The 288358-nt window shown below is 41.0% G+C and overlaps 7 protein-coding genes, 1 long non-coding RNA gene, 1 other non-coding gene and 2 pseudogenes across 35 annotated transcripts; 3 read left to right on the top strand and 8 right to left on the bottom strand.

The window, feature by feature from the left end:
• Nucleotides 1-4124: 4124 nt before the first annotated feature.
• On the bottom strand, nucleotides 4125-4242 carry LOC118608096 (annotated as a pseudogene).
• An 8479-nt stretch (nucleotides 4243-12721) lies between these two features.
• Nucleotides 12722-27820, bottom strand: USP11 (ubiquitin specific peptidase 11). 7 transcript variants are annotated; one of them, XM_036226386.1, is made up of 21 exons: nucleotides 27532-27820; nucleotides 20895-21004; nucleotides 20600-20730; nucleotides 20188-20305; nucleotides 19677-19822; nucleotides 19494-19555; nucleotides 19271-19370; nucleotides 18720-18893; nucleotides 18468-18626; nucleotides 17862-18086; nucleotides 17646-17729; nucleotides 17440-17534; nucleotides 16558-16764; nucleotides 15822-15874; nucleotides 15371-15661; nucleotides 15226-15296; nucleotides 14875-14987; nucleotides 13793-13942; nucleotides 13596-13711; nucleotides 13339-13427; nucleotides 12722-13255 (listed from the first exon to the last, which is right to left on the bottom strand). In XM_036226386.1, exons 1-21 carry the CDS (start codon nucleotides 27675-27677, stop codon nucleotides 13118-13120), a joined length of 2778 nt encoding a protein of 925 aa, XP_036082279.1. In that variant the 5' UTR covers nucleotides 27678-27820; the 3' UTR covers nucleotides 12722-13117. The 7 variants fall into 7 exon arrangements, with proteins under 7 accessions (XP_036082279.1, XP_036082280.1, XP_015983274.2 ...); XM_036226387.1 differs by having other exon boundaries at nucleotides 15386-15661; XM_016127788.2 differs by having other exon boundaries at nucleotides 15371-15631.
• A 3936-nt stretch (nucleotides 27821-31756) lies between these two features.
• On the bottom strand, nucleotides 31757-42237 carry CDK16 (cyclin dependent kinase 16). Of its 3 annotated transcripts, none has more exons than XM_016127804.2 (16): nucleotides 41810-42237; nucleotides 36876-37083; nucleotides 36155-36288; nucleotides 35933-36058; nucleotides 35775-35831; nucleotides 35564-35678; nucleotides 34813-34907; nucleotides 34652-34714; nucleotides 34280-34403; nucleotides 33961-34081; nucleotides 33750-33847; nucleotides 33561-33666; nucleotides 33437-33479; nucleotides 33212-33302; nucleotides 32096-32173; nucleotides 31757-32010 (listed from the first exon to the last, which is right to left on the bottom strand). In XM_016127804.2, exons 2-16 carry the CDS (start codon nucleotides 37075-37077, stop codon nucleotides 31973-31975), a joined length of 1491 nt encoding a protein of 496 aa, XP_015983290.1. In that variant the 5' UTR covers nucleotides 37078-37083; nucleotides 41810-42237; the 3' UTR covers nucleotides 31757-31972. The 3 variants fall into 3 exon arrangements, with proteins under 3 accessions (XP_015983290.1, XP_015983291.1, XP_015983289.1); XM_016127805.2 differs by lacking the exon at nucleotides 41810-42237 and adding an exon at nucleotides 41372-41788; XM_016127803.2 differs by lacking the exon at nucleotides 41810-42237 and having other exon boundaries at nucleotides 36876-37099.
• A 2863-nt stretch (nucleotides 42238-45100) lies between these two features.
• On the bottom strand, nucleotides 45101-66567 carry UBA1 (ubiquitin like modifier activating enzyme 1). 3 transcript variants are annotated; one of them, XM_016127785.2, is made up of 27 exons: nucleotides 63282-63488; nucleotides 59107-59232; nucleotides 58839-58955; nucleotides 58643-58701; nucleotides 58373-58541; nucleotides 58132-58266; nucleotides 57052-57158; nucleotides 56702-56792; nucleotides 56460-56592; nucleotides 55857-55954; nucleotides 55625-55771; nucleotides 55311-55487; nucleotides 55095-55199; nucleotides 54926-55006; nucleotides 54449-54604; nucleotides 52852-53017; nucleotides 52547-52743; nucleotides 50743-50807; nucleotides 50312-50507; nucleotides 49518-49592; nucleotides 49218-49407; nucleotides 47676-47764; nucleotides 47307-47399; nucleotides 47004-47195; nucleotides 45771-45872; nucleotides 45570-45670; nucleotides 45101-45434 (listed from the first exon to the last, which is right to left on the bottom strand). In XM_016127785.2, exons 3-27 carry the CDS (start codon nucleotides 58953-58955, stop codon nucleotides 45299-45301), a joined length of 3177 nt encoding a protein of 1058 aa, XP_015983271.1. In that variant the 5' UTR covers nucleotides 59107-59232; nucleotides 63282-63488; the 3' UTR covers nucleotides 45101-45298. The 3 variants fall into 3 exon arrangements, with proteins under 3 accessions (XP_015983271.1, XP_015983273.1, XP_015983272.1); XM_016127787.2 differs by lacking the exons at nucleotides 59107-59232; nucleotides 63282-63488 and adding an exon at nucleotides 66418-66567; XM_016127786.2 differs by lacking the exon at nucleotides 59107-59232.
• Nucleotides 46509-46627, top strand: LOC118608066. Its single transcript, XR_004952908.1, has one exon. It is a non-coding gene; the product is annotated as a 5S ribosomal RNA (ribosomal RNA).
• Nucleotides 66568-71435: 4868 nt separating the features above from the next.
• RBM10 (RNA binding motif protein 10) lies at nucleotides 71436-95554 on the bottom strand. Of its 7 annotated transcripts, none has more exons than XM_036226795.1 (24): nucleotides 95254-95554; nucleotides 93317-93458; nucleotides 86188-86371; nucleotides 84457-84693; nucleotides 82539-82608; nucleotides 80647-80720; nucleotides 79149-79235; nucleotides 77089-77149; nucleotides 76775-76951; nucleotides 76235-76395; nucleotides 75967-76064; nucleotides 75794-75881; nucleotides 75017-75131; nucleotides 74771-74913; nucleotides 74559-74676; nucleotides 74381-74472; nucleotides 74130-74294; nucleotides 73050-73199; nucleotides 72888-72953; nucleotides 72620-72808; nucleotides 72460-72534; nucleotides 72079-72185; nucleotides 71873-72002; nucleotides 71436-71775 (listed from the first exon to the last, which is right to left on the bottom strand). In XM_036226795.1, the coding sequence occupies exons 1-24, from the start codon at nucleotides 95516-95518 to the stop codon at nucleotides 71650-71652; spliced, it is 3120 nt and encodes a 1039-aa protein (XP_036082688.1). In that variant the 5' UTR covers nucleotides 95519-95554; the 3' UTR covers nucleotides 71436-71649. The 7 variants fall into 7 exon arrangements, with proteins under 7 accessions (XP_036082688.1, XP_015983270.2, XP_036082687.1 ...); XM_016127784.2 differs by having other exon boundaries at nucleotides 75017-75203; nucleotides 95254-95553; XM_036226794.1 differs by having other exon boundaries at nucleotides 75017-75203; nucleotides 76238-76395; nucleotides 95254-95553.
• Nucleotides 95555-96050: 496 nt separating this feature from the next.
• Nucleotides 96051-98367, top strand: NDUFB11 (NADH:ubiquinone oxidoreductase subunit B11). The gene is made up of 3 exons (XM_016127814.2): nucleotides 96051-96288; nucleotides 97820-97950; nucleotides 98140-98367. Exons 1-3 carry the CDS (start codon nucleotides 96082-96084, stop codon nucleotides 98264-98266), a joined length of 465 nt encoding a protein of 154 aa, XP_015983300.2. The 5' UTR covers nucleotides 96051-96081; the 3' UTR covers nucleotides 98267-98367.
• A 1508-nt stretch (nucleotides 98368-99875) lies between these two features.
• LOC118607798 lies at nucleotides 99876-110857 on the bottom strand. Of its 2 annotated transcripts, XR_004952838.1 has the most exons (5): nucleotides 110807-110857; nucleotides 109792-109909; nucleotides 104031-104104; nucleotides 102700-102783; nucleotides 99876-101104 (listed from the first exon to the last, which is right to left on the bottom strand). It is a non-coding gene; the product is annotated as an uncharacterized LOC118607798 (long non-coding RNA). The 2 variants fall into 2 exon arrangements; XR_004952837.1 differs by lacking the exon at nucleotides 110807-110857 and having other exon boundaries at nucleotides 109792-110123.
• A 9104-nt stretch (nucleotides 110858-119961) lies between these two features.
• On the bottom strand, nucleotides 119962-132957 carry RGN (regucalcin). Of its 5 annotated transcripts, none has more exons than XM_016127810.2 (7): nucleotides 132775-132957; nucleotides 131286-131467; nucleotides 129218-129400; nucleotides 123161-123376; nucleotides 121603-121734; nucleotides 121086-121240; nucleotides 119962-120386 (listed from the first exon to the last, which is right to left on the bottom strand). In XM_016127810.2, exons 2-7 carry the CDS (start codon nucleotides 131452-131454, stop codon nucleotides 120336-120338), a joined length of 906 nt encoding a protein of 301 aa, XP_015983296.1. In that variant the 5' UTR covers nucleotides 131455-131467; nucleotides 132775-132957; the 3' UTR covers nucleotides 119962-120335. The 5 variants fall into 5 exon arrangements, with proteins under 5 accessions (XP_015983296.1, XP_015983298.1, XP_036083043.1 ...); XM_016127812.2 differs by having other exon boundaries at nucleotides 131286-131464; XM_036227150.1 differs by lacking the exon at nucleotides 132775-132957 and adding an exon at nucleotides 131674-131808.
• Nucleotides 132958-141949: 8992 nt separating this feature from the next.
• JADE3 (jade family PHD finger 3) lies at nucleotides 141950-278460 on the bottom strand. 6 transcript variants are annotated; one of them, XM_016127791.2, is made up of 11 exons: nucleotides 278408-278460; nucleotides 206481-206537; nucleotides 205615-205694; nucleotides 189186-189343; nucleotides 171832-172022; nucleotides 168567-168778; nucleotides 163549-163716; nucleotides 161171-161287; nucleotides 148563-149033; nucleotides 146980-147097; nucleotides 141950-145025 (listed from the first exon to the last, which is right to left on the bottom strand). In XM_016127791.2, exons 2-11 carry the CDS (start codon nucleotides 206524-206526, stop codon nucleotides 144112-144114), a joined length of 2475 nt encoding a protein of 824 aa, XP_015983277.1. In that variant the 5' UTR covers nucleotides 206527-206537; nucleotides 278408-278460; the 3' UTR covers nucleotides 141950-144111. The 6 variants fall into 6 exon arrangements, with proteins under 6 accessions (XP_015983277.1, XP_015983278.1, XP_015983276.1 ...); XM_016127792.2 differs by having other exon boundaries at nucleotides 278403-278432; XM_016127790.2 differs by lacking the exon at nucleotides 278408-278460 and adding an exon at nucleotides 277993-278090.
• Nucleotides 264088-265644, top strand: LOC107501547 (annotated as a pseudogene).
• Nucleotides 278461-288358: the final 9898 nt, after the last annotated feature.

Here is a 288358-nt window from a genome sequence, read left to right as displayed (position 1 = left end):
TCCATCATTATCTCTTTAAACAGCTGTTCAAGATCTTGGTTTTCTTTAGTTACACTGATCAGATGAATATTTGGAGCCTTTATAGTGTCCCATATTCTCCTTAAATTATTTTTATAGTCTTGGCATCTTTTTTCTTGCCATTCTGATTGAGTGTCCTGATTGGCTTTCCTGTCCTCTAGATAGGGCATTTGATCTTCTTCTTTATTGACTTTGTTTATTCCTTTGCTTATTCCATTTAATATACTTCTCATCTCAGATAATGTGTTCTTCTGTTCAGACTGGTTCCTTTTATAATTTCCATTTCCATTTTTATGTTTTTTATCTCTTTGTTGAAGTTCTTGCTGAATTTATCTACACTTCCCAAAAGTTCACTGAGCATCTTCATAATCAGTGTTTTGAACTCTGGATCTCTTAGATTACTTGACTCCATTATATCTGGATCTCTGTTCTGTTCTCTAATGTGGTTTCTGTTTCTGTGCCTTCCTGTTTTGGCTGCCTTTCCAAGTCTGTTTCTGTGTATTAAGCAAAGCACCTAAGTCTCCCAGTCTTATTAGCGTGGATTTGTAAAGTCAGTGTCCAGTGGCACAGTCCTGAGAGGGGTTCAGAGGCAGGCCAAACCTAGCCCAAGCCTTTACCCCTCCAGGATTCAGCAAGCAATCCACAGATGCTGTGCTTATAGTTGCCTCAAAAGGCCACACCAGAAACTGAGGCCAGCTGCCTCCAGTGTGAGTCTAGGCACTGCCCAGCAAGGAGCTCCTGACTATCTGAGGCTATACCAGGATGTGGCGTGGGTGGGGCTAGGGTTGGGGGAGGCGGGGTTTCCAGGAATCCTTTGGCGGAGCGACCTCTGCTATCCAGTTTGATGACATCATGGCTATGGGGACACTGTGTCTCGAACTGGGAGCGGGGAGGGCTTAACAGGGAACAATGGATACTGTCAGCACTTCTTTACAGAGCGAATCTCACCTAGGTGCTCACTCAGACCATGTCTCCCTGTAAGTCCCTGGTGCCCCTTGTGCACAGCTGAATCGGCACTGGTGCTCAGAGTGAGCAGATCCGTCACCACAAAAATCTGCTCACAGACGCAGCCCCTTTAAGAGATTTTTGCCACTGCCACTCCCTCAGCCTCCATCTCAGCTACTCGAGACCGGGCAGCCCCACATCATTGCCCCGTGCTACCTCCTGCCATTGCAGGGTGCTTTCTTGGATTTCTCCCTAGTTGCATGGCTTGTTCATCAAAATCCCAGGTGATTTTTCCTTGCTGCTGCTCCTTGTTTCCATCACAACTTTGATCTGGTCGCCAGAGGGATGAACAGAGCCTCTATCATTTTGGTTCGCCCAACTTATGTCTTTTTAAATCAAATTAACTTTAACAATTTATGTTCTTAAAGGAGAATGTTTATGCGATCACAAATTTTTTTTTCTAAGTTATTGCTTTTCCCCTTTACATACTAGGGTCAGCGCAACAAAAACAAAACAGTGTTACTGAATTTTACCTTAATCTTACCATTTGGTGGAGACTCTGGGCCTGAGACCTGATCTTCTCTTATCAAAAGTTTCAACCTGAAACCTTCTAACTGTGATATCCACAGAGGCTGAAAGAGCCTGGGAAAGGGGCCGCCTCTCTGCCTTGTGATTCACTCTTATTTAGCCCTGTGTCCACCATTGCCACCAGTGGTAAATGTACCCTATACTTAAGACTGAGAACCATTTTATTTATATTTTGAAATGTGTAGCAATTTAAACATGTTAAGTAAATAACATCCATTTGGTATATGGATAGGGAAAAAGTAGTGAGAGTTATAAATGAATTACTGAAGTTTTAATATGTTTTATATGTGTGTCATATGTATGTCATATGTGTCATGTAATGTATACAACACAAAATCCAAATGTGTGTGTGTGTGTATACCCTGAATGTTAAAACTCTAGAAATTATGAAGATAATATCACAGTCTCTGGATTTCTTTTTTTCTCCCAGATTCCAATTACAGTTAAAATCTTTATGACACAGTGAATTGAGGAGAAGTCAACAGGAGAATTAGTCTATAAATTAACACACTGCACACTAGCTTCAGAGAATTAAATTCCATGGCCCTTTGCACACTGCTCTTTTAAGCACCACCTGGATAGTAAGCTGGGATTCAAACAAATTCTCTTGACTTCAGTCTTAAGTGGTTTACACTATACTATGTGCATAGTAACTGGAAAAAACATCAATGATAATGAAAACATATGGTGATGGCAACCAAAATCAATTTATTCCATAGTGTTCACACAATATAAACATGTAAAAGAAAAGACTTATTCTGAACACATTTTCGCTGTTACATAATTATATGCTGCTATTGGTGAGTAAAAAGAAGGGCAATTATGGGATCTTTCAGTTAAAAATATTGCCCTGTAGTGTCAAAAATGAGGTGGGGGTGGTAGGGGTGGATACTAACACCCTAAAGTTTAACATAGATCAATCGGGTGTAATCAAACCATGTTAGTATAGTCTATTAAATCCAAATGTTCACCACCTTGAATGTGCCCAGTCTTGTCTGATCTTGGAAGCTAAGCAGGGTTGGGCTTGCTTAGTACTTGGATGGGAGACCACCTAGGAATACCAGGTGCTGTAGGCATTAAAAAAAATAATAATAATAAATCCAAATGTTCAAAAGGCCAACCTTAAAATTTGTAAAAATGTTTCAACCGTCCTTTAGAATCCATTAAATAAAAATATTCACTGAATGTTTGCTTAAGATGCAGCAAATGAGGGCTGTAACGCAATAGGTAGCCAGCCCTCTGCCTCCTTTCTCGTGCCACCTCTCAGAGCAGCCAAGTCACTCTATCCTTCTATGAGGCAAGTAGTCATCAAGAAACAAAAAGTATGTTCACAAAATCCTCCAACTCATCTTTTAACTTTTTACTTGACGAAAACAAAAATACGGCAATTCACATATTTAGACAATTTTATCATTATCACTTAGAGGAAAGGCCCATTTTGGTCTAGCAGAACTCTACAGAAAGCTCTTGTATTTGGGAAAGTGAGGAATATTGGGAGCTGGCAGGCTACTAATCTGATTAATAAAATGCTACCTTCATACCACACTTGGATGGCTAATTTTTCAAAGAATGTGAATGCAAAAATAACACTAAATCTCAATATAATTTAAGCTTTATTTCACAATTAAGAAAGTATGTTACAATCCAGTTGAGCCGCAGGTGTCAATGTTGCATCACTTTGCTAATAAACAAAGATCCTTTCTGTACCACAAACTGTTCCCAGGCTGTTTCACAATCTTTGTTGAATGCATTAGGACTTTTTGAGTGATAAAAAACAGTTTTAGTCTTTTTTAATCACTATGGTCTTTAAGAGTAGCAAGTTATTGCACTGTGCTTCCAAAAAAGTAGTTGGGAATAACAATATAGCACAACAAAAACTAAATTATTTTCAAGGACTAAGGAAAGGAATGTGTGGTACATGCTACACATTATCTGTTAAAGTAGCCAACAGTGGCAAAATATCTTTTTTGGGGGTGGGGAGGTAGACATCCTTACAAACAAAGGAGAAAATTTTATTTTTCTGGGTCTGAGTACAATAACAAGAACAAGGAATAATATGTCATAACAAGCAAAAAAAAATGGGTTATATGTCTTGTGAATCAAACCTCCTGTGGATTCTCACTAAGAGAATTACCACGAACAAGAAGCTAAGTTTGACAGAAGCATGAAAAACAGGGAATAAAAAAAGCAGGAAGCATATTTGAAAAGCCACAGAGTGGCTTTACCATGGCATGGTGTCAGAATTTTAGGAGTGACAGAAAAAGCAGGCAGACAGATGGCAGAGATATTTGCTGGAACCCTCAGGCCATAAGGAAGAGTCTCAAATATGTTATCTTTGCTCTTAAATACTTCTGTGGCCATAGTTCTCTGTCTGTGAGGAAAAGCTCTGCTAGCCTTTCAGACTGATGAAATCTGGTTTTCCTGCTTAGGGAAGTATGGGAGGATTAAAATGGAAATGCCTAGGATTTTTCTTTCTCTCTCTCTCTCTTTCTCTTTCTTTCTGGAAATCCTTGGTTGACCTCACAGATTGTAAGGACCTTGTCAGTTTACAATCCCTTATTTTTTATTTTTTACGCCTACAGCACCTGGTCTTCCTAGTGGTCTCCCATCCTAGTACTAACAAGGCCTGACCCTGCTTAGCTTCCAAGATCAGATGGGATTGGGTTTGTTCAGGGTGGCATGGCCGTAGACTTAGGATTTCTTGATGAGAGATCTCTGCTGGGACATTCAAACCCAAAGCATCATTTTTTCAAAATATTTTCGAAGAGCAGTTATTTAGTATTTTCTACATGATTGTTCAGATGTTATAAGAAAAGAGCCTCTAAGAAACATCAGCTACTGTGACATTTCAGGCCACTCAACTTTCAACTCATCCCCTGGTCCTTAGGAAGACACAAACAAAATCATGCTCCCTGGGATCAACATGGACAAGAGGGATTCCTGCCTTCTGTGGATTATTCTTCCCTTTTTAAAGAATTTATTTTTCAATTTCAGTTGACATACAATATTATATTAGTTTCAGTGAGTAGACATTTATATACCTTACAAAGTGATCACCCTCATGAGTCTAGTACCCATCTGACACCTACACAGTTACTTCAGTGTTATTGACCCTATGCTGTGCTTTACATCCCCTTGACTATTTTTATAGCTGGTAAATTTGTACTTCTTAATCCCTCCTCTTTTTTTCATCCATTCCCCTTAACCCCCTCCCATTTGGCAGCCACCTATTTATTCTCTATGAGTTTGTTTCTGTTCTGTTTCTTCATTTTTTTCTTGAGATTCCATATATAAGTGAAATCATATGGTATTTGTCTTGTGGAGCTTTCTTTTAATATGTATTTTCACAGCTCATGAGGGACACAACAGTAAAGCTGGCAAATTCACCAGGAAATACTGGTACATTTCTAATACCACAATAAAAACTGTCAGAAAGTCATGGAGAGAAGAGATTTATGCATGTGTCTTGAAGACGTCATGGCCTGAATACATAACTAGCTGTCTTAGTAACTGACCCCAAGAAACCTCAGGTTTGCCATGTTAATTTGCTCAACCATCTCATTTAATAAGGTTAATGAAGATGGTCTGTAGCAGTTCTTAAATTTTCATGATGAGACTTTAGCAAGTGAGGACCTCAAAGAGCTGTCCTCAACATGCATAAGACAACTGAGCATCTCTGCCGAAAAGATTCCCCCAGACTCACTTAAATCCAAAGTGCTCTCAAGTCTATATAGCACTTGAAAAGAAGCCCCAGCTAGTCTGACAGCAGTGGTTGAAGGACAAAGTCAATGCAGAAAGACATTTGTACATCACTGGGAAAGGTGTTGGAGAGTGGGGGTGGGAGTGGAATAGATACTAGCATCTTCTTTTTCTAAAGTAATCACCTGTTTATTCCAGAAAAGATTAAAATGAGTCATCTCTCTCCCCATGTCTCCTCTACCTACCTCCTCCACAGCTCTTAAGGTTACCCAGTGGAAACAATAGCCAATACTCACTGATGTCACAAGTAACTGATGGTTACAAATGTATAATGGTGAACATAAAATCATTTATATTTTAAAATATAAATTCCTGAAATGAGTAAAATATGCATACACATAGTTAATGGAGGTTACCATAGAAACGGTCAGCCATATTGTTCCCAGTTTTATTATCATTGCTCAGGAATGCACTGACTATAATTATACTCTTCTTAGAAAAATAACACACACACACACACACATTAAACACAGTCAAGCAATGCATTACTATAAAATTCAGGTTTTGCTATTATTTCATCTGTGCTCTTGGAACCATGGAAAACTCAGAGTAGCAAGAGTTGTGTTCAGAACATCATCCAACGTACTACATTTGCAGATGTAGAGAACAAGGTCAAAGCCCGAGTTGAGAGTTAGGGGCAGGCTTCTGACTAGACCCTGAGTGGACTCTTCTAGAGTAAGATGGCATGGACAAAGCCCATGGAAAATGCTAATTGCCAGTGAAAGAGGTACCCCTAGACATTTGAGGATGATGTCTGTTACACACAAAGCACTATTTTCAGGACATTACCAAGCTCTGGAATATGAATTATTCCTTAGCTCTAAGTTTATCATCCAATTACACTTTAAAAGTGTAAAACTTTTTGATGCTATATTTTCAGTGAAATTAATAAGTGACTGCTGCAGTTTTAAAAATGGTACTTACGAAATAGACACATACCTCTTGATTTCTTGGGAATACTATCACACAAAGAGGTTGGCTCATGGAATTCCAACTTAAAAAAAAAAGGTTTTCCCCAAATTCTACTTTAGGAAACTGTTGAGGAAACATGGAGGAGGGTTTAAGGAGGGGTGTTAGAAGGATACCATGGGGAAAATAAGAAACATCACTGCATTCCAATATGAAATTAATCTCTATTCTTCTTCCAAAAAGACCTTGGTACGTGAGGTAGTACATGTTAGTTAATTAAACTTATTTCTCAATATATACAAAAATCATCATGCTCTACACTTAAAGTCAATACAATGTTTTATGTCAATTATATCACAATAAAACTGAAAAAAAATTAAAAATAATAAATAAATAAAGATCTCAGGAGAATACACAGCAGCTGCAGATTCAGCACTCTTTCCCTGCATGCTCAGACCTCTTTGCTAAGAGATTTGGGACTGCAGATGTAGTCAACAACACGTAATACATGCACTTCATACTTTTCCTTGTTGTCTGTTTAATCTGTAAATCCAATAAAAGTAGCCTACTTGATGTGTTTAACTCTACTGGGTGTTTCCCTGGCCTATCTTCAATAAAACAATTTCTGTTAGGGTTTTCTGCTGCGTTTCCTTTTTTTAATTTTAATTTTTTTTTTCAATTACAGTTGACATTCAATATTATATTAGTTTCAGGTGTGCAGCCTAGTGGTTGGACATTTGTATAACTTACGAAGTGATCCCACCAATAAATCTAGTACCCTCTGCTGAGTTTTAACATCAGTAAAGATGTAAGCTTTGGACTATGATTATTATAAACTATTTTCATTTTTCAAAAACACAAAATTATCTTCTTTAACTTGTTTTCTTGTAAATAAAACTACTTCACCTTCATTTGAAAATCATACAACAGCAAATCTGAAGCTTCTGGTATTTCTTTGTCCTGTAATAATGAAGAGTCAGCCCTGTGCCATTCCAGTACAGGAGTCCTCAGAACATGCCAAAGATAGGGATGGAGACATGGAATTACATTGTCACAGTCAAAACAGGTTATGTTCCATCTCTGCTTGGGCAACAAAATAACCTCTTTTTAAAATTTTTAAAATTTTTTTTTAAATTCTGGGTAAAACAAAGAGCTACCACAAAACTGAAATTTGGAGGGGGCAGGGGGAGGGAGGGAATTCCTAGAGAAAGCCAGCTTTGTTAAATTGCTTACTTTCAAACCTCATGCCGGAACCACTAAGAAAGTAGCAATCTCAATGAACCTATCATCCCTCCCTTGCCCATCCTATGAAGAGCCCCTCACAAACTAGAACAGCATTAATCTCACTGTGGCAATGTGCAGAAAGTTAAAGTTAAAGAATGAGATAATCTAAAATAATTAACTGATCTCTAGAGTTGGTCCTACCAACATGGCTCACTCCTTCAAATTACAGGGATAGATCCGCCCCCTCCCCTCTTTTTTTTAAAGAAAAGCTTACACGTGGTCAAATTCATTAGAACTGGAAAGCAGTTTTTCTTTAAACAAATAAAATTGATTTTCAGCATGCGTTAGAAGAAATAGAGCAGTAGAAAGGGTGAGGTTTTAGAGAGAAGGGCTGGCTAAAAGATACCACTTATTTGCTACATGACCTTGGGCAAAGACAAAAATGCCTAATTTCCTGAGCAGCTCCATCATCTGCAACATAGCAACAATAACACCATAGTCCACAGTGTTATCACAGAGAGCAAATGAAAATGTATCTGTATTGTAATTCCTGAAGTACCATACACATAATTATTTTTAGGACATTAGAGCACTACACAGTTTTTAATAATTATTGAAGTGTTTTTGTTTCTAAGATAGATTCTAAAACAGATTTTATTTTAAAATGCATATTTTGCCTTCACTGAAACTCACAGCCTTGTTCATACATCACAAAAAGAAAGAGTTGGCTGAAAGCTGGAGACAGGGATGAGAGCTTGGGAAGAGGCAGCAGTGTTGCCAAAGGGACAAAGTCTGTTGCTGTCAGCAGTCTCCTTTTAAACAGTGGAAGGTCTTCTCCACCGCTGCCCCATTTCCAACTGGGCACAGAAAAGCCTACAGAGGAGGGGGGGAGGAGAGAGAGAGAGAGAGAGAGAGAGAGAGAGAGAGAGAGAGAGAGAGAGAATCCTCAGTGAGTGTAACTGCTAGAGCAAACTCAAACCAAGCTTTTATTAGGTTCCAGAATAGAAATAAGCAAGATTCTAGAGCTGCTCAGAGATGGATCTGCTAGGACATGGATCTTTCTTGGCAATGGGAGGAAAAAAGGAAAAAAAAAAGATGGTCCCTTGGAACTCTGGTTTCAGACATTGCTCATTCTTAACAACAATAAGAAGCTGTATTCACAATTAAGTTTTCTTCTGTAGTGTTTTTCCATTTCATGGAGTAGTTAACACAGGCAGTGACAGGCTGAATGGAGTGGCTGGGGAATGCATGTGGACCTTGAGCAGCCATGCATTGCATTCATTCTATGGAAACTGTAACTGTAAACCTTGTCCATGGGCTGCTCATTTTTCCTATTTTCTGTTCCCCCTTCTCCTTGCTTTTTTATGCCTTCCATATTTCTTTTTAATTTCTAGATTGCTTTCTCTCCTATCTCCTTACTACATGGAAAGAATGTACAATTTTTTTAAGTACTATAAGAAAAAGTTTTTAAAATATATACTCATGTTTATACACATTTTTGTCCAGTTGTTAAGGAAACTTTTTTCAAGATGAGGACTATGATAGCACAAAAAACTGTAAGCATATCACAAATGTATTACTGTTTATGGATTGAAATAATTTAAAGAATCCAACAGTGTTAAAATCATAAAAGTAATAAATCTGTGTATATGAGGTTTTTATAATTCATATTTCTATCTTTTAGTACCTAATATTACAAATATATCAAGGCAAACATTGGAATAATTAATGAGTTAAGCTTCCATCTCAAGAAATGAGAAAAAGGACAGCTACATAAATTTTACAAAGTTAAGGGGAAGCACTTCTGCTTCCAGCCAAGATGGAGCAAAAAGGACAAGACTTACCTTCCTGCCTGAAACAATAGAAGCAAACGAAATACATGAAACAAGAGTTTTCAAAAACAATGGACATCAGAAAAAGAGGGACAGTAATCTCCAAGAGACAGGAAACGAAAAAAGTGAACAATTTGAATTCCCCAGCTTACTGCCTGAAGGGATTGTGCAGGCCATGGCTCAGGGAGGGAAACCCAGGCAGAGTCAGACAAATCCCTTGACTTGAGGAGGCAGAGGTAAAACTGCATGGAGACCAGGACAGCTAGTGTCCATAGGACACAGTGCCCAGAGAAGAGAGAGCTGAAGAGGACCCTGGAGATCTGCATAAGGTACTCCTTGAACCAGTGTGTGCATGTGTGAGGAAACTGCCCAAGACTGAGGAAAGAGTCATCCAAAAGAGTTATAGGAAATGATGTCTGGTGCTCACACAGGGTGGGGAACAGTGACTAATCCAACTAGCAAGACTGGAAACACTCATAATTCACAGGTCATTGGTTAGATAACTCAGTAGTGGGGAATAATTAACCCTAGAATAAACATTTCTTTGAAACTGCCTAACAAACCGTAAAAGCAAGACCTGAAAGGATCAAACTGTTTCTAAGAAAATTAAATGCATTCCAGAACAAATCTCCAGGAGATTTATAAGAAGACAAAAACATTCAGCAAGCAGTAAGGTAAAATTCGCAATGTCTGGGATCCAACCAAAGAATGACAGAAATGCTTTCACAGGGAAACACAACCCATAATAAGAACAATCAATCAATCAAAACTGACTTAGAACTGATACTGATGTTTAGAATTAGCAGAGAGGGACTTTAACACACAGTTTTCAGTATGACTGTATACCGTATGTTCAAAAAGTTAAGTAGAGACATTGAGAATATAAAAAAAGACCCAAACTGAATAGCAACAATGTCCTGGTTGAAAAATATACTAGACGGGATGAACAGCACCATTAGACATCGCAGAAGAAAAGATTAGTCAACTTAAAGGCACAGAATAGAAATTATTGAAAATGAAACAGATAGAGTAAAAAGAATCCCCCCAAAAAAGAAGTATGAGTATCAGTGGGAAAACTCCAAGCAGCCTAATATATGAGTAATTAGAATCCATAAAGGAGGAGAGAGTAGGGAGCTTCAGAAAAAAATTTTTTGAAGAAATACTGGCCATCAAATTTTTTCCAAATTTGATGAACAGTAGAAATCCAGATTCAAGAAGCTCAAGGAAACATGAAGAAAATCAGGACCTACACACAAGAATGAAGAGCACTGGAAATGCTAACTACATAGGTAAACAAACACAAGTCCTTTCTTACTATTTAAGTGTCTTTAAAGTAATTGACTATGTAAAAAAAATAAATGTATTTTGGGGGTTATAACATATGTAAAAGTAAACTGCACAAAAACAATAGCATAAGGCTGAGCAGGGAGAAATGGAAGCACACTATTGTAAACATTTATAGCAACTAAGCAAGCACCCAGTTAAGAAAAAGCTCTGTTCAAAGTCATAGGAACATTTTGTGGCATTCTTGTCCTCACCCTGTCACCCTCTCCCTGGCTCTGTGGCAGTTGTGGTCTTGGTCATAGTCGAGGTCTTGAATCTGCAACAAGGTTCCCAGTTTCCTCCCTTGAACTGGAAAGGACAGAGCAGACCTTATTTGCAAATGATTGCATATGTATGTGCACCTTGTTCCATGTTCCTTTCTTCTTGCCTTCTTCTGGGTTGATTGCTCATCTATTTCCTTCCCTCTATTTGTTCAAGATGTATACTTTTTCTATTCTTTAGTTTGATTCTCAAAATATATTAGTCTAACTGAAAATCTATTACAAGATTGTATTGCATTGTATTCTTTAGTACTTTCACCTATGTCCAATTCACTCCTCAGCTATGTCTAATGTGTTGTCAAACTCATCCACTGACTTAAATTATCTCAGATCTATCATTTTTTGAACTCATTTTTAATTTCTTGTTCATTCATAATCATCTTTATTTCTATGACCAGCTTTTTTACACACCAATGTCTGAGAATTCCAAGGCATCTGTGGTAACTATATCTGTTCTCTTATTTCTCCTGATTTCTATGCATGTTGTCTTTTCAAGATGTCTGGTTAAATCAGGGAAGTTACTTTAAATGGCTTCACTTTAGAAGGGCTTTGTCCAGGATCGATAATCTACAGGTAATAAGGTTTTCCTGTCTTTACAGCCCATTCTTAAGCAGCTCTTTATGTCTGCTTCCTCGTCTGCAAAGTGAGGTAACAGTGCTCAAATCAGTCTACCTGAGGATTAAATGGCAGCTTTTGAGTTCCTGGATCCAGTCAGACCTGAGACTAGTGTTTGTTATTTTTGCTTATTGGTTTGAGCTGGGTTCCTCACAGCAACTACCTTGATTTTTGCCTGTCAATAGCGTGACTGGGAGGTTTGTGTGTGGTAATGCTGAACTGGATGACCCTGAGGGGATCTTACTGGGTCTAGTGCAAAGACAGAAGGCTGGGGTGTGGGGATGCTGACTCGCTGACTGTGGAAATGGTCCCTTAAGAGCCACTGAGGATTCCCTTCCTCAGTGTGAAGGATTTAGGGGCTTATTTCCAGACACCACACATTTGCCTGCTCCACTCCACCCCACAGCTGTTCCCAGGGACACTGAGGGGATAGTTGGCTCCTGCAGGAGGGGTCAGTTGAGTGATGTTCAGTGCTTAAATGGCATCTTATGCTCACAGTATATGGGACCATTCTGTGGTAGGTGCTCCAGCTTACTCTTCTCCGTGATAAGGCTGGAGGGATCCTGCCTGGTGAGGTAGATGGGGTCATGGTGGGATGGGGGAAGTGGGACTAAGTACAGGGGTAGCAAACAGTACTTTTACCCTGTCAGGTTGGCTGGTTTGAGCCGGGTATACCCTCTGTAGTTCTCCTCAGAAGATACTATGGGAGGTACCTGAGGTGGTCTGGATAGTTATCTTTATGCCCAGAAACTACACGTTTGCCCACATGATGCGTGTCTGTTCCAAACACACCTTTTCCCCATCAGCTATAGTGCGGGTCATGTCCACAGAAAGATTTGTCCTGGGCCCAGAGGTCTGACGCCCCCTTGATACCAACACCAGTGTAACTGATGAGTTGTGCTGACCTCCTGACACAACTTGAGCAATGGCTTGACCTCTGTACCTCAGTTTCCCCATCTGAAACTGGAGATGACAACTCAGGTGTGGGACTGTTGTGAGGATTCTGAGTCAATATGTATAAAACACTCTGGAATTCCAGACACTGGGCACGTGCTTAGTGCTGGGAATCGTGCCTGACACGCAGATGGTGCTTCAAAAGCACTTAGAATGGTACCTGGCACACTACACACTCAGAGCAGCAACTGTCGCACACCTACCATTCAATAAGCACATCTAACCATGCAGGCACACAATTGGTACTTAGTATGTGAAATAAAAATCCCACACTGCCGAGAAATACACTGGCACTTTATGTATACACAGAGGAAGGTACAGGGTCTCGATAAGAAAATACACTCTTGTGTTCAGGTGTACCCCACCACCACCCCCTCAGAACACCCCAGGTTGAGAACAGAGGAAAGGGAACAACCATAAATAGAGAATAGAAGAAAAGTTAATGCTCTAAGGGGCAAACACAGGCAGGGACACACTGCCGGGAGGAGACACAACCTCTTCTTCCCCAGGAAAGAGCAATAAGGCGGCACAGAAGAACAGTAGCCACAACTAAGCCTGCAATGCCTGGCACAGGGCACCTAACACCTAACAAAGTTAAGAGAACAGGAGGGAGAAGGAAAGGAAGAGAGCAGAGATAGCTTCTGTCCTTGTGGCAGGGCCAGGGCCTGCTCAGTTAACATCCATAAGCTCAGAGTTGGGTGGGGGTCCACAGGCAGGAGGTGCTGGGGGATCAGATAAATTGGGCTGGGGTTGCAGGCGACGAGCTACGTCCTGGCGTTGGTAGAAGAGGACATAGGCTGCCTTGGACTGTGGGGAGAAGACAGGAGTCAGTGTGGATTGGATTGGGGTGCAGGGAGGGCCGGGAGAAAGCGAGAGGACAGAAGTCACACCTCAATCTGATTCTCAGTCACAGGCGAGACGCTGTTGTCATCAAAGTAGTGCCACTGGCCACTGTCCTTGTTGCAGGCAAATGTCGTGTCTGGAAAAATGGGAGAGCTGTCCTCATCCATCCTCTGGCCTCTAAGAGGTGTCCACCAAGTTCACTCTCTCACTCCTCCCACCCTGATGACCTCACCACTGGCTCACACCCTAGTCATCCCCTGGGGATATCCTACACCCCCCACCAGGGCATGCCCCTGCCACATACAGTGTCCATCACGCAGGCCCCCATAATGGTTGGACACCGCAATGAGATCATATTTGTACAGCTCTGGGGCTGACTCATTCTGAGGCTTGATGACAAACTCGGAGAAGTCCAGGTCCCTGTGGGTGGGGGAGGATTAATACCAGCATGCCCCCCCTCCATTCTTTGCCTTCCCCCCAGCCAGCCCAATGGCTCCGGACCGGATAGGAAATTCCACAAGGGTGTCTAGCTTCTCGCGGGAGAACTTGGTGTAGGAAAAGCGCTTCAGGTGGATAATGAGTGTCTCAGGCAGCTTCCACAGGTCCAGCTTCTTGGTGGCCAGCTGGTGCTGCTTACAGGAAGGGCAGTACCTGTAGACAGAGACTAAGTCAGTACACAAACACTTTCTGGGCATGCTTTGTACTAGATGGCCTTAGTGAGTCCTGTCTAGTACAGAGATTTCTAACTCGCTTGTCACTCTACTTCGCTCTTCACATGTTAAAATCCTGTCATTCATTCATTCATTCAAAGTGCTCACTGCCTGCCTTCTGTATATGCTTTTATACTAATGTATACTTTTATTTGGTTTCTGGTCTATGAGAGGATAGTCTTATTTTAGAGTATGCATGTGACCCTCCCATTTCCTCTTCCTATCTCACTCACTCACTCACCAGGTATTTACTAACTGTACTGCTAAATCCTTTGGCACTACTTTGTATTTCCGTCCCCTTTCTGCTCCATGGAAATGTTGGTCTTATTTTTGAGACTGGCTGTTATCTTTTTGGTTCTCTCTTTATATTTTACATTTTGTTTATTCTGCAAGAATCTATTGAGTCCCTACTGCATATCGCACACTATTATAATCAGTGAGAAGAGACACACACAAAGTCTTCACCCTTAAGGGGTTTACTCTAACAGTAAACAGGCAAAAGGGGATCTGGGATGTTACTGAACTAGAAACAAAGTAATGCTTGGCCAGAAAAGAGCACTGGGAGGCAATGGAGCAGAAGTGATGGCTGGGGAAGAAGTGGCTCTTAATCTTGTAGTAAGAGAACATCTCTCTCTGATAAGGTGACATTTGATCAAAGACCTGAGCAAAATGAAGGAGTCCTGTTGAAGAGCATTCCTATGAGAAGGAACACCCAGGGCAAAGGCTCTGAGGTGGGAATACGATTGGGTGGTCAAGTGACAGGAAGATTTGAGTGAGGGAGAGGGGGAAAGGAGGTATATTTAGAGGGAACAGAAACCTGGGCAGGTGGTCCCATCCAACTTTATCCCCAGAAGCCTTGGCCTTGTCTCTCACCAGGGGTTTTCCTTCTCCAAGGTCTCCATAGTGGTAAAGAGCTCAATGCATTCCTGCAGCTGCACTGGAGCCTTCTTCAGCACATACCCTACGCAGTCATGCTTCACGTAGCCCTAGGGCAGGGGAGTAATGGCCTGTCAGGTTGAGGACAGGACAGAATGTGTGGACAAAAAGGAGTGGAGGTGGAAGACAAATGCCAAGTGGTTAACATGGACTCTGAAGATAGGATTCTGAAGCCCTTGGAGCTCTGTGATCATGGCTTGGAGAACTTAGGAGTGTGTGTGACTTGGGGCATATGTGAAGGGGTGCAAGCTGCAAGTGCCCCGCCCCCATTCCTGGGACCTCATTTACCTCGGCCTCCACCTCGTCATAGTAACGCTTCTTCATCTCTGGCTCCCAGTCGATGGCAATGTATGGCTGGGCTGGGGGTGAGGGAGGTGGTCATGGGCTCTGCTGCCAAGAAAACCGCCCTCCCACCTCCCCAACCCTGGCTCACAGCTAAGGGAGACACCATGAGTATCCTCGTTAAAATTCGAGCGGTCGCTGGTCCCATTGGAGTTCACTGTCTGCAGGGTGAACAAGTGCTTGCGCCGTGCTCGCTGGGGCCAGTGAGATGGTCCAGGAGAGTTGTCCACAGGGGCCCGGCTCCCACCTGCAACTCTAGAGCTGGGCCCAGCCTGCTCTGGCCCAGGGTCTTGGGAGCTGCCCCTAGCCACATGTCCAGGCTTGGGGATGCTGTCCTTATCCTCCAAGTCTGCTAGGATTGGGGAGGATGTCAGAGATGAGTCTGTGTGAGCCCCAGGGTCTGAGTGGCAGTGACCATCCTGGTGGATCCTGCAGGGGTCAGACCTACCCCAGACACCCCACCCATGGACCCTCCCCCCGGCCATGGGACCACTTGTACAAACCCTCATCCCTGTCCATCCTTTCACCTTCCTCTTCCTCACCTTTCTCATCACCATCGTCCTCATCATCTGAGCTGGGTCTGGTCACATAGCGTCTGTGGAGAGAACAGAGGAGACTCTCATGGAGAAGCAGCACAGGGCAGGGAGAGTAGAGCCTGGGATTCTACTTTGCTCACAACAGATGGGAAGCCACTGGTAAACCCCACATGAATGATTGTTAATGAGGAGCCCAGGTCATCTCAGGAGATGACACAGAAACGCATGAAGAAGAAACCTAACAATGGAGGATCTGGCATGCCACAGTTAAGGAGTGTGGACCGTAAGTGGGAGAAGCCTCTGGCACATAGACACACAATATGTTGTAAATTTCAGTCAGAGAAGGCCTCTGAGGAGTGATTTGTTAAGTGTGACATAAGAAAGAGGTTAAGCCAGACAGCCCGGTGCTTTGTGGGCTTCAGTAAGAACTCTGGATTTTAAGCCCAACGAAAATCTATCAGTAAAAACACAAATAAGCAAGCCTCTCTGAGAGGGAGACAATTAAGTACAAGATTAACTTATCTGTATTTCATCCATTTTGTTTATCTCTGTATCCCTAGCATGTAGGAGAGGCAGTGACAAAGCCAGAGGTTTAGACAAAGAAAAAACCTACAGGTCCCTCTCTGGCCATATGAAACTTGAGCTGTCTTCTGGCCATGGAAGGGAGATAGCAGTCAAGTAGCTAGATACCCAGGTCTGAGCTTAGACCCCACCTCCCTGCACCCCCAGAGAGCAGACTCACGAGAGGCGGTAGAGCAAGATGTGGTACAGGGAGTCCCAGGAGAGCCGGTCCCGGGGCACTGACACCAGCAGCGGGTGCCCAAATAGCATCAGGCCGTAGTAAGAGTTGTTATAGTCCCGGGCTGGGGTGCGTTCCCGCAGGTAGATAGGGAGCACCACATCTTCCCTGGAGTTCTCACAGATAGCAGACCTGCCTGATACCTCATATCTGCAAGGGGTAGACATCAGATCATGCTTCATCAGGACACCCAAGAGGGACCCTTGGACTCTGCCCCAGTTACTTTACCCATTCAGCCCTCGTAACCCCAAAATTATTTTTAAAAGGGTCTGAGAGTCATTTGGTGTTTTGTGCTTTGCAAACTGTTAGATAATTTACAAAGCACTTAGGTGTTATCAAAGCAGTGAGGGAGTGGCAAAAGGATTTAAAACTATTTTTTGGGGGGGAACACTGCTTGGTTTACAAAGAACATTTCTACTCATGAAGCACTTTCTATTTTAGTTACTACCCAAAGATTTCAAAGTTGTTTTGAAAGCTCTCATGTTCAGAGAACCTACTGGTGTTCCCTATTTCCAAAATTGCTTTTGGTTTTTGAGGACTGCAATGTGAAAGAGTACAGGTCAATGTCTGTGAGGTGCTCAGTAAGGCCTGAATAAAATAAACAAGAAACTGGAGCCCTGCCCCACACATAAGGAAGAGGATGCCCTGTATATGGATCTGTCACTACACCCCACTGACAGCCCCAAGCCCCTGCCCCACTAAGGAACATGGCCTAAGCCCTATGCAGGGCAAGTGCCCTGTCAATGAAACAGAGAGAGGAGAGGAAAAGTGGTTAAGCAAAGGAGGTTTCTGAAGAAACTCGACCTCCCCAACCTCCCCACTCACATGAAGATATCATCTCGGTCCAGGATGCTGCTCAGAGACTCTTCCAGCTGGTAGATCTTATAGAAGCGGTGACTGAAGACATCAGCCACCATCATCTGGAAAAGGGATGTCAAGAGGTAGCTGGCTGGTCAGTCTGCAAGGTCTCCCCAGGCCCTTCAGCCTCCCTGTCCCTGAATCTCACCCTCCCTTCATCCGTGGAGCCTCACCCTTTCTGGGGAGACACCAGTGTGTTTGGCCAGGGCCACACACAGATCCGAGATCTTTCCTTTCTTGGGGACCACAAGCCGGTGCTGAGGGAAAAACGTGTCCACAAAAGAGCAGAAGAATGGCGGTGAATTAGTACAAGAACCTTGAGGTATGGCAGAATAATCAAACCGGCTCTTGACTATATGTTATGTCCCCAGATCCTCATTTCCCCATACCTGCTCTGGCTTGCGGCGGGGGTCCATGGAGACAAAGAAGACCTCCATGACTCTCTTGTGGCTGACAGGCAGTGGGACACTGAGGTAGCAGAAGGGATCGAAGGTCACAGACACGTTGCCACAATCAGGGCACACCAGTGTGGACTTGAAGAGGCCGTGGAAAGTGTCCACGATCACAGAATCGTTCCGCCGTTTGTGGTTCTGCCAGGCCTCTTGGGCGACCTCCTGTTGACAGTGTCATGGTGGGTACCTGGGCTTGCCCAGGGCAGAGGCAATCATGGTTTGGAGTGGATGTACACGAGGTTAAACTTAAGGTTAGGGCCACTTTAAAGTTCAGAAGTAAAGTTACAGGTAGGGCTGGTCTGGACACTGTGTTCAATGACAGGGCTGGGGTTTATTCGGGGTAGTAGACTGAATGGAGATTAACTCTGTGGTAGGTGTGGCAGCATATGTGGTATTGGAGCCAAGGTTGGGACTGAGGCTGGCATTGAAATCAGGAGTGGGGTGGGATGTGGGATACCCTAGGGAGGCCATAGAATCCCTGAGGCAGAGGTCCCAGTGGCTTTAATGGGGTCCTCAGGTTGGGGGTCTTTCAGGAGTGCCTACCTGATCTGGACGCCCAGCGGCATCACACAGCTCCACGTATTCCTTCTTTTTGACACGATTGAGGTCCTCATGCAGCCCATCCAGGAGGAATGACAGCAGCTCCTGTGAGTCGTGCTGCTGATAACCCAGAAACTGGGACGCAAAGTGGCCGACCTTGGTCTGAAAAAAATGGGCAGGGCCAATAGAGTAAGAGGGTTAGGAGAGTCAACAGACAGGAGTGGGTAGGGGGTAGCCCAAGGCTGAGTCACACACCTTGAACACTTGCGGTACAATGGAGCGGTGGTGGCCAGACCAGGCCTGCTTCACCAGGTCCGCATAGGCCTCTGCAATCTCACCCTTCATGCCCAGTGGGTTGCAGAAGTTGAGCTCCTCAAGGTAGCGATTTTTGAGAAAGTACTCAGTGAGCTGTGGCACATTGCTGAGGCACTGCAGGGGGCAGGATCACGGGAATGAGGTGACGAGCAGAGAGGTAAACAAGGTAAAGACAGAGAAAAAGGGGAAAGGGGGAAAGAAAGAAGGTACAAAGGAATAGGGGAAAGAAAGGTGCAGGAGCGGGAGATAGAAGAGAGCAGTATTTCAGGAGAAGGAAGAATGTGATGACCAGAGGGAGAAGAGGAAAAGTGGGAGGCCAGCAGAGAAGGTATTGATGTTTCAGGAAGGAACATGGGCGTGTAAAGTCAGACTTGTGGGGCCTTAGCTTCCAATCTGACCCCTTACCTTGCAGACCCCCTAACTCTGTCTCTATCCCCACTGCTTGAAGCCCACCTCTGTGGCTATGCCAGACATAGCCCTAATAGCCCCACCTGCAGGGCCGAATTCATGAAGCATGTGTTGCCCAGGTTGGTGAGACCACAGATGCCCGGCTGGCCCTGGAAGTCCTCATCCTCCTTCGATGCTCTATTCCTGGGGTAGATAAGAAACTATCAGCTAAGGGCTTACTGTATGAGGGTAAAAAGTGCTCACAGACTCCATCATTCTGCCTACTATGGGATCCCCCACTCTGGACCAGATACCCCAAGGGCTTACACAGCATGTGTCTGTGCACTGGGCCAAGTACCATCCTTGCTTCGGGTCTCCATGATGACCAACTGGTTGGAGGAAGAGAAAGAAAAGCAGGAAAGGAATTCGTAGAGGGCTCATGGGCACCCAGCCCTCATCTCCCCCAGCCTAGGCCCCGCTAGGAAGCAAAAAAACCTTTCCCACCCTTACCTGCCCAGACTTGAGAGCGGCGTCAAGCACTGTGACACGTGTGTTACACAACCTTTCAAAAGAGCCCTGCGCTTTCTCGACCCAGAGCCGTGTCTCTTCCTGAGGGCTCACCAGAAACTGCTCTCGAGCGGTGCACAAAACTAGGTCTGTGGAGGGTGAAGGAACACATTTGAGGTCCTCCTAGGACCCTGAATGATTGACCCATCTCAGCACCAGACCCCACCTCATCCCTACAGAACTTGTACACCCACCTAGTCAATACCTTGTATCTCCAATAAATCCCCCAATGGCTGATCCACTTGAGACTTTCAGCAAATATCCTCCGCCACACCAGCTAAGCCACTGGAACGCAGCTCACATACCCTCAGGACTCTAGGGGACTCCTCAGGGCCTCTACCAAACTTGACCAAGGCCTTCTCGGTCTGCCACAGCTGAACCCCATGCAGTCTGAGATAACTGAGCTGTGACCCATGGCTGGGAATGCCAACTCATTTGTAACTCTTAGACTCACCAATAGAATCTGTTTGGCTGAATTCAGCAGTGTGAGGTGTGCCCATATCACTGTGCTGGACAAGCAGCAGTTCTACTGGGTACACTTCGACCTTACAGAAGCCGCGCAGCTCCACGACCTAGTAGGGCAGAAGGGTACACAGAGGTGTACCCACACAACATATACACACAGACACAGCACAATGATCTCTGAGACCAGAGGAGCACATGTACAAGTGAACACAAATAGGAGATACACCAAGATAGATGTATAATGACCTGAGGGGAGAGGACTGCAAACACAGATGTATCTACACAGCCTATGTGGAGACACATGTACACTTGGGTCTGGATCCATCCTGGGCCTATGAGGCCTTCCTCCTACCCCATACCCCACAGAATGCATTCCCCAGAACCCTCCCCACCCATTATACCTTGCGTTCAATGGGTGGTTGGCCATGCTCTAGACCATACCAGCTGACCAGGTAATGCCAAGCAGCCGCTGGGAGCAGCACATAGTCTTCACCTTCTACCAGTCCCTTCTTGAGGCACCAGTTTACCTGATCTGTGGGGGCGGTGGCAGAAGAATAATCAGGGAAGGAAAGTAACGAGTCATCTGGCCATCTTACCAATGACCTAGCACAAAGAAGGGGCTTATGATCGTTTGTAGGGACAGAAGGGACAAGAACTCCAGGGGTAGGCTGATGTAGGGAGGCAGAGGCCTGGTACCTTCAAAAAGCTTAGCATTGTTGATGCAGCCAGGGAAGGTGCCAGAGTCCTGGTCTCCTCCTTGCACGTACACTTCCCACTGTTTGTACCAGTGCTGCTCCACAAGGAACCTGGACCAGACAGGTAATAGGGGTGTCACATGGTTATCTGGGGTTAATTTTACCACTTCTCAAGGTTATTAGACTAAAAGCATCAACACATTATAAGTCAAGACGACGAGTTTCATGTACACCTAAACTAACAATGTTATGTCAATTATATCTCAATTTAAAAAAATTCTTCCCAGAATTACACTTACACACACACACACACACACACACACACACACACACACAATTTCAGCATCATATAAAAAAATTAGAAGCAAAACTTATTCACTGAAACTTAGATTTAGACAGATTACCTAACTTCTTAGGACACTAAAAGATTTGATTAGGAGCAAAAAATGTACTCAATAAAGGGTAAAAAACCCACACCCACCGTGTAAGGAAACATGAGATTTTATTATAGAATAAGCGATAATTCACTTGTATTAGTCTGTGGTCTAACAGAGTTAAATTAGGTTCAAAATATCAATTATTTGTGGCTAATGTTATAAGGCTTTAGCCACTTGTTAAGTGTGTAGTGTTTCTAACAAGGACACATTAGTGGAGGCAAAAATCTTCAGCTAAGAAATGGATTACTAAATTCTGAAAATCTGCTCAGAAACTGAAAAGAATTTAAAATGCTAAAAGAATCAAAAGGTTTCCCTTCAAAGACTGCATATTGCCATTTTTTCACCATTTTTGTATTTATGATTTATTTTGGCTTTATAATAAATTTCTGAACTTATGGTGACTAGCTCACTTTTTTAAAAACTGTGGTAAAAAACACAACATAAAATTTACCATCTGATTCATTTTTAAGTGTACAGCTTGACCAGCTCTCTTTTAAAGGAGGAGCTTTTATATGCACTACTAGGATAAATGTTTAGGACTGTTGAAATCTGCCTTTATAAAATGTCAAGAGAAATTCTCAAGTCTAGGAAATACTTGACATATATTAAATGCTAAATGAATGTTAGCCATTCCTGTTTGATCCCAGGGCTTCGAAATAAAAGCTCACACACACACAGATACACAATCCCTGTGCCCCCTACACACAAGCCTGCCCTGCTATGGAATTTCTGACACACACAAAGGCAATCCCAAATATTTAACAGCCTCAAACAAACACTTTTCAAAAATTATAAAACTGATTTAAAAATCTGGATTATTGTATTGGTTTTCCAGCAATTTAACCCTATAAAAGGGATTTTTTAAAATGGCCACTACTTTCCTTCCTTTATAGTTAATAAAAGGATTAGAGATGGTTGGGGGTGGAGGAATAGAAAAACCTTGGAATAATCACAAGTCAAGTGGATAGGCAAACAATTCTGTGGGGGTTGTTTTTGTATTATGGGCTGCACTGACCCCCCCCCAAGACCCTGCACTTCACTCAAGTCAGGAACACAGCCCTGCCCCCACCCCAGTGGCTCAAGCCGAAGACCTCCTATCACTCATCTAATAACACCATAACACCAACCTTTCACACACTTCCTTCATGGTTTTCATGGCCTCCACTGAGTCTTAATTTATTCAGTTAAGCTAACTTATTGTTAATAGGACTTTTAAATGCAAAAAAAAGGAACTGCTCAACTTTTTTTTAATTAAGTTTATTGGGGTAACATTGGTTAATACAATTATATAATTTTCAACTTTTTTTAAAAAGCAGGTTTTTAAGGAAAATTAACATTCAAAACACTACAGGTGTAAGCAAAACCACCAGACTTGGCTACAACCCGAATTTCTAAAGGCTTCATAGAATATTGAAGTTTTACACAAATTTTCACATTACTACCATGTTTAATTCAAAGACACCTGAAACATTTTTAACATCTCTGAAATCGGTATGTCTAACAATCTGTCAGCCCAGATGGCAATCATAATAGAGCTGTCATTGCCTGACTGCAAAACACCTACATTGTTATATTTACCCCTAAGTATTTGATTTTTTTTTTTGGATGCTATAGTAAATGTTATCTTTTACATTTTAATTTTCTAATTTCTTGTTGCTAGTATATAGAAATACAACGGATCTTGCTGAAGTCACTTATGTTTGTTTGTACTTTTTCAAATTTGTTAAAATGCTATGAAATATGTGCTTAAGAAAATAAGTTACTAAACAACATTTCTGTCCTCTAGTTTTCACTTGTGTCTGGAGAAAGAAAACTGATTTTGGTTAAGATAATAATTTACATAATTGGTTAACTATACAAAGTACAATAATTACAGAAATATAGAAATATGGATATAAATTAAGAGATATGATTTTCTACTTGTTTATTAAAAGGTTGTGTGTTCAGATGGCAAATGTAATACTACATTGTTCTAAATTTATTATTTAGCTATCTGCATGAGCCTAAATACATATAAAGGCATATAAACAAATCCTTTCCTGTAATTTGTTAAATGAATAATGTACCAAAGAAAAATTAGAATTTGGGCCTTTTTTTCGGTAAAATGACTGCATTAATTTATGCCCAGATTAGAAGATGCGTTTTTTTGTCACCAAAATATTAACTCTTGGTGCTTTCTAACATCCTCTTAACTCATTTTAAAAAAATACCTTAACTCATTTTTAAAAGAGATTCCTTGCTTTAAAAATAAAAGTTAAGCTCCTAATAATCTTTGCAGTTTATCACTGTTTTTACAAAGTTGACCGACTATAATATTTCTTATCTTTACTTCAACTTACTTCTTGTCTTTTCTAACAACTATTCTTGATTTGTCTTCCCAAAATTCAGGCTCCAAATTCAGAATAACACTGTTAAAATGGTGTTTTATACTTAAACTATGTCTGGGAGATTGAAAAAAGATTTGGTCTATTGAAAGGAATAATACGCATAATTAGGTTTATCTAAAATTCTCCAAATTTTAATTAACTTAAATGTTTTATAAAAGCGTTTATTTTCAAACTTAATATTTAAAAAATGACAAAACGAAAGTTTATCTTCCTAGGTTAATAATGGTTACATATATATAATTAGACATACTAATATATTTTTTAATAACTGCATATTTTTTCAAGCTAAAAATTACACTTGTGTTCAAGCAACAAAGACTGGTACAGTAACTGTCTACCAAAAGAGTCCCCTCTCCAAGACTCTAGATTCATAAACCCTTTTCCCTTTTGGTTCATGAAAAGTCTGAACAAGCACTAGGAATATTAACTCAATTACCAGAGAATTGTCAGGTGTCTATTGTTTATTTCAGTCTTTCATTAGATTCAATCGCCAAAGCATATCCTTATCTCGCGTAAGAGCTACAGCAGCAATCACAAAGCAAATGTGAAAATTTCAGCTGATTTAGTTCTGGGGTCTTCATTAAATTAATAGTTCCCCATGCTGTGCAGCTTTCTCTAGTAACAAAAATCCTGCAATATCTCTAGGCTTAGTCCCTAACCTTCAATGAAATGTTAATGCCTTCCCTTTACACATCAGGATCCATTCTTCAACACTGAACCCAACCACCCCTCTTCCTTTACCTGAACAAAGAACCCCATGCTTGCTTACTTCTGTTAGGAAACTATCCACACCCCGCACAGACCTTCTAGAGACTCCCTCTACTTTTCCTAATTATGTTTGTAGATAAAACACCCTCAAAAACGAAAACTACAATTTGCCAAGGAATACTATGATAGATTTGAATTTACTCTTAAAATATAAGTTTCTCTTAGAAATTAAATAAGTTCGGATGGCAAAAATACTTAAATGCCCTTGCCCAGATCTACCAGCTGACAAAAGACAGAAGGCACAAATATTAATATTGATATGAAATATACGATTTGGGGGTTAGCGACTTTAAAATGCTTTATAAACACAAATTTCCAGACCACTGCAAACATCTAGAAAATAGACAGCAAATTAAAGAAGCTTGAGGTGCTTTGCTCTTACCTAAATAAACACAAAAAAATGGAATCAAGGAAAAATGCTTCATGATAGCCACAACAGCGGAGATAACTGGCTTTTTCATACTGAACCAACATTGATGGGGTAAATTTTTTTATTGACAGGACGTAACTTTTTTCACATAAAATTAACCATTTTAAAAGCAAACAATTCAGTGGCATTTAGTACATTCACAATGTCGTGCAACCACAACCTCCATCTAGGTCTAAAATATTTTCAACACCCCCAAAAGGAAACCCTGAACGCCTCTAAAAGAGATATAAAAAATCTTCTAGTTATTGTTTATTCTCAGGATGGACTGAGGTTTTTCCTTACTGGATAATTATAGTGTAATGGAATACACACACACACATACATACACACATATACATACATACATGTATGTCATATATATTATTATATATATTATATACATATATATATTACACACACACACTGCTTGGTTTCCTAGTCCAAATTTAGAGAATCTCAACCTTTTAATAGGAGTATGTATTTTATAAGTACTGTGATTAAAGAACTCTGTAAGATGGATAGACTTCTCTGTAAAGACCCTCAGGTGAAAGCCCGCTTGAGGCGTTAGAGAACAGCAAGAGTCCAATATGGCCAGATGGAGAAAATGAGGGGGAGGGTAATCAGAGCAGAGATCAGAGAAGAAATCAGAGCCCGCGACAAGCCTCACAATCATAAAACCTTGAAAAATCATTATAAGATTTTACTATATACACTGCATGAGGTGAGAAGCTGTTAAAATGTTCTGAGGTATGGGCATAAATTATGTTTTTAAAGGAATTACTGTGAATATGAAGAGGAAAACAGTACCTTTACAGTGGAGAAACCGAGCAGATACAACCTTCACTAAATGATCAAGGCTAACGTCACCAATGACGTCACGTGAATACCATGTACCACCTGATATCGATGCACACGGTATGCATCCAATATGATTTCATATATATCCTCCATAAAATGAAAGCTTAGACCACAAATACTATTTGGGGATGTATACAGTGGTGGAAAAACATTAACGAAGTTAAAAATTCAGGATAACAGTTTCCTGTGGAGCAGGGAGGGGGATTTTCATCTGGGAGGGGCACAGAAGGATTTCCTAAAGTAACGGTCTGAATCTTAATCCGAGTGGTGAATTCACAAATTTTTGTTTTACTGTTAAGTTTTTTACTTTAAAATAGACTCAGAATAATTGTGAAAATAATACAAAGACTTTTTGTATGCCTTTCATCCAGATACCCCAAACAACATTTTACCCATGTGCTCGATCATTGTTTCTTCAAATATTTTTATGTATCCTATTTTTCCAACCATTTGGGAGTAAGCTGCTTACACGACGGTTCTTTAACCCTAAATATTTCAGCATGTTCTTTCAAAGATATTCTCTTTCCTAACCACAATACTATTATCAAAATCCAGAAATTAGCAGTACTAATATCTAATCTACAGACCCAATCAAATTTCATCTATTTTTCCATTAACATCTTTTACAGTAAAAGAGAAAATTAATTTTATGAGAAACAAAGCTTGATTTTTAAATTATTTTTTGCCGCTCCGGGATCCAATCCAGGATTGCATTTAGTTATCATCACTCTTTAGATCCCATTAATTCCTTAAATCTGGAACAGTACTTCATCTTTTGTCTTTCACGACCTTGAAATTTATGAATAGCACAGGCCGCTTATTTTTATGGACTGTCCATCAATTTGGGCAACGTTAACGTTTTCCATAATCTGTTTAGAGTTTATGTATTTCACAATTTAAAAAAGGAGATGCAACTCAGCAAGAAACAAAATGAACACAGAAACAGTACATTACAAGCAATGGTTAGCAATGAAATCGGTATAACAAGCCGATTTATCAAGATACTCATTGTCTTTTTTTAAAAAATAGCTCATTTTTCCTGATAAAAACGAAGCAGCACAAAACAGAAAACAAATGTAACATCGAAGGCCCCTCCCGCGCCAATCACCTGAACTTTCTCCCGTCCTGTGAAGAAGGCCTCGGCCAGAGGTAAAAACCTCGCCGCGTCACAAACTTTGCTCAATCGCAGGCGCCATTTTCTGCTTCACTAGCACCACCTCCCCTCTGCTGCAGTCTTTCCTCAGCCTCAGAACATGCCCCTCGGCCCACGTCACGAGCCTCGTTCCCAGGCGCCGGTTCCCTCCCCCCCGCCCACAGCCATTCGGCTTCGGATTTCGCTCTTTAGCCTGACGTAACCGCCTTGCCTTGCTCTCAGGCGCCTCTGACCAACCAACCGCCCCCGCCCCCAGATTTACCTGACGCCATGCAAATCACACCCCCCGGGTTCCGTCGCCGTGACCGCCTCCTTCCCAGGTTCCAAGTTCCACCACACAGGCCCGGGCCCACCCCTACGGCCGTTTCTTCTCAGGCCCCGCCCCCCGTCTCTTCACAACAAACCCCATCTTGTTCTCAGCCGTCTGGCGCCGCCATCAGGCCCCGCCTCTTTCCCAGACTAGGCGGTCCACTCACAGGCACTTCCCGCCCTTCTCGTCCTCCATCCTCGAAGCCACTCCCCCGCCTCCACACGAGTTATCCTGCAGACTTCGGCGCTCCGTCCCCCACCATCGCCAACACCCCCGTATACCCTCAGCCGAGGCTCAGCTCACAGCCCTGCCTCACCAGCTTTCGCCGGCCCGCAGTGGACGCTCTCGCCCACTTTCGCCATTCTCGATCTGGCGCTGCTGGTTCTCCAGACCTGGCACCGCTTCGCGCTGTGGCTCTCGGTCCTCGGCCGTGGCCGGCGGATTCTCTGCGACCGCCGCCATCGCTATTCGCCCTTCCCTCACAACCCCTCAGTGGGAGATAGGAAGAGGCCTCTAAATTGCCACTTCCGGATTCTAGCCCCGGAAACGGAAGCGGAGCCCCCCAAACAGCCCGAGGGCTTCTGCCATCTTAGAAGTAGACCCCCACGGTGGGACGCGTCCAAGCGTTAGGCGGGCATTGGGTGGTGGGCGGTGATCTCTGCAACTAATAGGCGGGGTAGAACTTCCAGTTGAGAGCTAAGAAAGACAAAGGTGCCTTATGGGATTCTAACGCCATGTTGAGTCCAGGCTAACGGTTGTGTGGAAGGTGGAGGCAGAAGTCTCGAGGTGGACGAAGACATACTGGGGTTATGCTCAAGGACACACCGAAGTTCCGGGTCTTCTAGGTCGGTGCTCTGCTGAGGACCACGAATCACTACCCTGCGAGCGGCTTTTTTGTTAGCCTAAGTAGAATGCCCTTTCTTCAATGCACTACCCTTCTTGTCCATCAAAACCCAGTGTGAAAGGTCACCTCCAGAGTGTTACCTAGGCCTGTGGGCCGCTTACCTACCTGAACTAGATTCTCTCGACAAATGTGTTGAAGGGAAGTCAGCCCCAGGCCCCAGGCCCTGTGCATTTGCCGGAGTCACAGGAATGATAATAGCCCCGTTTAAGTGCTTTTTTTTTTTTTAAAAAAAGGTAGCAGATAACACTATAGCTCGTGGGCATGAGGCAAGCTGAGGAGCAGAAAGTAGTCACTTTGCTCCAGCTAGTAAGTGACCAAACTGGTTGGAACTCAGGAATTCCAGTTCCAGAGCTATGACGGTAAACACCAGGCCAGAGATTCTCAAACTGTGGTCTTAGGCTTTTCACTGGTTCAGGAGGCCCTCTCAGGGGGTTCAGAAAGTCAAAACTATTTTCACAATACTTTTTCATTGTGATTCTCCCCTTGCATGTGAGGTGGCATTTTCCAGAGGCTACATGATATGAACAAAAGCTTTCTGGATGTCCTCAACTTTACAAGAATATAAAAGGATCCCGAGATGAAAAGTTTGAGAACCACTGCACTGTCAGGGTTTCTCAACCTAGGCGCTGTTGGCATTTCTCTGTTGTGGGAAACATTGTAGGATGTTTCCCTGCATCCCTGGCCTCTGCCCACTATAGGTACCAATAGCATCCCCCCCCACTCCAATTGGGACAACTAAAAATTTCTCCAGACACTGCCAGAACTCCCCTGGGGCAGGGCAGGACTATTTCCAATTCAGAACCACTGCACTAGGCTGTGCCAATCTTTTCTCTGCTAGTGCTCCCAGCCCTGTTGGTAATTTCCCTCCAGTCCCCTGCATCTGTCTATTGGCTATCCCCACCTGACCATCCCACAAACTCCCCAAGATAGGGTCCTGATTCTGGGTCTGTTTCAGTGAGTTCTTTCACTTCACCACCTGTTACCACAGGCAGGACTACACCCTGCCTTTCCACGCCTCTAGGCCCCATGCGCACAGGCCCCTAGGCCTGGAATGTCCAGAATACTCTCTCCCTGCACAATTTCACCCCCACCCACATCCAAGTTCTCAAAATTTACCTCTATGTTAACTTCTGCAGGGCAGGGATTGTCTTTATTATTACTGATTCCAGCCCCCAGCCCAGACCTGGCACAGATGAGGCATCACAGCTCAATTGTGTAAACTGAGGGAGAAAGGGAACAATCCTCTCACCTGGGGCTCCCCATAGTGGCATTCAAATTGGGTGTGGTACATGGCACATTGCTCTTCAAGCCCAGCACTTGGAGTCTGTATTGACTTTCCTCATTGCCCCTTTGCAGACTCCACCTCTCTATTTACCTGAACAGCCTGTCCTCCCTACAATCCAGGAGGCCTCCCTCCTCAGGCCTGGACTTGTTCTCTCCACCTTCCAGAGGTCAACTTTTGCCCACACAATGATCTTACACTTCTCACAGCAGTTCTGTGGATTCTAGACCTTCTAAGTCTGGCCTGGCAATCTTGTCCCCCTTTGCGAGGTTATTTTCCCAGCCTCCCTTGCTCCCAGAGGTGGCTCTATCATCTCGTTCTAGCTAAAGAATGGCACAGGAAGTCTGTGGAGGAGCTTGTGTAAGTTGCAGTCCTGTTTATTACAAGGAAATGGGGCGGGGGGGCATTTTCCGTGCTTGTTTTCCTGTCTTTGAGGACGTTAATCCCCATGGTACCATGTTTGCAAGCTGAGGTATCATTGAAGTGCTTAAGGGACACAGTGGAGTGATCTGAGACCCTTGGGCCCCTGCCAATGGATTTCTGTGACCAGCCACTTAGGCTTGCTATTTTACCTACAGCATTTACGTGGTCCTGCCAACCCCACCTCTTCTGCCTCGAAGTCTGTTCTTGGCTTTGCCCAGAATGGTGGGACAGGGACTAGAAGTCTCAGGACAAAGGGAATCAAAGCCTTGACTATCCTCACACTTGAGGTCAAGTCCCAGGCTGTGCCAATTGACCCGTGGCCTCTCACAAAACCACTGCATCCCTCCCAAGGTCATCTCACCAATATCATGGTTTCTATTACTTTCTAGACACCAATAATCCAAACTTTCAGTTCCATTGATGACCCACTCCTAATTTTAATCCATGTATTATAGGATTCCCCTACTTACTCAGTGGTCCAAAAACCATCCTCATGTTCCCCCTCCAACTGGCCTAACTCATACTGTCCCAGTCAGACGTGCTGGTCATACTGCGTATTGCCGCCTCATCTCCCCATCTCCTGGTTTTGGGGGCCTTCCAGGTGTCTGAATTTTCAACAGCCTCTCTACACCTTCCTGTCCCTACCCTATAGCTAGCTTCCGCATATTCTTGGGTAAATCTAACACCTATCTCTCTCTCCTTCCTAGCTCATCCTCCATTCGGCCTGCTCCGCTTCAGTTCACTGTTCCACCACTGTGTGTGCAAGCCCATAGATGCCTTTTTCACAGCCGTGACATGTCCCTGGCCCACTCCCAGTGCTTCCCTAGACTATGTGGACCAGGTATGAATTCATCATGGTACCAGTACTCACCCTGGGTCAAGCCCACCCTCACCCCTGTATGGATTTGCAATCACATTTTTCTCTTTAGACTTTTTAATATTTCATACAGCGATTATGGTGCATTCAGGAACCAACCCCCCCCAAACCCCACTAGGAGGGCACCCACCCTTGCCCTCCCACCCCATTTAAGAGACCCAGGGCTTAGAGTGGAGGAAGGGGAGGTAATCACCCATCTGGGACTGGGCCCAGAGACTGTCCCTGCCCTGCCTCACCCTCCCCAGGGGTTAGGGGATAACTCCTGGGCACACACACTCCATCCCCCCCACCAGCCCCTCTGTCCCTGCCTGTGCACATAGACATACTATGGCTCCTCAATGAGTTGGTCAGTTCCTGGCAGGGCCCCTACTCAACAGCACCGAGTGCAATGGGGGCAAGAGGGCTGGGCTAGGGAGACCCTGAGAAGGAAGGAGGCCCCAGCTACGGGACTGCAAGAGGGAAAGACTGGGGCCCCAACCTCATCCATCTCCCAGAGTCTCCAGTAGTCCCCAGGTACCCCTGTGGCTGGGGATGGCAGGTGGGGGGTAGGAAGGCGAGTGGTTGAGGCATGCTTTCCCTTAGCCGACCCCAGGGTCTGGTGATGGTCAGGGTTCTGAATAGGGGCTGTGTCCCTGGCCCTTGGAAAGGCTGGGAGTGGGGCTTCATTGCACAAAATACTGTGGGAGGGCCACACATAGGGGGTGGGGCCCAGCCAGTCTGTATAGAGAGATATTGCATTTAAAAAATGAAAACCTCATTTAAAATAATTAAAAAACAACAATGAATGAAACGAACAACAAAAAAGCCCACACAACATGAGGCAGGTGGGACAAGCAGGAAAGCAAGCAGGGGAAACCTCAGACTCAAGGCATCCCCATCTTGTCTGAGTCGAGATCCCCAGCCTGGGATAGCTCCAGACCACTGGCTGGCCATGGGGTAGTGGTCCTGGGGGAGGGTATGATGGGGAGGGGCATAGGCCTGGCCTCAGTGTGGGAGGCTGGCACGGCCATGCTGTCCGCCGGCAACTACTGAGACAGAGAGACAAACAGACCAGGCAAGGAGCATTGAGAGCTTTGTTAGCACCCAGCAGACAGGCCAATGGGTGGGTTGACAGGCCAATGATCAGGTGTTGTTGGACAGGCAGCAGGGGACATGTGGGCAGGAGAGCATAAGTCAGGCAGGTAGCAAGCAGGGAGGATGCAGTTGGGGTCTGCCCTGTGAGGGGTGTGGCATCCCTCCAGCTGCTGCCTGCTGGGGCCTGGGTCTGTGGCTTAGAACTCGGTGTCCACCACACGGAAAGCTGGCCTGCCTGTGGGCGAAAGCAAAGCGGATGGCTGTTGGTGGACAAGCAGGTAGGTGGATGGGGCAAGGAAGAGGGTAAGGGCCACATTTACCTGAGTCAGGCATTGATGAAGAGCGAAGGCTGGCCTCCTTTTGTAGCTGGATCTCCTTTAGTGCAAATATGGAAGTAGCTGTGGGTGGAAGAGAGACAGAAGTAGGAAATGACCCATGGGGCCATCCAGGACTACCCACCCTATGGCCCCATTGGGGGAATTGGAAAAAGCTGCCTTTGAGAGGCTTGACCTTTATCCATCAAATAATTCCACATATAAACCAGTTACAACTAGGAAAAATGAAATATGAACAATTATATGACACCAAATCCTTATTAATTTCATCAAGTGTAATAACAGTATTGCAATTACCACCTAGGTGATGGATGGTGTTTAGGATTTGATTTAGATTAGTTCAGTGGGGAGATACATGAAGTGTGCCAAATCTTTTTTAGATGATGTTATGTTTAAAAAATATTCTATATAGATACATGCTAAAATTATTTATAGATAAATGGTATGTCTGGAATTTGAAAATAATCAGTGGGGATAAGACCAGATTGGCCATAGATGACCTATTGGAGTACTTGGGAACTCATTATTTAGTCTAATATATAAACATTTAATTTTAAAATGTCCAAGTTAATAAGTCTTGAACAGTCAGATATAAAAAGAGAACACCCTGTATGATTCAATTTCTGCAGAGTACAAGGACAGGGAAAATTTATTTAGGCTGTTATAAGTCAAACTAGTGGTAACCCTTGGTGGCGGGGGTTGGACAACTGAATTGAAGGAAATGAGAAGGTGCTTTGGGGAAGCTTCTCACGTCCCGTTTGACCTGTATGCCAGTTACATGAGTGTGTGTTTAGTTTGTGAAAACTCATGATATGAAAACTTATGATCTGTGCATTTCTCAGTATATACTTTACAAGGAAATGTTTACTTAAAAAAAAAAAGTAAAGTGATATTGTATTTATTTTTATGTATATTTGAAAATTTCCATGAAAGGTAAAAAGAACTGAAAAACTACATAGCCTTTTTATAACACATCACATGTGTGAACAAGAGTGTACCCCCTTACAGGTGGCATAGCCAGAGCCCTATGCAACCTGCCCAGCTGTCTGCAGCAGTCCCCACAGTCCTCTACCTGATGGTCCATTTCCCAGCCTCACTCACTGTCAGGAAGTTTGTGGATCCGCTCCCCCAGACCGAGGAAGAATGGGTGTTTCATGGAGTCCTCTGCAGAGATCCGATTGCGACCTTCGAACTGGGGCGGGGGGCGGGGGCACGGAGTATTGACATTTTCACACAGTCTCTCTCCTTCCCCACCCCTGTAGCTCCCTGCTTCCCCCCACCTGGAATCTCCAAGCCCCCAAGGCTGACCCAGGAAAGTGGTCTCACCTGTAGCAGCTTGGTAAGGAGGTCAGCCCCATCGCTGTCAAGTCTACCGCAAGGACAAGGAAACCCGCTTTAAATTGAGCTTGGGCACTCTGGCCCCTAATACCCACCTACCCACCAGCCTCACCGGGGTGCATGGCTCAAAAGGGCCTCAGAGCGGTACTTGGGGTAGTTGTATGTCTTGAATTCTTCGTTGGACAGGATGCCCGGCCATGTCTCCTCAGTTGGGGTTCCTGGCAGGAAGAGGCATTACCCTAAGCATTTCACTGGGCCTCCTTCAATGTCCCCACAGCTCCTGGGGCTCATGCCTCCTCACCCAAGATGCGGAAGATGAAGTGTAGCTGTTCCTCCACTGTGGAGCCTGGGAAGAGGGGCCGGCCCGTGGCCATCTCATAGAAGATGCAGCCCACACCCCTGGGCAGGGAGGGCACAGTAAATAAATAGGGAAGGCAGCTGGCCGATTGGCCATTGTGATCAAGCCACCCCCTTTACCACATAGCTTCTGCCATACTTCCACCTGTCCTCACCACATGTCAATCTGGGTAGAGTAGTCTGTAGACCCAAGCAGGATGTCAGGGGGCCGGTACCATAGTGTCACCACCTCATTGGAGTAGGTCTTTGTTGGAATTGACTTGGCCCGAGCAAGGCCTGATAAGTGGAGAGAAGGGGCAGCTGGAATTGAGGTGGTCCTGGACAGTCTAGGGGAGAATACAGTTGGGACTGAGGGTGTCCTAAGCAAAGCCTAGAAAGGCTGAAGGGGACTGAGACTAGGTGGTCATGGGGAAGGGAGAGGCTGGAAGATTAAGGCTGGGGGATTACTGGGAAGAAGGGGGAGACTGGGAGTACCAAAGTCAGCCAGCTTAAGCTCTCCTCTCTCATTGATGAGCAAGTTCTGGGGCTTGAGGTCACGGTGTAGCACCTTCTGCCGGTGGCAGTAGGCTAGGCCACGGAGCAGCTGGAACAGGAACAGCTAGGGACCCAAAATGGCAAGCAGAGGTCAAAGAGTATCTAGCAGCCTGACCCCAGCAGGCTCTGCTCCCCCTCCCCAACACAGACACTCAGCCCAGAGACTTGTCTCACAAAAGAGGACAGGGTTCCAATGCCCTCCCAGGGCTCCCAGAAAAAAAGCCAAACAGGAAAATCATTTTTGCAAAATTTGTGTGGTGAAGTGGGTGAGTAGAGTCCCCCTTGTGCCCCTGCATCCTGCCCCACACCCACTTTCACATTATGCATGTTGATGATGTTCCCACAGTCATCCAGGTACTGCTTTAGGTCCTTGTCCTGAGGAGAGAAAAGCAGGCAGAGGAATGAGGATCACATCCTGTGGCTCCTGGTTATCTTCTCACCTCCCCCCAGGACCCACTGCCAAACAACCTTACCAGATACTCAAAGACAAGAGTGAGGGACTTCTCAGTGTGGATAATGTCGTGTAGCGTGACGATGTTGGCATGTTTGAGGTCCTTGAGCAGGGACACTGCAGGAAGCATGGGGGTGGGATGGGGAAGGAGTCACAGCCCCACCCTCAGAATAAAGACAAGCACTAGACAGGGATGAGCCCGAGGTTTTCTTCTTTCCCTGTGCAGTTTGGGGTGGTGGCTCACAGCCACAGGCTCTAACCCACCCAATGCCAGGAAGGTGTGTCCCCATGTCCCAGATGTGGAAACTAAGGCTCAGAGAAGAGTATGGAACAAGAACCTGGGATTGCAGTGTGAGGATTACGTGACACTAGATTTTCACAACCCATTTTTGGTTTCTGGAAAGGGTCCTTGCTCTAACCCTTAATACACAGGCCTGCAACTTCATGTGAAATTGACACTCAATTTCTATACAACTCAAATTAATTGCATGTGATGTTCTGACTCTGTTGTATCAAGTAAATTGGTGAGCACTTTCAGAACCAAAGTAGGTACCTTCTTTTCCAATTTATCTGCCTCTTCTCCAAACAGGAACAGATTACTGGTTATCTTGATTATTACCTAGATATGTGGGTTATGGGAACTTTTTCACAAAGCCCAGAGTGTCAGGAAGGAAGTCTCAGAACCCCCAGCCTCTGATCTCACTATGGAATGTGTGTGTGCACCATGGGGAGAGTTCGGGAAGCCTGGGGCAAATCTTCCCAGATGTCTATACCTTCTCGGATGGCCGTACAGGGTGCCCCCTCTTCGTGTTCCAGTCTGATCTCCTTGAGTGCCACAAGGTTGTCTGTGAGTTTGCTTTTGCCTTTGTAGACGGTGGCATAGGTACCCTGGGGAGAGAGTAAGAGTGACAGGAGAGGAGCTTGAGGCTGCAAGGAGTTCCCACTAACCCCATCCCCATCATGGTCCTTCTTGCTCTCCCTCACCTCGCCCAGCTTGTCCAGCTTGATATATGTCTCCAGTTTCCCAAAGCCAATCTCGGACTGTGGGGTGAAGGAGGTAGATTGAAACAGGCTCAGGAGTGGGGACGGGTGGGGGAAAGAAGGGTAGTTAAGAGGAGAGGATAGGAACAGAAGATGCTCACCAAGCTGACACGACGGAGGCGGCGGCTGAGGGGCTTATCAAAGATGGGGCTATTGAGGGTCAGCTTCTCAAGGTAGCCCTCAGGCAGCCGGATGTCAGCTGGTAGTGATAGGCGCTTGTTGATGTCCTAGCAGGCAAGACAAGAGAAATAGGACCACAAGCTCCACCTCTCCAGGTCCAACCCTCTTTTCCAGACCCACAACCCAGACAAGGGGTTAAGCACCTCAGTGGAGATCTTGCGTGGGGGATGGTTGCGCATGCGCACCCTCACTGGCGACTGCACCTCATCTGAGGATGTGGCTGAAGCCTGGTCACTTTCCCCGTCAGACCCCATCTTCAAGTCCTCGTGTACAATCTCTGGTGGTGGTGACAAGGGGAGAGCAGGCCAGGTAGAGTCAGGAGCCCCAGGATACCCCCTCCCTGATGGAATATAGTCCCTCATCATACAGGTGTGTGCAGGGACCCCCAGAGCAGACTGGAGTCCCTCAGGGAGAAGGTGGCAAGGCCCAGGGAGGTTCAGACAGGTCAGAATAGGTTGAATGGGGCATGGGGGAATAGTCACCTAGTGAAGAACCTGGTTCCAGGGGTGAGCTGAGACTGTGGCTGGCCCAGGGGGCAGGGAGAGGTAGCCAAAGGCCCTGGGACAGCAGACCCTGGGCAGGCAGGCACCAAGCCTGAGCGGGCCATCACAAAGTGCAGGAGAAGGGCAAAGGGAGGCTCAGGGCAGCTTTGGCAGGCAGGGTACCCTTTTTCCCCCTAAGGCCTGGGCACAAAGCCAATGGAAGGGGCACAGGTGGACAGATAAAGGATGTTGAGAGAAGATGGAAGGGAAGAGAAAGAAAATGGAAAAAGGAAAATGAAAACAACACAAGTCTAAGAGAAACTGAGACTAGGAGGCAGCATCTGAGGACCAGTCTGATGGTGGGAGTAGTTAGTAGACCTACCTGGCGCAGAGCTGAGTGGTCCCCGTCCAGAGCGAGGTTCCCCAGGGGCTGCACGAGTAGGGGCCTCTCCAAGGTCACTGCCGCCGCCGCCACCACTCTCATCCAGGCCTATCTGTTCAGGGGCACCATTGGTCTTGTCTACACCTCGGCCCCCTCGGAGTGTCATTGACAGCTGCCGTTTGATCTTCTTCATCCGATCCATGGCAACCTGAGCAGAGGGCATGGATGGGAATAGGTCCCACCCATACCTGGCCTGACCACCATGGGCCCCCTAAAACCCATGACAACCTAGTGAGGCACTTATACATGAACTGTGTCAATGCCTACCCAACCACTGTGGAGCCCTAGAACCACTCAGGATTTCTGGAAACCTGGCATGGATGGGAACCCTTGCCAGTGCCTGCCCACCTATGGCCAGCCTCTGGGCACCCTGCTCCTAAGTAGCCCACCTGGGTACTGAGGCTTGGGTGGCTGGCTGAGGGCAAGGGCCCAACCGATGGACTGTTGGTCTCTATGAAGGCAGCCTCAGTGTGGGAGCAGAGGGCTCTACAGCAGGCGTTCTCAGGTGCAGCGGAAGTGATAGATCTGAGTGGGGCAGGGGGCTCACCCATGACCCCGGGACCACTGACGTGGCCCTGGGCATGCCCATAGAATGCCACATTCCGCTGGCACCAGCCCCACATCACCCCCTACTCCCAAGGCAGACTGCTCCCTGTGGCCACAAGGCCCTCCCACCTCCGCTCAGCAACCATCGTCATGGTGACTAGTGGACTATTCCACTGGTCTACCGAAGTAAAGGGTACAGGGGCGAGGTCCTGCCCAGACCCAACCACTGGTTGGGGTTGTGGGGGGGATCTCAATGCACACCGGCTGTCCTGAGGACTGCTGGAAAGGTTCAATTGGGTTGGGACCCATAGGATCCCACCCAGATTTTTATAATTCAGATCACATTTCTCCTTTGAGAATGCACCATCTCTCTCTTATCACCCAAAATAAACCTCCCAGTCCTCAGTATTGCCCAAAGTCTTACCCCATTCACCCCTATTACCAACTGGCCTCACCTCCCCCTCAATCATTGCTAGCTGCTGTTCTGCAACCATACGTAGCAGTTCTATCTCAGGGCCTTTGCAGTGGCTGTTCCCAGTACCTGGAATACCCTTCCTTCAGATTCCAAAAACAACTCACTCCCTTATATAACCCCTTTCAGGCCACAGTTCAAATACTACCTTTTCCCATGGATAGCCCTCCACAAATTACATTATTTAAAATCTCAACCATCCTGAGCTCCTTCACCCTGCCAATTATACCCCAGCACTCATCACCTCCTCAAAAATGACACCATCTACTTATTGATTTCTTTATTCCTTACTGTCTGTTTCCTCACCACAACTAGAAGATCAGCTCCGCCAGGGTAGATTTCTGTCTGTTTAGGTCACAGCTATATCCTGAGGACCTGGAACAGTGACTGACAGAGTAGATGCTCAAAAAATGCTTATGGCAGAAATAAATGAATCAGGGGGCTGAAGGCCTAGGATCAACCTTTACCAGGGTGAGTCCCTGCTACTCATGAACAACCCCAGACAAGGTGGCCCAGTGACGCTGGCATCAGCAAGAAAATGACCTACCTAGATGGGGTTGCTGGAGGGAACGGGGCCACCGAAAGGCTTAGGCTGGCCTTCTTCTGCTTCCTCCTGGGCTCTGGGCCAGCAAGGAGGGGGAAAGAACTGGCCCAGGAACCATCTGGACTCACAGCATGGCCTAAGATGGCCCTGGGCCCAAGGGAAGTGAAGCTAGATAGGAAGTTGAGGATGAGGCTGGGGCTAGATTCAAGGAGAAAAGTGGGTCATCTGTTACCCAGAAATCAGGTGCTTAGCCCATCAGTCCCCCATACCTTACTTCTGTGGTCCTGACTTCACCACCCTCAGGAGGGGTAGAGGGGCCAGCCTAGTAGAAAGACCTCAGTAAAGAGGATGAGATTTGTCCAGAGAACTCAGGATAACAACAAAATCCTGACCCAAGAGGCTGAACACTGGACCTGAGGCTGAGGAGGGTGAAGCATGACCAGCCCCCCAAAGACTCTTATGTCAATATGGCATGGATACTCAATTTGTTGTGACAGGGAATGGGGGAGTTGGTTGGGGGAAGACTGTAAGTAGGGTTGGATGGACAGTGGGGAGGGAGCCAGAAGAAGCCAAGAGTCCATGACCTCTAACTAGAAACTCCAAGGACTGGACATGTTTCGGAGTTCAGTTTTTTGGGGATTTTAGGAAGTTGGGTACAAAATCTTTGACTCATGCAACACCCCCAGCAGGGGGGCCCTGAGTGGGCCATTGTGAACAGAGGCACTTGAACATTAAATATGTAGTAAAACTCGAATACTCTTATACCCGAGGACACTCACCACCTCACACCAACCAGCGAGGTCATCACACTCTACTAACTCCCATAAGAACATACCACCTTTATCCTGTCCAGACCCCTATAAGCACCCAATGAACCCTCAGTGTCTTGTTCCTTCAGTACACACTGGACCCTAAAGAAGGCCTCTCTGCATTTCAACTGCTATCGGCATCTGCAATTTTTCTTTATCTCTAATTCTCATCAGCACACAAAGCCCCAACAGAGCACAAAACCTTCTAAGTTGACTCTTATCACCACATTCTTGGTCCCCTCCCAGGCCTAGTTGCCTGTTAGCTTCTCCACAGCACTCACCCTTCAATAACACACTGTTCCCTCTACATGATTCTGACCCCTATTAACATGCACTTGGGACCCTCTACAGCTGACCCATATTAGCATTCACTAGATATTCACACTGCCCTAAATCCCATTAACATAAAGTGAACCTTGCAGATCCCTGACCTGACTGTTTTCGTCCACGCTCAGACCCCTCCACAGCTATGACTATCATTAACACATAATCTGGTCCTCCCACTATCCTGCCCCCGCCACCTCCCATCAGCACAAGCTGGACCTTCACTTCACCCTGACCCCTCTTAGCCCGCACTGGGCCTCAAACAGTGCTTCCCCATTAGCATACCCTGAACCCTTACTCAGCCTTATCTCCAGAGATAAAAACAGTGTTCTATGATGGTCTGATCCTCATTAGCACACAGAAGTCTTCGTTCAGCCCAAACCCCTAAGCACACACTTCAGCCATCCATGGTTGTAATCCACTTTAGCACACCCAGACCATCACACGTTCCTGCCCCTCATTTCTCTGTTTCAACTTCTCCGCAGCTATAACCCTTGCCATTTGACACTTGGATTCCTTCACAGCCCTGATCCTCCTTATTGCATATAGAAACCCTCCACAGTTCTACCACCCATTAGCATTCCCTGAAACCTCAACACATCCCAGTCCCCCATGGACACGAGCAGTCTTCACAATGTTCTGATGTCCATTAGCATATTCCAGACCTCATACTGCTCTGACTCTCCTCTCACTGGCACACATTTAAGCACGAGCACCTCCATGGCTCTCAACTCACATTAGCAGTCACTAGAACTTCATATATCACCCTACTCCTTAGCACGTCCTAGAACCTCACATCCCTAGTCCTCATGGACACACATTTAATCCCGCACGATCTTGATTCTGAATACACCGGACTTCTTACAGTGCTAAGCCACTCCCCTTATTGCCCCCCACCTCCACATAGCCACATCTCAACTCTGATAGCCATTAGCATAGGTTCAGGTCTTCCACCACGCTGCCCCCATTAACATAGACTGGGCCTCATATTATCCGGACTTTAATTACCACGTGCAAATACTCTCTACAGCTATGACCCCCCACCCCCACTAACACTCTCAACGCTCGAGTTCTTCCACTACCCTGCCCTCCATGAGCACACTTTGGACCCTCACACACTGTAATCCCTCATGAACAAATATATTGTATTAACACCATCCTGGCCCTCATCACCACACACAGAGCCTCAGAGCCTTGACCCAATTAACAGGCCTTTTGGTACCTCTACCACCTTATCCCTCATTAACACACTGAGGACCCTTCTACAGCTAGAACTCCATTTGCATATCTCAGCACTTCTGACATCCTCTCCCCTATTATACACGCTAGGGTCCCTCCACCGCCCCGCATTAGCACACACTGAGCCCCAAACCTTACACAGCGCTAAGACTTATACCACATGCTCCGACTCCTCCACAGCTCAGGCCATTAGCAAACCTCAACTCTTTCACCACTCTGTTACCCATTTCCACTCCCTCTGGTCCTTCGATCACCCCGCTCCCAATTATTACACACAGTACTTCCCACCCCTAGCTCCGAGACCCGACCCAGGGCGGGGCCAAGGTCAGGGAGGTACTGAATGACCCCCTGTCTCGGTGCATTCTGGGCAATTCGCTGGGGAGGGGGGGAGGAGACCCAAGCCAGCGGGGCAGCCCGAGCCCTGGGCACCGCCAGGAGTCTGGGTTGGTCCTGTAGGAGGAAGAAGGGCAGCCCCCACCCCAAGTCTCGGGGACGCGCTCACCGGCGGGGGCGCGCGAGCAACCTCAGCGCCGCGGGGTCGGCGCGGAGGCGCCTGGGGCGGCGGCCTGGGCTGAGGCCGCGCGACCTCCTTCTCCTCCTGTTCGCCGCAGGGGCCCGTCCCAGTAGTCTTCGGCCATGGCTGCTGGGCCCGGGCCGCCGCCGGCTGAGGAGGGGGAGGCGGCGGCGGCGGCGGCTGAGGCGGAGGCGGCGTCCCGCTCAGTCGGCCATGAGCTTGGCCGCTGTGGGCGATGCCCCCGGGCTCGTTGGCGCCGGCTCGAATCCGAGAGCTCACGGCGGCTCGCGGCTCAAAGCCGACTGCCTGGGGAGACGCGGCGGATCCCAGGGCCGAACAGCCAACGACCCAACCGCCGCGCGCGCCGCGCTCCACGCATGCGCACGCACACGCTGGACAGGGTGAAGTGGGAAGGAGGAGACTCACCTCGGACTGCACGTACCAAAAGACCCGTCCGCCGCTGGAGGGGGCGCGGCCATTGCGCGCCCACCAGGGAATGTGGCGCCAGCCCTGGAATGGCGCCAGGGGGAAGTGTAGAGGTTGTTTAGTACTCAGTTCAGATCTTGCAGAAGTTTGCTAGCGCTGAAGTGGGCAGCAGCTAGTAAGCAGCGTACCAGTCACCATTCGCTCCCCCTACTTGGTCTCACTTGGTGCATCCCCATGGTGGCAAACGGGACTTTTGCAAGGGAGAAAAAGATGAGGCAGTCAGCCCTAGTCCTTTAAGGTGCCTCGGGAGGCAGAAATTTCAGAGGTTCGTGAGAAGATGACTTTTCTAAGAGAGGCGGCCTGGAGAATCATTGGCCTTTATCACCTTAGGCAGGGCAGAGTCTAGCCCCGCCCAGCCGATCTCCCCCCCTCCGCGCCGACCCTCCCACTCCCACACCGCTAGCTCATTCCCACTGTGAACGTGTGCTGCCCCGCCCTTTGAGGTTGTCACCCAGCCAATCAGATTTGCTCCCTGAGGTGAGGCAGGCAAGAATGAAGGGCGTGGCTGGTTTGAAGAGGCGTGACTTCGCTGCTCTGCCACGCCTCTTCCCAATTTTCATTGGCTTTTTGGGGCGGGACCTCCTTTTTGTTCTGAGCTCTTCTCACCATAGGCTAAATATCCCGTAAGGTGATTGGTCAAAAGAGCGCCCAATGGGCTTTCGTCTCTTTTAACCCCGCCCGTCTCCCTCACGATGCTGACGGGGTGGAGCCTGAGCTGAGAAGAAAGGCGGATTTTTAGAGGGGCGAGTGCATTACTGCGCATGCTTGGGACTTTGGGCCAGGTTGAGGGGGGGTCTCTTTTCGCTTCACATATGCACACTAAATTTGAGTTTTCCTGCCATCTCTCAACTACTTTTGCCTGCCAGAGCCCTGCCTGTGGTTCCCCCGGCTCTGTGGTTTTATTTATTGGGTACCTGTTGTATATCAAGTACTGCCGAACCGACCTAATCCCCCACCCTTCTCTGCCTGGAAAACTCCTACACTTATCACCAAGCCCAGCTCAAATGGCTGCAGCCTTCAGCAGGCCTTCTGGAACATCTTTACATTGCATCCCAGTCTAAAGCCAGCTTCCCTGTCTCTTCTGGGCTTCCCTGTATGGCAGCTTTAGTCACACCAGTTAAGTTTTTCAGTAAGGTTTCTACTAGTGACGACTTACCATACCACCATGGGACTGGAAACACATTTGACGAAGACAAAAGTCCACCACGGGCTAGACAATCAGGTCATTCACGTTTCTGACCTCATCTCTGATCCCCCTTTCTTCCTCTCTGCTCCAGCCATACTAGTCTTCTAGCTGTTCATGAACAAGCAGGCACAATCAAGCCTCGGGGATTTTGCACTTGCTGTTGCTTTTGCCTGGAATGCTTTCCCCAGATATCCACATGCCTCATCCCCTCACTTCTTCTAAGTCCTTGCCTTCAATATCACCTCTCCTGACTATCCTATTTAAAAATGCCAACCTGCACCATCATCCCAGATCCCCAGACTTAGCTCTATAGACCTTTTGAATAGCACCAATCGACTTCTAATATATAATTTTAGTCTATCCTGGGTCTCATCCTAGCAGAACATAAGCCGCCCAACTCCCACCCAGGACAGGTATCTTTTCTGATCTACTGTGGTCTGCAAGGCCTAGGGTAGTGCTTGGAACACCGTAAGCATTCAACAAATGTTTATTGAATGCCATAACGATCAATAGTTGTAGGCAGAGACAAGAGGACACAAACCTTGTCCCACCTGTACTTTGTACCTGCTGGGTGCAGGGGGCTCTCAATGCAGTCACCCAACCCCTGCCCACTGAACCCTGGTCTATCTTGCTGGTGTTGTAAGGTAGACAAACATGAGAAGTAAAATGGCATGTATTGGGGAAATAAGATGCAAGCAGGATTCATGGGTTCTTGATGAAATGTGTCAGGTACAAATAAAGTAGCAAGGGGAACCAGGACGTATGGTGATGAAACAAGGGGCAGAAGTGTCTGGAGAACCAGGAGCTGTAATGCGGATGACCCAGTGAACAAAGTATCTAGAATACCCAAGGAGCTGGGATAGTGGAGAAAGGGGGCAGAAGAAATAAGTTTGTGCAGCCTCAGATGCTGCAACAGTGGAGACAGTAGACAGAGGTGTGAAGTGTTTGGAGTACTCCAAAAGAGCAATAATGGAAAAAGTGCCTGTGGTAGGAAAACCTCCACTTGACCTAGACAGTTAGCATCACCAACTAGATGCCAGAGGTAAAGTACCTCAGTCCCCGGTATCCTGGTGGGGAGTAAAAAGAAGTGTGAAATCATGAGGTCACCCAAGGGAAGAAAGTAATCATGAGAGGGAGATGGGCAAGGGCATACATGGTACCTGGGGTCTGAAGCTGGCCCAGGAGGCAGAGGATGTGGGAACACACTGCGATGGATATCAGGCTAGGTTTAGGGACAGGTTGTGTTATTCCCAATACCCAGGTTTGAGCAAAGGGATAAGGAGTGTGTTCCTAAGTGGCTGGGTGAGGAATAGAGGTATGAGTGCAATCCTCAGGTACCAGGTGGCCAAACTGGTGCTTTCAAATGTCTGGAGCGCCCGCCCAGCCAAGACCAAAGATGGAGCATACAGTCCTGGTGGGCCTCAAGTGAGGCTCCTACTGCCTGCTCTGACCAATCAACCCACAGACTCCACAGCTGCCTCTCTTCTCAAATGTATGAGGCCTCAGGACAGGCAGATCAGGTCCTAGGGGGGCAGGGTGGGGTGAGAAAGGGGCTTTTCCTCTACAGATGCTCTCAGCCAAGTATTTTCATTAAAACTAAGTACGCACAGGCACTGGCATTCCTCAGTCCAGCAGAGCTGTTATGGTATCTCCTGCAGCAGGGAAGTTGAACTAAGGGCATTATAGGCATTCCTGGCACTGGGAACCATGATGGTAAAGGCTTGTGCAGCATCTGAGTGCTTCGAGCCAGGCGAAAAGAGATCTTCCCCAAGAATATAAGCCACACTGACCCAACATCAACATGGCAGGGAGTTAGGCAATGGAGAAGGTGGAATTGAAACCCAGCTCATATAAATTGGACCCAGGTACCTGCTCTCTATGGCCTCACCGGTGCCTCCACTTCTTCCTACGCAGGGAAGAAAGGAGGAAGAAGGTAGCCATTTCCACATTTTCTCTGCCCAGGAGGCTGAGCCCTTTGGATTATCATATGAACCATACAGCTCCAGGAAGTCCCTTTCTTCCCTGGAACCAGCCGGGCATGCCACTTCTGGGTTAATAACTCTTTATTAGGATTCAGGTTCTGAACAAGGTAAGAAGCAGCGGCAAGAGGGGTTCAAGTAGGGGGATGAAGAGGGAACACCAGGCTTAGCTAGCTGGGCCACTGCCAGAGGTCAACTGGGAGCCCTGGGCTGGAAGGGGTTTGGAGAGGAGGCCTGGGGCCAGTCTACAGGAGAGGCTGGGGGTCAGCGGATGGTGTATCGTACGTAGGGGACCTCGACGTCCTCGCCGCTCTCGTCGTTGCAGCACAGCTCAAGCACCAGCGCCCGCACATGGCGGCCCAGCTTTCGCTTCGACACACGGCTTACGATCTCTGTCATCCTGGGGGCAGGGGAGCAGAGGGTCAGGGAGGCAGAAGGCAGAGAGGAAGGGCAGGTGGGTGGAGGCCAAGGTGGTGAAGGCTGGTGAACGGGAGTGGGATAGCTGCAAGCTGAGACTCCCCACCACCCCACTCACGGCTGATCCAATCGTTCCTTGAGCTTGGCAGCTGGCATGAAAAAGGAGTAAAGCATGGACACGCCCTGGGACAGCATGGTGATCTCCAATTTATGCTCTGTCTGGAGGAGAAAGAGGGAATGGCAGTGTCAAGGGGATGGACAGGCCAGTTACCTGCACACTCTGCCCCCAGGTGGCGTGAGAGTGAGGAAGGGGCCTCACCTTAAAGTAATCAAGGAACTGTTTGAGGGTCATCTCCTCACCGTTAGGCTGCAGCCCCTGTACCTCAAAGCGATCCCACAACGTCCACTCTTGGTTATAGTACTGCAGGACAAGAACAGGCCAGTGGGATGGGGGCCACCAGAGGGTCCAGCCCCATCACTCTCCCCCCTCCACTCATGCAGACATGCAAAGTGAGATCATAAGCCTCTTTTGTCCAAAATTCTCTTGTGGCTTCTGCCAGGCCCCAAGCAAGCACTGAAACCTTACAATGACTGACAAGGTCCTATATCACTGCAGTCCTATTCTCTACATCTCACCTCCTACCTTCTCATCCTGTTACTCTATTCTACAAGCATCTTCTTCCTCAAACGTGCCAGGTACACTCCTACCCTTGCAGAGACTGGTCTCTGCCTGAAACGTCCTTCCCACAGAAGCCTGTATGGCCTGTTTCTTCCCCTCTTCCAAGTCTGAACTAAAATGTCATCTTTTCAGTAAGGCTTTTTCTAACCATCCCATGTTTAAAAATCCCAAACCCATCCTCTCAGTACCAGGTACTCTCAAGTCCTCCTTATCCTGCCCTTTTTCAGGGGGTTCCAAAATCATTTATTTCATAAATATAACTGTAGCCCCTATAAGAGTACCTGGCACACAGTAAGTGCTCAATAAATATTTGAATAAATTAATAAAGGAAGTAAGTAAAAGAACATAGTAAGCACACAATAAATATTGGTTACTATTGTCTACGGCCATGCCACCCTGAACAAGCCCGATCCCATCTGATCTCGGAAGCTAAGCAGGGTCGAGCCTGGTTAGTACTTGGATGGGAGACCACCTAGGAAGACCAGGTGTTGTAGGCATAAAAATATAAAAAATAAAAGGGATTGTAAGCTGACAAGGTCCTTGTGATCTGTGAGGTCAATCAAGGATTGCCTCGCCTAAAAAATAATTTAAAAAATATACTGGTTACTATTATTGTATAGTTACTAATAATTTCCTAGGGCACAATTCAAATATCCCATTTGTTTTGAGGGCTTACAGAGGCGGAATCAGACCAGTGCTCAGCACATAGAAAGTGCTCAAAATATTTGAGTGAATAAGTGAACAAGGAATCACAGAATGAGTAGGTATACATTGATGGAACCCCTCAGCTGGTGAAAGCCTATGCAGCAAACTAGAGTCAATTAATTCTAACACTCCACCCACAAGTCTACCTTCCCTGATACAGGCCCTCACCTGGTGACGGGGTGCAGCAAGGGGTTCAGAGAAGCCGAAAAAGGGTAGGGCTAAGTTGAGGAAACCATTCTTGTAGGAGTCAAGCCGTCGGTGCCCCTGCACCACCTTGTAGAGCTCCAGACACACAAGGCCAACCACAGCTGCTGTGCTCGTGGCTATGGCTGGGATGATCTTCCCTGCAATCAGCTTGCTCTGTGAGACAGGAAAAATCAGGTGGAAGAGGCTCCAAGTCTACAAAAGGGATGAAATGTGGGGAACTCAAGCCTGGGAGGGGGTGGAACGTCAGGTCTAGATTCCCCTCACCTTGTGCCGGTCTGCAGGGGGAATGTCATAGTTCTCTGCCCGAAGGTTGGATGCAGCCACAATGAAATCCATATGGAAGTTGCTGTCATCATCCTTTTATGAGTAAGGGGATGGGGGGAGTGGGGAGAGATAATAAGAGGTTCAGAGAAGGAAGAGGATTCCTAGCCCCTGGTGATACTGCAATTACCTGCTCTCTCAGATCACAAAGGCATGGCTAGGAACATCTATTTGTTCAGGGCCACGTGGCAGACCCATGATCCAATCCCCACAAAGGCCTGGGGGGTCCCTCCAGATCCCCAGAGATCTGTTCTGCCTAGCCCATCCATGCCCAGCCCACAACCCTGCCTACCCAGGGTCCCCACTCAGCACCTTCTCAAAGTCGATGGGGTACATCTTGAATCCAGGGAGCTTTTCTGGACTAGGCAGTGTGGCCTTGAGCTCCTCTAGACGGCTGTCATCTGCAGGAAGAGAGGGACACCATCAGCCCTTTAAATCCTAGGCCAGGGTCTAAAACATGAGCCTGGGGTGGGGCAAGAGGTGTTCAGGTAGATAAAAGATTAGAAAAGGAAAGCCCATCCTGGGAGGAAGGGCAAGGGGAAGAGGTAGGGCAAAGGAATGGGGGCGGGGGAAGGTGTATATATCAAGAGTTATCTCTAAAGACACTATGAAACCAAAATGATGACATTAGGAGAAAGTAAAGATAAAGAGATCCAGAGGAGAGAGCTGGAGATCTTGGGGATAATGATAGAGAGATGGGGAGACATGGAGGAGGATACAGGGGAAGGGAGAATAAAAATGACATATGGAGAAGTTGGGGGAAATATACAGAAGTGGATATAGAGGAAACATGGAGGGGAAGAGAGAAAAAATGAAAAGGGCATATAAAAGGGTGAGACAGGTGGGAGATATTACAGAAACATTTTATGTAACACCTTACATACATTAGGTACATTTTATATATATTTTACTTGTTATATATGTATACATATTTGAGAAAAGAGTAATGGATAGAAAAAAAGGAAGTGAAGGAAAGTTGAGAAGAAATATACAAAGAAAAACATGAGGAAGTAGGTATTTAGGAAAGAAGATGGAGAGATGACAAGGAAGATGAGAAAAGATATATGGAGAGAAAGAGGGAAATGAAAGGGAAATGCAGAGGGAGTTACATAGCTACAGATGCATTACCTATGGAGGGAGAGATGGAAGGGAAAGTAGGTAGATAAACATATAGACCAACCAACTGGTCAGCAAACTAAGGCCCATGCACTATATTCAGCCTACGACTTCTTTTATAAACAAAATGTTATGGGAACGCAGCTACACTTGTCCATTTACATGTTATGTATTACTGCTTTTGTGCTTCAATTACAGAGGTGATAGCTGTAGACACTATATGGCCTGCAAAGTCTAAAAGAGTTACTACTTGGCTCTACCCCTGAAATACAGCATGAACTGGGGGAAGGAGATGGAGGAGCTAGGAGGATATGGAGAGGGTTATAGGGGAGGGAATATTGAAAGGGAGAGCAAGCTATATGGAGGGCAACACTAGGGTGAAGATGCACGAGGAGGAACACGGGGATGGGAAGATGGAGGCAGATATCAAAGGAGACACCACTGGTGGAGATCATCTTTCCCCCTCCACCACAACAGATCAAGAGGAAACAGGAAAGTTTTCCTTTCAAGGAAGATAAACACAGAGCAAGAGAAACAGTTCTCCTGAGGACTAGAAAGTGGGAGAGAATTTGTTCAAACTGACCCTCTTCATTTCAGAGGAAGGGTCTCTCAAAGGAAGGGGACACCTCAGGCCTAGGTCACAGAGAGGAGCCAGAAACAGAATGCTGGTGGCGAGGCTGAGCTGGGCAGGGGTCAAGTGGGGTGGTTACTACTGGCCAACTGGCCAAACACCCTCACCAACAGAGGCATTGGCGCTCTGCAGCTCCTGGTCAGAGACGTGGATCTTGACGCCAGACTTAGGGGTGAACTCGGGGACCTGAACAGCCTGTAGGAGGGCGCCCACCGCAGCTCGGTCCTGAGAGCCCATCAGCCCATAGGTTTGGGCAAACAGGTTAGCGGCAGCCATCACGTAGTCCAGATGCAGAGGCTGGGAAAAGGCGGGGAAGGACCAGAGGGGGAGCATATCAGCCCTCGTCTGGGGAGCCTTAGCCTCCCACCCACTCACCAACCCTAGGAGAATCCAGGGAGGAGACTTACATTGCTAACATCAAAGGTGAGTGGATGTGGACAGCGTTTGGGCCCAGACCAAAATGGAGCTCCTGAGCTCGTGAGCTAAAGGAGTGAAGAGATTTTTGAGGAGCAGGACCCGAGGGTGGCAGCCTCTCTAACAATCCTAACTCCTCATCTTGGCCCCAACAGGCCCTGACTCACTATAGCTGGGCACACACAGAGGGCCAGAGTTAATCATGAAAGACCCAGACTATAGTGTTCTGTAGGTGGAAGTTTCAATGTCAGGTCGAAGCAGGGACCTCACTGAGAAAACTACCACCAATTCCTGGGTACCTGCTTTGTGCAAGACACACAACCATTTAATAAACTCTCATGGATTGCCAGGCGCTGTACAAACTTAATACTAGTAAATACCAATAAATCTTCACAAAAATCCCCACAAAATAGAAACTATTATCTCTACTTCACTGATGAGGAAACTGAGGTACAAAGACAAGTTATGTGATACCCAAGTGCAAATGGAGCTGGGATTTGAACCCACACTGATTCCTGTGCTCTTAACTCCAAAATTTCTATCCCATAATCCCTACAGCCCTGGAAGTCAGTATGACTCAGCCCACAGCACAAGTAAGGGAAAGGAAATCTCTTGTACCAAGGAAAGGGGATGGGAAGAACAAGTCAGGCTTAATCATTTTTCTGAGAGCCCTATGTCTTGGGGCACCTACCACGGCTAGACTAATGACTGGAAGGAGACACATGGAGTGCCCACAGCACGTTCCTGTTTTGGATTCCACTAAATGGACCTGGCAAGTGGGTGTTACCTGGTCGGGAGGGAAGTTGTGCAGCAGCTGCCGGATGTTGTTAGAGTACTGGGTGTGCCAGTGGTGACAGGCCCAGGTCACACAGTCAGCCCAGGTCTGTGGCCGCTGCAGCACCAGGCTGCGCTGCACGGCCTCCAGTACCTCCAGAGGTTGGGTGCCCGCCAGCCGCAGGGTCCGCTCCACAAACTTGGGGTCTCTATCAGGAATTGGAAGGGTCAAAGGGGCAGGATTACACAATGGCCCCAGATGTGGGCTCCAGGGCAACCTCACTTTCTCCATGGAAAGCTAGTCCTGACCCCCAGTGGTATGAGGCCCTAGCTTTCACTGATTCATTTGAAGTGTGCCTGGTGCTAGGTGTTACAGTGGAGAGGAAAGCAGAAAGGATGCCTTAGCAGGCAGGGGATGTGAAAAGGGGGCATTTAATTATTTACGTGAGGTACTGGTTGACGTTTTCTGCCGGCTGCTTGAAGAGGCCTTCAAACTCATCCCGAGCCCACTGCAGACAGAGCAAACAAATTACATGGGGGTGATGGCTGACAAAGTGGATTTCCAGAGACATTAGAAAGACCATCAGCAAATAAATCAAATAGGAAGAACACAGCTACTGGGAGAAGGGAAGCCCCCTAACCACTGCTCCTAACCTACCCAACTCCCCTACCCCTGGCAACTCAATTTAAACCAATGAACTTGATCTGGGCAGTGGTTACACTAGTGAGTGAATGTGTGAAAAAAAATTCTTACATCTGTGTACCTTACTTGAGGTTATGGCTCCATTAAAAAAAAAATTCAGGCCAAAATCAAAAATGATCTCTACATAGAGAACTGAGAACTCCTAGGACAGTAAATGTAGCCATTAGTGAGAGAGCTTGAAAGATACTGATGTTAGAGGTCTCAGTTCAAATCCCGGCTGCTACATAGTATCTAGTTTTGTGACTTCAGGAACACCTAAAACAGATACTGTTAACAGTCACATCGACCCTCATGGGATTGCAAAGCAGCAACCAGCAAGTATGTATATATTTAAAGTTTATTTAAAACGGCACTGGATACACAGAAAATGCTAAGTAATTCACAATAGCCCTGTATAAGGCAGAGACTACTGTCATCCCCATTTCAGAAAAAGAATCATGGTCACACATGGCCCAGTGAGACTGTGCTGGGTGCACAAGTATAAAACACCCACTCTGGAACTGCAGGGTTGGAAGAGAAAGTGACAAAGGGAACTGTTTTTTTCCCTCCTCATTTTGTTCCCACCCCAATACTCCTATTAAACATTCTGAATGGTTTGTTCTCAAACACTGCACTAGGATCATTCTGATAGCATGGTGGTTATCCTTGGGTAGTGCTTAGGTTCTTATTAATGGCCCAAGAGCTGGGTACCTACCTACGTTATGTTCACTTTGTAAAAACTCAGCCAGATGATATGTGTACTGTTCTGTATTCTCTCTACATATGCATCACACAATCATTCTGAAAAACTAGCTGTTGAACCCATTTTGAGCAACAGCTGAGGAAACTGGACTGTGGACTGAGTATTAATTAGAGACAAATACCTGGAAAAGATGTTAAGAAATTACCGTTTATGCTTAGCATGAAAGTGGTCTATTGGTTAGGCAGTGGCAGTTCTCAAGGGGAAGCAATTCTAACCCCAGGGGACATTTGGCAATGTCTGGAGACATTCTTAGTTGTCACGATTGAAGGGAGGTGCTATTTGCATCTAGTAGCTGGAAGCCAGGGATGCTGCTAAACATCCTACAATGCACAGTATGACCCCCTCTTCCCCAACAAAGAAATGACAAAGAAATATCTGCCCAAGGCTGAAAGACTGTTATCTGGAACACATCCCTCCCTTCAAAGAAGCATACTAAAGTATTAGGGAGTGAAGTGCTGTGATGTCCATGACTTATTTCAGCACAGACGCACAAAAAAGATATACAAATCTAAGAACATCTGGCAAAACAGGAACAACTGTTAAATCTAGGTGATGAGTGGTATTTGAGTGTTCACCATACTACTGTTTATACTTCTCTACATGCAGAAAAATTTCCAAAACAGAAGTGTAAATAAAAAAAAATGAACCATTCTAGAAATCAAGGCTGCTGGATGGGAAGTGGTGAGAAAGGTTTGGAGAAAAACCACCATCTTGCGCTTAGGTTTGCAATACCTGAAGGCCAGGGGCCCAGTGGCCAAGAGGCAGGGTGCCCACTCCCTTCCCTCAACCCCCAAAGTGATCACCTGCAGAGTGTGCTCGATAGCATTGGGGAAGTTCTTCAGCGTGCAGATAGGGATGGACTTCTCAGGCGGGTCCTGGCTAGAGCTGTACGACTCTGTCAGGAAGGGGATCACCACCTGCACGTTGCCCTTGGTGCCCAGTGTGCCTGACTCTAGCAGCGGCTTACGGTAGTAGACGCAGCGGCGGTCCATGTACATGCCTGGGATGTCAGGAGAGGATAGGGAGATAGGTACCCCTAAGAATGCGCACGCACACACGCACATACACAATCCTTGTCCTTGACCTCCTCACCCGCCTCCAAACTCACGAGCATCCACATTGTCCAGGGCATTGGCCACACCGTCCAAGTTTTGGAAAAACTCATCATCATAGATGCGCTCTGTGTCAGGGCCCACACGGTTCTGGTGGCTTGTCACCTGGATGTGTGGATTCATCTGGTGCACAGCTGCAGCAGCAGTGTCAGACTTTAACTTCTGGTGGGGGGGGTGGGAGCAAAGGTGGGGATGAGGAAACAGAACTCAGTTATTTGTGTATTCATCCAACCAACCTCAGGAGGCACCCTGGGGTTTAACAGGAAACAATCTGTGACAGTGCCACATGGCTAGGATTGTGACAGATGTGGCAGGGGCTCAGTGGAGAGGGAAGCAATGGCCAGATACCAACTGGAAATAACAGGCCAGCCATCTGGCCTTTTGCCTTCCTAACATCTATTTTTCTTTCAGGTAAGAGCAATTCCCTCAAAAACAGGACTTTAGCATACAGACAGAAGCACCCTCTCAAAGCCCAGACTGGGGTCCTGTCCCTCCTCTACTCAGAACTGTTGCCCAGCTCCCACTTCCACTGAGGGTCAAAGGAGCTAGCCCCATTTCCTTTAATTCGTCTGCTACTACCTCCGATCATGGCCCAGAGCACTATTCTCCGAAGAGGGGTCTCTATGCTCTTACACCTTCCAATTCTGCAGACCCTTCCTTGACCACTGTTATCAAAAGGGCAAACCCATGTCCCAGGCCTGCTCGAATTCTCTTATCTTCTTTTTGCTATTTTCTTTACACAGCACACAGCACTTATCATGGATATTATGAATGACACTGTCCCCTACAGAAGGTTTCTCAGCTTGATCCTTGTATAACCCAGCACCCATCTGTGCAAAGAATGAACCTAGTAGGCATAAAGTACGTCCCGAGCAAGAAAGGCCTGCTTGCAAGAGTGGCCCTTAGCTTGTGTCTGGGAACTTGGATTTCGGGAAGGTTCTCACCATTCTTTACCTGATGAAGATGGCTCTTTGTGCCTAGACTGCTTATGCAAACAATGTGGCTTGTGCTGAATACTTGCTTCCCTTCTGGGAGTCTGGAATTTGGATACATGCTGAGCAGAGGGTGCCTACATGACCAGCCCACAGTTAAAAAGCCTGGGTGCTGAGTTTCTAATGAGCTTCCCTGGTTGGCAACATTTTGCAGGTTGTTGCAACTGGCTACTGGGGAGGAATAAAGCGTGTCCTATGTGACACCACTGGGAGAGGAAACTTTGGAAACTTGTGCCTGGCCTCCCCCAGATTTCACCCCACGTGCCTTTTCCCTTTGCTGATGTTGCTCTGCATCCTTTGCTGGAAGAAATCATAGTTGTGAACTATATGTAGAGTCCTGTCAGTCCTTCTAGTGAATCATCGAGCTTGGGGTGGTTTGGGGGACCCCCAGCAGTAATGATAAAGGTCAAGGAAAAAGAAAAAAAATGAGATGAAAAATAGTAGAGTCGATGGAAGGATACTCAATGTTTGTCAAATGAGTGACAGAGAGAAACCAAGGGTAAAGAACTAAAGGAAAGAAAAAAGCAGAAAGGACTCCTTTCCAGAAAGAATGGGAAGGAAAAACAGGAGGATAGTGAGATGATAAAGCCCCCACCCTCACCGTAACATCCCAGGGCCGGAAGAGAAACTGTCGGTTCAGATTTGACTTCTCAATGGTGTCCATGTCTGTCACGACAATTTCTCCACCTTCTCCACAGCCCAGTCCAATCATTGCAAAGTTCTTGAGCAGCTCACAGCCAATGGCTCCTGCACCCACCTAGGAAGGGTTAAGAGGCTGGTCAGGGTGATGCAAATTAGCATCACTCCTCACTCCCCATGATGAAAGCAGGAGCTAGGAAGAAGATCTAGTACCACATCCTCAAGTCCCAGGGCTATAACCAACCAGTCATCTGAGGGAGGTGGCACCAGGAGGGAAAAAACAGCAGGATGCAATAACCTTCCCCTCAAGATAAAGAAAATGGCAAAAGGGATGCAACAGAGGGACAAGAACCAAACGACCCTCCCTGAAAAGGTAGGAGACCCCAGAGGAGGTGGTCAATGGAGGTGAAGAGAGCAGGAAGTCCAGAAGATCACTTACCAGGAAGTACTTCTGCTTGCCCAGCTTCTCTTGCAGGTCTGAGCCAAATACAGCCACCTGCCCATCGTAACGGTTCTGGCGCTAGGGTATGTGAAGGGAATTGGGTCAGAGACAGGACTTGCCAGAAATGCCCCCAATGATGCCTTCACCATGGGCCCCACTCATATACCGGGAGGCACTTGTCCTCTGTGAGGGCCTCTTTGTTCTCAGGGAGACACTCCAGAGCATCAAAGTATAGCCACTGCATGATGGGCATAAACTTCCCAGAGCAGGCCTAGAGATTGGGAAAGAGAAGCAAAGTAGTCACTGGTTAATAGATAGACAACAAATGATGGAGTCAGGGAGGTGCCTGGCCCACTCCCTACTCTTCTCCACCCATGCTGACCTTCATGACCTCCTGGGCAGCCAGGCCCCCAATGAAGGCATTTATGGGTGCCAGATCCCCAGCAGCCACATATGCCAGCTTCCGGATGAGGTCCTCATCCAGACTGTCCTGCTGCACTGCTGGCAGGGCTCGAGCATTCACGGTCTGGGCTAAGGTCACTAGCTCTGTTGCATCCTCCTGGTGGGGCAAAAGAAACCAAAGGCGTAAGTGTCAGGTCATTGTGGGGAGAGAGAGGGAGGGTGGACAGGTAGAGAAGCATGGTGGGCCTTCAGTGCCAATGTCATCTGCCCTAGCTGGCTCTCCCACCAACCCACCTCATTGCGGGGCCGAGGGGTCCGGCCGTGCTGAGCACAAAACTGATGCAGGGCCTGGAAGCCAATGTGCAGCTGCGCAGGGCGGGAAAACTTGGCAAAGTCTGTCATCACAAAGTTGGGCTCTGCCAGGGAGGCCAGCAAAGATTTCTGTGGGGGGCAGGGCATCAGAACCAGAAGAGAGGAATGGAGAACACCAGAACTACCCCCACAGCCCACTATACCCCATACTCACAAAGCTGATTTTCTTAGGTACTTTGACCTGACTGACAATACCGCCACGGATATAGTCAGAGAAGTGAGAGGTGTCACAGATGCTAAAGGTGTAAGGACCTAGGGGAGATTGGGAAGTTGTCAGGTTACCCATCCTTCCCCAAAACCCACAACACTCAAAAGAAAAGGAAAAATACATGCCCAACCCAGCTCAGACATCAGGAGCCACCTTCTCTTCACCTCAGGTTCTACTTGGACATCAGAAACTGTCCCCTATCTGCCCCGGACCCAGCTCCAAGCCCATGAGAACCCGTGTCCCTGGCTCCAGGTCTACATTAGAAGACATTCTCTGCTCCTTGTCCAAGTCGGTTGACATGAGTGGATCCTCTGATCTCCTGTTCAAACACTGGAGACCTTTCCCCCTCAGGAACAGCTCAGATGAGATAGCTCAGACACAAGATGGCACCTCTCCTCCATGCCCGTCGGCTCTGGTTGGACCCCCCAGGGACTCATTCTGGTTCACCTCAGACACCCTGGGTGTGTTTCCCCTTGCTCAGAGCCCAGGGACACCCTCATATCTTCCCTGATTCCCACCCCCGACCTCCACCCCATGGCCCTAGCTCACCCAGAACTTTGATCTCCATGGGTTGACTTCCATTGAGTTCAACCATGCCCTGTACTTCTGAAAAGGAGACAAAGTCGCCATTCTCAAACCCATGTCGGGCCTCATCCAGGCAGGTAACCACACCGGGGTTGTCCTGGTTAAAAGAGGAGAGAGTCTCAGAGGCAAGCTCAGGGTACCAAGAGCAGACAGGAAGGCCTGTTGCTGCCCATCTGCCTGCCAGGACTCAAGGCTGGTCTCCTCACCTTGGTGACCATAGAAACCATAGCACTGAGTGGCTGCTCTCCATTGGAATCAGTGAGGATCATTTCTTCTCCAAAATCACAGAAGAGTTGCCTATAGAGGAAGCAACAGGAGCTGATACCCTAGATCCACACACATGGAGACCCCATGTGTCCCTCAAGATGCAGTGAATACTTGCTGAGCAAATTCAGCCCATCCCTGCTGGGACTCTGACAGCGCTCACGCCACATGGAGAAGTGAACACACAGAATCCGAAACCCGGGTGGCTGAGGGGAGGCTGAGGGCAGTAAAAGCTTAGGGGTCTTGGCCTGGGCCTGGCACAGATCAGCAAGAAAAGGGTAGAGGCACTCACCCAAATAGGCCCCGTGTGTCTGCCACCACCAGCTTGATGCCACGGCTGTGACAGAACTCACCCACCCGAAGTTGGTCCTCCAGGGGGGTGTTGGTGAGGACCACCACCTGTGGAGAGGCGGAGAGATGGAGGCTCAGGGTGAAAATAATGGAGGAAGGCTGGTGTGAGGGTTCAGAGAGTTTGCTGGTTCAGCTCCTTCACACACAGTATCTACTGTATATCAGTCTCAGAATCAGTGAAACTCAGTGAAGAGAAATTAAATCCCTAGAAATCCCTAGATCCTAGACCACACAGCAGGCAAGGTAGGCAGGCACGGTAAAGATGCAGCTGGGGAGACATAGTCTGGAGAATATCTGACTCATTCATTTGCCAACACCCACTGCCACCTGCCCACAACTCTGCCGTGCCCTGTGAGACACAGAAGAGGTAAAACTGTCCCCAGCCAAAGTCTGAGCTCACTCCTACCACACCCACTTGCTCCCAATTCTCGAGAAAAAACACTTGCTCAGCCAAGACCTCTAGGACTTTGTGCTCTGTCTGAATGCCTGCCCTTCCTCACTCAGGTGAACTCCTAGCCCTATCCCAGGGTTTGGTGGCAGTGCCCTGGCTGCTGAGACACCCCATGGTACAATCTCAGTTCCCACAGTTCCTCTTTCCAGCCCAGAGTTTTTATTTAACCACCAGATGGCACTTATCATGTGCCAGCTGCTATTCTAAATCCTCAACCCTCCCAAAGACTCTACGAGGTCAGTATTACTGCTACTCCCAAGTCTACAAACAGGAATAAAGCACAGGTGATAAAGTGACCTGCCTGAGATCATACTAGTAGAAGCAGAGACTTATGCAAAGGCAGTCTGGCTCCAGTCTATGCTTATAACCCCTATGCTGTACTGTCTGTCTATTCATACCTTCCCCCTCTGAAAAGGCAAGTCCAGGGTCTAAATCCTGCCTACAACCCCTAGCTGCAACCCCGGCATGAAACCTAGCACTCGGGCCAGCCCATTAAATAATGAATAAATGAAAACACCAGAGATGGGCTCTGAGAGAATTGGGCAGGAGGCTGGGCCATGCTTGAGGTACCTGGAAGCCACTAAGGAAGTCCTCGACAAGGGGCCCAGTGTAGGCGCTGACAGGCACGTAGCTGTTGAGCTCAGCAAGACGGGGCTGGGAGACCTCTGCCCGGTTTTTACCAATGTCCTCCTCCCGCAGGTAGAACTGCAAAGGGGAGTAGGGGACGAAGTGAAGTGGCTATGGAGCCCAGGGTGGGGGGGTGGGGGGGGCTGGTGCCTGGGCAGGAGAGAAGGGGACCAGGAAGAGGTACCTGGGAAGAGAGGTCAGCCCATTGGGCAGTGCCCTGGTCATGTAGGGTGACAGCCTTGACCCCACCAAGGATGATGTTTTTGGCAATCTCCACGCCCAGGCCCCGCAGGCCTGATACCAGTACGCTGGATGTCTGGAGCCGCTTCATTGCCTCATGGCCCAACACGTACCTGCCAGGTTAGGGGGCATGTGGGGTCAGGGCCTGGCCCTCCTGACCACATACTCTCAGAGCCCCCCTCCCACCTCTCTGCCTCATCTCAGCCCCACTTACAGCTGCCGAGAGTAAAGGCCCTCATCTATGTCTGCTTCACTGCCGTTCTTCGCCATTCCCTAGAGATGAAGGAGAAGAACAGGTTCAGGGAGACACGCAAGTTTAGGGTGTGAACGGATGAACAGTGATACAAAAGATATTCTCACCCACCATCCCCACCACCCTGTCTGCCAGTCTCCAGGAAGAAGACACTCACGTTAGTTGGCACCGAGGGCACTTCGGACAACACAGACTGGGCGGGGGAACAGTTAGAACCCGGCTTTGGATCAGGCCCGGACACGCGACGTTTCTTGGACAGCGGCGAGCTGGACATCTGGAGGGAAAAAAAGAGGGTCTGAGGTGAGCCAGGGGCATGTGAGTGTTTCTGTTGGTTAGTGGCGACTATGGGGGGAAGGGAAGACTTAAGGGCTAGTATCCCCATTTTACAGAAGAGGAGACAGGTACAGAGAGGTGAGGTGACTTGCCCAAGGTCACAGAGCTGTCAGAGCTAAGATCTGAACCCAGGTGGTCTGGCTTGCAATCCATGCTGCTGACCACTAGGCCATTCGCCTTTCTCCCCAGCCCAGCATAATGAGGGAGAGACGCCAATCCTGTAGGGTGAAAGGAGTGACAAGAAGAATGTACTTGTGGGGAAGTCAGAGGAGGAATAGAGATTCAGGTCAGCCTGCCACTCCTTAACAGATCTCATTTAACCCCTATGGGCTCAGTTCCCTCGGCTATAAAATCGGGGCGATAATACCACTTACCTACCCCGTGGAGTTGTTGAAGTGATGAGATAGAACACAGACCATAGAGCCTGGCACAGAGCAGGTGAACAATAACGAGCAGCTATTCTCCTCTCCCTAACCCCTGCCACAGGGGTGCAGGAGGGAAACGCGGCCAGGACATCCATCAGGGTGGCATGATGGCAGAGAACCCAGTCCCCAGAGGGGATCGGGAGTTTTACAAAGCTCGACCCCTTCCCCTCCCTCCCACCCCAGCTCTGGGAGGGGAAAACACCCAGGCCAGTTAAGAGGTGGCAAGTAGAGAAAACACACTTTCCAAGCCTTGTCTGCACCTGGAGTCCCTTAAGCAGGTTAACAATACTGGTAAGTGCGTGTTTATTGGGAATCCTCCCTGGACCAGAAATCATACTAAGCATTTTATGAGCCTTGCCTCACTCTGTCCTCAAGGCACCTCCATGGGGTTGCGACTACTATCAATGACATCCCCCAACACATACTGAAGGGGAAAAAAATCACTTAGGGACATGTGGTGACTTGAGCGAGGTTCCCACAAATAAAGAGTGACCAAGCTGGGCCCAGAATAGGATTTGCTAAACCTGAAGTCCAGGCTGCCTCCCGGTGTGATCAGGTGTCATCTCCTCAATGGTCCTGACCCTGCAAGGCAGGGTTGAGCATCCTTGCCAGACAAATTGGAAATCGTGAGCTAAGGAGGGCAAGTTAACTTGCTGAGGGTCACACACTAGGTCCCAGAGACAGAACAATACAGCCTGCTGGGGGTGGGGTGACTGGATCCAAATGCTAGACGACAGGAACCAGAATCATTCCCCCTCACCTCCAATGCTCCTTTAGGCCTCTTTTCTACCCTGAGCCCTTTCCGACACCCAATCACACCAAGTACACCAGTGTACCTAAAATTCCATCTTGGTATTTATCATATTCTAGCACTAGACAAGATAATAGGAGTTCCCTCCATCTACTGAGGGCTTACTCCCTGTCAGTCACAGAGTAAAGGACTTTATTTAATCCTAACAATGCCCACGGACCAGATAATTTTACGTCCATGTCAGAAATAAGAAGACAAAGGCCTAGGGAGCACCAGTCATGCAGCTGGCGCAGGACTGTTTCCAAATGCCTCCTGGGGGAATAGTTAGGGCCTAGCTCAAGGTCCAGCGCACAGGGCTAAGGGATGAGGGGTGAAGGAGGAGGACTCAGGAGGCTGGCTAGGGTCCAAGTCAGCCAGCTGAATTACTAGGAATGCTAAGAACCAACCTAGGTAGGAAAGGACTTGGGAGACAAAGGCAAATCATATTTCCCCATTTACTGACTCTCTGACCTGGGTAGGGATCTCATTTCCTCTGAGCCCCATTTTCTCCAAAAGCAGGGAGAAATGGAACTATCCTCAATGGGCAGCTGGGAAGATTTAAAAAGTCAAGGTCTGTGGTCAGAACTCAGCAATTAGAGAACATAAGCAAGCTCCTCTCTGGGCACCTGCAGTGGCCTCCACTGCTTATCTCCTTACCTTGTCATTGGTTTGCTTGTTTAGGCCACACCATCTCCCTGCTCCCTAAATCAGAGATGATCCAGGGCCAGAGAAATCTTTAAACATCTGTACCTTTTCTAGTGTTGGCAGCAAGGGGTCTAAGCAGGTTTTGGTTGGTTGTTTGAGAGTAGATTTTAATTGCAGAAGTTTGGAATGGGCCAGTCTCAAGGCAAGCAGAGGGGGTCTGAGGTAGAAACCACAGAGGAGCTAAAGATGCCCCACCTCCGGCACAAAATCAATGCCCTTTCTCCCTTAATGTATGATCAGGCCCCAAATAGGGTACATATACTATCAACTTTTCAGCAAAGCTGAGCTGGGGTTCACAGTTTCCAAACTTGCCTGAGGTCTCCAAACTGGTGATTCTGAAGCCAGAGCATTCTCTACCACTCAAACCAGAGAAGGTTTGAGAGGGGTCAGGCACAGGGTCAGGTTATGGGGTGGAGAAGCTAGGGCACAGGATGCTGGGGCCTGTCAAAACTTCTGGAAGGGATTAATTGAGAAGTCCCTGGGAACATAAAAGAGAGGAGTCAGGAGGCGGTTGTCTGAGCCCAGGGAGGCTCAAAGGGAGGAGGTGAAAAAGGGGATGTTAGAAGCCCCCGGAGGGGCAGGTGGGGCCAGGCAAGATTGATAAACTTTAAATCTTTGGAAAGGAACTTTAAAAATCTTTCTAAAGGGTCTTTGAAAAAGGATCCTTTAGCGAAGGGTGGGAAATTACACTGGAGGCCCTCAGAGGCTCCAAGTAGGTAGGAGGAGAGTTGCTAGACCTTGTGGAAGCTGCACAGGGAATGGATGGGGGATTCTGGGGCCCAAGGAGGATGCAGAAAGATGCTGGCATCTAGGGAAAGGGGTGTTCTCCATCAGGAGGATTCTGGGATCCTGGGGGTCTCTGGGGGCAGAGGGAAATCTTTGATCAAAAAACAGGAACTTGCAAGGGGAGAGGTGTCTCTGACATCAATGCCACAGTCCCAGGAGGCTATAAGGGTGGATGCTGAGGTCAAGGTGGGGTTGGGGAGGGATTTTACTGGAGCACAAGGCCTTATGTTGAGCTCATTGGTACAGGCTAGGGACCGCAGAGTCTCTGAGGGAGTTTGGAAAGGAGAGGCTGAGTCCAGACATTTCTGGCCCTAAGAAATTCAGTAAGCTGATACCGGCTAGATCCCCAAGTGGGGTTGGGTTTCTCTGACCAGTTATGTGGGATCCTATGGAGGCTCTGAAAGTAAATGCTGAGCAGGCTCTGATGCAGTCAAGGGACATCTGACAATGATGTTGGGTGTCCTATGAAACTAAAAGCCTCTGAATAAAGATGCAATGGACCTTGAAAGGCTGAGGGCAGATTCTGAAGCCTGATGTGAGAACAAGGGATTTGAGAAGCTGGAAACCTGGTTGGCTATTGAAGGCTGAGTGAAGGGTGGGGTTTAAGAGAGGCTAGAGCCAACAGAGTCAAGGGCAGAAGATGGCAGGGGGATCTCCCAAAGAGGATTATGTGTTCAAACAGTTCCTCTCTGGTGCCTGTTCCCCTGGGAGGCTGAGGAAAGATACTGGGGGTTAGGTGTCTGATGGGGGAGATGCTGAGGTCTGCAAGGGGTAGTTCCTTAAAAAGACTACAAAGACCATGAAAAAGAGGGCATTCCCTTACAATAGAGACAGCCTCTAAGGATAGATTCTAAAAATTAAAAAGAATCTCTAAAGGTAAACGCGGGGGGTGGGGGGGCTCTGAAACCTGAGATATAGAGGAGGGGTCTCTGACGTGGAGGCCAGACCTAAATAGCCTTCCTTTCACAGGGTCTAGTCCCCCGGGATGCTTCGGAGGCAGACTATGCCTGTGTATTTGTGTGTGTGTGGGGGGGGGGGGGCGGTCTGAAGGAAGATGCTAAAGAAGACTCTCAGAAATGAAAGCCACATGAACCCTCCCCAGGTGTCCGGCCCCTCTTGGAAGGTGCTAGGGCAAATACAGAGGGACTAGGAAAGTCTGAAGGGAGACACTGAGGAAGGTTTTTAATGGCATACATCGGTAGGAAGCTTCGGCCAGGAATGCCGATCACTATAAGGTTCTGTTGGCGATAGGAGGTAGTTCTGATCTGCAATGCAAGGTTCGGGACCAGGTCAGTTCCTGACTAGAGATACCGGATCTGGGTCTTTAAAAACACATCTTGGGGGTCTGACTCCAAGGTCAGATTCCCGAGCCCAAAGAACTGGGCTAGTCCCGGATGGGAAATGACGGCCCCGCCCCAAGAACTGCTCCCCCTCCCCACCGAACCCCAGCATCCGAGTCACCACAGCCCGCCCCGACATCAGCCTGGCCCAGCGCCGGCCCTGTCCCCTCCAAAGCATCCCGAAACCCCTGCCAAGGCGCTGAGAGAGGCCGTTCTGTTACCAATGCCGGTTCCCCGGGTCGCGCCGCCGCCAACTCCTCTAGGAGCCGAAGCCAAGCCACCCTCCTCTTTCTCCTCCTCCTCCTCCCCGCTGCTTGGGCCGCCTAGAGTCGCCGCCGCCTCCGCCGCCTTATCCTCCCCCGGCGGTAGTAGTTGTGCTCGTCCCTGCCACCTCCTTCACCTCCACCGCCGACACAAGATGGCGGCCGTTGAGCCTGAGGCCGGAACAAAACCTTGGGCCCCACCCCCAGGAACCCGGATGCAAGCAGACCGCGCCCATCATGAATCATGAATGACGGTCTCTGCCCATCCGTGACTCATTAGAAGAGGAATAGCGCCTCCTGGTGGCCATTATGGCACTAGCTAAGAAAACAGGTAAAACAGAGGAAAATGAATAATACATTGTTGCAACCAAGCTGCCATGGAAACCAATAAAGGACTTCGAGCCACACTTCCTGATTATGAATTATGCATGAGGCCAGGTGGTTGGTTGACTAATACCTGACAACCAGAAAGCCAGGCTAAAAAACGAAGCCACGCCCCACTGCTTATGAATAATAAATGGTCTTGCAGCAGCCCGGAAGCCAAGGAGACCAAGGCCACATTATGAATAATGCATGAGGCCTCGTGGGCTGGAACACAAGGCAGGCCCGCCTATTGCTGTAAGCCGCGAAATAGGGCTACTGCAGGGAAAACACACTTCCCCAGTTCATGAATAACGGATGCTGCAGCAGCTCAACCTGGAAACTCAGGGAAGTCAAGAAAGGTCCCACCCAGTTATCATGAATTATGCACGAGACTGGATGGACAGCGCTGCCTACCAAGTAGGGATTAGGGTACTCCAGCCATGGCAACATGGCCACGGCTTCCTGTTCATGAGTAATAAAAGACCAAGCTGTAGAGCCACAGGGGAAACCCAGAGGAAGTGTAGCTGCCTCCTCTTCACCTCTGACTAATTGCACGTGAACCAGGGGTACCTTGGTTCAATCAAATCCAGACACACTACTTGCCTTTGGCTGGTGCCTCAGTTTCCATGACTGTAAAATGGGGATAGCGATAGAACCCATCTGCTTATAAAGGTAATGTGTTATCAAAATCAGAGAATATGGTGCTCACTTCGGCAGCACATATACAAACTCAGAGAATATGAATTATGGAATGACCTCAAAGCAGTGCTGGCACAAGTCAGTTAAATTTTAAAATATATATTAATATAAAGGTATTATGTAAATATATTTATATTAATATAAAATTAGTTGTGGGAGAGGGTATACTCAGCTACTAGAGAAGCCCCACCCCCGCCAAGTTGGGGCATTATTTAAAAAATAATGCCTTGAAACACCCTCCCAGAAGGGCACCAACGTCCATTAAATGGGTAGGACAGACTACCAGGTCACCAGAGATAAAACCTAGACACAAAATAAGCACCAAATACATTTCTGTTGAATAATAATATATCTCATTCACAGACATGGTGGCTACAGTGGTGTTTCCTTTCCATGCATTGTGCCACTGATCTCAGGAACGCAGAGCAGGAAATCAGTTCCTTCTTGTCCTTCGGTCTTGGCTCAAAGGTGACCTCTTTAGAGTTATTAAACTCTAACAAAAATCATTTCCACCTTTCGGTGACTAGCTCTGTGACCTGGGGCCAGACACTTCACTTCTCTGGGCCACCGTTTCCCCACCCATAAAATGAGAACAATAGTAACCTACCTTGTGATGGATTTTAAATGAGTAAATATGTAGAAAGGGCTTAGAATCATGCCTAGCACATAGTGTTCTATGACTAACATCAATAGTAGTACTATTAAATGGGGGGGGGGTTATGGCATTTGATTAAGACTACAGACTCTGGAACTAGGCTGGCTGTGTATGAATCCTGGCTCAGCCACTCACTGGGAGTAACTTTAGAAGAAATTACTTACCTTGTTGGTGTCCCAGTTTCCTCATCTATAAAATAGGATAATAATAATCTACCTCCTAGGATTCTTGTAGGGATTAAATGGGCTAATAAAGCGCTAAATGAGTGTAAACTAATCTGATCGTTATGCCCATACCCATTTTTCAGGCTCACAGAAAGATTTGCCAAAGGTCACACGGCTAGTAAGGATCGATGCGATTTGAATCTAGAGCCTTTATTGATAATCTGGGATTACTGGGCCATAAGAAATGAACCACGAACGAGGGTTTGTCCCTTCGCTAGACGCAAGGTTTAAATCCTGGAACCTGTAAGAGAAAACTAAGAGCCTACGATACAGATGCTGTGAAAGCTACGCCCCTCATGAATTATGCATAACGCCCCTAGAAAAGCCACAGAAAACTCGGGTGCTACTCACCTTTACGATTAATCAATGAGGTCTAGTTTGCCCGACAGACTGTAAAACGCCCCTTCAGCGAGCTGACCCGCCCCCTCGTGAATAATTCACAAGCCGATACTTCCAGTGGACCAGGTTCGAAAGAGACCAAAATGGGCTTCCTCACAACCCCACCTCTTCATGAATAATGAATAAAGCCGCGACCAACGAAGGCCCGGTGGCACCCAGTGCCCCTCGGGAAGCGCCTAGCACTCTGGGCTCTGGCGTCCCTTCCACAGCCTGGGCTGGGGGCTCCTCTCCCTAACAACTTGCGGGCCCCGACGTGTCCGGTCTCCCTGCCCCGAGTACCCAAGTGCCGGGACACCGCATCATTGGACTAGAGGTCACAAAGGCCACAGATACCTTCATAATGCCACGTCGGTCCTGAACGTTCCCACCGTCACGAAACAAGCCTCCTAAAATTCCGCATTGACTTCAGGAACCTCAAACTCCGCCTCTCCCCTTGGGAAGCACCCCAAATCCTGCCCCATGGACAGAGTATTCATACATGGACTCTAAGGGTCTCTCTCCCCAAACATCCCCCTAAACCCTACCTCCAAGGAGTACATAAACTCTGCCTCCAAGGGATACTCCCTAACACGGGCTCCCACATCCCACCCTGGAGTCCCCGAACGCCGTTTCCTAAGGGTTCCTCAAAAATAGCCACCCTTAAAAGCCACTCCGGGCCCAGAGCCTCCAAATATGCCCATTGGAGGATCTCTGAAACTGAGCCCCCTCCCTCCAATTCTATACAGGGGCTTGAGGGCACCGTGCTCCAGCTCACCCCCTGCGCCGGGCGGAAGCCTCGCCTTCCTGCTGGAGATGAGCCGAAGCCACGGGGCAACGGAAGAGCAAACCACCTCCGTCGCACAAGAAGAGCCAGAGTTTGCGCGGAGCTCGGAAGCGCGGGGACTTGGAGGGACCCGGTTTAGGCCGTACCACAAACGCTTAGCTAGAGGGGTGCCCGCTCTGCTCCCGTGCCGTCGACGACCAGTGTCAGATCCAGACACCCCTACGGATTGTGGTCCTTCCCGAAAGCGCGAGGCATGCTGGGGGTGGTAGTCCAATTTAGCCAGTGCCCCGTGCACGTGGTGGGCATCAGCGGCCAGGGTATGGGAAAATATCAACCTGGGCTGTAGAATTCCAGGAGCGGTGCTCTGGGGGATGGGAAAAGGGAGCGGAACTCCGGGGCACCTCCAGATGGAAAGGCACATCCATCCTCCAGATGGGAAGGCCAAGGCTCATTCATTTGACATTTATGGAGCTCAAGTTGTGGGCCGGGCACTAGGGATTCTTCCTTGCCTTCACCGAGCTGACATTCTAGCGAGGGAGACAGACCATAAATATAACACATAAATAAAATGTTATAACATATATGCGACTATAATTATATATAATAAAATGTGCATATAAATACTACATAGTTTATAACATGATAGCTAGTATCAATATGTAAATAATTTACATCTGTATACAATAAATCTTATACTTCACATATTGTATATATTCTATATTCACAATGTACATTGTATATATAACTGCTAAATGCTATGGAGGAAAATGGAACAAGGTAAGGGGAAGGAAATCTGTGGGGACAGATAGTGTGGTCAAGGAAGGCCTTGCTGAGAAGGTGATGTTTGAGTTAAGGTATTTAACACAAAATGCCTTTATCACCTTATCCCAAATTCTGTATCTCATGTCCTGTCAACGACCTCCAAATTTGTTCCTTTGAAAAAGATTTATTGAATGCCTCAGTGCAGAGCACTGGGAACACAGCAAAGATGGCAAGGAGACTGCCCTTGCAATAATCAAGGCCTTTCTTCCGTCGGATCTTTCCCTTGTTACTCACCTCAGAGGGACTTATCACAATACCTCACACAAAATAGTCAGGGAATGCCTCTCAGAGAAGGAGGCATGTGAAAAGTGAGGAAGCAAGCCACATGTAATGTGGGGAAAAGCATTCCAGACAGAGGGGACATCTGGTGCAAAGCCTTGAGGTTGGGAGTTCTTGGCATGTTTAAGGAAGAGCGTGGAAACCTTTGTAGCTAGAGAGCAGTGAGGAAGAGAGAATGGTGCGAGATGAGATCTGAGGCCATGTCAAATAGGGCATTGTAAGCCAGGCCGAGATGTTTGGTTTCTATCCTAAGATCCATGGGGAGCAGTGAAAGAATTTTAAGCAGGGGAATCACATTATATAAATTATATTTTAGAATAAACAACCTGGCTTCTCTGTGTGGGGAGAGAACAAACTGTAAGAGGAAAGGTGGAAGCAGAAAACCCAGTGTAAAAGGCTACTGCAAGAGTCCAGGAAGTGATGAAAGAGGATCAGATCAAGGTTGTAAAAGTGGAAGTGGTGAGGAGGGATTAGATCTTGGATTGCTTCTAAAGGTAAAGACAGCAGGAGATCAGAATTAGGGCATGAAAAATAAACAGGAGGTTTGGATGACCCCCAAGTTTTTAGCCTGAACAGCTGGAAAGATGGAGTCGTCATCAGCTGACATGGGAAACACCCCATTCAGAGCAGGAATGAGGCAAGATCAGGAGTTTGTTGTTAGATATGTTACATTTGAGATGCCTGTTAGGCATCCAAGGTATGTGTCCGTTGGGTGAACAGTTGGGGACTAGGTCTGAAATTCAGGGGGTAGAGGGAAGTCTGGGCTGGAGACATGGATTTGGAGACCATCAGAGGCAACAATCGAAGCCATGTGTGTGTGGCCAAGTTCTTTTCTGAAGAATTGATTGTCTTCAAATGGATCAGTGAGAGTAATCGAGGAAAGGAGAGGGAGGGAGAGGGTCGGGGGGCAATTGTTGTGCCATCTCTCATTGCTTCCAGCATGAGTGCTTTTGGATGTTTGCCAGTCTGGTGTAATTATAATTTTTCATTTCTCTTACTGTGAATGAGCTTGAACAATCTTTTCATAGATTTAAAGGTATTTGCAGTTCTTTTCTGGGAATTTGTGTCCTTTATCCATTTTTTATTGGGCTGTTGTTCTTATGGATTTTTAGGAATTCTTTACATATTAGCTTTTTTTTTTTTTTTTTTTTTTTTAAAAAAAAAAAAGGAGTCTTGAGGATAAGAGTGATTCAAACAGTTGTGGTGTGTGTACTTATTCAAGCTGCCAAGGTCTGGTCAAACCCTGGTCTAGGCATTGGAGACATAGTAGTGAAGAGGTAGACAAAAAAATCCCTTCCCTTGCGGGGCTTTCATTCTAGTGAAGGAGACAATATAGAAAAGCAAGAAAATATATAGTATGGTAGAAGTTAAGATGAGAGTTGTTATGGAGAAAAGTAAGGCAAGGAAGGGGGCATAGGGAGTGTGGCAGGGGACGGTTTGGAATTTCAAATGAGGTAGTCAGGGCAGGCCTCATTAGGGAGGTGACATTTGAATGTTCAGATGACATGTCTCCTTCAGTCTGCAACAGTTAGTTCTTCATACTTTCCTTGATCTTCATGACCTTGACACTTTTAAAGATTACAAGCCAGGAATTTTGTGGAATGTTCCTCAGTTTGATTTTGTCTTATGTTTCTTCACAGTTAGATTCAGGTTGTGCAGCTTGGATGTGTTGTCTCCTCATTTCACCCTGGCAGATGGCTCATGGTTTTAAAACTGATAATGTTCACTTTGTTCCCTTTATTAAGATGGTGTCTGCCGGGTTTCTCTATTATAAAGATACTATTTTTCTCTTTGGAATTAAGTACCATATATCTTATTGGAGATACTTTCATCTATGTAAATATACACTGTTCCTTTATGAAAGTGTAATTCACTAATGTAACCACTTGTTTTCATAGCCATAAACTTTCTAACTCTATCATTGTTCTGTAATTATTGACATTCTGCTGTAAAGAAGTTATTTCTTTCCTCCTCATGTACTTTGATTCATTGATTTATATAAGTATAAATTAAGGGATTCTTGAACCTTATCACATGCTTTTTCTGTGGTTGAGATTATGACGTGTTTATTTACTTTTGGTCTATTAATGTAGAGAACTACGTATATAGCTTTCTTGATGTTGATTCAATTTGCATTCCTGGGATAAACTATTTGATCAAAACATGTACTATTGGATTCATTTAGCTTTTATTAAGGATTTTTATATCTACAGGTATAAGTGAAATGGGCTTGAAATTTTTCTCTTCTTGTACTGTTTCAGGAATCAAGATTATACAGGCCTCATAAAATAGCCATCTTCTGTTCCTTTTCTAATATCTAGAACAACTTTTGTAAGATAACAATTAACTGTTCCTGGGAGTTTGGTAGATCACACCTGATGGTGGGGAAAAGGGAAACATTACTTTTTGCTTCAGTCAACAAATTTGTTTCTTCATGGAACAGTTTTGGCATTTTACATTTTTCTAGGAATGCAATCTAGATATTCAGATATACTTCCATTATTTTAAAAGCCATGTTGCATCTGTAGTAAATTCCCCTAATTTTGGATTTGGTTTATTTGCACCTTTTATCTTGTTTAATTGATCAGTCTTGCCAGAGGTCTACCTTTCTTCTTTTTGTTTCCAAGATTCTTCTTTTGATTTTATTAAGCTGCCTTTCCCTGCATTTCATCTATTTCTACTCTTATTTCCTTCCTTCTTCTTGAAGTTTCCTCTGGTGGTCTTTTTTCAACTTTTTGTACAATTTACATGAGAAAATGCTCAGATTTTTCACTCTACAGCTTGTTTACTTAAGTATACACCCGGTGTGACTAGCACTCTAATCAAAATAAACTTTTCATTATTCCAGAAAGTTCTTTACAGTGAATAATACACTTCCCACCTCCACCCTGTTGACTGCTGTCACCACGTGTTCCATCTGATTAAGAACTCCACATAAGTAGATTCATAGTCTGAACTACTCTGTGCCTTACTTTTTCCACTCAACATGTTTGTGAGATTCATTCATGTTGTTTATATCAGCATTTTGTCCCTTTTCATTGCTGAGTTGTATTCCATTATGTGAATAGGCATAATTTATCCATTCTCCCTTTGTTGGATGTTTGGGTTATTATCAGTTTTTGGCTACTATGAATACAACTGCTATGAATATACATATAACAAGTCCTTTTGTTGACACATTTGCATTTGTTTGGGGTAAATATCTAAGAATGGAATTGCTGAGTCATAGGACAAGCATATGCTTACCTCTATAAAAAAGTCAGTTTTCCAGACTGGCTGTACTTTACTACTGCCAACCACGTATGGGCGCTCCTTGTTGGGGTCCTGTGATAAGAGCCCCGGAGAGGATGGGGATAAAGGTAGACCCAAATTGTTCTGGTGGGGCAACTCTGGGACCTGGGATTGGCAAACTGTGCTTTTCTCTCTACCTCTTGGGGTTATCAGCCCATTGAGAACATAGTCTACTGGAGCCAGAGGGCCAATTGTCCTTCACTTGGAGATGCCCTCGGGCATTGTCCCCAGACTCAGAGAGAGCCACGTGCAATTTGACCTTGCCATCATAGAGCAAGTACAGCTGCGGGGTGGCAAGGCCAGGGGATACAGTATTTGCAATCCTGGCTGTGACGCAAGGGCACTTCAAGCCTGATGGTGCCCTGGTAGTGCTGGATTTCCTGGTACAGCATGACCTGCTGGCCCCAACAATGACCAGGATCTTGTGGGTTGGTGCACAGGCCAGAACCCTCTGTTCTGCATCCCCTTCCATTGAGCTAGTAGCCACCATGTTCCAGATATTGTGAATGCTGCCATTGTCACTCACCTTGGTCTGACAAGGCCCCTTTTCTGTGTTTATGTCCCTGTGTCTGTGTGGGCCACAATCATGCTGGGACGTAAGAAAGAGACATGTAAGCTGCAGACTTTTCAGCTTTTATTACAAAAAGAACATATTCCAGCCCAGTTGTCCAACAAAAGTCACCAACTCAAAGTCTGACTTGGTCAGGGTCTCTCTAGCTGGGAAGTGGGCTGGTAGGCAGGTACAGGGCCCCAATCAGATCACCTAACATTTCATTCTCTTCTGCCTGGGGCTAGACAACTGACAGATGTAGAAGCAGCTCTTGCAGTTCTTTACTGGGCTTCGTTGAAGCGGGTCACCATTGTCTTGTGCAGTGTCTCCTTGTAGGACTCAGTTGAGGTAACCCCATAGGAGCTGCCTCGGGCACCCAAGCCGGAACCCCGCACCCGTGTCTGGGCCTGTATGAGGGAGGCAGGCTCTGTCAAGGGTCTTGGGGCAAGGTGGGGCTTCAATGGAGAGAACTGGAAGATGGGGATGAGATCATGGGAGACTCACCTCAATGGGCGTCACAATGCCCTGCTTCTTGCGACCCAGGCCACTGCCCTCTTTCCAGCCCATGGCCTGGAGCATGCGACTGCCAATGTTGTCACTGCCCAGCCCGTCCCGTGTGGGCTGCTCAAAGTCCCTGCAGGGGACAGTGGTACAGCATTGAGTGACTGGCCTGCCAGCCCCAGGCCCCCCACCTGGCCTTGGGCACTCACACGGAGGCTGCAGACATGCCACCATACTTCCTCCTCTTGGGCTCTGGTGGCTCAGGGATGCCATACTTCTCTCTGCGTTCGGCTGCGCGGTCCCGGTACTTCATTTGCTGAAAGTTTGTGTGTGAGATGGGGGAGGTGGTCACTACTAGCAGGAAATATGGGCACAGATGAATGTGGAGTGGGGGGCCCTTGATGAACTGGATCTGACAGGTCCGAGGTCCTGTAGCCAGCATGGGAAAACTGGGAAGCCTTGCAGGGACAAGGCATGAGATGACTGATGGCAGCTAGAATGTACCCAGCTGAGGAACTTCAGCACTCTGAGGGAATGGGCACTTGGCAAGGGACAGACAGGATGAAGCCCAGGAATGAATCACATCTTACCTCCATGTCATTCTTCTCAAGTGCTTCTAGTTCATTTTCTGAGAGGTGGGCTCGCCGGTGAATCTCAAGGTTTTGCTGCAAGAAGACAGGAAGAGTGAAGGGGCTGGGCTGGGCTGGGCTGGGCTGGGCCAGGGCTCCCTGTCACGCCTCCCTCAGTCACCTTGTGAAGGCCGGAGAGCTGCTGGTGCCGGATAAGTGCTTCTTTGCTGGGGAACTGGCGCCGGCAGAGCAGACAGGCCAGCTTTTGCCAGTCAGTTAGCTTCTCCTCCCGTTCTGGGCCCCCTCGCTCCTGCTCTTCCTCACTGTCACTCTCCCCGCTGTAGGCTGCCACCAGCCCCCGAGGTGGGCTCTGTTGAAGGTGAGAGGAGTAGGAGGTCAGGCCTGGCAATATCAAAGCCTCTGCTCCTCTTTCTACCCTGGGCACTCACTGGACGGTCGTCGCTGGCCAGTTTGGGGAGGTCCATGCTGGTGTGCTGTCTCTCAGCTAGTGCTCCCTGGGGTAGAGGACACAGAAATTCAGGGCCTCCACAGAGGGAATGGAAGGATGACAAGTTTGGGGTGAGGGGTACAAACTGGTGGCCACAACACACCTTCTTCTCCAGGATGGCGTAGCCGGCATCTGCAGTGGCCGATTCCCGCCTTTCATCATCTCGCAGGGAGCTGATAGGCTGGAAGCTGTTTTTGAAGTTTTCTTTTTGCTTGTTGAGACTCCGGGCCCACCGTTCCATGTCCTTGGCAATCTAGGGGTGAGGGTGGGGGGTGAGAGTCTAAGGAACCCAACGACTCCATCCACTGCCCCATTGCCTCTGCTGCAGACCATTCCACCCTACCCTGCACCTCAAGCAGGTAAGGGAGGTGTCAGTGAGAGTTTCCATTTCTGTCATACTGTCATCAATGTTCCTCATCAAGCCCCGATCCGGCTATGCCCGATACTGACAGGCACCCACACCATTATGTTCCCTGTGTGTTTTCAAAATGTTTATCATTCTAAAATGCACAGGATGGCTTTCTCTGTCTATAATTTTAATTTACATGCAGAACACTATGCCACATTCCATATTACATTATTTCTACCCCCCAGGCACACCACCATTTTTAGAATTTTACCAGGTTGTCAAGTTCTTGCTTCCAAGGGCTAAACACAGACTGTTATATTCTTCCTCTAAAGAGAAACACTGAGGTTCCCTCCAATTGCTCCCCTACCACAAAATACTGCAATAGGCTGCTTTCCTGCCCACCCCTTTCTGGGCCTTCAAGAAGTTATCTAGGATATATCTATATGTAGACACAGAGGACACACCTCCATGAGTGAGGTTCTGAGTCCAAAGGAATCTGTTTCCACAGGCGGGGCTAGCCTGGCTTCTGGCATGCTCACACCAGCCCACACTCCCACCAGCAGCGTGAGGGCTCCCACTGGGGGACAGGAAAGCTAACAGGGTTCATGTAGATGACAGCAGCCACCTCAGGGGGGGGCGGGTGGCCCTGCTCTGCACTGAGGAGACTGTCCTGGCTCAAGGTCATGCAGCAAAGCGCAGAGCTGGACCAAAAGCCTGGTCTCCCTTAAGCATAATTACTGCCCATTTCCTCAGCAGCAGGGGTAACAGGTGGCAGATGCAGTCATCAGAAGACACTAAATAGCTAGCCAGTGACTCCAGGATCCTGGGGTTCACCTGTTGGGCTGTCTTGGTCTTGTGCTTTTCCTTCTTCTCTTTGCCCTCCTTGGAGGGTGCCCCAGTTTCCTTATGCCCATCAGCTGACTGCTCCAGTGCAGGAACGTAGGTCCGCCTTTCCCCATCCCAGTATAGGTACTGCTGGCTCTGAGCATTATAGTAATACTGGAGGAGGGGGGAGAGGAGGCATGAGGGAGGACTTCAAGAAGGGGAACTGCAGACCCCACCTGCTCCCTGAACCGCTCCATCACCTGGGAGTTGGGGTCATAGTAGAGGCCGGTCTGGGGATCGTAGTAGTAGCCGGATGTCTCATCATACTGGTAGGTGGAGACGTCAGGAACAGCTGGGGAGTCAGAAGGTGGGGGTCACACCCCTCCCTGTTTTATTAAGGAACTCCCTACCGCCCACCTGCAGGCTGGGGCTACTCACGGTACTGGCTGTAGGACTCTTGGGCAGTGGGGCTGGTGGCTGGTGGCAGGGCAGAGCTGGGATGGGTAGGGCTCTGGAGCTCAGATTTGAGCACAGCGGGTGACATGATGGTGTATGACTGGTTATGGGCCAGACAGGGGAACAGGATTCAGTCTCTGCCAATGCCTGCTCTGTCCACCCCTGCTCCTAGGATCTCCCTTAAGCTCCCTCACCTGGCTGTTGGCGGCAGTGCCCTGACTGCCGCTCACCTCAGCTGCTGACTGCTGGTAGATGCCAGGGGTGGCACCAGGTTGGGCACGGGAGAAAGCCTGCAGTGACACAGAGTCCACTCCAGGCTCCAGGGAGCCTTCAGCACCTGTAAAGATGGAGAGGGAGGGAGGAGAATGCCTGTGAATGGCAGGGCCCAGGACCCTATGCCTGTCGGTGCCCACACGGGATTGAGGAGATGCTGGGCTCACCTGCTCCGGCTGGGTCCCCTTTGGTTCCAGTGATGCCAGGGCCCTTGGTGCCCTTGAGGTAGCCATGGGCATAGAGAGAGGACTCTGTGCCCTGGCTGCCGCCATAGCCCTCATCCTGTTGGTAGTAGCTGTAGTCGACCGGTGGCTCCTCGGGGGTGGCCCAGGCACCCTCCCCACCCTGGGAGGCCTGAGGGGCAGGTGGGAGGGGCTCATTAGCAGATGAGGGAGTGTGAGGGGAGGGGAATCTGCTAAGAAGCAGCTGCCCACAGGTGAGGCTAGAGTCTGTCTACTGACAGAAAGCATGCAGCCCTCAGACAAGTAAGACTCGAGGGCTGCCCGGCCACAGCAGAGCAGGGCAGCAGCAAAAACGAGACAGTAACAAAGACACATGCCAAAATGCTCCCAAGGCTGACACTGGTCCACGTGTTGTGTGTTGGGCATCAGACCAAGCGAGATACAATCCTCCCTTTAGTTTCATCTCCCAATTTTCTTTCAGCTATTTATAAATTCTTTATTAAAAAAGTTATAGTAACTCAGAGCAATAAAATAACTACCAAAGAGGATGCCACAATGGCACTGACAATGAAAGCCTTGAAGGAGGTGACTGGGAATGGAGCTGTAGCGAGGTCCCAAGAGCCCACGGCAGCCACTGTGAGAGAGCTTTAGGTCCACAGAAAGTCAAAATAGCAAGCCAGCCCTCCTGTTCACAGAGAGGGTACAGGAAGATCGAGGCGGCCCAGGTATTGGGATGGTGGGGCAGAGGGGAGTCTTGAGTACCTGTGAGATGGCCCATTGGGCCGCAGCAATGGCAGTGCTGGCCACAGAGGCAGCATTGATGCGACTGCCCTCATTGGAAGCCATGTCCCTGGGGAGGATGTCAGAAACTGGGAGTGAGACGGAAGACCCCAGCTGGGGGACAAGCTGGGGAGGGACACAGGTGGGGCCCTGACCTCTTAGAACCCTTGGCAAATTCAACGTTGATGGTCTTGCCATCGATGGTGAGTGGTGGGTGCAGGGCCTGTAGGATCTGCAGCAGCTGGGCTGCCTCCTGGGAGAAGAAAGGAGGCAGAGGCAGAGGGGTCAGGCCCGGGGAGGCCCCCGGCTCCATTGCCCCACTGCCAGGCGTGGGGCCGCGGTAGGGGGCTGGGGTCAGGATCCCTCCTCCCCACCCTGGGGGCCGGGACGCTGGCTGCCCGGCCCCCCCTGTGCCGCCCTCACCACGATGGTGGAGAGCTGGATGAAGGCAAAGCCGCGGTTCAGTTGGGTCTGCTTGTCCTTGATGACGCGCACATTGGAGGAGGACAGCACTGCGTAGGGTGCTAGGGCCCCCAGGATGGAGTCCATGGTGCTGTGTGGGTTCAGGTTGCGCAAAATGATAGCTGTGGGAAGGGGCCCAACATTAAGGGTCACCCCTGAGACTCTGCTCCAGCCCTAACCTCTGGCAGCTCCCCCACTGCTCCCTCTCCTCTGGCCTTCACATCTTGCACCTGCTGCTTCCTCTTCTTCCTGGACAAAATCTGCTTGTCAACTGCAAGTCCCAGCTCAATCGCTTGCCTGCTGAGAATCTTCCCAATACACCCTCAAAGTCGAGTCGGGCCATGCTCCTCCCCTGCTCTCCCTATATAACTTGTCTGTTCCCCCACCAGGCAGAGACCCCTGGGAGGACTAAGTCCTGGTCACCACTTTCTCTATGGCCTTGGAGAGCCCAGCCCAGACACCCTAGGGCAGGGAGGAAGAAGAAAAGAACAAGTGACTCACTATCGTTGGCATTCTCCGAGCTTGGCTCTGAACCCTGTGACAGGGCTTGGGAGGCCAGTACTCCCTGGGCTTGGTAGGGCTGTGGGAGGGGGAGCAGGCCCTGGCTCAGCTCCCGTCCACCCAATGGCAGCGTCTGCTGATCCATCCTTGTGCCCAGGGGCAGCTTCTGCTCTGCCTCTGTCAGGGATGGCAAGACAGGCTGGTGACAAAAGGGAGGCTCCAAGCTGGTCACCCTACTCCCAGAGCACAGGCTCCTCACCCTTCTCCCCACTCCCATCAACATCCCAGGGAGGGGGGAGGCATGAGGACCTCACCTGACTTGGGCACACCACATTTGAAGCACTTCTCACGACGTTTGAAGTTCTGGACACCACACTGTGAGGCACAGGCCAGGGCGTCAGAGGGGGTGGGGCTTTCTGTTGCACCCTCCAAACTTGGATCCAGAGATCCCCCCAGGGAACTCCACCATGCCCCAGGGAAGGGTGGCCTGAGAGTCAGGGGAGGCAGGGGGCTCTGGGGTTCTGGCTACCATTCTCAGGCCTGTGACTCTCCCCTTTACGTGGTTTCAAATTTATTCTCAGTATTACCCTCTCATCTCAGGAATCAACAACTTCCCCACTCATTACAACTGCTGCCTCCTCCGAAATACCAACTCCTAGGACTGTCCCCCAATGTCCCTTTAGTAGATTATGCTTCCCAAAACTTCCTTCTCTGTTCAGGCACCTCCAGTATTTCTATCCCTAAAAGCCAGAAGTCCCTCTCTTGCCATATTTCTCTCCGTTCCAAGGCCAGGTACTGAGTACTACTCCTGTGCCAGACTTTGCCCTGCATGCTCAAGAAGTGGCCTTTCTCTCATGGCCTACCAGCGGGGAGCAGATGTAGATGGACAGGTTAGTCTGTGGGTACAGTCACCAACAGGGGGTCAGGGAAGGGAGCGGGTCAAGAGGGGCACTGCTCACTCAGCTGGCAGTAGTCAGCAGGGATATATGATCTGGGAGACACAAAAGTTTGGTTTGATTTGGTTTTGCTGGGAAGTGACTGCTAACAGAGGGCACAAGAGGTTTTCTGTAGGAGAGAGACAAAAGCCAAGGCTAGAGAGGGAAGGTGATGTTAGATTACGGAGGACTGTCCTGCCTCAGCTCAGAGTTGTGGGGGTTTTAAGTAGAGGAAAAGGGACGTGGTCAGAGGTGGTTATGAGGAATGTTACAGGTGAGAGAGTGGAAGAAAGAGGCAAGAGGCCAACACTATAGAAGTGTCCGTGGTGACTCTCTGGGGAAGTGGGCAAGGACTGGCCTGCACAGGCAGAATGACAAGGGAGAGCATTTCTGTGACAGGACTGGGGCCAATAAGATGTGGGGAGTAAAGGAGGGGAAAGTAGAGAATTCCCTGGTTTCTAGACATATCTGAAAATATAGGAGGAATGGAGTTCCACTGTAACTTTGTCCCACCTTTCCAGAGACAGTGGACACCCGCCTTCCGATATTACTTTTAACGAATAGGCGCCACCCCATACCCCCTTACTAGGCAGAGTTCTTCTTGGGGAGAGAGTTGGGGGCCTCTGAAAGCTCTTAATCGTACTACCCTTAGGTCTCAGAACTGCCAGCCAGCTATAAGAGGTGGAGCTGTGCCTCAGGGCTGCTTGTGAGGCTGGCCCCAGGGGAGGCCTAAACCCACAGTGGCATCCACGGCCCTGTGGTCAGGAGCACGTCATGGCTCAAAGCTCACCCATAGTTCCTTCTCTTGAGCTTCAGCTTCCTCTTTGGGATTATGACTGCTTGTACCCTCTTTCTCAAGTGGACATGGCTTTGTCAGAGAGGCCTTCAGAGTTGGGTCACCTGACACAGGCTCTCAGAACACCCTGTGCTTTTCTTCAGAACGGCTGACATTAAACAGTGTTAACTGTAGGCCAGGTGTTGTTCCAAGTATTACTCTCTCATAATCACATTTTAATCTTCCCAATTACCTTTGAGGAGAGGTGTCATTACTCTTTGCATTTTAGAGATGGGAAAGTGAGGCACAGAGAGGTTAAGGGCTTTGATCAAAATCAAGGCAGATGTGGGAGACTTTAATTTCAGCCAGTTTGGTTCTGAGGTCCACATTTTACACATCATGTTATGCCTCCACTGTCACTAGTCATTTGTGTAAATATCTGTTGACAGTCTATTGGGACTTAAGGCAAGACAGTGCTTCATAAGGGAATAGCCTAGCACTGAGTGAAAGCTCAGTACACATTGGTGGGTGGGTGGGTGGCAAGGAATGTTAGCTACTTGAGCTAACCCAGTCTACACCACCTCAGAGGTCCCAGGGAGTCAGAGACGTTACCACCACTGTTGCTGCCTCAGTCCATGATAACTGCTGCCCACTGCCGCTGTACCTTATTACACAGCCAGTCCTCATTGATCTTGGGCTTGGGGTCACTGTAGTGCATGGACACCTTCTGGCCCAGGATGTTGAGGGAATGCTGCAGGAAAAAGCAGAGCCGAGTGAGGCGCAGGCAGCAGTGCCCCACGCACCGTTTCAGCATAGGAGAAGAGAGTGAGCGAGCCCTTCAGCTGGATGGATGAGGGACAGGGAATGGAGGGAGGTAGGAGAACGGACGAGGGAAGAAGGAAGGGAAGGAGGGAGGGAAAGCACCACAGCCCTCGGGCGCAGCTGTTTGCTGCCTTTCAGGGCACGCGCACGCACACGTGAACACACGCCACCAGGCACACAGTGCTCGGCTGACTGACGCTTGCCAGACAGTGGGGAAAAGCCCCCACTTGGCCCTGACACTGCCAGGCCACACCCAGGGCCAGCACTACACAAGCTATACTTGGGATGAGGGGGGATGGGAAGGGAGGGAGAGAAAGAAAGAGAGAGCGCACACACACTAGTGCTAGAGAAGGGGAAAAAGAAAGAGCCATATTGAAAAGATGGAAGTTCCTGCTGGGAGGCTGTGTTCCTGTGGGCTGGCTGGGTTCTGGGCCCATGACACTAGCCTATGGACTGGAAGAGAGAGCCCCATGGCTGGCCCTATGGAACCCCCTTCCAGCACACCTGCCCCTCCTCCCGAGGCTTTCCTTTAGTGCTGCACACCAGTGAGCTGGGCTCTAGGTGGGCAAGCAGAGCAGATCCTTGGGTCTCTGAAGGTCCCAAAGCTGCTGGGTTGCAAGCCTGTGCCAGACTGGGGGAGCAGACTCCTTCCCAGCAGCACAGCTGCTTGCTGAGAGGGCAGGCCTGCCCCCAGTGGAGCAAGGCAAGTGGTGATTCCTGTGGGGGGTAGGTGCAGTGGGAGAGATGGGGCAACCAGGTGAGTCCCAGTGAATGAAACTATCACACTTGACTGGTACTTTAGATCAACAGAGCAGTGCTGGCTTTTTGTGTGGGAATCAAAGGGCCAAACTCACATGCAGGGATAGCTGGCAAAACGGGACTTGCTAGTTAGTGTGCCAAAAGCTAACTTCCCCTGTGGCTGAATTTCCACTGGTGTCTGAGAGTGAAACAAAGTACTGGCTCTGCCTAACCCCAGAGCAGGGTAGTCCCCTGGGGAGTGGGAACCTACATGGAAGATACTCCCTCCCCCCGACACACCCCCCCTCCCCCTCCCCCATAGCCCTTTCTCTGAAAGCTCAGCTGGGAGAGGTGGAGGGGCAGAGCTAGTGCCTGGCATTGGGCGAGGCCAGTGATATGTGGGTTCTTGATGGGCAGCCCAGTGGGTAGCGAGAGATGGGAAGAGGAGAAAGGGTCAGGAAGAGGGAGAGAGAGAGGGTGGGAGGGATGGGACACAGGGCCACAGGGCAGGGAACTGTGTCCATAAGAATCAGGCGATGGGGAGAGCGCTCGATTACAAAGTAGTATTTGTTTGGGGGGGGGTTCAAGTGCGGCAAAGCAACCTGATTGGCTTCCATCCATCGTGTAGCGTCCTGCAAGTGACTAAACTCGACGAAGGCGAAGCCCCGGCTCTGACCTGGAGACAGCATTCAGATACAGACGCAGTGGGTTAGTCAACAGCTTTGGACACACGGCGCTCCCGGGGGTGGGACCCGAGGGGAGAGGACTGGGGCAGAAAGGGAAGTGGGGAGAGGAGAAAGGAAAAAAGGAAAAGAGAGAAGCAATCAGAGAGAAAAAGACCAGGGGGTGGGAGGCAAAGTAGATGGCCGGGAGGGGCAGGTAAGAGAGGAGGTGGGAGGAAACAGCCAGAGAGAAGTGGGTGGGTGGGGAGAGATACACACACGCCAGCTGAGAAGACAGAGAGACGGGGCTCAGGCAAGATGTGCCTGGCCAGCCTGGGGTGACAGAGACAGAGAGAAAAAACTGGGAGGGAAAAGGTACAAAAAGCAAATAGAGGTCTGTCTCCAGAAAAGGATGGAGGGCAAATGGGCAGGCTGCTGGCTCCACATAGGGTCGAAAAAATAACCCAAGGGTGGGGCCCATCACAAAGCCAGGGGCACCCAGGAGGGGCCTTGTAACAGGTGTTTAATCAGTGGAATAAAAGAGAAGCTGGGTTACTCAGTGAGGCCAAGAAGGCTCCAGGTCCATCAGGAACCGAGGGAGTTAGGAACGTAATATCACCTCAGCCTCACCACAGTGCACAGGTGGTAGGCCTTACAAGGGAGCCACCTCAAGGCCAAGCTGGAAAGAGTACAATCACCCACAGTACAGGTCCTCCTAGACAGCAGGAGAATGGAGTCAGGATTGGCCAGGCAGACCTTAAAGAATCAGTGGGTGTCTGGGAGAAGTGCCCAGGGCCACAGAAGGGGCTGTACCTGGGAGACTGCTTTGGGGAGAGAGACCAGAATCCTGACAACACGTGGTTTGGCTGGGGTGAAGCAGAGCAAGACCTGCATGCTACCATGAGAGATTCCAGGCCTGGCCAGGGCTGGGAAAGGAACCCAGGGCTTGAGGCTGCAGGAAGAAGCTCTTCCTTTGGAGGTAAACAAACAGGGAGGGCTTAGATATGGCAGGGCTTGGGGGTACATGCTTGATAACCAAAAGAACTGTTAAGATGCACAGGTATGATGAAAGAGAGATAGAGATATATAGGGAGAGAGAGAGAGAGATAGAGACAGACAGATAGATATGGCGGTATGGGGAAGAGAGAGACTGAGAGATGGAGAGAGAAGACCAGGCAGAGTGAGGCCCCACTGTGCCTGCCTTGGGGAGGCTGGGCCAGATATCCTGTAGAGACCGCTCCCCCCTACCCCCCTGCTACCCTCAAGCCAGCTCCAAGTAGCCTGCAAGAGGGAGGGAAGGGACAAGTGAAGCCAGAAGTCCTGGCTGCTCCTGGGATGAGCCCTGGGATGAGAGCTTTCCCCTGCCTCCCCTCTTGGGACACATGGTGGAGCTGTGTCAGACCTACTTTCTGGTCAGATGCTGTTACCAGAAAAATATGAGGAAGAGTGAGGGCAGGGGAAGAAGAAGAAAGGAGAGGGGAGGGAGCATATTGGGAGGTGTTTCCATCTCAGATACGCAGAGTCCCAGAGAGGAGGGTCCCTGGAGCCTGAGCCTGGCCCTGGCCCTGGCCCTGGCCCTGGCTCTGGGAACACTAGGCTCGGCTCAGAGCTACACCCCCTCCCCAACAGGCCTGTGCCAAGAGGCTGCTGTCCATAGCTGTGAGGAGAGTGGGATGAGGGGAAGAGAAGAAGAGGGGTACCCCCGAGCTGCCCATTCCCAGCTGTGGCAGGAAGGCAGGGTAGGGAGGGTGTGGAGCAGGCAGAGGCAAGAGGGAGACTAGGAAGCGGAGGCTGGCCAGCGGAAGGGGAGGGCACTGGGAACGAAAGCTCACCTGAGGATTTGTTCCGCATCAGCCGGACCTCCCGGGCTTGGACACCATGGGACTGCAGCTGGCCACGGATCTGTATGAGGAGATACAGATTTGGGGCAGGCTCAGCACAAGGGGGCTGCTGAGTAGCTGAGGCCAGATGGAGGCCTCCAGGGCCCCATGGGGCCATCAGTGATGTGCACGCACCATCTCCCCCGTCTCTCGCTCAGGGCTTTTTTGACCACAGCCCCAGACCCACACCAGTATCCAGTCTTAGTTTTTGGCCCCAGACTTGCAGAGTGAGTCAAATGAAGAAAGGGGCATGTGCAAGGTGAAGCATGGAAGCATGATGACTCTCAGGGGTGGAGAATAAGAGCAAGCAAGCTTGCAGATCAAGAATGGTGGGCAGTGGAGATCTACAGGCATGGTCCAGCCTCAAAGTGAGGAAAGCTGGGATGCAATTCTGGACCTCACAAAGGGGCTGCCCTCTGCTTGCATCAAGAGACCCATAACAAATACAAAATTGAGGACTGGAGTGTGAGCAAACCCAAGCCATGTGTACTAGACCTCGAGTGCAGCAGTTACTTGGGGTGGAAACAAAAAGGCATGGCTGTGGGGTTTGAAAAGCTTCCTGGAAAAAGTAAGCCAGAGAGAAGCTGCAGAGGCAATTCAGGTTTCTAGGCTAGTGATGCCTCTTGCAGAGGACTGGGAGCCTGTGCTGGGAATTTTCAGGCAGCAGTCTTAATGCCTCTGGGCCTCGGTTTCCTTATTAGGTTAAACAACAGAAAGGAGATCTCTCTCATGTGCGTGCATGGTCATAGAAGAATATAAAAGGACACACAGAGGAGTTTATCAGCACCGCAACTACTCAGGGAAGGCTCAGGAAACAGCAAGAATGCAGACTCTGGGGCCCGGCTGCTCAGTTTCAGACCCCAACTCTGCTTTGCCACTCACTGGCTGTGGGATGTGGGGCAAGTCGATTCACTGCTGGGGGCCTGGCTTCCTCATCTATGGAATGGAGATTCAAAGTACCTTTTCTGTAAAGTGTCTGGGATGATTAAATCAGACCTGGCATGTGGCCCATCCTATGATAAATCCTCAAGGCCCATCCTATGATAAATCCTCAAGCAATGTCAGCATTCAGCTACTCTCTGACCCTGAACAGGACAGGTGAGTCACACTTGAGAAGTTCGCAAATACACAGGTGGGATTTTCTGACAAAATGGGCAGCCGGCAGATTTCAAAGGAGAGCTGGGCAGAGAATTCATGATGGGACGAGGAGTAAGGAGGAGAATCGGGGAGGCTAATCTAGTGGCCCTCTTAGGGTTTTACTGGGGCTCCTTAGGGTAAGTCTGTAGGAAAAGGAAACAGGAGAAATGGGAGGAAGATGGAAGGGAATGCCACAAAGGAAAACAGGGTAGAAAGGCTACCGGCAGCAGAGAAGGAAGTCAAAGAAAAACCCAAGGCTCTGTGGCCAGACCATTGAGGAGGTCTGATGTTGGTGACAAAAAGAGATGATGGTGGTGGGGGATGAGAATAAAACCTCAGAAAATCCCATGGGGATTCTCCCCACCTATATCATCTTTGCCACTAGCAACATACCCAGCATTGGGCCTGGCACTGGGCCTGGCCAGCATCTGGCCCTCAGTCAACAAATGCATAACGGATGGACAACCAGTGGAATGTGCAGGAGGAATGTTCTGTTCTCTCTCACACTCACCACTGGTAGCTCCTTGGGCAAGCCAACCTATTGGACATCCCTCCCTTCTAGACCAGGAGAGGCCTGCCCAGAAGACAGATCAGTGCTGGGGGACAGGAGCCAGTGGGAGAGAAGAGATGAAAGGTGCTGAGGTCGGGGATGAGGGAGAAGTTGAGGGCCCTGGAGGAGACCCAGCCTGGCCTTCTGCTCTGCTGCCTGCCCGGGGCCATGGGGGGCACGTACGTCATCCTCAGTGGCTGCCTGTGGCAGCATCCTCAGCATGACGATGTTACTGGCCTTCTCCTCCTCCTCCTCCTCCTCCTCCTCCTCCTCCTCCTCCTCCTCCCCTTGCTCGGTCCGATAGTCCTGGTCCCGATAGTCGCCGTCTCGGGGGAAGCCTGGCGGGCCGGTGGGGCTGTGCCTGTGCCGCCGCCGCCGCCTACGCTGAGTCTCGGAGCCCGGGGAGGCCTCGTAGGAATCCTGGCCGACAGAATAAGATGAGAGACACCAGACGGGCAGTCAGTCTGGGGTGGGCCTAGGGGCTGGCCGCTGGCTCTCTGAGGCAGGCAGGCTCTGAAAGCCAGGGATGGGCGGGCTCCGGCTAAGGGCTTGGGGCAGGCAGGGTAGGTAGGCCCTTCTGGGGTTGGAAATTCTCCCCAGGATGCTTTTGGGGGCTGCCATGGTAGAGAGTGGGGAGAGACTGGTGGCAGTGTTGGTGTGGGTGAAGAACTCCCACAGACCAGTGACTAGACGCCATTTAAACCTCCTTGAGAAGAGACGGTCTGGAGTTGGCACTCTAAACCCTGCCTTCTGTTTCTCCCTCTTCCTCCCTTGCCAGCTCAGCTATTATGTGTACAAATTGTTCCTTCTGCCACAGAAGGCTACACGTCACTTACAATTCCCAGCCTGGGCCTGGGGGTCCCTGCAACCGGCCAGTTGTAGATATAGGACTAGCTTGCATAAGGTCTCAGTTACAGCCAGCCAGCAGGGACTGGTGAACGTGTAAGAGCTACAGCACTGCCCCCTGGTCCCCAATCCTCTGCCTGGCCAGTCATCTATCACCACCAAGCTCCCTCTTCACAGGGTGTGGTCGTTGGGTTCTTCGGTTTTGCCCAACCAATCCTTTCAGGACTAAGCAGGCAAGGCCTGGGTCCACATAACCTCCCACCTTCAAGAGGGCCTGATAACTCAGTGCTTCACTCCTATTCTTCCCAACCCAGCTACTACTGGGGAAACCTGACTGCCTACCACAGGGGTTTTTGTACTGGACATGCCCAGAAGGAGGCCAGTGGCCTACAATCTGCCCCACCAGTGCTGAAGCTGCAAGATTACCCTTCCTATCCTGCCAGATAGGACAGCTGTCTATTTGCTTGGACCAGAGACCTGACTGGGGTTCCCCTAGGGCAGAGCTGCTTCTTCCCTCAGCTAGGGGCTCTTTGATGGTGAGCATCATGCCTCCCCCTTCAGGCTAGGGCTAACTACACAACATGGAACTCAGAGGAAAGGTCTGAGGGGATCTTTCTCTTCAGTCTAGGGGCTCTGCTGCCACTAGGAATGCCCAAAGTTGGCCTCCCAGAGCTGCTCTGCTTCATGATATACAGTTCCCAGTTGCCCTCCCAACCCCAGACACCAGGTGCCATGTAAGAGGCTCTTTGAGGGCCCCATATTGGCTGGGAGCAGGAAGTACAGGGCTTGCAGTGAACCATGGACCCAAACTAAACACCAGTGAAGGAGGGAGAGAGGTGGTAGCCAGGGGCCCTCAGAAGTATAGAGCCAAGCATGTGGAAGTCAGGGAGAACCAAATCGGGAGAAGAGTCCTCAGAGGGGGAGTGGGGACAGACCATCCAGGTGAGGCAAAGACACTGAGCATAGTCTAAAGGCACAGGAGCCAAGAGCTACCTGCAGCCAGACAGAGACCCTGCAAGGAACTTTGCTGCCCGCCCCCCCCGGCCTGACTGGCCTTCCTGAACTTACCTCTGCACTCTGCTCCTCCGATGAGTCATCATAGTCATGCTTGCCCTCTTGGCTGCCGTACTCTCGGGGGTATGAGCGGTAGTCCATGTCCCGGTAGTCGTGGTCCCGGCTGCGGTTTTCCCCACTGTCATCCTGTGATCGGTCGGTGGCTCCATAGCGGCCAGTCCTATCTCCACGACCACCTCTGAGGGAAGGATGGGAAGGTTTAGAGGGCAGTTCTTTATGAAAGGTGTAAGAGGTAAGGCTGACCCCCACCCACTTACTCCTTCTAGACCCTCAATGCCACCCCCCAACAGGGGTCCCTAAATCCTGACCCCATGGGATGAGCAGGTTCCTACTCTCTGGCAAATCCAATCCACTTCTCTCCTTCTCTCTCGTCCATGCTGTCATCCTTCACTGGACTCTTGGGTGTGGCCTCTACCCAGGCCTCCCCCAGTTCATTCTCTACATCCCAAACATGAGTGCTTTATAAGGCAAAGCCAATTGTATTGCTCCCTTCGGTGGTTCCCGCTTCCTTTCAGGATAAAACACTATAAAAGGCTCACCAAGGTCCTACAAGGTCTGTAGGGTCCTGTGGACTGAAGTCCCTGCTGACCTCTCTTCCTCCGCCTCACTGTGCATGGTGCCAACCCGTCCCTGTGTTTCACGTTCACCTTGCTAGCACTAGTGGCTGTTTTGTTAAAATTTCTCCTACTGCAATAACTGTAAAATAATTATCTCAAAGTTGATTTAATGTGCATTTCTTCAATGATTTAAGAAATTACTAGACTGTGACTTCTGGGAAAAGAAGGAACCATACCTGTTTGGTTTACTGCCCTAGTCCCCAAAGCTTAGCTTAATGCCTAGTACTCAGTAGGTGCCCAATAATTATTCTCTTTGATAAAATAATGATTAAAAAAGTACTCTAAAAGCAACTAATACACATTTACTTAAACCAGGGAAAAACAGACACCATTATTAACATTATTCTAAGACTCTAGCTGAAAAATTAAACAAAGGAACGAAGAGGAGAGGGTAAAAGCTGGAAAGCAAAAAGTAAACTTACTGTTATTTGTAAATGATATGAGGATATGCCTGCAAAGCCTTAGAGAATCAACTGAAAAATGACTACAAATAATAAATCGGTAAGGATGCTGGGTACAAAATTAATATGCAGAATACCTAGCCTGTATTCAGAGAGCCACTGTTTAGAAAACAGGAAGATCCCAAGTATAACTGCATCAAAAAGGTTAACTACCTCTCAACATGTGCAAGATCTTAGACTATACTTCACACACATGAATCAGGATAATTTTGAAATGGGTCACAGATTTAAATGGAAGAAATGAAATGATAAAAGTAAGAGAAAACATGGGATAATTTCTTGACAATCTTGAAATGGGGAAAACTATGACCTAAATCCAAAAGCCATGGGAAAAAAGTCAAATTCAACTATATAAAAATGAAACGTATTTCCTTGGCAGAAACAAAAGCGATCAAAAGCCAAGTCAAGAAAAACAAGAAACTGAAAAAAAGAAAAAAAGAAAAAGGAACAGAATCCACAGTAAAGAAATACAAATGATTTAGATTTGAAAACATGCTCTATCTCAATCATAATGACATGAAAAAACTACACTGGACAGACCAAAGTACATGTTTAAAATTTATTTTTGTATATTTTTCTAAATCGTTTTTATTGTAGTAAAGTATACATAACAATAATTTACCATTTTAACCATTTTTATGTGTTCTATTCAGTGGCACAAGGCACATTCACGACATTGTGCAACCATTACCACTACTTCCAGAACCTATCATCAACCCCAAAACTCCGAACTCACTTAACAATAATTCCCCACCCCACAACTTCTATTCAACTTTCTGTCTCTATGTATTTGCCTATTCTAGGTACTTCATTTAAGTGGAATCATATGTCCCTTTGTGTCTGACTTATTTCACTTAGCATAATGTTTCCGAGGTTCACCCATGTTCTAGAATGTATCAGGATTTCAATTCTTTTTATGGCTGAATATATATGTATGTAGTATTCACATTTTATTTATCCATTCAACTGCTGATGGACACCTGGGTTGTTTCCACCTACTGATTGTTTTGGTTATTGTGAATAATGCTGCTATGAACACTGGTATACAAGTATCTGTTTGAGTCCTTGCTTTTAATTCTTTTGGGTACAGGAGTGGAATTGCTAGATCATATGGTAACCCCATATTTAATATTCTGAGGAAATGCCAAACTGTTCCACGGCGACTGCACCATTTTACATTCCCATCAGCAATACATGAAGGTTCCAATTTCTTCACATTCTCATCAACACCTCTCATTTTGCATATTTTCATGTACTTATTGGTCATTTGTATATATTCTCTAGAGAAATGTCTAGTCAAATTTTTTGTCCATTTTTGAATTTTTTTTCTGTTGCTGTTGTAGGAGTTCTTACATATTCTAGGTGTTAATCTCTTATCAGATATATGATTTGCAAAAATGTTCTCCCATTCTGTGGGTTGTTTTTTCACTCTCTTGAATAGTGTCCTTTGATGTACAAACATTTCTAATCTTGATGAAATCAAACTTATTTTGAAATAATTTTAGATTTACAGAAAAGTTCAAAAAGAATAGAATTCTCATAGATCCTTCACCCAGCTTCCTCTAATGTTAACAGAACCATGGAACATGGTATAAAACTAAGAAGTTAACTAAGCTATATGCTTTATTAGGATTCACCAGTTCTTCAACTTCTATCCTCCTTCTGTTTTAAGGTTGAATCCAGGCTACTGCATTGCACTTAGTCATCACGCCCCCTTAAGTCTCCTCTGGTTTGTAAAAGTTCCTTGGTCTTGCCTTATGTTTTTTATGACCATGACAGTTTTGAAGAATACTGGTTAAGTATTTTGTAGAATGTATCTCAACTTAGGTCTGTCTAATGTATTCTTGTGATTAGACTTGAGGTGATGGATGTTATGGTGTTTTTCCGAGAAGAATACAGTAGAGATGAGCTGCCCTTCTGATTGCACTGTATCAGGGAGCACATGATATAAATATGACTTATCACTAGTGACGCTGACTTTGATCATCTGGTTGTGGTGGGGGTCTGCCAAGTTTCTCTACTGTAAAAGTTTTTCTTTTTCCCCTTCTACTCTCTATTCTTCAGAAGCAAGTCACTAAGACCAGCCCATACTCAACAGGAAGGGAATTAAGATCTACCTCCTAGAGTGGGGAGTATCTACGTATATCATTTGAAATTCTTCTCTAAGGAGGATTTGGGATAGAACATTTTTAACTCAATAAATCTTCAAAAGTCCAAATGTTTGACAACAAACTGTTGGCAAGGTTACATGGGAACTAGGCACTCTCATATTGCTGGTAGGAGCGAAAATGGAACAATCCCTACTGAGGGGAATTTGGCAATAGCTGGCAAACTAAAAATTTATATACCCTCTGACCCCCAATTCTCCTTCTGGGAATTTAATGGACTGATATGCTTGCACATGTATAAAAACATTATTCACTGCAGTTCTGTTTATAACAGAAAAGGCCATGAAACAACTTAGAAGGGTCAGGAAAATTCTGTTTTAAAATACACTAATGAGGGGGAGAGGAGCCTCACCAAACATTATAACATATTATAAAGGTAGGAAACATGAATGGACGGATCAGTGAAACCAGAGTCTACAGTAAAAAATACACATGGAAATTTAGAATAAGCCAAATATTACATTTCAAATGAACAGGGGAAAAATGGATTAGTCAATAAATACTAGTTGTGATAACTATCTTGTCCAGGGATGGGCAAACTACAGCCAGTGGGCCAAATCCAGTCACTTAAATAAAGTTTTCTTGAACACAGCTCTATCTATTCATTTATATACTGTCTGTGGCTACTTTCAGGTGGGTAGCTATGCCAGGTCATATGGTCTGCAATGCCAAAAATATTTACTATCTGGTCCTTTAAAGTTTGTTGATCTTTGAGAAAATAAAGTTGTTTATTCTTACACCAAGTAAATTCTAGATGGATCAAAAATTTAAATCCCTGAATAGAAACCACAAAAGTATTAGAAAGAAAACATAAGAAAAAAATTTATCACCTCAAGAATGGGGAAGGGCTTTCTAAGCAAGGTAAAACCCAGAAGTCATAAAAAAGAAAATGGATAAATGTAGCTTCATAAAAATTTTTAAACATCTAGAGTGTAAAATAAATACCATAAAACGAATAAACATGTGATAGAGCAAGTAGGGTAAGAGGTTAATGGTAGAATCCAGTGGGTAGGTATAGAGGTGTTCACTGTAAAATTCTTTCAGCTTTGCTGTATGACTGAAATTTCATAATAAAATATTAGAAAAACCATAATGCAAAAAGATAATTAACAAATAAAACATTTCCAGACATTTTGGTTGGTTTCCAATTTTTCATTAATTATTTGTTCATTCATTCATCCACTCAACAAATATTAAGGTAACAATTGCTATGTGTCATGTCAGGCACTGTTCTAGGTGCTGGGGATAGATACCCTTGTGAATGAAATGAAGTCCCTGTCCTTGTGGGCTCAGCTGGGAACCCAAATTGTTTCCTAATGATAAATGCCACAACAAATGGCTGGAATGAGTATTACTAAGGTTTTTGATATGAACGATGTATTTTCATGTTTGCTTACTATAGGCATCCCTCAATATTTGAACTCTAGTCATGAGAATTTAAGAAATGAACAGATTTGAATAAATGTTCAGAAGAAATCCTGAACTCTCTGACACTCAACATCTTAACCAAATAAATTTGGATACTGAACTCTTGCTATCTTAACTCAGGAAGGGAACAGATTTAGATAGTCAGGGATACTTTTCATTGGCCGCAGAGCACTTTGTGGACTAAACACCTTCTAAAAGACAGACCTCATTCATAATATATTCCTAGGAAACTGGACTGAATCATAACATATGAGGACCTCCACAAAACGAGTGTATTTCTAAAAAACACAAAATGCCAAAATTGGCAGAAGCAGACAAAATGATAATCAAAAACTCAGGCCCTTTTAAAGGTGAGTTTAACCAAGGTTTCAAGGCTACCTTGTCATGGGGCTTCCTTTATTCGATGCCGGATAAATAGAAAAAGAAATTATAGGACCATGTCATTGATAGACACCGATGTAAATATCCTAAATAACACAAAACACAGTATCTGATCAAATGTAACTGTTTTAAAAAATACGCATATCTTATATACCCTTGTTCCCTTTCTATCTCTGAACCTCTTGTGCATGTAGGGTCTCTGTCTCTCTCATGTATGTAGGGTTCCCATACATGTGTATGTATTATATTTGGCTATTTTCTCTTGCTAAAAAATAAAAAATATATATGTATGTATATATTTTATGTATTTGTGTATATATATCATTGTTTAAATAATTTTTCTGTCAAAAAAGTGAGTAAATGTTAGAAAAACACAAATTGAGAAACATCAACAAAGCAACTTACCTATACTCTTAAAACATATCAAGGTCATAAAAAGACAGAGACTGAATAACTGTTCCAGGTTAAAGGAGACTAAAAGATTCTGAAAGCAAAGATTATAACACAATAGATTTTTAGCACACTAAAGGTAAGAACAGGTATCCATCCTTGGGAGAATCATTAAGTAAAAGGCAGCAGGCACACCCCATGGTGTCTTTGGGACCAATTAGAAGCAAAGCATTGATACACACATGGCAAAACAGATCTTAAAAATGCAGGGCTGAGTAATACAAAGTTCAGGATACATAATGAAGACTGTAGCACTCTGTTATCTGTGCTAAGTGAAAACACAGACACTCAAAATGACACTACATATTTTAGAAGGCTACATTTCAAACACGACAGAGAAGCTGCCTATAGCTATAGGATTTGGGAATTAAAAGGAAAAGATAAATAAATATGGCAAAAGAAAACCTTTATACTGACCTATGACAGAAACCTACTGTGAACTAGAAAAGTATGATTAACTCAAATCTTTGCACTTGAGGTCCTTTAAAAGCCAGAAGAAAGAAAGCCAGTGGCTTTATTTGGTAATAAAGTTTGAAGCAAGTATGTCACCTACTCAAACTCAGAAACCACCACAGAGCATTTCCAGTGAATATTATCCAAAATCCACTGCATTTCAAAAGACATTTTTAAAGACAGTCAAGACTGAACACCACTAGATGATGATCCCATCTCCAATTCGGGCTCACTTTTCAGAAAACAAAATATTATAATTCTACATTTGAAATAGGGCTTGGTGGTAGAAGAAACCCTTTGTAAGACATCAAAAAAAATTATTTCCTCCCTGACTTTTTATAAATCTACTGACTCTTAATAGAGGCTTTCTGGGAGTTAGGTCTGCTTTCCTATGTAATCCTAAAATGTCAGGAATAGATCACCTACATTAGAATCAACCAGGATGGTGAGGGTATGGCCTGAGATCTCTGTATTTTATCAAGTGTCCTGACTGTTTCTTGTTCGACCAGAGATTAAAAATAACTGCATAAGAGTGTCCCATTCCAAGACAAGTATCATATCAACTTCACCCCATCCTGCCTCTGAAATCTCCCACTATCTGACCTGGCTTGCTCCATACTTGTCCTGTCAAACTCATGACTCTGAAGTCACCACCCCCCTCCATCCCTTAAACCCAAAGCTACAGCCCACACCTCTCTCCTGAGAACCCACAGGCACTTAGAATCCACTACCCACCTTTGCCTCTCCTCTTGCAGTGGCTGTCTAGACCTTGGTGAATGGCACCATATACCTATCTGGTCACCCAAATTAGAAACCTGGGCATCAGCCTCCATTTCTCCCTTTCTCTTAATCCCTTCCTACCCTCACAACCACGGCACCCATCAAGTTGCTTTGGAATCACCTATAAAATGTATAGTCTCCCCGTGAGACCTGGAGTAAGCGAAAGGTTGCAATCTTATCTGTCTAAATTACCATGACACTCCCAGAGCCTAGCACACAGGTTCTGGCTTACAACAGGTGCCAAATAAATGTCTGCTGAAAAGAAACCAATCATTTGCTGCACCGTTTCCTCTGCCTAGAAGCCCCCTCCTAGCACCTTTCTGGATCAGTTCTCACATGGAGACAAGCCTAGGCTGCCTAGTCAGAGTGGGAGTGGGTAACTCACCGTCTTTCATACTCCATGTCCTGATAGGGCCTTCGGGGGCTGCTGGGGCCCCTCCTCAGCCGCTGGCTCCGTTTCACTTCCCAGCCACCCCCGCTGCTGCCACCATGATCTGCCAGCCTGGGTGATGCCTCCTGTAGGAATTCTTGGGAGAGAGGAAGGAAAAAAGGAGTCAAGGCAGTTGAGGCAGGGAGGGTCTCCTTGAGAAACCATTGTTGTCAAGACTTTTTGTTGTCACTTAGCCCAGGGATGTTGTTTCCCGACTCCTAATGCTCCTGTGGACCAGAGCAGAAAGGTAGCCCCTACTTGGCCTGCTCCTTTCCAATTCTCCACAAATGTGAGGTTAGAGTCCACTTCCCAGAAAGAGCAAGGCCTTCAACAGACAGGGAGCATTTTGCAGACCTGGTGGTGCCACCCATTCTGGGATGAGGGCTTTGTCATCTGAAACTGGTAGTCTGTTCAAGTCCAGAGCTACCTGCCCAGAAGAGCTTTCAGTGCTGAATGACTGGTTTGAGATCAGGCACATCATGCAGAGGCAAGACTTCACAACAGGAGAACCAGTCCATGGGCCCCCAGGTGCCATTTCATCCTTCCAACTAGATACTGGCTGACCCTTACAAGACAGCAGGAACCATGAGAGGCTTAGGGGGTGAAGGGGCTAAATTGGCAATGAGACAGCTGCCGCCTCCCTGGGCTCCTGGCCAACACAGCTTTGGCCCTCACACGGCAACTGGCTCAGCCATGAGCCCTGCCTCTTATGCGCAATCAGGTCCCAAGGCAGCTCTCTCTCCAGGGTAAAAGGAGCCTTTTCAAAGGCTGTACTGAACTACTGTCCTATTCTGCTGGGATGGAAGGGCAAACATTTCACCCAACCCCCAGGGCTACCAAAAGAACTAAGGAATTCCTGAGCCACGTGACCTGGCCAGGGGTCACCATGCAGTATCCCAGAATCTTCAGGCCCTACCCTCTGTACAGGAATCAGGCAAAACGAAGAGGTAACAGCACCTGCCCAATGCTAGGTTGCCACCACACCTTTCCTTCGTGTATATACACACACCAATTTTCTTTTCCTCCTCAAGCCACAGGGAACCAGAGTTACCTGCTCCCAGAAAATCCCAACCAGGGGCTACATGAATAAGAGCCGATACAAAATACTCAGTACACTCTGGCAAAGGGGCCAGTGTCACACACTGGTATCCACAACAGATAAGGACCAAAGTCAAAGACATGCGCCCCAAAAAAATATGGGCCAACATCACAGACATAAACCCACAATAAATGACCGTGAACACATAACGAGGCCCCCTTTCAATGGATGTATGTTATAGTCACAGATAAAAACCTTCTCAAAGAACCAGCAGTAAGTCATACACACATTCCTTGCATTCCCTCCCTACCCAGTAAGTGGGTTAGGGCCAGTCGCAAGAAGACTCCCTGCGAATAAGGTCCTCTCGCCACGGATAGGGACCACAGTTAAACATGCACTCCAAGGATAAAGACCAGGGTCATAACAGACGTTCTCCCTCCTACCCCTCCTAGGAATAAGGACCCGAGCCACACAACACTTCTCCCATGGACAGGTAAGTACCAAAGTCACACAGAGCAGACAGTACATCCTGGCCTCTGTGGATAAAAACCAAAGGCGCATACACCAGCTTTCTCACGGATAAAGTTCGGTGTCGCAGACACAGTAGGACACAGTAGCCCACTCCCATCCGTCCCTCCCTTCCCCCAATCCGCGTGCACCCATCCAGTGTCCCGATCGCGCACGCGCCTCTGCTCTCAAAAGGGAGAAATTTTTTAAAAAAGACAACCCATCCTGGGCTCAGACCGTGCACGCATCCCTTGGTTGCTGCCTGCAGTCCGCCCTCGCGCCTCTTTTACGCACCCCCCGCCCCCGGCCCCTTACCTCCGCCCCCAAGACCAGCGTAGACGCTCACCGTCTCGGCCCGGACTGTCAAGGGAGGGCTCCCTGACATCACCTCGGCCCGCCGCCACCTCCGCCAACTCTCCCAGCTCGGCCGGAGCCGGTCCGCGCAACAACCAAGTCCGAGGCTGGAGGCAGAAAGGCGGAGGAGGCGGGAAGGAAGAAACGCCAAGCGCGCTGCCCTCCCGCGGAAATCCACTGCCACCTACACCCCGCCGGCCGCAATCAGCAGCACAAAATGGCGACCAAGAGCAGGGAACCGGCGCTTCGACCACCATCCACCTACTGAGGGAGCGCGCTCGGTCTAACTGCGTCTATTGGTCGCTGTCTTCCCTCGGCCAGCCCTGGCCCACTCTGATTGGCAAGCATCTGCCACCTCCCCATTCCCAGTGCGAACACCGCAAGTCGAGAAAAGGAGTAGCTATTGGCCAATCCGGCGAGGCCCGCTTTTTAGAAGCTTGGCTTCCTTCAAAGATGAAAGACAAGCGGAAGCTCCGCCCCTTCCCCAGAAGGCAAGGAAAATTAGGTGTGATTGGCTGAGAATTGCACCCATCCAAATGTCACCGCTTTATTCTCAGCAAGGAAAGGAGCTGACCGCTCAGGTAGAACAAACGTAGCCTGATCGAGAGGATTGGAGGAAGGTTGCTCTCTTGAGGCTCTGACAGTGGTGGCAGAAAAAGGGCTGCTCAGTATCCCAGTCATTTGAAAACAAAATCCGATCAGGCTCGGGACCTTTTTAGTGCGGCAGAGGCGGAGCGACAATGATCGCGCTTAGGCCAACTGCGGCTGCGCACAGTAGCATTTCCGTCCCCGCCCCTGAGAGCCTGCTGAATTGTCGGTTATGGCGGCGGGGCTGTTAGGTTTGTGTGTTCGCCGCCTTTTGGCAGTAGCGGCGACGCAAGGGCGCCTGGCTGCCCGGGTTCGCTGGGAATCCAGCTCCTCCAGAGCTGTGATCGCCCCGTCCGCTGTGGTGGGAAAGCGGGCACCGGAACCAACTATGCGCTGGCAGGAGGACCCAGATCCCGAGGACGAAAACCTCTATGAGAAGGTGAGAGGGAGGGGGAACGGAACGCCAGAAGGGTCAATCGGGGGCCCGCTGACGGGGCGCCGTGGAGGACGTTGTTAGTCTGTTGAGGATTGTGCAGCTGGTGAACTCCTTGAGGATTTGGGAATTTTGCCTAGTTTATTTTCCTCCTTTGTCCAGTGATATCTTCAGTTCAGATCCAGAGGCGAGATTGGCCTTATTTTGCAGACAGGTGTCAAACCTAAAGTGGGCAGTGCTCAAAACACTTAGAAGCAATATACTATAACAATAGTAATACCAAACACTTACAGGACGCTTGCTTGCTGCCGGTGTTCTAAACACTTTCCATACATTAACTCATCTATTCCCAAACAACTCTATTGCAAAGTAGGTGCTATTAGCATATCCATTGTACAGATGAAGAAATTGAAGCACAGAGATGTCGAGTGGCTTGCCCAAGTTCACATGACTGAATATGTGGCAGAACCGGCATTTGAACTTAGGTCTACCAGGTCTTCTGTGCTGTGTTGATAGTAGAGACTCAAATCAGAATGCCTGGTTTGGAATACAGGCATTGACAGTTACTCGCCTGCGTGATCTTGTGCAAGTAACGTGGTGCTTCAGTTTCTTTTAAAATGAGAGTATTGGGACACCTTCTAAAAAATAAAATACAACACCTGCTTCTTGTAATTAAGTGAGTTAAAATGTTCAGAACGGTATCTGGCACTTAGTATTCAGCATCAGAGGTGTTTCTTATTGACACTTTCCACCTCACTGGGATATTGTGAAATTTGTCTGTGAAAAGGCCTGGTATATAAGAGGTACTTCCTTAATACTCACCTCTGGTGGAGGGGCTTGGATATCTAGGATGCTTGTTCCTTCGTTCGTTCATTCATTCAGTCATTCTATAAATATGTATTGAAGGCCTGCTGTGTACCAGGCACAGTTTAGGGCCCTAGGGGGCAGTGTGGAAATCAGATACAGCTCTTATACTTTTTTTGATAGTGGAGAACACAGGAAATAAATATGTAAAATATTTGGAAATGGTAATATAGAGTATATAATCAATCATATAAGATAATGTGATACAGAGGATCTGGGAGCATGTTACTTTGGTAAACTAATAAATGCTAGAAAGAATGTTAAGAAAAGTGGATTGAAAAATGACTTGAGGATAGGGGGTAATTTTATTAGGTTGAACCATAGGAAATTGCCAATATTCAACCATTTTGACCTATGAAAATCGCAGTTTTCTATAGTTCAACTTAATAGACAAGGTGACTAAGGAATGCCTAAGGGAAGTGATCATGAAGCCAAAACTTTGAATGAGGAGGCAGATCCAGCTATGACTAGCTCTGGGGGAAAGGCTTTTCAGGCAGAGGGAGTGCAAAGGCCCTGTGGTGGTAAGGAGCTTGATAAGCCCTAAGAACAGAAAGAGGAATTTAGGGAGAGAGGGGGAGATTGGGCCATGGTGAAATTGGGGGTGAGCTTATGCAGGGCCAGCATAAGGCTTCATGGAGCAGCAGGAAACCATCATTGACCTCTTCTTCCACAGAATCCAGACACCCATGGCTATGACAAGGACCCTGTTGTGGACATGTGGAACATGCGGGTTGTCTTCTTTTTTGGCTTCTCCATCGTCTTGGTTCTTGGCACCACCTTTGTGGCTTATCTGCCTGACTACAGGTACATGGGGTGTCCAAGAGAATGGGATGGTGTCCAAGAGAATGGGATGAGTGTGGGCAGAGGCAGGGGTGGAGGTTGAAGGGGATTTTGCCAGGAATCCTGTCTTGCCCCGTTGAAGAATGGGAGCGAAGGTTTGGATTGGTGTCCAGTGAAGTTCCCTCACATCTCACCCCATATTGCTGCCTCCAGGATGCAGGAGTGGGCCCGCCGGGAAGCTGAGAGGCTTGTGAAATACCGAGAAGCCAATGGCCTCCCCATCATGGAGTCCAACTGCTTTGACCCCAGCAAGATCCAGCTGACGGAGGCTGAGGACTAACTGGTTGTCTCGTGGGGCTCAAGAAGTACCACCTTCTCCACCTCCTGTCTGCCATTCTGCCCTCTCCTCACAGCACCTAATTAAAGGGACTGAAAGTCTGACTGGCTGGTGTTGATTTTGTTGTGAGGGGAATGTGGGAGTGGGGGGTGTCAGGCCTAAAAGGGCCACTGCAGCCTTTTCTGAGTGTTCTGGTTAGCTATTGCTGTGTAACAAACATTCTAAAACTTAGTGGCTTAAAATGACAATTTAATATTATCTTTCATGGTCCTGTGGTTGACTGGGCTCAGCTAGGTGGTTCTTAGTGTCAGACGGTGGCTGGTGCTGAAGTCAGCTTAACTGGACTGGACATCCAAGATGGCTTCTTCACTCACATGTCTGGCACTTCAGTCTTCTTTCAGGTGGCCTCTCTCTATCCAGAAAGCTTTCAGGTCCATCCTCCCCAACCCAAGGGTAACCACTACCCCAACTTGTAACAATGTAGGTTAGTTTGGGTTGGGACTTCATATAAGTACATTCATACATTTTTGCATCTGGCTTCTTTCATTTAGCATGATTTCGTAAGAAAGATCCGTGTTGTTACATGATTGGTAGTGTGTCCATCCTCATTGTTCTGTTCTTTTGCACTGTATGAATAGACCACACTTCATCTGTTCCAGTGTCGATGGGCATATGGGTAGTTTTCTGTTTGGAGCTATTAAAAATAATTCTTGTGAATAATCTTATATACGCCTTTTGATGGACACATGCACTTATTTCTCTTGGGCATATACCAAGGAATGGAACTGCTAAGTCATGGGGTAGACAGGTAATCAGCTTTAATAAATCATGCCAACTTTCCAATCTATGCTTCCCCCTGTGGTGAATGCCACATCCTCGCCATCACTTATTCTCCATCTTTTTCATAATAGCCATTCTGGTGAATGGACTGCACCACTGTATGGCATTGAAAAAGGAATTAAATTGGCTCGGAATTCACTCCAGGGTAAACTTTCTCAATAGAAAATCATCTGAGTTGGTATGATTCCAATTGTAAATGTTAGTATTTATAAGACAAGCCAATACATCAGAGGTCAATTGCATGAGAATCAGAGGGGTGAGTCCAGGACCAACCAGGATCCAGGCAAGGCAGTTTGGCATCAGCCATCATTGGAAGGGTTCATTCACTCATTCACTCATTCACTCATTCATTCGTCCAACAAATATTTACAGAGCACCTATTGTCACAGGGGATACAGCAGTGAATAAAATAGGCAAAAATCCCTGCCCTCTTAGAGCTGACTTCTTGTGTAGGAGACAGATAATAAATGTAAAGAATAACCAAGGTGGATAATTTCTAGGTAAATGTATAATGTGATAAGTGTTGAGGAAAATGAAGCAGGAAAGGGTACAGTGTGTGTGTGTTTGTGTGTGTATGTAAATTTTAGCTAGAGTGGTCAGGGAAAAGGTCTCACTGAGATGACATTTGAGAAAGACCTAGAGAAAGTGTCTAATTGAAGAGAGAACTTTGAAACAAGAGCCATGATTGCTAGACAGTGGTTTAAGGGCATAGATTTCAGAGCCAGGCTGCCTGGATTCAAATCACAGCATCCTGTATACCAAATGTGTGACTTTATGTTACCATTTTCCTTCTCTATCAATTGGGGTTAATGACATTAACTAAATCTTAAAAATATTGAGAAGATTAATCTGAGAGTGCTTATAACATTCCCTGACTCAGATCAGGTGTTTGTAAATATTGGTGGAGTGAATGAATCCGTATTAACAATCATGGAAGTTTTTTTAATAAGTGCCCTAAAAAATGAAATTGTGGTAATCATGGTTTTGGGAATATTCAGATTGTGTACTCAGAGTGGAAGGTGGTTTTGGAACCCTGGCCATAACCACTGAGAGATTTGGGGTCTGGTATCGAAAGTGGTGGTTCCCGAATACAAGGTTTGAAAAACTACTTAGGCCAGTTAGGGCCTTTAATAGTTGTCGGAAAAGCTGCAGGATTCTTAGAGTTAGCCTCAAAGGTAGAGAGGGTCTGGAGAACTCTGTCAGGGTCAGAATGAGGATCCAGGGTCTCAGCTGAAGTTTAGGGAAAGAGCAGCCACCAATTATGCCACGAGGTGTCAATTACAGGTAGACCTCTGGGTGTCCTGAAATGCTGTAGCCTTGTCTTTTTATTCTCTTTCCAACTCCCTCATCTCCTTCAAGTCTTTGCTAAATGTCAGCTTCTCAAAGAGGACTCCCTTATTTAAAATTCCAACCCCTCACTATTCATTCTCCGTTTATTGTTGAGTTTTTCCTCTCCACAGGACACACAAACTGCATTGGGTGTCATTCTTTTAATTAAGTAGATATTTAATTAAATATATATATTTTTAAAAATCAGACACATGCGCCATGCTAACAGGAATTAAACATAAACTTGTTATTTTAATGAAAGAGAAAGAGGAAGGAAGAAGAGAAGGAGGAGTAGGGAGGAAGCAAAGGAGATAAAGGAGGGAGGGAGAGGAAGAGTTGGAGAAAGGAAACCTTCAAACACTCTAAACCCATCAAGATGAGGCAGGACTCTGTGTGTGTGCGCGCGCGCGTGTGTGTAGATTCTAACAGATTCCATCTAAATGAAAAATATTCTATGCACACATTTGATGGCCTCTGCTTCCACCAAGATGCTAAGTCATATTTATCTTTAGGCCACCATTTTTTTTTCACCTGGAATCAGATTTCTCCCTTTTCCAGAAAATTCTGCTCGTGGAATTTTTGGAGGAAGAGTGGCCTTTTTGGAGTGGCCTTTTTGGAGGAAGGTCTCATTTTGAAAAATCAAGCTCAGATGAGTTGGTTTGGGATCTGACCCTGAAAAAACTTTTGATTAATAAAATTTACCATTTTTAGTTTAAAATTTATTTTTCTGATATAAGTACATCTACACCTTTTTTAAAAAAAAAAAACCATTTGCTTGAGATACTTTTTCTACCACTTTATCCTCAGTCTATATATGTCTTTAAATCTAAAGTAAGTCTGTAATAGGCAGCATATTGGTGGGTTTTTTTTTATCCACTCAATCATTCTATATCTTTTTTGTCCATTCAGCCATTCTATATCTATGTTCAAGGTAATTATTGATAGGTAAGGACTTACTATTGCCACTTTGTTGTTTTCTGGTTGTTTTGTAGATCCAGTATTCTTATTTCTTCTCCTGCTGTCTTTTTTTGTGTTTGATGTCTTTTGGTATCAGCATGCTTTGACTTTATCCTGTTTTTTTGTGTAATTACTACAGGTTTTTCCCTTGTGGTTACCATGAAGCTTACACAAAGTATATTAAAATTATATCTATTTTAAGTTTAACTTCAATAGCATACCTAAACTCTACACTTTTACTTCTCCTCCTCACAATTTAGGTTCTTGATGCATAGTTTGTATATATTTTTATGTTGTGTAACTGGTAACAGATTATTAGTTATGGTTATTTTTACTACGTTTATTTTTTAACTTTTAAACTAGAATTGTAAGTGAATTAAGCACCACCATTACCATATTACAGAATCTTACAGAATAGCTTTTCAAAGGACTTTATTTTTCCAGGCTTGTGAGAATTAAAAGGAGGAGGAGGAGGAGGAGGAGGAGGAGGAGGAGGAGGAGGAGGAGGAGAGGAGAAGAAGGGAGAAGAAGGAAGAAGGAAGAGAAGGAGGAGAAGGAGGAGAAGGAGGAGAGAGGAGGAGGAGGAGGAGGGGAAGGGGAAGGGGAAGGGGAAGGAAGAAGAGGAAATTCTGACAGCCCCTTGATACTGAAGAAGGACAAACCTGAACAGAAAATCAAATAACCTGCCCATCCAGGGTCATTTAATGTGTTATAGAAAGAGCTGGAAAGAGTGGAAAGAGCATTTCCTGTCTTGACCTCTTCTCTGCTTCTTTAGCTACTCAGCTGTGCCTAACTTGTCTAGAAGATTAACATAAACTGAATTGTTATATGGTGCTCTTCCTAAAAAGGCATGATGGATTTCTTAGTATTAAGGTTCATTTTTAAGGTGGATACCCTGCATTTTCATATAGGTAGAGCTTAGTGCCACATTTATCTTAAAAAAAAGGAAACTGAAGCTCAGCGAGTTTTCTTGCTTAAGTCTTGTGGCATGTTTTTGATATAATCAGAATTACAATCTAATATTTTTTCCTTTGTGTTATTTCTTTTCACACAAATACAACTACTTTCTGGTTAAAATTTAAATATATATATTTAAAAATCAGACACATGCGTCTACGCGGGTAAAATTTCCCACGCCAAAATTCAACATGGGTGGTCTGAATGAATGCCAATACCTAAGAGCTAGATAAGAACACCAAAGTAGCCAAGCTCTAACTTAATCTTTAAAAGTGTTTTGGACCCCCTCCCCACCCCCAGGTTTTTGTTTTTCTTAATGCGGTTGTGCAGACTTTTTCCCACCGTGCACTTACAGTCAAGGAAACTAATACAGCCCTATGACCTCTCTTCTCTTCCCGGGTGAGACTGGTCACCGGAACACGACACCTTAAAAGGACCTGCAGAGAGAAGTAGGAATGCGCTCAGAGACTTTTCAGGCCCGCCTGTCTCTGTGCCCTTAGATGTCCGGGAAGAAGCGGAGCCAGTTATGACAGATCTGTGAGCCAGTGACAACCCCAGGGTTAATCAGTTGTTCATCAGAGCGGTTTTGACACCTTTAGAGGGTGGGTTCTCCGGCTGAAAGGGCAGCAGATGGCCAATCAAGAGCTCTTGCTCCTGGGATTCTGGTTGTGCTGAGCAAGAGGGTGGAGGGCTGATTAACAAAGGTTGATTGACATGCCCACCTGTCAGCGAGCTGGGGGTCTGGACCTGCCCATCTTCCAGCACAGGGGGTGGAAGTAGGGGCTTGATTGATAGCCTTTCCAACCAGTGAGAACGTCTGGGCCACCTGGGCCACTCGTCTTTTAGCACGCGAGAGTAGGGTCTTGCTTTGACTGATACGCTTATCACCCAATTAACATGTCTACTTGAGTTGGGGGCAGAGCAACTGGTTGCAGAAAAGGTGAAGTCTTGTCCTTGACTGACCCTTGTTTAGCTGACTGAGGAAACCCAAATTGCACGTGTAGCTCCCACCATATCTATTTTTAAAAAGGCTTATGATGCTTTAAAAATTTGGAAATCACAACTTTAGAGTGTGCTGGATGGAAACGGTGCCTTACAGCCCTTAGAAAAGGTGGTCTTGGGTATGGGGATCAGAAATAGAAGTGGTTCTCAGAAACAGCTTAAGAGTAGTTGGCAGAGAACTGGAACTTGATTTGAGGTTTTAGGGTCTGTCTGAGAGACTATGATGGAGGAGGTTGTCTAACAGATGGTCTATGGTGAGAGTGATTGGGAGGGTGATTCTGGGAATAATAATGGGGGCTCGTTGGAGATCAGTAATGGATGGTTAGTAGTTGATGTCAGTCTGGGTGACCCATGTAGACACCCATAGTAAGGGTCTGCTCTCTGATGAGACCATCTGGAATTAAGTAGCTGATGGAGCCTGCACTACCCAGATCACTGCCACTGCCTCTTGGACATGGCAACGTATCCACCATCAGAGACAGGACATAGAGTAAAAGACACTAAGTGTCTGATGCAGACTATTTGCAGTCTGACAATGGCGCACCCAACAATGGACCAATAGTCAAAGTAGTTGATAGACATTCCATGCTTTCTACCATCAGCAGATATCTAATATTGTTGAACATTGAATAGCCTCCGCCAAAAATGGACTCAAAAGGATTTCAGACTCCACTTCTCTTACCTTGTTCTGATCCATACACCTTAGTAAGGCAGTTTGGTCACTGAATGTGGCTGTTCCCAGAAAGGAATCACTTCCTGGATAATGATCAGGACAAAAGGGGTGGGTTATAGAGACCAATTTTGAAAATTTGGGATTCTGACCTGCCATTCCTGGACATGACGTATCTTCCCTTTCTCTCATAGCATCCCAGGCAAGACTAGTTGGTAACCCTCTAGGTGACAGCTCAGCCCCAAATAGGTCTAGGGAATTTGAACTTCTTTCTGGTTCAGTCACCTGGATACTCTTGTTGGATGGACATGGTCCTAGATCATAGGATTAGAGTTAGGCTTAGGGTTAGGATTCTCTTCTTGGACGGACACAGTCCTAGGTCATAATGACAATGGCCACTTGATTAAGTACACGTGTCACTGAGTTCCCCTCCAGTGGCCCACACTGGCCAAGATAGAAGACATAACAAAAACTCTGGAAGTTCTATAAAAATACCCTTGGTCCAAGTAGGGAATGATTAAATAAAAGTGAAGTTATAGGCACTGGGATGGAACACACCAAATTCATGGCAGTGAAAGGGGTGTAGTTGGGAAAGGAACACCTTAGACCCTGTGTGGTGAGAGGTGAGACAATTAATGCTCATTGTCCATGAGATAGAACACTACAGCCTGATAAAACAATCACATGGTCTCCTGGAGTCAAACAGCAGGTACAGCTGCCAATCTGACCTGCTTCTAGTTATCATTTCCTTGGGATGACAAACACCAAAACACTCATGTGAATATGGCTGATTGTAAACTATTCCACTGTGTTTGATGCCATCAGTGTCAGTTTATGAACGCAGACCTCCCTCATGCCTGTACAAACACATGGGCCAGCACAATCTTGTTTAGATTTGACTGATACAAATTCATCTCCTCCTGACACCTGAGTGGCCTCGGATTATGCCATGTTTAGCAATTGGGCTATGAGCCCTGGATGAGACCACCCATGGAACTTAAACAGATCAATGTAATGGTAATCCCAATCAAGTTTAACAACAAATTCTGAATTGAAATGAACTGTGCCCCTTTGGGTTATATGTTTGTAAAGGGGGGAAGATTAGGAAACATGGTGTCTCTCCACTGGAGATAGGATTTACTTTTGGACCCATGTATTGCCCCATTGTCATTATTGACAGTGGCACCAAACATCTGCAAGTCAGTCTAAACACTTTATGTGGTTGCAGTATAACAGCCTGGCCATAGACTACTTTCTGGCTAAGGATACAGAGCCTTGACCACTCATTACCTTTATCTTGGCTATTTCTCAGGGTTGTGTTGACAGTGAGCAACCTTGAGGGATGAGTAATGTCTCTCTCTGGGACAAAGAGCAGGCTGGATTCCTCAAGCTCAGTGTTTCTGATATAGACCTACTGTGTGTGCAGCATCCACCAGGGCCCCTCTGTGTCACTTCTGTGGGACTTGGAGGACATGAGGTGCCAACATGATGTACATATTATCTCTGCTCCAGGAGACTCATGTCTTCTGTCAGCATCTATAAAATTTGTTAGCTTGTAAGAGGGTAAATTCTCAGACCCTTCACAGACCTGATAATCAAGAATTAAGGGATTGTTCTGCATGCTCTGATAATTCCTGTAATTTGGCCATTGGCAGTTTTGGAGGGTCAGTGATTGGCTGCTGGTGCTGTCAGGGACGTGGCTCCAATGATTTGAGTCCCAAGGTAATTAGTGATTAGAGGCCTGGGAAGCTGCAGATTGAGGATCTGTGGCTGTCAATCACTGGGAGAGGGGCTGTAGTGCTTGTTTTTAAGTGGGCCAGTGATAAGTGACACTGATTGGGGCTTCTTTGGCTCCTTAATTGGATTCTTTGAGTGTCAGTGATTGTATCTATCATTGTGCGAATGGTGTTTGGAGATTTTGAAGGACACTGGGAAATAGAGCTGCCCCATGCCCCAGGTGAGAATGAGTCTTCACGAAGATATGGAATTGGACTTTCCTTAGGTAATAGTCCTTAGGTAACAGTCACCCTTTAGATTCAGACCTACTTGCATTTAAAACTTAGCTCTACCACTTAACAAGTGTGTTAGAAAAAGCACCCAGTTTTCCCTCTTCTGTATAGGGAAAAGCCCAGGATAAGCCTAACTCTAATCCTATGATCTAGGACCATGTCCAACAAGAGTATCCAGGTGACTGAACCTCTTCTTCCTATGTGTCCCCTTTACTCTTACACAGAACATTTCACTTCTGACACTTCTGGTCATCAAATGTCTGGAGGTGTCTTCCCACCAAGCAATTCTCTGTGAAACCAGCTGGCTGTTCTACAATTTAACTCAATTCTGACACTATCTACTTGGAGGTTAAGGGATCAGTTCTACAAGACTACTCCCACCGCACTTCAAATACCAATCACAAGTAGTAGGTTCCTAGGTTACCCATGATTTCTGTCCAATTTGGCTGCAAATCAGAGGTTCCCACAGCCTCTTCCTCAGGTTCAATTAATTTGCTAGAGTGGCTCACGGAACTTAGGGAAACACATAAAAGACATGATAAAGGATACAGATGAACATTCGGATGAAGAGATACATAGGGCGAAGTCTTGGAGGGTCCTGGGTGCAGGAGTTCTGTCCCCATGGAGTTGCAGTGTGTCACCCTCCCGGTGTGGATATATTTACCCACCTGAGAACTCTCTGAATCCCGTGCTATTGGGATTTCATAGAGGCTTCTTTATGTAGGCATGATCAATTATTAATTCCATTTCCAGCCCCTCTCCTCTCTCTGAAGGATGGGTGGGAGTGAGGTTGGGGCTGAAAATTCTAAGCTTCCAATCGTGACTTGATCTTTCTGGTGACCAGCCCCCATCCAGGAGCCCACTAAGAGTCACCTCATTAGAACAAAAGATGATCCTAGTGCTCTTATCACTTAGGAATTTACAAGGTTTTCAGGAGCTTTGTGTCAGGAACGAGGTCAAAAATTAAATATTAGAACAAAAAATGCTCCTAGTGCTCTTACCACTTAGAAAATTACAAAGTCTTTAGGAGCTCTGTATCAGGAACTGGGGGGCAGAAACCAACATGTATATTTTCTATTATTTCACACCAGTATAGTCTCACTTTGGTTAAATTCCTTGTTCCTTCTGAGCTTCAGTTTCCTTATTTATAAAATGGAGACATTACATCATATAATACATATAGTATATAATATGTATCTTAGGATTATTGTGGAAAATCCTCAGCATTCCATAGTGTAAGACCAAACACAATTTGGGGAAATAGGAACAGTAACACACTGGGACACATTCCTATTAATTCAGGACTTGGGGGTGGGTGGGGACACAGTGTGAATGGGGAGTAGCTTTTGATGAAGAAAATCTGTAGCAAAGTTCAGGGTGCATACATGTCCACTCTCTGTGATAAATCTGAGCTCCATGTGTCCTACTAGGTTCTGTGATTTGACTCAAAGAAAGGCCATCATGGAAATAATCCTTATAATATCTGGTTTTCAGACCAGGTAGGTATCTGGGAAGTTTTAAATTTTGTTAGAAGAAGGTAGGCTGAGTAGGTTCCCTAGGATGTGCATCCAAATGTCCAGGAGCTCTGTTTTAAGTGTCCATAACATTGTCACCATGCAGTGTAAGCTTGTGAACCTAACAGATCCACTCCCCCAACAATCACTGACCTCACAGACCACTTAATCCTTATACTTTTTAATTCTTCTTCTGGTCTTACTAAACTGGCTAGAATCTGTGATACAATAATGTAGAGAAATATTGATAGTAGAGCCCTTGTCTTTTTCCTGGTTTAAAGGGAAACTTGCAACATTTCCTATTGAGAATGATGTTTTTTTTTTTTTTGGTAGAGGCTCTTTTCAAGTGAAACAAGTTCCCATTTCTTCCTATTTTGTTAATTAAAAAAAATTATAAACGGTTGCTAAAATTTGTCAATGTTTATTCTGTGTTTTTCTTGGCAATTATGAGTTTTGTCCTTTAATTTGTAAATATAATCAATTATATTATTAAATTTTTCAATAATAAACCAACATTGCATTCCAGGGATAAACTCAACTTATCCTTTTTATATATTGTCAACATTTCATTTAAGATTTTTGCATCTATGTTCATGAATGAGACAAACCTGAAATTTTCCTTTGTTATTTGTTATGCTATCCGTTATGGGTTGAATAGTACCACCCCCAAAAGATGTTGAAGTCCTAACACCTAGTACTTCAGAATGTGACCTTATGTGGAAATAGTGTCATAGTACATGGAATTAGTTAGGATGAGGTCATACAGGAGTAGGGTGGGCCCCTGATCCAATATGATTGCTGTCCTTTAAAGAAGACAGCCATGTGAAGACAGGGAGACAGAGGAAGAATACCATGTAATGACAATGCCAGAGACTGGAGTTATACAGCTGCACGCCAAGGAACACCAAAGATTGCTGGCAAACCACCATAGGCTAAGAGAAGACAAGAAAGGATTCTCTTCTACAGGTTCCAGAGGAAGCATGGCTTTGCTGACACCTTGACTTCAGACTTCCAGCTTCCAGAACTGAGGCAATAAATTTCTGTTGTTTTAAGCCACCCAGTTTGTGGTATTCTGTTACCCTAGGAAATGAATACACTATCTTCACAAAATGAATTATGGATTTTTACCCTCTTTTTTTCTGTTTTCTGTAAGAGTTTATACAGCATTAAATGATCTGTTCCTTGAATGTTTTATAGAACTCGACTGTAAAGCCACCTGGGCTTAATGTTTTCTTTGCGGGAAGATATTTCTTGAATGAGAAATAAACTTTTCATCACCTGCTATGTGTTTCAACCACTGAAGATACAGGTGTGAACAAGATAGGCAGAATTCTTGTCCTCTTGGAGTTCCCGTAGACAGAAAAATATTCTGAAGATAAACATTTTTTCATATTCCATTGGTAATGTTCACTAGTTATATACAGAGTGAAATGATTACTACAGTCAAGCTAATTAACATACGTCTTCATATAGTTATCTTTTGTGTGAATGTGTGTGTTAAGAGCCCCTGAGATCTCCTCTCTTAGCAAATTTCCAGTACACAGTACAGAATTATTAGCTATAGTCACTATGCTGTACATTAGCTCTTTAGAACTTATTCGCCCTACATAACTACAACTTTGTATTCTTTGACCATCATCTCCTAATTTCCCCACTTCCTCACCCCTGGTAACCACTGTTCTACTCTCTGCTTCTATGGACTCAACTTTTTTACATTCCACACAAAAGTAAGATAATGTATTTTTTCTTCATGGGTCTGGCTTATTTCACCTAGCATAGTGTTCTCTAGGTTCATCCATGTTGTCATAAATGGCAGAATCTCCTTTTTAAGGGCTGGATAACATTTCATTGTCTATATATACCACAATTTCTTTATTTAATAATTTGTAGACAGATACATGTTTCCATGTCTTGGCTATTGTAAGTAATGCTGCAATAAATATGAGAGTGCAGGTTTCCCTTCAAGGCACTCATTTCATTTCCTTGGGAAGATGTCCAGAAGTGGGATTGCTAGAACATATAGTAGTTCTATTTTTAATTTTTACTGTTTTCCATAGCAGCTGTTCCAGTTTACATTCCCACCAAGAGTGAACAGTGTTCTCTTTTCTCCATATCCTTGCCAACACTTATTTCTTGTCTTTTTGATAACAGCTATTCTAACAGCTGTAAGACGGTATTGTGGTTTTGATCTGCATTACACTGATGGTTAGTGATGACTTTCTCAAGGCAGTAAGGATTATAAGTACTCACCTAATCTGTTTACCATCTCTTAGTTCTTGGTTGTTTGCTGTTCAGTGCTTAAAATCTGTTGTTCCATTCATTTTGTCATGTTTCTTTGGTTGTTTCAGGTGGGAGAGTAACTCTGTCCCTTCGATGGAAGCAAAATCAGAATCATTCATTTTTCTCCAATATAACTTCTCAATATGACTTAGAAGAAATCTAGATAAGACTAAGCAATTTGCTTTCAAATAACTTGGGTCCTAGAAATTTTTTTTTAAATTAAAATTATTAAGGTGACATTGATTAATAAAATCATATTGGTTTCAAATGTACAATTCAATACTACATCATCTGTATATTGCATTGTGTGTTCCCCCACCCAAAGTCTAATTTCCTTCCATCACCATATATTTGACCTCCCTTTACCCCTATCTACCTTCACCCCTTCCTTCTGGTAACCATGAATCCACTGCCTGTGCCCATAAGTCTGTTTGTTATGTTTGTTTGTGGTTTTCAGTTTTATATCTCACATAGGAAGGAAGTCCTATGGTTTTCAACGTATTCTGACTTATTTCACTTAACATGATATTCTCAAGATCCACCTATGTTATGGCAAATGGCAATATTTCATCTTATGGCTGAGTAATATTCCATTGTATATATGTACCACATCTTTTTTATCCTATTTATATATCCTTATCTATCAAAGGACACTTTGGTTATTTCCATGTCCTACCCACCATTAATAATGCTGCTATGAACATCAGGGTGCAAATATCTTTGGGATAAATGTTTTCAGGTTTTTTGGGTAAATAACCAGAAGAGGGATTGCTGGATCATATGGTAATTCAATTCTTCATTTTTTTTGAGGAAACTTCATACTCTTTTCCATAGTGGCAATACCAATTTACATTCCCACCAGCAGTATACGAGGGTTCCTTTTCTCCCACAACCTCTCCAACATTTGTTATTACTTGCCCTGTTGATAATAGCCATTCTAACAGGTGTGAGATGGTATCGCACTGTGGTTTTGAATTGCATTTACCTAATAGCTAGTGAAGTTGAGCATCTTTTCATATGTCGGCCATTTGTATGTCTTCTTGGGAGAAGTGTCTGTTCAGGTCCTCTGCCCGTTTTTTGATTGGACCATTTTTTTGTTGTTGTCATTATTGAGTTATATGAGTTCTTTATATATTTTGAATATTAGGTCCTTATCAGAGGTGTTGTTTGCAAATATCTTCTCCCACTCAGATAGTTGCCTCTTTGTTTTGTTGATAGTCTTTAAAAATCTTAATTAGATTAATGCAAATCTAAATGAAACTAAGTACTTTATATGAAAAGAAACACAGAATCACACACTCTTCTCCAAAATAACTTTTCAATACCAGATAGAATAAATCTAGTGAAAATAAGCCATTTATGTGCAAATAACTTAGCATTACAAAATTTCCCTAAACTTCTTAAGGTGAGTTAAAGCAAATCTAGGTGAAACTAAGAGTTTTATTTTAAAACATAACCAGAATCACAAATTTTTCTCAAAAGTAATATCTTATGGATGGATAGAGTAAATGAAGACGAAACTAAGCTGTATACGTGCAAAATCACCAAATCACACATATTTCTAAAAAATAATTGCATATGCCAATTTAGTGCAACTTAGAATTAAGCATTATGAATGAAAACAAGCTTAGATAATACAATCTTCTCAGAATTAATTTCTCAATCCAAGTTAGGGCAAACCTAAATGAAGAGAAGCAGTATGTTTTAAAACAAGCTTAGAACCTCACATTCTTTGCCAAGGAAACCAATCCTTGAAAGTTAGAGCAAATTTAGATTAATCTAAACAGTATAAGTAAACATGTGCCCAGAATCACACACTCTCCTCCAAAATAACTTCTTATTGCGAGTTAGAGTAAATTTAGATGAAACTCAGCAGTATTTATGAAGACAAGTTCGGTGAAAACAATATTAAAATAATACATTCTTCTTAAAAGTAACTTCTTATGGCTAACTTGAGCAAGTCTTGTTATAAACAGTATATGTAAAAACAAGGTCAGAATAATACATTTTCCTACAAAGCCAGCATTAGGGTTAGGTTTACGGATAATATTAGTGTCAGGGTTATGATTACTTTTAGGATCAAGGTAAAGGTTAGGGTCAAGGAAAGAGTTAATTTCATGATTAAGATTAGGATCAGGTTTGTGGTCAGAGTTAGTGTCAATTTCAGAATTAGTGTCAGGATGATTCGAGTTTTTTGTCAGGGTCAGGATTAGTGTTATATTTAGTATTAATATCAGGGTCAGGTTTTGGGGTAGATGTAGAGTTAGATTCTAGGTGATGGTCAGTGTTCTGGTTAGGTTTAAGTCATGGTCAGGTTGATGGTTAGGGATATGTTTAGGGTAAAGGTTAAATTTAGGGTTAAGTTAGGAGTTTAGGGTCAGGTTGAGGGTCATGGGCAGGTAATGTTTAGGGTTTAGTTTATGGTTAGCTTTAGGGTTAGAGGTTCTAGTTGGATTTAAAAGCAGGTTTAGAGTGGGAGGAGGAGAAGAATGGGGTGAATGATAGAGACTTTGTTCATCCCTCTTGCGACCAAATCAAAGTTGTGACAGAAACAAGGAGCAAACAGCATGTAAAGTTGCCTGGGATCTAGATGAACAGAAGCACTACATCTAGGGAGAGAACATGCAATGGTAGAAGGTAGGAGGGGGGTGAAAGTGTGAGGCTGCCCAATCCCGAATGGCTAAGTGGGACAGAGGCTGTGGCAGCAGCAGCCAGAAGCTGCAGACGACTCTTAACGGGGCCGTGTCCATGAGTGGACTTTCCCAGTGATGCACCAGCACCTGGTCAACTGCATGGGGCAGGGGGCACTAGAGACTTACATGGAACACTGAGTTGTCAGAGTAAGGGCCGAAGGTGAGGGTCTCTCCCAAGCAGAAGTGCTGGCAGTATCCATTGTTCCTCTGTGGAGCCCTCCCCTTCTCAGTGTGTGGACTCAGCGCTGCCATAGCTGAGATGTCATCAAACTGGATAACAGAGGTTGCTCTGCCCAGAGATTCCCTGAAACTCTGCCTCCCCCAACTCATGGCTCCACCAAAGCCACATCCAGTTGTGTCCTCGATGAGTCCGGTACTCCTTGCTGAGCAGCACCAAGACTCACATTGGTGGCAGCAGGCCTCAGTTTTTGGCATGGCCTCTTGAGGCAACTATAAGCACAGCATCTGTGGATTGCTTACTGAATCTTAACAGGTGGCCCTGGAGGGGCACAGACTGGGGCTAAACTCGGCCTGGAGCTGAACCCCTCTCACGGCTGTGCCACTGGACACCTATTACACAAAGCCATGCTAATAAGACCATGAGACTTAGGAGCTTTGCTTAGTACATAGAAACAGTCACAGAAAGACAGCCAAAATGGGAAGACAAAAAAGCAGAAACCATATGAGAGAACAGAACAGAACAGAGATCCAGATATAATGGAGTCTAGAAGTCTAACAGATGCAGAGTTCAAAACACTGGTTATAAAGATGCTCAATGAATTTAGGGGAAGAATAGATAAATTCAGTGAGAACTTTAATAAAGAGATATAAAACATAAAAATGGAAATTATAAAAGGGAACCAGTCAAAAATGAAGAATACATAATCTGAGATGAAGAGTATATTAGAGGGAATCAACAGAGTGGATAAAGAAGAGGATCGAACCACCAAAATTGAGGATGGAGAAGCTAAGGACACTCAATCAGAATGGCAAGAAAAAAGAAACCAAGATAATAATAATAATTTAAGGAGCCTATGGGACACTATTAAATGCAAAATTATCCATGTCATTGGGGTACCTGAGGGAAAACAAGATGTTGAAGAACTATTTGAAGAAATAATGTTGAAAAACTTCCCTCACCTGGTGAAGGAAATTGACATACAAATCAAGGAAGCTCAAAAAAGAGTCTCAAAAAAGATGAACCCAAAGAGACCCACACCAAGACACATTATAATTAAAATGTCAAAGGTTAAATACAAAGAGAGGATCTTTAAAGCAGTGAGAGAAAAGCAGTTAGTTACCTACAAGGGAGCACCCATAAGACTGGCAGCTCATTTCTCAAAAGAAACTGTGTGGGACAGAAGGGCTTCGCACAAAATATTTGACGTGATGAAAACTGAGGATCTACAACCAAGAATACTTTATCCAGTAAAGCTATCATTTAGAGTTGAAGGACAGATAAAGAGCTTCCCAGACAAAAATAAGTTAAAGGAATTTATCAACACCAAGCCAGTATTACAGGAAATGTTGTAGGGACTTCTTTAAGAAAAAAGACTCGTATCAAAAACAAGAATAAAGAATGGTAATAATTACATTCCTATCAACAAGCACCTCAAATGGAAAAGAATTAAGTGCTCCAACCAAAAGATAGAGTGGCTGAACGGATAAGAAGATAAGACCCCTACATATGCTGCCAACAGGAGGCTCACTTCAGATTAAAAGACACACACAGACTAAAAGGGAGATGGAAAAAGATATTGCCTTGATGGACCTAGAGGGTATTGCACTGAATGAACTAAGTCAGATAGAGAAAGACAAATATCACATGAGTTCACATACATGTGGAATCTAAAGAACAACAAAAACAGAAATAAACTCATAGATAGATACAGAGAATATTTTGAGGGCTACTAGATGGAAGGGGGGATGTGGGGGATGGTGAAAAGGGCAAAGGGATTAAGAAGTACAAATAGATAGTTACAAAATAGACATATAGGTATAAAGTATAGCATAAGGAAAATAGTTAATGTAATAAATATGTAAAGGGGAGGAGGGGTTCTAGATTTAGTGGGATCACTTTGTGAGTTATATAGATGTCTAATCACTATGCTGTACAACTGAAACTAATATATTATTGTATGCCGACTATAATTGAAAAAACTTGCTCAATTGTACAATGTAAATATAAGCAAATAATTGCCTATTATATTTCAATAAAACTGAAAAAAATTAAAGCAGGTTTAGGGTTGTGATTAATGTGAAGTTTGGGTTCATGGTCAGAATCAGCATTAGGGTTAAATTTAGGCTGAGTTCTGTGTTCAATTGTTTGATTTCAGGGTCAGGATTAGGTATGGGTTAGAAACGGGGCCAGGAAGTTCCTTACTTGAGGTTGATTAGCTAGCTGGCTACAATTGGGATTGGCGGAGCACATCTTGGGGATTGGGATCACTCCAGCTTCACAGTAGGCCTCTTTTAAAAGGTCTCTGAACACTCTATGTTAGCCTCCATGGACTTCCCAGAGATGTCCTTCACCTCTGCATCCACTGCACAGGTCCCTAGGTGCTCCCGATGCTGATGATCCTGCTCCTTCTTAACTTCCCCAGGTTAAGATTTGGGGTCAGAGGACAACAAAGACTGTATTAGACAGCTATCTGCAGGTTGGAAGCACAGTGTTGGGTTTTATATGGCTTCTGTCTGCTAAAATTCTACCTAAAAGACTTCTTCTTCTACTGCAGAGACCCTTAGGGGCTCATCCAGTCATTCTAGATGCTAACTGATTTCCCCCAGGTGATAACCAAGGCAAGAGGCCACTAGGGTGCAGTAGCATGATTAATCTCCTACAGTTGGACCAGTTTGGTTTGGAGGTAGGGACCAATCCCGAATGCCAGGGCATTCCTCCGAAAGGCCTCTATACCCTCTGCGGAGGCTCAAGGGGCTTCTGGTTCTGGTCCTTCTGGTCACAGAAGTGGGAACCCAGGGCCCAGCAAGCCTGTCCTCTGTGGAAGTCTCCAAAGAGCTAGGCACCTGGAAGTGATCTCCTAAAAGGCCTCTGCACCCCATGTGGAGACCCATGGGGGCCAAGCAAATCAATCCAGATTCCAGAGTCAAGCTGAACAAGTCAATCAACCTTCCAGACCATGTCATTAGAGTGACAATGTCAGGTGGCTAACTGGCTGAAGAGAGTGGAGCTTAGATGAAGTTTCCAAAAGTCCCTATTCTACAGAAGTTTCCTCTGAAAGATATGTTCACCCTTCACGTGGCCCCTGAGGTCATCCCATGAGATTCCACTGCTCTTCAACCTCTTACCTATGATAAACTGGGTCAGAGATCCCTGTTAGTTATTGGAAAACCAGCTAGATGCAGAAAGGGGGTCACCTAGGGCTTTAGATTCCTCCAGTTCCTGTAGTAGTGCTCCTCCTGAAAGGCCATTGCATTCGCCAGGGAGAACCTCAAAGATGACTTGTGCCATTCTCATTATCTCTTTCCTCTCCTGCACAAAAGATGAGTGTCCAAGTTTAGTTTGTGTATCTAGCTAACCGTTGGGGTATCATGTGCTGGCATTTGGGTTCATCCCTTTTCTCCAGTGGGCCCTTCCTGAAAGGACTCTGCACCCTTATTGTTTGCTCCTGAGGTCATCCCATGTCAATTTCACTGCTCTTCAACCTCCTCTACCCAAGAGATGGAGCTTCCAGGTACCTGGGTTACTATCTAAAAACCAACCAGCCACAGAGGGTTGGAAGGTCCCGCTCAGGGTTGCTTATTTTTCCTGGTTTCCCTAGGATCATTTCTAAAAAGACTCTGTACCCTCTGTAGAAGGCTCCAGGGTCTACCTCTGCCAGTCTCTCTCTCCACCCCTTTCTCCTCTGCATGAGAAACAATATTGAGAAATGGTATCATGAAATGCTCTGATGAGGTCAGGTGATTAGACAGTTTTGGTGACTACTTGTAAAAGTTGGGACTTAGCATCTGCAGTGAAAATTGGAGACTTCATTTCAGGGCTCAATGGGAACTTAGATTCTGAAGCTGAAATTGGGACTTGGCCTTTGGAGGGGGAATTGGGGAACCTAGTTGCTCATGGCATAAGTTTGGATTTATCCTTTGGAGGCAGAGGTCCCAACTTGATTTCTGGCAGAAGAGATCAAGACAGTCTCTTGAGGGAGAGGTTGGAACTTAGTCTCTGAAGCAAAAAGTAGGAGGTAGGTTCTAGGGCTATTAGTGTGGAGTTAGCCTCTGGAGGGTGAATGGGGAGGTAGTAGCTGGCTGCATAGGTTGGGAATCGGTATTTGGCAGAAGGAAAGATAGGATTTAGTGCCTGATACAAGGGATCTGGTGTTAGTGCCTGACCTAAGGACCTTGGACTTAGTGTCTTGTGGGTACAGGTCAATGTCCAGAAGTGTAAAAGGTCTGAGATTTTACCATATTTGTAAGCTAACAAGCTATCCTGTTTCATGGATGCAAGCAGAAGACATGAGACTCTTGGGTCAGAGATAAAGGACTTTACTATTCACAGCAAAAGCAGTAACCAGAATGTCAGCAAGACATTTGAGCTGGTTCTCCAAGGAGGTAATACAGGTGGGCCTAGATGCATACCTGTACACGTAGTGGGTTGTGTTAGGAGAGGAATACTGATGTCAGGGATTGACTGCTCTTATAATGAGCAGTAACAAGGCTGCTTCTTGTCTGGAAGGAAATATTACCTTATTTCTCAAGGAAGCTTGCTAAAAACACAACTCTGAAAAATGGCCTGTGTAGAGTGGTCAGGGCCTTGCATTCTTGGCATGCTCAGCAAGAAATGTGCAGAGACCTTCAGGGATAATGGCAGAGTGCCTTTGGTAAGTCAAGTTGACCAGATGGCCTGCTTTGTGGCTTGACAAGATGTTCTGATTTGGGGATTGACCTTAAGTTTAGGTTCAGAAGGTTGACCAGATTTCTTGATTTGCTGTCAAGTCAAATAGATGTCTTTTTAGAGATTTGGTTGACTAAATACCATTTGGAAAATTGGCTAGAAAAGACTCAGGTAATGCAGGGGGTTTAAAATTTGTTGTGGAAGAGGCTTCCGCCACCAGGGAAGGAGGCTAGAGCCTGGATCCCACTAGTTGATGTCCTGGGTTCAGGGATGCTGGAGAGAGTAGCAGAACCACTCTGGGAGCTTGGGTCACCTGGAATTCCAGGGGATTTCCTCCTCAAAGTCCTCAGAAGACTCTATCTTGGTCCCTGGAGCTCCTCAATCATTCCACCACTCTCACTACATGCAAGTGACTGGGTAAGATGGCTAGCCAGCTGTAGTGGAAGGAGTGGGGTGAAGGTGCCTTATTCTGTGCTTCAGATCATCCCTAGTCTCCTGATAGTCTACATTTTCCTTGGAGCCTTGGGTACCTCCCATTCTAGCCCTGCTGCTCTCTGAACTCCCTTGATTGCCAAAGAGGAGTGTGTGTGTGTGAAATTTTCTTTAAAAAATTCACGAGATCAAATATGCTGGGTGTATAAGATAACTAGTCATCCCAATTTGGAGGTGTCCTGAGATTTAGAGATTTTAAAAAAAGAAGACTGAATTAAAAGAAGAAACTCACTTCAAATATAATAAGTAGTGTAAAAGTAAGAGGATGGAAAAATATATACCATGCAAACAGGAACCAAAAGAAAACTGGACAAAATAGACTGTAAATATATAACCTGAGTAACCACATAATTACTAAGGAAAATTTAAAAACTTTCTGAAAAAAAAATCTCCAGTTCTAAATGGTTTCACTGATGAATTTTGTCAAAAATTTAAAGAATAAATAATAATAAATATACAGTCTTTTCCAGAGAATAGAAAAGGAGGGAATACTTCCCAACTCATATTACCCCGATATCAACAGCAGACTAAGATGGTAGAAATAAAGAAAACAAGAGACCAATATCCTTGATAAACACAGATGCGAAAATTCTCAACAAAATATTAGAAGATTGAATCCAGCAATATTTAAAAAGAGTAATACACTACCACCAAGGGTGGTTTATCCTGCTAATGCAAAAAATCTATCATAGTAACGTTTAAAGAAGAAAAACTACATGATCATATCAATAAATGCAGAAAAAGCATTTGATAAAATACATACCAAACAATAATAATAATAATACAAAACTCTCAGCACATTAGACTAGAGGAGAACTTTCTCAACCTAAAGAAGGGCATCTATCAAGAAAACAAAGCAAACAACAACAAAAAAACAAACCCTACAGCTAATATCATGTTTAATGAAGAAAGATTGTATACTTCTCTCCTAAGATTGGGACCAAAGCAAGATATCCACTCTTCTATTTCTATTCAACATAGTTCTGACAGTCTTGGTTAGTGCAATAAGGCAAGGAAAAGAAATAAAAATATGCGTATTGGAAAAGAAGAAATAAAACTGTCTTTATTCACAGAAAATGTGATTATATAACCAAAGAATCCCAGAGAAGCTACAGAAATACTCTTAGAACTATTAACTATTAAGTGAGTTTAGCAAAGTCATCAGGTACAAGGTCAACCTACAAACACCAAACATACTTTCATAAATGAGCAATGAACAATTGGAAACAAAAATTTTAAAAATAATATCTACAGTAGCTCCAAAAAGTGAAATACTTGGATATAAATCTAACAAAACATGTACAAGATCTGTATGCTGAAACCTACAAAATACTGATGAAATTGAAGAATTATACCAACTACAATTGGAAAAAAAATCAAAGAAGACCTAAATAATTGGAAAGGCATGCCATTTTCATGGATTATAAGACTCAATAAAGATGCCAAGTCTCTCTAAATTATTCTACAGATTTAAAGCAATTCCAATTGAAACTGCAGCAGGTTTTTTCTAGATATAGTCAAGCTGATTCTAAAATGTATATAGAAGGTCAAAGGAACTATAACAGCTAAAACAATTTCAAAAAGAACATATTAAACAGAAATCACACTAGCCAATTCTAAAGGCTAATTTAGCATGATAGATACCAGATCAGTGGTTTCCTAGGGATAGGGGCAGGCATATAGAGCGATCAAAGGAAAGGATTACTAAAGGATACAGGGAAAGTCTTGAGATAGTAAACAAATTCATTATCTTGCTTGTGGTGTTGTTTTCATTAATGTATGTATATACATATACACATGTCTTTATATGTTATAATGTATGACATATACATTATGTCAAATGTATCAAATTGTATACTTTAAATATGCATAGGTCAATTATAACTCAATAAAGCTATTTTTTTAAAAAAATATTCTTTCCAAAGTGATATATTACTTTTGCATCGATTGGAATTTAGAACCATGGATTTTGCCAAAGTATTTAATTCTTATCCTCTAGCAATATTTTAATTTGTAAAATAATATATAGAAAGAGTAATATGAAAGTAGGTTAGTGTTACAGCATATTTTATAAGATTATGATGAAAATAAAAAGGAACCTAATCACAATGTCATTACCAGATTACCATTTATTAGTTTTTTGAAGCTTTAGGTATAATCAGTATGGAATATAGATTAAAGAACAGATACAATTCCTTCCTTCTCCCCATTCCCACCAGTAATTTGCAAACAATCAAGAGGCTAGTTGACAGTTGAACAATTCTTGACCTTCTATAGTACCTTTGCAGAAGGCCTTATAGTGTGTTATCAAACCCACCTGTCACCCCTTGTTAAAAGCCTCTACCTTTTAAAAATTGTAAATAAACATTGAAACCTGTTATAATATTATTGCCTCAATTTTTTTGGAAGTGGATTGAAATATCAGCTCCAGAATTTTCTAGTTGTCTTCAAAGTTTCCTCTAGTAGCAAAGAAGGCCTGTGACTTATCCTGCATAAGGATAAGGAGGAATTCCTTTGACCCCCAGGCCAGTTATCTGTTTATAAAAAAAGGAAAGAGAGAAACTGTGATAAAAGGTAATTCACAAGTATTTTTCAAAAGCATTTTTATGATTCAGCTTATGTACTTAGCCACCTATTATTCTTGTTTTATTTCCTATCACAAAAAGGAATTGCTTGATTAGGTACTTATGGTCTAACCCAATTATTCATACAGATAATAATCCAACTGGCAACCATTTACAACTAATATGGATTTAAAACTGAATTTATTTTTATCATCTTCCCAGTTGTTAAAAAAGGGTTTGAGCTAGATGATTTCTCCATTTCTTTTCAGCTCAAAAGGTCTATAATTTTCATTGGTGTTTGTTTCATTGCAAAAAAGTTAAAAACCTGAAAATATTCTTGTGACATCAGACAATCAACTAATCTTATAAATATGTTTCAAATGCTGTTTTCCCAAGGTCATTCTATTGATTTTTAGAATTTCAGCAAACACTACTGAAGCAAAAAAAAAAATTAAAATATTGTACAAAGGAGGCTAAACACATTGTCCTGGACTTCAGATAACTTCCAGTTTAGAAAAATCTAAATAAGCTGTTTTTTAAGCCTAGCATGATGAGCTTAAAATGTTAAATAGAATTAAGTTTTGGAAGTATGAAAAAGCACTGATCACTTAGTTACTTAACGAAAGATCTCCCACTTAACCCGTAAAAGAAAAGAAATGGCAAGATCACCTTGAAAATTCCACCAGCTTCAGGTTGTCGAATAAGCCACTCAGGGTCCATTCCATACCGGGCACAGGTCACATACATTTCAGAGTAATCCTTCCCTCCAAAGCAGCATGAGGTTGTTTTATCAACAGGCAACTTCACAGTTTGAAGTCTTTTCCCTAGAGCACCATATATTTTATTTAAAGTCTACTTCTAGCAAATTTCCAACTTGAGAAAGCTTTCAGAACCTCTTGCAGAGTAATAGGGAAGTTTAGAGAAAATGATGGAGGTCAGATTGCGATCATGTATTTAACCTGTCTTCCCTGACAATTTATTTATTTTGAGCAAAAAGACCTCCACAGGAAAAGAAGTACTGACTATAAATTTGGGGCCATATCTTTGGCCTTTATTTCCGAAATCATTTAATTGAGACCTTTGACTATACTGCTGTCTAACTTTATTAGTAATGAAATGTCTCCAGTCCCTAGTGTCTGGTGTTTTCAAGATATGGCAGGGATTTTCCATTGTGTCGTGGGCCTACCTGTCTCAGGATCTAAACGAATCACTCTTCCTCCATTGTAACAGGCCACCCAGAGTTTCCCATCAGCATCAATACACATTCCATCTGGGATTTGTTCTTCTTTTTCCAGCCTGTAAACACTTCTGCGGTTGCCTATGGTTAAAAAAAAAACAAACAAAAAACCACACACTCAAAAACACACACATGTACATGCACATGCATGCACACCAAAACAATAGGCCACTCAATACTGAGCATTAAACAATGAGCAATCAAGCTGATTATAAATACTGATCACTTCTGCTTATCCAGGGTCTTGTCTGTGGGCACAAAGGACTTTTACCACATGATTTGGGGTGGAGTCACTCCCTTTAGTTTGGGTACAGACATGTCTATCGAAGCTTCCAGAGGAGGAGAGAAAAAAGAAAGCAAATTCTTAGTAAAATACGAATAGATTTTTTTGAGACTGACCTGAACTGAAGTCTTGCATGCCCACCTTAGATACACTTCAGTCTGTGGTTAGACCTTTGATGTTTTACTTACAAAAATGCTTACTTTGATTAACTCTATGATCTAGAAGGCAACTTTATAGTTCCATGTGACCAACTCATGCACAAAAACTAGTAATATATATGAGTTCTGTTTCTGCCTGACTAAATGCTCCAAAATCACCTTATTAAAACTAAATAAGAGCTCCATTCTGAAAGGAATGGTATTCTGAAACCAACTGGCTGGCCTTAAAGGGGGAGAATCATAGTATACAAAAAAGAAACATCAAAATCCAGAGGAACTTTACGCTTTCAAATCCAGGTCAACAGTAACTGAGTTGAGGTATGGTAGAAAAAAATGTTAAAACCATGATAAGTAAAATGGGTAAAAACACTCATAAAAAGAGCACTACATATATTAGAGCAAAACATCTCTACTGGAATGTTTTGTCTCTGATTACATTTACACAAGAATCTTGTGATTTTTTTAAGCCATTTATATTATTGGTTTTGCTCTTATGGATTGGCACTTTTCACGAAACAGTTTCAAGTACTCCCTTCTAAATTCTTCTCAATAATTACTTCCTTGTTTTCAACTATGGCTCATTTAGAGCGCATTGATAAGAATCGAACAGTCTGTAACTGCTTTTTATACTTTTCCATTTTGAAAGGTTGTAAATTTGTCTCTGAACACTTTACTATAGTTAACTAAAGTAAAAAAAAAAGATATGTCAACCCAAAATTCTAATTTTCTGTTATTTTATCCCATTCTGCTGTATATTATTTGCCTTTAGGTACCTCCTGGTAAAATATACAGTGAACCTCTTTTGAGTGATGGTGGTAAGAAAGAGGATTAAGGATCTATACATATTATGCTAACCCTGGCCACATTTAGTTGTGCCGAGAGCCATGTCTTGACTGGCAGCATTGTCAACTCTGTAATCATTACTATTCTGGGATAATAACAACAGCTCTCTAATTTGACAAAATAAGGACCTTTTCACATGAATTGAGGGAGAGCAAGCTTACTAGTGACATACATATGAAAAAACTATGAGCAGTATTAAGAAAAATAATGAAAAAGTACATACAGATCTTCCCTGTCTGCAGTTCATAGTCAAAGGCATCCACGGAATAGGACAGGCTATCAATGTAATAGAAGATTTTGTGGTCCAGGGACCAATCTAAACCGTTGGAGATGTTCACCTTGTCAAAGTACTTTTCCACATGGTGGTCAGGAAAGAGGGAGTACAGGGACCCTTGGTGCTGCTCCAGAATTGCCGGGGCTGTTTCTTCAGCCATGGTGCCTACAAAACCCAAAGACCACTGAGTTTTCTCACCAGGGTTCCTTTCCATGATTAAACCAACGAGTTTATACAATCCTAATCTGGATTCTATATATTTTAAATGACAACTACCTTGCTCATAATGCAAATTAAAACTACACAGAGAGGTTCTAGTTTCAGATAAGAAGTACATCTAAACCAACCTCCTTTTCTCCCACTGAGAACAACTATATAACCTACACAAAATGCATGGTGTAGTTATTTGAGAACTCTGAGAAGTAAATGTTAGGCAGCTCAGGAAAGAACACCAGAATTTGAAGTATCACCCAATTGGTGGTGAGTTCTCCATTTTACCCTCCAGTATGTCCCAGCCTGAAACTTGGAAGTGAGCACTATGGTGCAGATAGACAGAGATCCAAGAGAAACCCTCTAGATCTGGCTGAAGGAGCAGAAAAGAAAACTCCTGAGATTCAAAGAAAGTGGAAGAAATCTGGTTATTTTCCACATTTTTCCCCATTCTCTCATGCACCAGTCCATAGGCAATTCCACAGCAAGGGTAGCAACAGCAGAGAGTGGCCAGCAACAGGAAACTACAGGAATCAAAACTCTGAGGGAAGTGGACATTCCTCTCCATTTAATGAAACTACAGCTCCAAAAGGGCAGAGCCAAACACTGTTGCTTTTATGTTCTGCCTCTTTTTGTCTTCCTGCTGCTTGGCCTTGGAGGCAGCATAGTCACAGAGATGTGTGGTTTCTGGCTGGAGGAATGAAAGGAGAGCTCTAGGAAACTACAAAGTACCTGGAGGTAGTGAAGAGGAATGTTGCTCAGGAATGCAACCCCATAAAGCTATCTATGATCTCCTGGGCTCATCTTCTATTTGTACATGCACGGATATGATTCTGATTAGCATACCAAAGACTGAGAATATAGCAGTGGGTAGAACTCATTCTAAGTCTCAGAATGACCACCAAGTGGCACACGTGTGGGATAGATCCTAATGGCACCTAATGGAAAGTGAGTTGGAACTTGTGGTCTGAACCTAGACATACAGATAACTTACCAAAACAAATATATAAACATTCTCCATAGGATTTAAACAAGACCCAGGGTCTCATAACATAACAGTCAGAATGTCCAGGATACTATCCATAATTACTTGGCGACACAAAGAAGCATGAAATCTCAACTTGTATAGGAAAAGAAGCAACGGATGCAGAAAAGAAGATTGTGCGGATGTTGGAATTATTTAACAAAGGCTAAAGCAGTTCTTATTAAAAAATTCTGAAGTGAGCAATTTGTAAACAGTCTTGAAACGAAACTCAAAAAAGAAAATATTGGCAAAGAAGTAGAAGACAAAGAATAACTAAATGAAAATTTTAGAACTGAAAAATAAAATAACTGAAAAAAGAAAAAAAAATCTTGCTGGATGGACCCAATAGCAGAAAAGAGATGACAGAGGAAAGTCAGTGTACCTGATGGTAGATCAATAAAAATGATCCAATCTGAACAACAGAAAAAAAAATGGATGGAGCTTTAGGGACCTGTGAAACAACAACAAAAGGGCTAACATATGTGTCACTGGATTCTTGGAGAAGAGGAGAAAGAATATAGGGCCAAAAAATATTTGAAGAAGTAATGGCTCGAAACTCCCTAAGTTTGGTGAAAAGCACAAAACTATAGATCCAAGAAGCTGAGCAAACCCAAAACAGGACAAGCCCAAAGAAGCCTATACCCAGGTACATTGTAATCAAACTTCTGAAAACTAAAGTCAAATAGAAATCCTTGAAAGCAATGAAAGAAAAATGACATATTACATATAGGAGAATAATGATTTCAATGATCATCAACTTTTCATGAGAAACCATGATGGTCAGAAGGAAATGATACATTTTTAATTTGCTGTATGAAAAAAGCATCAACCTAGAATTCTATATTAAGTAAAAATATTCTTCAAAAATGAGAATGAAATAGATATTCTCATATGAAGTAAAACTAACAGAATTCATAGCCAGCAGACCTGCTCTAAAAGAATTGCTAAAGGAAGTTCTCCAGACAGAAGATATCAAAAGGAAGCTTGGAACATAAGGAATGAAAGAAGAACAATGGAAATAGTAAATATATGAGCAAATATAATAGACTATTCTTCTCTTTAGTTCTTTAAAATATTTCTGACGGTTGAAAGCAAAAATTACATTTTCTAATGTGATTTTCAGCACATGTATGTAAAGAAAACTGTAGCATAAAGAGGTGATTACTAATGGAAGTGGTAAAATATCGGATCTAGACAGACTGTGAAAAGTTAACTATATACTTTGCAATCCTTTCAGCAACCCTTAAAAAAACTATATAAAGAGATATAGTGAAAAATCACAATAAATAAAAATTGGACTCCAAAAAGTGTTCAAATAACCCAAAAGAAGGCAGGAAAGGGGAAACAAATAAACAAAAAAATGTAGAGGGAAAGATGAGAAAACAAATAATAAAATGATAGATCTCAGTCAAAGCATATCAATAATTACATTAAATGTGTATACTCTAAACACATCAATTAAGATAGAGATTGTCAGAAGGAATAAAAAATCCAACTATAAGTCATCTACGAGAAACTCACTTCAAATATAATGATACAGGTAGCTTAAAATTAAAAGGATGCAAAAAGATATACCATGCAGATACTAATCAAAAGAAAACTGGAGGAGGCTATGTTAATATTTAAAAAAAAGGCAAAATATACTTAGAACAAAGAAAATTACTAGAGATTAATAGAGGTACTACATATTGAAAATGGTCAATTTACTAAGAAGACACGGTAATCCTAAATGTGTATGTGCTTAACAACAGAACTTCAAAATATGCAAAGCAAAAGTCAGAACTTAAAGGAGAAATAGACAAATTCATTGTAATATTTGAAGGTGTCAGCATCCCTCAGTAATAGATACAAGTAAATAGAGAATCGGCAAAGGAATAGAAGAACTGATCAGCATCAATCAACTGAATCTAAGTGACACTTATAGAACACTCCACTCAACAACAGCAGAATACATATTCTTCTCAAGTGCATGTAGGATATTCACACATAGACTTCAGTGTGATCTCAGAGGATAGAGCAGAATTTGACTGTAAGGAAGAAAATGGAAAGCTCATTTACTTTACCAAGCTCCATCTGAAAGAAGAGTGAGTTAGAGGAAAATGGATGAAAACTGGAAAGCCTGAATAGCAAGAAAGACAGGGTAAATTCTCCCTCCTGATGAGAAGGATGCTCATGCGGCAGTTTCCTGCTATAGGGCAATTGGGTTTATTTCATTAATATTCCTTCCCACTATCTGCCTTTCAGAAAGAAATGCCTGAAACATGAAGGTGAACCTCTGCTGCTTGGAAAAGCTCTTCCTTAGTGGAAAAGAGCATCCTAGAGCCTTGGTTTACATATCATTATACAGCAATGAACACAGACAGGTCAGACCTTGGGTGCGATAACACCTCCAGGGTACTACCTACCATCTTGAGACTCCATTTAGACAATCAGATGATGTACCCCTTTTCTGGTCAGGGACACCTCTCAGCATTTGCTGAAAGCTATGAGCTCTCTCCAGAAAAAGGTTCTCAGGTGCTTCTGGCAGACACACACAACCAGTATGTATATTCACAATGACACCTACAATTTTAAGGGGTCTACTGAGGGTATAGAACTAGAGGCCCCAGCCTAAGAACTCAGGCCTCTGAGGACATCTTTATTTCGCCTCGCAAAGTGCCACAGAACTGTAAACTTCTAGCCATAGGGTGAGAGAAAATCAATTTCAATAGGAGTTAAGGTATCCAATCACATTTCTTTATTCTGCAGAAATTACTGGCAGAAGGGTTTCCAATGGATTCTCATCTTTAATCTTTCAACTTGTTCTGGACTAAATCTGTGGTTGTATCAAGTTCAGGAAGGTGGAGAGTAACCCACAGCCAGCTGCTCAGATCTCACCTACCTTCCATGTTGAAAGTGAATGGAATTAAAACAGCATGGCTGATAATATAAAATAATATTGGATGTTTTCTCTAAGTTAAGAATAAAAATTAAAATTAAAAATAAAAAGGGAGAGAGCAGCATGGGGAGATGAAAACAGCAGGAATTTAGAATCACTTTGGCTAACTTAAAGGGTTCTTATGATGAAAGGTAAATGAGAAATAGGTGTGAAATGCATTATTTAAGTTCAAACTGTAGTTAAAATTCATTTAAAGCTGTATATAAATCATTCTGCAACCATCACAGTAAGGATTTGTTCAAGCAAGAATCATCAAAAAATGCAAAACGTGAGAGATTTTAATGAGGACCAGGACATTTACTTGGACTTAAAGTATCTCCTTATGTTGTAGCCAGCATCAAGATGGCCCCTAATGATTCCTACTTCCCAGTATCTACACCCCTGTACAGTTCCCTCCACCATTACTGGTGTGACCTATAACACGTGACAAAAGTGATACTATACCACTTCTAAGACGGTTATAATAAGATTAACTTCCATTTTGGGCTCTCTCTTTCTCTCTCCCTCTCTCTCTCTTGTTACCAGCTCTGGGGGGAAGATATGTCCTGAACAGCTCTATGGAGAGGCTCACATGGTAAGGAACTGAAGCCTCCTGCCAATTCCCACATGAGTGAGCTTGGAAGCAGATCCTCCAGGTCTCTTCAGAGACTCTAGTCTCTTTTGAGGTTGTAACCTCCACTGACAGCTTGACTGCAATTTCATGATATAATTTTGAACTAGAACCATCTAGCGAAGCCACATTGATTTTCAGAAATGATGTGAGATAATAAATTATTGTTATTTTAAGCCATTAAATTTCAGAGTGATTGTTATATAGCTATATATAATTAACAAATCCCATAAAATGCTTACAAATTGCAATTAAAAAACAATAATTATGCAGTAGAGAAATCTGAGAAGACCTTGATTGGGTGATCAAAACTAATACCACAGATGAAATACCCTGAGAAGGACAGAGCATCACCTATGTAGTATTATAGCCATGAGCATATAGCATCAATCCAACCAGAAGGAAACATCAGACAAACACAAAAACATAGGGGACATGAGGAATGTTCTATTGAAAAAGGGGGGAGTAATGGGATAATGTTCTTTAAAAATGTCAATGTCATAAAAAAAAAGCTATGTTCTGTTCCAGATTAAAGAATATTAAAGACATGACAACTAGATGCAATACATGATCCCAGACTGGATCCTGTATTGGAGGAGAAAATACTATAAAGGATATTAAAAAATTAACCAGTCAATTGACAGAGCTGGAATATAGATAGTACATCAGATAAAATTATTGTATCGATACTAAACTTCTTTAAGGTGATAACTGTACTGTGGTCATGTAAAAATACGTCATTTTTCTTGAGAAATTTACACTGAAGTATTTTAGGAGTAAAGACACACGATATATGCAACTTACTTTCAAATGATTCTGGAGAAGAATGCATTTACATATATAGAGAGAGCAAGTGGAACAAAATGTTGACAATAGGTAAATTCAGGTAAAGGGTATACAGGTGTTGTTTGTATGATTCTTGCTGTTTTCCTGTAAATTTGAAATTATCTCTAATTTAAACATCAACAACAAAACTGTATTTAAAATTTATTTAAACCACAAAAATACTATACAAATTTTAGACTCTGTTAGACAGAAACTGAAAGGAATATCTATGAAGTTTTTCTCATGGGATTTTTTTTAGTGATATAAGTTACTCAAATAATAATAAAAGAACCCAAGACCCATTATGAATAACACTTTTTCCACTAAAGCAGTGAAACTTTTATAAGTGATATTGTTTTCTCCCAAGCTCAGTACGTAGGTGCTAAAGATAAACCATACCAGCAAAGTATCTCCCAGCAGGATCCACCTTCCCATCATTGAATCGATTGTTTTTCTTGTCTTTATCTACTGTGGCCAGGACAGTGACTGACTGATCTTCCCAGTTCAAAGTACAGAACTTTGTTCCAATTGTGGCGACATAGCCTCCCGACTGGCGGAGGGCCACTGAACTGACTGAAGCATCTGCAAGAGGCAAAAGCAACAGTCAGAACACAGCAAACAGCCCAGTGGCCCAGCAGCACGCTGTGACCATCATATCACCTGGCATATCTAAGAGGATTCCAGCTCTTTCAACAATGGGAGTGCTCTCTCTTCTTTCTGTTGAATAGTGAAACCTACATAACCTAGTATATTTGTTGAGAATGAACTCTGTGTGCTGTTCTGGAGAACAGGGACAGAAAGGTTAAATGAAAGTCAACTCTTTTGGAAGCTCCCAATCTAGTGCGAGAAGCAGAGAAATCAAACCACAGCAGCCACCACACATTGGGAATATCAGAGCAGATGTCACTCAATTTGCCTGGTCTCCAGAAAATTCAGAGACAAGCTCTGTTTAGTTCCCCCAACTAGGTTTTGTGACATCTTTCTTTCTCTCCAATATAGGACTGTCTTTTTTAAGAGACCTTATTTAATTAAAAATTAAATATTTATTTAATATATTGTTGAACTGAATTAAAATTAATTTAATTAAAATATTTTGTTGAAATGAAACTAATTTAAAATTGTTTAATTTAAAATTGTTTCTCAAATCCTTTTTGGAAGAAGGCATGATAAAAGTAATCGAAATGTAGCTGCAGTGATAAAACAGTCACATATCTTCACTGTATTTCTATATTTAGTATTTTTATTGTTATTTATTTTTATTTCATCTTATTTTTTGAGAATTTTTGTAAGAGTTTATTTGAGTCAAGCTGATGACATATGCTGGGGAGAAAGATCTCATATACTCCCTATATTTTTAAATTTTAGGTTTTCCTCATTTACTGTTCTGTGTATAAGGAAACTTCTTTTTTTTTTAAGTGGAGAGATCAATTACCATGGTGAGCAGTCACCGGAAACAAATTTATCAGAACTCGTTTTGAAGACATTTCCTGAACACCTACTTAGTGCAAGGTGCTGGGTGCTCTGGGAGCAGCTTTCAGTTAAAAGCCCTGCTCAAAAGTTGATTTGAACCATTGAGGGTTGAAGGGAATGTGCAGGACACTATTAGGAGGGTCACAGTCTCATCAGGGATCCCAGCATGTGACTTGAGACTTTTGTTAGCCTTCTAAGCTACTGCTGACACCACAAGCCTTTTCCATGGTTTGGGGATAGGGTCACACTCACTTTGCCTCCCGTCATGTCCTACCCCTGAGTGAATTAAAAAGTTGTTCCCTCTCATTAAAAAATAAGATCGAGGTCCTCAGTTCTGGGTTAAGAGAGAGGGTCCCAATCTTACAGGAATTCCTGGTATCTCTTCCCGTGAACACAATAATGACAACGAAATACTTCATTCTCTATGGCTAATCAGTCAAGCCCATGCCCTTTGGGCCACAGAATGTCTTAAACACTTCATCTAGAAATCACATGGCCATAAACAGAATCACACGCAAAGGCACCAGAAATCCTGTTGTGAATCCTATTTTGTACACAGATAGCCCTGGTTGATGCTTAAGACGTCTAAAAGCTCTTTTTTTTCACATTTGACAAAGAGATGTACCTGTTTTTTTTTTGTTGTCGTTTTTAAATTAAGCCCTTGGTCTGGTCCTAGGTAGATAACCTTTGCTGTGCTACAAACCCGGTCTCCAGCTTTCAATGATGTTATCTGAAAATGTTACGGAAAGATCCCTACAATGCCTCATTATCAGGACAAAATGGGGTATGTTACCCCTTACCTGCAAAGGCAGAGGAAAGTATTGACCATTTAGAATTTACTCCTGGGTCAAAGTGGGAGGACACAGACAGCATGAAAATCCAAAAGTTTAGAGACTTAACAAGAACGTCCTGAGGCAATGGCACCCTAGGTGGTCTCGTCCCTCCCCAAGGAAAAGATGGCTGGCTGGGTGGACCTGAACCCAGCTTTCATCCTTACCTACGGTCACTCGCTGGACTTGCTTGCTGAGCGAATCCCACCGGCAAACCTTTTTTGCAGGAATATCTACGAAGAGCAGAGAATTGGATGCTTCCTCCCACACTGGAGACTCACCACACAAGCAGTTCTCCAGCAGGACACACTCAATCTTAATGGAAGACATTGTCATGGGGGGAGATCTACTGAGGATGACAGAGACAAAATAAAATGTAATCGCATGGAGCAAACTCAGCACAACACCTGGCTTGAGACCTTGGTAAGAGCGCAATGCAGATTGAGTCATTATTAGAAGTAGAAAGGCTGGGCACACTTTAACCAAATCAAAACAAAATATGCAATGTGGCAGGAGATGAAAGGCGATAACATGAGACATCTTCAATCAACTTACCTTTTTTTTTCAAGTTATCTTTTAAAAAGAGAGAGGGGAAAAAGGAAAGACTCCAATATCCACACCTTGGTGCTGGTGACTCTCAGAGTACCAGAGGCCTAGAGGCAAGGCTGCTCTTTATAACAGCATCTCATCCCGCAAGGCCGCAAGGCTGGTCAGGGGGAGGGGAGCTCCCTCATTGGTGGCCCCTTTGGGAGTCTGCAAGTAACCTTCTCTTGCTTCCCTCCCCATTGGTTGATATTGATTCACTTCTCTGACTGTTCAAAGGCCAGAGCCTTCCCACTCTGCATTGTAAAAAAATATGTTCATCAGTGGTAATACACTAAATCAGAACTAACATCCATTTTCAAATTCAGACAACAGAATGGGTGGAGAAAAGGACATTGTCTAGGCACTCTTGTAGGAACTGACAGTCTCTTAGCTATTTCTTGCTGCCTAGGAAGGCACTGTGCCAATTTGGCAAGGAGTCTTGAACTCCACAGACAGGAGCATTCTATTTTTGGACTTTAGACCAGAGACCATGACCAGAAAACAGGCAGAAGCAAAAGAAAAATTATCAGAAAAGAAAAAAAACATTACCTAAGAAACCCATGTAGGAGAGAAAAAACAGGCAACTTTCAAGAGCCGTCTCCCTTTCCCAAACTCTGCCCTGATGATGACCACAATCTCCTAAATCTTCATCCTTCTCCCTGGCATCTGTCTGCTTTGAAGTAAGTGGTCCCACACATGAATGGACAAATTAATGATGGGGAGGGGGCGGGTGGAGAAGGAAAATAATCATCTTTGGTTTCATATTTCCTTCAGCAAACTGCATTAAAAAAACACACAGCTCAAATTGTCCTCAAATACCGACTGCCAGAGTCAATACATTTGCAATCTTCATTGACCAGTCAAAATTGGCACAGGCTCCAATGACCTTCGTGCTATCAGTCCTAGATAAGGCCCCAGATCACACGCGGGGCTTTTGCAATAGCTACTTTTAACCCACGCTCGCTCCATTGTGCAAGCCAGAGGCTCGGGCACGGAGAGCGCGGCCCGAGAAGGAGTCGTGGGGGCGGGGGAGCAATGACGCGGCAGCAGGTGACTACTATACCCAGGTACCTGTGTAGGCGAGGGGCCACCGCGCTTGCTGGTAGCGCTGCTGAGGCCTCAGGCGACAGCGAGGCCCTGGGAGGCTGAAGGTCTAGCTCGTCAGGTCCCAGGAGCGGATTCCTGGGTAGGCGGAGGGCAGTTGGTGTCTTTCTAGCAGTCACTGATTGGAAGACCAGACTGAGCGGGTTTTGCTCGGCTGTCGCCAGACTTTTGTTCTCCAGGGAGGGAGCAAGGGGGCTGGGCTGTTAACTTCTAGTTGGCTCAAAGGTCAGGCATCTGAGCGGGAGGGGGCATGGGCATGGGTGCGGGAGGGGACACCGTGGCTGGGGGTGGAGGTGGGGGGTGGGACCGGTAAGCCCCAATGTTGTCATTCTCCTCTGTCAGCAGCTGGAAGAATTCTGCAAAGCCACCAAGGTGTGGAGGTAGGTCCGAAGCTTAGAGTCCAGTGAACCTAAGCTTTGGACTTTGGGCAGATAGGTAAAGTTTCTTTCCTAAACAAAATCATTGTTAAAATGCTTGACAGGGAGATTGGGTTGAGTGTCTAGTTAAACAAACAGGTTAGAAAGAAAAGAACAAAGCAGTTAAACAAATCCTCTCTTTTGCTAGTGGAAGAGACTGATGGCTGGAGGCCAGCTTTTGCAAAAACGTTTTTTTTTTTTTTGGGGGGGGGGGCGGGGAAGAGGAAAGGCTTGGTTTGATTTGATTTAAATATCATACAGAATAAATGATTCTAAGCAGCTCTCAGCTTCACATTCTCCATTGAGAGCCTCAGTATAGTCCTGATCCTGTCACCTCACCGTGCACGCTTTCTCTAAATAACCCCAAAATTGAAAATATTTTTAAAAATCAAGGGAGAGAGGTAAGCAGAATGGTGATCGACCCTGGGAAATGGCAGCCAGGGATTAACTGTGAAAGAGAGTTAAGGGAATTTTCTGGGGGTGATGAAGCTGTTCTGTACCCTGATGGAGCTTTGAGTTGCATAGGTATATGTCTTGTCGAATATCAAATATCAGTGGTATGCCTGAGATTTGTGCATTTTAATGAATGTATTCAATCCAAGGTCAGTATTCCTCATTATTTATATTTGTTTTTTATATTATTTATTTATTTATTTATTTATTTATTTATTTTTATGGTGACATTGGTTAACGAAATCCAATTTTCAGCTGTACATTTTAATAGTATGGCATGTATATATTTACACTGTGTTCACCTCCCATAGTTAGATTTCTTTCTGTTACCACATATTTGTCATTATTTATATTTGTCAATCTAGTGTCCCATTCCTTGCCATCTGCACCATCCTAAAATTCCTTAGTATACTCAAATCATGATCATCATAGCATTCTAATTCCCTTTAGTTCACTAAGGAGGATGAACCAGAAACCAATACCCAAAGGCACAAGGCTCTAGGCAGGCAGGAGATGGTTGGAGCAATCTCAGCTCAAAGTTTAAGGTTAGTACCTTAAACTAACTGGCACTCATGACTTCAATTATTTCCCGTTCACCCTGGGAGATAGTTAAGACAACTACTCTCTCATGTGTCTCCATCTACAGATGGGAAAGCAAAAGTCTATAAAGTGAGGAGACTCCCAAAGCCACATATTCAACTGGGATAAATTTGGCAAATAGCTCAAACCATCAGCAAAAAAGAAAAAAAAAGAATCTGAAAACACTTTCTTGGTGGGACAAAGAGTGGGACGTGATCTCCAGGTGTCAGAAACAGATTTTGGATGATTTTTTTTTTCATCATTGTGGAAACTGTGACTCACAGAGTATGCATGAAGAGTCAGTTATCTTTTCCGGCAGTTAACCAAATTCACCTGTGCTTGCCTCTTCTTTTTCAGGAAAACATGTTTCATGGGAGGGGTGGTAGTTTTAAATATCTGAAAGTCTCTAACAATTACCCCGAATATACAGGAAAAGTCAGTGTGTGGCAGGTGGATATAAGTCTGACGTCCACTAAGAAATGGTATCTTAATGGGGCACAGATGCTATTGGGTGTATAAATGTCAATTTGCATGAGCTAATTATGTGTCCCTTGAAATGGGCAGATATCATGGGTGGAGTTAAACAGTTCCCAGAGGAGTGTCTATGAAGAGAACGAATGATTATAGCCAGGCATAGCCCCAGTATTAGTTCCATTCTTTATGGGCAGAGTTTTGCTGATAGGATTGTAATAACCTCAGTAGAAGCATTTTGTCGATGTGAGGTCAACTTTTATATGACCAAAATTTGGGATTAATGTGAGGGAAACTTAAGAACCAGAAGGGGCCTATGAAAGGAAATGTATCTTCTAAAGTGTTTAAAGGAAAAATGATTAAATTTTTGTCAGTGAACAGTTAAATTTAGAGCAGTGGCTATGATCTGAGAAAAACCTAACTTTCTTAAGTGGGAGAAGGTCATAGAGGGTCAAAAGGCACAGGATGCCTTTTAGTCGATGACTGGAGAGTGTAAAGAATAATAATAGGTAAGATGAGTGGTAAAGAGAAAGAAAAGGCTGCTGAAGAATCAGAAAATTAATCCTGGGCAGAAGTTTCCCACTTCTGCCTTCAGCAGTTTCTGGAGGGGTCCTAAGTTTTCCTGTTTTGTGTCCCAATGGAAAGGCTGTCCAGTAGTCAGGATAAAGTGATGTCTTTCTTTTAAGTTGGGAAACATGAACTTGAGTATCAGTACCTTGGGGTTGTATTGCTGTATTAGTTGCTAACAGTACCTGATGTCTTTTCTTTGGAGGTTCAAGGGCAATTTTTCTGATGCCTTTTCAGAAAACCAAACCTTTAGGTTTGAGATCATGCAGAGGCAGCTTAGGTGGGTGTTTTTAAAGTGCAGCTTGTACCTACCTGCTGGTGATAAAGCTGGAGGTATTGTATGAGTTCCCTGCAGTAATTAATTGTATTAGCTTGTAATAGGGTAGAGTCTAGGATTGGAAGTGCTTTCCAAATGTGTGGGGCAACCCATTATTAACTCAGAAGGAGACAATTTGTGGATTCGAGAGTGGAAAGATCTTGTTACCATCAAGGAAAATGGCAAAACTCTGGGCCATGGATGTTCAAGAGGTTTCCGAGAACTTTGATAATTTTGGTTTTAGAATTCCATTAGTTCTCTGCACTTTTCCTGAATTTATGGATAAAAACAGTGCCATTCTAGGAAATAAGAATAAAAAGTTACATTTAGTGACCAATGTTTTGTATCTTCTTTTTACTTAGAAACTTTCCAGTCATCCAAAGATTATTTATTAACTTAATCATTTGCTTAAGGTCTAAAGGTTAGTTAGGATCTAGAAATTTCAATTTCAGCGAATATGTTAAATCCTTGTGATTTGTAGCAATTTAAGAATTTCATATTTAACTCTTTAAAAATACGTTATCATTCCACTTAGTTGTTGATACACACACACGCACATGCACACACACATACACAAATACATGAATTTATGGCAACAATGGTGATTTAACTTGTAAAACCAGTGTGGGTAATTAAGAAAGTTTAAAGTAACCCTGGTTTTGTACAAACCAAAATATTTTGCTGACATTATTTTTAAATGGCAAACTAATTTTTAAAGACTCCCAGTCATATTAAAAGCTCTTCTTTATCTTGGAATTAAGTTCTTTTCTTGTAACTGGAAAAACAAAGGCTATTATATAAATACACTTTTCAGTTTCCACAAAAAGAAACATGACTTAATATTTTCTTTTCTTCTTTTAAATATTTTTGAAAGTTTACCTGGACTAGATATTCCTAGAGTGTACTCATAACAACCAAGTGTTTTTTTTTTTTTTTGATCAGTTAACCATTAAAGTTTCCCAACAGGATGAAAAAGAGGGAGAGGAACAAACAAATGAACATAAAACAGGGAGCTGGCTTCAGACAAATATGAAATTATCATTGTCAAAAGCTAACTATGTTCCTTTTTGGAGAGAGAGGAATGTATGGATATAGAAACTTCATTCTGAGAAACGAGAGAGAGAGAGAGAGAGAGAGAGAGAGAGAGAGAGAGAGAGAGAGAGAGAGAGAGAGAGTAGGGGGGAGGGAGGGGGAGGGAGAGGGAGAGGGAGAGGGAGAGGGAGAGGGAGAGGGAGAGAGGGATATATGTTGATTTTACAGCTGGTTTAGACAATAACTTGGGCCACTGACCATTTTACTAATCCAAATAATTTTAAAGCTATCATTCATTAATTCTTGAAATATAGAGATGAAGCTAACATAGTTTTGTATATTAAAAAATAGGACCTCTCTTTTAGACAAAAACAATCTCATGAGGGTTTCTTTCATTTTTGTTTTAAGGTGTCTCTTAAATGAACAATTTTGTTCATGTTAAAAATTCTCCAATGTGGCCATGGTAATTTCGAATTGACTCTGAATAAATTATGCCATGTAGTGACCATGATAGCAGGAAAATATGAAGGAAGCAGGTGTTTAGTAGAGAAGAGTTGCAGTTTTAGATTCAGAAGACTCCATGAGAACTTCCACAGGCTTTAAGAATGGTGCTTGTGCAATCTTGTGTCTCTAAAGCCCAACTAAAGGCCAAGCATTACCCATCAAAGGCTGCATAAAACTTCTGCTTCCAGGCTGATGAAACAAAATTCTTAGGGACACAAAGACACAACTGAAGAAGTTCTTTTAAGGTTTTATTTTAATAGCTTCATTGATGTACCATAGACATACAATAAACTGATATATAGAGATGAACTATAATTTGATTAGTTTTGACATATGTACACATGCTCGAAACCATCACCATCATCACAATAATGAATATATCCATTACTCTCAATAGTTTCCTCCTGCCCCTTTATTGTCCCTCATTTCTGTTCCTCCATGCTTCTAACTTCTAGGCAACCACTGATCTGTCACTCTAGATTAGTTTTCATTTTCCAGATTTTTATATACATGGAATTATACATTATGTATTCTGTTTTGTCTGGCTCTTTTCACTCAGCATAATTATTTTGAGATTCATTTATTTTGCTGTTCGTAGTTTATTCCTTTTTATTAATGAGATATTCCACTGTATGTAAATACCACAACTTGTTTATCCATCCAAATGCTGATGGACATTTAAGTTGTTTCCAATTTCGGCTATCACAGATAAAACTACAATGAACATTTGTATACTAGTCTTTATATGAACATTTGCTTTCATTTATCTCAAGTAAATATTTATAAGCAGAATGGCTGGATCCTATGGTAAGTGTATGTTTAACTTTGTAAGAAGCTTCCTGTTTTCCAAAGTGGTTGTGCCATTTTACATTCCCACTTGTGTATGGAGTTCCAGTTCTATACATCTTCAGCGTCACTTGGTATGTTTTTTTTTAATTTTAGCCATTCTTATAGGTGTGTAGTGGGGTCTCATTGTGGTCTAACTTGCATTTCCCTAATGACTAATGGTGCTGAGGATCTTTTCATGCATTTGCCATGTGTATGTCTTCACCAAAGTGCCCATTGAGATTGCTCATTTTTTATTAAACTATTTTCTGGTTATTTTGAGTCCTGACGTATTTAGGATACCAGGCCCTTATCAGATATGTGATTTGCAAATCTTTTCTCCCATTCTGTGACGTCCCTTTTCTATTAACAGTGTCTTTCAAAAAGTAATTTAATTTTGATGGTCTCATTTACCAGTATGTTTGATGGAAAGTGCTTTGGTGTCATATCTAAGAAATCTTTGCCTGAGGCCCTAAAGGTTTTTTTCTTTGTTTTTGTCTAGAATTTTTATAGTTTTAGGTTTTAAATTTAGGCCTTTGATCCATTTTTAATTGATTTTGTATGCAGTATGAGGTATGGATTGAGGTTGTTTTATTACATATGGGTATCCAATTGTTCCACATTTTTTGGGAAGAGGATTGTTGAAGACAATCCCTTTTTTACTAAATCTATGTGCACCTTTGTTGAGGATCAGTTGCCTACATATGTGAGTCTGCTTCTGAATTCAGTCTGTTCCATTGATCTACATCTACATGCCATTATTTACACCAATACCACAGTTTTGATCACAAACTAGCTTTTTAAGTCTTGAAATTGGGTAGTACCAATCCTCTAACTCCATTCTTCTCATTCTAAGTGGTTTTCCCTACCTTAGGTCCTTTGCACTTTCATATGAATTTTAAAATCGGTTTGTCAACCCCTCCCACCCTTCTCCCCAAAATAAAAACACCCTGGGGTGATTTTGATTGGAATTGCATTGAATCTATAGACCAATCTGGGGATAACTGACTTCTTAATAATATCGAGTCTTCTAATCCATGGGTCCCTGACCCCTGGGCCACATACCAGTACCGGTCCATGGACTGTTAGGAACCAGGATACACAGCAGGAAATGAGTGGTGAGCAAGGGAAGCTTCAGCTGTATTTGCAGTCACTCCCCAGTGCTAGCATCACAGCCTCAGCTCCATTTCAGATCGTCAGGCATTAGATTCTCATAGGAGTACCCATTCCTGGTGCTAAAAATGTTGGGCGCTGCTATTCTAATCCATGAACATGATATATATTTCTTCACTTATTTATGTCTTCTATTTCTCTCAGCAATGTTTTGTAGATGTCATTGTACAGGTCTTTCACACCTTTGACAGGTTTATACCTAAGAATTTCACATTTATTGGTGCTAATATAAATGCTATTATTTTTAAAATTTTAATCTCTGATTGGTACTTGCCAGTATATAAAATACAACAGATTTTTGTAAATTGACATTTTATTCTGCAGCCTTGCTGGACTCGTTAGTTCTGGTAGCTTCTTTTTTGTAGATTCCACCTTATTTTCTACATAGAAAATCATGTCATCTGAGGAAAAAAGAGTTATATTTCTTTCTTTCTAATCAAGATGCCTTTATTTCTTTCTCTTGCCTATTGCGCTGGCTAGAAATTCCAGTGCAATGTTGAAGAGTAGTGAGTGCGGACATTCTTGTCTTATTCCTGATCTTAGGGGGAAAGCATTGTATCTATCACCATTAAATATAATGTTAGCTATAGGATTTTTAGATTCCTTTATTGGGTTTGGGAAGTTCTCCTCTAAGTTTCTGAGCATTATTATCAGGAATGGATATTGAATTTTGTCAAATGCTTTTTATGTATCTATTTATATGGTGAATTACATTGATTGTTTTTGAATGTTAAATCGATCTTTTTGCATTTATGGGATAAATCTCACTTGGCTATCGTTATGAAGTGAATGTTCTTGTTCCTCCCCAAATTCATACATTGAAGCCCTAGCCCCCAATATGATGGTATTTGGAGGTGGGGTCTTTGGGAGGTAATTAGGTTTCAATTAGACTGTGGGGGTGGGACCTTCATGATGGGATTAGCACCCTTATAGGAAGAAGAGATTTCTTTCTCCACAAATACACACCTATAAAAGGCCATGAGAGAGCATAGCAAGAAGGTGGCTGTCTACTTAGCCTGGAAGCAGGCCCTTACCAGACATGGAATCTGCTGGAAGCTTGATCTTGGACTTCCCAGCTTCCAAACTGTGAGAAATAAACTTCTGTTGTTTAAGCCACCCAATCCATAGATTTTTTGTTACAGCAGCCTGAGCTAAAGCATCAGGATGTATTATTCTTTCGCTACACTGTTGGGATTCCATTTGCTAAAGTTTTAAGAACTTTTGCATCTACTTTTATGAAGAATACTGGTCTAAAATTTTATCAGGTCTTTGTCCAGTTTTGGTATCAGCATAATGCTTGTCTCCTGAAATGAGTTGAGAACTATTCTTTCCTGTTCAACTTGTTGGAAGGTGGTGTAGGATACTGTTATGTAAATGTTTGTTAGAATCTACCAGTGAAGTGATTTAGGCCTGGAGTTTTCTTCATAAAAAAGTTTTTACTACAGATTTATTTAATAATAAAGAGCATTTCAGGTTATTTCTTCTTGAATGTGCTCTGGTAGTTTGTGTCTGAGGGGATTATCCATTTCATCTTTATGGTTAAATTTACTGGCATAAGGTTGTTCATAACATTCCCTTATCTTTTTAATATTTATAGAATCTGTAGCAATGTCATTTTTCTTATTTTTAGTATTGGTAACTTGCCTTTTCTCTTTTTTCCTGATTAGTCAGTCTCACTAGAGGTTTATCAATTTATCTTCTCAAAAATCTAGTCTTTTGGTTTCAATGATTTTCTCCTCCCTAGTTTACTGATTTCATCTCTGACCTTTATTATGTCCTTTCTTCTACTTACTTTGGATTTCATTTCCTGTTTTTTAGAATTTCTTAAGGTGGAAGGTGAGGTCATTGATTCGAGAACCTTCTTTTCTAATATAGGCATTTAGTGCTATAGAATTTCCCCAAGGTTCTGCTTTAGCACCATCTCACAAATTATGTTTTCTTTTCATTCAGTTCAAAATGCTTTCTAATTTTCTAAGTTCTTCTTTGACTCATGTATTAGAAGTGTTTAGTTTCCAACAACTGGATTTTCTAGAGATGTTACTGATATCTAATTTCACTCTATTGTGGTCAGAGAACACTTTGATTTGAATCTTCTTACATCTATTAAGACTTGTTTAATGGCCCAGAATGTGTATCTTGGTAAATGTTCCGTTTGCATTTGAAAAGGATGTATATGCTGCTGTTGTAGGGTAGAGTGATAATTGTTAATTTAAATCTAAGTGGTTGATAGTTTTGTTCAAATCTCCTATGCCCTTATTGATTTTCTGTGTACTTTTTCTGCTATCGTCATAAACTATAATTTGTGGATTTGTCCATTTCTCTGTGCAGTTCTCTCAGTATTTTCTTAATGCATTTTGAAGCTGTGTTATTAGGTGTATAAACATTAGGATTTTTATACCCTCTTGATGAATTTGCCTGTGTATATTAATACAGCCACTCCAACTAGAATCAATATTGTAAAGATGTATATTTAAGTGATGCCTGATCTAAGTCTCCTGAACTTTGTGATTGTAGATAGGATCCATTTCCCTGGTGATTTTTTAAACGATGATCCTGAGGTTTTGTTTTATCAGCCTAATGAACTCCTGAATTCTGAGTAGAGTCCAATCTCTGGAGTTATCTTTGATCCCTGGTATTGACATGAATCATGAATCTGTGCTTTTAAACATTCAATTTCTCCTCCTCCTCTTTCCTTTCCTCCCACCATGTTTTGTTTAATGAATAAGATTTTTTAAATATAAAAGGCACACATGTAAGATTTTCTAAAACCCATAGGCCAGAATAAAAATCACCACACTGACAGAAGTTAGCAGTTTTTATAATTTAATGAAAAATTATTGGTAAAAAGGTGACATTTGAAAAAAAGACTTGAGTTTATCTTGGAAAACTGGACTATATAAGACAAAATGAAAAAAATAACAAAGAAAGTTAAGAGGTAATACTTCAAACAACAGCAAAATGTAGCAAATACATTTTGGGGCAATTGAAATTTACACAACTGAAGGCTTCTTCATTTAGGAAAATCCTGTAAAAATACCACAACTATATTTCCCTGACTGAAATCATTTTAGTCAATACTTTCCCAATGGCATTACATATGGAATTTGGCTGAAGCACTTTTTCAACGTTTGCTTTTCCTCCACTCAGAATTGAAAGTTATGAAAGGACATCGGCTACTGTACTGGCCTCTAATAGGAGTTGATAACACAGTTCCATTATCATTTTACTGCCATGAGTGTCAAATTAATATCTACCCCAGGAGAACTAAAAAAAAAAAGTACAGAAACCTAGTACATAAATAGGAGAAATTCTATTCCTCCTTTGGATAATCCATAACTTTTTCCATTCAAACAAAATACAGGACATCTCTCACATGTTAGAGCATGTTCACACATGTACACAGGTATAAAAGAAACACACTGAAGGTATGACCAAAGAAGAGGCAAAATACAGAAGTTTCCAGAAAAGGAGGCAAAAACAAAAGCAAAGAAATCCATTAACAAGGCGATTAAAAGTGGGGAGAGGAAACTGCTGTTTCCCATATTGATGGTGAGAAGAGGAGCCCCCCGCCTTTATTGACTGGTGCCTACTGCAGCTGGGTTGTTTTACCAGTAAGCAAATTAAAAAACCTCAAATGGCTTCTTTTCTCTGAAAATTCTCACTATACCTTCCCAAACTAGAAGAGAATATTAACTTAAGGCTAAGAAGAAAAGAGAGCAGAGAATTATAGTTGGCTTCACATTTTAAAATGTAACATTTTCCACTTCTTTAAATGGGAAGCAGACATGTTTTATCATCCCCAAATGTAGTAATTCTCTTCCTCCCCCAAATTAATCAAGGCTGATAATTTGGGAACAGGGAATAAGCAACTTCTGAAAAATGGCTCCAGCCTTTTTGTTTGGGAAATTGCTTCGAATTCAAAGTTGGTACAAAGCTAAATTATATCCATGTGTTAAACACATGCTTTCAAATTCTGTTTGACAATAAAAATCTGTTTCAAAATTAAAGCAGGTAAGAATACTAAACCTCTGTGCATTTTATTATATTTTAATTATACCTCAATAAAAATTTTATAAACATTAAAGCAGGTATACAAAAACTGTCAGCCGAACTTATTTAAGTCAAACTTATTTGAAAACAATAACACAAAAACCCTGACCTGGTACAAATCTCCCAGAAATGGTCTCATTTTGGGAAAGGCTCTGGGATCCTTCATAAATGCCTATGCTGAGAGAATCAGAGCATTTTCCTTGGAAGTAGTACTTTTTGTAAACACTATCCAAAAGTTAGCCTTTTATGCTTGTTAGCTGGGTGAAAGAGTTACAAGTGTGTCCCCAACAAGCAAGTCTAGGAACAGGCACTGGACACTTATAAGCATCAGGTGTATTGGCTTGATAAATTAAAATCTTTTGAAAGGAACTCGACCTTCCACAGAGCAAAGGAAGAGGGTAATGAGTCTGACAGTATCTGAGATGTTGGTCCCTGGTCTTTCCCTGAGGAGGGTTTCCAGACACCAGTGGAGTTACAAACTTCCTACAGACAGGAGCTCTGGGAGTTATATGCTGTAGCTTCAAAAGATAAGTTTTAGTGTCTGATAATCATGGTCTCTTGTAAATCCATTAACAATGCAGATTCTTAATACATATGCATATCAATGTATTAATATAACTGGAAAGTTGCTCCAAAGTAATTACTGAATACTCTGGGCCTAGCTGTTCTCAACAATCTCTGGCACAAAAAAAAAGAAAGAAAGAAAAAAAAAACTGTGGACAATCTGCAATTCTTATAACGTGCTTATGAAAACCAGCCTTGAAACTGGTTCAGAAACTGCAAGCCAATTTATTGTGGAAACATTTTATTCTTTTCTCTATAATTTCTCCCAACATATGTCAGAATCCTTTTAATGTATGGTTTTTCCATAATATATGAGGCAAAGGCAAAGACTGAGTTATCCTTGGAAACTGTCAATCACCTCTGCATTGAACTATGGGAAAGAGGATATGTCTTACTTTTACTGTGGGACTCCCGTCTAGAGTCGTGGGGAGGATTTTCCCTGTCTGAGCTGTCTCTCCTTACTTTGACTTTCTCTTTACTCCCATCACTTTCTGCTTCTGAATCACTCAGCTCCAAATCTGGGCAATAGCCATCATTTTCTTGATATGGAGCTCTCCCTGCAGACCGCCTGACAAGCTGCTTGCCCCAGAGCTGCTCCCTGGGGTTAATATTCTTGGTTGGCTTCCCATAGCTCTGGAGGTCCTCTGTGGTCCTCACACACCTGTTGGTGGCCTCCTTAAAGGACCTGCTGAAGTGTTCCACGGTAGATTTTCTAAAGCTGCTGCCCTGACTGGCCAGGTGGGAGCCGAGCATGGACTCCTGGCTGCGGAACATCTCACTCGAACTGTCTTTTTGGGTGACATCCCCAGACCAGCTGCCCTCCAGGCCATTTGATTTGGCAACCTTGGAGTTAGGCTGACTTTTCCCATTCCCAATGGAAGACTGCCCATGAAGGGCAGCGTGAAGGACCAGAGGCTTTCCCTGTGACTGCCCATGACAGAACTCCGAAGATGGAGTTTTCCAAGCAGGACTGGGATCCTTTGTTTCACTCCTAGAATGGCCAAGACTGGCCAGCAAACAGTTATTCTTGCTCTCTAATGGATACCTCGGGTATGATTTCATTCTCCTGTCTAGTGATTCCTGAGGCACTTGCGTGCTCCTTATATTCTGAACAGGGGAGTTGCTGTCAGGAGAGAGGGGTCCGTGATCAGGCTCCATGGAGCTGCTTCGGCAGTCTTCTGGGGCTGATCTGGGCATTTTTAACTTTAAGGTAATTCTTGGTGGTGGGTAAAACAATGAGTTTTCTAGTGCACTTGTCAAAGGAAGTCCTGAGATCAAAAAGAAAGATTCATTTTAACAACAAATTTAAATAATAGCACATGTGCTCATGGCAGAGTGGGTTCACATATCCACTCTTCCAAACATCAAACAAGCACCTGTCTTTGATATGTATGTACATCATAGTATAGCAACTGGAGTGAGCTGAACCAGAGGCTGGAGTAGGGGAAAACTCAGCAACGCTACTGTTTGCTGTGTGACTCTCGACCTCTTTACCTCTGTTCTCCTAGACTGTAAAATGATCACAAAGACTAGTGCGCTGCCTCCTACAACCCCATTTCTACCCCTTCCATTTCTGAAAAGAATGTCACCAGCAATGACACACAAATAGGGTATCCTTATTTATGTGTCTGTGTGTGCATGCATGTGGGTACCACACATAACATTTCAGATCCCACCCTCCAATCTCTCCTGGTTATCATAAAGCAAGTCAAACACAAACCCTCAGGAATGTCAAATAGGCTTTGGTGGGTGAAGAGTATGTGAGTATGGGTTTTACCTGGCATAAGCAGAAGTGGTAGTGGGCAGTTCCTGTGTATTTTATGTCCTTAACCTAAAAAAATCTCTCCACTATGAATGATCATCATGGAGGTGTGGGGCAGGTTTTGTGGTGGCAAAACCAGCAGAAAAGAATCATGACATTTCTGCCAGTGGCCTGCTAGGTGCATGGCCTGGGGAATACTGGAAATCAGTTACCTAGGTATGTCACTTTACAGTCACATTTAGAACAAGTCTTCCTCTATTATTTTGAGTGCTCTAAAATGAAAAAAAGCACTTCTTGAATATGGACTTGACCTTTGCATATAGACTTGACCTTTGCTTATTACCATCTTAATGTAGCCTCACAAAAATGACATAGACAGAGGACAACTACTAGGTGCCCCAATGGGCAGCATGTGTTCCCTAAGGGTCCATGTTGAACACTTACAGCCCGCTTCTCTATGAGGGGCTGCCACCTGCTCATGCCACAAACAGTTATACGGCTGGCTCCTAACAATCAGAAGCCACATGGTCTAGGAGCCAACAGCATGCAGGAGGTTCTCCTGGCTGTCTTTTGGTTCTCCTTTTTTTTTGTCTGTCATGGTGCCCCTAAGCAGCCACGCTACCTCCTGCTACACCATTCTACTGTGACCCATGATACTAAAAAATACCCCAGAGTCTTTGATGCCCCTGACACCTCATTTCTGGGTGTCTCTCTTGCTCTACGGCTGCTTCTCAGCAGAAGCTACATTCCGAACACCCTGGCCAATTACCCCTGGTTATCCAAGCTCTGCCGCCACTCTTGGTGTTAAATAAGGAACAGGGAGGTTACAAATGTCACTGAATATGTGACATTTGTATGTTCAGCTAAAATTTAGCCAAGCTCCCCATGCTTAAGGCACTGTAATTATGCTCACCTGTCTCTCTCACCAATGGACAGCGTATCTTGCAGGCAGGGATTCTGTCTCACTGACTGCTCTATCTTCTAGCTCAGTTCTTAGTCCATCGTAGGTGCTCAACAAATATTAGTGAATAAATGAAGAGACAAGAATCCAGATCTCCTAACTTCTGGCTAAGGATTTGTTTTAACAGACTATGTTTAAGATGACTAGCCCTGGAATGAAATGTTTTCTGAAAACTAGGATTAGACACTATTTTCTTGATTTTTAAGAATCTGATGATTATAATTTCATCGCATCAACTAATGGCCCCATGTATCTTCCTAGAACCTAGGTTATTTGCCCTAGACCTGCAACTCCCCCAACCCCACCCTGGGATTTCCTGTCTTATGAGTTGACGGTGAAATGGACCATGTTATATCAGGGTGGACTAGAACAAATGAGATATTGGACAAGAATTTTGAAAGATTTTTAAGTGAAACAACTGACACAAAATTTAAGTTGTTAAAACAGAATGTAACCAGAATCTATACATTTTCTAGATCATCTTTGATATTTTGGTTACCTGCAGGCACTTCCTGGTTAAGTAGCTGGACTTGTAAACCGAAGATCTGTTCCTGTATTTTGTTGTGTGACAGTTTCAGCTTCTCCCTTCTGCTTATCATGTAGCATAAATTTCGGACCTGAAAGCCCAACCCCCAGGAAATAGAGATTTTTGTCATGTGCAAATGTGACAATTAAAATTGTTCAGCTAAAATTTAGACAACTAAAGTCAAGTGGGGAGGGGTGGTGAGGAGAGCAGAACCCAAAAGCTGAATAACGAGAGCCACTCCTCAGGAATTCATGCAGCATAATCAGTAGTGGGATCATAGTTCTCATCAATCAGCAGCACAAGCAAAATGCCCCAAAGCCACTTCCTGAAATCTATCTCCCTGTAGTATCCTGGACTTGATATTTATCTGCACAGCCAGGCTGGAAAGACTGAATGATGATTAAATATTTCAGCCTTCCTTTTAGATTCCTGTGTAAACAATGGCAATGCTGTATCCAGTACAATTTTGTGATGAGTGCTAGACTGGCTGGATAAAGGTCTGCTGGGAAGACTGGAAATGGCTAAAATTTTTGCTCACTCTTTCAGCTCATTCAAGTCTCCACAACCACAAGGGTAAAATCCTCCCTCTCATACTCCCCATCTGGACAAACTATTCAATCTTTTTGTGCCCTTGTTTATTCATCTGTAAGTAGGAATAATAATAACACTTACTTCATAGGAAAGTTAGGATTAAATGAATATTTATAAAGTGCTTAGAACGGTGTTGCTACACAGTAAGTGCTATATATGTATGAGTTAAATTTTTAAAATGTGAGCCAAATCTATTAGATCCCTTCCAAATTCTGGTAGCATAGGAAAAAACTAAGCCATCTGTATAATTATACTTGATTATAAAATTCTCTAGGGTAAACACAGGGCCTAACTTACCTTTGAACCCCTGCAGTATCAACTTAGTAGATATCTGATATATATGAGTTAAATGAAATTATCTGGTGCAGAGGCTCCCTACCAAGGATGATTTTGACCCCCAGGGGGCATCTGATAATCTGGAAACTTTTTTGGTTGTCATAACTGCGTATGTGTGTGTGTGGGGGGGTGGGGTTTGCTACTGGCATCTAGTGGGTTGACAGCAGGGATGCTACTAAATATCTTACTTACACTGTCCCCCACAACAAAGGAGAGTTCCCTACAACAAAGAACTATCCAGCACAAATGTCAATAGTGCTGAGTTTGAGAAACTCTGACCTAGTGCTTTCCTGAATAAAATTCATTCTTTTTTCAGCCTGCAATCTCATTAAATGTCAATAAAATATAACTGATCCAATTTAGGCTCAACAGTGAATATAAAGTAAACTAAATGAGGATTGACTTCAGATTTAAGGTTCATAAAGCATATGTGAGGTCTCTCCAATTCCCTGAATATGCCTGCCAAAATTTAAACAGAGCCCAATGTCTGGGGCCACAATAAAATCAGAAGATAAGCAACGACACAGAAGCTCACACTATAAATGAGCTGATCCTTAAAAAAATGGAAATGGAACCTCCATTTCTATGTAGGCTGAGACCTACACACTAGTCACAGCTGGTCACCTTACCCGCTCTAGGTCTTGCCGTAGATGCATAAACATTCTCATGCGAGTGTGAATACTCTCCTCTTTTGGCTGCACTAGGCAATTTCTTTCATCCTCCCTTGGAGGAAATAATGGCTTATTGAAGTTACTTTTCCGTTTCAGTTTCCAGTAGTTATAGATAAAGTCCACAGCTAGTATGGGCAGCCCCAGCTCGGTGGCCACATCTTCCACACTGACCAGGGTATAGAACTCTTCCTCCAGCTCTCGAAGCTTCTGTGCCCTCAGGCTGGTTTTCTCGCTTTTGGCCTGGCTCTGCTCTGCAGCCCGGTGTAGGGGGTGCTCGGCCTCCCCAAGTTTCAGCCTGTTTTGGCTGTGCTTGAGGCAGTATGATTTGAACTTCACTTCATCTCCCTCATCTAGGATGGTCTTCATCTCTAGACTGTGCTCAAAGGCACAGGTGACGTGGAAAGCAGTGATGCAGCTTTTCACTGAGCACTGCAGGAAGAAAAGATGTGTCAGGGCAGCAGGGCTGGGGGGAAGGGAAGCCCTATATCCTTGGGCCTAAACTGAGAGCTCATAGGAAACAAAGGAAAGACAGGGAGAAAGTTGGTTCTACATTTATCATGACAGGCTTTATAAGTAACTCAGGAAATCTGCTCTTATAGAACACAGCAAAAACAGAGGCAAAAAACAAAAAACCCAAAACTTCAAATTCCCCTTTAAGATTTCAGCTCAAGAATTAAGTTTGTCTGAGATATCTTCCTTGACCCCTGTAAAGAGTCATGCTGTACCTATTCTGTTTCCCACATAACCTTACTGTATGCTTCTATGACAGTACTTTTCCACACTGTACCTATTGTATAATGTCGAATCCCTCACCATAGCTCTTAAAGACATTCATCACACATCAACTACTGAACAAGCAGATGCTCAAGAAATGCTTCTGAACAAATTAAGTTTAAACAGTCAATTACTATTGCCAGAGCATCTACTGGTTCTAAAAAAGGCTACAGGAACTCCACTAAGTATCCTAACTTCTTGAAATTGTTCTTATAGAGTTGTGCTGTCTAACATGGTAGCCAATTAGCTATAAGCAGCTATTTAAATTTAAATTAATTAAAATTACACACAATTAAAAATTCAATTCCTTAGTCATACAAACCACATTCCAACCATACTGAACAGAACATATTTCTTTAACTTCAGAAAGTTCTATTGGACAGTATAGTTACAGACAATCTGAAATTAAGTTTATATTTTGCCATTCACAGATGCAACATATATGTTAAGTGTCTTTGTGTAGCACACACTGAGGATTCATAGGGACGCAGAGCAGGGAGAATCTGGCCCATGACTGCTATACTCCTGTGCTTCAGTTAGTCTCAATTACCATTTGTTATGGTTACAACACTACAGCTTTCTTTTTAAACATAAATGCATGGGTGCATTTATGTTTATGGAGAGGAAGGAGGGAAAACAATGAATTTGTTTCTAAGGATATAGTGGGAATGCCTATGGTTAAAGTCAAGTTTCAACTCTTTTGGAAGCCTGCAAATGGAAGGCAGACTGCTCAATTATCTATGTGCTGGGTTTTTGAAAACTAAACTTAGAAAATGAATTTGGATATGAATAAAGACTAAAGAAATGCAAATCATGATGGGTCTCCTTATAACAGATTGAGAAATTCCACAACTAAGAGAATTCTGACAACCATCAAAGCTTTAATGGGGTAGATTCCATTTAAACTAATTTCACAGGATAAAGAATTCCAGGGATGAAATATAATTCTAAGGTCATCTTACCTAGCATCACATTTATTATTGCTTCTACCTGATTTTCTATCTTTACTGGACCCCCACCTCTAACTCCTTTCACTTTTTAGTTAAGTGGTAATCTAGCCATTTACTAGATTACTCTAGCATTCGCCACCCCTGCGTTGGACAGCTCTATTACACTGAAATCTGTATGCTTAAAACTTCCATGTATTTGAAAAGCCTCATGAAAATGAGGATGATTAAAGCCCCAAATGTGTTTTTATCTGGGTACCTTTTATCATTACTAGGCTAAGAAACTAGCCAGTCATTTAAAAAACAAGAAGCAAAAGGAATTCTTTAGCAAAAGATTAAGTGTTGGCATAGTGCTCTTTTGCTGTTTAATAACAGATAAAAATATGGGATGAGAAAGCAAAAAAGATTGTTTCCTATTTAAGAAAATGAATATGTGACATAAAACTACTACTATTGGGAAGCTAAAAACAGATCATCTCTCTTGGGTCAAATTTATAGAATGCAGAGACATAAGTAAAAATTACTCAGAATAAAAGGTAATACACGAATAAGAATTGGGTACCTAGATAAAAAGTGGAATGTCCTTAGGAAAGTCTGCCATAAAATCCATCTGGTTTAAAAAAATATGGCCATTCTATGATATTTATAGCTGGAAGTCTATATATCGTGGTGGTAAAGGAGAAATGCCAACCAAGTTCTGGTGCCAATTAAAAACCTATTTCACCTTTTCCCCCCAAAACATTTGGTACAGTTTAATTAAACGAATGTCTACTGTAGCTACTTAAGGTGATAAGGGAGGTATTATTATGCCTATTAAAAACAGCTTGAGATATAATTTACATACCATAAAACTCACCAATTTTAAGTATACACTTCAATGGTTTTTAGTATATTTACAGTTGTACAACCATCACCATATGTAATTTTAGTACATTTTCAACTCCCCCCTCAAAAGAAATCTTGTGCCGATGTGCAGTCATGCCCTGTTCACAGCCCCAGACCTGCCCAACCACTAATCTACTTTATGTCTATATAAACAGGCTGTTTCATATAAGTAGAATCATACAATATATGGCTGTTTATATCTGGCTTCTTTTACTTAGGATGTCTTCAAGGTTCATCTACATTGAAGCATGTATCAGAATTTCATTCCTTTAAAAATGTGCCTAAATAATACTCTATTGTATGGATATACCACATTTGTTTTTCCATTCACCAGTTGATGGTTATTTGAAATTTCACTTTTTGGCTTTTACAAAATAATGCTGCTATGAACATTTGTGTACCAGTTTTTAACCTTTCCCAAAGAAAGATTTGATCCTTTGCTGCCAGTTCCTGAGAAGCATTCTCTAGATCCTTGGAGTGCTCTGCCTGATAAGTATCTTTGTTTACCTGGGGGTTTTGGGCCATGTCAGATATTCTAAACTAACAATGTGATTCATATTGGAAGCTTTGGGCCATGTGGTATCAGCCTAATATCCGGAGGGATCATGCAGATGGTCAGCTGTTTCTACTTGGCCAACTTCTGATAAAATCTCTGGACACCAATGCTTATATGAGCATCCCTAATCAGCAATACTCTGCATTATCACATATCATTGCTAGGAGAAATAAGCACTGTCCACAAGATTCTACTTGGAGAGGACAACTAGAAGCTCCATACCTGTTCTTTCCCAGGCCCTGCCCTATGTGCCTCTTTCCTTTGCTGATTTTAATCTGTATTCTTTCATTCTAATAGACTGTAACCATGAGTATAATGGCTTTTCTGAGTTCTAGTGAATTACTGAACCTGAGGGTGGTCTTAGGGGCCTCTTTAATTCCAGGTTTATACTAGTAAGTGAAACTGCTGAGCTGTAGGGTAACTCTACATTTAGTTTTCTAAGAAACTGACAGATTCCTTCTCACAGTGGCTGCACATTTTACATTTCCACTAGCAATGCATGAGGGTTCCAATTTCTCCACATTTTTGCCAATAACTGTTATGGTCTGCCTTTTTGAGTATCACTACCCTACTGAGTATGAAGTGGTATCTCATTGTGGTTTATTTATTTTTAAAGAGGGAAAAATAACTCTCTACATAGTCTTCAGAAATTGTAGAAAAATGAGTTTTTAAAATACTTTCATTAGAAGGAAATGTGTAAGGGGAGTTTCTATGAGATGAGAACTGGATCGGATAGAATGGTTTTATTAAAAATCTTGAAAAAGAACACCAGAGCCTGATTTAGGAATTAAGGTGCTTCTTTAAAGAAATATTTTGTCACCCTGACCTGCCAAGAGAAAATAGTGCATCTTCCTCAAAAGCAGATGACACCTGCCTGTAATACAAAGGGCCTGGTGCATATGTACTCAGCAGTTCCTGCCCTTAATCCCCAATAATCCATTTTTAGACAAATGAGTAGTATCAGAGCAATTTTCTCAAAACTGGTCACTGAAACAATGTCATAAATGGCTCAAACTAGCCTATAAAATCTATTTCAGCCACTGTGTACTTAAACTCTAGCACCAACAGTAGCCACTGGCCCTTCTGATCTCTCATCCCTAAAGGTCTTTAAGGTCTGAGGGGAGAAGTTGCTTCACTGTTATTTAACTTTTCCTATGTTTATATCTGGCCTCCCTCAACAGACCATAAACTCCTGAAGGCAGAGACTTGAAGTGTCTTAGAACAATTTGGAAAATATAAGAAAAATATTAAAGCACTTTCCCTCTTTTTTATTTATTTTTTGGTGCCCTTTAATCTCAATATTTAATTTCCTTCTCTACTGAGTACCACTTGTTGAAAATTTTCATTTGTTTTAAAAAAGGTCACTTCCCTTATAGTCAAACTCATATTAGACTAACGGTAAACTCATGGTGGCCCACTTGTTTATTCTGACTTTATTTGATATTCTATTCAGTTTGGCAGGATAAATGCTAGGGCTTTCCATCAACAAAGACAGATCGACTTCAGGGAATAATAATATAAACAGTAATAACAAGTACAACTACTAGGATCACTAAGTATTTACTACTATCTGTTAGGCACTGTGCTTAGCTCTTTACCACCTTAATAAGTAGTAATAAGTAATAAGTACTATTATTACCTCCATTATAGATGTGTCAACTGAAGTACAGATATAGTAGACCAGGATCTGAACTCCAGGAGTCTGGCTCCAAAAGCCATATTCTTTTTTTTTTCTTTTTAAAAATAATTTATTTTTCAATTACAGCTGACATACAATATTAGTTTCAGGTGTAAAACACAGAGATTAGACATTATATAACTTACAAAGTGATCACCCTGATAAATCTAGTACCCACTAACGCCACAGTTACCATAATATTATTGACTATATTCCATATGCTATACTTCACATCCCCATGACTATTTTGTAACTACCCATCTGTACTTGTTAATACCTTCCCCTTTTTCACCCATCCCCCCCAACTCCCCTTCCACCTGGAGATGATCAAAATGTTCTTTGTATCTATGATTTATTTTGTTCTTTAGATTCCACATGTAAGTGAAATCATATGGTATTTGTCTTTCTCTGTCTGATTGAGTCCACTCAGCATAGTTAGTACCCTTTAGGTCTATCCATGTTGTTTCAGATGGCAAGAATTCTTTCTTATGGCCAAATAATATTCCACTGTATGTATGTACCACCTCCTCTTTATCCATTTATCCATTGATGGACACCCAGGTTGCCTCTATATCTTGGCTATTATAAATAATGCTGCAATGAACATGTGGATATACATACTCCTTTGAAGTAGTGTTTTGGGATTCTTCAGATAAATACTCAGAAGTGTGATTACTGGGTCATTCTTTGTCTCGTTATAGTCTTTGTTTTAAAGTTGATTTTGTCTGGCATAAGTATTGCTACCCCAGCTTTTTTTTGTTTCCGTGTTCATGCAGTATCTTTTCCTAACCCTTTACTTTCAGTCTGTGTATCTTTCAATCTGAAGTGGGTTTTTTTTCAAATATTTTTACTAAAATATAGCCAACATACAATATTGTATCAGTTTCAGGTGTACACCTTATTTGACATTTACATACCTAAAGAAGTGATCACCATGATAAGTCCTGCAACCAACTGAAACCATACAATGCTATCACAATATTATGGACTATATATTCCCTATGCTATACATATCCTCATGCCTTGTTTTATACCTGGAAATTTGAGCCTCTTATTCCCCTTCGCCTTTCCCCCGTTTTGATATTTTGATTACAGTTGACATTCTATATTATATTATATTACTTTCAGGTATACAGCATAGTGATTAGACATTTATATAATTTATGAAATGATCACCCTGACTAGTCTAGTACCCATCTGGCACTATACATAAGCCATTACAATATTATTGACTATATTCTCTATGCTTTATTTCCCTAAGACTATTTCATAACTACCGATTTGTACTTTTTAATCCCTTCATCTTTTTCACCTCATCTCCGAACCCCCTCCCATCTGGCAACCATCAGGTTGTTCCCTGCATCTATGAGTATGTTTCTGTTTTATTTTGTTCCTTAGGTTCCACATATAAGTGAGATCATATGGTATTTGTCTTTCTCTGACTTATTTCGCTCAGCATAATACCTTCCAGGTCCATCCATATTTTCACAAATGGTAAGATTTCATTCTTTTTCTTTATGGCTGACGTAATATTCCATTGTATATATGTACCGCCTCTTCTTTATCCGATTGTCTATTGATGGGCACTTTGGTTGCTTCCATATTGTGGCTATTGTAAATAATGCTGCAATGAACATAGGGGTGTGTATATTTCGAATTAGTGTTTTGGATTTCTTCAGATAAATACTGAGAAGTGGAATTGCTGGGTCATATAGTAGTTCTATTTTAAATTTCTGGAGGAACCTGTATAGTAAAGTGAGTCTCTTGTAGGTAGCATATATAAGGGTCTTTTCTTATCCATTCAGCCACCCTATCTTTTGAGTGGAATATTTAATCCACTTACATTTAAAGTAATTGTTGATAGATGTGTAGTTATTGCCATTTTATTATTCATATTTCCCCTCCTCTTCTTCTTCCTTCTACAAGGAGTCCCTTTAACATTTCTCATAATATCAGTTTGGTGGTGATGAACTACTTTAGCTTTTTCTAGTCTGAGAAGCTCTTTATCTGTCCTTCGAATCTAAATGATAGCTTTGCTGGGTAGAGTAATACTGGTTGTAGATCCTTGTTTTTCATCACTTTGAGTATTTTGTGCTAATCCTTTGTGGTCTGCAACATTTCTGTTGAGAAATCAGCTGACGGTCTTATGGCAGCTCCCTTGTAACTGACTGCTTCTCTTGCTGCTTTTAAGATTCTTTTCTTTAACCTTTGGCATTTTAATGATGATGTATCTTGGTGTGGGCCTCTCTGGGTTCATCTTGTTTGGGACTCTGTGCTTCTTGGGCTTGTATGTCTGTTTCCTTTACCAGTTAGGGAAGTTTTCAGTCATTATTTCCTGAAATAGGTTTTCCATTCCTTGCTCTCTCTCTTCTCCTTTTGGTACTCCTATGGTGTGAATGTTGACACATTTGATGTTGTCCCAGAGGCCCTTAAATTATTCTCATTTTTTTTGGATTCTTTTTTACTTTTTGCTGTTCTGGTTGGGTGTTTTCTGCTACCTTGTCTTTTAAAATTGCTAATTTGATCCTGTTTCAGCTAATCTACTGTTGATTCCCTGTGATGTATTCTTCATTTCAGTTATTATACTCTTCATTTCTGACTGGTTCTTTTTTTGTATTTTCTATCTCCATTTTTATAGTTCCCATCTCTTTGTTGAAGTTCTCACTGTGATCATTGTGTATCCTTATAACAAATGTTTTGAACTTTGCATCTGGTAGATTGCTTTTTTCTACTTTGTTTAGTTCTTTTTCTGGTGCTTTGTTCTGTTTTTTCATTTGAGACATGTGTCTTTGTCTTCTGATTTTGGCTGCCTCCCTGTATTTATTTCTATGTATTAGGTAGTTCTGCTATGTCTCTGGTCTTGGTAGAATGGCCTTATGTAGTAAGTATCCAGTGGCATTAGGTGGGGCCCAGTGGCACAGTCTCCCTGGTCACCTGAACCAGGTGCTCCAGGTGTGTCCCTGGTGTTGGCTGTTTGTACTCCTTTTGTAGTTGAGCCTTGACTGCTGTCAGCACATCAGTGGGAGGGACTGACTCTCAGGCTAATTGGTTATTGAGGACCAGCCATGACTACAGTGGAGATCTGTTGTGCAGAGGCTGATCCTATGGAGCAGTATTTGCTTTAGTGGGGCTGTTCTGATGCCTGCTGGGTATGCCATTTGGATCTGTTATTTATGGAGCTGGTAGGGTGGTGGTCTGGTGCTAAAGGTCATATCTTAACCACTGTTAGCTCTTTCTTCTCAGGGAAGGCCTAAAGCATCTGGAGTTAGGTTGAATGGGACTTAAAGATAAGATATATAAGGACGCTACAGGAATTCTCAAAAGCTGGCAGTTAGAGGGACTGTGTCCAGGTCTAGGTAAAACTCAAAGCTCTCTGTGCATCTGATTTGAACCCAGTCTTTAGGATAAGTTCCAGAATTATCAGAAGCCTTCATGTTCATGGGAAAAGTTTAGCTCCAAGATATGGAAGCTGCAGATATTGGCTAGTCTAGACCCCAAACATAACAGTGTTTGATTCTATCCTTGCCCAGTGAAATGTTCTGAAATCAAAACAAAATATGCAGGTATTCCCACTGTTGGCAGTTAGGAAGAATAAACACAATTCACAGTTAAGAAATTTCCAAAGAGTTTATAAAGCAAAATACCCCAAATATGTTACTAATCACAAAGTCTCTTTAATAAACCTCTGAAGAACAATGATGCTAATAAAACTCAATTTTCACTGAATTACTGTATAGCTGATCCTTGAACATGTGGGTCTGAACTGTGTGGGTCCACTTAGACATGGATTTTCCAATTGACCTGCACAGTTCGAACCTATGCTGTTTAACAATTGAATCTGAGGTTAGGGCTGACTATAGTTATACTACATTTTTGGCTGCATGGAAGTTTGGCACCCCTAACCTCTTATGGTTCAAGGGTTACCTGTATTTGTTTACTATATTTTTCATTCTTATACAGGAAGCAAGATGCTAAATTACTAATGGGCTTGGAATTTACTTAGTAGTAATTTAAAAGGAAAAAAAAAGGTTTTGGTTTGTTTTCCCCCAGGAAAAGTAGGTGCCAACCATGGAAAACAAAGAACACTCCATTAGTATAAGGAGAATATAGGTGAAGAAAAGTATGACCACACTTAAAAAGGTCACTTGAAGTTCATGCCCCCTCAACTGGAGGTGGGTCTTTAATAAAGTCTGGTACTGACAATGCACTTCCTCAAACCATAAAACTATTTCATACCTCTTCTCTCCTCAAACTTCTAGACCTACCCACCTTCTTACTCTCACCTGATAATCCTGCTTCCTACCTCACTGAGGAAATTAAAACAATCAAGAGCACTTCTGTAGATTCCCACCAGCACATCTACCTAATACTGCACCTATACACTCTGCATTCAAGCCTGTTGTCTGAAAAGAGATATCTGTGCTCTTGCCCAAAGCCACCCCTCCATGGCACACTTTACCTTTTCTTACCTACTGAAAAACTTTGCTATAGCAGTTTTTCTTCTCCACTGGGTCACTCCCTTTGCATATATACTGTTATGTTCTATACGTTAACAAGTATACACACATACTTGTTATTTCTTCTGTCTTAAAGAAAAGACCTCTTTCCCCCACTTTTCTGGACTGTTCCTACTCCATTTCTTTGCCCTGACCCTTGGCAATGTAGCTTTTGCCATCACCACTCCACCTACAGTGCTCATCCGGATTACTAATAATCACATTACTAAATTTAGGTGTCAATTTGTAGTCCTCATCTTACTTCAGCAACATTTAACACCACTGATCTTTTCCTTCTCCTTGAAATGCTTTCTTCCTTTGATTTCTAGGCTACTACAGGCTCTTGGTTTTCCTCCTGACTCCCTGGTGGCCTATTCTCAGTTTCCTTTGTTAGTTCTTGCTACTCTCCTTGACTTCTTGATGCTGGAATACTTCAAGGCCTAGTGCTTGGTACTGTGCTCTTCATCAATACTCATTCGGTGATCCTACCTAGTCCAGACTAAAGCTATCTATATACCAATGACTCACGCATTTATGTCTTCAGTCCAAAACTTTCCCCTAAATTCACATAGACAACTGTCAGCTTGACATTTCTACTAGGATACCTGATAGACATCTCAAACTTAAAAGCCTAAGACTGAACTCATATTTTCCCCTAAGTCTGTTCTACATATGCAGATTTATGGCAACTTCACCCGACCACTGTTTGGACCAAAAACCTGGAGGTATTCCCAACTTTTACCTTTCTCTCACACCTCATATCTGAGCCATAGTCAATTCTATTGGCTCTACCTTCGACATTAATCCAGAATCCAACCACTTTGCGCCACCTCCAGGGCTATCACTCTGGTCAAAGCCACCACCATTTCTCATGGATTATTTTAATAGCCTCCTAATTGCTTTTACTGTTTCTAACCTTCCTTCTTCTTGGTCTATTCTACAGAGTGCCTATTTTTGTTTTTAATCTTTTACTATGGAAATTAAAAAACCTATATAATAGCATAAAGAGTACTATAATAAACTCCATATAACCATCACCCAGCTTCAATAATTATTAGTGTATGAGCAATCTTGTTTTATCTTTAACTCCCATACTACCCTGCCCTCCAGATTATTTTGAAACAAATCTTAGATATCAAATCATTCCATGTAGTGATCCTTAAAAATATAAATCAAATCGTGTCATTATCTCCTCTAACCTGCCAATTCTCCCCCTTCCCCCTCAAACTTGGAGTAAAACAAAGAGATCTCATACAGGTTCTGGAAGCCCTACACAAGGGGCTGGCAAACTGTGGCTCAGAAACCAAATGCAGCCAGCTGCCTGTTTTTCTGTGGCCCATAAGCTAAGGATGGTTTTCACATTTTTAAGTGGTAGAAAAAAATAAAAAGAGGAATAATATTTCATAACACATAAAATATGAAAAATTTACAGTCCACAAATAAAGTCAAAATTTTAACTCTTAATTTGATCAAAATCTTTTAAAAATGCAGAATATAAACTCTAATAAAAATAAGAACCATTACCCTGCAAATGAAAAACCTACTCTAGAATGTTTCATCTATCCATTTGTTCATCATCCATCGATGTAATATTTACTGTCTTCCTACTATGTCAGGGGTGTGGGGTATCTAAGGATGAAATAATCTGAGCCTACAGTCTACTATGGAAGATAAAACTCATATGCAGATTTATAACTATAATAGAGAACAGAGTGTGGTAATGCGGGGTTGTAATGCAAACTCAGATCAAGGGCAGTGTGTTCTCTCACCACAATCACACTGCCAATTCCTAACTGTTGGGGAAAAAAGTCACCCTTTAAAACAGCAAAAATAGGAGGGAAAATGCAGGTACCGCAATATGAAAAATAAGTAAATCCATGGATAAAAATTCAATATGCTATTATAAAATGACTAATAACTATGAAAACATGGAAAATATTTTATTTTTCAGTGGGGAGAATACATATTACAAACTAATCTATGATACAATGTATTTATTCAATAAACACTAATTGAACACTAACAATGGGCAGGCACTCTCCTTTGTGCTAGAGGAAATTCACAGAAGAATATTGCACAACCATGGCCCTCAAAGGGCTCATATATGTGGAACAACAGGGAGAGAATTACAAAAACAAATAGGCAATGTGTTAAGGTAGTAGACCCCATGGGAATAATTTTTCTTAAAATGTTTTTCCTTTATAATTGCTAAAGTGCTTTAGTTAAATGAAATCTATAAAAATAAGTTTTTTAAAAAAGCAAGACCAAATATCCAATTCTGTCAGATGTAAAAATGAGTTTAAAAAATTAAAAGGGACTTTGGGGTCCAGATTGTGTTCCTTAAATACAATTTCCCAGTAATAGAACCAGGGTTAATTGGAGGAGTGGCTGATCCCAGGTCTGGACTAAGAAATCTACAAAATGAGCCAGATAGCAAGGAACCTCATGAACACCTAAAGTTACTGTCCCTAAGCTATTAAGCTATGATGTTATATGACCCCTTTTCTGTGGTGGTCAGCAGGCAAATCAAACTCCAACCAGCCTGTCACTCCTATGTAGGAGGTGTGTGGAATGGAAGGGTCAACCATTTCTGCCTTTCCGGGAGGTAACTGGCGTCTCTCAGTCCCATCTACTCCCACTGCTGCTCAAATACTTCTATTGAGTATACCAGCTACTACTTCTACTTCAAGTAGCTGAATTCCTGTGCCCCAGATGTCTTAGAAAACTTTACTTGCCACTACCATATGCAACAAGTGAGAATGACTTTCCAACCTACCCACCAGAATTTACCCATTCAGAGGCATCTTGCTCTACCAAAACGAGTTGCATTTAGTCCAGTAACAGGGTCATCTATCAAATTATCCTGGAAGCCAAGTCCATTGATAGTCAATGCGTGAGCTACACAAGAACATGGGCCTGATTGTTTTATAGTGACGGCTTGTTTCCATCCAGGATGGTATCATTTAGCTTCAGAACTCACCTAATTCATCATATCTGATAGCAAAGAATGGAAATTAACTATCACTACGGATACTAAAAAGATTAAGCTGAAGGCTTTAGAGGTAACATCCAAAAAAAGGGTTCCAGAAATGGTCTATACAATGGCAGAGCTGTGGGAATGAGTGGGAGGCCTCCTGAGTAACCATTCAGTTAACAAGATGTTCTCACTGGGAAGGTGAGTCTGGCCAATTTGGTGATAGCACACTCCACCACTTCCCATGGGGACTTACCTGAATGCAAGCCCCTGTCTTCAATTTGCACAGGCTGCAAACTAAAGCCCACCGACTAGGCGGGATGTGGGATATCTTTGTGATTGGTTCCATCCTCTCGGGACAACCAATGCTGACCTACAAATAAAACACCACCATAAGGCAGAGGCACTAAGGCATTCCCAAAGTGCCTTTTACAAACCATAAATGATGTTACATGAAGCTCAGAACATCAAAACAATGAAGTGAGACATGTCTCTTAAGGTTACTATGGGACCAAGAATAAGTAAAACTTGTCTCTAGCCACTGCACAGACCTTTAATCATTTCCAGTAATGTAAAAGATTCATACATAGGATGAGGGCAGAAGTGGCGACTAGGCGTGGTTAACTTAATGAATCAATGATATCTATACTTTACTTAGGAACCAAAGAAAGCTACTAAGGAAAGGAATTAAAATTTATAAAACCTAGCACCTATCATATTAGAGATGGTACCACATGCCTTGTTTTTTCATTTAATTAACTAAGGATGAAAAATAGAGGCAGTGACCAGACTTTCAATTCAGTTTGCATGGAAGCATGATATTGTTGGAAAGTAGCAGCAATCTGTAGAATGAAGAGATTGCAGCATCTAAGCAGAAAGAATGAGGATGATGACATCTGTAAACCAAAGTCTTTAAGATCACATTTCTATTATCGGCTTACTCTACTCTCTCAGTAACTTCAAAGTGAAATTAGTCTTTGGGAGTGAGCTGAAAGGAAATGGATGTTTTTAAAAAGAAAGAAAAAATTTTTCGTATAAAAAGAAGAGGTCAAGCAACTTCTGGTAAAAAGTTTTGTCTTCTTATTTATAAAAAAATGTACATGAGTTTCTAAGAGAGATACAACTTTAAAAAGTGAAGGCCTGTTGAATAAGGATGGTTAAACTAGTATAAGTTTTGCCCTCATCAAGAAATCAGCAGTAGAAAGAACAGAGAGGTCTTAAACAGCCCAAAAGGTACTAGAAACCAGGTACTAGAAACCATAAGAGAATGTCAATAGGTCCAAAAGCTTCTTTTACTTTTAAAGAACTCTTCCTGAGTTACGTTCCAGACTTTTTTATATGATGAGAGAGCCTGCTCTATTAGCTGGGCTATCTGCTGCTGGAAAATAGTCACTCTCAGGCCAGAAACTCAAGAGTTCATTTCATATGTCTATAAGCTGGATGTTCATAGTAAGAAAAAACCCACTACTCAAATAGTATTAAAAATACTGACTTCTATATCTATAAGAGTATCACAGTAGTATCTAGAACTTTCAGCTGAACTCTGTGAGCTGGTTGTTGGATAACTCCCCTGGAGCTGACATTACCAAAAATAAACAAAAATAAAGCCAGGTAAGTTTTAAAGGAGAATGAATTACTGATATAGTATTATCAGCTCCCCCATGAATTAAATTCTGCCATCTCTCTTGTCCTATAGTTAAACTACCTAACAAATTTGCTCACTTGGATAGGGGTTGGGGAAAGAGGCCGTGAGTGGGATGTCCAAGCACATTTTAAAAAGGGCAACCATAAGAAGTAAGGAGAAGCCCCTTTTAATCAACTTAGTGTGCACATAGCCCATCAGGAAATACCAGAAACTGAAGAACCAGATTAAACTATGACAGATAGTTTTGAATAAAGAAGCTCTTAAACAAATATTTAGTTCAAGCTCTGCAAAGAGCTTCCAAAATCAAAGGGCAACCATCACAGTGGGGAAAAGAACTGTTGTGCACTTTATCTGTAATAACCTAAAACTGGAAACAACTCAAATGTCCATCAAAGGACAATGGATAAATTATGGTATATCCATACAATGGAATACAAATAGAAAGGAATGAAACATAGAGTGCTAGCCAGACAGGAAAAAAGTGTAGAATGTATGATTCTATTTATATGAAGTTCAAAAACAGACAAAACTAATCTATAGTGATAGAAATCACTCTTGGGTCATAGGGACCCAGAAAGGGACTGGAAAGTGGGTATGAGAGATCCTTCCAGGGTGTTCCATGTTTGATCTGGGTTGTGGTTCCAGATACAAAAGTGTGAAAATTTATGAAACCCTACACTTAAGATTTGGTATTTTAAGGTAAGTTTCACCTTAAAAAATCTGCTGCTCATACCCTGGTCTTTTGTGCCTTTCCTTCTCATACAAATTTATTCAACATCACTGGTAGTGCCACCTACAAATTAATCAGCGTGGGCTTATAAGATCACTTGCATTTAAGAAGGATGTGAGGAAGTTCAAGTGGAAGCATTATCACCTCAGGAACATGGGCAAGCATGAAGTTTCTCTACGAAGCCTGAGTCAGTCTTAATGTTGTGAGAAATGGGGGTACCCTGGAGGAAATGGCCTCACAGGCATAGGTGAGTTCTTACCTCAGGAATCCACAGGGCACAGCTGACATGAGCCCATTTAGTTCCTGTCTTGGTGGCTTTCATGGCTCCACCTTTCTTTGGACATAAGAGACATTGTGGACGAATGCCCAGGACACAGGAGCGACACAGCCAGCTGCCTTCTGGGACCTTGAGGATGCCATAGCAGGCCTGGAGACATGAGGAGGAAAGGGGAGAATGATTAGCATCTTCTCACCAGAGCTGATGTCTGCTGTCTGGTACAGTCAACAGAGTACCCTCTGTTTTTAGCAGAAAGAGGCAAATAAGGACAAATAAGCTCATATCCAGGATTTAGAAGTTTTAAAACAAAAAAAGAGGCACCTTCCAGTTATCTGTTCTAAGATCAGCATGTCTATCTATAAGAACTGACTTTAATGATGATAGAATAAGACTAGAAGGAAATAAATGCAAAAGCTAGCCCAGCTGTTATCTGACTTTGGGGATTACATATTTTTTTTCTTTTTTCCCTATTTTCTAAAGCTTCTTCAATGATTATTATAATTAGTCATATACTTATTGAACAATTTCTACATGTCATGCAGTGTTGTGATCAAGAAAAAGTATTAGAAAATAAACAGAATGAAACTTCTTAGGAGCAAATGAGCTGATGTTTAAAGAGCCTAACAGTGCCTGGTGCATAAAAGGCATTTAGCAAATTGTAGCAATTACTTGCTTGGGTTGAAGAAAAAGGGCCTTGTGAATGATTCCTGAATCGAACAGAATATTAGACTAATCACAATACTCCATAATGAGTTCTGGAAGCTGCTTCAAAATCCTTTAAGGAATGAAGCTGGACAAATAAATAAATGAATTACTAGCGGAAGAAGGAGATTAGTTTGGAAAACATTCTAGATTTCCTTTTCACTACCTCCGATTTTGCCCACCCTTCCCTACTCACTGCTTTACTCTCGCCATTAGAGACCAAACCTAGGGGCCACATGGCTCCCAGTGTAGCCTGGCACACCCTCCACCACTGACTGATTCATTATGGCAGCTTCATGCCTGCCCTAGGAGGTTCACTCATAGCTCAGATTCAAGTTACAACAGGTGCCATGATGTCAATCCCCCAGCTTGCCTCTTTTCCAAACTCTATCCATATCACTCTTATGCTTCCCAGCTTCCAGATCTAAATTCCTGGACTCATATTATCCACTTTCCCTCATCTACTGTCCTTCCTACAGAATGATCCCTAGACTCTGACCTCTCTATCCATCCCACCACAACTGCTCTATATCCAAGTCCTCATCAGGTCATACCTGGATTGATTTATTTCTAAGTCCTCTTTTACCCCTTTCACGCCTTCAACCCTTCCTCAGTTTGGCTGCCATTTTCTTCTTATTAAAACAATGATTTTATACCACTGCACAGCAACAGACCCTTTAGAAATTCCTTCTGCTCTTACCCCCACCTCCATCTAAACCAGGGGTTCATAAACTACATGAGCCCTGTTTTGTAAAGCCAGTAAGCTGAGGATGGTTTACATACTTTTAAAGGGATGTTAAAAAATAGGTAACAGGGATTATATATAGCCCTCAAAGTCTAAAAATATTTACTATCTTGCCCATCAAAGAAAATGTTTGCTAGCCCCTGGTCTAAAGCCTGCTTCTCCTCACCTCACTTCTCTGGTCACTGCATCCCCTTGCGTCTGCTCCACTTCTCCACCCCTGTCCTCTACTCAGTGTGGTTTCCATAACTAGGTATGCAGTCCACATCATGTAGTCTTCTCTACTTTGACTGTTATGTTTCATCTCCTCAGTGAGATTTTAAGGTCACTGGGGGTTAAGTCCTCTGTCATCAGTTTATCTGGAATGCACTTTATACTGAGCTCGAGTAGGTGGTTTGGTAGAACAAGTTAATTTAACTCAAGAACTGAAGCTGGACTCCAACTGGGCTACTCTCACAATAGCAGGGCATCATTTTATAATTTTCAAAGCTTTCCTTTCTCTGAGGTCCAGAAAGATTGTTAGGAAATGAAAGTAAGCTTCCTTCCTAGAACAGAACCTCTTCCAGACCAGCAGAAGAAAAACCAATGGCCGGTTCTAGGAATACCCTATATCTCTTGGCCATTCTATTGGGAAAAAATCATTTACTGAATCTTGTGTAGACATATTAATAGTCATAAGACCATAGAGCCTGTATTTCATAGCAGTGGTTCTTAACTTTTTGTAGATCACAAAATGATGAAGGCTGTGGACTCTCTTGAGAAAAATTGCACAAGTACATGAGCATATGTTTTGCATATAATTTTGGGGAGTAATAAACTCAATGCCAAATATTACATATATGACAAATATAAAAACTATGATCATATGCTTTCGGGCAAATTAATTTAGGCCTCAATTTGAGTGTTCAATACCTAGACTAAGAAGCAGAAAATGGAACACTTAAAGGGACTTGGAATGGTCTTAATTTCACATTTTTAATGAAAAAAATTTAAATTTACTATTAAAATCTGAAGTCTATTGATGTAAACCTCTCTTCTAAAATGCTGACAATAAGTGTATTATAGGCACAGAGGAACAAACATTTGAGATAATACGGCAGTAAAGAAGGAAAATTATGTTTAATAAATACAGATGCCAACATGTTTCAGATTCTGTTAGAGTAAACCAAATCTTTCAAATCATTTAAAGTCACTTTTCAGTCAACAGAGGGAGCTCTAACCTAAGTAACTCTTTAGAATTCAAGTGACTATACCCACTTGGGAAGAATCTCTTTTACATGAAACTTTATGGGGCACGACATCCAGCTTTAATACATACCAGTTTACATTCTGCAAAGCTTGGTCAAGTGTCATTGTCATCTTTTTCTACGTGATGAAAGGGCATGATTTATAGTCATTACTGGATGTTTTTGAAATAAATACAATACCTCTGAGGAGAATTATGCTTCATTTCGTTAGTCAAAAAAACTAAAAATCGTTCCTTAATATTTTGTCTCAACTGTGAAGGACAAATACAGAAAATATATATAGCTGACCTTTGTACTACTCCCTTTAAGCCTACTACAGAGTTGCCATCATTTACCTGAAAACCCTAGGACAAGAAACATCAGGAAATCAGGATTGTTCAGATCTCAGTAAAGTAATACGGTACACACATGCTATATTACCTAACCCTTCAATGGGACCAGGGGCAGTACCATATAATCAAATTCATTCAAATTCATTAATATTTCTTTAATAATATGTGATATTTACACAAAATGAGATAAAGACTATAAATAGCCTCATATTGGGTAAGTTCTACTATTGCCCCAAATCAGTTTTGGTGCCAAACTTAAGCAAACATTTGCAGTTTTCAGAGTTTTAAAAGTTTGGAATTTCAGAGAAGGGATTGGTGGACCTGTACTGTCAGATACTTAAGTTCATACTTACATAGTAAAGATTTCTCTCTCTAAAGGTGTGACACAAATGACAATAACTGGTGGAGTGAATATAAATTTTTGAAATCTAGTATTTTAGGGGACACAAGTAAAATGATGAAAAAGACCCAATTGGTGACAGAATAATTTTGAGTACCTTCTAATACAGAGGGTTAGATTAGGTGGCCCAGGGAATTAAAGTCTTAAGCCTTGGTTTCTCAGAGTTCTAAAATACAAATCCTATCCTTTAGGGTTGACAGGACAAAACCGAAGTTCCTCAGTTTATGAGAGAAGCCCCTTCACATGCATCCCTTGTATCCTTCTCTACCCTAACTCTCCATGCCTTCCCTGCTCCACCTACTACTCTCCTCAGCTGTGAAGTGCTTAGAGTTGCCTCCAGTGTGCTTTGCCCACTCTCACTACCCATCCGAACAGTTTCTCCTCTCTGCGTGAACACACATTGCTGTTTTATCTGGCATTCAGCTTGGATACCACCTCATGGAAGTTGTCCCCAACTCCTATCCTTCCCATGTACCTCCATAGCAGCAGGGACTTCTATCTACAAAAAAATGACATACTGTGTGTGCTAAATGGGCAGTTTCCCTGTAGTCCCCACACCAGACTCTGATCTCCCTGAGTGTGAAGACTATGTCTGCCTCTTCATCACTGACTATGTCTTCAGTATACAGCATAGTTCTAGCAAATGGATGGTATTGTGTACCTATCTCCTAGATAAATTAATAAAATGAATGAAATGCACAACAGGTTCACAAGAGTGAAAAATCACTTAGGGTTGGGGAGTTCAAGAAAGGATTTGAACTATTTTGGAAGATATGTAGATTTTTGACAGCTGGAGGTGGGAGACAACATTTTAAATTGGAGTATGGCTGTAATCTGGAATAAGGACAGTATCAGGAATATTTATTACTGCCACCTTGAGTCACCTTATTTCACTGGAGCACAGGGCTTGTGGAGGAAGAAAAGAGCTGAAAAGAATGGTGATATCATCATTATTAATTAAAAAGGCAGTGTGGTAGAAAGAATGACAAATAACAAGCTCTAAAAGCTTGGGTAGTCACTTCTCTTGGTAGTACCTGTGAAACTGAGGAGTGGGACAGTCTTTTACAGTCCTAAAATTGTATGATCTTTAACAGCGAAGTAGACCTAGCTTCCTGGGAGTGGTATATTTGGGAGATAGAAGATGTCTCTGGGTACCAGGATAAGGAGTCTGAACTTCCAGCTGTGGATAGTATAAACTCACCAAGGTTACTGACCAGGGTTGTAACCTGATGATGTAACAGAGATTTGAAGTCAGATGACAGACTCCAAGGCAGGCAGCAAGGAGACTCCCCAGGGGACTGTAAAAGTATTGAACAAGGCAATCTCAATGCCCAATGCATGGGCATAAAGGGATATAATAAACATCCAGGTTTAGCCCCCTGGGGTAAAATTAGTAAGTAAGTCACCTTGGGAATTATAAGAAGTATTGTTTCTAAAGGAATTATGGAAGAACAGCCAGGCCGAATCTTTATTTTCCCCCTAAATGCGAGCTGCTACCCAGATATGGGTGCTAGAGATTATCACTGAGCTTCAGCAAGGCTGACCGTGGGGAGGTGGCGGTCTCCACTCTCACTAACCTGATGCACACAGATGTTACACTTATCACAGAACACCATATCATTCCCTTCTTCACTGTCTGGAGACCGGCACACATCACAGATCACATCTTCATCATACTCTATGCCTAGCCCTTCCTCTGTCTCAATAGCATGGTTCATATTTTCATGGCAATGGCGTTCCAGGACTTCTATTGTTTTTTCCATAAGATTCTCATCAACTGGCCCACAACCTGCACAGAAATACAAACAATCAATCAACCCATCAGTCAGCTGTCATTCCCAAATCACCTACTGTGAGCTCAGTGCAGGGGTGAGGATATTCTAAAGGATAAAACCATCTCTTCTTTGATCTAAAACAACCAGATTTCAAAGAATCATTTACTAGAGCTATTCTAATATTTACCTATCATTACATATTAGTGTTTGACACATGAATGAGAAATATATTTCACCATATTGTTTGTTAAGATATATTACTGACCCTTTCAATTTTCTGTCTAAATCCTAGCCAGTCTCCTCCTAAATCTCTCTATGTTTCCTCTTATTCTCACTGAGGGAGGACTTTCAATGAACTTTGTATTAATTTTGAATACTTTAACTTATAGCATTATAAAATAATTAGACTCACATACCTATTTGATATAAATAATCATTCTTAGCAAATTAGTCCCAATGAGCACATCTAATGGTTATACAAGGAAATTTTTATATGAAAAGGTATTAAGTCATAAAAGAAAATTCTAGATATGACACATATGAAACATTTTGTTTTCAAACCTGACTTTTTAAAAAATCCAATAATATTTTTCAACGGCAAACTCCAATATAAAATAAACCTATTAGCATTTATAAAGGTCTAACTGCAAATTCCAAAATTACTTTTTTTGCTTCTTGATTCCTTTTCCTTCTATACTTTTAACTTTTCTTAGTCTATAAAAAGTTTATATAGTGAATATTGATAAAACTAAACATTTTTCTGCTTGGGCAGACTAATGATTTTGTGAGAGCACATGTATTTATTCTAAAAGTTCATAAACTCAGAAATAATTCTCAAAATGACCCAAAACAAATTTATTCAAGTATTCTACTTAATTTGTAATATGAGATATCATAAGGAACTTTGAAATTCCACATAAATTACCTTTTCAATATTGTAAGTACTTATAAAACAAACAAACAAAAAACTAGGTAATGTTTCATTTTTCCATCCAAGACAAATGACACATTTTTTTTCTGGAGTTAAGAAGTATAGTGTTTGGTTATAAGAGCACCTGGATTCAAATTTTAACTTGACCTCATATTGATTATGTAAACTTTGACAAGTTATTTATCTTCTTTAGGGCTTAGTTTCCTTATCTATAAAATAAGGCTTATACCAAACTCACTAATTTCTAGTGAGGCTGAAATGAGGTAATATTCATACATTGCTTAGTATAGTGCCTGGTATATAGTAAGCACTCAATTTTTAAAATTTCTTAATTTGAATTTTAAAAATGCTTAATTTAATGTTGTTTTTAAATGTTTATTTTAAGCTCTTAGAAGCCTCACTACAATACCATGACTTAGCTAAAGGAATGCTTGAACTAAATCAATTCTCTTTTAAAATTTTTCCAAGCCTAAATGCAATGTGGTATCTTAGATGAGATCCTGGAACAGAAAAAGGTTATTAATAGAAAAATTGGTGATATCCCAATAAAACCTGGAATTTAGTTAACAATAATGTACCTGTGTTGGTTTCTTAGCTTTGACAAATGTACCACGTTAAAGTGAAAAGTTAACAGGGGAAACAAACTGTGTGAGGGGTATATGGAAACTGTACTAAAGGTACAACTTTTCTGTACATTTGAAACTATTCCTAAATTTTAAAAGTTTATTTTAAAAAACTCATTCAAAGAAAATTAACTGCAAAATGCCAAAGGGATCTTGTTATAAGGTAAGGACATGTTGAAGGCAGCAGTGTAATGACTGTAATGTATATGGATGTTATATGGTTCATAAACACCACACATCGAGCCATCAATCCACTTGATTATACCCCCATACTCTGATTTTCCCATTGGTCTTTTATTTTCTTCTCTTTGTGGTTCCTACCCTAAATTGACCTCCCTTCCTCTTAGAAGGCAAAGCAAGAGAAGACATAAAACAAAAAGTTTTAAAAGGAGGAAGTATTGGTTATTGGATAAGTACCGCCATTATGTCAAATTGGATTTAATACAATTTTAATTTTTTGTTTACATGCATTCAGATACCAACCTTGAAATAAAGAAAGAAGAAAAAAGAAAGAGATAGAGAGAAGAAGGAGGAGGGAGGAGGAGGAGGAGGAGGAGGAGAGGGAGGGAGGGAGGGAGGGAGGGAGGGAGGGAGGGAGGGAAGAAAAGGAAAACCACTGATCCTTGTAGTAACAATGAAAAAATGTGATTCAAACAAAAATGAATCCTTCACCATATCTCTTATGTAGAACTAAAAACCACCCATAATTCAACAGGCCCACTTGGACCAAAACACTGCTCAGATTGAAGACAGGTCAAAAAGAGTTGTGTATAAATATAAACTAAGTTTCTTTTTAGTCTAGGATTTCTCAGCACTGCTGGTATGGTTCTGTATGGCATACATTATCTTTAAAATTATTATTATTTTACTTAGAAGTTTTTTGTTTTTACTTCATTTTATTTTATTGTTGAGAACTGCATGACAACTCTAGAACTCACTGGAGGTAGCTAAGAACTACTTTGGGGATATTTCGCCCCAGGCCTGCCATTCTTCTTCTGAGCAGCAAAATTACAAGTCCTGCATTAAGGCATCCTGGTCACATCAACCTGTCAGTTGTAGTGGTGCTGCCTATGCTGAAGATGGAGTTTCTCTCCATGAGGATGAGATGGTAGAGGTGCTACTACCTTTGGCCCTGCTTACCAATATGAGTGCATTTCAGGTCTAAATGAGCAGTCAGTCTCAGAACAGTTCTCAAGTAGAAGTCTAATCAGCCATAATCAATCTCACACTCAGAAGTGGGAAACAGCCTCATGAAACCTAAATGCCATCCCTGATCTGTGCTATTCACTATGAACAAGGAAAGAAAAGGTCAGATTTAAATGTTATTGCTCTATTTCAATATGCTTACTTATGTATCTCAAGGTATGCCTTATTAAGATAAAATCAAAGAGAAAAATAAATGAAAAGGCCAGGAAAGAAGCCACAAGATGAAAGCAAGTTAAATGGTCCTGACAACTTAAAAAAAATCACATGTTGAGTCAAGGAACAACTTACTTGTGGGAATACAACTTACCCATTTCTGCAAGGTCTTCATTGAGCGACTGGAGCCAGAAGATGTCCATGTCGTCTAAGTCATAGCGGCACACAGATGCTGCCAGCTCCGTGATGTTGATATAGCCAGGCTCTGTGGTCTCTGGGTTGGAGCACTGGATATACTTCCGGGGCCGGATAAACAGAACATCCTTTACCTTCTCAGCTACAATCCTAGAAGAGCAAAAGAAAGACACCGATAACAATCAACATGACAGATTTGCACACACTGACTGGATGGGCCCAATAGCACTCAGATAATACAGTGGGGTTAAATGCTCTCTCTTTCTACCCTGTGGAAATCTCCTGTTCTGTGAACTTGGAGGCATGGTAAATCCTTTTCTAGAAAGCAAATGGTTTTACAAATTCAGTTTTGTCATCTGCTATGAAGACCGACTGCTAAGGAAATGCTCCCAGGTCTCCACTACTATTCATTGTAATAAAATGCAGCATTGGGTATTCTTGGTGCAGTGGCCACCAAGTTTATTTAGAAGGGGAAACCAAGGAAAGGGTGATGAACAAAGGCACAGACAGATTCCCTACAAGATAAATTTCAGCTCATGCTTTTCTGCCATGGAGGCAATATTGGATGGTGGTTGGTAAAGGTTACAGACTCCCACAAACCTGTTTTTTCTGCCACTCACTTGTATGGTGATCTTGGGTACTACTTAATTTCTATATGGTTCAGTTTTCTTAGCTAAAAAATAAGGTCGATGATGATAAATTATGATAAAATAATATCAAACTTTTAAGGCTACTATGAAAATTATATGAAATAAAATATGTAAAGTATTTAGCATAGTGTATAATAAAAATAAATGTTCGATAATGTCATTGTTTGTTTTATTTATTATTTTAGCCATTTATGTAGATGAGTTAAAGCCATGAAGCAACAAACTTACACAAACTTAAGGTACTTCCCAGCCATAAATGATAGTCATCATAAATCTAAGCCAGGTACATGATGGGATGAAAGATTCTTGCTCTTCCATTGACTTCTCCAGCAGGCCTGAGTAAACCCATATTTCCCCTCACTCCTTCTGACGCTTAAGAACCCAAGGCAAGGAAACCAAGCAAGGGAAGAAGCAGAAGTTTCTCACACCAATGGCCTATTCTACTAACAATGTTTTAGATGCTGCATGAAATATCAGTTAATATAACCAAGAGAAAACCTGGATTATTATTTTCTGGCAATTTTAAAGGACAAGGTGGACCATCTGAAAAAAGAGAGAAAGAAAAAGACATATATGTCACTATAAAATAATGAAAATTGTTTCTCTGAAAGGCTTCGGGAGCCAGTTTCTTTAGAGTTACTATATATAGAGAGGGACTCAATCACAAATGTATTCATATGAATACATATAAATACATATAGGTAAAGTCCACCCTGTAAATATAGAGTAAATATTTTCTTCTAAGCATTCTTCCAAAAGCTTACGATTCCAAATAATATATGCTGAATAAAGTTAGTAGCTACACATATTTGCATGTTAACTTTCCTACCATATGGAGTTTTTAAAGCCAAAGGCAACAAATATTTGAGGAAAAAAGCAGAACCCTAAAATATTAACTGAAGCTAAAAATTTGGTAACTGCTGTCAGAGGACTGCTTCCAGCTGAAATGAACCCAACTGAAAAGGACAAGACATGTATATGAATTCTCCAGAGACTATAAGATTAAATATACTGTGCTTTTTTGATGCATGGCATATGAGGTAATTTTAGAATATCTATTTTTTTCAAGAGTCATCTTTTTCTTAAAGGAAGAATATTTTGCTAATTATTCATCTCAACTGCCTCAAATTCTATGTGGAACAAGGTAGACTATAAATGTTTTTAAATTAATGTTTATTAAGCTTCTGGAAGAAAACAAAGGAGAATATCTTTATAATCTTGGGATAGGCAAAAATACTTTAAATAAGACACAAAAGCCATTCACCATAAAGAGATCAAAAAGCTTTTGTTTATCAACTATATATAATAAACTCTTACAAATCAATTAGAAAAAGACAGACAATCCAATTAAAAACTGGACAAAATCTTAGACACTTGACAACTAAAGCTATCTAGATGGCAAGAAAACTTTTAAAAGTTTCTCAATTTCATTAGTTATCATAGAAATGCAAATTGAAATCAATCACTATTACCCACCAGAATGGCTAAACTTGAAAACTGACCAAAACCTGATAATACTAAATGTTCATAAGGAAGTGGAGCAAAGAGACCTCTCATACACTGCTGGTAGGTTTGTGAATTCGGACAACCAGTTTGGCAAACTATCTGGCAGTAGATATTATAGCTGAACATATACATACTACATTACCTAGCAAACCCATTCCTAGAAATATACTTAACATAAAGTACACATGTCTACCAAAAGATGAAGAAAAATTGTCCATATTAGCATTTTTCATTAATATATAGCTGAACACTGGAAGTAATCCAAACATCTATCAAGAGCAGAATGGATAAATAAAATGTGGTATATTCACCCAATGGAATATGACCTAGAAGTGAAATTTAATGATTGACTACGTGCAACAGCATGGATGATCTCACAACCACAGTGATAAACAACATGAAGTTCAAAAACTGGAGAAATAATCACCTATGGTGATAGAAGTCAGTTTGTGGGCAGGAACAGAAGGAGGGTTTCTAGGGTGTTGGTAATGTTCTATTTCTTTATCTGAGTGGCAGTTAAATGAGTATATTTAATTCACTGAGTTATAGATTTCTGTGTATATATTATACTTCAAAATAAAATTTATAACAATGATGATATTATCTCTTACTTTTTCATATGTATACTTTCATATGTAACTAAAGATATAAATCTAAGGACTGAGTCTGACGAAAAGATTATAAACTGAACCAGTAACACCGAATGAGAAAGAACGTATGGGTAAAGTTAACACACACTCATAGGAGAAATTCTTGTTATTTATCATGATAAGAGGAGAAGGTCTATGAGAATTAGTGAAGAAAATATTACTTTGAAATTTTAAAAATGAAGCTTTAATATCTTTAAGTACATATAACATTATTACCGCTGGAGGAAATCCTAGGATTTTCCCTGGGTAATTTTCTTCCCTGGCCACTATACACTAGGGTAACAGAGATGCTCTTTGAATGGTCAGTAGACTACTGATCAAATCAGTAAAAGCTCACAAGCCCAGAGGTCTAAGAAATTTTGTTAGAATGATGTAGTACGTGCAGTTTTCAATTTGGATGCTTGAGTGTAAATGAATGTTGTAATAACTTTCTGGATGACTGACCCTTGGTGAAAGAACCCACAACCACACCTGCTTAGCCCTGTAGAAAGAAGGCCTATCCACCTGCTACTCCTCAGAGTAGGCCAACTACCTGCTATCTCTGGCCCATGTGAACACTGCTGTGACACTGAGGAGGCATTAAAAAGGAGCTGCAACCACTCTAACCTTACCTATGGCCTCTTTTGGTGTCTTACACACAGTGGGTCTTCAGTGTATCTTCAATTGATCTAAATCTCTAGGCAAGTAGAGACTATGCATCATTTCCCAATGAGCGGATTAGAAACATTTGTGAACAGCACAGATATTGCACAAATACTATATAACATCATGTTTTTTTTAAAGGCTGGAAATAAATGTCTTAAAAGCTAACTAAATAGGAGACCCTTTTAGTAATGTCTCTAGGAATAGTTTCCCAAGATGTCCTTTGCTAATCTTTCCATTTGAGGCTACCACTTCTCTACCAGACTCCATGCTTCATCTATTAAACAGGATAATTATAATCTCTGTGACGGATGTAGTTTTAAAATCCCACATGCTCTTCTATGTGACTTTGCCACTCCCACATCAAGTGGTAAAATCTTTTTCCCCTCCCTGATTGCAGAGGAGGGGAAAAAGATTTTACCACTTGATGTGGTAAAATCTTTTTACCCTCCTCTGCAATCAGGGAGGGCTTGTGAGTGTTTTTGCCAATGGAATACGGCAGAAGTAATGCTATGAGAGTTGTCAAGGCTTGGTCATAAAAGGGAATATAGCTTTCACCTTGTTTGCTGGAACATGTGCATGTGGAGCTATGCCTAAGGTCTATAAAAAGTCTGCCTATACTAACATCATGCTGTGAGGAAGCCAAACCACATGGAAAGGCCACGTGCAGTCCTTATGACATTTCAGTCCAGGTGACAGACATGTTAGTGAATACGCCTGCAGATGATTCCACCCCTAGCTGCTGAGTCATCCCCAAACTGCAAGTCTTAGATGAGGTCTAGGTACTGTACAGCAGAAAGATGCCATCTTTACTGTGCTGTCTGAATTCCCAACCCACAAAATCCATGAATATGATAACATAGTTTCTTGATGCTGCTAAGTTTGGGGATAACAGTAAAAACAGGAAAAAACAATTTATATAATAATAGTACTGAAAAAACTGCCAAAAGACTGCTTTAAATTTTAAATAAAAGTGTATATGAAAGTCTCTGTACACTGTGCTCTGTACTGATTCTCATAATTGAAAGGAAGAATGGTAGGAGACTGCTGCTGGCTAAAATGGAATGGAAAAGGAGGTGTGGGAAGACTGGGTCAAGGAGAGTAGGGGAGGTAAGAGAGGCATGGTGATAGAATACAGCAGTGGGGTGGAAGGCAGGCAGGCTTGTGCTCCCATTTACCATTAGAGGATGTTCTTCCTTTGATTTACTGTATGAAATCTAAATTATCTTTTGAAAGTAGATCCAAGAGGATCTCCTTTAACATTGAATATGGGGTATGAGGTAATGAAGAATCAAAGATGACTAAGAATTCTGGCCTGAAAGACTGAAAATCAGAGTTACAACAGAAAAGGATGGATCTACCATAAGTTAAATGTGGAAAACTATAGGTAGAACTAGTTTGGGAAGAAGAACAGTATTTCGGTTTGGGCCATTTTAAGTCTGAGGTATCTACTGCACTTCCAACTGGAAAGGTTGAACTAGTCATTATATATTTGAGTCTGGAGTTTAGTGAAGAAAGTACTGCTGTCCGCAGCCCAGTCCAACTTTTACATTCCAAGAAGAAATAAGGGCCTGTCTGAAAATCTAATTAGTCCCCCTTTCAGTATCATTAACGACCCAGAAGAATAAGATGATATATTGTTAAGTGAAAAAATCAAGAACATTCTCATTTATTTATGTATACATACATGTGTATAAGTATATATACTGTACAGTTAATGTTTTGTATTCTAATGATTATTTTTACAATAAGTCAGTAATTCATCTAGTTTTAAAAACACACCCAGTAGGTACATAATTAACTACTTGTGTGCCAGACATCTTATAATGCATACTTCCTTTCAATCAAACATGAAGCATTGTTTTCCTTCCATTCAAACCTTATTGCAATAGAAACTAATTTAAATATCCAAATGAAAACCTACAAAAAACTATCTGAAGCTTGTTTATTACTGACTAGAGTCAAAATCATCCAAAGTCCATCTGAAAACATGTAATGGGGTCAATACTTTATTTGCTGAACTTTCAAAAAATTCCTTGTGGTAGTAAACTTATCTAAGTAGCTGTAACTTAAAGGGCAAGCTGGCTCTGTAATTCTCTGTACCCCTTCCCTCAATCACTACATACACACACTACACTATGAGATAAGAGAACTGCAGACAGGACAATGGAACAGAGGGAAAAACCTAACCTGAAAGCCAAAACAAAATTATGAAAGGTGCTCCATCTACTCGATTGTATTTTTTTTCTTTTTCAGTTATCATAGCACAAATAGAATAATTCTAGCACCCCAGGATTAGGTCAATTAATTTACATGTGTTCAAAATTACTTTTAAGTCCATTAGGAAATAAAATTCTGATGTATTTGAAAGTCTTGTGAATTAAGTAATAAAAAGCAAGTGTTTACTTTGGTTTTATTAGTATTTAAGCATCCCTAGCTGATTGATTAATCTGTCTGTAGGCAATAAGACAAGTAACACGAATATAAACATTAAAATATTACTATTGTGATATTGAAGACAGTCACAAATCCCTTGATAGTTCCATTGAGAGGTAGGGTCTACTTCCCTCCCCTTCAGTCTGGGAGCTCTCTGTAACTGCTCTAATGAAGGATTGTGGAATACTGTGCCAGTTACTGAGTCCAGGCCTTGAGACTAGCAGCTTCCACCTCTTATCTCTTGGAATACCCACTCCTGGAGCCCAGAGGTGGCATGTAAGAAGTCAGATTATTCTGCTGAGAGACCATGTGGAGAGGTCCTAAGACAATCTGAGAATCTGGGCAGTGCAGATCATAGCATCAACTGCCATCAGTGTTATAGTAGTGAATAAAATCAGTAAGATTCCTGTGCTGATGTGGGGGTGAATTTGTGATACCACTGTAAAGAGTAGTGGAGAAATGTTATGTGTTCACCAAACCCTGTTTCCTTTCTCATTTAGGCACATAGCAAGACTTCATTCTCCAGCCTCCTTTGCAGTTAGGTGGGCCATGTGAATGAGTTCTGGCTTATGGCATAGTCTGGCTGCCTCCACCTCCCAAATCTACTACATAACCCTTCACACTGTCTCTTTTTTTCCTGCAGACTGGATTTAGGGGTGGAGAAAGGAGTGGGAAAGGACTTAGCAGGTAGAGGAGCCACTAGTAAAAAACAAAACAAAACAAAACCAGAGTCTCTGACTGACTACAAGGTGAAGAAGTGACCCACATCTCAAACCAAACCCATATTGGATGGAGACATGTACAAGAAATGAAACCTTCATTGTGTAAAAAGATGCTGAGGCTTGTGGGGATGTCTGTCATAGCAGTTGGCCTATCTTGACTAATAAATAATGGTAAAGAATTGTTTCCCAACATTTTTAGACATATTTTAACTTAAATAAAAATAACTATTGTATTAAATTCATTAAATTTATCTAACAGATTTATATTTTAGAATATTTTCTCCAGAGAAGTGAGATTTCTATCCATAGAAAATAACTAATTAGGATTTAACAAACTACGGTGGAGGAACCAATCCAAAATAATGTATTAAAGATTTCTGTTTTTACATTCTGATACTTTTTATATGCTATTGTAAACTGCTATAACATCCTGTATTGAAAAATTTTAACACAGAATTAAGAAATGTCATCATGCTTTCAATGCACACTAATTTGCAATTTTTAAAATTTTGGATCTAACTCTAGGTGGTGAACACACAAAGCAATATATAAATGACTCTGTTGAATGATACACTTGAAACTTATTTTTGTTAAATAATGTCTCCTCAATAATGTTTAATAAAATAAAATTTGGAAGACAGGAAGAAATTTTACAATTGAATAATTATTAATTAACATTTCTTTATAGGAAAGCAATACATGATCACTGATGATATTAGTTTTAAATCTAAAAGCAATCATTGCAAGGGTTTATTATAAAACATTTATGTTAGTTTAGATTTGGAAGTTATGGCAGAAGAAAACTTTAATTTGTGGCTTTGAGAATAAAGCTAACTTTTTTGGAATTTTTATAATAGTTTTTTTCAGCCAAACTGACAACATGTGCCAGAGAGCAAGATCTCAAGTGTTCCCAAAGCTACAACTATCTTTTACTTTAAAAAACTGTTTAAAAATTATTTCAATAGTGTTAATAAACAGTTATCACACACCTCCTTAACTTCTCTAGTTTTGAAATCTATGAAAAAAAAAACAACAAAGACGTACAAAAAACCCATTAACATAAAAAGTTATAAAATTATCCAATAAAAAGAAACATAAATGGTGTTTTGCCATAAAGTGGGAAAAAAGTAACATATTTGTTAGAGTTAAGCATAAAGCAGAGAAATTAACATCTTAGTTCAAAACAAGAAAAACTTGAAGTCACCTTGGTGAATTTGTGAAAGACGGGATTTGAAAAAAATAGAACTGGGATTTCTTGGTGATTCAAGAACTGTTTTCTTCCACAGCAGTCTTGTTTATTAGTGACTCATAAAACCAAGGTGTGTGGGGTCAGGGTATATAGCATCTATGACTTTCAAAAAGTAAGCTGCTCAACAAATGAACCTGGGACACCTAAATATCCACATGCAAAGGAAAGAAGTTGAATCCCTAATACCTTATATCACATACAAACATTATGTGAAATGGATCAAAGACCCAGATATAAGAGATAAAACTAAAAATTCTTAGAAAAAAATGAGTGTAAAGTTTCATGATCTTGATTTAGGCAATGATTTCTTAGATCTCACACCAAATGGATAAGCAACCAAATGAAAAAAATAGAAAAACTAAACATCATCAAAATTAAAAACTTTTGTGCCTCAAAGGACACTACCAAAAAAGTAAAAAGACAACCCACAGAATGAAAGAAAATATTTGCAAATCATATAATTAATACAAGATTTGTATCCAGAATATGTAAATAACTTTTCCAACTCAACAATAGACAGTCCAATTTTTAAAATAGGTAAAAAAAAATCTGAAATCTGTATAATTTCACCAAAGGAGAGATATACAGGAGGAATGCACTATATAAAAATGGGACATTATGGAGACTTAGGAAACATAGTGGAGTGAGATATATCCCCAGATCTCTCTGCCCGAAACAACAAGCTGAACATCTAAAACTCAAAAAAATAAAAGACCCAAACTGCACAATAGCATGTCTGAGCATGGGATCTGTGCATAAGAGCTACCACAGATCAGAAGCCCGTGAGTCGGGGGTGGGCCAGTAGAAATAAAGAAGCTGCCTCTTAGAGTCTCTGGAGCTACATATAGGCGGAGGGGGAGGGGAGAAAGAGCAGCAAGTTCCCTCAACAGTCCTGCCTGGGAGACCTATGAGTCCCCGTGACTGGTGGCAGGGCCCAGTTATCAGGACAGAAAGCAGAGAAGCCAGACAGCAGCAACACAACAGTTGATTTTTAGCAGCCGTGCTTGAAAAACTGAAGCTGAATCACAGCCCCCAATCTCCAACCCAGAGGACCCCTCCCACCATGCCCTCTGAGACCAAACACCATTGAGCCCCAAGGGACTATGAGCAAAAGCTACCAAAACTGTTGCTAACACTGACAGGGACTAAATCTGAGGGTAGTGAGCATGATTAAATATCTACCAGAAAATAAAAAGGCATTTTTAAGGTTTTATATAAAGCAGGGATCCAAGAGGCTTAGATGCCACTACTGGAAACCAAAAGGAAAGCTCCTTCTTTGCAGCAGGCTAAAGCGAGACCTTTATATAATAAATCTTCTTTCTGGAAAAACAGCAGAATACACTTCCATTAAGGCCCAGGTGGAGAAATAGCCCATTAAACACGATGAAAAACCAAGTTGACAAGGCATCTCAGAAAGAAAGAAAAAAATCTCCAGAAAATAAACTTACAGACACAGAAATCTGCAATTTAAGTGACAGAGAATTCAGGATGGTACTTCTGAAAAAACTCAGCAAATTGTGAAATGAGTCATATCAACAGTTTCAGGAATTGTAAAAAAACCTAGATGAGTGGAGCAAGAAGATTGAAACCTTCAAAAAGAATCAAATAGAACTTCTGGATATGAAGAACACACTGCAAGAGTTGAAAAATGAAATACCAAGCTTGGGAAAGAGTTGACCAAATGGAGGAAAGGATCTGTGATATTGAAGATAGAAATCTAGAAATAAACCAGAAAGAAGAAGAGAGAAAGCAAAGAATGAAAAATAATCAAAGAGAAATACAAGAACTAGCTGATACCACCAGAAGAGGAAACATAAGAATAATGGGCATTATTGAAAATGAGGAAAAGAAACAGGGACTAGAAAGCATTTTCGGACAAATAGTTGACGAGAATTTCCCAAATCTAAGGAATAAGCTGGAGCTTGGAATTCAGGAAGTCAATAGAACAACCAATTATCTCAACCTAAAAAGCCTGTCACCAAGACACATTGTATTAAAATTAATAAAAATCAACGTCAGAGACAGAATTCTCAGGGCAGCCAGGGAGAAGAAAACTGTAACTTATAAAGGAAAACCCATTAGATTACCCTCGAACTTTTCAGCACAAACCTTACAAGCCAGAAAGGAATGGAATCATATATTTAGACTATTAAGTGAAAGGAACTACCAGCCTAGAATAATGTATCCAGCTAAGCTCTCCTTTAGATATGAAGGAGAAAATAAGACCTTTCCAGACATAGAAAAATTGAGGGAATTCTCCACTATGAGGGCTGCACTACAGGATATAATGAAAGGGGTCAGCTCACCTAAAACAAAATGACAAAAAAAACATAATTAGGAGTTAAGTGACTATCAGGCAAATAGATGCAGAAGAGTGCAACCCTTACTGAGAACAGGGCACTATAGGCTTAAATAATAGGAAGAGAATTGTTAAAACAAGATAGTAATGAATGTTCAGCATACATAGCGAAAAACTGAGACAACAATGACTGAAAAGGAGAGGATTCAAAGATTCAAATTCACAAAGGGGAATGGAGATAAGGCATATATAGAAGAAAAGAGATGACAGTGTGTGTGTGTGTGTGTGTGTGTGTGTAAACTATCCTTTACATATTCGTAATGGTAACCACACACAGAAGATTCAGTAGGGTAGAGTATACCATAAAACAAAAAGAACCAGATGCAAAAACCACAAAAACCAACTAAAATAAAGGAAACAAACACAAGGACAAGGAAGCAATGAAACACTGAGCTACCAGAAAGCAAAAGATAAATGTGTATAAGAAGATCTCCTATTTCAATAATCACCCTAAATGTAAATGGACTAAACTCACCAATAAAAAGGCACAGAGTTGCAGAATGGATCAAGAAACAAAATCTAACCATATGCTGCCTCCAGGAGACACATCTCAGCTACAAAGACAAATACAGACTCAAAGCGAAAGGGTGGAAAATGATATTTCAGACAAATGGCATTTAGAAAAAAGCAGGAATAATGGTACTAATATGGAATGAAATAGACTTTAAAATAAAAAAGGTAAAGAAAGATACCGAGGGACACTCTATAATGATAAAGGGAATCATGTACCAAGAAGACATAACACTTATTAATATCTATGCTACCGATTAGGGACACTTATTAATATCTATGCTACCAATTAGGGAGTCCCAAAACATGTAAAGCAATTACTAACAGAACTAAAGGGAGAAACAGACTAAAACACTATAGTTGTAAGGGGCGTAAATACCCCACTGTCAGATATGGACAGATTATCCAAAGAGAAAATCAGTAAGAAAATAACATCCTTAAATGACACATTAGACCAACTGGACATAACTAGCATTTACAGAGCCTTTCATCAGTAAACAGCTGCTTATACTATCTTCTCTAGTGCACATGGAACATTCTCAAAAATCAACCACATACAGGGACACAGAGATAGCCTCAACAAATATAAGAGGGTTGAAATGATACCAACCATATTCTCTGATAATAATGTTTTGAAACGAGATCAACTGCAAAAAAGAAATCAGGAAGAACCACAAATACATGGAGATCAAACAACATGTTACTGAAGAAGAACTGGGTCAGAAGAGAAATAAAAAGAGAGATCAAGAGCTACATAGAAATGAAAGATAATGATAGTACAAGATATCAAAACTTGTACGACATGGCAAAAGCGGTCATAAGAGGAAAGTTCTTATCATTACAGGCCTATCTCCAAAAATGAGAACAGGCCCAAATAAACAACCTAATGCTTCATCTTAAAAAACTAGAAAAGGAAGAACAAATGAAGCCTAAAGTTAGCAGAAGAAAGAAATCATCAAAGTTAGAGCAGAAATAAAGGAAATTGAAAACAAAAAAACAATAGAAAAAATAAATGCAACAAAGAGCTGGTTCTTTGAGAAGGTTAATAAAGTTGAGAAACCCCTGACTAGACTCACTAAAGAAAAAAGAGAAAGGACACAAATAAACAAAATCAGGAAAGAAAGAGGAGAAATTATGACAGACACCTCAGAAATACAAAAAATCATACAAGAATACTATGAAAAAGTATATAATACCAAATTTAATAACCTAGAAGAGATAGACCAGAACTTAGAATAATACAACCTTTCTAGATTGAATGAAGATCTGGAAAATCTAAATAGACTTATCAGCAGTATAGAAATTGAAGCAATCATCACAAACCTACCAAAACATAAAAGTCGAGGACCAGATGGCTTCACCAATGAATTCTACCAAACACTCAAAGAAGATTTAATACCTGTTCTCCTCAAACTCTTCCAAATAATCGAAGAGGAGACAATACTTCCCAATTCTTTTTATGAGGCCAATATTACTCTGATACCAAAACCTGGTGTAGATAACACACAAAAAGAAAACTACACACCAATATCGCTCATGAACACAGATGTAAAAATCCTAAATAAGATACTGGCGAACCAAATACAGCAACATATTAAAAAGATTATACACCACGATCAAGTGGGCTTCATCCCAGGGGCACAGGGATGGTTCAACATATGCAAATCAATTAATGAGATATACCACATAAACGAATTAAAAAGTAAGAATCATATGATCATCAATAGAGGCAGAAAAAGCCTTCCACAAGATACAGCATCCATTTATGATCAAAACACTTAACAAAATTGATATAGAAGTAAAGTACCTTAACATAATAAAGGCCACCGATGACAAACCCTCAGCCAACATTATACTTAATGGCGAGAAACTAAAAACCTTTTAAGATCAGGAACAAGGCAAGGCTCTCCAGTATCGCCACTGTTGTTCAGCATAACATTGGAGGTCCTAGTGAGTGCAGTCAGGCAAGAGAAAGTTATAAAAGGCATCCAAATCGGGAAAGAAGAAGTAAAACTGTCACTATTTGTGGATGACATGATTCTCTATATAGAAAACCCTAAAGACTCCACAAGAACACTACTAGAAACAATAAGCAAATACAGTAAAGTTTCTGGATACAAAATCAACGTTCAAAAATCCATAGTATTCCAATACTCTAATAATGAAGCATCAGAAAAAGAAGAGGAAAATAATTTCTTTTGCAATGTCAACAAAAAGAATAAAATACCTAGGAATAAATCTAACAGAACATGTAAAGACCTATATAATGAAAACGACAAGACTCTATTAAAAGAAATCGAAGAAGATACGAAAAAAAATGGAAAGATATTCTGTGTTCTTGGATTGGAAGAAATCAACATAGTTAAAATGATCGTATTACCTAAAGCATTATACAGATTTAATGCAATCCTTATGAAAATTTCATCAGCATTTTTAAAAGAAATGAAACAAAAATTGATCAGCTTTGTATGGAAGCACAAAAACCCCAAATTCCCAAACCATCCTGAGAAAAAAGAACGAGGCTGGAGGCATCATTCTGCCCGACTTGAAGCTATACTACAAAGCATCAGTAATCAAAACGGCATGGTTTTGGCAGCAAAATAGACACACGGACCAGTGGAACAGAATCGAGAGTCCAGAGAAGTAAACCCATATTTATACAGGCAAATAATTTTCGACGAAAAAAAGCCAAAAACATACAGTGGAGAAAGGAAAGCCTCTTTAATAAGTAGTGCTGGGAAAATTGAAAAACCACCTGCAAAGGAATGAAACTAGACTGTTGTCTATCACTGCACACCAAAATTAACTCGAAATGGATTAAGGACCTGAATATAAGACCTGAAACAATAAAATGCATAGAAGAAAACACAGGAACTAAACTCAAGGACCTTGGACTTTAAGAGGATTTTATGAATTTGACCTCAACGGCAAGAGAAGTAAAGGCAAGACTAAATGAATGGGACTACATCAAACTAAAAAGCTTCTGCTCAGCAAAAGAAATTGTCAACAAGGTAAAGAGATAATCATATCAATGGGAAAATGTATTTGCAAGTAATAAGGGCCTAATATCCAAAACATACAAAGAACTCATATGACTGAATAACAACAAAAAAACAAACGATCCAGTCAAAAAATGGGTAGGGGACTTGAATTGACACTTCTTCCTAGAGGACATACAAATGGCCAACAAACATATGAAAAGATGTTCAACATTGCTAGCTATTAGGGAAATGCAAATCAAAACCACAATGAGATATCACCTCACACCTGTTAGAATAGCTATAATCAACAGCACAAGTAATAAAAATGGTGGAGAGGATGCAGAGAAAAAGGAACCCTCATACACTGCTGGTGGGACTGTAAATTGGTACAGCCAGTATGGACAACAGTATGGAGGTTCCTCAAAAAAGTATATGATCCAGCAATCCTCTACTGGGTATTTATCCCAAAGACTTGAAAACCCATATCAGAAAAGATATTTGCACACTGATGTTCATAGCAGCATTATTCACAGTGGCCAGGTCATGGAAGCAACTGAAGTAGCCTATGATAGATAATTGGCTACAGAAGCTGTGGTACATAGATACAATGGAATATTACTCAGCCATAAGAAGAGATGAAATACTGCCATTTGCGACAACACGGATGGACCTCAAGATAATCATGCTAAGCGAAATTGTATTAACCAATGTTACTTCAATAAACTTACTAAAAAATGGGACATTATGGAACTGCTGATAGGGAACTTTGTCACCTTATTTCTTAAAAGGTCAGATTTTCAGTAGCTAAAGCCATCCATTCCAAAGTGAATATGATAAAGAAGTGAACTGAGATGATACACTTTGGCTGTTTGAATAGTAGCATTTCACAGGAAGAAAGGAAAAGATATTTTCTGACCACATAACGGCTGCTTCTTTTTATAATAAAGCAGAAAAGTTCTTTTCAAAAATAATATACGAATGGCTAATAAGTACATGAAGAAGAGACGTTCAACATTATTAGCCATCGAGCAAATGAAAATCAAAACCACAATGATGTATACTTCATACCCATGAGGATGGCTATAATCAACATGTGAAGACATAGAGAAAATGGAACCCTTATACATGGCTTGTAAAATGTGGTATATTTATACCATATTATTTGGCCATAACAAGTAACACATTAAAACATGGATGAATCTTGAAAACATTATGCAGAGCAAAGGAAGTCAGACTCAAAAGGCCACATATTGTATGATTCCATTTATATAAGAGGTCCTTAACAGGCAAATCCATAGATAGAGAAGATAGATTTACTGGCAGTTATGGATTGAATTGTGTCCTCCCAAAATTCATATGTTGAAGTCTTAACTCCCAGGATGACTATATTTGGAGTTGTGGCTTATCTATAAGAAGATAATGAAAGTTAAGTGAGGTCACAAAGGTGGGGACCTAATCTGACAGGGTTGCTGTCCTTATAAGAGGAAGAAGAAAAAAGAAGAGGAAGAGACACCAGATATCTTTTTTCATTCACACAGAGGAAAGGCCATGTGAGGATATAGAGAAGGTGGCCATTTACAGGCCAGGAAGAAAGGCTTCACTGGACACCACCCCTGACAGCAACTTGATCTTGGACTTCTTGCCCTCAAACTGGAATTACATAGTGGTGATACTTTCATAACTCCAAATATATTAAAAACCAGTATACAGTTTAAAGGAGTGAATTTTATGGTATGTGAATTCTTTCTCAATAAGAAACACCAATTATATCTCAGTTTTAAAAAAAATCTAAAAAAAAAGCAAGCTGCATGTTTATAAAAGCCCATGGTGGTCATGGACAAACTTGGAACTTGACCTGAGGAACTTAGTGAAATCCTCCTACCTCCTACTTTCCTATTTTGATTTACAATATCATTCAGTAGTTGTAATGCATGTCCGCTTACACTAAACTCTTTCAATTAAGTGACTGATGAAGTAAAAAAACCTTTTTACTTTCAGACAGGAAAGGTAAGTGGTTAAAATGGGAGGTTCGGCCTTTCTTATTGGCTCTTGTTTTTATGCCCTTCCTATCCTCATCTTTGTTTTTCTTACCATAATATTTTTTCCCTTCTTCACAAATTTTCTTTCCCAACATCCACCCATTTTCCTGTTTGCTTCCTTTGTCTTATTCTCTTTACAACAATAAATGTGTATTGAAAAAGTACTCTTTGACAGTAGGGGTTTTGCTGTGAGGTAGCTTATAGTCATAGCTTGTCTTTCTTTTCTCTTCTACTGCTTTCTATGTGGCCTCCTCCACTGACACCACAGGGAGGGGGTGCATTCATTACCACTGGACAGTGGTGAAAGTCCTGACTTTCTACTAAGTTTTCTCTGATACCACCTTAGATGGGATGGGGATGGATGAATCATTACTGCCAGGTTGAGGTGGAAGTCTAGGCTATCCACTGTTACTGCTATGATATATAAAAATACTGACAGCAAGGATATGAAAATGCCTGACTCTTGTGTTCATTCATGATGCTGTTCTGATTTTTAGGAAGCAGAAGATGATGTCCATGATGATGAGCTAGTAAGACTCAGGATATGTGTTGGGCAAGAGTATAGAGTTTTCCTTAACAGAGCATGGACAGTCTCTGTGGGTGGGATGGCCTGGGCTTGGGTTTCTAGAAGTGAATTAACAAGCATTTCTGGAGTATGACTAGGACTTAAGAACCTGGTACTAGGAACAGAGAATTCAAGGATGTGACCTCTGTCTTTTAAGAACATAGTATGTACTAGAAATAGATAGATACATAATTTCTCATAGTAACTAGCAGGTCCCATCAGCCTCTTTATCTGTTGCTATCCCTTTCCTCCTGTTCTTCACTCAGTCGCTCAGTTAGTCATTCACTCGCTCGCTCACTCATACGTACACTAAGACTTATACCAAGCATTTTGTTTCATGCCAGTTTTTGTGTAAAGCACTGGGAACACAAAGACCAGTAAGGAAAAATGGCTTCCAAAACCAGTCATTACTTCTGAGGAGCTGAACTTACTACTTCCTCTGGCAGGAAAATCCTTTTCCCTTTCCACAAAACCAAAGTCTCGTCTTAAACTTTCTTCTCAAGTCTTTGCAAATGAAGGCTATGTGCTTATACTAAACCCAATTATTCCAGTTATCTCCTTTCATTTATGTTTATGCATTTAAAAATTCTAAATATTTAGCCCTCTATTTATAGATTCTATCACTATAAGGCCCCTATTATAATGAAGCGACTTCTCATGGGGTTATGTATTATTAGGGTTATTACAGGATTATGTATCTCTCCAAAGACTAATAAACACTACCGATTGTTGAGTCAGACTTGCAAATCCTGGTCTCCAAAATCTTATAATTTCATATTGGATTTCAAATAGCACATATATCCCTAAATAAATGAGCTTAATTTTAACTACTAATCTATCCTAGTCTGGCATAATCTGCCACTGGTCTGAGTGAACTAGTGAACATGGTATATGGCTTTCTATTAGAAATGTATAATTAGCCACTCAAAGTCTCTCCCTAAGCAGCATACAGGTAACCATTAGAACATTCATTCTTTAAGTCGAAGGTATAAACATACAAATACCTGACAGAAGGCTGTGGAACACTGTCTGGACTGGCTGGTACCTGGACTCCCTTTTCCCATTCTTCTTTCCATGTATCCGTAAAGAGGTAATAGCTGTCAGGATTAATGTGTTGAGAATCTGACAGTTTCATGGCACTGATGAGGTCCTTCCGGAATACCTGGGAAGACATTGCACACACTTTGAGAAGACCATCACTAAGGAACTAACATAATTTAATGCTCTTTTAAAAAGACCATCCCCACCCACTCTATATTTCAATAAGAGAAACATCTCTAACTTCCTAAATGGCCAGAATAACTTCTATTTGGAAGAGGACTGAAGTGTTGATAGGGAAGCAAGTTTGTTCCTGATCTAATAAATAGTAAAGGGGTCCTTCTTGAATGATTTCTTTGGGATCCTTGAATTTAAATTAATAATATAGGTTACTTCAAAACAGTTTGTAGAAAACAAACAATCCTTTTTTTTTAAGAGGATTTTTGTAAGAGTTTATTGGAACCAAACAGAAGACATAAGCTGGGGAGCAAGATCTCAAGTGTTCTTAAAACAAACAATCCTTAACTCTCTTAAATTAAGCAAAAAGTATTCTCCAATAACATAATTGATTATTTAGCCATCACCTTATTTTTTAATTATTTACTTAGAATAATTTTAGACTTAGATAAGTTGCAAAAACAAAAAAAAAATAAATAAATGAGACTAAAAACTAAAAATCTTCTGAATAGCAAAAGAAACCTTCAACAAAATGAAGAGGCAACCAACCGAGTGGGAGAAGACATTTGCAAATATCTCTGATAGGGGGCTAATACCCAAAATATATAAAGAACTCATATAACTCAAGAAAAAAAAACAATTCAATTAAACAATGGACAGAAGACCTGAATAGTTACTTCTCCCGAGAAGACATACAAATGATCAAGAGACATATGAAAAGATGCTCAACTTTAGTAGCTATTAGGGAAATGCAAATCAAAACCACAATGCAATACCTCCTCACATCTTTTAGAATGGCTACTATCAACAAGACAAGTAATAACAAGTGTTGGAGAGGATGCAGAGATAAAAGAACACTCATACACAGCTGGTGGGACTGAAAATTGGTATAGCTACTATGGAAAACAGTATGGAGGTTCCTTAAAAAATTAATTGTAGAATTACCATATGACCCAGCACTCCCTCTTCTGGGTATCTACTCAAAAAATTTCAAAACATTTATAAGCAAAGATATATGTATCCCTATGTTCATTGCAGCATTATTCATGGTGGCCAAGACATGGAAACAACCGAAGTGTCCTTCAATACATGGGTAGATAAAGAAGCTGTGGCCCATATATACAATGGAATATTATTCAGCCATAAGAAAAGATGAATACTGCTATTTGTGACAACATGAATGGATCTTGAGATTATCATGCTAAATGGGATTAAGTCAGAAAAAGTTGAGAATCATATGATCTCATGCATATGTGGGATATAAAACTAAAAACAACAAATGAACAAGAGAAACAAAAACCCATAGACACAGACACCAGTTTAGTGGTTACCAGAGAGAAAGGAGGGAGAGGAGTAGGTAAATAAGGGTAAAGGGGGTCACATATATGGTGGCGGAAGGAGATCCAACTTTGGGTGGTGAACACATAATGTGATATACAATGATGTATTATTGAACTGTATATTTGAAACCTATATAATTTTATTAACCAATGTCACTCTAATAAATTTAATAAAAATAAAATAAAAAAATAAATTGAATGTCCTGATGCAAAAAAAATAGTACAACGCTCCCATATACCCTTCACAGTTTCCTCTAATGTTAACATTGTACATAACTAGAGAACAATTGCCTAAACGAGACAATTATCATTGCTACAATACTATTAATCTACAGAATTCATTCAAATTTTACTAATTTTCCCTCTACTGTCCTTCTGTTCCAGAATTCAACCCAGGATCCCACACTGCAATTAGTTGTCTCTCCTTAGTATCTCCAATTGGTGACAGTTTTTCAGTATTTCCTTTGTCTTTCACGAACCTGAAACTTTTGAAGAGTACTATTCATGTATTTGATAAAATGTCTCTACAATTTGGGTTTGTGTGATGTTTTCTCATGATTAGATTGAGATTATTATTATTATTTTTTTGGCGAGAATACCACAGAAGTGATGTTGTACCCTTCTCATTCCATTATATAAGGGATATATTATGTTGATGTCTTATTAGTAGTGATGTTAAACTTGATTGCTTGGTTAAGGTAATGTCTTGCCGGTTTTCTTCACTGTTAGGTACTATGTTTCTCTTTGTAATTAATATCCTATTAGAGGAAATACTTTCGTGATAATAAAAACATCCTGTTTCTTTTTAAACTGTCGTGGATTAATCTTATTATCCACTGGTAGATATCTTGCCTGCAATGAATTATTACTGCAGTGTTCTAATGGTGATTTTCTATTTCCCTCAGTCTTACATTTATTAATTCAAATTTCTCTGTCCTTTCTCCCCCATTTATTTACATCATTATTGACTCCTGGATATCTATTTTATTCTTAGGGTTATAATTCAGTGTTGTTACTTATTTTGTTGCTGAAATTGTTCCACCTTTGGACTTTGGGAAGACTTTCAGGTTGACTGGTGCTCATGCTCTTTCAAAACATCTCATACTTTTTGGAGTACTGCCTTAATTTCCTATATTACAACAAGTCCCAGGCATGTTTATATCCTCTACTGACTTCATACATTAACTTCATATCCTGCTTACCTTATTGAATTCTTTTATTGCTTTAGTTTTATCATTGACTTTTTCTTATGGTTTTCCAGATATACTATAATATCATCTGTAAACAGAGAAGGTTTTGTATCTTCTTTACATGGTCCTATGTCTCTAATTAGTTTCTCTTGTTTAATTGTACTGGCTAATACTTATACTAGTATTTGGAATAGTAACAGAGATAGTGGGCATATCTGTCTTCTCCTTGAAATTTGTGAAAATGTCTCTAGTGTTTCTCTATTAAATAGAATAGTATTTAGGTTGAAGACTAGAGTATATATATTTCATAATGTTAAAGTATCTTAAATTTCCTATTTTCTTGAATGTTTTATAGTGCTTGGGTATTGAATTTTGTTGAGTCTTCTTCAGTGTATATGGAAATAATTATATACTTTTTCCTTAGATATATTAATATGCTGTATGATAATACTGGATTTCATAATACTGAAACAAATTTGCATTTCTAGAATGAACATCATTTAGTTGTGATATACTATTTTCTTGATATGGTACTGCATTGTTTTCTAATATTTCATTTAATATTTTTGTATCATTCCCATGAGTGATATTTATTTTCTTTTTTTTTTTGGTATTGTCTTTAAGGTTTAGGTTATCAATGTTGTGTATGTTTCTAAAAAAATATTAGGATATTTTCCTTCTGCTACAATGTTCTAGAATTTGAGAATTAATGGGACTATCTATTCCCTATGAAACCACCTGGATTCAGTGCCTTTTTTTGTGGGCAAGTTCCTTAATAATTTTCTCTATTTCTTTTTGGAAATTTATCTCTTTAAGTTTTCTATCTTTAGTGGGGTTAATATTGGTAATCTGTATTTCCATAGGAAGTTACCTATCTTACCCAGGTTTTCAAATGTATGCATATAGAGGCTTGTAAAGCATACAGGCAGTTCTACTTTGCACAGCAATGTGGGACTGTAAAAATGATGATGTGCATAGTAACTGTGAAAAGATCTTAATGTTAATGGGAAAATTATGATTTTCTGTATCTTCAATTTGGTCAAAATATTAGTAAGTCTCTTACTGTTGGCTATCAATATATAAAGAAATGAAAAAATAGGACTACTCTAATATTTCAAGTATACTGTAATTAAACATTAGAGACATTGAGAGACAAATTATTTTTTGTAGAAAAGCTTATCAGGAGGTTGAACAATACTTGCCTCCTTTTTCTCATCATGTAACTTAAGATATGGAGCATTTCGGATGGAATGTTTTCATTATCATTCTTTTTATAAAATCTATAATTTTAGTTTGTATTTCTGCTTTTTATCCAAGAGTTGTTTAACAGGTTTTAAAATTTCCATAGGAAGGGACATTTCTGTTTTTGTTAGTAATTTCTGATTTTACTGCATTGTGATCAGAGTGTTGTTTATAATATTTCTACTTACTGGAAATTACTGATGTTTCCTTTGTGACTCAATATGTTTGATCATATTTTGTGTATGTACCATAGATAGCTGAGAAGGTGTATTCTATTATCTCTAATATTGAGGCATAGAATTTGATATATATATTTGAGATGTACCTTACTACTTATGGTGTTTAGATCTTCTATCTCTTATTTTTTGTTCATTTAATCTGTCTGATACTGAGAGGTGTTTTAAAGTCTCCTATGATTAGTGATTCTATTTATGTCTCCTTGCATCTCCTATAGTTTTTGCTCCATAAAGGTGGTTGCTGTGTTACTCAGTGTACTATTCACAGGTCTTGTATCTTCGTGGTGACTTGTAGCTTTTAACTTTAAAGTGACCTTCTTTGTTTTGTGGGGTTTGATTGCTATTTTGTCTGATACCAAGGTTGCTATTCGTGCTGTTTTTGTTTCCATCTTCCTGATATACCTCTGTCCACCTCTTCATTTCTGAATAGTTGTTTTAGGTATGTTGTTATATACCGCATACAGCTGAGTCTTGTTTTATGAGCCAAAAAAATATTTTTCTTTAACAGATGTTAAAGCCCATTCATATTTATTGGTATGACTCATATACTGGTCTCAACTCTCACATTTTATAATTGTGTGTATTATATTTCCTATGCTTTCTTTCTCTACCAGATGCATGTTCTTTGCTCTTTTAATCATAATTTTTTTATAGTTAAGGTTTGCAGTTTTATTCTAGCTATTTTTGTACTTAGATCTTTTAAAAATGCCCTTAGTCTTTTCTTTTTTAACCTTTTGCTATCTAGTTTTTTCATTTTTATCATTTTTAGTGAACTCTGCATGGCTGAGGAGGACAGGACTGATATGTCTACTGTGGCAGCCAAGAAGCTCCCAGTGTGAGCCTTAACCTTACTCCCTAGCAAGGGATCCCAAGTTGTGTGGAAAGGTTAAAGGCCAGAAGTAGGGGATGATGATATGGGTACAATTATAACAAACTTGTGGAAACAAAGTGATTCCCCAAAGTTCATTTTCTGTACTCTAAGCGCAATTAGGTACTGACAATATGGGAATGGAGATGGATCTAAAGTTTGATGTACTATTATCTTCTGGTTGAATGGGCTCCTAGGTGACTAAAGGGCACAGAAATGTGCTCACCAAGCCTGGAAATATAACTTTGATGGCTTTGGCAGCCTAGGCTTTTTGATTCTGCCTTTTCAACAACAGAAAAAAAAGTATGCCATGAGTCCTTAAGTATGATATGAAACATGGCAATGATTTCAGTGATGAAGTCCCAGTTGATATCTAAGCAATGAGGGAATACATTTTCACAAAAGAACATATATACATTGGTCTATACCTCATCTATTTTCTAATTCTGAAAACATCAAACTACTTGCAGGCTGAGAATAGACATGTCCACATTTCTCTAGGATCAAAGGAAGAGATGCTATCACACAAACATTTTAGCCTTTAAAGCTAATAAAAGTTCTCTGAGGAGAACACTGTCTATATTATGTGTAACACAAAAGTAGAGGCATGAAACATTATCCAATAAAACAATGAATTCTCAGTTGGTGCAGTTTTGTTCAAACTGACATTTCGCAGAGTATGGGACTGAACTATCACATAATCAAATGATGCCATTTAAATGAATAAGGACTCATTCCATTTGCTACTTTCCAGGGAAAACCCTGCAAATACATATTGGTTTCACTTAGGGAAGATTTAGAATTAATAACATGACCTGAGTTAAGTAGAGAAGGAGACCAACTTTAAACATGCTAGTGGCCAGGTGGCAACAAAATGACCTTCCTATCAAGAATCCTAGTCAATTCAAGTTAACTGGATGCTGTGGAGAGAGAAAGCTACATCTACAGGAAACAAAAACTGGTGGTTTATTATATAATGCTTTGTGGTGGTTTACTATATAGGGAGGTAAGAGAGGATCACAGACATACCCTTTTAACATGTTTTGCACAGAGCTCAGTGTTCTGGCTAGCTAATGGGTGAGATGGAATCACCATTTTGCTCAACACTCTGATCCATTTTTATAAATTACTGGAGTGCCTTTAATGAGCCAGTGGTTCGGTGGAGGTGGCAATTTACAATTATGCTACACTACCGTCTTTGGGAAAAACAGTGGTGTGGGAAATCCCACCTTAGATCTGTAAAGAATACTAGAGTCAAAGTATTTCATTATTTTCCATGTGATACACTTCACAATATAAATCAATTAATTGCAAAATCATACTTTGGGTTTAATAATGCCACACCATCTAATCATATAGCATAAGCCATGTTTTCATACTTGATATAACTATTTATGAAAATCTGTTTTGTATAGTTTCCCAAGCAACCTGAAACACATTGTAGTGGGTTGAATGGTGGCACCCCAAAAGATATGTCTACATTCTAATTTCTGGAACCTGTGAATGTTACCTTATTTGGAAAAGGAATCAGAGATGAAGAGATCATCCTGAAATATCTGGGTGGGCCCTAAATCTAATGACAAGTATCTTTATAAGAGAAAAGCATAGGGAGATCTGAGACAGAAGAGGAGGTGGCAGAGACTAGAATGACCCACTAATTTATGAGTCAAAAAATGCTAAGTTACCAGAACCTGGAAGAGACAAAAAATGGAATATCCCCTAAAATCTCTGGCGAGAGCACAACCTGGCCGATTTTGGACTTCTGGCCTCCCGAACTGTGAGAAAATTAATTCCTGTTGTTTTAAGTCATACAATTTGTGGTAATTTGTTACAGCGGCCCTAGGAAACTAATACACATATTTACCAAACAGAAAAGTAATTTGAAGACTAGACAAAGTGATATAAAAGGAGAGACAAATAAAATCTGGCCCTTGTCCACAACTTAAGAAATACCAAATCTCCAGGCAAAGGCACTTTGTGAAGTCTGGGAAACCTTGAACTGCAGGAACGCCAGTCAACTAATACCTATTTTTCTTAAGCAAATGAAGGCTAAATCCAATGATTATTATAATTTTCCCTTCTGCTTTTAAAGGAAAAAAGCAGACTTAGATGATAAGCCTGGTTTCAATTTTATAAGCTAGCCTGATTAAATAGCATCAGATCCAGGGCTTCTAGAGAAGCATTTTTACTCAAGGCAGAGTACAAGAGTTTGCCTTATCTTGCTATAGAAGTCAAACATCCCAAGCATGAGGCAGAGCATAAAATGTTAAACAGAGGATAGGAATGTAAGTTTGGTACTCAGGCAGATATCTGCAAAATGATTTGAAATATATTTATCAGACTGGTCTCATGAATCTGCTTCTAATAAGAAAAGGCATTTCTTAGGTTTTTAAAATGAATATAGGCAAGGTAGCTATAGTTTATCCTGGATAGAGGTGTGAGTTTTATACACATACAGTGGCACACACATACACACATATTTGTATGTATTTACATAAATAAATGATAAAAGGATAAACCTAACACTTAAAAAAAGGCTAACTCTTGGGAGGGAGGAAAATAGGGAGAAGAGAGGGACAAAAGCTGGATCTCTCTGAGTGTATTTTGCTTCATAATTTGATGACTGAACCAGGTAAATGTTTTAATATAGTTAAAAATGCAATCGAAATCTATAAAGAAAGGAACAGACTACCTGGATTAGTCTACTGATTTCACCACTTAATCATCTGGGGCAAGTTATCTAAATTTTCTGCTTCAGTTTATTCATCTGTAAAATGGGGATAGTAATCATACTTACCTTAGAAGGGTTGTTGTTAAGGATTAAATGGGTGAATTTACATAAATGGTTTAGCATGGTACTGGGCTCATGGTAATAGCTAAATAAATTTTAGCTGCAGTTATTTTATTATCATCATAGTCTCAGCTTTACTTCTAAAAGCAGAAAGAAGTATGGAGTTGAGTTCTATCTAGTCCATAAAGTAACCACTGATGGAGTAAAGAAGGTGTGAGTTCTTGGCTCATCTAAAATGTGCATGGTTTGGCTCCCAAACACATGGCTCCCAAGCAAGAGCCTCATTAAGAACTTTAACCAACATTCCATAGGCCACAAGATAATGCAGAAACTTCACAAAACAAAACGTGGCCATCTGCTGTTAAATTAAAGATTATGAATGAGGGATCCGGGTGTTGATACTGATCTAGGTAATAAAGCTGAGAAGTTTTACAAGTTCTTAATTGTGTGCCTATTCTATATGCAATGGTAGTTTCCCCAAAAGTTCCAGAAACAAAAAGGCTTTGTACTTACCAAATATCTGCTCATTTATGGTCAAAGAGGGGATTCACAGGCTAACATACAGCCCAGAGGCTATGCCAAGTCCAACAGTGCATGCACATCTTGGCCTCTCAGATGCTTGCAGAAACAAAGGAGGCCTCACTATGAATTCAATTAGAATATCAATGCTTAACCTGCCGAGCCACAAAATGAAAATGCCCTTCATGGACAGCTCTGGCTTTTACTTCTCTTATTAACATCTCTTGGTGGGCAGTTTCTTAAAGCACAGCTAGTCTGAACACTTATGTGACATTTTTTTTAGAGGAAAAGCCAAACATTTACTTCCTGTATGACACAAAGGGGAACACTGTCTGAACCATGGAAATGAAGCAGAGAGAGATTAGTTTTGATTCACAGTCATTTAAATCTGAAACTATATATAACTGACCACAAGCAGATGTGTCACCCCCTAAAGCACACACACACACAAAGCTGCAAATACAGTAACTATATTTAACTAGAGAGAGTTAACTATAAGTGATTTTCTTAGAATTATATATCTTAAGGAAATAAAAGATTTTCAGCTTATCTAGAAGAATCCACCACTTAAAGAAAACCTAGCAAATACAAGCTTGTTCTTATATGATAACAAAGGTATCCAGTCTTATCAAGACATTGTGTCCCACACTGATTTTTCCAATGAAATACATCTTATTCAATTTCTAAGTTTAAAACTTTAAAAATCATGGAACTATTTTTCATAGAAATATTTTTCAAATAGTTTAAAATAATTCTTAAGTTTCTTATAAAAAATAAACGGGATGTTTTTGATGGCTATGGGCTGATATTAACTCGAACATCAATTGCCATAAAGCAATGTACTTTGGGGATGCTTAGGTACATTCAAGTATTCCCCTTACCTTGTACCTAACACAGGTGTGTATGCATCCTAGTAATGGAGGAGGAGGAGCAACTGAATCTGAGATGGAGATCTGGGCAATTTTTACACAAGAGATGACATCTGAGGTTTGTTCTGCAAGTTATTCTCTCATCCTTCAATGTTCCTTTTGTGTTTGTGTAATAAGTGCATTTACAAGCTTAGTGCTTTTTATGTGTTTCAGGCCAGAAAACCAAATAATCAGGCTTGTGAGAAACATGGATAAACAGATGTAAACAGGCTCTACTTGAGGGTTAAAATATATTAGCTTTTACTCTGTTGCTATGAAAGCATTGGGCATAATAAATGAGACTACAGATGATATGCAGTCAATCCTTTAAGATAGGTTGATATATGTGATAGACCAGTCAGACTAATGTTAGGTGAAAATATCCTGGCTTTGGAGAAAGAATGGAAGACTCTCTAATACATTTAAATTGGTCATCTAGTAATATGTGCTTTTTCTAGGGCAGTTGGCTTTTTAAAAACATCTTCAAGAGCATGGGCCCTTTTGAGAATCAGATGAAGATTACTAGTTCAGAAAAGATACACGTAAAAACAAACCCTTAAAAGTCTGTATATGATTTACAGAAGGTACTAAAGTTCCTGAACCCTATGTGAAATTCATATATCTCTAGGAAACTCTTCTTTAGAGGATAAATCATGGAGAGGCATGTATAGGAATCTTATCAAAGCATTAAACATCAAAGAAAATACGTATCTATTAATGTAGCCAATTAAGCCCCAGTGAAAATGATTATTGATATTGCATTTCAATGACTAACTCCCAATTTAAAAAATAAGGTTTTATCTTGGACCTGTAGAGGGTCAGAAAGAAGAAATTTCCATTCTTACAAGAAGAAAAAAACAGGAAAGGCAGCAAATGAACATTTTTATGAATCCATCAGAGTAATGGGTCACAGGACAAATGGCCAACTCAAAGAGAGACAGGTATGCCTGCAAGGAGACACAGGACAGGAACATTTGCTTACCTGGCACAGAAGCCACAGTAGGAACATTAAACTATAAATTCTGATGAATTGCTGGAACCAAGTGGGGACTACTATGAGAGCATGAAGTTCCTAGGAGCTGTAGTTACAGGGGATTCCCACCCTCTTGCAAGCTTTTTCTCCAGAAATCCAATTCAGCTCTCATAGGGAAGATGGGGAAAACCTAGAGAAAAGCTTCTCCAGTGGTGCTGTCTGGGCCTCTGGTGCTGTGTACTGGCTCCCTTTCTGAGCAAAAGGCTTCATCTTCAGGGGAAAGATATCAAGTGAGGGCACTGATATAATTTCAGTAATGCCGGAGGAAAGGAAAAGCACCCAGTCTCAGCCTCCCTGTGTTATCTAAGGGGCTAAAAGCCTTGATAGACAGGAGGAAGAACCTCAGGACATAGACTAATAGCAGAGGATACCTGCTGCAGGCAGACAGGGAAACAGGGGGCAGGGGCAAAAATGCTCTAACCTTTAGTCCACCTTCCCCATCCCACCCCCAGACTCAGGACCACTATATAGTCCAAAGATTGAGAGCTAATCAGAAGATTAGAGAACACTGCCCCTTCCCCATGCCCTACCACCATGCTAAAGCCTCCAGTGATAATAACAGTGGCTTATAGCTGGAAGAGCTGCAAAAGACAGAATCTCTTTGAGGACAAGCACAAAGGCAAGACTCTAAGTCAGGAGAGGAAACAAAAACAAGGTTACCAGAGGAATCTGAAGTCTCTGGTGCCCAAAGCACTAACAAATTTTAAACACCATCATACACTGCTGGTGGGATTGTAAACTGATGAAGCTCCTTTGGAAAAAAATCTGACATTCTCTCAAATGGTTAAATAGAGTTACCATTTGACCCAGTTACTGGTAGCATTTTATACTTAGAAGTGTCTACTTGAGACAACTGAAAACATATGTCCACATAAAAATTGGTATGTAAATGTTCATAGTAGCATTTCATTATTCATAATACTCTAAAAATGGAGACAACCCTATTGTCCATTAACTAATGAATGAACAAAATGTGATATATCCATACAATGGAATATCAGTTGTAAAAAGATGAAGTACTGATACGTGCTAAAACATGGATGAACCTCAAAAATGTATGTTAAGTGAAAGAAGCTAGACACAAAAGGCTGTATACTGTATGATTCCATTTATATGAAATGTTCAGAATAGGTAAATCCATAGAGACAGAAATTAGATTACTGGTTAGCAGGGGCTGGGAGTAGTAGAGGAACTGGAGAGTAACTGCAGATGTGTAGGTCTTTTTTTTTCTAGGATGAGAAAATGTTCTAAATTTAGATTGTGGTAATGGTTATGCAACTTTGTGAATATATTAAAAGCCACTGAATTATACATTAAATGGGTAAATTGTATGAGAATTATATTTCAAAAAGATATTGAAAATGTTTTTTTTTAAAGAGCAATTGTTGTGCTTTCCGTGGACATCACCTGAGAGACCTCTACATCCACTCCCACCCACTAATAACAAGGTTCCCCTCTCTACTGGGCAGAGAGCCTAGATTGTCACTATAGCCCACCAGTACTGAAGTATCCCTTGCCATAACCACTCCCCCTACTATAATGGAGGCAAAAAAGTGGGATTTCCACTCCTATCAAGTAGTAAGGAGAGTAATGAATAACTCCTCCCCTTCCCAGAGAGATAACAAACTATCTTCTTAGAGAGATAACAGAACTAGGATGGGGAGCCTAGGAATTTTGCAACCCTCTTCCCTACTGGCCTGGTTATTATGGAGGCAAGATAAAACATTTTAAAAAAAGACTTAGTGCCTGATAACACAATACCAAAAAGTCCAGGATACAATGGGAAATTACTCATCACACAGAGAACTGGGAATGAGAAGAGATAATAGACACAGGGAGATGCAGAGATGTTAGAATTATCTGACAAGGATTTTAAAACATCCATCATAAAAATGCTTCAATGAGAATCTACAAACACTTTTTTGAAACAAGTAAATTGAAAGTTTCAGCAAAGATATAAAGGATATAAAGAATACTCAAATGGAAAATTTTAAATGGAATAATATAATAACTGAAATAAACTCAGGGGATTGGCTTGATAGAAGAATAAAATTAACTGAATAAAGACTAAAGAAACCAGATAAATCACTCAATCTGATCAAGAGAAAGAATACACACTGGAAAAAAAATGAGTCTAAGGGACCTGTGGGAAAATAACACAAGAAGTCCCAAGAAGAAAAGGAGAAAGAAAGTGGAGCTGAAAAAGTAGTTGAAAAAATAATGGTTGAAAGCCTCCCAAACTTTGAAGAAGATATAAACCTTGACTCAAGAAGCTGAACAAACCCAATCAGTTAGATAAACCAAAAGATATCCATGCCCGGGCACATCATAATCTAACCTTGGGAAACTAAAGGTAAATAGTAAAAGCAACTGGAAAATAAATGACTAATTACCTACAAAGGATCAACTATTTGAATAACAGAAGATTTCTCATTAGAAACCATGGAGGCCAGAAGTGGTGAAAGAAAAGTACTTTCAAACCATAATTCTATATCAAGTGAAAATATCCTTCAGGAATGGAGGTGAAACCAAGACATTCTAAAATGAAGGAAAACTATAAGAATTTATCACTGGAAGACTAACCTTAAAAGAATGGCTAAAGAAGTTCTTCAGAAAGGAAATGAGCAAAAAGAAAGTTGGAATAAAGAATGAGAGTAAAAATATGGGTAAACAAAACGGCCTATCCTTTTCAGTTTTATAAATAATGTTCGATGGCTGAGGCAAATATTACAACACTAATGCAGTTCTCAATGTATGTACAGAAAATATTTAGAACAATTATATAATAAAGGTGGGGGGTGGATGAGTAAATGAACCTAACTGATGTAAAGTTTCTATATTTCTTTCAAAGTGGTAAAAGGTACAGAGCAGTAGACTGATAAGTTATGTATGTAAAGGGTCCTCCCTTTTAAAGGTTGCTCCCAAAGAGCAACCACTAAAAATATACACAAGGATATACACTTAAAACCATTACAGAAAAATCAACATGGAATTTAAAAAATGTTCAAGTAATCCACAGAAAGACAAAATAAAGCACAGGAACAGCAACAACAAAAGAATAGAAAATAATAAAATTGCATCCTTAAACCAAATCGTACCAAAAGTTACATTAAATGTAAATGGATTATATATGCCAATTAAAACAGAGAGATGGAAAGAGTGGAATAAAAAATGGCCCAACTATATATTATCCATAAAAAACTCACTGAAAATATCATATATATATATATAGAAAGTAAAAGGATGGAAAAAATATACCATGCAAACATGAATCAAAAGAAATCCAGAAACTATATTAATATTAGATAGTGCAGACATCAGAGCAAACAAAACTACCAAAGACAGGGAGGGGCATTACATGATAATAAATTCACTAAGATATAGCGATCCTAAATATATATGCACCTAACAATAGAGCATCAAAATACATAAGACAAAACTGACAGAACCTAGAGGAGAAATGGACAAATCTGCAATTACAGTTGGAAGACTTCTACAGCTCTCTCTAAACAATTGGTAAAACTACTAGGCAGATTCAGCACAGATATGGAGGAACGTCATCAACCAAAAGGACCCAACAACAGCAGAATACACATTCATTTCAAGTGCCCATGAAACATTCACCAAGATAAACCTCATTGTGGGACATAAAACAAAACCTTGACAAATATAAAATAATTGAAATCATGCAGACTACATCTCTGACAAAAATGGACTCAAATTAGAAATCAATAACATAAAGATAGCAGGAAAGCCTCCAAATGCTTGGAAACAAAACACACTTCTAAATAATCCATAGGTGAAAAACAAAGTCTCAAGGGAAATAAGAAATATAAGAAAATGACAATAAACATATCAAAATCAATGGGATATATCTAAAGCAGTGTTAAAAGGAAAATTTATAGTACTAAAAATTCTTATATTAGAAAAGAGGAAAAGTCTAAAAAAGCCTAAGCACCCACCCTCAAGAATTTAGAAAAAGAACAAAACAGACCTAAAACTAGAAGGAAGAAAATAATAAAAGAGCAGAAATCAAAGAACTTGAAAAGAGAAAACAGATTTTACTGATTTATGGAACAATTTTAGCAACACAATAAATTATCTAGAATTAGATTATAAACCAAAGTAAAAAATAAATATATGAATCCATACTGATATAATTAAGTTATTAAATAATTTTTAAAATGAAGGAAGCATCCAAGGAGATTCTTATAATTTCTTAATTTGGGGAAACAATCAGATTATCTAATATAAAGCTCTTAGCACACAAAATTTCAATAAATAGTAGCTATGAGAGGTAGGTATGATAACGTTCATGTTATGATGACAAATCAAATTATTTCAGAGAGAGATGAAATAAGCCAGCAGAGCTAAACAGGGAATCGATCTCTTCTAATGCCAAGGCTAGTTTTGTTCTACAATATCTAGTTCTCTCTTTTATAAAAGAAGGTAAAATATAAACGAAAAAAAAATTATTCCCATTAGATCCCCTAACCCTTGCAATGAAAGCTTGCTTTTCGGACTGACCTGGATGCAGCAGGCCTTAAAACCCAAAGCTCTTGAGTCACTTTATGTTTTAGGACTAGCTGTCCTAAATAGGAAAATAGCAAGGTTTCTTTCCCACCATTCTGTAGTCAAAGCCTCTCTTGGATAGGTGGGAAATTTGTTCTGCTCCTGTTTATGTGCATTTTAGTCCATAAGTTTTTCTGTATGACACAGACATATATAAATATACTATGATATTCTACTTAGCCCAGAAAGATCCCTGGAAAATGATGGAAATGAAAAGTGACCTCTGAAAAAGGGAGAGAAAAATGCTTTCTCTAACACCCTAAAGCAATGACCCCAACCCCCAGCCCCACCTTGTATGGGGGGCAGGTAGAAACTGTGACTTGCTTTTAACCAACAGACTATGGCAAATGTGATGGGATGTCACTCCCCTGATTGTGTTATGTAAGTCTCAGTCTTAACACACTGGAGAAAAACACTCTCCCCCTGCTGGCTTTGAAAAAGTTATCTGCCATGGCAAGGAACTACAAGCAGCCTGTTAGAGTGGAAGATGGTCCTCCATTAAAAGCCAGTAAGAAACTAGGGACCTCAGTCCTCCAGCTGCAAGGAGATCAATTCTGCCAACAACCTCAATGAGCTTGAATGCAAATTCTTCCCTAGTTGAACATGCAAATTCTTCCCTAGATGAACCTCCAGATGAGAACACAGCCCAGTCAGCATACTGGTTACGGCTTTGAAAGACCCCGAAAAGAGAACTTAGTCACATTGTGCCCAGACTCCTGACCTACAGAAACTGAGATAACATGTGTGTACTGCTTTAAGCCACTAGTTTTGTGATAATTTGTTATGCAGCAATAGTTAACTAATACACTCTCTTTTCCTTTGCAGCCAAGGAAACCTACTCATAGTAGAAGTGAAAATACATAGGTCAATTTCTCATATTCAATTTTCACAGAGGAAAATCTGTAGGATTCACTAAACCAATACCAAGTCCATCTGAAATTCTGGCACTTTGCTGCCCCTGGGGCAGACGACCAGCCTCACCAGGAGTGACATTCTTTTTGGTCTGGCAGTGCTCTGAAGGCTGTGAGGACCTATTAGAGTACAGATCTCCAATTTGGTCCTTCCTTTCTCCATCCATAACTGTTCCTGCACTGCCCTGTGTGGGGGCAGTTAGAACCTGTGACTTGTACTGGTTCCTGCACTGCCTATTCATTCCTGCACTATCTCCTACCTACCAACTTAGCTCTTTACAATCATAGGCCAGATCTTTGAGTTCCTCTCAACTCCCCAAGTCTGGTTCCCTTTTACTTCTTGGCTAAGGGGAGGCTTCATATTTTAAAGCCAGGAATTTAAGGGTCATCGCCAAAGTGAAATCACAGTGTGAAGACTACTGTTTTCCCAAAGGGAAAAGAAAATGGATTTTTTCTTGAAAAACAAACAAACGAAAACTCATCAGAAAATAAGCCTATCCATTGGCACATAGTTTACTCCTCACACCTCCAAGATCTGGGTATAGGTATGTAGGCAGATGGCAGCTGTCTATTTTTTGTAAGTCTAAAAATTGAGTATCTGATCTCACCTCAGCAGATTTCTTGTGTTCATTTTGAATTTTTGACTTGCTCCTATACATTGAGCCTGAAGTAAAGGAAGTGGAAGGACCTGCAAAAGATAATTAGAAAAATATACTGAGACTTATTACCTGCTAATATAACTAAATGTCATATAACTAAATGTCATCCAAGAGAATATGAAAGATATGATAGAGAAGAACAGTGATCTCACACCATTGAAGAAAGTTAAATTACAACCAAGAAAGTTTCATAATGGAGTTTAATGACATTTATAGATGACCACCCCCAGCATGTAGAAGCTTCAACAATACTAATGCTGAGGAGATTTGACTTGGTATAATTATACCTCATAACATTCTGGAATAACACAATTCATGTTCCACCCAGAGGAAAAGTATCTGCAAAAGCGACTAGAAAACTAAAAGTGTAGATAAGTAATCTGTATATCCTTCAGCGCTTCTCCAAATGCTATTGTTAATAAGGTTGTTGACTTTTACAAATGATGAGTCATCCAGTCAGGCATTTAGTATCTGAGCTACAATTAGAATTGTAGGGCCTATAATTTATGCTCTCGTACTTTTTTTCCTTTCTAGAAAAGCACTGAAATCATTTTTAGATTTGTCATTTGTTGTTTAGGTAAGGGAAAAGGGAAAAACAAAATGCTATATGTCACATAAAACCAATTCTCCCACCTACCTTGTTGTCTATGTCTAATGAAATTTAAATAAGAAAAATGGTACCCCAAGCTTTCCTTTCTAAAAACATTACTTTTTAACCATTGAAAGAAGCATGAAACAGCTTGTCCTCAAGTTAAACAAGAATCTTCAAAGAGTATAGATATGGAAGCTACCAGCTGTTAGCTGGTTCTACTCACTCTCATCTGAACTGTCACTGCTGCTGAGAGTTCTATGGCGTTTCATTCTGGAGCATCCTGGGAAAGAGAACAACACTGAATGAAATAGTCAACATATACACACCCACCCCAGAGGGCAGTCAACATTGTCCTACAGGAGCAGCAGGCCAATCACGCACATCAAACGATTTGCAAGAATATTGTCAAATGACCTAGATGGGAGAAGAGTACTACCAAATTCTCCAAAACAGTGTGTGTGTTAAAGACTCGGTGAGGCCACATTACATTAGCCTTAGGAGGAAGCCCACACAGCAGAGGATGAATGGTACAGGATTGGCAGGAGCCTCGGATGTGGCCACATGAAGAATGGCCACCCAAATAAAGGGGGGCAGCCATGGGGCCATCACCAGATAAGAATCCTGAATAAAGGAGGAGCAGGAAAGAAAAAAGTAGTAGTAAAAGCAGAGCTGTCAAGGGCCAAGGTTGAAAAGACTGAGACATGGTTGGCTGAAGGAAGAATAAGTGAGGCATGTTTCATCCTTAAGAGCACAACTGCACTTCTTTTCTGCCTGCCCTTTCTCCCTCTTTCTCACTTTATCCTTGTCTCCATCTCCAAAACAATTAATCAAATTTAAAATTATATCTATATATACACTGCAAGAAATGTTATAAAAAGCTCCTATAGTGTCGAAATACATAATGCTTTTGACTAAAACTTTAAATGGTTCAAGTGTCCTTCTTTTGTGTGTGTATGGCCAATGACAGGTAAAAGAGAGGCACCACTTTTCTGGGAATACACCAGCACTAGAGTGTAGGAAAAAAAGGAAGACACAGTTAGATACTTCAAGTCACAAAAGAAGTGATGAAAACAAACTAGAAAAGTCAGTGATATAGTCAGTAACTGACGCTCTGTTAAGTGCCACAGGATAGAAATTGCTATTAGGGGCAATCTTGATTCCACAAGGGGTAAAGGTCAGAGCTTCTGTCTCCAAGCCACTCACAAATTACCAAGGAGATAGAAATCCAAGCACAAAGTCACTGTGAACAATTAAGAGTGACAAAAACAAAATTTCATCTTAAAAAGCTAAAAGAGTTCTACTCCTGGCATGAGAATGTGAAGAGCTACATGGACCCACTCTCCAGTAAAACTGGTGAAAAATTAAAAAAAGAAACAAAAAAAAATCACTCATTTAAAATTTCTGGAAATGGTCCTAAGGGCATACAGCAAATTAAGAAGCATTTATTAAAGGAAATCTACTAAAACTCAGTAAGTAAAGTAAGTCTGCAGTATTTGGACCTAGACCCACTCCCTCCATCCCCCCTCCCAGAATAGATGTCACACCAGACTGGTGCAGTGGAAAACAGAGCTCCCTTTCCCCCAGCTCCCAGCTACAAGGCTTCTTCCTGAGAGGGACAGGGCACCATTGTTTCTTATCCTGCTCCCAGCTACCTGTAGCTGAGGCTAAGTTCCAGACAAGTGTGAATTAATGGCGGGAGCTCCCTTCTTCCAGGTGGCTCCCACTTCTTGGGTGGAGGTTTGCTGCTACCAAGAACACTGAGGCCCCAATTTCTTTGGTCCCAGCTCATGGAATGGGGGTTCTACATCAGGAGAGGCAAATCTAGGAGACCTAGGGCTGTCACTCAGATGGAAGCACATCACTGTCCTCACACCCTGTGCTAGAGCTGTGCCTAGCAGAGATTCTGCCTAGCAGAAGAGAGGTCCAAATCTCGCCCGATGGAATTGACTTCATTTGCAACAGAGTGTAGAGAAGTGCTTCATGCCTAGGTTGGCTAGCATGCTGGAGAGAACCAGGGAAAGAGACAGCAGAAGAAATCTCCGATACTAATCTTGAGAACTATCACTTTAAAGGAGCTCTAATTTGATTAGATCGGTTTATGGAGCAATTAATGCCCCAGGGCATTATTAAAAACAACTATTGCAATCAGCCAGCAAACAGTAGAGCTTAATAGCCGGGTGTGGTCAGGAAAGAGACAAAAGAGCCCTGCCAAAACTACTATCATTCCAGGGTGACTGCGGGCATACCAAAGACTGCATCCCTAAAAAGCAACATCAAGACTTCTCACTGCAGGGAAAAAGGAGGGAATAAATAGACTTCGATAAAATAATCCATCCAGTCACTAAAGAAAACAAGTAAATAGCAATAAAGACCCCAGGTTTTGGGGTGCCAGTACCCAGAGTTGCTACATTATATTATCTAAAATGTCCAGTTTTCAAAAAAAAAAAGGGACAAAGAAATAAACCTATAAACTATAATAGACCTATAAATTAGCAAAAAAGGGACAGAAACTGCTTTGAGAGCAACCAGATATCAGAATAGACAAAGACTTCAAATTAGCTGTATAAATATGTTCAGAGAAAACCATGATTAAAGAAGAAAAGGGTACAAAAATCCATTGTGTTCCTATATACTAACAGTGAAATTTCAGAAAAATAAATTAAAAAAAACTTTTGCAATTGCAACAAAAAGAATAAAATACCTAGGAATAAACTTAACAAAGGCTGTGAAGGACCTATACAATGAAAACTACAAGACATTATTAAAAGAAATTGAAGATGACACAAAGAAATGGAAAGATATTTTATGTTCATGGATTGGAAGAATCAATATAGTTAAAATGACCTTAATACCCAAAGCAATATACAGATTAAATGCAATCTACATCAAAATCCCAATGTCATTTTTTAAAGAAATAGAACAAAAAATCATCAGATTTGTATGGAACCACAAAAGACCCCAAAAAGCTAAAGCAATACTGAGAAAAAAAGAACAAGGCCAGAGGTATCACACTCCTTGACTTTAAATTAAAATACAGTGATAATAATCAAAACAGTATGGTACTATCAGAAAAACAGACACACAGACCAATGGAACAGAACTGAGAATTCAAAAAAAGCCCATATATATATGGGCAAATAATTTTCAACAAAGGTGTCAAAAACACACAATGAAGAAAAGAAAGCCTCTTCAATAAATGGTGCTGGGATAATTAGAAAGTCACTTGCGAAAGAATAAAACTAGACTATTATATCACCACACACCAAAATTAATTTGAAATGAATCAAAGACCTAAATATAAGACCTGAAACAAAAAAATACATAAGAGAAAACATAGATACTAAATTTATGGACTTTGGTCTTAGGATTTTATGAATTTGAAATCAAAAGCAAGGGAAATAAAAGCAAAAATAAATGAATGGAACTATATCAAATTAAAAAGGTTCTGTACAGCAAAAGAAACCATCAACAAAAAGGTAACCAATCAAATGGAAGAAGACATTTGCAAACAACACCTCCAATAAAGGGTTAATATCCAAAATATATACAGAACTCATGTAACTGAACAATAACAACAACAACAAAAAAACCAATCTAATTAAAACATGGGCAGAGGACCTGAAGAGACACTTCCCCCAAGACATACAAATGGCCAACAGACATATGAGAAGATGTTCAACTTCATTAGCTATTAGGGAAAAACAAATCAAAACCACAATGAGATACCATCTCACACTTTTTAGAATGGCTACTATCAACTAGACAAGTGTTGGAGAGGTTGTGGGGAAAAAGAAACCCTTATACACTGCTTGTGGAAATGTAAATTGGTACAGCCACTGTGGAAAACAGTATGGAGGTTCCTTAAAAAATTAAGAGTAGAATTACCATAGGACCCAGCACTCCCTCTTCTGGGTATCTACTCAAAAAATTTGAAAACATTTATCCTCAAAGATATATGTACCCCTATGTTCATTGTAGCAACATTCATGGTGGTCAAGACATGATAACAACCGAAGTATCCTTCAATACACGGTTGAATAAAGAAGATGTGGTATGTGTATATACACTGGAATATTATTCATCCATAAGAAAAGATGAAATACTGCTATTTGTGACAATATGGATGGATCTTGAGAATATCACGCTAAGTGAAAAACTCAAGAAATCATACAATTTCACTCATATGGAGTATAAAACTGAAAACGACAACGAACAAGACAAACAAATTCATAGACACAGACAACAGTATGTTGGTTACCAGAGGGAAAGTGGGGAGAGGGGAGGTAAATAAGGGTTAAGGGGGTAACATATACGATGATAGAAGGAAATTTGACTCTGGGTTGTGAACGCACAATGCAATATACAGATAATGTATTATTGAATTGTACACTTGAAACCTATATAATTTTATTAACTAATGTCACCCCAATAAATTTAATACAATTTAAAAAAGAAGGAATGCAAGGATATAAAAGTGAAAGTATAAAAAAAGAACCAAATGATAATTCTGACACTGAAAGAGAAAATAGCAAATGAAAAATTCACTAAAGGGGTTCAACAGTAGATTTTAATTGACAGAAGAATGAATTAGCAAACTTGAAATAGATCAATATAGATTATGCAAGCAAAAGAACAGAGAGGAAAAAAGATGAAAAATGAACAAAGCTTCACAGAAATGTGGGACACCATTTAGTGCACCGACATATATGTAGTGGGAGTACCAGATGGAGAGAAAGGCAGAACGTAATGGCTAAAAACTTCCCAATTTGCACATCCAGGAAACTCTACAAACTCCAAATAGTTTATATTACTACTACTACCACCACCTGCGAAGAGATCTACAGGTCTGTGCTGCCTCCTCCCCCATTTGCCTCACTTCTTGTCCTTCAAGTTTCAGCTTAGCCACTTCAAACCACACAGGGATCCCTACCCCTATGCTCTATCCACAACACATCCATCAGGAGAAAATTACTCAATGTCTTCTCCACTAGACCAAGAATGATAAGAACAGGCGCCTTTATTTTCACCATTTTATCATCACTCCCTGGCATAGTGCCTGGGGCATAGTAAAGGCTCACTATTTGTTCAGAGGGGCTGAGGTAAGGGTTTGGAGGAGAACCTTGACAGTATAGAAGTGAGTGGAACTGGAAAGACTATAAGGAGAAACAACATTATTGACAAGACTTGGAATCCAGATGTTAGAAACAGAAAAAAAAATTCTCAAACCTGAGAAAAAGGTGAAATCATATGCTATTGCACTGATAATAAATAACCCTGATCAACTAAGTGGAAAATAACTTTGTTGTTTGATCTGATTAACAGCCTCTTTTGGAAAGAAAGACTTTAACCTTATTAGCTGACCATCTGTCTTAGGTCATGAGCCTAATGAACTTTAACCAGCCATATTTTTCTTGTATCTAATCTAACAACTTTATCTGCATACCTTTGTCCCCTGACCCCCACCCCAGTAAAACCTCCTTCTCCCAAAGGAATTTTCTCATTGGGTTTGTTTCTTAGAAGATCAGCACCCTTGTGGGGAAGTTTGAAATAAACTTTAACTCTTGCTTGCTTGGAAAAAAAATATCTACAGGTACGTTATGGTAAAATCGCTGAAAGCCAGAGAAGGAGAAAATCTTCGAAGCAGCAAGGGAAAAATGACTCCTCACTTATAAAGGAACCCAAATAAGATTAATAGCTAACTTCTCATCAGAAACAATGGAAGTCAGAAGGCAGTGAGATATGATATTCAAAGTATTCTGTAGTAATGTTCGCACATAGTGACTATAATAAGAATCATAGAATTGTACTTTAAATGGGCAAACTATATGGTATGTAAATTATATCTCAATATAGCTATTTTAAAAACTAATAGGATTAGCACAAGTATGTAAATCATTAATCAAAGTTATATTTGTCCTATTGGTAAAGTCAATCGAATATTTCTTTTTTTTAATTGAGATATAATTGACATATAACACTATATTAGTTTTAGGTGTATGACATAATGATTCGATATTTGTATATATTGCAAAATGAAGAATATTTCTTTAAATAAATGTTAATGTCCCATCATATAAATTTTGGGGGGCTGCATTTGGCTCCTTGGTGTAAAACTTAAAATATTCAAACACTCTTATGAAATGCAAACAAAAACAATAACAAAACTTCTCAAAAATTAATATGTAATTTAAAGTTACAATGTAGAAATTTAAACAAAAAGTAATATATATTTGCTAATTGTCCCTACTGAGTGTACAAATTTACCTTGCATAGAACTTCATTTGTCTGATAGCATCAGGATGTTCCATCTATGCAAACTTTCCAGATAAATGATGTGCCTGAACATCTAAATTCCTATTGTCAATGGGAGCTTTCCTAAAACATCTATTTATTAGTATTCTACTGTTGCAGTAACAAGTTATCACAAATTCAGTGGCTTAAAACTACACAAATTTATTATATGACAGTTAAGTGGGGCGGAAGTCTGATACGGGTATTACTGGGCTAAAATCAAGATGTCAGCAAGGCTGTGTTCCTTTCTGAAGGGTCTAGGAAAGAATCCATTTTCTTGCCTTTTGATCTTCTAGAGGCCACTCATACTCCTTGGATCCTGGCCATCATCTTCAATCTTCAAATCCAGCAACACTGTATCTCTCTGACCCTGCTTCTATCATCACATCTCATTCTTACCCTTATGCCTCCCTCCTTCCATTTTTAAGGACCCTTGCGATTACACTGGACTCACTTCAGCTAATTAGCATCCCTAATTCTCTTTTGCCATGTAACCTAACATATTCACAGGTCCCAGGGATTATGGTATAGACATCTTGAGGGCCTGATATTCTGCTTACCATAACCTAATATATTTTTGCATTATTAAAAGTGAGTACACTTGAAACCTATATTATTTTATTAACCAATGTCACTCCAATAATTTTAATTTTAAAAAGTGAATATACTTCACACAAAGATGCCCAACAGTTTTAACAAAGGAAGAAAAGTAATTCAATGGAGGAAAGATAGCTTTTTCGACAAACGGTACTAGAGCAATAGTAAAAAAAAACCAATGAACCTCAGCCTAAGTATCACACCTTATACAAAATTTAACTCATAATAGATCACATACGTAAATGTAAAACTATAAAACTTTTAGAAAAGATAGCAGAAAATCTTCAGGATCTAGGGCTAAGCAAAGAATTCTTAGACTTGATACCAAAAGCATGATTTGTCAAAGAAAAATTCACCTTCATCAAAATAAAAAACATACTTTGCAAAAGACTCTGTTGATATATTTTTTAAAAGCTACAGAATGAGACAAAATATTTACAAACCACCTATCCAACAATGGATTTGTATCCAGAACATGTAAAGAACTCTCAAAACTCAATAGTAAGGAAACAAATGATTCAATTAAGAATGGGCAAAAAGACCTGAACAGACATTTCATCAAAAAGCAATACAATGGCAAAAAAATACATGAAAAGATGTTCAACATGATTAGCCATTAGGAAAATGCAAATTAAAACCACAATGGCTGAAATAATAGTGAAAACTCAAATGGTAGAGAAGATGTGAAGAAACTATATCACTCATACATTGTGGGTGGGAATGTAAAATGGTACAATTCTAGAAAACAATTTGGCTATTTCTTTAAAAATTAAACATGCAACTACAATTGTATGTTTATCCCAGAGAAGTGAAAGTTTACATTCAAACAAAAATCGGTACACAAATGTTTATAGCAGCTTTATTCATAATAGCCCAAACTAGAAACAACTCAGGTGTCTTTCAACAGGTGAATGGCTAAAGAATCTGTGGTCTATCCATACCATGGAATACTACTCAGCAATCAAAAAGGAACAAAGTAATTTTACATGGTACAACATGTAAAATAATATTTTATCAATGAGAAAATTTTAGGCAAAGAAGAGAAGCAACAGAAAAATTTTTGTCCACTGAACATAACCTCTATGTGGATAGCTCAAACTGGAATTGAAGGCAGCAAATACTATAGAAGAAATACTTTTATTCTCTAAAAACTCTCAGTGAAGAAAGCCAACTGCGCATAGACCCCCTCTTCTTACTTCCTTGAAAGTTTCAGTAGAACCAAGACTTCTGGTAAGATAGATAAAAGATACTCCTCATCTGAAGTTCTGGACTTTTGAACTTTGGCTAAAATAGTATCTCCATTTTTAAACTGTTCATGACTGAGGGAGATGCAAATTTTTAAGAATCTACAAAATTTGGTGTTTTTAAAACTATTATAGTAACAATCATTTTTTATTATAAATGGAAAAAGTAATCTTGTACTATCAGTAAAGAGCTTAGGAAACATATTATCTAACACCAGTAACACAAAAAACTGGGTTCCTAATGATTCTTAGAAAAGAAAATAAAGCAAGTAAATTTCGGAGTCTGGGCTGTTATAGTCCACTGATTGGTCTGTCTGTACAGTTCTGTGACAACATTGCTGTTTTAATTACTGTAAGAGAAAGACAAAAAACAGTAAATATCAGCCGAATGATCCTATGATGATAAATGTTTAGATCTGTCTTTATTATTTCTAATCACAATAACAGTCCCATAAACATCATCATTACCAGTCATTTTACGGATGAGGAAATAGGTCTCAGAAATGTTTAAGCGACACGTTTGGAGCCACATGGCCACCAGAGGGCACAGTGGCAGGTATATTAGGAATGGGTGCTGCAAGTTGACCCTGAGCCCTGAGGCCTACTGGCAGGGTGACAGCAGGAATGTTGCCTTTTCTAAGCCCAGCCTCCTATGCATGGAAGGCCCACAGTATTATGGCTCCAATCTACCACGCCTCATCAGCTACCCCCTTCACACACTCTGCTCTATGTGATTCCATGAATACATCATCTTGTTTCATACTTGCTGGCTTTGGCAAAGGGCTCTTCCCTCTGTCTACAGTTCCTTCCCTGTTTACCCTGGCCAGGCCATTTTCCCTCAGTCTGGTCCTACCAATCTGTGAAATCTTTTCAGTGAACCTCCCTAGATAACTCTCTCATACAATCATGCACTTTTCTGCTTTCTACCCAAGTCTCTATACATGTTGTACTATAAATACTCTCTATGTGGTCAGCCCTGCCACTAGACCATAAACTTCCTGAAAGAAAGAACTATGTCACATTCACCTCTTACCTCCATGTCTTAGCACAGCATCCTGCACAAAGTAAACATGCAAAACAGTAATAGGCAATGTGGTGCCCCACCTAGGTCCCATTTACCAAGCTAGCATACTCATCTCCCAGCTACTACTGCCTTTTGGATGCTAATGGCTCACAGGTGTCCCCCACCCCAAGAGCTGGAGTCCTGTCAGGAAAATTATATTCACTGTCTCTCTCCCAAGGGCTACCTACCAGGAGCCAATAATTTGTTCTACATGCCCCCTCCCAACCAAAACAGGCAAAGGCTAGACTTTGCTAAGACCATATCCTTACTATAGCTCCTTCTTCCCTAGCCTTGTGTCCTTGCTCCCCTATAGGTTTCTCCTGAGAGCACTCCCTCAATAAATCATGCACATTCAGATACTGTCTCAGGTTCTGCTTCTAGGCACCCCTACTCAAGACAACATATGAACCTTCATTAAGTGGTACATTTTAAAAAGTACTTTAGAATAAATATTTTTTTGTTAAGCAAAACCGTAAGTAAGTACAGTGCAACCTTGGAGTAACTTCATGATGTGCCTGATGTCTTACATTTGGATATATAATGCAGCTGGTTATTTACTAGTTCTCTAGGGTACAAACTTTATAAAGGCATTCTTTTCTTCCTTACCTCCCACAATGAGTATTCCTTTGTTTTGGAAGAAATTAAATGTGCACAAGCCCTCATCTTGCACCCTTGAGAACAGTTATTTGATGGCAGTTTTCAGACCTTATTCCTACTGTAACCTCAACTAAAATGATTAACAGCAGGCTGATTTATTTTAACAGTGACTATACGCCAGGCAAAATAAAAATGTATAAAGTAAATGCCTTCCTTCAGTGAAATTCCCGGGAGCTGTCTGGAAGTCAATCTAAGGGGATTATTTGGGACTGGAATCTAAATTTGTGTTTTGGTGGCTACCTGACTTGCCATTAATACTCCAACAGAAGAGCAGGCAGGCAAGGAAAAGTGATTAATTTCAGCACAGCCCTTTCCTTTCCTTCTATGCGTCCATGAGACATACTTCGGAAACTCATGGTTAGTGAAGAGCCCATATTCACTGATCTCTGGGGGGCCATACAGCAGCTTAAACATAATTTAAGGCTCTTCTTTAAATATATTTACACCCTTTGACCCAGGAATTCTTCTAACATTCATCTTAGAAAATAAATCCAAAACAGAAAATGATTTATGAACAAAAAATGTCTATTAGAACTCCACAATAAAAATAAATGAAACCCACCTATCAAACAAGCAAAATAATTGAATTATATTATTATTATTATCATCATCATATTTCAATCATTTAAACATGGTATACTGGAAAACATTTATGTTAAAATGTTAGGTGGAAAAAGCAGTATAAATTAATTTTATAGCAAGATTACATCTGTGAAATAAAATATATAGAAAATAGATGAAGGACATAAACCAATTTACTAACATGAGTTACATTAGTAACATCAAAGTGATGGATCTCTGGGTGATAAAAACATTCTCCATTTTTTTTCACAACAGGACATTTATAATTAGAAAAAAAATACTAGTAAGATTTTGAGGTAACTGTCCTCCACACCACCCACAAATAAAAGTAGCTATCATTGTCATTCAAGAAGGGCATTCACCAGAGCTAAAAAAATCCAATACAATCAATTGGATCGAGAAGCTTCCATATTATAAAGATAGCTTCCAAAGCACAAAATTTTTCAGTTTGAAAAAGACAAATATTTCAAGCAATGGTTTCCAACTGAAGGCAACTTTGTTCACAGGAGACATGTAGCAATATCTGGAGACATTTTTGGTTCTCACAACTGGGAAGTAGTGTGTTACTGGCATCTAGGGGGTAGAGGCCAGGAAGGCTGGTATACATCCCATAATGTACAGGATAGTTTGTGCATTTGGGCCAGATTTATCTGGCTCAAAATATTAATACTGCCAATGTTGAGAAATCTTGCTCTAAAAGAATGAAGCAGAAATTGATAAGAATCAAGAGTATAGAAATGATTGACTTGAGTTTACTCACTCAATCTCAGAGTTAAAGTAACAAAGGGGCACTCCCTGAAACCCAAAGGCAATTTTATCAAAAAGAAAGCAGGACTTTGAGCAATACTTAGGGAACTTAGAGAACTCATCAACTCAAGAAGTGGAACAGAATGAAAATGTAAACAGGTTCAAGAAGGACTGAGATAAAAATCAGGGAGGATAAATCCATGATGGTATTTGGAAGTAATCCTTAAGTAAAGAAGCATCTTAAAATCCAGTTCTCAAGCTTTCAGAAAAATATCCCTCAGATTCATTAACAGAAACAGATGTTTGAGTTAGTCCACTGGTCACATCAGAGTAGCACACTTCTTATACCCTTAATGGTCAGTTCCTGCCATGTGGGCAAAAAACCTCCCAGAAATCATGAATACTAGAAATATATTTCTTGAGCTTATTACCACTAGTTTGGGGTAAACAATACTAACTCTCTCCACACTTGAGACCACTGAGTCCACTAAGTCCACTACCTATACTTTAATTCAGAATTCACCCCTCTCTACAAAACAATTCAACCTATCACTGCTTCGATATTGTGGAAACAAAACTTCCCTTCAAGACTGTTCACTTCAAGTACCTTTCGTCTTTACCACATTTCAGTAATCTGGTGACTGAAGCCACAAATAAATATCTAGAGACTGAGTAAACAAAAAATAATCAGAAGCAAAAGAACATATTGTACATATTTTACTGCTTCTCCTCGCCCCCAACCAATCTTTGTCTTTAAAAAAGAAGAGAGATCACAAGTTGGAGTAGATAAACTTTTCTGTACTTTCTAAAAGAATATCTTCATCTCAGTCATTTTAAAGCTTGTTTTAAAAAATAAGACATATCATGTGACTCTTCAGTCTTTCCTGTGATGAGGAGTACAAAGGTCAACTCTTCTCCAAAGCCCTCAAAAAGCATTTAAGAAAAGAGAAGAAAAAAATTTACCTAGGTACGTTCCTGCTGCTCAGACTAATATTTTTCTATGTCAACCACAGTTATTGCTGTTGCCAGGAAGCAGGCTTACTCCCTTTAATATACAAACTTGTTAACAAATTATTTGGGAATTCCAAACTGCCTGAGGAGAAATCATCTTACGTGGGAAGGCCAGATTGGGAAGTCAATTTAAACCAGGGTCAGCAAACTTTTTCTGTAACAGACAGTTAGCAAATATTTTTGGCTTTGTGGGTCATATGGTCTCTTGTAATTATTCAAAACTGCTATTTTGGCATGAAAGCAGCCATAAACAGTACATAAACAAATGAGCATGGCTCTGTTCCAATATAATTTTATTATACTGAAATTTGAATTTCATATAAATTGTACATGTCATGAACTATTACACTTCGCTTTTCAACCATTTAAAAATGTAAAAACCATTCTTAGCTTGATGGCCATACAGAAACAGGTGGCAGGCTAGATTTGGCTCATAGGCCACAGCCTGACAACCTCTGGTTTAAACTGTAAAAAACTTTTCTTTTAATGACAAAAATATTGGAAATTGGAAGCATACAATTGAATTATCACTCTCCTCACACCACTCCTTCCTTCCCAATCTCTCAACCCACTATTTGGCTGATACAGACCTCACTGGAAGATTTCAGCCTGGGTGGCCTATTCTGTGATTTTATCTCAACATATTTTAATGGGCCCAGCCCTTTCTAAATTAAAATCTGTTCTATGCCTTTTAAGGGAAAAGGTCCCAGTTCCAATAACTTTTTAAAAATCAACAGTACATTTTATTTTAAATTTATGTACATATATTCAACAATTTCAACTATCCAGAAAAGTAGGCTTGGCATCTTAAAAATAAAAAAGAGATATATGTATACTTGAAACTAATAATAAAATAAAATGTTTAAAAGAAGAGATATATAGAAAACACAAATCCTTTTAAGATAAACTACAATTTTCAAATAAGACCTCTTAAGAATAAATTAAATCAACAAGAACAGCTTTTAGTATAAAACACATAATCCTTTCTCCAGGTAGAAACTCAAATTTTTAAAATAATGATTTCTTATCTGCTGCTTCCACACTGAAATATTTATTCACATGTACCCCGAATACATTTACGATAACATTTACCTGATTTAAAATGATCATCAGCATTTATTAGGAGAAAAAGTAACTTTTATTCTAGGTTTTAGTAACAATAACAGGCATGTAAGCCTCACATATATGGTTTCCAGAAACAATCCCAAACTTACTGAGCAAGTTCAAATCCACCGCACGCCAACTGTTACTACTGTGCTACCAGTGGGCAGGCACTTCACTGGCCATCAGAACTCAGAAATCAAGCCCTTCCTTCGGCTCCCTCCAAGCAAGGGTCACTGGACCTGGTGCACTAGACACACTGTCACTATGGCTTGGGTGATCACAGCCTAAAATTGGTAACCAATGATGTGTGACAAACCAATCAGAGGAGGATTTCAGAGTTAATCCCAAAATCAATCAAGATGGTGTGGGTGTGAACTGGAGGGGGGTTGGTTTAAATGCTCACCTCTGTTCAAACCATACCCGTGGCAAAGGAGCAATCAGACACAGAAGTTAATATATAAGAGGAAAGAGTACTGACTTTGAGGACAACAAAAAGCAAGGAAAAATGAAATGGCTACTCAGGACAAATGTAAGGTGCTGGGTCATAGATACCAACATAAGTTCAACCCCGAGAAATGTATCTGGCCTCCCCAGAAGTTCTCAGTCCCCATTATACATTGGAATCATCTGGGGAGCTTGTAAAAATCCCAATGCCCAAACTGTACTCATTATCAATTAATTTAGAATCTCTCTTTTCAAAGAACCAGCTTTTGGATTATTTTTCTCTTTTGTTTTTGTTTTCAATTATAGTAACTTCTCTTTTATTATTTCCTTCCTCCAGCTTGTTCTGTATTTATTTTATCTTTTTTTTCTATTTTCTTGAGGTGAAAGCTTTGATTATTCATTTGAGACCTTTCATCTATTCCTCATATAAGCATTTAGTGCTATAAATTTCCCACTCAGCACTGATTTAGCTACATCCTACAAGTTTTGATGTGCTGAATTTTCATTTTCATTCAAGGCATGTACTTTTTTTTAATTTCCCTTGAGACTTCCTGCTTGATCCATGGATTAATGAGAACTGTGCTGCTTAATTTCTAAGTGTTGGAGATTTTTCTGTAGTATGTTTTTGATTTCTGGTTTGATTCCGTTATGGTCAGAGAATATACTCTATATGATTTAAATTATTTTATATTTGTTGAGGTTTGTTTTATTACCTGGAATATAGTCTATCTTGGCGAATGCTATATGAGTACTTGAAAAGTAAATATATTATGCTGTTGTCCAGTGGAACATTCCATGTTAATTAGACATGGTCGACTGGTGGTGGTATTTCTTCTATATCCTTACTGATTTTCTGTCTACTGGTTCTATCAATTACTGAAAGAGGGGCACTGAAGTTCCCAACTATAATTGTGGATTTGTTTATTTCTCAATTCATTTATGAGTTTTACTTCATGTACTTTGAAGCTCTGTTATTTGGTGCATACATATTTAAGATTGCTGTGTCTTTTAGGTGGACTAACTCTTTGAATCACTATGCTGGGCTCCTCTTTGTCTGGTAATTTTCTTTGTTCTTATGTTTAATTTATCTAATATTAGTACAGCCACTCCAGCTTTCTTTTAATTGGCAGTTGTATGGTATATCTTTTCCACTCACTTTTAAGCTACCTATAGCATTACATTTAATTGGAAAAGAGTAAAATATGTCTACTCCGTCTTAACTGGAACAGGAAGTTTGCTCTCTGTACTAGTTTTGCAACTCCTCTCTAAATTTAGACATATTATCTCAAAATACCCTATTTCAAAATTGAACAAAATTATCTCCAAAACAATTAACTGTTTAAAAATTGTATAATAAAAAGGGCATTTTATTCATGTCTTAACATATCTGGAAAGTATTAAATTGAGAAACAAAATAAATGAATCTAGGGACTTGTGAGATGTTCACTTACTGCACTCTCCCAGATCAAGGAAACAAACAGGCAAAGAAATAGGTAAAACTTACAGGCCTGGGTAACTGGGAAGCTGACTCCCTATCTGTGGGCCATAAGAAGGAAAGTCATTTGGTAACAAGTATGTAGCTATTTTTCCTTAAAAGGTAAATATTCATCATACCTGGTGCTCCTGGTTTTTCTGTGGGGGTGGGGAGCTGTTTTTCCAGTATAACTGCATTTTCTAGCTTTCCTGAGTTTTAGTTATTTTACTACTTATTAGCATTTTTAAAAGGTTGAACAGAATTTAAGATGTATAACTTGAAAAGGAATAAAATTCTAATTAATTAGTTATACCACTTGTTAGTTCTGTAAAAAAATGGTGAGAAAGTTGGAAAGTACTGACTAAAATGTGGCTTTCTGAGAATTAGTTGAGTTCAGTCATTTCTCACTTCAGTACCTCAGGAAGCCAGGTTTGGATACAGACAAGTAGTCATTTGAGACAAAACAGCAGAAAGTTACCCCTGAACTGTATTAAATGCTAACCGTAGGGATCTCTAGAAGATCTAAGGTGAGGGCTAGAGAGCACAAATGGAAACTTGTCCCCTCTTGGCACAAGAAAACCAAACTTCTATGTAAACTAAAAGCACCCACATAGAAATATGAATCACAAAGGAAACAGATCTTTCTCTATCCATTTCTCCTATCATCTCAGTGCTATTTTAATTATTCCAGGTAACTGTGTTTTATAAAAATGGACAGATAAAAAACAAAACTCTCAAAAATTAGAAATAAAGACTCGTTGTGTGTAGAAAGTGACTAATTCTTCAAAAATACCTGTGAGCCTCAACCATGGTTGATTGTCACAGTGATGAAACTTTTCTGGACACTAAGCCACAATATTTTCTTATCTGAGAATCTACAGTTTTATTTCATCCTTCAAGATCAAAGGCACTTAAATTAACTTGGCCCATTGATTTGATGAATCTATGGAGAGCTGCCAGGTGAAACAGGTCCACAGAATAACTCATTTGTTTACAACGCTTAAAACTTTGGGCAAACTGTTGAGAACTGAATAGACACTAAAATGCCCAAAGACACTCAGTGATGTATCTTTTGACACAACTGACCAGAAAACATCTAATCTCTACTTGACAGTAACAGGGAGCTCATTATCTAACAAGGCAATCTATTCCAATTTTTAGACAGCTCTAAACAAAGAAATAATTTTCTATGAACAGAAAAAATCTGCCTTAACTTCCTTATTCTGACTTTATACTAGATTTGTACCTGTGAACAGGTTCAAATCTCTCCCTACCTTTATCCTGAAACTATCTCTTGACTCTACATCACTTTTCTCTATTTAATACCTCATTTAATTCTTTTCCTTCTCTCACAAACTCCTCAAAAAGTAGTCTATGGTCTGTCTTCCATTTCTTGGTCTGAGTCGCTCCTCAATTGGCTTTTACCAGAGTTTTGGAAAAAGTCACCAGTTTGTGCATATTTACCAGCCCTCATCTCTAAGTACCTGTACACTGCACTTGACATGCTGATCATTCCCACACCTGTCCCTCTTGAAACAATTGCTTTGGTTTCCAAAGGTTTCTTCTGGGTTCCCTGTGTTGCTCCCTAATATGCTTTTACTCCTCTAACCATCTCGTAAGTGATAGTGTTTCCAAGTACCCTACTACACTACACATGTTCATGGCTCTCAGAATAGAAAGGAAGAGAGTGGGGCAGAGTATGAATCCTAAACCCTCTGCCAACCAGATATATCAACCTGGAGGATGATCAACACCAAGGGCACTATCTTCTCTTTCTCCACTGGCTCTTCCTCCTTTCTATTAGTTTCAGTTGGCAGTCATAAAATCTAGAAAAATCTCTTAACTCTTTCCTTTGTCACCCAGGAACATCCAATCAGTTATCAAATCCTGCCAAGGTAACCTCTGAAATCATTTTCTAAATCAATAGTCCTATCTCATTTTAGCCTTCATTTTCCTAGTTTGGGACCTAACCTTGAAACTGAGACTACAACAGCAGCTTCCTAACTGGTCTTAGGACTCTTGATCCTGTTACCCTCTACCCAATTGCCAGAAACTTACCTGAAACACAAATTGGACTGTGTCCCTTCATTGATGAGAACTCAGTGTCATCCCTTTGCTCCTAGATCTTTATTAAGGTCCTCATCAAAGTCCTCTACAACTGAGCTACATCTACTTGTGTAGCTTTACCCTTCACCACACTCTTCCTGGTTTTACACTCTAACAATGCTGAACCTCTGTAGTTCCTAATCCCATGCTGTTTCTCACTCTTATGCTTTACATAATCAAACCATCCTTCTGCTTGGAAAGCCTTCTTCTCATTTCCTCACTTTGAAAACATATAAATTCATCCTGATAAGCCTTAGCAAACATACCACTCTTCCAGAAAGACCCCTTGTCTGATTCAGCCACACCTTAACAATCCCAACAGCAGTATGCTCTCAGAAGGGCCTGTGTATAGAACCATCACTAACTTAAACCATTTTGTAACCACTGATATTATATTTAAAATCTCCAACTCGAATGAGTTCCTACCAAGTATGCACTAGATTTAAAAAAAAAAAAGTGTAATGGATGTTACTCGTCCTTTATCTCTTTGAAATCTCAAGCTTTAAAGTCATTCTAAAATGATTTGCATTGGGGATAAATATATTTGCTTGTTGATAATTTAGACAATTACCTTCACTTTGAAATTTTAGTTTGCAGGCTAACCTCGGAGAAAATTCATTCCTTTCCTTCATTCACTGTCTCCATTGAGAACTGCTTCCTCCCAGGGTTTTCAGTCCCATCTCACCAAAACAGGGAGAAAAATTCAGATTTAGACAGTAAGCCAATAACACATTTGTGTCTGGCCCTGAGTCTCCTTCTGCTCTCCTGCCTGCCACTCTGAATAGAAATAACATCATGTTCTGTTTCTTTTCATGGGCAATCCTTGACTTTACACAGTCGGGGTGCATTTCCTCATTACCTATGGAAATACAATTCCTGGCCATCTCAACCTTTTTCTGGATCTATAGTACAGTAACATGTCAGTAACTAGGGGCCCATGACTATCAATCTCCATTTACCGTTTGATTTGTTTGTGGTCCAGAGATTTATTTTTCCTTGATTACGAGTGTTTATTTTTTAAATTTTAATCATTATCACTTTGTATAGAAAGGAGATGTGAGTTTAAAGTATGAAATCAGAGCCATCTTGACTACAAGTCCTTAGATTTAAATTTTACTTGTACAACATAATTTTTTGGATCTGGGGTCAGCAAATTATGGCCCCTAGGCCCATTCTAGCTCATTGCTTGTTTTTGATATAGCCTATGAGCTAAGAATGGCTTTTACATTATAAATCATTGAAAAAATTAAAAGAATAATAATATTTTGTGATATGTAAAACTATGTAAAATTCTTATTTCAGTGTTCCATAAATAGTTTTATTGGAATATAGCCATGCCCATTCATTTATGTTGTATCAAGTATGAACTGCTGTATAACAAACCACTGCAAAATATAGACATAAAGTAACCACCATTTTATCATCTCAGAATTCTGCGAGTCAGGAATTCAGATAAAGCACAGCGGGAATGGCTTTTTTTCCTACTTTAAGATGTCTGGGACCTCAGCTGGGAAGAGCAGCTGGAATCATCTGGAGGCTTCTTTCCTTCTTCATTTATCTGGCACCTTTGACAGGGATGACTGAATTTAACAGAGACCATTTCCAGAGTGCCCACAAGAGGCCTCTCCACCACAGGTGACCTTAAGGTAGTCAGCCTTCTTACACTGCAGCTCAGGGGTCCCAGCATGAATGTTCTAATGAAAAAAGCAGAAGCTGCATTGCCTTTTATGACGTAGCTTCAGAAGTCACAAATTCTATTGTACTGGTTGAAGCAGTCACGAGTCCACCCAGATTTAACTGGAAAGAGACATAGGCCCTCTTGAGAGCAGTATAAAATAATCTGCAGCTATGTTTTAAACCTTCATTTATGTTCTTCACAGCATTTAGGTGCAAGGAGCCAGAATTAATGACTTTAACTTAAAACATGAGGCAAATTCAGGTATTCAAGCATCCAAGTTCCCCAAACAATTTACAAAAGGACTGTTATCAAGGCCCTGACTTGTGAATAATGTTAATCCTTTCCTATTTGTTTCTGATCAGTCTTTAACTCTGAACATATAAAACACACAAGTTTTTAAATGTTACAGGAGTAACTGAAGTCTTTAAGAAGAGTAATCTGTATTTGTATGATAGAAAAAAATAGCTCCAATTCTCCACCCTTTCTTTAAGCCCTTTCAAGGTGACTTTGAAGCTCCTTCCCACTCCTCGAATCTGGACTGACTTTGTGACTTGCTTAGGGCAAGAGAATGCAGCAGAGGGGACAATGTGCTAGTTATGAGCCTAGCCTCAAGAGGCCTTGCTGCTTCTACTCAGTCTTAGAAACCTGCCCAAATACCATGAAAACCAGCCTGGGCTAGCCTGCTGCAGGATAAGAGATGTATAGCCTACCCCAGTGGTCATATCCCTACCACTGCTCCAGTTGACAACCAACCAACTTCAGAAGCAGAGCTTCCTACTGACCTGTAGCTGATCACAGGCATAAGGGAGACCAAGTAAGAACAGCAGAACCACTCAGCTGAACCCAGCTCAAATAGTCAACTCACAGAATGAAATAAATAATTATGATTTTGAGACACTAACTTTTGAAGTGGCTAATACACAGCAATAGTTAACTGACAGAATTTAGAAGGCAGGTTTTAACTGTAGAATGAAAATTTCGTCACACACCTCAGTGATACTATACTGAATCACTTTAGACACTGAATAATTCTTCAAAGCAGACACTATTGTTGAGCATCACTGAGAGGGCACTCTAGCTAATGCCAAGATAACAGAGGGGTCAAACGCCTGACTGAAAAGAAAAGAAATTTGTAATAGTGGCCATACAGACAGCAAATATCACTCCATCTGCAAGTCTCTCATCCTACTTAATTCCAAGGCAACCAGAGCTGTGTGGCACCTGCCACCAGCAGTTAACTAGTTAACTAGAACATCAGAGTAACACATCCCTTATGTCTACTACTTTACGTGAAGAGAACTTAGCATTGCTATTAGAACTCCTATTTTTTTAAGTTATAATCCCCATCCTTTTTATTTGTACCAGTGTTACCCTTCAGTGCACTCCACTAAAGGCAGAGCAGATGCCAATTCAAAAGATTAATTACACACATTTAACTATAAAGTAATTAAAAAAACAAATATACCAGAATTCACACATTCAAGAGACCCTCTGAGGCAGCAAATGTTTGTTCCAACAATGCACTGTCTCAAAATAGTCAGAGCATCTTTTTGCTTGGATTTGCTTTATGTTCCCTTGGCATATCATATTTCTTTGAATAAGGTCAATTGAAACAAATTTTTCCCTTTGAGAGTGAATTTAATTTTTGGAAACAATCAAATGTCATTCAAAGTCCATTCAAGTTAACATGCAATTGAGGTGTATAAAACCAGTTTTAGTCAATAACAAGCTGGGAAAATAAATTACAAGGCTGACTGATAATTCCAATTGTACTGTCATTAGCTGGCAGCATTAAAACTCTAAAAGCACAAAAATCCTCAATGGCTCCATACTGCTCACAGTACAAATTTCAAACACCTAAGCCTAATATCCAAGGCATAATGTGGCCACAGCTCACCTTTCTTGAATAGTCTCTTCTCCAAGGAAGCTGAGCCCCCTCATTGCTCACCACTCACATGTCCTGGTGCTTTCTTGCATGCATGCATCTGTTTACACTCCTTCCTTTGGTTGCCATCTATGTCCATGGCATCTGTCTCTGTACCTGATACAGCAACCAAAACTGTACATGACTCAAGTAAATATTTATTGAATGAATGGAGTGAATAATAAATTATTCCAGTGGCTTATAAAATTGCTCTGAAGGTAATTCCAAAAAGGGGAGCTCCAAAAACATTTGGAGAAAGGGAATAAACAGCTAGCCTCTAACATGCATTATGAGGATGAAGTTATGAAATGTGGGAATAGTAACTGATTTGTAGTCATGCCTAATGACTGTCTAAGAAAGGCTTAGCGAATCAGGTACTGAGCCAGAAACAAAAAATTCCAGGCTACTCAAGTCTACTTATTTAGACCAAAATTTTTTTGGAATTTTCTTTCAAGAAAAACCAAGTCAAAAATAAACACTACTTTTGGATAGATACCTAGAACTGAGACTGCTGGATCATATGGTAGCTCTATTTTTAATTTTTGAGAATCTCCATACTGTTTTCCATAGTGGCTGCACCATTTTACCTCCTACCAACAGTGTACAAGAGCTCTAATTTCTTCATATTCTCACCAACACTTATATTTTAAAAAATATATGTAACAGCCAAGCTAATTGGTATGAGATGATATCTCACTGTGGTTTTGGTTTGAATTTCCCTGACGGTTAGTGATGTTGAGCACCTTATCATATACTTTTTGGTCATATAGATCCAAAAGAACCAAAGTCAGGATCTTGAGGAGATAGCTATACTCCCATTTTTACTGCAGCATTATTCACAACAGTCAAGATATGGAAACAATCCAAATATCCACTGACAGATGAATGAATAAAAAAATGTGGTATATGTATACAATGGAATATTATTCAGCCTTAAAAAAGTGTAGCAACATGGATGAACTTGGAGGACATTATGCTAAGTGAAAAGGCCAGTCACAGAAGGACAAATACTGTATGATTCCACTTATATGAGGTATTTAAAAGAGTCAAACTCGTGGAAGCAGAAAGAAGAATGATGGTTGCTAGGGGCTGGGAAGAGAGGGAAATGGGGAATTGTTGTTCAATAAGTATGAAATTTCATTTATGCAAATAGTAAGTTCTAGAGATCTTCTGTACAACATAATGCTTATTAATGATACTATATTGTACACTTAAAATTTAAGAGGGTAGATTGTACATTAAGTATTCTTATCACAAAAAAGAGGCATAAGGAAACTTTTGGAGGTGATGGATATGTCTATAACCTTAATTGTGATGATAGTTTCACAGGTATATGCATATGTCCAAGCTCAAAAAATTGTATACATTGAATATGTGCAGTTTTTGTATATCAATTATACCTCAATAGAGCTGCTAAAAAAACCCCACCAGTTTGTTAAGTGATGGATATGTAAAATTATTTTAAAGACTAAGACTAAAATTTTGAGATCTTTCCTCCTCTGATGAAGTTAAGCCCAATATAATAATAAACTGAGAATATTTCCAATGTGTTTGTATGGTAAAATTAATTTATATTAGGTTAAACCACATGAAATTGCCATTGTCATAGGTTAAAATATCTGAATATCAGCAATTTCATATGGTTCAACCTCATACTGCAGGATTTTGCTGATGAACAAAAATAAGTAAAAAAAGACTTGGAGATACCAGTCAAGATGGAGGAGTAGGTAAATGCTGTACTTTCCCCCTCTCACGACCACATCAAAATTACAATTAAAATACAGAATAGCCATCACTAAGAGCTGCCTGAAGTCCAGCTGAACAGAAGTCCTAAAACTGGGGACACACAGAAGAGACCACCTCGAGACTGGGAGGAGGGGCAGAGGTGCAAAATGAACTGGTCTCACACCTGTGTGTGACAGTTGAGATTTGGGAGAAATATATTGGCTGCGGAGGTTCCTTCCAGAAGAGTAAAGGGTCACAGCCCCATACTAGGCTCCCCAGCCCAGGGTTCCAATGCCAGGAAGAGATGTCCCTACAACTCCCAGCTGTGAAAACCAGTGGAAACTGTGACTGAGTGTAATGGAGAGCTGCAGAAGTCACAGACATTCCTCCCAGGGGTCCTGCACAAAGACTGACAGACTCACTCACTCTGTGCTCCAGCTCTGAAGAAGCAATGTGAAAGGCATCAGGGACATGTGGGTAGGAACTGAGTTATCTGGCTTTAGGGCAAGGGCTGGAAGGGCAGCTTTCTCCTGACAGAAGTACTGGCAGAGGGCAATGTTCCTTTGTTTAGCCCTTCCCTGCCTAACTTGTGGACCCAGGTGGCTGCCATATCTGAGTCTCCATCAACATAGCTAACACTGGTGACTCTGCTCTGGTGATTCCGAGACTCCGCCCCTCCCAACATGTGGTCCCACCCAAGCTACTTCCAGTGGATTTTCCACACAAATGACTTGTCTCAGCTCATGCTATAAACTTTCCTAAAATCTCTCAAAGGTTCACAAAAGCAAAATAAGTAGCATCTGGTCCTGGTATGCCCCCTTCCTCTTGCTGAGCAGCCCAAAGCCTGGCTCTAGTGGCAACCTGCCTCAGTTTGCAGCTTGGCCTCTCGAAGCACTTATAAGCCCAGCATGGGTGATGGCTATCTGCGGATTACTTGGTGGCTCATGCAAGATGGTCCCGGGCAGGGCACAGGATGCAGCTGAACTTGAGCTGTGGCAGGGCCCCTCACTGGCCTGTACATCAAGTGGCCAGCTTCAGTCTGAGCCAGAGCACCACCCAGGGTCATATCTGAGGACAACACACCCAAAGGGCTAAAGCAAATCCTGCTCTGTAGGGTCAGCCCCTGAACAGCAGTTACTCCACTGGTCATGAGCAATCATTACAATCAATCAGCCTGAGGGTCAACTTTCCCATTGACAAGCAAAGAGCAACTGAGGCTCAACTGTAACAAACAGGAGGGCACATACAATCTACACAAGGGATATGCCTGGAGCACTCAGCTCAGGTGATCAGGTAAGACTGTGCCACTGGGACCCACAGCACACCTACTATATAAGGCCATTCTACTAAGACTGGGAGACATAGCAGCCCTACCTAATACACAGAAGCAAACATAGGAAGGCAGTGAAAAGGGGAAGACAAACGTCCCAAATGAAAGAACATAACAAAGCTCCAAAAAAACAACTCGACAAAATGGAGACAAGAAATCTACCAGATGTAAAGTTCAAAACACTTGTTATAAGGATATTAAATGAACTTAGAAGAGCAGAGGAACTCAGTGAGAACTTTAACAAAGAGATAGGAAACACAGAAGTGGAGAAAGAAAACAAACAAACAAAAAGAACCAGTTAGAAATGAAGACTATAATAACTGAAATGAAGAATACTTAAGAGGAATTAATAGATTAGATGAAGCAGAGGACTGAATTAGCGATTTAGAAAATAAGGTAGCAGAAAACATCCAATTAGAACAGCAACAAGAACAAAGAATCCAAAAAAAATAGGATAGTTTAAGGGGCCTCTGGGACAACATCAAGTGCACCAATATTGTCATCATAGGGATACCAGAAGGAGGAGAGAGAGAGCAAGGAACTATTTCAAGAAAACCTATTTCAAGAAATAATGACTGAAAACTTTCCTAAACTGGTGAAGTAAACAGATATACAAGCCCAGGAAGCTCAGAGAGTCCCAAACAAGATGAACCCAAAGAGGCCTATGCCAAGATACATCATAATTAATATGCCAAAGTTTAAAGACAAAAAGACAATCTTAAAAGCAGCAAGAGAAAATAAGTTAGTTACCTATGAGGGTGCTCCCATAATACCATCGTCTGATTTCTCAACAGAAATTTTGCAGGCCAGAAGGGACTGGAAGAAAATATTCAAAGTAATGAAAAGCAAGGACCTATAACCAAGATTACTTTACCCAGCAAAGCTATCATTTAGAACCAAAGAACAGATAAAGAGCTTCCCAGACAAGAATAAGCTAAAGGAGTTCATTGCCGAACCAATATTACAGGAAATGTTAGAGGGACTTCTTTAAGAAGAAGAAAAAAAAAGATAAAAAATATGAATAATAAAATGGCAATAACTACATATCTATCAACAGATACTTTAAATGTAAATGGATTAAAATGCTCCAATCAAAAGATAGGGTGCTGTGGTACGTACATACAATGGAATATTACTCAGTCATAAGAAGAGATGAAATACTGCCATTTGCAGCAACATGGATGGATCTCAAGATAATCATGCTAAGCAAAATAAGCTAGACAGAAAAGTTGAAAATCACATGATATCACTTATATGTGGAATATAAACCTAAAAGCAACAAACAGGACAAACAGAGACTTGTGGTCATGGGCAATAGTGGTTACCAGAGGGTAGCAGGTAGGGAGGAGGTAGATGAGGTTAAGGGGGTCAAATATGTGGTGACAGAAAGAAATCTAACTATAGGAGATGAACACACAGTGTAAACATATATATGCCTTACTATTAAAGCGTATAGCTGAAACTTAATGGATTTTGTTAACCAATGTCACCATAAAAATAAATGAACAAACAAACAAACAAACAAACAAAGAGATAGGGTGGCTGAATGGATAAGAAAACAAGACCTTTAGTACAGGGATGAAAAAAAGATGTTTCATGAAAATGGAAACAAACAAAGCTGGGGTAGCAATACTTATGCCAGACAAAATAGACTTTAACACAAAGGCTATAACAAGCGACAAAGAAGGACCCAATATCCTCACTTCTGGGTATTTATCTGAAGAAACCCAAAACACTACTCTGAAGGCACATGTGAATCCATATGTTCACTGCAGTATTATTTACAGTAGCCAAGATATTGAGGCATCCCAGTTGTCCAGCAATGGATGAATGAGCACACACACATACATACACAATGGAATATTACTCAGCCATATAAATAATAAAATCTTGCCATCTGCAACAACATGGATGGACCTAGAGGGTATTATACTGAGTGCAGTAAGTCAGACAGAAATACAAATGTCATATGCAGAGTCTAGAAAACAGAATACACAAACAAACAACAGAAACAAGCTTGTAGATACAGAGAGCATTTTGATGGTTGTCAGATTGGGAGGTGGGTGGATGGGTGAAGTGGGGATTAAGGGGTACAAATTGGTAGTTACAAAATAGTCATGGGGATGTAGAGTATAGCATGGGGCATAGTCAGTAGTATTGTAAAAATTATGTATGGTGTCAGATAGGTACTGGATTTATCGGGCTGATCACTTCATTAGTTATATAATTACTGTGGTGTACACCCAAAACTAATATAATGTTGTATATCAATTATAATTGAAAAAAAATATATTAAAAAAGACTCCATCCTTTGCTTCTTTCCCTTTGTTTCCAAAGCCCTCACATACTCTGGAGAACCTTCATTCCTATGCATTTTTGAGGACTTATAATAAACAAAGAAAGACAGAAGGCTTCGCCTCTACCTACATTATTTCTTAGTTCAAAACACCTAGTTTCCTTTAGGAGTTGTACTTCACTCACTAGACTCAAGGTAATTGCCCTGTGAGTCCCCAGTGGGATATTAGGTCTCTCTAACTACATCTCAAATTTCTAGGTCAGATCTGAGTACCCTCTGCCCATGTTCCATTTACACACTGCAAATAGGCCATCACACCCAGGATCCCTCAATGTTGTTTAATGCAAGAAGAGGAGGTTGTTGACAAAGAGGCATCTGATCATTATTATCAGTGTGGGCTTGGTTTGGGAGAGTGATTTTATTTTTACTTCTCCTTTTCCTGCCCCAGAGTTGTAGCCAGGTAGCTAGACTATCATCTCTGGGCCTCTCGTTAGTCAGAGTAGGAGAAGTCTCACAGGCAGGATTTATAGCCCTGCATGTGTGCCCGGAGTATTGAGGCAGTTTCCCTCCATCTTCCTGGACAGCCGCAACAAGACCCTGTGAGGAGACGCAGGTGCTGTGACTAACTGGCACATTCCCAGACCACAGCCAACACCATGAGCTCAGAACAGAGGCTCAATTTTAATCCTTCTGAGACACCATTTCAGGAATCAGCCAATACACAGACATGCATGTAATCAATGTAATGCTTTCATGTGCTCATGTGGGTCTTGAAGTTGTGAATTTTCTGCATTAAAATTTTTAGAATTTTCTGCATAAAAAATTTGAGAATTACCCAAGACAAGTATAAATGCAATCTTTTTTATGGTAAGTGTTATTTCATAAGACACTGAATACATAATTTCAGCTTCAATGGTCAGAAGATCCTGTGCTTTCAAGTTTACTGTAAGAAATGCAAAATGAGGACAGCAAAACTCCATCATCCCACCTCTGTTCCCCCAGTACAGGATGTTTTCCTCTTTCAAAGGTCTTTTTAAACAAGATCTTTTATCCAGTGTATTTTAAATAACTGATTTTCTCTTTTCGCCAAGATTACTGAACGGTCTAATTACATTTTCCCTTAGGAAACATCACCCTGACATGCAAAGAAAGACAAAATAATTGTGGCAGATTGTGGAAACAAGAATATTTCATTTTTACCAAATGAAAAACTATAAAAATTAAAAATGCCGAAATGTCCCCTAAGCTATTATTATACAGCGACTTAGAATATCAGCAATTCATAGTAGACTTTGTTAATTTACTGTTTTTCCTGGGTTCTGAATTCAGAATCCCACATTTCTACTCTGACAGTTGACAATATCACAACCACATAAAAGCAAATTCAGAGGGTTCTATTGCAGACAGTTTATGCGTTTTTGCATGCCCTGTCTCAGAAGTAAAGCTGAGAAGGAATGAAGTCTCACATGTCACTTTGCAGGGCCCTTGGAACTCAATAAAGATTTGATGAAGTAACTTGGCATGGAATTTGAAAATCTTGGGTGTTAGATAAATATCTAGTGTTACCACACTATTTTTATTATAGTGACTTTGTAGTAAGTTTTAATCTGGGGAAGCAAACTCTCCCCACAAATTTTCATAATGATTCTTTTCAAGTGCAAATATGATTCTGATACTAGTGTAAAACCTATTGTTCTCCAGTGCTCACAGATTGTCTTGTGGACCACTGTAAGAATGAAGTAATAGAGTGGAGAGTACAAGTTTCAAGCCAAGATGACTGCTCAAATGGAGAGGAGTGCCACCAGAGTCCCTTTCTCTGCCCTAGTTCCTCACCAGGCTCATGCTCTCCTTTGAATAAGTGTTGAACAAATATTAAACAATGGTTATGCAAGGGTGCTGTGTCAGAGGTCCCCAAAACCACCCCCAAGTTCTGTGATTCACTAGGACTCAGAGAACTCAGTATATAATCATACTCATGGCTATGATTTACTACAGTGAAAGGATACAGTGCAAAATCAGCAAGGGAAAAGGCACACACAGGGTAAAATACAGGGGAGACCAGGCACAAGCTTCCAAGAGACCTCTCCCAGTAGAGTCACACAGGATGCGCTTAATTTCCCTAGCAATGAATTGTAACAACACATGTGAAATGTTCTACTAGGGAAGCTCATCAGGGACTCAGTGCCCAAGGTTTTGATTGAGGCTGGTCATATAGGTACCCTCTGACTGGAAAATATCAAAATTCCAGACATCAAGAATGAAAGCAGGTGTTCAGTGGAAACCACACTGCATCAACAGTTAGGCACAACGAGCCATCCTTATCACTTCTGGGAATAGTGGGAACCCTCCTGAAAATCAAGTTCTCAGATACTAGCCAAGGGACAACCTTATAAGCAGACCTTTCAAAGTCAGGACTGCTCTGATAATATTTTTTTGGGGGGGGGGGCACAAGTGCCAATCATTACCCTGGCTGAGCACCAACATGTCCTGCCCAGACCTGGATGGCGTAAACAAAACCATGAGTTTTCTGAGCAGGATACTAAGAGGGTAGGAATGGAGGAATATCCACCCTCTCCTCGTGGCAGGAAGGAAGGGGCAATGAGGACTGCTTCCTGGGAGAGGGGCAATGCCTGAGCCAGGTCTGGACACATGACAGATACTGTGGTCCTAGATTTAAATTCTCACTAGATGGGTATTCCTGGCTAGTTAATTAACTAGATTAGGCTATATCCCAGGATGTGAGTTACTTATATGGACCAGGGCTATTAATTACTTTGATTCCCTGGTTAAACTTAGTATGGCTCCCAAACCTCTTGAAAGCCATGTGGCCTTGCTAGAGGTGGTGCCAACTGACTTCTCCAACCCCACCTGTGTCTCTCTTCCCCTTCAGTCTGTGATCCAACCATCCTGGTCTCCTTTCAGTGCCTGGAATATGCTCCTCTCTACCTCCAAGCCTCTGTAGATACTATTGCATCCCCTGCCCATGAATGCTCATCATCACTCTTCCTACTTAACTTAGCTAACTCCTACTTATGTCACATTTCAATCCAAACAATACTTTCTCAGAGCAGCCTTTCCTCATCTGCCCCAGAGTAGGTCAGAACCCCTGTCATTTACTTTCCATCATCAGTAACTTCTCCTTTATCATTGTGAATACATTAAAGTCCATTTTTTTACACTTACACATTTTAAGAAGGCAGATTATGCCTGTGTTGTTCATATGATAATCCCTGAGCCTAACATAGTGCCTATCACATAGTAAGCACTTAGCAAATGTATGAAAAGTTCATGGGGCCTGGGTGAGGACAATCTCTGCATCCCCAACACATACACACCTCCTTGGTCTGAGGTGAGAAAAGGAGATTCAGGGCTGCAATGTGTGTGAGGATACAGCCATTCCAAAAGGTAGCAGTCCATGGGATATTCCTTTACCAGGAAACTTTCATTTCAAAGGCTAGAGTTGGGATTCTGACATATGTAACTGAGAATCCTAATACAAAAATAGTAACTGGAATTAGACATGTAGTTGGTCCCAAAGAACAACAGAAAAATCATCAACAAGTCCAACTTATAATGACCTAAGCTACTGGCCTAGGGAGTCTTTACAGTTCCTGAAACTAAGAACAGGTTTGGTTCTGGTACAGGGAGAAAAGATACCATGGCTGGTGAGTAGAGCACAGGCATCCTGACTGGTCATAATCCTAAAAAGCACCTTGTTCCTCTCCTCCTGACTAAAAGACTATCTGCATCTATGACTACCTCTCTCTCATCTATGAAAACTCACAGAAACTAGACCTCCCAACAGACTGGAGAGGGGCAAAATTCTCCCTTATTTTCAAAGAAGTGGAGTATAATGATTACAAATAAAAAGTTTGACTCTTATTCCAAGCTAAATTCTAGAACAGATTAATAAACATTGGTTGGATAAGCACTTGAAAAAGAAAAAAAATAGTTACTAGGAGCCAGCATAGGCTCTCTTAAATCATGACAAACCCAACTTATCCCATACGCCTTTCTGTTCATTCACCCGAATCATTTATTGAAATAATTCTTTATAGGTGCAATATACATGAAGGCAACTGACAAAGGCTATCAGGATTTTCCAGTTGATAAGATAAAGAATCCATGTTGCAGAAAGGAAAACCTGAAAAGTGTCCTGTTGTGGGACACAGAGCTATCTACGCCCTTGGCCCTGTGCTGATCAAAACTTTGATCAATAACATAAAGTTAGGGTTACTGACCTAGGAGGAATAACATTCATCAGAGGAAAGGGGAGAATTCAAAAGCTGATATGATAAGCAAAATCAGGATGAAATTTAACTAGAACATATGTAAAGCCACTGCAATTTTAAAAACTCTGTATCCTAAATACAGGATGATAGCAGTTCAGTTTTTGATGCCAGCAAATACCAGAGTGATACAACTAATTAACTTGGGCTAAATTTGGAAACATACCATCTACCTCAGTCGGACAACCAAGTTCCAGTCTGAGTATCACTGAAAAATGACCGATGAAAGGAAATTCAGAGATGGGAACCAAGATTAGAAAAAGGTTTGGGAATCATGTCACTTTGGATAATAAAGACAGAATCTTGTAAAGCTGAAAATAATCATATCCTATGACCCAAAAATCCTATTTCTAGATACATATCCTGGAGAAACACAAATTTACACAATTACCAAAAGATAATTATTTATAAAAGCAAAGTCCAGGAAATACTTAGGCTTCTGTCAATAGGAGAATAGCTAGACAGAATAAGGTCTATTCACTCTGGATACTTTGCAGCAGCTAAACACAATGATAGAGGTCTACCTATCAATCAGGATGGGCTAAGTTTGCCAAACTAACAAAAAGAAAATTTGAGTGGCTTAACACAAAGTCTATTCCTTTTGCTACATGTTTAAAATGAGTTGACATGAAAGCTGAATGAAGTTATTCTCAGACTCAGGATGACAGAGGCCCCATCTCTATTTGCCATGGGAATGAAATGTGGTAATTCTCATACTGGCTCTTAAAACTTCTATTTGGAAGTGTTCTCTTTACTTTTTATTTTTTATTAGTTTCAAGTATACAGTACATTGGTTAGATATTTATATAGTTTATAAAACAATCCCCCTAATTGCTCCTTCTCTCCTCTGGTTTTCCACCTAGCCAACGTAGTAATGCTAACTGCATTCCATATGCCATGCTCCCCATCTCTGTGACCATCTATCAACTACTAATTTGTACTTCTTTAACTCTTTGCCCTATTCTCCCAGCTCCCAATCCCCCTCCTCTCTGTCTGCCACCGAATTGTCTTCTACATTTTTGAGTCTGTTTTTGATCAGTTTGTTTTTTTTATTCCTTAGATTCCGCATATAAGTGAAATTTTATGGTATTTATCTTTGACCTATTTCACTCAGGATAATAATCTCTAGGTCCATCCATGTCACTGCAAATAGTAGGATTTCATTTTTTAATGGCTGAGTAATATTTCATTATATATATGAACCATAACTTCTTTATCCAATCGTCTGCTGCTGGGCATTTAGGTTGCTTCCATATTTTGGCTATTATAAATTGTGCTGCCATGAATATTGGGGTGCATAGATCTTTATGAATTATTGTTTTGGTTTTCTTTGGATAAATACCCAGAAGTGCACTGCTGGGTCAAATGTTTTGTGTGGGATTGCAAATTGGTACAGCTGCTATGGAAAACAGTCTGGAGGTTTCTCAAAAAATTAAAAATGGATGCACCCGTTACTTCTACTAACATTTCATTAACCAAAGCAAGTCACATAGACACACCTAACTTCAAAAGGGGCAAAAATTAAGTACAATTCAACAATATGCCCATATAACAGAAAGCCAAAAAGATTGTTATATATAATGACTAATACAATATATAGTATGGAAAGATTAATATAAAACATATGAAAAGATCTAAGACATTTTGCTGTGTGGACAAAACACAAAGATACATTCATAATACCACCATTTATGCAAATTAAAGCAAATCCAAAACAAATCTATATGTTGTTTACATATACCTATGCATGCATGAAACTGAGAAGGGAGGAGGATGACACAAGAAAAAGGGAAATAGCCATTTCTGTAATATTTTAATTCCTTTATTTAAGAAAAAGAAAAATATGACAAAATCTTAACTGTTGACCATCCTGACTAGTGGAGAATCTGAGTATTCATGATATTATTTTTTGAATTTTACCACTACATTAAAATCTTTGAAATAAGCTTTTGGAAGAACCAGGAACTTTTTAGCTTGAAAATACCACAGGTGAGAGAGAGGGGAATGGGAAGTAGGAAAACAGATGACTTTAACTATTTTGGATAAATGGGATTTGCACTGTGTGGCTATGGAGAGTAGAACTAGAAGCAATGGTGAGAGTTACAGGAAGGCAGATATTGGCTTGGGAATAAAGAACAAACTATCATGGAAAGATGAGTGAGCAGCCTCAAAAATGTATGTAGGAAAATAAATTCTTTGAGGGGAAAAGTGGTCAAGAGTCATACAACTCCCTGTCCATATTGTGGAGAGAATTCCTGCATTGGGAAGGTACCTGGATTTTGTTATTGCCAAGGTTCAAGTCTCAGGTTCCATGAACCTTGAACCAGAACCTCTCAGTTTAGAGCTCACAAGTACTTGGAAATGCAACACAGTTATCCCAAGACAAGCTTAAAAACTAATGCAACTATCTGAATTCAATACGGTCTTTAATTGTGTTACCTGAGTATATTTCACAATCAATAAGGAATCGTACATTTAATTGGCCTTGAATAAAGCTAGCTTTAATTCTCACACCTTGGTCAACCTTATGCACATAATTAAATTAGTATTATTTGTAGAATTCCTGCCTGTTTAATCACTGTTTCTGTGACTTGTTAGTTGTTTTCCCAAAACCAAAGTCAAATTGCTCCCACAGCTAAAGAAGTTTCCACAGAAACATCCCATTGAAATGAAGATTGCTTTGTAAAATGAAAGGGTAAAAATAACGAGTGTTTTCTTTTTAACTAGTCACTCTGGCTACTGCCAAAAGAAAAAAATAAAAGTCTTAGCAGTGGAAAGCGAGTATCATTAACCTGTCCTTGTGCAAAGAGGGTCAGTCTAGCATAAAAACAGTGGGGTCAGAATATAGGCAGCTCCCTACTGCTGCCCTGCTTCTAGCCAAGAAGATAATGGATTTTAGTGGTAGTAAATGAGACAACATGTTGTACCTGAGAATTTTCTTTCCAAAAGGTACCATATTTTTTGTACCAACAAATTTTTATCTGTACCTAGTTACATGTCCAGATGGTTATGAGTTGAGCAGCTTTTTTGTGCCTGGAACCTGATGGATCTGAATAGACACCTGGGAAGCCCACTGTGGTTTTTAAGGAATGTACATTTCCACTATAAATATAGCAAAAGCATGCTGCAACATAAAAACGTGCTTTTCCCATGTGTTTTGCCAGTTTAGGACTTCCTTTAGGCAGTGATTCTGTACCACATAACAATAGAAAATACTTGTATAAAAGTAACTGCTATTTAGTAGTGTCTTCCTATTAATTTTCAAGATTAACAACAAACAAAACAAAATAAAAAATCAGCTCAGTAGGCTCTGAAATATTCCCATGTTAACAAGGTTCATGTGGTTTGACCACTACTTTCTAGACCCTTATTCCTGGCTGTGCTGGAGCTTCGTGTGGCCTGGTCCTACAACCACCGGAAATACTGTATGAGAGAAAAAGCCCTAATACCCTGGAAAAGTGCCTGGCTAGACCACCACAATGCCTTGCAAAGACTCAGGTCTGGCCCTAACGTATAAGCAAAGGTGATTACTCACCCCTCACCTCCCCAGCCTAGCTTCTTCAACCTTCGAGTGCAAGCACTTACATCCTAAGATGTCACAGGGCAGTGTATTTATCCTTGGAAGACAACATCTGGTCATAAAATGCAAGACTCTAATGTTAGGAAGGAGAGACTATGGGGGAAACCAGAGACAAACAGAGGAGGGAGGAGGGGAAAGGAGTTGATGAATGAAGTCCTGGGGAGCAAAGGTTACTCGAAAACAGCAGGACAGAGTAAGAAAATGTGACAAAGGACAAGGCCAAGAAAAACAACAAGGTCAATGATATGCTGCATGAGGACAAAGAACTGTGCTTCTGGATGGGATTATCATGTAAACCTTCAGAGAAGTAGCTTTGTTTTTCAGGAGGCCATTATGTATTCTGGCAATAGTGCAGCTCCTCTGCTTACCCTTAGAAACTTATGTCCACTTAACTACACCAAATACTGCATCTCTGAAACTATTATTCCAGAGATATAAACACTTTAAGTAGAGAGAGAAACCAATCTAAAACATTACTTAAAATGTCAACTAAGACTTCTGGTTCCAGGAAAGATGGAATAAACACATTCAACTTACTGTCCACTAATGCAATTATAAAATCTGTACAAAATTCATGAACAGCTATTAGAAAATTATTTAAAATATATATCAATAGGCAGATCAGGGAAGAATACCAGAATGCCATGTACAACTGAACTGGTGATAACTTTACTGCCTTCTTCCCTCCTTATTTTCTGCCCTAAACTCAACACAACAAAATCTGAAAGTGAGCACTGTGGTTAGAGCACATGTTCTGGCTCAAAGTGCTGTTTTTGGAAACGGGAAGTACTAAAACTCAAAGAGACTGGGGAAGAGGGGGAATCCCCTGGGTTTTTCTCTTCTTTTTCTCCCTTCTCTCATGCCCGGAAAAATCCCATGATGGAGGCTGTGGGAGCAACAATGAAATTGACTGGCAGAGGGAGCCCACAGGAGTTAAAACTCTACAAGGAGAGGAAACTTCCATTCTATTCGATGTAGTTACAGCTCCAAAAGAGCAAAGCCAAATCCCATTGCTTTTGTCTTACTTTCTCTCTGTCTGCCTGCCTCTTGTGCCCCAGAGGCAGTCCTGAAAGTGCATGGTTTCTGAGGACCAAAAAAGAAAGCTCTCAGAAATACAGAAAGTACTACAAAAATAATGAAGAGAGAAGCATTTAGGAAAGCAAACCCATAAAGCAGCTTAGGAACAATTCTCATCATTCTCCACCTGTGCATGTGTGGATTTGATTCTAATTAGCATGTCAAAGATTTTGAGAAATGAGCTAACTAACACTCTGGTCTCAGACTGCCCAGTGAGTGTCACACATAGGACAGATTTGAATAGCACTGTAAAGGCACTGAATACTGAACTGACATAGGAACTACAGCCCACAGACAGTGAACTGGAACTTGCAATCTGAACCTAACCAGGTCAATTGACTGCTAAAACAAATATACCAACATTCTCCAATAGTTTGAAAAAAGTTCAGAGTCTAACAACATAATATTCAAAACATCCAGGATAAAGTCCAATATCACTCAGTATACAAAGAAGTACAAAAATGTCAACCTACATGGGAAAAGACAATCAACAGATGCCAACAATGAGATGCCACAAATGTTGAAATTATCTAACAAGTATGTTAAAGCAGCTATTATAAAAATGCTCAAATAAGCAATCACCAAACTTGAACACTCTTGAAAGAAAAACAAAGTATTAGCATAGTAAAGAGAAGTTATAAAGGATAATCAAATTGAAACTTTAGAACTGGAAAATAAACAATTAAAAATTCACTGAAAGAATGCAATAGCAGAATGGAGGAGGCAGTGAACTTGAAAACGGATAAACTAGCTCACCTAAGTAACAGAAAAAAGAATGAGGAAAAAAGAACAAAATCTCAAGTACCTGTAGGATAACAATAAAAGATCTAACATTTGTGTAACTGGAATGCAATAAAGAAAGATAGTGTGACACTGAAAAATATTTGAAGAGAAAATAGCTGAAGATTGTCAAGAAGCTGAGAGAACACCAAACATAATAAATACAAAGAAATCCATACCCAGACACATCATAATCCAACTTCTGAAATTAAAGACAAAGAACTAAAGAAACAGACAATTCAACACTACCAGAAAGTTCAATATCCCACTATTGATAATAGATGGAACTATAAGGAAAATCAGCAAGAATATAGAAAACGTACATGCCACCACTCCAAAAATGACCTAGCTGGCATTTATAAAACATTCCTCCTAAGATGAGCAACGTATACATGCTCTTCAAGTACATATGAATTATTTTCCAGTAATTTCTGGTGAGACTATAAAATGGTTCGGCCACCTTGGAAAACAGACGGACAGTTTCTTTAAAAAGTTAAGCATAAATTTGCCATACAATCCAACAATTCTACTCCTAGGAATCTACCCAAAAGAAATGAAAACATATGTCTACAGAAGGACGTGTACTTGAATGTTGACAGCATTATTTATGAGAACCCCAAACTGAAAACACCTCAAATGTCCATCTGCAGTAAATAGATAATCATAATGTGGTGTGTGTATATCTATAAAATGTAAAACTATTCAACAATAAAAAGAAATGAATTATTGATATATGGCACAATCATGGATGAACCTCAAAGACATTATGCTACATGAAAGAAGCCAGACATAAGAGAACATATAGTATATGATTCTATTTACATAAAATGTCCACGAAATACAAATCTATATAGACAAAGTAGATTAGTGGTTGTCAAGGGCTGGGGGGAGGCGGGTAGAGTGATGGCAAACAGGCATAAGGAATTTTTAAGGGAAATGGAAATGCTCTAAAACTAGATTAATCATGGAGCTAGTATATAACTATGGTTATATAACTTGGTAAATTTACTAAAAAGCATTGAATTGTATATTTAAACATGTGAATTTTGTGGTATGTAAATTATACCTCAAAGTTGTCATTTTAAGAATGTTATATAAATGAAATCATACACTATATAAACTTCTGAGATTGGCTTCTTTTCATTCAGCATAATGCTCCTGAGATCCACTAAAGTTGTTCCATGTATCAACAGTTCATTTCTTTTATTCTATTATATGTATATACTAGTTTGTTTAACCATTCACCCACTGAAGGACATTTGGGTTATTTCCATCTTTTTTGTTATTACATATAAAGTTTCTATGAACATTTCTGTACAGGTTTTTGTGTGAAAAGGATACTCTTAAGACAGTGAGAAGACTCATACTAAAATAGACTCATATCCGGACTATATAAAGAACACCAACAAATTAATAAAAAGACGGACATAGAAAAATGGCAAGTTTTGAACGAGCTCTTCACAAGATGATATTCGAATGGCAATAACTTATGAAAAGACATTCGATAGTATTAGTTGTCAGAGAAGTACAAATTAAAACCACAATAAGACTTCCAGAAAAACCCCAAATTTCCATCAATAGGAGAATAGATAAATTTTGGTACATTCATACAATGAAATACTCAGCAATAAAAGAGGATGGACTACTGATACATACCACATCATGGATGAATTTCAAAAACATCATGTTGAGCAAAATAAGCCAATGACAAGCCAGATGCAAGAATACATACTGTATACCACAATGTTGCACAACTTAAACGAATATAAAATATTGACTATCAACTGTGATAGAAAAATATAAAAAATTTAAAAATTACATGAGCAAAAGAATACACACTGTATGCTTTTATTTACATTAAGTTCATTAACAGGCAAAAGTAATCTATGGTGACAGAAATCAGAATAGTGTTTACCTCTGGTTGGAGATGGTCAACTGAAGAGACACGATGGTACTTTCTGGGGCGAAAGAAATCATCTATATCTTGATTTTGGCATGGGTTACATGGGTATATATATTTGTCAAAACTTAAACTGTGCTACTCTTAAAATCTTTAAATTTTATTGTATGCAAATTTTATATCAATAAAAAATAAATTCAAAAAAGCCACAATGAGTTAAAAAGAGGTAGTTAATTTGGTTAATGCTATTAGGATGGTGTTAATTTCTTAGTTCTGGCAATTATATGAAAATGATCTTAGATGTTAACATTGGAGGCTGGATGAGGGATGTATTGCAACTGTACTATTTTTGCCACTTTTATATAAGTCTAAAAGTAATTTGAAATGTTTTAAAAATTGCCGTTATATATAAAAAAAGAAAGCCACAATGAGATACCCCTATTATCATTAAAATGGCTAAAAACATCAACAATACAAAATGTTTGACAAAGATGTGGACAAATGGTTTCCCTTATAGACTGCTGGCGAGAATGTAAATTAGTATAAATGCTTTGGAAAGCTGTTTGACAATATCTACTAAAGCTTAACATATACATATCCTATGACCCAGTTCTTAGTTATATATCCAACAGAAATGTACACATTTGCTCCTCAAAAGACTTGTGTGAGAATGTTCAGATGAGCACTATCCATAACAGTCCCAAATTGGAAACAACCCCAATATGTTCATCACGGTACAACAGATTTTTAAAAATTAGGATTATACACACACACACACACACACACACACACACTATGTATCATATATAATATAATCCATATATATCATATAATGTATTATAATCTAATATATAACATATATATTCACTATACATAACATTATATGTATTACGTGGCTATATATATTCTCCATCTATACAAAGTACAAAAACACGATAATCTATAGTGACAGAATTCAGGATAGTGGTAACTTGGTAACCTTTGAGGTAGAATGAAGGAGTAGTCATTTCCAAGAAGCAGGAAAGGGGCCTCTGAGGTGCTGGTAATATTCTTTTCTTAATCTGGGCAATGGTTAAATGGGTATGTTTAATTTGAGATTGTCAAAAGAGTTGTACACTTATGACTTGTATACTTTTTCTTTAGGTACTATACTTCCACTTATATTCTAGATTCTGTTCCTTACGCTATATGTACATATATTTAAGGTTTTCTCTCTGCTCACTATTACCACCACCCCATTTATCTTCCTTTAGCATGTACATTTCCTTTTCTCTTCGCATTCCTGTCTGCTGAAATATCAATGATATCTGATACTTAATCTGAATCTTAGTTGTCAGTGACTAAGAACATGTAAAGTCAAAACTGGGGTGAAGAAAGTGAGCCCCCAAAATAACTGTAGGGCGAACACAGGCATCTTTTACACAGGCAGAATTTCATGAGTCAGCATCAAAGAAGCTGGCCTCTGTCTATCCACAGAGGGAAACCATCCTTTAAATAAAAGGATTAGTTCATATGCCCACATAATTCCAGGACAAAGCTGTAGACTCAGAATGACATTCCTTTATGTGCTCCTTCCTGTACAGGAAATCTTTCCAAAAGCACTTTCACATATTTTAGCAATTATCAGAGTTGAAAACTATTATTAAAGGGGCAAAAAGTCTGTCTAGGAATTGACTCTTAACCTACAGCGTAAAATTTGGACTTAGGGATCTTAATCTTAAAAACTCCCACAGGCTAACTTAACTTTCACATTCTCTTCAATTTCACAGAATATTATTCATTAGGAAAACAAATGATCACAACCCCAGGTGACAGATTTTATGACAGAAGAAAAAGGGAAGGCTCTAAATTTTCTAAAAGCATAGTAGGGTAGTGACTAAATCTGTCCAGAGAAGGCATAGAGTCTTCATGTTGGAATTGACATATTATCAGGATGTGGACCAATCAAACAGCATACCTCTCAAAAATTTAGAGATGAGCAAAATACAGGTGTTTACTCTGAGAGATAACTAGTAAAACCCACATTTGGATATGACTGGACACCTATGGGGGCAAACCCTGACACTGACTCTACAGGGGACCAAAAAGCTCATCAATACTCAAAACTCCAAACAAATTAACCTGGAAGTGGCATGAATACAAAAAAAGAAAAAGAAAACAAAAAGAAAAAGAAAAAAGAAAAAAAAAGTTGAACTTCATTTCAGGGAAGCAAGATTGAAATGAATACAAGTTAGGAAAAACAAAAAACATTTTATATTCTACAAAAAACATTTTATATTCTACTTAGCATGGAAAAAGACTGTGAAAACACTAGGTGTATCAGTCTGAAGGATCGAAAAAGGAAAAGTCACACAGTCAGAAGTTCCCATCTAAGCATGGCCCAGAGAAAATGGAGTTCGTGTCCAAGTACCCACCACTCCAGTCTGAAGGACAGGAATACCATGGTTTCAGAAAAGGATCAAAAAGAGCTCTCATGCTGATAACATCAAACATGAGAATCACATCATTAAAGTCTCTGGTCCAAGTCCACACATATTGATGTAATCTTGTGAAGATGGCTTGACCTCCCACACAACTCACTCAAAAAGAGAGATAGTATCAGTAGTGTGCTGATAAATGCTTAACATCAGGCTATGGGGGGTGGGAAGCTCTCTGTTCATGGTGAGTTTCAAGGTATTAAGATGATATCAGTTGCCATGGAGTTTGAAAGTGGTGTACACAATAAACTCTTGCAATCTGGTGTGAGGTGGCTAAAAAATCACATGAAAATGCAATCAGTAGAATTTTCACTATATATCAAAAAATTGCTAACTTGGCTTATACAGATCAGATCTCAAGAGCTAGGTGACCTCAAGTCCATCTCTAACTAGGGGTCCATCCTCAGTATCAACAAGATTGGGTTTCAGAATCCACCAAGTTGAAGGCCAGCCCTTGACCAAGGTGAATCTCCAAGGCAAAGGGCATAACACACATGGGAGCATGGCAAGGAACATGCTTAAAACAAAATAAGATGAACGGACAAAAAAACTGTAAGTAATTCTGTATGATTAGACTACAAAATGGTAAAAGAGATTCATGAGCAGTGAGTTTTGGAAGCTAAGATAAGGACAAGACTGTAAATTTAGAGGTTTAAGGGGATTATATTCATGCAGGTACCCTTTGCTATGGTAGATGCTGCACATACTTTAATTCATTTAATTATACCTATTACATGAAGTTATCTATTTATACAAAAGAGCCTCAATGAGAGATCAGGGAACTGAGATTTGAACCCATGGACTGGTTCACAAAGCCACACTTTCCCACTACAACATGCTACTTCCACAGGAGGTTTGGGTGATGATGAATATTCCTTTCCCAATACTTCCCAGTGCCCCTTAAGTCCTCTACATTTACCTAAACCCCCAAAAGGGAGACTATGACACTTTTTTTTTCTTCAGGCTCAGCTAATAAATTCTATTATATCCTTTTAGGTTCCATTTCAACACGTTAACAGTTGTTAGAAATACTTCTTCCTTTTCCTAAACCCATCATAGCAATAAAGTCCTTACATTATTTCTAGTACTCATTATTTAACGGGCCACTACCAAATTTTGTCTAAAATATCCCATGTAATTAAGGGGCACTCTCTTAATCTTTTCTTTTGCAGAGCTAGTGATTATAATCCTTTACCTGCTATTCTGAAGTCTTGCTTTCCAACTCTTTATCATTTTCCAAGTTTTCCTATGCCAGACACACTTACAAAAGGCCTGGCCACCGATGAATACCATGAGGAGGTTACCGAGTAGCTCCTATATTCTGTACCACTGTGTATTCATTCAATTAGTAGAAAAACTATAGACAATGGAAAAGGAATTCTCAGAAAAGAGTAAGAATGATTAGGGTGGTTAAGAAAATTTATTAAAAAATATTTAATCCTTCTTAATAAACACAAACATAGTTTGAGGAAGAGAGAAACAAATACTATAAAACTTATTTATATGCAAAAGGCACCATTAGTGTGAATACAGGAATTAGAGATGTGACAAAAATCAAGTGTAAATTTAATAGTCTTTTGAAGACTATTCTGTTCCCATCTCTACCACCTACCCTAAACATCTACTATATAAATGATTTGCACAGGGGTGACTATAATTGATATTGATTTATAAAGACATGTGAGATAACCCAATGTGACTCACAGACCTAACCATGAACAGTTTGCTGGGAGATGAAAGTCCAGTAGAAGGCAATGGAACCAAGAACCATGCAATTTGGGTATAAATAGACCCACATGATACCAAGGCCTGAGGACATCTAGATTATACAATACTATATATATGGGGGGGGGCTGGATTTTTTTCTTGATTGGACTGCCAATTTTTCATTAAGCACAAGGAAACAAAAATTCAAAAATGTCAAAACTTTCTTTCTCTGCTCCCTTTTACCTGATCAATCTCCTATTAGTCATTTAAAAATCAGCACAGCCATCACCTCTTTTTTCCCCTAATCTTTATGATTGCTTTTTTTTCAAGTATGCTAAGCTATCATCTCTTATTGGAAGCATTACTTAACCTCCCATTCCACTCCCAAGCTAGATAAAATGTGCCCACTAACCTCTACCACAATATTTATTCCCTGTAATTATCTGTTTATTTGTACGTACCTCCCAGTGGACTCTAAAATAAATTCTTGGAAAGCAATGAGTGTGTCGTGTCTTATCTCTGTGTCTCTGGTACCTGGCCCAGTACTTGGTGTCCAACAGGGGCTCAGTGAGCATTTTTTAATGGAACTGGGTGGTATCATTTGCCCAAGGTCACAGAACTGCTGTTCGGCAAAGAAAGACCTAGGCTCCAGGGCATTTGACTCTTCATCTAGTAAGCTTTCCATTATATCATGTATTTAAAGAGGCACTCATGAAGAAGCCAGATACAAATCTAGAAAATGTATTCTATGGATAGACATTTATATTGATCTTAAGGACCAGAAAATGTAAATGGTCTAAATAAACAAATTAAGACAGATTGGCAGAATGAGTTAAAAAACATAATCCATCTACATGCTGTCGACAACAACTCACTTCGACTATAACGATATAAGTGGGTTGAAAATTTAAAAAAAAATGAAGATACAAATATTACTCAAAAGAAAACAAGAGTGGCTATATGAGTATCAATAAAAAGAAAATTACCACAGATGGAGAAGAACATTAAATAATGATAGAAGGGTCAATCTACCTAAATATAGCAATTCTAAATGTGTATGTACCAAAACAAAATAACTCCCATAGTTATAGTTGGAGACTTCAACAATCTTCTCTCAATGATTGATAGAGCCAATAGAGAGGAAATCGGCAAAAATATAGAACTCAACACAATCAACTGACAATTTAATGAACACTTGTAGAACACTGCATCTAACGATAGCAGACTACATTCTTTTCAAGCCCCCACTGAAAATATACCAAGTTAGACTATGTCTTGGGCCATAAAACAAGATTAAACAAATTTAATAGGATTGAAATTATACAGAGTACATTCTCTGACCACAATGGAATCAAAACAGGAATCGATAGCAGAAAGATAAAAGGAAAATTTCCAAACATTTAGAAACTAAATAACATACTTCTAAATAAGCCATGGGTGGAGGAAGAAGCCTCAAGGGAAATGTTTAAAAATACATTGAACTGAATGAAAATTAAAATACACGGAACATATCAAAAATTGTGGGGCATAGTTAAAGCAGTGCTGAGAAGGAAATTTATAGAACTAAATGCTTACATTAGAAAATAAGAAAGTCTCAAATCAATAAGCTAAGTTCCTACCTCAAGAACCTAGGAGGTTTGGGAAGAAGGAATGTCAACTTCTATGAAGTAGCAACCATTGGACAGGTAGGCCTTAAGTGGGCACAGGTGATACATGGCAGAATATCTGGGCAGGCATAAGACTAAATGAATGCCAACATTTCAGATGGAATGCAGATGGCCTAGCTTAGGTGAAGGTAAAAATTAAGCTCTGGGTTTCCTACAGCAACTGACCATCTTTAAAATCTCAAGCACAGAGAGAAACAGGAATATATGCACCATAGGGCACATATTATACAGTCGCGTGCCCCTTAATGACTGGGATATGCTCTGAGAAATTCATCATTAGGTGACTTCATCATTGTGCAAACATCATACAGTACACTTCCACAAACCTACATTATATAGCCTACTACACACCTAAGCTATAAGGTATAGCCTCCTGCTCCCAGACTTTAAGCATGTACAGCATGTGTCTGTGTAAAACAACACAAGATTAAATCAGGTGTACAACATAGCCTGAAACTAATATACTACTGAACGTCAACTGCAACAGAAAAATAAAAAAAGATTTTTAAATAAAAATAAAAATAAAAAAGCAACCAAAACAAGATTAAATCAAGCACAAGAGAAAATGATACCACCAAGAGACATGGTACACACTAGATATATGAGGCTGCTGCTGGTGTAACATAGCATACTGTTCTATAGCAAACTTTCTTATAAGTAGAAAAAGTGCACTCTAAAATAATGATAAAAACCAGTAAGTAGTCATTTATTATCAAGGATTATGTACTGTACTTACATGCTATACTTTTATGACTGGCAGTACAGTAGGTGTGTTTACACCAGCATCACCACAAACACGCAAGTAATGCATTGCACTACAACACTAAGATAAGATATAAGATGGCTAGGAAGTCACTAGGTGATAGGATTTTTTCAATCCCATTATAATCTTGTGGGACCACTGTCATGTATGTGGTCCATCATTGACCAAAATGTCATTATGTGGTGCATGAGCAATGGGATTCTCACCTGTCAGTGTGTGCCTAGGAGCAGCCTATGTTACCAGGAATCTAGGTTCTCAAGGGAACAAGGAATCTCCTAGTAAAGAAGGGTGTCCCAAGTGAAGATAGTAGCTCATCGACTGTATCTAGGGGTAATACCCCAAGGTATGAGGGAGGAATGATTCAGAAAATGGTATGAAGTGTGTTACTTAGGTTTATCTAGAAGCTCAGCTTTCAGGGACTTGGTTCAGAATCCCAGGAAGAGAGGGGCTTTCCACAGACACCTAAGCAAGCTGATATGCAGCCCCCACAACCTCAAGAGCTGCAGCAGAAAGACGAGTCAAGAGCCTTAGCGCAGACACCAATGCTCTTAATTGGGTAATGGGATGAGTGGGGTCACCCATATAGACAGAGTCAGGCATGTCAGTAGTATTAGCAGCACTGGGAGCTGTACAGATACAGAAGAACAGCCTCCAGAGTCTAAAAGCACTAGCAGCCTAGCAAGAAGCCTGCTTCAGAGGTCACCAAAGATGCTAAGAGGAAAGAGAGGAAGGAGATGACACCTGGAGCTCCACAGTACCTATTCAGTAAAATACAGCAGATACCTCTAGGGTAAACTGAGTATGCGTGAAGACTGCTCTAGAATCATAAAAGAGCTAGCAAAAGTCTATGAGTGACTGTTATCTAGACCCTGGTTTCTCATCCAGGATGGTGTGGCCCAGGGCATTTAGGATAGCTGTATTTCATGGTAGTAACAGGGCCGAGAATTAACATATACATATAAATCACCTACGTATTCATATATATAGAATATTCATATGCACACATAATACAAAGAGAGATTTGTTTTCCTGTCACCTGAAAGGTAAGTTTCCAAATCAAGAGAATATTTTTTTACCCTAAAAATTAATGTATATTGTGCATTTAAAATTTATTGTTTCAAGGAACTCTATGACAGGCGAACCACTTAAGAAACTTAAATTTCAATGAGTAACAGAAATTAATGTGGGCCTAAAAACATCCTTATGTACATGAACAGCACATATGTGGCTTATTTGATACTTAAGATGGAGGCAAGAGGTTGGGAAAAACAGTACATGGACATCTCAATGGACTTCTGACGCCAGAAGGCAAGGCAGGGCTCTAAGCCTGCTATAGGGGTAGGGATGGGAGGCAATGGCAGGCTCACTTCCTGGTCAGAGCTGGGCTTTCCTCTTCATTTAAAGATGATCAACCATTTCCTTTCACTAGTCACAGAGAAATAATAAGCCTGCTGATAGAAAGTCAATTAGGCGATTAGACCTGTAAAAAGTCCAACTCAGAAATAGGAAAACAAAATTTAAATAATGCCCTTTATCTCCTCTAGCCAAGACAACCTCCCTAAGCCTCTCACACTTGGGCCTCAAGTGCCTCCAACTGACAATTATCTTCAAATAGGTAACAGTTCTGCCTTTTCATCCATTCAGTTTCTCCTGATCTGAAGGGTTAATTTTATTTATTGCCCTTTATTTAGTCATTTATTTTTTTCCTCAGCTTTACTAAGGTATAATAGACAAAACTGTAATATATATAAAGTATATAATGTGAAGATTTGATATACATGTATGTTGTGAAAGGATTCCCACCACTGAGTTAATTAAGACATCCATCATCTCCCATACTTTTTATTTTTGTGGTGAGAATATTTAAGATCTACTCTCTTAGCAACTTTCAAGTATACAATACAGTGTTGTTAACTATAGTCACCATGTTGTACATTAGATCCCCAGAACTTATTCATCTTATAACTGGAAGTCTGTACCTTTTTACCAACCTCTCCCAATTTCCTCACTTCTGGTCCTGATAACCACTATTCTATACTTTGTTTCTATGAGTTTGCCTTTCTTTTTTAGATTCCACATGTAAGTGATACCATGCAGTATTTGTCTTTCTCTGTGTGGCTTACTTCACTTAGCATAGTGCCCTCCAGGTTCATCCATGTTGTCACAAATGGCAGGATTTCCTAAAGGGCTATTTTTAAAAGTAGAGATAATGTGAAATATTGCTGCAGAACTGAAAATACTTAAACATGTTAATAGATTAGTACTACAATCAGTTAATAACTCTTATCTTCTACCTCTCTTATGCTTACAAGTAAAGTTTGAATTCTAAGTACCCTTTTCACACAGTTCACTTCACTGACATTCTAACTTAATTTACTGGACATTATCCTAAACCATGAGTTAGCAAACCTTTTCTGTAAGGAGCTAGACAGTAAATATTTTTTGCTTTGCAGGCCATTCAATCTGTGTTAACTATTCAACTCTGTCACTGCAGCATAAAAAACCATAGATAATATGTAAACAAATGGACAAGGCTGTGTTCCAATAAAACTACACTTATGAACACTTAAATTTGAATTTCATATAATTTTCACATGTCAGAAATTATTCTTTTGATTTTTTCAATCATTTAAAAACAGAAATTTCCATTCCTACCTTGTAAGCTGTACAAAAACAGGTAGTGGGCCAGATTTGGCTGTCAGGCCATAGTGTACCAATCAATGCTCAAACCAAGCCTTGATACATCCCCTGAAAGAATTTAAAGTTTCAGACCTTTCCTGATTTAAAAAACAGATATTTTAAATCAGTATCTTACTATATACTCATGTTAAAGTTTCAGCTTGGGGGAGGGGTAAATTCTGTAAGTGCATAGTAACATATCATAAATAGAACTTGTAAACTAACTTATAGACCTGCAACTAACTGTGGAAAGCTACAAAACACATTCTCTCCTGGGCTCAATTCCCTCCATCCTGGTGCATTTGCAATAATCTTCTACATCACTGAAAGTGAACAGTAGTTACAACTGTAATTTACTACCAATGTTAAATTCTATCTGGGATATACGGCAAATATTTTTATTTCTACTCTGTGCAAGTCCCTATGAAGCAAAGACACTTTCAAAAGAAGTCTTATCACTATTATGCCAGTCTATTCTGAAATCTAAAGCCCACTTATGATACTCTGAACAGCCTGAGCAGTGAAAAACCCCAAACAGGATAAACCTAAAGAAATCCATGTGCAGACATATCCAAATCAAACTGTTAAATATAAACACAAAGAAAAAAATCTTGAAAGTAGCCAGAGAAAAACACCACATTAACTTACATGGGTACAACAATTTGATTTTCAGTGGGGTTTTCATTGAAAACCACAGAAGTCAGAAAGAGATGGCACAACATACTTGAAGTGTGTGTGGGGAGCGGGGAACTGCTAATACATAATTCTATATCCAGCAAAAATATACTCTGGGAATGAGAATTTATAGCCAACAACCAGCTCTAAAAGAATTGCTACAGGAAGTTCTTCAGATAGTTAGGAAATTATAACAGAAAGAAATTTAGAATCCTGGAATGAAGAAACAGCAACATAAATGGTAAGTATTTGGGTAAATATAATAGACTATTCTCTTAAGTTCTTTAAAATATGTTTGGCAGCTAATAGCAAAATGATAGCAATGTGTGAAGGGATTTTCAACAGGTGTACATGTAATATATAAGATAACTGTAACGTAAAGGGGGACCTATAGGGTGGTAATATTTTTGCATTCCTCTTGAAGTGGTAAAGTATTGATTCTAAGTAGATTGCACAAAGCTAAATATGTACATTATAATCCTTAGAGCAACCACAAAAAATATACAGAGAGATAAACTCAAAAACCACAGTAGATGAATTAAAATGAAGCACTAAAAATGTCCAAAAGAAGGCAGAATAAAAGAGGAACTAATAAAAGAGATAACACAAAGAAAAGAAATTATAGAACAGTAGGCCTAAAATGAGCATACCAATAATTACATTAAGTGTAATGGTCTAAACATACAATTAAAAGACAAAGATTGTCAGAACAGGTTTTAAAAACATGACTCAATTATACACTGTCTATAATAAAATCACTTCAAGTATCATAAGTAGGTGAAAAGTGAAAGGATAAAAAAAGATATGATCAAAAGACAGAATTCAGAGCAAATAAAGGCAAGGATAAAGAGGGACACAACATAATGCTTAAAGGGTTATTAACTTACCCCAAAGACTTAACAATCCTAAATGTGTAAACACCAAAATATGTGAAGCAAAAACTGTCAGACCTAAAATTAGAAACAGAAAATTGCAATTATATTTGGAGGCTTGAACACTCCTCTCTAATTAATCAACAGAACTAGTAGACAGTAAAAAAGCAAGAATATGTAGAAATGACACTATTAATCAACCTAGGGAAATTAGCTGATATGCATAGAACACTCTACCTGACAATAGCAGAATATATATTCTTTCAACAAGACAGACTATATTCCAGGTTTTAAAACAAACCTCAGATATAAAAGAATTGAAATTATAAAGTAAACTTTCCCAGAACACAAAGAAATTAAAATAGAAATCAACAACAGAGAGATAAGAGGAAAAGCTCCAAATGCTTGGATATTGTATAGCATACATTTAAGTAACCCATGAATCAAAGAGAAACTTCCAAGGGAAATTAGAAAACATTTTGAACTAAAAAAAATGAAAATACAACATAACCCAATTTCTGGGTTGCAGCTGAAGCAGTGCTTACAAGGAAATGTATAGCATTAAATGCTCTTTTAGGGAAAAAATAGGTTTCAAATAAATAATCTATACTCCATCTTAGGAAATTTTAAAAAGAGCAAAATAAATCCAAAGCAAGCAGAAAAGTGAAAGAATCAAGATAAATCAGAAACTGATGAAGCTAAAACACAATAGAGAAACAAAAACAACAGAGAAAATCAATGAAAACAAAAGCTGGTTCTTTGAAAACATGAATAAAATTGATACATCTCTAGCAAGACTGAGAAAGAAAAAAAAGAATTCAAATTACCAATATCAGGAATGAAAGAGAGGATTATCACTACAGACTGCAGACATTAAAAGGATAATAGCTCTACAAATATAAATTAGACAACTTAAATGAAATGGACAGATTGCTCGAAAACCACAAACTACCGAAACTCCTTGAAGATGAAATAGATAATTTGAATAATGTCATATCTATTAAGGAAATTAAATTCACAGGCAATTTTTTTTAAAGAAATGCCCAGACCACTGGCAAATTCCAACAAACATTTAAAGAAAAAGTAACACCAATCATGCAAGATCTCTTCCAGAAAATAGAAGTGAAAATCCTTTCCATTTTATTTTATCAAGCCCTGATACAAGACCCAAATGCAGTACAAACAAGAAAACTATAGACCAATATCTCTGATAAATATAGAAGCAAACATCCTCATCAAAATATTAGCCAACGTAACATATAAAACCCTACAACCAAGTGGGATTTATCCCAGGAATGCAAGGTAGGTTCAATGTTCAAAATCAATGTAATTGGCCATTAAGTCTAAAAAAGAAAAACCACATGATCATATCAGCTGATGACAAAAAAAGTCAAAATTCAGCACGCTTTCATGATAGAAACTGTCAGCAGACTAGGAATAAGAGGAAACTTCCTGAACCTGATAAAAAATTTAGAGCTGAAAGACTTAAAGGTGAAACAAGTAAAATATGTCCTTTCTCACTACTGTTAAACATCATACTAGAACTCTCAGTCTGTGAAATAAGAGACATGAAAAAGGCATAGAGATTGAAAGAAATCAAATTATCCCTATCCCTAAACAACATGATTGTTTGCTTAGACTATATCGGGGTATCTTTTTTAAAGCCCAATAACTAATAGCTGAACAAGGGAGCAGGATACAAAGTTGATACAAAAATCAACCAGATTTCTATATGGTGGCAGGAAATAACTGGAAAATGAATTGTTAAAAACAATATAATTTAAGATAGCTCAAAAGAAATATCTAATAAAACATGCACAGAATCTATAATGCTGAGAACCACAAAACATTTATCATAAAAGTAAAAAAAAAATCTAAATGGAGAAATACACTATAATCATGTGATGAAAGATTAGCATATTAATGATGTCAATTATCCCCTGTAATGATCAACTTCATTAGATTTAACCTAATTGCAATAAAACCCCAGAAGGTTTTGTAAATATAGACAAGCTGATTCCAGAATTTGTAAAGAACAACAAAAGGTCTAGAACAGCTAAAATAAATCTTAAAAAGAATGAAGTTGGAGAAATCACATTAATTGGGTTTTAAGGCTTACTATAAAGCTATCGTAACCAAGACAATGGTATTGGTGAAGTAATAATCACAAACCAATAGAATAAAAGAGAATCCAGATATTGACCCACATAAATATAGGCAACTGATTTTTGACATGGGTGCAAAAGCAATGGAAAGGAGGAAGGCTAGTCTTTTGGACAAATAGTACTAGAACAATTAGACATCTGTATGCAAAAACAGAGCTCCACCTAAGCATCACATCATACAAAAAGATTAACTCAAAATGGGCATAGACCTAGGGTTAATAAAAAAGTTCTGACATGATTTCTGTAAAAAATGATAAACTGTACTTCATCAAAATTAAAATCTTCCTTGGTGAATGACAGTTAAGAGAACAAAAAGCCAAGTCACAGAGAAAATATTTATTGATAAATCACATAATCAACAATGGATTTTTATCTAAAATATTTTTTAACTCTCAAAACTCAACAGGAAGAAAACAAACTACTGAATTTAAAAATGAGCAAAGAACTTAAATATTCCTCTCAACAAATACTTGAGCAAAATACTTCTCTCTGATGGGTTCAATAAAAGTGATGAATCTGAAGTTAGCCTAGCTTTGTAAAAATTGTAAGGGTGGGAGCAATGTTCCTTCTTGCTCCCTATATCCCAAGGCAGAAGCTGGCCTGATTATTTTTCAACAACACTCTACAGTAAAATATTAAAGAATTTTGTTTTAATAATCACCAGGAAAAAAGTAGGTTGAAAAAATTTCCCCTACCCCTGTTCCATATCCTCAACCCACTCTATCCCATCATCCTTGGTGTTTTAGAATTTTAGTTCAGACTTCCTCTGCAGAGGATTCTCTATGCTACATGGAAAGTTGGCACTTTGGTTTTTATATAAATGGGTACCATACCTGTATTATTTCTCAGTTTGCGTTTTTATTGCAAGATATTTGTTTTATATCTTTCAACAAAGTTGTCAAGCTGATTCGGAATATTTATAAATATTAGTTTCTCAGGATTTTCAAATTTATATGTATTTAATACTCAATGATCTTAAAGATATCTAAGCTTTTAATATGAAAGAGATCCACTCTTTTGCTTGACTATTTTAAATCATTTGGGTGCTGACATGGCAGACTATAACCCTCCATTTGGGCTCTGTTCTTCATTTTCATCCTGGACAACTACAAATCAACGATTGACTCTGAGAAATAGTGGAGCCTACTTGGGGCAGGGTGGGGTAGGGGCTGGGGGGATCAGGGCAGAGCAGTGCCTAGTTGCCTGGAACATATTACACATTTACTAAATTTGATTTGATTATGCTATTCCTTAGGAAAAGGAAAGTGTTAAAATAAAACCTCTTAGGGAAAAGGAGATTCTATCACAATGAGCTACCGTATATTCTGCCAAAGCTATTAGATTTTTGAGGCAGTTGGTACTTTATCAATTTTTATTGCTCCAATATAGTTATTTTATGGCCATTACTAGCAAAAGCAGATTATAGAAATAATGTTTTACAGAAAAGAAGGGCCCAATATGAATCTGTCTGCCTTGGATCTCCTAAAACAAAGGCTCTTAATGTCATCCTCTTGGCTTATAGAAAGAACAGTAGCATGATAGAAGGAACAGTTTCTCATTTTGTGAGAGTAGTTCTAGAAAGTCTGTATTCAGTGTTTTGGAGCACCTGCAGAAGTATTCAGTTTCTTTATTCCTGTGAAGACCTCTTCAAGGACCAGTATGATCACAAAGGTATTTCAGGATGCTGGTACAGCATTAAAACCAGCAATCAGCAGATTTTAGGGACTTTGTATAGGATGGCACATGATCCACAGACAATGCTGTAGGGTGTTTTGGAAGTGTCAAAATACAATTTTAAAAATAAAAAAAGAACATGACTGGCATATGAATACAGAATGAATACATGGCAAAGACTAATTTTTTACTGGGGGAACCAGTAGGATGTAAGGCTGATTCAAAGAATATCTGAGAGATTCAGTGTATACATAAGTCCTAAAAGTAAAATGCTAGAATAAGAGGGCTAAATTAGACAGAAAAGTGGCTAATACCCTATAGCAGGAGTCCCCTACCTTTTTGGCACCAGGGACCAGTGCTCTTATGACAATCTAATGCCTGGTGATCTGAGGTGGAGCTGAGGCAGTGATGCTAGTGCTCAGGAGCAGATGCAAATACAGATGAAGCTGAGCTCACATGCCTGCCGCTCACCTCCTGCTGTGCAGTCCGGTTCCTAAGATGCCACGGACTGGTACCAGTCCACAGCTCGGGAGTTGGGGACCCCTGCCCTATAGGACAATTTATCTGTAGTCTCTGGGATTATTTCTTCTACCAAACAGAAATTTGTACATCTCTACCAGAAAAAAAAAAACATGTAAGAACACATCATTTCAAGAAGCCTGGACCCTAATCATTAGGAAATGAGCCAAACAAAGATGCAATTTCCTAAAGAAGTAAATAATCCTTGAGTGGGCCTCTCAGTCAATGCTCCAGTATGACAATGAAAGGACATTTGATCATCTTTCTGTATTATTTTAAAGCTTTAAACAATTTCTATTAACAGAGGACTAATAATTTATTTATACCTGAGTCTAAGTTTTTTGGAAGTAAAATTAAGGTTTTAAGGGGCTAGCCTTTAGAACAACATGGTAGTACTTATAAAATTTACTTTACACAAGCATTCCAAAATAGTCATTTATTCACCTTTCAAACCAATCAAAGTGTCTTAGCAGTCATCTGAGATCCAGCCATCTTATAGGGCAAGAATGCTTTCTTTAGCAGCCTTGAGAGGTGATCATGAAGCATTTGTGTGCAAGGAGGAAGGAAACTAACATTACTGAGTGCATATTATGAGCAAATTCATTTTCAAAGGGCCAAATTTCTTTTCTCACAGTAATATGTTACCTATACATTTAGCCACATTTATCAAATGAATGGATTTCTTCAGCATAATTGCTTTGAATTATACCTTAATTTAAAAAATTATACGCAGTATAATTTACTCTTTTTAATGTGTAGTTAAAGTTTTGACAAGTGCATACGAATGTAATTACCACCACAAACAAGATATAGAACAGTTCCAACCATAATTGCTTTTTAAATGTCAATTAATCAACAAGTATTTATTTATAAATAATCACTTTATTTGCTCACAATTCTGTGGGTAAGCATATTGGGCTAGAATCAGCTGAGTGATTCTTCTGCTAGTCTTTTCAAGGGTCCCTCATGTGGTTACAAAGTCATCTGGCAATGTGACTGGGGCTGAATGTTCTCAGATGGCCTCACTCGCATGTCTGATGGTTGGCTGTTGACTGGCTTCTCTACCCACATTATCCCTATTCCTCCACCAGCAGGCTAGCTGGGGCTTCTTCACATGATTGCTTCAGGGTTCCCAGGGAACAAGAGAAAAACTACAACACTTCTTGAGACCTAGGCTCAAAAGTCATCTAGTTATTCATGCTGCATTTTATTGACCAAAGCAAGTCACAAGAAGAGTCCCAATTCAAGTAATAGGGAAATAAACTCCACCTCTTGATGGGAAGAGCTGGAAAGCCACACTATAAAGGGGTGTAGACAGAGAGGTGAAAGGACTTTGTAGCCATTAAGCACTCTCTCACATCATCCCATTTGGGAAAATGAGTGTTGAGTATATGTAATTTTTTGAGCCTTCAGAGATGGAAAAAACCACTGAGGTGAAAAAAAATGAGCTTTTTCAGGAGTGAGTCCTGAGGGATGTGCAGGATGGAACAAACCCAGGGGAATGTAGAGAACTTTAGGCAGAGGCAGTATAGACAGATCATCAAGATGACTCATGGTATGTTTAGACATCAGTGAAGGCATGTTTGGGTGGAGGATTTGGTAAATAAGAGGTAAGGATGGTAGGGAAGGTTATGACTGGATGTGTGGGACATTAATTGTTAGACTTTCAGGTATATAGATACCACCTACTATGCAGAGAGCAGCCAGGAGTCAGTAGTGACCTAGCGGGAGTAGAAATGGTGGTATAGGGAAGAAGCCTTTAGAGCCTGCATCTTTATGGACAGCAGTCTGGAAGGGTTGATTTGGACCTAGAGTGTAGTGGCACACGGATCACACTAAGAGAGCAGCCTAGAGACAGTTTACCTAAAGGCAAGTGCCTACATGGAGTCTCTTCAAGGGGCTAAAGGGCACAACTGGAGTTTTTACAGGTAGATATATTTAGAAGTATAAAAAATTTTTATCCTGTATTAAAATTGGTTATCATAGAGAGCTAAATTTAGGCTTGTAACACACATACACACATACACACATACACACACACACCCTTCTGTGCAAGATTCAAGTTTCATATGAGACAAGTAGGACACAACTGTTTACAGCCTAAGTTTATCTATATTTGAAAAGATAAAATTCTTAGTGCTCTTTAACATTATAAGTGGGGAAAGCTAAAAACCATGATGGAGCCAGGGAAAAGCTGCCTGCAGTTTTGACTGTAATCTACACTGTGAAGTCATGCTCTCTATGCTTGGGCAGACTGTATAACCACACTTTTCACAGCAGCAGCATAGCAAAACACCAGTTTTCCTTTACAGTCTGCAAAATGCATATTTCTTTCCCAAACTATGGCTTTCTAGAGGACTTATGTGGCCATGAGAACATGTTACCTGTAATTTTTTTTAAACATAAAATGAAAACTGAGCTTTAGTTTGTTAAATAGCAGACAGCAATTCTCTTTCAAGTATTTGCGGGAGATAGGATGTAGAAAATTTGAGAGTTTCCTACCAATCAGGGAGTGGCAGCATAGTTGTAAATCTTCAGGTCATGTGAATACAAAATAGGTCAGAGTGAGGGAGTATGACATTAGGTGCCAAAGGTGACTAGAAAAGACTTAATGAGGGAATATGGAGTAGGGAATGGCATCCAAAAGAGTAGGGCTTGGGAGGAGGGAAGTTTCTTGCTGAGCTACAATTCACAAGAATTTGAAAGAATTGGCCCAGGCAGGATGAGCTGGGCAAAGAAGGATGTTCCAGTTGTGAGAAAAAGCTCCAGATAAATGTGAATGTTGGGTTGTTGGTGGTACTGGGGTGGGGGTGAGGGTAGGGGTTGTAAGGAAACAGTTCAGAGATGACATCCCAGACTAAATACTCAAGACTTCTTGTTCTACCCTAGTCCTCCTGGAAGCCCAGGTGAAAAACTGTCCTCAGCTGATGGACTGTGTCATGTGAAAACAATACAAAACAAGTGAACAAACAAGAAAAAACATTTAGGTTCCACTTTCCACATACTAGATCTCATCCACGGTCTAGTTGGTGGATGGGCAGCCCTTTGTGCATACCTTGTAGGATAGGGAGAAGTTCTCCAGAAGAAAAAACCTTCCCCCTGCCCTCGATACTTGCTCAGACTGAGCTGGACCATACCATTGAGCAGTTATGTAAGAAAGGGGCCTCCGTTGAATTTTTTAATGACATAGTACTCTAGTGAGAGACTGGATGGGCATGCTGAACTTTAGAAATTTTCTCCTCATGTGCTCCTCAAAACTGGGGAGGTTTTTTGTAAAAAAATATATGTTTTAAACATTGTCCTGTATACCTGAAACTAATAACCAAAAAAATAAAGGTGATGGTAAAATAAAAAAGTTTTAAGATAGGATCTGAGATATTGTAGGTGGTTGACTTCATGCCGGTTCTAAGAGATCATGACTCATTAATTGTCCTCAGGTCAGCTTTAAAAAATATATATATATATATATATATATATATATATATATATATATATAAATAAACATTTAGTGATTATCCAAATTACATATTGTGTGGAAAGGTACTCAGGCTTATACACCTGAAGAGTTCTTACCCTGGGGCTCAGCATATAGCAAACACTCAATGACAGTTAATTCTGAGCTACTTTTTGTAGTTTCTTTATGAAGTATAGCAATGTACTAACTTGTTGGGAGAGCAAATAAAACCATTAAAATTGGGCATCTGGTCCAAATTGGATGTTACATAGGAATCTCATACATCTATGTTCCTAAACTTTTCACCACTAAAGACAACTTCTGAAATTTCTACCAGACGGCATGCTTTGAAGGCTTGCCTATCAAACCCATCACTTATATATTACTTAATTTCACCATTTTAATTAATCAAAGACGAAATGTTTCTGACAAAAAGGTTCTATTAAACATGATGGACATCACTCAGCATTTTATCCTTAATATGCCATTAATTCAACACAACAATCCCAGTTCTTAGTGTTATTAACTTCATTTTACAAATGAGGAAACTGAGGCACAAAGAGGTTAAACTCACTGAGGGTTGCATAGCTAGTAAGAAGCAAAAGCAGGATTCAAGCTACTTGGGTCTCTGCTACTCTATCCATTCTAGCATTCAAATTCTTGAAACCAGTTTTAGCATGAATGGTAGTGAAATTCTAGCAATCTCACTCATGTATTTGCCATAGAGATGCAAATTTATGTAGACACAAACATTTGCACATGGATCTCCCCCCCCCCCTACTTATAATCACTAAAAACTGTTAACAACTCAAATGTGGTACATTCACACAATGGAATACAATTCGACAATAAAAAAGGAACAAATTATTGATACACACAACTTGGATGACTCTTAAAAGCATTATGCTGAGTTAAAAAAAGCAAGATTCAAAAGTTTGATTCTATTTATGTGACATCCTCAAAGTACCAAAATTGTAGTGATGGAGCACAGATTAGTGGCTGCCAGGGGTTGGGGTGGGAAGACAGTGTGACTAGTGGTAGCACAAAGGAGTTGTGGGGGTGATGGAACTGTTTTGCACTTAGTGGTGGTAGTTATACTGATCTACACATGTCTCGAAATCCACAGAACTACATAACCTCCCCCCCACCAAATCAATTTTACTGTATGATTATTCTTTAAAAGGCAATAGATCTTTTCATTCAATACTAATTTGTTTTACCCATTTACTCACAATACAATTCTACAGTTTGCAGATTTAAAAATTCAAAGAGCTACATTACAATGTGAAGCAAAAAGCCATTATCAGGCTATGTATCCAAACTGAATGAAGAAAGTTATCTATTTAAGTAAACATTCCTTAGCTTTTTTGCAACAGGTTTGCTGCTAGAACACAGGTGTCATGAGAACCACTACTAAATCTAAGCCAAAATGGGAAAGGAAAAGATCGTCATCATTGGATATGAAGATTCAGACAAGTCTACCACTACTGGCCATTTGATCTACAAATGTGATGGGATCAACAAAAGGACCATCAAAAGAATTGAGAAGGAGGCTGCTGAGAAGGGAAGGGGCTCTTTCAAGTACACTTGGGTCTTGGATAAGCTAAAAGCTGAACATGAGCGCGGTATCATGCTTGTGGAAATTTGAGACTAGCGAGTATTACGTGACCATCACTGATGCCCCAGGGCACAGAGACTATCAAAAACATGATTACAGGCACATCTCAGGCTAACTTGCTGTCCTGATTGATGCTGCTGATGTTGGTGAATTTGAAACAGGTAATCTCCAAGAACAGGCAGACCCATAAACATGCCTTTCTGGCTTACATATTGGGTGTAAAACAACTAATTGTTGATGTTAACAAAATGGATTCCACTGAGCTACCCTACAACCAGAAGAGATACAAGGAAATCGTTAAGTCAGCAGCTACATTGAGAAAATTGGCTACAGCCCCGACACAACAGCATTTGTGCCAATTTCTGATTGGAATGGTGACAACATGCTGGAGACAAGGGCTAACATGCCTTGGTGCAAGGGATGTAAAGTCACCCATAAAGATGGCAATGCCAGTGGAACCATGCTGCTTGAAGCTCTGGATTGCATCCTGCCACCAACTTGTCTGACTGACAAGCCTTTGCATCTACCACTCCAGGATATCTACAAAATTGGTAGGATTGGTACTGTCCCTGTGATCTGAGTGGAGACTGGTGTTCTTAAACTTGGCATGGTGGTCACCTTTGCTCCAGTCAACGTTACAACTGCAGCAAAATCTGTTGAGATGCACCATGAAGCTTTGAGTGAAGCTCTCCTGGAGACAATGTGGGTTTCAATGTCAAGAATGTGTTTGTCAAAGATGTTTGTTGTGGCAATGGGGCTGATGACAGCAAAAATGACCCACCAAAGGAAGCAGCTGGCTTGACGGCTCAGGTGTTTATCCTGAACCATCCAAGCCAATCAGTGCTGGATATGTACCTGTGTTGGATTGTCACACAGCTCACAATGCTTGCAAATTTGCTGAGCTGAAGGAGATTGATTTGTTGTTCTGGGAACAAACTGGAAGATGGCCCAAAGTTTTTTAAGTCTGATGATGCTTCCATCATTGATATGGTTCCTGGCAAGCCCATGTGTGTTGAGAGCTTTGTTGTTTGTGACATAATACAGATAGTTACTGCTTTGGGTGTCATCAAAGCAGTAGACAAGAAGGCAGCTGGAGCTAACAAAGTCTCTAAGTCTGCCCAGAAAGCTCAGAAGGCTAAAAGAATATTATTCTCAATACCTGCTACCTCAGTGGTGGAAGAATGGTCTCATAACTCTTTGTTTCAATTGGCCATTTAAGTTTAATAGCAAGAGACTGGTTAATGATTACAGTGCATTGTAAAACCTTCAGAAGGAGAATGTTCTGTGGACCATTCATGTGCATGTGTGACAGTTTTTAAGTTGTGGTTTCTAAAATCAGTACTTTCCAATAGAAACAACTTTACTAAAAACTGTCACAGAATTTTGAACAAAGTTTAATGAGAAGATAAACATAAACACTTCTTAAAGGTTAAAAGAATTTGGGTGCTTATTCTCTTAAAAATAAAAGTATTTCAGCAAATTATTAGATGTTATATTGGACATAGCAATTTGCACAATAAAACAAAAGTGATCAAAATTCATCCTGGGAAGGACAATGTGATGGAATGAGGATGTCATAAGAATAACATGGACAACCATGGTTCTTTCTACAATTTTTCAACAATTACTAGAATGCATTCATGTATCTTTAATATAATTAAAAATAGAATTAAAAAAATTTAAATCCTTCTAGGTTGAAATGGAGATATTTCCAAAGTTGCAATATTCTTCCATCCACAGGGTTTCTATTCCTTTTGGGAACACCTTGGTTACTCCATTACCAGGTCAAGCCTGTATTCTACTTAAAACCTAGTACCTCACTCATCTAGTACAGTGAGCACTCAATAATATTTGTTAAACTGAATTGCAACTGGAAATGTGAGGAATAAAAACGACAAACACATGGTAGCTAACAAAGCCTATAATCTAGAAAGACTAAATCATGCTCTAATTTTGAGTGAGACAAATTATTACTGAGTGCTAACAATGTGCTTAATAATTACAAAGGCATACATGGAATTTTGGAAGAGAGCAAGACAAACATAACATACTACCAGTGGTATACAAATTTTTAAAGGCTAAAACAGGCAGAACCCAAACCAGAACCAGTTATTCCTAGATCCCTAACCATAAAACAATAAAATTCAAGGGGATGAAAAAAAATAAGGGAAAAGCATAACCTGTACTGTTTTATGGGTCATGCACTGCATTAGACATTTATGTAATAAAACTTATTTTAGGACTCAAGTTTCAGCTACAACATGCAAAGCACTGAGAAGCCATCATTCCCATCCTTCCAAGAAAGAAGTTAGACAAACTTCTTGGACCTATCATAGAACTGAGGTTACAGGGCAAACCAGCATCTCCATATTTGGAGTCAGGTGCCTGCACACATGATCCGAGCATGTAAATCCGTAGGAAGATTAAACTAAAAATTCTGATAAATTACTGGAGGCCAGAGTATAGGAAGTCATGAGAGTATGAAACTCCTGGGCTCCACATGGGAGAGGGGCATTCCCATAGTTTTACAAGTTTTTCCTACAGGAACTCCACCAGGTTCTTACATTGAGGGTAGGGGAAATTTAGAGAAAGCTCTCACCATGGTGCTGGTTGGCTGAGGAAAACAGTATCCACTGTGAAATCCACCCAGACCACTTTCCTTTATTCCCCAGTACAGAACAAGTCTTAATCAGCAGTGAGAAGGGCTTAAAAACCATGGCTTGAGGACACTGGTGTTCTCACTACAGCAGGGGAAAAGGAACAGAGGAAAAATAAAAAGAAGCTCCACCCCTGGAAGAGGGGCAGGAAATCCTGTGAAGGACAAACTCAAGACCCAGTACCTAAGTCTGAGGCTTAATCAGGTCATCAAAGAACTCCCTCCTCTTCCACCAGCCACCACCTGGCAAAACAGTTTCATGGTTAGTAACAGTGGAATACAATTGGGAGGGCTGTAAGATACAACTCTTGGGAAACAGCACAAAGGAAAAACTCAAAGCCAAGCAGGAGGCAAAAAGAAGCTATTGCTAGAGGAATCAGAAATCTCTGGTGCCCATAGCAAAGACAAACATCAAACACAAGCCAACTTCTGCCTAGATTAACTTGAGTCCCCATACTAAAGGCCTAGCATGAAGAAATCTGTGTTCTTCATCAAAATGTCAAGTATTTACCTCAGTATCTTCTGCCTGTGTTCAGCTTTCAACATGCTTATGAGGCATAATAAAAGGCAAGAAAATATTCCAAGTGACAAAACAATCATCAGACCCAGACTCAGTATGACAGATGTTGTGACTGTCAGAAACAAAATATAAAAGAATTATGGTTAATATATCAAAGACTAATGGAAAAAGTAGACAAATGCAAGACCAAATGGATAATTTCAAAGAGAAGCTGTAAGAAAGAATCAAATGGAAATGCTAGGAATAAAAAACACAGTAAAAAAAAAAAAACAATATGCTCGACAGACATGACACAGCCCAAGAAAGAATCATTGAACATGAAGATCATATTTATTAGGACAATAAAAATTAAAACAAAAAGAGACAAAAGAGTGAGAAAAATAGAACACAGCATACAAGAACTATAGAACAATATCTTTTTCCATCTCCTTCCTTTTGGTCTGTGTGTGTCTTTTAATCTGAAGTGAGTCTCTTGTAGGCAGCATATATAGGGGTCTTGTTTTCTTACCCATTCAGCCACCCTATCTTTTGGTTGGAGCACTTAATTTCCATTTGAAGTACTTGTTGATAGGAATGCAGTTATTACCATTCTTTATTCATGTTTTTGATACATATTTTTTCTTCTTCAAAAAATCCCTTCGACATTTCCTGTAATATTGGTTTGGTATTGATAAATTCCTTTAGCTTATTTTTGTCTGGGAAGCTCTTTATCTGTCTTTCCACTCGAAATAACTTTGCTGGATAAAGTATTCTTGGTTGTAGATCCTGGGGTTTCATCACATCGAATATATAGTGCCAAGCCCTCTGAATAGTTTCTTTTGAGAAATGAGATGCCAGTCTTAAGGGTGCTCCCTTGTAGGTAACTGCTTTTTCTTGCCGCTTTTAAGATTCTCTTTGTATTTAACATTTGGCATTTTAATTATAATGTGTCTTGGTGTGGGCCTCTTTGGGTTCCTGGTTTTTGGGACTCTTTGAGCTTCCTGGGGTTTTGTGTTTATTTCCTTCGCCTGGTTAAAGAAGTTTTTCATCATTATTTCTTCAAACAGCTCTTCAATTTCTTGTTTTCCTTCAGGTACCCTGATGACACAGATATTTTTGCATTTGTGTCTCACAGCCTCCTTAAATTATTATCATAGTCTTGGCTTCTTTTTTCTTGCCATTCTGATTGAATATCCTTTGCTTCCTTATCCTCTATATTCATGGTTCAATCCTCTTCTTTATCCACTTTGTTGATTCCCTCTAGTATACTCTTCATCTCAGATAATATGTTCTTCATTTCTGACTGGTTCCCTTTTATAATTTCCATTTCCATTTTTATGTTTTTTATCTCTTTTGTTAAAGTTCTGAGTTCATCTACTCTTCTCCTAAGTTCATTGAGCATCTTTATAACCAGTGTTAGATCTGTTAGATTGCTTGAGTCCATTATTCTTGGACCTTTGTTCTGTTCTCTCATATGGTTTCTGTTTCTTTGTCTTCCCATTTTGGCTGCCTTTCTGTGTCTGTTTCTATGTATTAAGCAAAGCTCCTAAGTCCCCTGGTCTTATTAGCATGGTTTTGTGTAGTAGGTGGCCAGTGGCACGGTCCTGAATTCAGCTACAAACCAAGTTGAACCCCAGCCTGTGCCCGTCTGGGGCCACCTGTTAAGATTCAGAGGACAATCCACAGATGCTGTGCTTATAGTTGCCTCAAGAAACCACACCAGAAACCAAGGCCAGTTGCCTCCAGTGCGAGTCTTGGTGCTGCTCAGCAAGAAGCACTAGACTCATGGAGGACACAACTGGATGTGGCTTGGGCGGGGCTGCAAGTTGGGGGAGGCAGAGTTTCAAGGAATCCTCTGGGTAAAGAAACCTCTGTTATCCAGTTGATAATATCTCAGCTATGGCAGTGCTGAGTCAGCACACTGGGAGGGGGAAGGGCTCAACAGAGGAACAATGGATAATGTCAGCACTGCTGCCCAGGAGAGTCTTGCCTCCAGCCCTGACTCCAACAACTCGGTGTCCCCTGTAAGTCCCTGGTGCCCCTGTGTAGGTGACCTGTTGCTGGTGCTCAGAGCAAGCAGGTCTATCACCATGAAATTCCACTCGCAGACATGGCTCCTTTAAGAGGTGTCTGCAGCTTCTGGGTGCTGCTGCTTGCTTGGGACCAGGCAGCCTTGCGTCTTCGCCTCCTCCTGCCTTCTACCATTGCAGGTTGATTATTTCTCTCCCTAGTTGTAGGCCTTCTGATCACCTAGATTCCAGGTAACTTTGCTTGCTGTTTGCTCCATGTTTCTGTCACAACTTTGATTTGGTCGCAAGAGGGATGAACAAAGCTTCTATTATCTATGCCATTTTTTTCCCCCACAGAGACACATTTTTGATACAGGTGCAAAAGCAATTCAATGGATAGCCTTTTCAATAAATGTTTCTGGAATTAATGGACATCTACATGTGGGAAAATGAACATTGACATACACCTCATTCATGGCTGGTAGGAATGCAAAATGGTAGAACCACTTTGGAGGACACTTTGGCAGTTTCTTATAAAAACTCAGCAATCCCACTCCTATGTACTTACCCATATGAACTGAAAACATGCTCACACAGAAACCTGTATGCTAATGTTTACTGTAGCTTTATCCATAATCACCAAGAACATGGAAGCAGCCAAGTTATCCAACAGGTGAATCAAACAAACTGTATTACATCCATACAATGGAGTATTATTCAGCAATAAAAGGAACAGGCTATTAATTCACATGATATGGATGAATCAAGTAAAAGAAGTTAGACCAAAAACACTACATATTGTATGATTCCACTCATATGACATTTTGGAAAAAAGCAGGACTACAGTTAAAATTCAGAAGTACGTTATTCTAAGGCATTTCAAGGAAACAAAACTGATAGGTTATGTTTTTCTTTTTGTGTGTTTTTTTTTTTGTTTTGACAGGGATAATTCTGACCAGGTAGACTTGGGTGGGAATTTATGGGTATCCATATACCATCTCTTTTTAAATAAATGTATTTAATTTTAAAAATAGGGTAATATATTCACATAGCTTAAAATTCAAAAACCATATATAAAATTTTATGCAGTATATGGTGTCAGATGGGTACTAGATCAGGATGATCTTTTGAAAATTATTCCAGAAACTAATATTGTATGTTAACTGTAATTGAATAAAAAATATCAAAAACAAAAGTTTATGCAGTGAAAAAACTCTCTATCCCTCTACCTCTGGTCATGCAGAACCCCAAACTATCAATGTTCAAATATCCTTCCAAAAATATTTTGTCTATGTAAGCAAAGATGTATATATTATTGCCCCAATATTTTACACAAAAGATAGCATACGATACACACTATTCTGTTTCTTGCTTTTCTCCATTTTGTATACCTTGGAAATCATGCAATAACAGTGTAATATATTCTACTGTACAATCAAGCCTTGATATATACTTAAGATATTACAAATATTTTGCTATTATAAGAAATACTCCAAGTAATATGCAAATTTGAATAAATTCCTGGAAGTGTTGGCTGGGTAAAAGGATATGTGCATTTATAATTTTGATGGCTATTTCCAAGTCTCTGACTTTTAAAATGTCAGGGAATTTTCATTTTTTAATTTTTATCCTAGGAGAAATGAAGGGAAGCTGAGATTCTGTCACCAGGCAATTTTCTGGAGGAATGTACAATGCTAAAATGTACAAAGTGGTCCTTCCACTCAGTTTCCGACATGTGCTTCCTAGGGTCTAACTGCATTTTCATGTAATATATTTCAGGCCAGAAGCTGGCTGTAAAGCCTATTTCAGTTATGTGAAAGGTTTTACTTCTGAAAACTTCACAATTGAAGGCCAAAGGCTGATGCCTCAAATTGCTGGTCACTGGCCACTCACTTCACAGCACAATATTGGATACTTCCCTATAACCACAGGAAGATTTTTTTTAAATCTTGACCAAGTAAAACATATCTATTGAGAATCCTTTGTCCTTATTACAATGCCCAAGTAAGGATCTCTTCTCTTAGGTAAAAACTATAAATCACAAAGAGGTTATGAGAAAAGGCTGCAAATGTTTCATCTTTTAGGTAGTGATGGAGTCCTAATTAACTGTCTTTTTCTTAACTACAAAACCTAATATATTAATATAGCCTAGTACATTATACCTTTTGTGAAAAAGCTTAAACTGGAGGTTGAAAAAACTGGAGGGGGGGCTCCTTTTATTATAACCACACAAGATCAATGAAAAGTCAAGTCACTCACAAGGGTATCCATGTCCAGAGCCACATATGGTTTCCTTCTAGAAAAATCATCACTCGGCTCTACAGTTAGTTAAAGAGGTGGCACAATCGTATTAGTCTCAAGAATACACTATATTTAGAAATGAATGTTTAACAAGATTTATCAAAGGAAAAGAGGTTATATTCATTAATAATTATTATGCATTATGCAGTAATGCTTCCCCCCACCCTGTTTTTCACATCTCCTTGTATCCACACCTTTGGATGGTCCCCTCCTACAATGACTCTGGGCTTAGCCATGGAAGCACTTCCATGTTTTGGCTGATTGGACAATATTAAATGTGACACAAGGAGGCACTTGAGAAGTGCTTGGGCAGTGATACTTGTTCTCACTTACTACTCTTTGTGCTTTTGAGACCACCATGCTAACAAGTCCAGACTAGGCAGTTGGAAGAGAGACCATTTGGAGTAGAGATGAGCCACCCCCAGCTTAGGGCCTCAGACCAACCAGCCTGCCAACCACCAGATGTATGAGCGAGGCCATTCTAGATCATCTACCTGCCAGCTCATCACACTCCCCACAAAAATCGGAACCAGGCTACTTCAAAGTAAGTATGTTTGTGGTCCAGTACACGTGGAAAGAGGAAGAGCACACTGGCTTTCCTCCTGTAAAGTTTAGTCTGCAGGTTTTTCTTCAAACAAAAAAACCTGCAGTACCTGGATGAGGATAAATAAATATATAAGTATTGAAAAAATGCCCAAGTCTTTCCAGATTCTCACAAATGTGCTGTCTGCCATCACAGATGGCACACACCAAAGAAAAAAAATAATAAATAAAACAAAGCAAAATAAAAAATTTCCATTTAGTCACTGAAGCATCTTATCATGATATATTTAAACCAAAATCTTATACTCAATAGCTCTGTTTCTAACAGTGAATAACTCAGGTTTCCAGGAATTACTTTTTCTCCCAAATCTATTTTTCCCCCCATTTGGCAAGGCTTGGTGAAAGCTGCAAGAGCTCCCTTAATGCAGCCTAAAAAGCATCAGATATATGAGACAAATTAAACCTCCTTCTAGGATTTTGTAGGACCAGCTTTTTCCAGAACATGGCAATTCTTGTTAGCCATGTTAATGGTGCATAGTAAGAACTGTTTAAGGTCTACACATTTGGGCTAGAAACATTGCCTTTATTGGATCACAAAGTGGGACACTGAAGGGGAAATGACTTAAGTCACTTTTGTTTAGGCATCACTAGATGCTTTTCTGGATTAAACACACACACACGTTTAAGAAAAAGGGAAAAACACCTTCCAGCAGCTTCCCATTGCCCTTGAAATAAAACACAACAAGCTCCTTAATGAGGTCCCATAAGGCCCTGTCAATCTTCCCCTGCCTACCTCATCTCTCTTTCCCTAGGTCCTAACCAAACCTCTGTGGATCCTTTTCACATCTCTCCCACCCCAGTGCCCTCACAACACCTGCTGTTCCTTCTGCCTGGCAATCCATTCTGACCTGCACCTTGCTTATTCCTCTTCATCCTTCAGACCCCAGGGCACCTTGCTTGTTACCCTAACAGAAGTATTCTACCTCTTACTTACTGTGTGACCTTAGGCAAGTTACCGTTGCTTCACCTCTCTGAGCCTCATACCTCAGAAAGATAGCCTATGTTAAGCATTTTAGTACAGTGCTCACCACACAGGAAATGGTTAACAGAACATCGCAGCTGTTATTGTTATTATACTATAATCTCCATCACAGCTCTTAGCACAACAGGTGATTATTTATTTGTAGAAAAATAGAAACACCCCCTTGGATCCCACCTTACTACCTAACACCTATTCCCCTACATACTGTATTTTTGAAGGGAAAATTGAAATGAATGTAGATTAGAATCCACATTGGCCTGATCCCATAGCCTGTGCTGGGTGCAAAACACCAAAGGCTTCCCTAACTCATGAGCCCTGTCTTCTAAGAGCGGCAAGCCTGGGCAAGCCTCAGAGAAGATAAACAGATCTTTACATTCACATAGATCCCAAACAACTCCCCAGGTATCTACTCCTCAGATCCTTAACCAACCTGGTATTCTAATCAACCCCTGTAAATCCCTTCAGTAGAACAATCTTCCCCTGACTGTGATGCTAATTTTTTTTACCTTTCAACTGGATGTAGAGCTCTTAATGGGATGAATATCTTTCACCTCTTAATACCTCCTAGCAAATGGAAGCACCCAACACATGATTGCGGAATTAATTAGTTAAAATGTTGGAGAATATATTATGGCTGCAAAGTTGGGAGGTGGTGCAGTGTATTTTCCTAACAGTACTAAAGTTTGGCATAGTTAGAAACAAACTTGACAGGAATGATGACAAAAGAGTTTATCTTAATCACTTTACAAGTGACGATTTCGATATCCAGCACCAGAGATTCCAGTGTGATTTACAAATGTGTGTTTTTTGGTGGTAGGTAAACTTCACTCTACCTGAGGCACTACATCACCCAAAATGTTCTGCTATACCCTGCAGCTGCACCTGAGCCACCCTTCATGACAGGATGCCCTTGACAAGTACGAATCTCTCAATGGTTACTCTCCAATTGTTCAGAAAAAGAAACAGAAAGAGCAAATGATAAAGCAAATGGGAGCAAATTGTTAATAACTGGAGACCTTGGGTAAAAGGAGTACAGGAGTTCTTTGTACTATCCTTGCAACTTTTTTGTAATTATATCAAAATAAGTTTTTAAAATTTAAAAAAGAATATTAATAATTTTCCCAGGAGATTCCAGCACACAGGTCTAGGGTACTGGCCATGCTGGTACTATACTCTCTTGTCGGTTGTTCCAAAAAACACACCCTAGGCTTGGGTTTCCTTGTCTATCAGCCAATATCAAGGGACAAGTAACTCCTTGGGTAGCAGGGCTCAGCCATGGCTTCTGGATTGTGGCAAAAGATTAAATTACTTACTGCTTGAAGAGTATTAATGAATGCACTGGTATCTCCTATTGGTCAAAGCCCCAATTCTATTTCCCCACATTCAGCTCCCTACTTTCTTCAGTCGACTGCCCTCTGAGTTCTTACTTTCCTTTTCCCAAACTTAGTTATGGGGTCAAATTCTCTCCAGACCCTTCTTTTTCACTGTCCCCTAAGAGAAGCACAGAGGAAGTTCTGATGGTAAGAGCTTTGCTATTATCTATGGAGAGACCTCCAGGGAGGAGGCAAAAATAACCATGGGGAGTCACAAAGATTCCAGAAAATAGAAAACTCGAAGCAGTAGTTACTTGGTCTGTAATGACCACTTGCTAGCATCCTTTTATTCCTTTATCGCTTCTACTCACTCATCCTACATCTTTCCCACCCCACAAACCAGAATGCTTCAGCTTTCCCAGCCACTGGAACAGGTACACCTATAAACCATTCAAGTGTCCCCATATTAGCTATTTCAGGAGAGTGCCAGATGGGTGTCACCCAACACCTACCCCTTACCTACAACATAAGTAAAGGTTATAGTAAGTTATCCCCCGATGAGATTTTTTTTAATGTAAGCCAGCATATGATCACTTCCTTCCTCAGGTGTTTTGTGTCAGCTTCATGAGGAGGTAGGTATATTATATCCTATGATAATGCTCAACCTGTGTCCCTGATCAAGGCTTATAAGAGCCCTCTATGATGCCATGTCTTTACAAACACCTGATGCTTCCTGCCTCCCCAACTTCCCCACAGACACCTAGTTCTAGCCAGAATTCAAAGTAGTGGGCAAAAAAATGGCTTTGTGTAACTTAGGAGAGAAATGGATTGTTATGACTGTTAGAACACAAGTGAAGGAAAAAACAGGCATTATCAAAGAAAAGGATCATACCAACCTATAAGCCTTCAACATCCTTTGTTCCTTAACTTCACTAACCCGTATGTCTCAACTCTGATGAGAGCCCTGCACTATCATCTGTCCTACTCCTGAGAATCTCTTCCACAGGCCAGGTGGTGGGTCACAGGTGCCCCAAGGCTACTTCCAAGTCACTCCTGGCTCCCAGCTGATCACAAACACTTTAGAAAGTAGTGGGAGGCCCTTCTCCACTTTTGCTTACCTGTAACCAAGATTCACAGGCTCCTACCAGTGAGAAGGCCAATGCACAGCAAAATGGCTCAGAAAACAAGGAGACAGAAAAGTGTGGGTTCTAGAACCCCTGAGTATTCCATAATTATTTGAACAAATAATGCAACAAACTGTTTCAAGGCAACCATATTGGGTTAAGGGCTCTTTGCTAACAAAAACTGTAGAGAAGAGCACAGCTAAAGAAAAAGTGGCAATGATGGTAGCTCACGCTAACTTAGAAGTACTTCTCAAAGATCTCATGTAATCCTTTCACTCGTAGAGATATTACCCTGTTACAGTTCAAGTATTTAAGCTCAGAGCTCACTCTAAGTGGAAAAAAAATGTTATGGAGGTAGAAGACTCCTAGGCTAAACAAACAAAAAAAACCATCTATTTCCACCCAGCCAGAGAGTAATCATATGATGCTATAAAAGCATGAGCACTACACTATTCAAAGAGTACAGAAGCTGGGATCCACATTCCCATTGTTTACAGATGTTATGAAAGTATTAAATTAAATAAAAACACAATGCTTTGTTCGGGCCGACTCCTTTCTTACCCCCTGACCCCCTATCCTTAGGATCACAAGAAGTGGCTTCAGGGAAGGTATTTAAGAGGAGAACTGCTAGGGGAAAGTGGATTCTGGGTTGTTTAAAGTAAGCCAAGATGTTGCGCAAGCAGTCTTTACCTAAATTATTTTAAGAGTTTAGAGAGAAGCAGACAGTTATCTTTATCAGACCGAATACAGGGAATGAGGTCGTCTTTCCCTCCAGGCCACTGGAATCACCAATCAACAGGTTTTGATTTCTTCTGCAATCAGACGGCGGAAGGGGGTGGGGGGCGCCGTGATCTCCTCAGCTTCACAGATAAACGTATCAAAAAAATTTCGCGCACAACTAAGGCCAAGGATTTCCTTGCAACCCCGAAAGTCTGAGAAGCGGCCAAAAAGTTTCTTGCCAAATGCTTAGGAGCTGCATATATCCCAGGGCTACACAATGATACCAACTTTTAAACATGCCTTCACATACCACCATTACGGTCATTTACTCGAGATCCCGCCCCCTTTCCCTCCTCCCAAGTAATAAACGCAGGTTGCCCTGTGCAATTTAAAGCCAGACTTCTCCCAAGCAGTGGCTCTAAAAAGCGAGAGAGAAAGACTGGAGGGACGCTATCTTTCTTTTTTTTTTTTGTCTTTCTTTCTCTTTCTCCTTCATTCCTTCTTTCCTTCCTTCCTTCCTTCCTTCCTTCCTTCCTTCCTTCCTTCCTTCCTCTCTTTCCTTCTTTCCTTCTCTTTCTTTCTCTTTCTCTTTTTCTTTTTTTTTCTTTTTTATTACCCCACAGTGGAGGGAATAAAACCAACACGAACGCTGGAGAAAAGTTAACTTTGCTGAGTCCATCGGTGGGAAAATTTCCTCTGAAGATTCGCAAAGCCCTCCCGCTTTTCCCACCCCCGGGACCGCCGGGCACTCGGTGGTCTCGGCGGCCCCGAATCAGCAGCGCCCGAACAATGACGCTAGGGGGAGGGAAAGTTCGCCAGCCCGCGGGGCCCCCAGGCTCACCAGGGACCTCGCCGCTCCCCGCACCGCCAAGGCCCTCTCTCTAGGCACTTGGTTCTTCCCGCCCCCCAACATAGAAACAGCCAGGGCGCGCCCTCGCTCCCCAGAGCATCTGATCCCAGGCGGCCCGCAGAGCAGGTCCTCCCGCCGCGGATCTGACCCCGTGCGCCCCGAGAGTAGGCAGAGGACAGGGAGCGAGGGGGGCGTCAGAAGGGGGTTACTGGAGGGAACCGCTGCAACAGTTATGGCGCTCCACGCCTGCCCGAGTGTGGCTGCAGAGGAGCTCAGGCGCCCGTCCCCGCCCCCAGTGCGGACCACCGCCGGCCACTTTACCTCAGCGCACACACGCTCTCGGCCCGCAGGCGCCAGGGACGCCGGAGAGAACTGGAGCGCCGCGAGGCTGAGCCGGGACGCTGCGCTCCTTGCCGCCCGCTTGGGTTCCCTGAGGCCGTCCCTCCCGTGCCCACCGCGCGCGCCGCCCCCAGCCTGCTCACGCCGCGTCCGGCCTCAGTGGTGCCTACCTTCGCGCAGCCAGTCGTGAATCCCTCCTGGCTCCACGCTCGGCCCGGCAGTGTGCCGGGCGAGTCCAGCAGGAGTGGTAACCGCCCCTCGAACTGCTCGCTTTCTTCTCTCCCCTCCCTCGCACCTGCCCCCTAATCTCCTCCCCACCCCCTTACCCCCCCCCCAGCCGCCCGATCCGCCGGGGCCGCCCCCTGCGCCTTAGCTCCCGCCCTCGGCCCTCGCCCGCCGGGCCCGTCAGGCCTCAGCGCCGGGCAGGCGGTTGGGCGGCGGCAGCGCGGCGGCGGCTGAAGCGGCGCGGAACACTATTGTATTCCTGACACTGTGCGCTCCCACGCTCCGCCTCTTCCCCTTCCTTCCTCCCCATCCCGCACTACCCCCACCCCACACACACACCGCGGGCCGTGCTTACCCTACCCGACTAGCTCCCCGCCGTCCGTCCGCCGAGCGCCCTTCTGGCGGGCTGAGCGCTGTTGCTACCGCCTGAGCGCCTCCAGGCTCCGCCCACCTTATGCTCCCGCACCCCCCGCGCGGTTCTTCAGGTGGGTTCCTATCTGCTCCTGCTGGGCGCGCTGCTGCCGCTTGGAGCCTCGGCCCGGCTGTGTGCCAGCGAGGACCACGGGTAGGTCCCTCGACTGTATTCAAATACAAACTAAGCTTTTCATGGCCCCTTTCAACTCCAAAGTTCTATAAGTGGACCCTCATGTAGAAAACTCACTATTGACTTAAATTGTTAGCGCTTGGATCACCTATAATGACAAAGCCAAGGTCCCTATTAACATAAACGTTTATTCAATTGCAAACAAATGGTTTATGATGTTGCGTGGCTTTTTGATGTTTTCACTTGGTTAGGCTATAGCCCTTAGTTATTTAAGCAAACATTAATCTAGACGTTGCTATGAAGATATTTTGATGTAATTAAAGCTGATCACTTGATTTAAAGTAAGGGAGATAACCCTGGATAATCTGAGTGGGCCTGATCATTCCTTTCTGACTGCGTACCCTACACATTTTGGATTTGCTTAGCCAGTCCCACGAGCCCCACAATTGTGTAAGCCAGTATCTTCTAATGAATGAATTAATGAACAAATTAGATATATAGATATAGATATAATGTCCTATTGGTCTGCTTTTCTAATGGAATCCTGACTCATACAGGTGTTTAAGCAATAAACCCTTTTTGATTTACCTATTTGGATTTGTGTACCATGTGCAATTACTATGAAGTCATATTGTCATTTTCATTTACATTTCTAGGATAACACAAATGTAGGCTCTTTTATATTTTGTCTGTTTTCCATATTAAAGATGTAGTTCTATTTTATAATACGCAAATGTGTGAGTTCTAAAATAGTCATAGTCCTTCGGACTTACCTCATGTATTATACTTACTTCGAAATAATTATGAGTTCACAGGATCTGTAAAAAATATTACAGAGCAGCCCCATGTACTCTTCACCTGGTTTCCCTCCAATGGTAATATCTTATATAACCAAGATATTTACATTGGTACAATCCACAGACCTTATTCAGATTTCACTAGTTTTACATGCACTCGTTTCTATGTCTGTATGCAATTTTATCACACGTGTAGATTTGGGTAACCACCACAATCAACTGTTCTTCCACCACAAAGATTCTTCCTGGTACCCGATATAGTCACTGTCATCTCCTTCCTCTGCTCTAACCCAACCCCTGGCAACCACTAACATGTTCTCCATCTCTATAATTTTATTTCAAGAATATTATGTAAATGGATTCATACCTTTTGAAATCAGCTTTTCTAAACTCAGCAGTATTTCCTTGAGATCCACCCAAGTTGTTGCATGTATCAATAGTTTATTCCTTTTTATTACTGAGTAGTAGTATTGCTATGATATGGATGTACTAGTTTAACCATTCACCTATTGAAGAACGTTTGGGTCGTTACCAATTTTTGCCTATTAAGAATAAAACTGCTACGAACATTCATTCATTTATTTTCTTTTTTTTTCTTTTTTGGTGTAAACATAAGTTTTCATTTCTTTGTGACAAATGCCCAAGAGCGAAATTTCTGGGTCAGATGGTAAATGTAAATTTAATGTTATAAGAAGATGCCAAAATTTTCCAGACTGCCTGTAGCATTTCACATTCCCGCCAGCAATGTATGAGACATCCAGTTTTTCCACATCTTTGTCTGCATTTGGTATTATCACTATATTTTTATTTTAGCCATTCTAATAGGTGTGTATTGATGTCTCTTTTAAATTGAGTTTCCCTGATAGCTAATAATGTTGAACATATTTTCACGTGCTTATTCGTCATCTGTATATCTTTTTTGGTAAAATGTCAGTTCATGTCTTTTTGCCCATTTTCTAACTATTGTTTGCTTTCTGTTAAATTTTGAGAATTCTTTATGTATCCTAGATATAAGTTATCTGTGAGATATATGGTCTGCAAATATTTTTTCCAGTCTGTAGCTGGTCTTTTCATCCTCTTAAGAGATTTTTCAGACCAAAATTTTTAATTTTGATAAACTCCAACTTATCAATGTCTGCATTTATATATCGCCCCTTTGGTGTCACCTAGCCCCAGGCCCCACAAATTTTCTCTTATATTTCCTTCTAAAAGGTATAGTTTTATATTTTACATTTAGATCCATGGTCCATTTTGAAAAAAAAATTGTATAAAATGTGAACTTAAGGTCGAGGTTCATATTTTTGCCTATGAATGTCTGATGGCTTAACCACAATTTGTTAAAATGACTATCTTTTGTCCAATTATTGCTTTTGCACCTTTGTGAAAATCAGTTGGGCATATTTATGTTGGGCTATTTGTATGGGGCTATTTCAGGGTTCTCTGTTTTCTTCTATTCTATGTGTCTATCCTTGTGTGTATACCAGTCATGATTACTATAGCTATAGAGTAAGCCTTAACTTTGGGTAGAGTGATTCCTCCCACTTCATTCTTCTTCAAAATTGTTTTAGCTATTTGAGGTCATTTGCTTTTCCATATAAATTTTGGAATAAATTGTCTTTATCTACAAAAATCTTGCTGGAATTTTTATAGGAATTGTATTAAATCTATACATTAGTTTTGGGAAAATTGACATCTTTACTATATTGAGTCCCAATCCATGAAATATGATACGTGTGTCTCTCCATTTATTTAGGTCTTATTTGACTTCTTTCATCAGCATTTTGGAATTTTCAGCATATAGATCCTGTACATGTTTTGTTAAGTGTATGCCGTATTTCATTTTCTTTGGAGTGATTATAAAAAAAATAGTATTGTGTTTTTAATGTTGGTTTTCTCATTCATTGTTCATTATTAATTTTTGTGTGTTGATCTGGTATCCTTTGATTTGCTGAACTCAATTATTCTAGGAGATTTTTGGTAGATTCCTTGGGATTTTCTACATAGACAATCGTGCCGTCTATGAATATGGACAGTATTATTTCTTCCTTTCCAATCTGTATGCCTTTTATTTCCTTTTCTTGCCTTATTGTGTAGGCTAGAACTTTGAGTACTATGCTGAATAAGAGTAGTGTGAGTGGACATCCTTCCCTGTTCCCTCTCTTAAGGGGAAACAGTCCATCTTTCACCATTAAGAAAACTGTTAGCTGTCATTTTATTTTTGTAGATGCTCTTTACCAAGTTGAGAACATGCCCTTCTATTCCTAGTTTCTGAGAGTTTTTATCGTGAATGAATGCTCAATTTTGTTAAATGCTTTTTCTGTATCATTGCTATGATCATGTGAGTTTTCTTTTTTAGTCTGTGGATATAGTAGATTACACTGATTGAATATTGACTTTGACTAACCTTGCTTAGTTGGAATAAGCCCCACTTGGCCATGGTATAATTCTTTTTATACCTTTCTGGACTCTAATATCACTAATATTTTGTTGAAGATTTTTGTGTCAGAATTCATGAGAGAAGTTTTGAGGTTTTTTTTTTCATACAGTTTTTATCTGGTTTTGGTATAATACCGACTACGTAAAATGAGTTGGGAAGTTGTGCAGAAAAGAGTTAACAGAGCCGGCATCTGGTGGGCATCTGGGAACTTGGATTTCAGGAAGATTCCCACCATTCCCAGAACTAATAAGAGTGGCTCACTATGCCTAAATTATTTGTACAAATGTGATTTATGTTGGTGCTAGATTCAAGTCTTCTGATTTTCAGGTTGTGCAAAAAAGAGTTAACAGCAGGCCTGACTGCTGTCTTTTAAAAGGCCTGATTTCAAGGTTGGTCCTTGGACGGCATCTGGAAACTTGGATTTGGGGTGAGTTGCCACCATTCCCAGGAATGATAAGAGTGGCTTACTGTGCCTAAACTGTTTGTACAAACAACATGGTTTGTATTGAACATCTGCTTTCCTTCTGGGAGTCTGGAATTTTGGTAAGTGCTAGGCAGAGGGTACCTACATGACCAACCCCCAAGAAATGCCCTGGGAACTGAGTTTCTAATGAGCTTCCCTGATAGAACACATTCCACATGTGTTGTCACTTTTTGCAGGAGGACTTAAGTACATCCTGTGTGACTCCATTGGGAGAGGACTCTTAGAAATTTGTGTCTGGTTTTCTCTGAACTTCACCTCATGTACCTTTTCCCTTTGCTGATTTTGCTCGGTATTTTCTTGCTATAGTAAATCGTAGCAGTGAGTCTGACTATATGCTGAGTTCCTAGTGATTCATTGAGCTTTGGAGTGGTTTTGGGGACCCCTGATGCAGTAGTGTTCCCTCCTCTTTGATATTCTAAAAGATACTGTGTAAAATTTGTAAAATTCTTTAAGTGTTTGGTAGAATACTCAGTGAAACCATGTGGACCTGGTACTTTCTGATTTCAGGACCTTTTAAATTACAAATCTAATTTTTTTAGTAGTTATTGAACTATTCAGGTTATAAATTCTATATTGGTTGAATTTTGGTAGTTTGTGATTTACAAGGAATTGGTCCATTTTATCTAAGTTGTCAAATTTATGTGCATAGGGTTTTTCATAGTATTCCTTTTTATTAAACACATCCGTCACCTCACATATTTACCCCCCCTTTGTAAGAACATTTAAATTCTACTCTTTTAGAAAATTTCAATTATACAACACAATATTGTCAGCTATAATCATTTATACATTAGATCCTCAAACCTTATTCTTCGTATTGCTAGAAGTTTGTATACTTTCACCAACCTCAATTTCCCCCACCTCCCAGCCCCTGGCAACCACTATTCTACTCTCTATTTTTATGAGTTAAATTTTATTTATTTTTCTAGATTCCACGTATAAGTGATACCATGCAGTATGTGTCTTTCTCTTCCTTGCTTATTTCACTTAGCATGATGCCCTCCAGGTTCGTCCATATTGTTACAAATAACAGGATTTCCTTCTTTTTAAAGGCAATAATATTCCACTATGTGTATCATATTTACTTGATCTATTGACAGACACTTAGGTTGTTTCCATATCTTGGCTATTGTGAATAATGCTGCAATGAACATGGAGGTGCAGATAGCTCTTTAAGTTTTATTTCCTTTGGATATATACCCAGAAAGTAAGCTTTCTGGATCATAAAGTAGTTCTTTTTGCAGGGCGAGGGTTCTTAATATCAAAGAAATCTCATAATTTGCAAGTTTCTTTTCCAAATAGTGACAGATTTTATGAACATTTTGTTCATGGATTGACTATATATTTACTATGGACAGACATTCATTTAGCATCTTTCTTCCAAAGAATGTGGGTAGTGGGTTGAGGACTTTATTTTCTTTTCGATGGCTGCAGGATCTGTAGGATTCTTGTCTCATTAGTGATTTATGTCTTATTTCTTGTTATCTTAGTTAATCTTGCTATAGGTTTATCAATTTTATTGATCTATTCAGAGAAATAGCTTTTTGTTTAACTGATTTTCTCTTATTTTTCTATTTTCAATTTTATTGATTTCTACTCTATTATTTCCTTCCATCTGCTCGTTTTGAGTTTTATTTTGCTCTTCTTTTTCTAGTCTCTTTAGGTGGAAGCTTGCATGATGGATTTGAGACCTTTCCTCTTTTCTAATGTAAGCATTTAGGGTTCTAAATTCCCATGTCAGCACTGCTTTAGCCACATTCCACAAATTTTGATATGTTATATTTTCATTTTCATTCAGTTCATTATATTTTTAAAAATTTCTCTTGAGCTCTCCTTTTTGACCTATGGATTAATGAGAAATGTGTTGTTTAGTTTCCAAGTGTTTGGATATTTTCCTGTTGACTTTGTTATTAATTTCTAGTTTGATTCCATTATGGTCAGAGAATATCCTCTTTATGATTTTAATTCTTTCACGTTTGTTGAAGTTTGTCATATGATCCAGAATATGAATTTATTTTGGTGAATGTTCCATGGGTAGTTGAAAAGAATGTGAGTTTTGCTATTGTTAGGTAGAATATACTATAGATTAGATCCCATTGCTGTATAGTGTTGTTGAACTGTATAATCTTGATGATTTTATGTCTACTAGTTCTATTGCTGAGAGGGAGAATTGACATTTCTAACCATAATTGTGGATTTGGTTGTTTCTCCTTTAAGTTTTACCAGATTTTGATTCATGTATTTTGAAGCTCTGTCATTTGGTATATACACATTTTGGATTGCTATGTCTTCATGGTGGATTGACCCTTTTATCAATGTATAATATTCCTCTTTGTCCCTGGTAATTTAGTTTGCTCCAAAGTCTACTTTAGCTGATATTAATATAACCACTCCTGCTTTTATAAATTAATATTTGAGTGGGATATCTCTTCCCATTCTTTTACTTTCTACTTACCTATGTTGCTATATTTGAAGTGAGTTTCTGATTCTGGGAAAACATGGCAGAGTTAGAGATGTCCTAAGATCTCTCCCCTTGAAACAACAATAAACAGAACATCTAAAACTCAACAAAAAACACCCAAACTGTACACTAGCACATATGAACGTGGGATCTGCGCATAAGAGCTACCACAGGTCATAACCCCAGGTGTCTGGCAGTGGACTGGGACAAATAAAGAAGCTGCCTCTCACAGCCACCAGAGCTCCTTGCAGGAGAAGGGGGAGGGGCAAAGTTGCAGTGACTTCCCTGAACAGCCCTGCCTGGAAGTGCTGGGACTTTTCTACACAGCCAGCAGCAGGGCTTAGTCATCAGGGCAGAAAGCAGAGAAGTGGGACGGGACTGCAGAGAAACAACAGTTGATTTCTACTGGCCCTATTTACAAAACCAAGGCTGAGCTGCAGCTCTCAACCCCCAACCCAAAGGGCCCTTCCTCTCATACCTTCTAAGACCCATCACCACGGAGCCCTAGGGGAATCTGAGCAAACACTACCAAAACTGTTGCTAACACTGACTGGGACTGAAACTGAGAGTAGCAAGTGTGATTAAAATCTACAAGAAAATAAAAGACATTAGGCTTTATATAAAGCAGGGATCCAAGAGGCTTAGAAGCCACCTACTTGAAACCAAAAGAAAAGCGCCTTCTTTTCCACAAGCTAAAGAGACCTTTATATAATAAATCTTTCTGGGAAAAAAAAAAAAACAACAGAATACACTTCCATTAATTCCCAGGCAGAGAAATAGTCCATTAAACACCATGAACAACCAAGGTGACAAGGCATCTCACAAAGAAAGAGCAAAATCTCCAGAAAATAAGCTTACAGACATAGAAATATGCGACTTAAGTGACAGAGAATTCAGGATGGTACTTCTGAAAAAACATAATGAGTTCCGAAACGAGTCATATCAACAATTTCAGAAATTGCAAAAACAACTAGATGAGCAGAGCAAGGAGATTGAAACCCTCAAAAAGAACCAAATAGATCTTCTGGAGATAAAAAAACACACTGCAAGAGTTGAAAAATGAAATAGCAAGCTTGAGAAATAAGGTCGACCAAATAGAAGAAAGGATCAGTGATATCAAAGACAAAAATCTAGAAATAAATCAGAAGGAGAAAGAGAAACCAAAGAATGAAAACTAATGAAAGTGAAGTGAGTTTCTAGTAGATAACATACAGTTGGGTTATTTTTAAAAGCTATTCTGTGACTCTCTGTATTTTAATTCATATATTTAAAATATTTTAAAATATAATTTTATTATCTATTTCCTCTACATATATTGAATTCGACATTAAATGGTGTTATAATTTTTGCTTCAACAATTCATCAAGATTGAAAAAAATCATGAAGAAAAGGATAGTCTATTATATTTATCCCTATTTTTACACATTTCACTGTTTTCCTTCCTTTCTGAAGCTCCAAGCTTCCTTCTGTCATCATTTCCATTCTGTTTGGAGAACTTCCTTTAGCCATTCATTAATGATACGTCTGCTAGTGAAAAATTTTTAAGTTTTCTATCATCTGTGAATGTCTTTATTTCACCTTCATTCCTGAAGGACATTTTTGCTGAACATAGAATTCAGAGTTGGCACTTCTTTTTTCTTTCATCAGTTGAAAAGTGTACCCCTTTTTTCTAGCCTTTATGATTTCAGATGAGAAATTTTCTGTCATCTGAATCAATGTTCCTTTATAGGTAATGTATTTTTTTCTCTCTAGCTTCTTTCAAGATTTTTTCTTTAGTTTTCAGAAGTTATTTATGATGTGTCTTGGTTTGGATATTTTTGCATTTCTTGTTTGGATTTCACTGAGCTTCTTGAATCTGTTGGTTTATCGTTTTGCCAAATTTGGGACATTTTCAGAAATTATTTCTTTGAATTCATTTTCGGTACCACTCTCCTTTCCTTTAGAAACTTCAAGGCTCTGAATATTAGCACTTTTGTTATTGTCCAATAGGTCCCTGAGACACTGGGGTATTTTTGTCTCATCTATTTTCTCTTTTGTTTAGAGTGGAGAAATTCTATTGTTTTGTCCTCAAGTTTACTGATTCTATCCTCTATAATCTTCATGACACATTTGAGCCCATCTAACAAGTGTTTAACTTTGATTATTATATTTTTCACTTCTATAATTTCCATTTGGTTATTTTTTTGTAGCTTCTATTTCTTTGCTGTAATTTCATATTTTTCCATTTGTTTCAAAAGAATTTGTAATTGCTCATTGAAGCATTTTTTTATGATGACTGCCTTAAAGTCCTTGTAAGATAATTCCAACATCTGACTTATCACAGTAGTATGTCTGTAATTGTCTTTTCCCATTCAAATTGTGATTTTACTAGTTCTGGGTATGATGAGTGCTTTTCCCATTGTCTCCCAGACATTTTGGATATTAGGAGACTGTATCCTACTTAAGTCTTCTATTTTAGTAGACAGTTATCCTATTTAGGTTTAGTGCATAGGTCCTGGCCTACTTTTGTGGGCTGTGGTTGTAATGACAATTTAGTTTTCAGAACCCTCGCGAGGCTATTCTGCTTTAGTTTGTTTGTGTGCTACTTGAAGCCATCTTGAAAACTTTGGTGGTATTCCACACTGTAGCTTAGTTCTCATAGCTTTAGGCATGTTGATTTGGTCAGTTTTACCTTTGGGTCAGTTAGGCGTCTTGCTGGGACATCTTACGCAGATTTAAAGAATCTCTTTCTCCAGCTCCCTCCTCTCTCAGATCCTTCCTTCACTCTCTAATTGGGAGGGTGAGGGGCACCAGCTACCACTGACAGACCCAAGTGAAAGTCCAGACTCCTCACTCTATCTCCATTGACATGGCAACACTGAGTAGGGGCAGCATCTCTTTGGATCCTCTGCTGATGCCCAGTGGGAGGGGAGTGGCAGATGTCCAAACTCCCCCATGAGTTCTCAGCTGCCACCACTGGTGGGAGAGGAAAGTGCCTTCTCAGCCACCTGCTATTTGGTGGGGGTCAGTAGATCCTGTGCCTCCCTGGGCCATCTGTTGTCACCAGGTGGGGCTTGGGGGATGCCAGGCCTGTGGAGGCTGAAAGTGCTAACTCTGGCTACCTGCTGCTGCTGGGTGGGGCAAAGCAGTATGGTTCCTTGCTGGGTATCTGCTGATTCTGCCAGCAGGCCTCGCATGGCTGCCTGGTGGCATTGGGCTCTAGCTAGCTCTCTGCAGTGTAGTGGTGTGGGGTGAAAATGCTTGCCCAGGCTGCCTGGTGCTTCTGGGACTCCCACTCAATCTTGGCTTGTGCTCGGGGAGGGAAAGGAAAGCGTTCCTCCAGCTGCCTGAGGATACTGAATGTGAGACCTTACTCAGTCTCTGCTGACATCACTGGCAGGGGTAGGGGAGGTGTCATCAAAAGGTTTCCCTCCTACTGGACTGGGCTTCTCTCCTTTCCCAGTCCTTTGGCTAGAAACAACAGATTTTTCTTTGATTTGTTTATTTGTTTGTTTTTGTCTTCTCCGAATGGGAGATTCTAGGTTGCAGGCCCCTTCAGCACCCAGTCTGGGATACTGAAAAACTGGGGAACTCATTGTCATGTTTGCT

This window comes from Rousettus aegyptiacus, unplaced genomic scaffold (assembly GCF_014176215.1).
Source record: "Rousettus aegyptiacus isolate mRouAeg1 unplaced genomic scaffold, mRouAeg1.p scaffold_m13_p_9, whole genome shotgun sequence".
In the NCBI taxonomy this organism is placed as follows: domain Eukaryota; kingdom Metazoa; phylum Chordata; class Mammalia; order Chiroptera; family Pteropodidae; genus Rousettus; species Rousettus aegyptiacus.
The sequence above is the reverse complement of the archived record's forward strand: the minus strand, read 5'-3'. Positions and strand labels throughout refer to the sequence as shown.

Coding starts and splice junctions, on each gene's coding strand:
- USP11 (XM_036226386.1), bottom strand. CDS start 27,677: ATGGCGGCGGTCGCAGAGAATCCGCCGGCCACGGCCGAGGACCGAGAG. Junction 21,005..27,531: donor CTGCGGGCCGGCGAAAGCTG/GTGAGGCAGGGC, acceptor TGTCTGGTCCAG/GTTCCTTGTGGAGCAGCACT. Junction 19,823..20,187: donor CAGCCAAACAGATTCTATTG/GTGAGTCTAAGA, acceptor CACCCTCCACAG/ACCTAGTTTTGTGCACCGCT.
- CDK16 (XM_016127803.2), bottom strand. CDS start 37,098: ATGCCCTCTGCTCAGGTTGCCATGGATCGGATGAAGAAGATCAAACGG. Junction 35,832..35,932: donor GCCTCCGTCGTGTCAGCTTG/GTGAGCATCTTC, acceptor TTCACCCCACAG/TCCGAGATTGGCTTTGGGAA. Junction 32,011..32,095: donor TTCATCAATGCCTGACTCAG/GTAAATGTGGCC, acceptor TTTCGCCCACAG/GCAGGCCAGCTTTCCGTGTG.
- UBA1 (XM_016127787.2), bottom strand. CDS start 58,955: ATGTCCAGCTCGCCGCTGTCCAAGAAACGTCGCGTGTCCGGGCCTGAT. Junction 58,542..58,642: donor GGCCTTTACTCTCGGCAGCT/GTAAGTGGGGCT, acceptor CTAACCTGGCAG/GTACGTGTTGGGCCATGAGG. Junction 55,955..56,459: donor CATGGAGATCAAAGTTCTGG/GTGAGCTAGGGC, acceptor AATCTCCCCTAG/GTCCTTACACCTTTAGCATC.
- RBM10 (XM_016127784.2), bottom strand. CDS start 95,518: ATGGTGGTCGAAGCGCCGGTTCCCTGCTCTTGGTCGCCATTTTGTGCT. Junction 86,372..93,316: donor GACATGGAGTATGAAAGACG/GTGAGTTACCCA, acceptor TCCTTCCCTCAG/AGGTGGTCGTGGAGATAGGA. Junction 76,952..77,088: donor ATGTGGTGTGCCCAAGTCAG/GTGAGGTCCTCA, acceptor CATCCCTGACAG/AGGCAGAGCAGAAGCTGCCC.
- NDUFB11 (XM_016127814.2), top strand. CDS start 96,082: ATGGCGGCGGGGCTGTTAGGTTTGTGTGTTCGCCGCCTTTTGGCAGTA. Junction 96,289..97,819: donor ACGAAAACCTCTATGAGAAG/GTGAGAGGGAGG, acceptor CTTCTTCCACAG/AATCCAGACACCCATGGCTA. Junction 97,951..98,139: donor GCTTATCTGCCTGACTACAG/GTACATGGGGTG, acceptor TGCTGCCTCCAG/GATGCAGGAGTGGGCCCGCC.
- RGN (XM_016127810.2), bottom strand. CDS start 131,454: ATGACAATGTCTTCCATTAAGATTGAGTGTGTCCTGCTGGAGAACTGC. Junction 123,377..129,217: donor TGCTGGGAGATACTTTGCTG/GTATGGTTTATC, acceptor TGGGTTTTGTAG/GCACCATGGCTGAAGAAACA. Junction 121,241..121,602: donor TCGTTTAGATCCTGAGACAG/GTAGGCCCACGA, acceptor ATGGTGCTCTAG/GGAAAAGACTTCAAACTGTG.
- JADE3 (XM_016127791.2), bottom strand. CDS start 206,526: ATGAAACGCCATAGAACTCTCAGCAGCAGTGACAGTTCAGATGAGA. Junction 149,034..161,170: donor AGACAGGGGCTTGCATTCAG/GTAAGTCCCCAT, acceptor TTCTTCCTGCAG/TGCTCAGTGAAAAGCTGCAT. Junction 147,098..148,562: donor TACGGCAAGACCTAGAGCGG/GTAAGGTGACCA, acceptor TTGGGCTTTCAG/GTCCGAAATTTATGCTACAT.